This window comes from Calliopsis andreniformis, chromosome 3 (genome assembly GCF_051401765.1).
Source record: "Calliopsis andreniformis isolate RMS-2024a chromosome 3, iyCalAndr_principal, whole genome shotgun sequence".
NCBI classification, from domain to species: domain Eukaryota; kingdom Metazoa; phylum Arthropoda; class Insecta; order Hymenoptera; family Andrenidae; genus Calliopsis; species Calliopsis andreniformis.
In genome coordinates, this window is record NC_135064.1 from 11,970,263 (window position 1) to 12,181,049 (window position 210,787).

The 210,787-nt window shown below is 36.7% G+C and overlaps 11 protein-coding genes, 1 long non-coding RNA gene and 1 other non-coding gene across 23 annotated transcripts; 6 read left to right on the top strand and 7 right to left on the bottom strand.

Moving 5' to 3' along the window:
• Positions 1 to 295: 295 nt before the first annotated feature.
• On the bottom strand, positions 296 to 13,140 carry LOC143177014 (CAPA peptides). Of its 3 annotated transcripts, none has more exons than XM_076374739.1 (5): positions 13,031 to 13,140; positions 9,805 to 9,840; positions 9,342 to 9,593; positions 6,615 to 6,764; positions 296 to 1,227 (listed from the first exon to the last, which is right to left on the bottom strand). In XM_076374739.1, exons 1-5 carry the CDS (start codon positions 13,083 to 13,085, stop codon positions 1,157 to 1,159), a joined length of 564 nt encoding a protein of 187 aa, XP_076230854.1. In that variant the 5' UTR covers positions 13,086 to 13,140; the 3' UTR covers positions 296 to 1,156. The 3 variants fall into 3 exon arrangements, with proteins under 3 accessions (XP_076230854.1, XP_076230853.1, XP_076230855.1); XM_076374738.1 differs by having other exon boundaries at positions 9,342 to 9,596; XM_076374740.1 differs by lacking the exon at positions 9,805 to 9,840 and having other exon boundaries at positions 13,031 to 13,139.
• Positions 13,141 to 21,763: 8,623 nt separating this feature from the next.
• LOC143189042 (WD repeat-containing protein 18) lies at positions 21,764 to 23,276 on the bottom strand. The gene has a single exon (XM_076393662.1). It carries the CDS (start codon positions 23,158 to 23,160, stop codon positions 21,874 to 21,876), a length of 1,287 nt encoding a protein of 428 aa, XP_076249777.1. The 5' UTR covers positions 23,161 to 23,276; the 3' UTR covers positions 21,764 to 21,873.
• Positions 23,277 to 23,741: 465 nt separating this feature from the next.
• LOC143188851 (uncharacterized) lies at positions 23,742 to 28,772 on the top strand. 2 transcript variants are annotated; one of them, XM_076393328.1, is made up of 7 exons: positions 23,742 to 24,146; positions 24,221 to 24,386; positions 24,451 to 24,668; positions 24,741 to 24,905; positions 24,975 to 25,153; positions 25,242 to 25,360; positions 28,704 to 28,772. In XM_076393328.1, the coding sequence occupies exons 1-7, from the start codon at positions 24,037 to 24,039 to the stop codon at positions 28,755 to 28,757; spliced, it is 1,011 nt and encodes a 336-aa protein (XP_076249443.1). In that variant the 5' UTR covers positions 23,742 to 24,036; the 3' UTR covers positions 28,758 to 28,772. The 2 variants fall into 2 exon arrangements, with proteins under 2 accessions (XP_076249443.1, XP_076249444.1); XM_076393329.1 differs by lacking the exon at positions 28,704 to 28,772 and having other exon boundaries at positions 25,242 to 26,756.
• An 8,642-nt stretch (positions 28,773 to 37,414) lies between these two features.
• Positions 37,415 to 45,741, top strand: LOC143177711 (uncharacterized). Its single transcript, XR_013001630.1, has 4 exons — positions 37,415 to 37,574; positions 40,166 to 40,253; positions 40,795 to 40,882; positions 45,672 to 45,741. It is a non-coding gene; the product is annotated as an uncharacterized LOC143177711 (long non-coding RNA).
• A 7,965-nt stretch (positions 45,742 to 53,706) lies between these two features.
• LOC143177706 (pleckstrin homology domain-containing family G member 5) lies at positions 53,707 to 119,053 on the top strand. 2 transcript variants are annotated; one of them, XM_076375825.1, is made up of 18 exons: positions 53,707 to 54,387; positions 71,960 to 74,365; positions 97,871 to 98,116; positions 105,205 to 105,308; positions 106,315 to 106,451; positions 111,264 to 111,343; positions 114,066 to 114,342; positions 114,741 to 114,886; positions 115,003 to 115,314; positions 115,469 to 115,618; positions 115,699 to 115,959; positions 116,026 to 116,277; positions 116,355 to 116,569; positions 116,644 to 116,814; positions 116,892 to 117,118; positions 117,564 to 117,790; positions 117,980 to 118,227; positions 118,305 to 119,053. In XM_076375825.1, exons 2-17 carry the CDS (start codon positions 74,321 to 74,323, stop codon positions 117,983 to 117,985), a joined length of 2,856 nt encoding a protein of 951 aa, XP_076231940.1. In that variant the 5' UTR covers positions 53,707 to 54,387; positions 71,960 to 74,320; the 3' UTR covers positions 117,986 to 118,227; positions 118,305 to 119,053. The 2 variants fall into 2 exon arrangements, with proteins under 2 accessions (XP_076231940.1, XP_076231941.1); XM_076375826.1 differs by lacking the exon at positions 53,707 to 54,387 and having other exon boundaries at positions 73,716 to 74,365; positions 116,913 to 117,118.
• On the bottom strand, positions 113,424 to 123,834 carry Lztr1 (Leucine zipper like transcription regulator 1). 6 transcript variants are annotated; one of them, XM_076375829.1, is made up of 10 exons: positions 123,519 to 123,834; positions 122,767 to 123,075; positions 122,555 to 122,669; positions 122,322 to 122,488; positions 121,823 to 122,024; positions 120,938 to 121,748; positions 120,309 to 120,487; positions 119,967 to 120,251; positions 119,699 to 119,881; positions 113,424 to 114,664 (listed from the first exon to the last, which is right to left on the bottom strand). In XM_076375829.1, exons 1-9 carry the CDS (start codon positions 123,629 to 123,631, stop codon positions 119,762 to 119,764), a joined length of 2,301 nt encoding a protein of 766 aa, XP_076231944.1. In that variant the 5' UTR covers positions 123,632 to 123,834; the 3' UTR covers positions 113,424 to 114,664; positions 119,699 to 119,761. The 6 variants fall into 6 exon arrangements, with proteins under 6 accessions (XP_076231944.1, XP_076231942.1, XP_076231945.1 ...); XM_076375827.1 differs by having other exon boundaries at positions 119,699 to 120,251; XM_076375831.1 differs by lacking the exon at positions 113,424 to 114,664 and having other exon boundaries at positions 119,181 to 119,881; positions 119,967 to 120,181.
• A 270-nt stretch (positions 123,835 to 124,104) lies between these two features.
• LOC143177709 (uncharacterized) lies at positions 124,105 to 125,833 on the top strand. 2 transcript variants are annotated; one of them, XM_076375834.1, is made up of 4 exons: positions 124,105 to 124,557; positions 124,825 to 124,968; positions 125,036 to 125,217; positions 125,288 to 125,833. In XM_076375834.1, the coding sequence occupies exons 1-4, from the start codon at positions 124,410 to 124,412 to the stop codon at positions 125,486 to 125,488; spliced, it is 675 nt and encodes a 224-aa protein (XP_076231949.1). In that variant the 5' UTR covers positions 124,105 to 124,409; the 3' UTR covers positions 125,489 to 125,833. The 2 variants fall into 2 exon arrangements, with proteins under 2 accessions (XP_076231949.1, XP_076231948.1); XM_076375833.1 differs by having other exon boundaries at positions 124,106 to 124,557; positions 124,782 to 124,968.
• Positions 125,834 to 125,911: 78 nt separating this feature from the next.
• Positions 125,912 to 126,892, bottom strand: LOC143177710 (nucleolar protein 16). Its single transcript, XM_076375835.1, has 3 exons — positions 126,745 to 126,892; positions 126,314 to 126,638; positions 125,912 to 126,233 (listed from the first exon to the last, which is right to left on the bottom strand). Exons 1-3 carry the CDS (start codon positions 126,843 to 126,845, stop codon positions 126,105 to 126,107), a joined length of 555 nt encoding a protein of 184 aa, XP_076231950.1. The 5' UTR covers positions 126,846 to 126,892; the 3' UTR covers positions 125,912 to 126,104.
• A 736-nt stretch (positions 126,893 to 127,628) lies between these two features.
• Positions 127,629 to 129,475, bottom strand: LOC143189072 (uncharacterized). Its single transcript, XM_076393710.1, has 2 exons — positions 129,453 to 129,475; positions 127,629 to 128,964 (listed from the first exon to the last, which is right to left on the bottom strand). The coding sequence occupies exons 1-2, from the start codon at positions 129,462 to 129,464 to the stop codon at positions 127,918 to 127,920; spliced, it is 1,059 nt and encodes a 352-aa protein (XP_076249825.1). The 5' UTR covers positions 129,465 to 129,475; the 3' UTR covers positions 127,629 to 127,917.
• A 1,008-nt stretch (positions 129,476 to 130,483) lies between these two features.
• LOC143188814 (uncharacterized) lies at positions 130,484 to 136,037 on the bottom strand. The gene is made up of 4 exons (XM_076393269.1): positions 135,922 to 136,037; positions 131,502 to 131,781; positions 131,210 to 131,404; positions 130,484 to 131,119 (listed from the first exon to the last, which is right to left on the bottom strand). The coding sequence occupies exons 2-4, from the start codon at positions 131,653 to 131,655 to the stop codon at positions 130,680 to 130,682; spliced, it is 789 nt and encodes a 262-aa protein (XP_076249384.1). The 5' UTR covers positions 131,656 to 131,781; positions 135,922 to 136,037; the 3' UTR covers positions 130,484 to 130,679.
• On the bottom strand, positions 132,059 to 132,140 carry Trnas-gcu (transfer RNA serine (anticodon GCU)). Its single transcript has one exon. It is a non-coding gene; the product is annotated as a tRNA-Ser (tRNA).
• Mal (molybdenum cofactor sulfurase) lies at positions 132,307 to 136,259 on the top strand. Its single transcript, XM_076393268.1, has 8 exons — positions 132,307 to 132,400; positions 132,785 to 133,021; positions 133,106 to 133,262; positions 133,352 to 134,017; positions 134,077 to 135,047; positions 135,121 to 135,318; positions 135,377 to 135,591; positions 135,655 to 136,259. Exons 2-8 carry the CDS (start codon positions 132,931 to 132,933, stop codon positions 135,838 to 135,840), a joined length of 2,484 nt encoding a protein of 827 aa, XP_076249383.1. The 5' UTR covers positions 132,307 to 132,400; positions 132,785 to 132,930; the 3' UTR covers positions 135,841 to 136,259.
• Positions 136,260 to 136,777: 518 nt separating this feature from the next.
• On the top strand, positions 136,778 to 142,146 carry Rab27 (RAS oncogene family member Rab27). Its single transcript, XM_076393185.1, has 5 exons — positions 136,778 to 136,925; positions 137,084 to 137,154; positions 137,481 to 137,595; positions 139,907 to 140,019; positions 140,452 to 142,146. The coding sequence occupies exons 1-5, from the start codon at positions 136,782 to 136,784 to the stop codon at positions 140,633 to 140,635; spliced, it is 627 nt and encodes a 208-aa protein (XP_076249300.1). The 5' UTR covers positions 136,778 to 136,781; the 3' UTR covers positions 140,636 to 142,146.
• Positions 142,147 to 210,787: the final 68,641 nt, after the last annotated feature.

Below are 210,787 nucleotides of genomic sequence, written 5' to 3' on the forward strand. Positions count from 1 at the left end.
GTCTATTGGTACTCGTAGAAAACGAGTAGAAAACGAAAGAAGAGAATCGAGGAAAGTAATCAGTAATCAATTTTTTTTACGTTTGAAATATTAATCTTTTATTTATTATGCAAAATTTTATAATTATAAATATACTTATTAGAATTAATTGTATATTCAATAATTGTTTAATATACTGATGTACATGATTTCTATATAATAATCAATTTGATCAAATACCTTTGTTATCCACAATAGTTTTACTTGCGTACTGATATTAAGCTGGATCAATATGCTTTGTTAAATACAGATTTGACTGGCCAGTATGTTTAGCTACACTAAATGCTATATACTTATTTGCTAATAAATATACTTTCTTATACATCAGTCATTTACAGGATTGTTATAAATGCAGACGACAGTAATTTAAAATAGAAATGAATCTACCACTCAGGTTCATCAACTTAAAAACCATAGGAGCTGTTGTATAATTCTGATATATTTAATATTTACATTTAATAATATTTACTGCTGGCATGTATAATACAATAAGATATGACTGATCTCATCAGAAACAAGTCGATACCAATCAGTCCATGAGAAATGAGTTATGATCTGTTGCCTCGAGACCTGTTCCATCCCATCGGTTCACCGTCGCCATTTTCCTCCCTGTATCTGAACGAGGATCGTCATCCGTTTTCCAATTCCAAGGAAACCCTCGATGCACGGAAATTTCCGTGTCCTGATATCAATTGCTGAAACGTATTCGCCGGCGAGAGGGAGAAAATTCGAGGAATCGCCAAAAGAAAAATGGGGACAGGCAAAGTCATCGGGAGGTGGGGGGGTAAAAGAAGGGGATTCGTCGAGAAGGAAACGTAATTTCACGGTGCTTTATTACTTCCTTTCTTCAGACGGAGAAAACCTTTTGGCCGAGCGTGGCCGCCGCCCGACGAGGTCGCGATAATCGAAAACGAATGCAGATCATGGTATTTGGAATCCATGTTTCTTTGAGTACAGATAAGCTATGTTAATACATAATTTTCTTGTATAAAGTTCGTTTGATAGTTCTAGATTATCGGAGTGAGTCAAGGTGGTAAAGGATCCTTTAACGTCAAGCCCGACTGGACCACGCTGCATCGTCCGTCTGAAGACGCGTCGAATCTCGTATCTGAAGGCATCATTTGCAGAAAGGTCGTTCGATGTCGATCTCGCGTCCCAGTCTTGGCGTGTAATCGTTGATTTTTGGACCTGAAACAAGTGATTAAGCAGATCAAAGTGTCAGCTGAAGCGTTAATGAAGAGACATTTTTGACAGGTATGTATCCTTTGTATTAAGGTCTCTGGGAGAACCTAAGACGATTTTACAGCCCCTGGTCATCAAATTAGAGCTGCTAAAAATAGTGAAGAAAGTTGTGAAATATCCTTTTTGTAGAAGTGACCGTTTTTATTGTTCATTTTTCGAGATTTCTTACCAACAATAAGATAGATTGTTATTTGTAATAAGACTAGCAATATGAATTTTTTCAGAATAGAAGCTCTAATCAAAGTTGGGCAAAATGTAGTCTGATAAATGACTAAAGATTCTGTACTAATGTGAAATCAAATCAGTAATCATTTATGTTACTGATAACTAAACGATTGATAACTCGGTGAATAATCGTAAAATTATTATACTTTGACTATTATTGAATTCATTCATTTAATAATAATAATGATATTATAAATATTTTTTGGAACATACGTATTTATTAAATAACTAAATAAATAGTTTATTTATGTAATGAGAAATGATGAATAATATATTTTCTGCATTTTGATATAAAAATATAGTTAGCTTTTATTATATTTGACGCATTAAAATATTATACCTGTTACGTACTGCTTTTGATAAAATATTAATTAATCATTTCGTTAATAATAATAAATTACTGATTAATCGATTAAAAATGATACCACGATATTACTGAAGGAATGAAGACAAAGGAAAAGACAAAACAGTGAATTACGATTCAATCCTGGCCTTAACATTTAATTAAATATTTAAACGTCAATATAAAGAGAACTTCTTTTAGTTAAATTCTATGTAATTTGCAAGATTTTCGCTTATTTCTACTTTAATTTACTTGAAAGTTATGGTGCTCACTGATTAAACTGATTAAAAAGTCAACATGTTTGTAATACCTAAGAGTTATGTTTAAGATAATTAATGAGCAGCAATAGTTAAATGCTTCAAGGCAAGTAGTAATAAACTATTTCAGCTAGTAGGTATGACAACTGAGAACAATTTGTATTTCTAACGTAATATTGTAATTAGAGAAGCACAACTTCTGCTTGTGGTTCTAATCTGATGGCCAGGGGCTGTAGAATCTAAGGTAACTTAGATATCCTCGAACATATGAGGATTAATAGCGGAAATGTGATTTTGGATATATTATAGGACAAATTTTAGATTTTAATAAGATACTAGAAATCTAGACACAGTTGGTTACTGGTGCTAGAAATATGTCGAGTAAAAATTCTAATGATGATTTCGAACTTCTAATTTCGATTAATTATTAATAATAAATAAATAAGGTAAAGAACCCAAAGGAAGTATCAAATATTTATAAAGACCTGAACTACTCCTGAATAGATACTCCAAGTGCAGAATACTTTGAACCAACCAGACCACGTACTTTACTCTGTCAGCATAGGTATCTTGCTCTGAAGCCTTACAATCAGTTACACTCCAATTGTCGAATCGATTCGTTGTATTACGAGCTCGAATCTGATAATAGTTGAAATTTGACACTCGAATTGAACAGAAATTAGATTTCAACTTTCGTGTTCACGAGAGCTGCGTTTTAGATATCAAATTAAGGTTGCGTTAAACCTTTCGTTTCGTAGAATTTAATCTACATTTAAAAGTATAGCAAAGCCCCTAGGAGGAAATGATCATTCAGGCATCTCTAAGTCAAGCAGTTCATCCCTACTCGCATGGCTAGACCTTCTCTAAGCCTTCTTTTCATGGCAACGTCAAGCTCAGTGATTTTCAGTGTACTGTGAAACGTACATTATTGTTGAAAAATAGAGCTGAAAATACACACAAGCATCAAGACATGTGTAATTATCGAAACACGCTCTCGACCAACCAGATGCTACTCTCTTATTTTGTTTATTCTCAATGCTGACTAATCATAATAGATGAAGGTCACATATAGGGCATATGGAAGCTCTGATAAGCATAACAGAGTATAATATTAGGAGATAACAATCAGTAATCCACTATAGAAAAAAAGTCTCATGGGACACTATTATTAAACTGGGATGTTTATGCAAATTCCTGTTTTCATAAATACAATTCAAGAAGTGGAACTTAAATATAGATTTGTTTCGCCCTTCAAATATTATAAAGTGTATTTAACTTTCGATATGCATTGTATAATTTTTCACATTATGTGGATTTTCTACGATTTTGCATATTAAAATTGATCACAAATTCAAAAAATCATTTAAAAAAGAAATCATTTTAATCGATAATAGGTCCTCATTACACAAACTTACGACTGAATTTGTGAGATTTTAACAGCGTGCGATTAGTTAGGTAAACGATGCACTTATGGCAGTAATGTATACTTTATGATTGGTTATACTACTTACGTTAGACCTGTTCGACTAAACTTCCATAAGTAAGAGAAAGTAATGTTATGATTTCACGAATATTAAGCTCTTGTTATAGGTGACATCGAACGTAAAATTATCCTGTTTGCATCTATTTGTTTTAATGTGAAATGTGAGTGAATTAGGTTGAGAAACGCTGTCAAGTATCGATAACGAATAAGAGTCGGTGTTAAAGCGTATAGGGATCTTTGACCTGTCGATGCCTGAACTGTTGCTTGTGCTAGCGTAATCTGCTGACAACAGTTTTTTACAACAGAATCTATCAATGTGCAAAATAGGAAAAGTTGTTACATTGGAAAGTAGATTAACCCTTAACTGGCATGGAACTAGTATTATAACGTGATACAATTTCATTGCTGCAATTCCATTATCAGAAATAATTAATACTAGTGATCAGAGAATTCACAACTTTTTAGTTTATTACCTACAAGTAATTCACTGATGTTTTACACAATTTTAATATTAAAAGCGAAGTAGTATAAATGCTGTGATTTCATTACATCGGTTTAGGGTTAAACAGGATTCATAAAGTAGCTGTCTTATCTGTTACTTTTTTTGTAGAATAATGATTCAAATCAAAATACAACGTGTATTCGAGAAATGTTATTAATTAGGGGCCAACAAAGATATGTTATTGTGACGCGTGTGTCATTTTTGAGGTCCACTCTTTCATTGACCTATCGCTATTCATTTATTTGGCACTTGTTTTGCACATTTCCAAGAGACGATAAGAATAATGGCAAGTAGTAACGAAACCGAGTCCTGTTCAACATGTTCGTGTTTAAAAACGACACTTCTGTATCTATGTATGGCATCAGTTGTGCGGTACGTTTATAAACGATTTGAGATCTACTGAAACAAATAACTATGATATGTGTACATATCTATCAACTTACCCGCTCAAATGGTAAACTGAATACTTCCATAAAACGAGAAACAGAGGGAACGGACGATAGGATAAGTAATGTATTTTAAAATAATTCAGTTTAAGTTAAATGTTCATGAAATAATTAGTTTGAACTATTATTAAAAACTTGAAGCTCGTTAAAATGAATTCGACAGTATGGTAAATGTTATTTAGTTCAATAATTGCAGTATGTAGTATAGATACCATCAATACAGAATCTAGTTTAATACCTGATATAATTTTATTATTTTACGACAGTAGATACAACTACGCAATGAATTTTTTATTTTGTAATAAAATGAGTATTATTATTGTTAGTTTTTTCGTTTCTGCTAGGACACTTAAATCTACAGTCCACGCTATTTCAATTCAAAACATAGAACATTTAAAGTAGAAAATTTGCACAGTATGGAAAGAAGTTCGATACGAAAATACTCATCATAATGGCAACAAATGCAAATTCATCTCACTGGCCAGAGCTCTGCTTGCAAGAAAATGGAATGTAATTCTAATACTTATCGTGATCGAACGCTGAAAAATATCACGGATTTCTATTCGCGATTTTTTTAAATACGTGTACGGTATTTGAACTTTTTACAATTTGTTCTAATCAAAAATATTGGAGAAATACTATACGTACTTTCATTTCTGAAAAAAAAGCTAACGTTCTCAGCTTTTACAAAAATTACGTCGACTAAACCTTTTGCGCTCGAAGGATTTCAAATTTGCATTAAAACTGACGTTCTGACAGCGAAACTGAAACGAAAAGGGTCAAATATGTATAGCTAGTCCAACTTCTATTCAACATAATTTCGTTTAAAGTTTGAAGAAAGTCCTTCAACTTCGAGACAATAATTGAATCGGTGAGTTGAAGAATATTCCAAGTCCGAAATTAGCTATTTTCAAATAATCTCAAAGCTCTATCTGAATCCAAGAGCCAAAATTCATTAGCTTATACCGAAAACAAGGGAATTTATTACATTCTGGCTCTGCAGCCTAGATACGTACACACAATGCACAGAATTACATGTTGGGATCAAATATTTCAATATGATTTTTACTATTTTTAGACTTGTATTTTTCGATTACACAAAACACCCTGCATACACTATTTCATTAGTGGCGTAGCTACTGGGGAGGTGGGCGGTCCTTTTCGGATGGCACTTTTCACGTAAGACACAATTTTACTTTTCGACGATTGTAATTAATCATTATTTAATTAATAATTAATTTTTACGAACTATAATTACAACTAAAATAATCGATCTCTTACGTCTACGTCGTGACCGAAGGTAGCTATTCAAGGGTTAATTTATTTTTCTACACATCGTTTTGATATTTTGTAGTACTTTTGTTGAGTACTGAAAGAGGTAACAAACTCAGGGACCGCTGGAAAAAATTCTAGCTACGCCACTGCACTTCATACCCCTTTAAATTATAATCCTGAAAATAAACCAAGGCACAAACGTATTATTTCGTAAATCCTAAACTCAAACAACCCCTAAATCACTGTTTCCCCAGTTCTCGCAGAAAAAATTAAAAACGAATTTTTTGAAAAATTAAAATATTTCCACGAAGCTATACATCAGAGAAATCCGTAATATCTCTGTGAAAAAAGCCAAGCAACACGCTCGTTTCCCTCATTTCCACATACAGACAGTTTATCCGTTTTTTGATCGCGAAATTTTGCTACATTCTGTGTAAGTACCGTATTATAACCGCGTTTTATTTCCCCACAAATCCTTTTCGGTCGATGTTACGGATTACAGGGGTCCGTAAGCAAGGGAGGGGAGAAGTACGAGCAGTACGAGAGGAAAAATTAAATTGGCATTTGGTTCAAGCGCATCAACAGAGCAGCCTCGATACATGTACGCGCTTTTGTTCCCGCCTCACGTACCGACTGGGATGGATTTTCACACGATCGCCTCGTCGCGTTGTCGAAAACACACTTGCGTCCTTGATTTAGGGGGAAAAACCGCGATACGTCGGGGGTAAACAGTCAGGATCGAACAGTTGGGTAGGAGGAGCGGCACATCAATGAACCATAAGTGATATTTTTTGTTTCGTACCTCGAGAGGAGGAATAAAATGGTCTGCTATCGTCGATCTTCTGCGACGCTCGATACTCCTTGGGGGCCTGCAGACGATCCAGGAACAGCCATGATGGATCCTTAAGAGTTTTCTCAGTGTTCTTTGGGGTCATCGATCTTCCTGTGAATCCTGATAGAATATTGCGTGAGCTGGACCTCAGTATCGCAGACTATGTGCATCCGCGACTGGACGCTCAATTATACGTACACGGGAAAAATTGGGGCTGAACTTTTCTTTGGAGTAGAGATTATTCACTTTTTTTATATGTATATTTTTGTAGTATTCGACGAGTAGAATTCAAATGTGCTACTCTTAATTTTAAGAAATACGCAATGCACATCTGACCACGCACAACCCAGTGTTAACTATGCACCGAACAAATGTTTATTATAAATATTCCTAATTTTACATTATTTTGCTAATGTAAACATTAAGCGAAAATATACATCAATATGACTTTATTGTAATCTGTTAAGGAAACTAAAAATACTAAATTTTATATACGTATAACTTGTTAAGCGGTTAATTTCTAGAATTAAGAGTAGTATTTTTTAATTTAAAATTCAGAAAATTAAAATTTTTAAATTTAAAATTCAAAAAATTTAAATTTAAATTTAAAATTCAAGAAATGTAGATTTAAATTTAAAATTCAAAAAATTTAAATTTAAATTTAAAATTCAAAAAATTTAAATTTTAAATTCAAAATTCTAAAAATTAAAAATTTTTTAAATTTAAATTTTCAAGTGAATTTTACCAGTCGACTACTATAAAAATATATTTAAAGAAGTTAATAATTTTATGCCCCGAAGTAAAGTTTGATTACATGAAGAATACTATTACATTAGGTTGTACTATTTGTGAAGAAGGTAAATACTGTTCAGTTTTTACGTAAAAACTCAGATATACACTACTGAAAGTTTGGAATGACTTTTTACATTGAAGAATCGATGATTCCTTTACTGACCACACAATTCAAACAATAACTAACAACTATATGAATTTCTTTCACTGAACTCACGATCAGATAAAAAATACTGTTACTAGTACTAAAAGTATTACTTTCAAGTGAAAAATACTTTGCTATGCGGTGTAACTTTAATAAGAATTTTCAAGTGATCCCAAACTTTTGTCCTGTAGTATAGGTAAAAGATGTGAAATTGTTTCGGTGGAAGTACGTGGGTGAAAATTGAATTGAACCTTTCTATAGGAAGAAGCTTTATCTTATAAGAGATTTTCTGTAAAAGTGACATCTAATACATACATACATACAGGTACGTGGTGTTTTAACAGTGGTCGTTCAAGACAAAAAGTAATGAGTATATTTACAAAAATACGACGAAAATATGGATTAAAATATTCTGGTCTGAGAAAATCAATTTTGAATTTTGACTGGGTGCACATGCAGTAACGTATTATTTTAGATGCTTGAGATGTAAACAGAGTGAGTGGAACATTTTCACTTTACAGTAGAGTCCAGTAGATACAGTAAATAGAGGTCAGACTGAGAGTGTTCCTTTTACACCATGGCTGAAGTCCGAAATTAACTGAGACTGCTACAACTGTTAAATACTGTGTACACCACGTTTTGCAGATTTTGCAGTATTAGCAATTTCAGCTGAACTTCGGACTGCAGCTCGTGTAACCTTCAAGAACCTAAAACTATACCTCTGTATATTAAAGGTATGAAAATGTTGGGTCGATATTCTTGGTGCTAGTAAGAATATCAGAATTCCTAAAATTTTGAGAACTTAAATGAGATTTGTTAGAGTCTCGAGTTCATGGTCACATTCAATAAAGCTCATCCCGATATATGATTCGAGTTCTGAAAATTCTGAAATTGTGAGATATTTTTGGAACCCCATCTCAACCTGATTCGATCTTTCCCCAGACCGTCCCAAGTATTGTACTGCATATGTGTATAGTATATTTGTATTCGACCAAAATTTAAATCAAATTTCAGGAGAAACTCAATGTCAAAATATTATATTCCATATTTTCGATTTATCCTTTAAAATTAATTCTGAAACACGCTGTATATTAATAAGTTACAAAATTCTTTTGCAACTATCAAATTTTTAAGATTGAAATTAGAAAAGTGAGGTCCTTAATATTTTTACTTATAATTCGTTATTAAATTTCGTTCAATGTTTTGGCTTCAAATATACCAGTTTCAAAATATGAATAAAACTAATTTAATAAATATGTATTTTAATAAAAAAAAGTTTGATTCAATTTTCACTTGCACAGTTTGCAAAAATAGTTTCTTCATTTGTATTTCTTTTTCCAGCTTCTAAGTACTACTTTTTATAGATGTAGTACATGAAGTATAAAAACTTCTTTTTTTCACGAAACTAATTCACAAGTATACACCCAAGTTTCCGTCAATTATATACTAGGATGGAACGAAAAAATCAAAATTATGCGACTGTTTCCTAATAGCCAAAAAACAGACCAAAAGCTGGTTTCTAACAAAAGTTTCGTTACTTAATTTTGTTCTCATATGTAATCGAACACTTTATAATTAAATGCCACAGCCATAAAGCCAACTTTTATCTACTACTGAAAATCATAAATAATAAAAAATAATCTACCCCCCGATTTCCTTTCACCCTATTATAGTATACTGTTAACTAAATTGTTACATGAATTGTAGTAAGGCCCGTAAGAGGAGTATTTTCGAAAATTGCAACCATGTTGGTGCTTCACCTTCATAATCCTGATCAGCAATGTTTAAATCAGCATCACGTGGATTGTAGAACTGAAAATCCTTGTCTGGCACCACATCGTTAAAATTAATATGTGAAACTGGTGGACCGGATCTGCCAACCCTGGGATAGTGGACCAAACCAGCACTCCATATTCGATTGGCTCTTCCGAAATTCACATCAGAATTTCGACCGATTCTAGGATAGGCAACTAATCCTGACGCCCGCCTATTATTCGCCTTTGCTCTTTCCCCTTCTGGAAGATAAAAGAGTTGAGGCATTCTGTACAAATCTAACTATTGAATAGAGAAAAGAATTTTGAGGGCATCTATTGCGATAGTTATCCTTTCTGCAGCTTTCGTTTTAAAATAAGGTCAAACGGAATGTCTCTAATACCCTCGAGTGGTATAACAAGAAGTTTGATTAAAGGAAAAGCGAGAAACTATGATACTCATGTGTCTTGCCTCTGGTGGAATCTAGGGGTTGGCCCAGCGATGGTACTGAAAAGAGACAGAATATTCACTTCTCCACTCTCCTGTGACTACTTTTGCGTCTATTCTTCGGTGGTTAACAGGGAAATTGGAACAGAAATGAATAGCCGAAATAATTCATCAACCAATTCAAAGGAGAAAAGAGTTGTATGTAGGGTGTCTCGTAAGTGTTGCTACAAGTGATAAAGTGTTGGTTCTACATAAGACAATATGTCGGATATATCTATCTAAATGCCTTTCTTTTGTCATTTTGTCAAATGCAGATTCAAATTAAAACTTTAAAAAATTTAATTCAAAATAAGAATCCGAATTCCATGTTGTCGAAAAAGAAATAAATTATAAAAAGATTTGAATATTCTCAGCTTATTATGTAACATTGTCAGTGATGACTCATTACACTTGCATCAACAATTATAAGATACCCAGTATATGTGTGGTTGGATAAAAATGACATAAGTCACATGCTTTTATTTTCGAAACACTGTTGTTCAAAGTTTTCAATATCCATGCTGTTTTATGGATTTCTGAACCATTATTTTTAAATTGAAAAAATTTTTTTAAAGCCCCTTCTTCTTTCTGAATGTGTCAATTGTATATCCAAACTATCAATTAAGGCCTTAACTCGAATTTCTTTCAAAATACGATACACATCGTCTCGTCTTACAACCACAGATATAATGGAATAACATTATTCGAGCAAGCTAATACATATATTATGCAGCGTCCATGTTTACCGAACGAGCACAAATGAAAACGATGGGAGCAAGCATAAACAACTACGAAAGAGTGTGAAACGGACGCTTTACCAACTAATAATGGGTCGCAGAGCGAATACAAACCAAGATGAACGAACGTGAACAAATGACGGCCCGCAGGCGAATGCGATCATTATTAGTCGGTAAAGCGTTTGTTCACGCTCTTTCGTGGACGTTTATGTTTTCTCTGTTCATGTTTGTTCGCGTTCGTTCACATATAAACGTTATGTTAGCTACGTGATCACTGTATAGAATATACGACAGCAAATGGCGGAAACTTTTATGCACATGCAAATTGACAATGAAATCGCGATAGTGGTTCTGTTTGAATGATAGGCATTTAATATATCAGATGAAACGTAACTGAAACTTGATATTAGTAGCCAACTGTATAAATATTATCTAAAAATCTGAAAGTACAGGCTCATTCAAGGTGATCCTTGTATACTTAGCTCAAAAGTACTTTACGTTTTAAGGCTGGATCTATATGTTCGTGCTATTTGTGCAAACTGGCTTGCTCATGATAAATTGTACGGGAACGAAAATCTAAAATTCGTGCAAATCAAAATGTTTGAGTAAAATCGTTTATTCATAAAATTCATGAAGTTACGAAATTAATCCTTTGTGGTCTAATATTTCAACGTTTCCATTTATTTCGTCGGCTTGACTTAATCCTAGTACGTTCCTTTCGAAAACTTTGTGTGAAATAATGATTACCACCAGAGTGTCATAGTGAATACAAATAATCAGCTTTTGGTATAATACCAAGAAATCAGAAGTATATATAAATATTAATAGTAGTTACTTTGCACTTTCCTCAAAATTAAGAAAGTTGTTAAAAAAAAACAAGAACTACAATTGAATCAAAAAAGTCTCGAGGAATGTAGTAAGTTTAAGACCGCAAAGGATTAAGGATATTAATAAGTAAACTTTGTTTTCTACAACTGAGATATGCAGAGTGTTCAATAACACGTGTTAACTGGGATATGCAGAGTGTTCAATAACACGTGTCAGAAATTTTTTAAATTAATTCTACACGTCAAAATAAGACGAACATGAACAATGGTGAAATTACATTCGAGATATCAATTTCTAATAGAACGTTTAAAGTGCACGTGAAATGTGTCTGACTAGACTTACTCTACTGTCTCAGACTACTAACATCGCTCTGTCTGACCTAGTTAATGCAAGCCGAGAGTGGAATAAGTTTCAAAATTAGATAGAGTTCAGACGAATTTTAAGTGTATCTTTAGTTTTACTTGTATTTTATTATATAGGAACGTCTCGTAAATTTTTTACACTTGCTCTGGAAGACCTGATACAGTACCATCTACACAGATGCTTAATGCGTTAAATGTTCGTGGGTTACCAATAGCACAGAACATATTTGTCGGAACTGAAACTTTTATTCGATAAAAGAATATTTTATTAAATAGATTTAATTTGGAAGAGAATGATAATAAGAGAAGAAAAAGTGAAATTATGGCAAATTTGATAATGGTTTCATTTTTGAGGCTCAATATTACAGTCTCATGATTTAAACATTTTTCTTGTATTATTATAAATTCGAAATTCCGCGGTCGCGTAGAATTAAAAAGTAGATAGTTAATAATGACATGCAAGCTTTGTATTTTTGAACGAAGTATAGAAAACGAAGAAAATGAAAGAAAGAATAACTATATGTTGTTCAGTGTGTCACATGAAACATTGCAAGGTATTTTTCTAAATTCGTTAGATATGGCAAATCGAAAATATTTTTGATATTTCTATGGTTTGTGGGTGGTTCGCTTTGAAAAGATAGATGCTTTCCACCTTTTTTCATATTTATACAGAATGCTACATATATTCATATCCCTGTTTCTGAAGAAACTTCGTTTAGTATGACAAAGTAATGCTTTATTTAGAATATTTTCCAAAGAACTTTTCACTTGAAAACGCTGAAGAGGGATAGTAACTATACATTTTTATACAGATAATTTCTGGACATTCTATAGTTTAAGTACTTATTTTAGTAGGAATTAAATTTATTTTACATCGTTAATATAAATGGAATGTAAATTTCCCTTGGAAAACTTTATTTAATCATAGCATTCCAACTATTCAAAAATAGTTAAGAAACAACGTAAAAAAATACTTTTTCATATAAAATAATCTCAAATAATTTCAAAAGTTAAAATTATATACACGTATATTCTCTTTCGTTATGGCTTCGAATTTTTATACTGTACCGTCCAAAACACTGGAATCATTTTTTATAATAAGAAGGTCACCTGATTAAACATACAAAAAGTACCCTGCAACGCTTTATATGATACATACTGTATAATAGAAAGAGATAGTTTTGTAACGTAAAAAATCAGGATATTATACAAAACAAAGGATAACATATCAGTATGTTGGGCCGAAATTGGCCCAGCAAGGGCCAAATTAAGGAATACACTTACAGTTCAGAGAAGTTGAAAATATTAGAACGAAGACTACGAGTAGGTGATTTTTCATCGCGGAGGCAGTTGGTCTTGAAGATCGAGATTCGATGAAACGATGCTGCAGAGTACGCGACCTCATCGGCACTGAATGTCCCTAGGTATCCGACGTCTGATTTTATACCTTGCTGGGGTTCCCACCCCCAGCCCAGGGGGTTCAACCCTCTCGTTTCGCATTCCCCCGTCTCACCATTTTCTGCCCCCGCAATGTTCCTGCGTGATTTCTGTTCACCACGATTACCTGTGCCAATCGAGGATGAAACTTCAGCTAAAACGTTTACCGAAAGATAACTTAAGGGTAACTTAGACAGTTCACGATAGAGGAAACGGGCAAGTACTCTTTTGTCACACTGAATTGATAATTTGCTGAATGAAGAGTGGATGATGTTTGAATTTCGCGGGGCTTTCACGTTGGCGGCCCTAGAATTTAAATATTGGCTTCTTTACTTAAGGAGGATTCATTCGATGATTTAAACTAGTATAGGTGACATGAAGATTCAGAGTTGACGATATTTGATTTAGGAGTTGAGTGTTTGAGAGAAGATGATTCTGATTTATTCTTCGATATTTTCTTTCGTCAATGGAGAAATGAGATAAAAATATTTGAAGAATTTCTAGCTAGAGATCCTGAATTATTGAAATCATGTACAAGAGGATAAAGTTAAGGGAGGAATAATGTTGAATTCTTCCAAATAAGAAATGATGCGTAATTTTGTATTAACTGTTGGCAGATTAGATTCTTTATTGTAAGACATTTTTTGTAGCTCGAAGTTGCCTTATTTCTATAAATAATATATGTATCCTTTTTCATTGTGTAAGTGCTTAATTAAAACTAGTGAGTTCTAATTTAAAATTTTCAGATGCAATTGAGAATCATCTTGTGCATAAAATACAGTAGATGTTATGTATGTTCTGCACAAACCATATCGACTCCAATTAAATTGTACGGTGTTCTGTACGAATCGTATTTTGCAATGAACAGAAACCACTTTAATTCTGTCTCTGTTTAATGCATTGACACGGAACTGCGGGAATGAGTTCCATTCCCTCGATATAAATTACAAGTTAGGCTCGAATTGATTTCTGGGTCGACAGTTGCTCTGTGCTATCAATTTTTCGGGAGGAAATGCCGCGAATATGCGTATCTATCGATGAATTTCTAAAATACCAAATAATTATATTAAAATTGAAACTAATTTGGTTGGAACTCGTGAAAATATATTGGGAAGTATATTGCAATTGTTCCATTTGTTAAATCGATTTCACACACACGTTTTTCTAGAAATTGATTGAGCTAAAATAATTTCTGTTTGTCACGGTATTTTTATCAGAACATGGACAAAATGATTAACCACCATAGCTGCAGCTGGCAAAGGCAATACATATACATACCGTATTCCTGCAATTAATTTGTCGGTACCTCTCTTTTTAATATCATTTTATATCAAATAAATGTAATTTATATTTTTTAATAATTATATAATTTATTTTATATGAATTATAATTTACTTTTAGATTTTAGATTATCTAAAATTTTAAATTTCTCCTAACAATTAATTGAACGCCACCCTTGTTGTTAAGCTGTTGTATTGTATAGAATTTACATTCCCATTAGCTGTAGCACTAAAACAATAATTTTACATAACTTCTGTAACCTTGTTAATGGAGGGTGTAAATCGTTTCACAAGTTACACCATCGTTGTTTCAGTAGGAAATCGACCCGAATTGCCTCAAACAGCAAATGCAATTCTTAATACAGCGGGAAGTTCCTCGAAGAGGCTGTAAAAGTCGCAACGATGCATTACCGTTGGTATTTCCAACTGCCTCTAAACTGTTAAAGTTTCGTCGATATAATTATTTTACAGGTGCGGCCATAAATAAAAAGTTTGCTTTTCGTTAACCCGTTAGTGAAATGACTTTACGATTCTCGCCGAGAGCTGCGTTAACCAAAAATTATTTGCGAAAGATCATAAGTTCCAGAAAATTGATAGTTTATTTCAGTGATGTTACGTAAAGGAAGTTCTTTTTTCTAAATTCAATTTATTCCAAAGAACAACTCTTATTATTAACGAAGATTTAAGTTTTGCGTGAGGCAAGTTTGTTATAGATGCACTATGTCTCTCTTAAACGACATTGTAGTAAGATTAAAATAAATTACACGCGTAAGGCTTTTGAGTCAACCAACTTCCACCACTAAAAAGTAGCTCCAGCATTCTTTGTCTCACATTGCTAAAAGGAAAGCTCTGCAACCTGAAAAATGTGATTTTAAAGGTACAGGGAAGAAAAGAAATATAATTTTATTGAATTAAATTTGCTACGAACAAGTTGTGTGATTTAGCAGCTAAGAAAGTTTGGGATCTATAAATGTTTAATCAGATCAGGTTTAAATTCGCACACTCTAAAAATCCACGAAGAAATTTTGATACAATATTAAATACACTACATCTCGACAGTGAACAACAAGTAGTAATCAATAGATTTAAAATCGGACATTCGAAAAACCAGCTCTCCAACGTGTGACATTTGTATCTCTGAAATTACAGTAGAGCATATTTCTCTAAACTAACCCAAATATGCAAAACCTCCAATTTTTAAACGAAACAAATTCTAGATAGCAATCTTAACAATAATAAATAAATATCTAAAGTTATTTCGCCTCTAAAATGTTTCTCACCCTTTAATAATTTATAATAGTTACATTATTCTCATCTGTAACAGTCTCGTTAATACCTACAAGATACAGTTTATGCGTTGTAATAATTCATTTAAAAAAATATTTGTGTTCCTTTCTTTTTAAAATAAATAAAAATCAACATCAAAATATGTGTGTTATATTACCCAAAAATTCCCTTGTTTAACATCTGTGTTTCCCAATTATTTTAAATAATCGAGGTTCTACTGTATATTATTAGAATTTTATGTATAATAATATCAATTTCTATGAGGTCAATATCCAAAAATATATCATGCTTCATTATATTTGAAAGTGTGATTGTAAAGGAAGCTTCCCATGGTGCGTGATTTGGCGAGCCTGGCTTGGCGAGCCTGTATGAATCCGAATCCACAGATGCACGTGTTATGCGATCGCCGCAGATCGAAGACAGATTTATAAATTCGTGATGTGATTGCAACAGTACAGATTATGTGGCATTACTCGATCTATCGTGATGTATCCCGCAGTATACACTTGAATATCTTAATCTACCATATTGCGTATTTTTTGTGTCACATCAATCGTATTTGTCCTGTGTCCCTTCAGTTAGGCCTGAACGCTGTAAAATCGGTTTCACTGCGAAATTAGCAATTTGCGAAAGGAAATAGAATAAAACTGTTATCTTTCATCAGGTAAAATATGGAATAGTAAAATACTCATAAAAATGAAATAGATGGGTTTAAAAAAACACGAATTGCACTCCTGGTTTAGTTACTTCTACCTTATTGCATTTACATATTCCATTGTATAATGTCCACCTCTTTTAGTGAAGATTTAAACTTTTCGTTGTATCCAGGATTATACAATAGGATAGAAAAAAATGGGAGCAGAAGTTTTGTATTACTTACCATTTCTAGTAGTGGACAAAAATTATCTTTTATATGTAATTGCTTTTAGAGTGTCGGGATTTGAATTTGATTATCAAAATTTTTATGATTCTATAGATCATTCTAAACTTATTGTTTTTGTTTATTAGATAAATGGTTTTTTATTAACTTTTCTTACTGTTATGAAATTTTATTAACTCCCTTTCGAAGTTACTGCAAATTGCGATGATATTTTATCACAATAAAATCTATCATATCGAGTTACCCATGCAATTATTTTACAGCGTATGAAAAAAGGTGAACAATTTTAAATAATATAGCTGCCTAAAAATGGCTTGATATTTAGTTCATATTCAAAAAACGTAATGGATTACTTTTTACTTAAGAATACAAGGAGATTAACAAACATAGAAGTTTCAAATATATTTAAGGAATCAAAAAATTTGAGTTTCAAACAGAAGATTAAAAGCAAGTTTCTTTGGTTATTACAAAATAATCACATAACTTTTATTGTATTGTTCACCTTATTATTGTCTTCGAAACTAATGGAACAATATTTGAAGCAGTACTATTTTACAATGTCTACTGAAATATTATCAAGTTCATCAATAAGAAAATTTTGTCTCAAAAAAATTATACGAGTCCTTCAAAAATTTTTGTTTTGTGAAATATTCCAATTTTTGCAAGAAACAAACAAAATAAAGAGTTCAATTTGCGTCCTACAATGTTCCATTCCCAATCTGTTCGATTTTCTACTCTAGATAGGTCCAAACACTGCAGTGTCAGCCAACTAGCAATTCGTAAACTATCTATCAAAGTTCACAACAGGTGGACCAAACGAGAAGTTTCGCTAAGTTCCTACATCACCCAAATCTTAGTTTCTCCTGTTCTCTTGCTTTGAAATCAGCTAACCACTGTGGCGTACTTACCACCGCTAAACAATTCCCAGAATCATATCTGCGAAAATGATCAATTACCTCCTCTCGTGAACGACGAAAATGCAAATACCTCTGTAGAGACTTCAAACGGGTATCGATTTCGTTCATGTACCGTTCTGTTCGAGTCACTTTGATGCGAAACAATATTTTTCCGATTCGTTATCGCCGACATCGATATCCGCTGATTCCTCGAGTATCGCATAATAAAAATATAAAAACGGTCGATCAATATGCAACGAGCGACACTCTCAGGGAAAAACGAGCGTAGGACTCAGCTACGGACCGCGTTGGGCATCAATTCCCATCAGCAGAGCGATTCCCATGCAAACTTTTCTATCTCGTGTCTTAGGCCTAATTTAATCCAGCCATGCAGGACGCACTTTCGTAAACGCTTCATTTGCATTCATTCGCGCGCTCGATATCGTCGCCTGTGCCTCTTCCTACCTCATTTGAATACGAAACGGGGGGCAGGGGAGGAGGACGCGTTGATACGCGCCATATTTAACGCTTAAGATCAATCATTCAGCGTTACGTTTTAATTAAGTGAACGGGCAGGACACGTGTTTACTTTAGAAGAACGTATTAGACGGAAGACTTGCGCGAGGTGTGTTGAGAGACTACGCTTGAAACAATATTAACTTCCTTGTATCGCATTGACTTCGTTAGCGTCGCTCGTCGACGAAAATTTTCGCCGATTCGCCGTAGCTTGCTGCATGACGCTTGAGCGATGGCGAGGATTCGCGCGACGAGCGTTCTCGAAAGTGGAGACCTTTGGTTCTCGTTAACCGGCAGAAAAGCTGGTTTGCTCGCCTTTCCTGCTCGCTTTCTCGCAACTGGTGCGTTACTTAAGCGCCATCTTGGTTCTTCCGCCCCCGAGAGCTCTCGGAACCCCGCAAATCATTGTGTTAGACACAATGAAAAAGTTCCGTTGAAGTTGCCAGAGAATCCCATAACTCGCGGAAGCTTGTAAGCACGTTATGAAACAAATTCGTGACAAAGGAATGCCCGACTATTTTCTTTTTTTCCCCTCTGAACCTACCCCTTCTACTAAGTGAATTTCTGTCGAGATGATACGGGCCAGATGCCCTTTTTGCAGCAGAGAACTTCCACCCCGTATGAATTTGGATTTCTAGGGCAATATTGGATCGTATTACGAGCGTCGAGTCGCGATAAAAGCATACCATTCTCGTGGAATCGTTTCGATGGAAATTATTTTAATCGGGTGTTTCTCTTTCGCGCTAAAATACTCTATCGATCGGAGAGGATTAATCGTTCAAAGGATCACCATTTCGAGATTCCAGTTTTTTAAGGTAATTACGAGCTTGGGTGAAATACGAGCGGGGCTGTTTATGAGGCTGCTAGGGCAAGGTGAAAAATACGATGGAAACCCATGATCCGGCAATGTAAAATTACACAACGTGGAAATTATGATCGTGACTAATGCTCCACGAATAATTAATCCCATTCTTCTCTTCTATGTTGACCGAAATCACGGTATGTTTTACGATATTAGCGGAGGAAGGGAAAGATGAAGCTGTAACCCGTCACGAAATACGACGCGAAATATTTTAACGTAAAACATTGTTCGGAGCTTAATTAAGAAATACTATGAGCATGTATTTTTAGAATTTGTTTTACCAATTACCAGCTCTGTATATAGATACCTGTTGTCTATAGTTCTTTTTCTGTCTGTAGACTTAATGTCGGACCGACTTTTAGGTCATTAGCGACGGAATTCTATATGTTTCACGATCCAGTGGCGTGCAAAACTGTTGAATCATAACATTTCTTTCATGCCTTTTAGAGAAGTAAAAAGATTATAGAAGAAATCAAAAGAGTATTCAATAAATGTAAAAGAATCAAAAACCTTACTGATCTGATTCATTTCATAAATGTAGGACAATTTTCAAAAGAATAATTAAAAGGAGTAAACATTTAATATGAATTCATTTTACTACCACTTTGAATAGAAGAGGATGAATAAAAAAGGGGTTTAGATAAACACGGAATGTGTTAAAATGAATTAATATGTACACTATTCAAAGAAAATAAGATTGTTACTACGAATGAAGAAGACATGTTAACACATTTACTGTGGGAAACGAGAATCCTTCCTATAAAATTATGCGTTGCCAACGAGAAACGAGAATGTTTTATTTGAAACAAGTGTTTAACTAGTTACATTATCAAAATCTCTCCTCTTACACGAAAAGTATAGCAAAAATTACCCGTCGTTAATGGCTTAAATATCACAATTTATTCATTTATTAATGATTCAAATAATCAGAAGTATAATACAGAATTTTTCAATTTAGCATATTTTCTTCAGAAAACGAAGCTATTTAACAGATTGATTTAAATTTTATATATTCTATATTACAGTTCAGCCTTTTTGTTATTTATTTTATCTCTGCGATATTAAACTCCAATGAAATTGTGCAACCAATTTCCTAATATACTAAAAGTATTTGATGTATATAGTGTTTGATAACAGATGTCAGAAAATTCAAGGGTAAAATAACATTACAAAATAGGATGAAAATTAAGAGTACGACTTTATTGCAGAATTATTAAATTAAGGCTTTATTGCAGAATTATTAATTATTGAGGAAACGTCTAAAATATGCATGAAATGTGTCTGACTTGGAACTTATTCCACTGTCGACGTACAGTAACTAGCGGCCAAGTCAGACGCAGCGTAGTCAGTAGAATAACCCAAGTCAGACACATTTCATTTCAAGAGTTTTCTCAACAATTAATAACTCTGAAACGAGGTTTCAAAGGCATTTTTATTATTCTTTCTTTTCGTATTACTTTTGTGTCTATAATCACCCTTTTTTCAGAAAATGTAAAATATGCACGCACCTACTGAAAACGGTGTAAGTATTTCATTAAGAATGAAAAACGTCGATTCGTACCTCCCGTCTTAAACATTCTAAAAATGAAAAATACCGACCCACGTCTCTCAACAACAATGTGTTAATATAAATTCTATAAATATAAAACACTACCAGAAATTTATTATACAATTATGTAATTAAAACGTATTATGAAACAATATGTTCCGATTCTTTTGTAGCCAACTCTATGTCACTGAAATTTAATTTTAAGGTAAATGTTTATGTCTTCTAGAAATTTAATCGTAGACTTTAACTCATCTTGTGTTGCAGTACCACTATCGGTATTCATAATATATGTATATATACGTATTTGTCCTTGTAAAATCGAGTTTTTAATGGTTCCTTTAATTTTGATTCAAATCTTGTTCCCTTCATCTTTTATGATCATTTTTATGTTACTCATGAGATCTTGAAACGGGATTAGAACGACTACTTCCTTTAGTAGAAATGTTAATGCTTCTTTAGGGTTAACGTCCGCCTTTTTATTGCTAGTTATTCCTTAATAGTAGAGGATCTAGGTAATAGCTAACTGGTGAAGATATAACTTTTTCCTGAAATTATGAAAAGGCTCATGTTTTTCGAAAAATTCAATAATTTTATCATTTTCAGTAGAAAAAGTTGGCAGTACATATTTGCCGATACATTTCATGTAATAATAGAATTCCTATATTTCACTCTCGGTTTATTTTATTTTAAAGAACTAATAGGCTGGAACTTTATGATTTGAACTAATTTTAAATCAGGGAATTTCATATCACTGATTTACCTTTTTACGTATACATAAGTAATGTGAAGGATATTAAAAACTCAGCTCTATTGCATACTTTACATACCAAACAGCGGCAGGAATATTTGAAAGTACTTTGACTTGCTTTTTAGCACATGTAACGCAGATTGCACAGTTCATATATACATACATGTTCCAACCGTATTCAAATTATCTATAAAACTACTTTAATTTGAAATCCATTTTAAAACGAGCTTTTTAATACACAACACTATTATTACTACAAATATATCTATGATTATAAGGTAAAACGACCTATAACAAATTTAAAAAAAATTCGAGTCGAAACTTTAATTAAAATCTACAATATAGCATTTAAATTGTCAGAGAAAAGAAAGAACATTAGAAGAACTTTTTCACTTAAAAATAAGAGTTTAAGAAGAAACAAGTCCCTAAAGCGGTATTAAAATTGAAAACTTTAAACGTTAGCATCTCGAACACAAAAACAGGTAACTTAGGTCATTTTGCCTTACAACCACAGACATCTGTATAAAAAAGGTAAGGTAAGGAAAAACAGTTACAATTTCCACTATACAGCAAGAATAACAACAAGTACTCTTTATTAAAGTCAGTTTTTATACAAAAGGTGTTCAAGTAACTCATTTAAAAATACGCTGCCCGCGAGCTCCAATTTCCGTCTCATCGGTCGTCATCCGACTTGTCCAAAATACGTTTAACGCTATACTGATAAATAGCAGCGTTGATCTTCTTCAGCCTCTCAATTTCCTGCCTCATCTCAAGGAGCTTACTCGAGGACAGACTCTCAGATACTTGAGAATCACCTCCGTGTTCCGCGTAATCGTCGAAATTCAGGACATCCATGGGGTTTCGGTCCCGCATGATCATCTCAATGGTGCTCTCCTTTCCATCGGTGTCATCCGATATCCTCTGCAAACTGGACACTTGTAGACGAGGCTTAAGGTCGTTTACCCGGAAGTTCTCGTAGTACTTCCCGAAAAACGCCGCAGTGATTGGCCCTTTATGATCGATCGTCCGAAGCACTTGACGGCTGGCTATGTCCCAAACATGAACCTCTCCGCTGATCGAGCCCGAGAGCAAGTACCGACAGTCGATCGATATCGACATCGACACGATCGTCGATTTGTGCCCCTGGAAAACTGCAACGCTTTCAGCGGTCCCATCTTTCCTAACCTGCACGTGGTGCTCGATTCCACGAGGCGGCTCGTGCAGGTTGAATCGATAGATGTTACCGTTGGTGCAGCCCACGAATAGATCACTGTCGCGCGCGTTCATGCAAACGGACGTAAGGGGCACGTCGAACACGAGGGTGAGCAGCAACAGTCCACTGGCTGGCTCGTAGATGTTGCATGTGCGATCCAGGGCCACTGAGCACAGTCTTCCTCGGGCACCAGCATGCCCAAATTGCAGGTCTTTGACTGGCAGAGTGTGGTGAGAGAAGCAGTGCAAAGGGCTGCATCTTTCATCGTTTAGAACGCGGTATAAAGACCAAACGAACACCAAACCGTCCTCGGCGCCACTGGCGAAGATCGAGCCGTCTTTGCTGAACGACAAACAGGTCACTGTTTGATAATGCTGCGACAAATTGCCGAGCAATCGTCCGTTACACACTTGCCAGCAGAATAATTTTTCGGAGATTGCTGCAACGATGTATGCACCATTTGGGGTGCAACTTAAAGCGGTCACTTTGCCTGGTGTCGTTAGTCTTAGGTTAGGAACGGGGTTTGGATTGTTTAGCGACCAAACGTGGATTCGTGACTTCGTCAGGTCGGCACCGATGATATAACTGTCGCTAAGGAATTGGAGAGTTTTAGGAGCCAGAGCACCTGCATTTTTATAGGTAGACAGTATTGAACCTGTTCGAGGGTCCCACGCTGCGGCACTCCAATGCTCACCGGTACTGTCACTGGTTAATATCACTTCCTTTGTATCGGAGATTCGTGACATGTTCGAGTTTTTGATGCACTAGGAAAGATAACTATGATTGCCTTGGTTTTCGCATGATTTTGTTGATTTACTTCTACGATCTCGGTCTTGTGTACTACTTTGCTTTCAAATTTCCCGTAAACACGTGTATCACATTAGGTTAAGTTTTGACCATAGAGTATGAGAGTACTAGAAAGGCACATGAATATTAATAATTTGACAAATAGAATAAAAAATGTGTAATTATTAGGTAGTTTTACAAAATACTCAAGTATCATGTAAAATTAATAGTTAGTATACAATAACTGTGTGAAAAGTAAGTCATTTTAGTCACAAAAATGTTTTTTGTTCGTGCATTGTGTAGCTAATGTATGCACATACAAACACTGATCTATGTTTTATATTATCTATGCAAATACTTTAAAAAAAATATCAGCTCTCATGAATGCATCACAAACCTGACCAATCCTATGTGCTTTAAAGAAGGCAGGACCAACCCTAAGCATCTTTGATAGCATGTGATTGGTCAGAAAGATAATATATTTGCATCTATACTATAGAAAATTTGTCTTTTTACAAGAACTAAAGCTTTATAAGTAAATTTAACAAACTCTTACTACCTTATTATTATTTTGAATTTCATTAATTAACATATGTTGCATTTTTAAAGTCACAAGAAATGCAATGTCATAGATGCATCCAGATAAGTATTAGGCATTCAAAATCTTTGGTTGACCTTGATCGTGATCGCATGACATAATTCTAATATTGTGGGAATCTACATTTTCCTTCTGACCAGCTTGGTTATGTTGTGGTATCCTTTCCAATATTCCGGTACGTTTTGTTAACATAACCGATTAGTGTAGGTCGTGAAAACAAATTTTTTGGAATTTTCTCATGGGCTTTATCGATGATGAATTGCAAGAAGTATCAAAACTCTGTCAGAATGTCGTCGATGGTAGCCGTCTCGTGTCCTGTGTACGCACAATGGTGCGAGTGGAAATAACGTAAGCTGCTTTTCTATCAGCATTCGTATTAATTAAGCATGTTTTGTTAATTATTTGGGTTTTTATATTTGTAGGAGGACAAAGTTCAAAACAATTATTGCGTGCATTCAATTCTCACAGGATTATCCTCGTACACCATTGCTGATCGAGTTAAAAAGTAAATCTTTGTCTTCTAAGTTACTGGATGGTCTAGCAGAAGTGTGTGAGAAAGAATGCAAAAAACTATTAGGCAAAGCACAAGTAAACATTTTGTTATTGTTTTCTGTGCGAAAAATGTATGGATATACAGATCTTGTGTTTTTAGATTCTCCCAATTCTGAAATTAATCCGTAATTTCATTGATGAGAATCCTTTGATTTGCTGTTACGATGAAATCTCTGCCATAAAGAAGATTTTAGAAAATGATGATGAGTTAAAGCTGAAACAGAAATATTCAAGTATCGGGCTGAAAGTTTACCAAGGGTTGTATTATTTCAAGGCAAAAATTGAAGTACCAGATAATTATCCAAATGTTTGTATAAAGTATGTGTCAATTTACATTTATGTATATTATTCTGTGTGATGAAACTAAACATAAATCTTTGTTGCTTTTAGATTAGAAGATGCAAGTACAAACTTCCCTCCAGTACTTACTCGTTACCTTGTGGGTCAAGGTAAGGAGTTAGGTAGGAAATGTGTAGAACCACCATTGAAGAAGAAACAACAAACCCCATTTATACCATCACCATCCCTAAACATTGTCATCTCCTTTCTCATAAGGTACTTCAATTTGTATTCATATTTCTCATATCATATTATATCCGTTTACATGCATCTTGTCTTATTTAGATCTGTGAAAACTTTACCACGAGAACAGTGTCAGGCATGCAAACGAGCATGTCTACCAGCAAATCCAGAAGAAGCAGAGATGAACGAGAATGCAGACATGCACGTAGAAAGACTTTACTGCGGGCATCTGTTTCATTTACAATGTCTTGTGACATACATGAAGACTCCCCCATTCCATGGTAAGAGATAATATTCTTAAAGTTATTTTATTCGTGTTACTTTTTATTCCAGTGACACTGTATTAATGAATTATATGTTGTATTACAGGGGGTAAAAAATGTCCAACTTGTGGAAAACGTATCTATCATGAAAAATGGGGATTAAGTGATAAGCTTGCAGAGGAACGTTGGGCACACCAGCAAGCTCGGGACAGAGAGCTAGCAGAGGTAGCTGATTTCTTCAATTGAAATGTATATATTTCATTTGAGTCATACTTTGATAAGTGACGACATTTGTGAGACAAATGTGTCAAATGTCAGAAAATATTGCTGTGAAAAGTTAGAGTGATAAACTTATGATAATGAATTTATAACAAAATATGTAAAGTAACATTCAGAAATGGAATGTTTATGAGCCAGTTAAAGAAAGGTATTTTTAATACCATAAAGTATGCTATGATAACTAAGCAGTTTATATTTGTACCGCATTTTTAAAGTAATAAGTCGCTTACTGTGGTGCTAATGTATCGAATAATTACTTGTCATGTGTTTTATCTATGTTATAGTATACAATTTCATAACTCCGTTTTATAACAAATGTAACAAAAGTATCGAATAGTTAAGTTTTTTCCAGCATTGTGCAATCAACGGTAATATGAAAGGATGTTGAAATATATGTTTTATATTTCGTATTTGAATTTTCATGGTATTACATGAAAGTCAATTTCTACGTACATTGACGATGAATGAGGAACGGTATTATGTTCTAGTAAATAATTTGGGAAAATTAATATAGACATTATAGATATCTAACGTGTGTGAAATTCACTATTATTAGCTGGTTTATGAAGTGCCTTTGCGTATTCGTGATGAAAATGGTATGACATGTCAGTGGAGCGTTGTAATATTGTAATGCTATGCGTAGGATGCATATTTCTAATTGAAGAAGCACATTATAACGTCATAACCATCTTTTTGTCTGTATATAAAAATTATGCACCGTTTTGTAATTTGTAACGATAAAAATATGAATTCTGAAAAACACCAACGTTCTATCTATGAATATAAAATATACGTGCCATTTTGCGTATTGATATCAGCGCCACCTATGGCACGCGATAGATTTCAAATACGAAATCGTTGCAATAGCAGTAATCATTGTGTTCTCAGGTCCGAGACTAGATACTTTCACTGTATAATAACACGGAATGAAAGAAGTAATTTTTAATAGAAACGACGTATAACAGATGTGAGTACACAGTGTTTCTTCCGTATAATGTGCCGAGTGAGTTGTACTTATGATTTTTATTCGTGAATTAATAACAGTAAAATATAATATGCATAATCAAGGTAAATATTTTGTGTCAAATTTATGAAAAGTAATATATACATATCAACAAATTCAGATGTACAATCATAATGTTAGTAATGACAGTATTAGTAATGCAAGTCAAAATAAATATTAGAGTAGCAATATTCGTGTAATTTGTGCAATATTCTTTATTACTAGTATATTAGTAATATAATATTACACATTAATACACGTTATAAATACTCCATACGTATACAACTTGTCTCTTTAGTTTAAATTCAAAACTATAATCATTAATACAATGTTTTTTTTCGCCTGTGCCATGACTTCTAATTAAATAAAGTTCATTTAATTGATCCAAACTATAAGTTAGATCGATTAAATTAAATTTCTCAATCTTGATATTTATTTAAAAAAAGCTCTTTCTGCTACATATTTACAAAGCAATTTAAAAGTTAATCGTTTTGGAAATGTGTTTCAAAAGAATGTGTAAAGAAAAGTAAAGAAAAGGTAGAACAGTAGAGTATCAAATTGCAACTTGCTTTCTTCATAATATTTGAATTTCAGAATAATTCCACATTCATTGTATCGACTTATGTCGACCAATACCTGTGTCAAACCTATTTCACAGACTGGTATAAGTTTTTTGTAACAACATATCTTTTGTAAATAGCATTTTCGCTCATTACTTGAAATTATAGGGATGAATAAGGAAAATAATTTAGTAGGATACCTTATATATTGATGGTATGGTAGGAACATTTTCTCGTTTGCTCGCATTACCAGCACTAGGGATGAAAACAGTCCGTTTCCTGTATCCACTTGTCGAAAATCACAGAGGGCGCTCAAAAACCACTAGTTTTTTCGAGAAGTCGGTATTTCAGAATGTAAGATACGAAAAACTATTAAATTTCAGGTTTATGTATCCTGTATACTTGTCTGTAGCCGTAGCATATGATAAACATCGACTGAAGGAAAATCCTGATGGAAAATTGTATCGAAAATGTAGAAATCTTTCTATCCATACTTTGTTTCGAAAAAAATTAATATAGGTATTCAAGAACTGTCTGAACTCAAATTTAGTTTTTACAAATAGACTGAAATGTTGCTAAGAAAAATGGAAATTTTTCCTTGATGTTTTCTGAGCTTCTACTACATTTCATTAAGTAATTAGTAATTTATTTGTAATTTCGATTGCGACGTATTATGTTTATATTATTAATTCATACTCATACGTAAAATAGTAACATAGATCAGCAAAGCACATTGACAGGAAGATATGGTATTACAAATTTTGTAAGCTACAATTTGTCAGTATCGATTTTTGAATTTGGCGCCAAAATATCCCGCCATTTCTAAAGACTTTTAAACAAGAATTATTTTTTTTTTCATTTTCTTAAATGTTGAAACTTTTAACTATATTTTTTATTGTTCATTATTCGGTACAAACTGTAAACATTTGAATTATGTTTTATTTTAATTTTTTTCTCATAGCTATCTGATGCGCGATAACTTTTTTGTCTTTGCGTTTGGCGTTTCTTGAAACAACAGCTTTTTCTTAGATGTTTCCACAAATACGCAGCTTAAATTGCGTTGAGCGTAACTTAACAAAGTAAGACGGCTGAAAGTCTAATATGGGAGGGGGTATGGAATCGCGTTGCTGCGGATAGTGAGGGTGGATTGGTGTTGTTCAGCTGGAGGGGATGAATGTACCACCCTGTGTCAGGTGTTCCGCCACGCGGTCGGTTACAGTCTTCCCAAAAACATCGCGGGTTCACGGGCTTTGAAAGCAATTTGCTTGACTAAATTCTCGTGAATGTATCGATCAAAGGGCAATTATTATTTCACCAGTGAACTATAATGGAACAATCGATATTATCAGAGGGCTGTTTAATAGTGATAAATTTTCCGTTTTATAATTTTTTGGCGTCGAAGGAATAGAATTTTCCTTCATCTGGATTTTATGAAAAACCTATGTGTGTGCAACTCGGGTATGAAATATTTTCTTCGTAAATGTGGAATTATATAAAATATATTTTTACGATCTGCGCAAATTCTTATTACAAAGAGAACTTTTTCATGTGTAATTACAACTTTCGAAACTAATTGATCATGAATTATGTATTCATAATCGAATACCTTTCACTTTCAAAGTTAGATTTAATTTTTTTAACTTTCTTTTCACTGTTCCTCATTTGCTTCGTTTTCAACAAACTTCTACTTAATCTGACTACATAACTGGTACTTTCTATTGTTTAGGTGTCAAACATCGGTTTAAAATGTGTCGAAAAATCTTTCGCTCTCCAAAGATGAAATTTGCCTTTTGAACCATGGTTTACGCTAAATTTTCGTGAAAATTGGGAGCTACTGGCAATTACCTCTCCATGTGAGGTGAGTAAGTACCGTCTATTCAATCGCGTCCTTAATTACTGAATTCTGTCAACAACACAATAGCAACGCCACACCAATTAATGTACCTCTCGTACTTGTTTGAGCGCTGAATATTGTGAATTTAATTTTATTTCATGAAATTCAACAGATTTCTAAAGTAGGTTGTTGACGTAATAAAGACGTGGCTAAATTGCGCCGGTTCCACCGGTTCGTGTGGCAGCATTCAAATCTGTTCACACAATGCGCCACCAATTTTGTGCTCTTTTTCGCTTGTTTCGACGGACTATCTTCACAGCTGGTGAAACATTCAGAATTTAGACGCAGACTTTATTTTTTAGGCACTTATTTAATATTTGAAAATATTTTTATTATATAGTATCTATTAGGCAGCCTTTATTTATCGAAATTTGAATATTTTATGTATCACGATGTATGTATCCGTGATCATAAGGCAAAATAATGCAAATAAAATATTTTTATTTTCGGGAAATTCATATCTGAAGTTCTAAATCTTAATTCTAGACGATGTATTTGTATTTTATTATAATCTAATAGTTTAAAGAAACAATCCCAGTAGAATCTAATCTTTTAAAAGTACATTATTGTCATGCTTTTATTCCATTAATTTTTGCGTACAACAAAGGTAATTTTACATAGATATACATTCATAGAGAGAGAAAGAGTAGGGTGAAAGCGAGGTCCAGCGAATTTATTGTTTAAACCTAACCCAGGTTATTATTCTTACCTTATAAACCTCAATTGAGACACAGATTTTTTTCAAATCTGAATTACACCGTTCTGCTTTATAACCACGGGTATTTGCATACCACGCTACACTTCTGTCCTGGTTAAACAGGAACAAGAGCTTAAAGTTAGAACTTACACCAGTATTCAGTATTCCCCTGCCATTAATTTGTAACAGTGCGCGCCAGATCTTGGAATTATTTGGAACAAATGGTTCACCCTTTCATGGACTCTCACTTCTACTACCTTCAACTAGACAAAAGTGAGCCACTAGCACATGAATTGCTTTTACAAGCATGTCCGCCGCTGCAAACTCGTACTTAGAAAACTCTGAATCTATAGCGCGGGAACGCTGTGCCATTGATTGCACAATGCAACCGTCGGTCAGCTCTAGGCTGCTGTCAATGAAAAAATCGCGTAGGATCGAGCAAGTGCTGCAGAATCAGCATAGCTACAATAGCAAACAGAATAGATTCAGGTTAAACGTTTATCGATTCGCGAGAACGGTTCGGAGGAACGGCGATTCATGCGTTTAGACTCTATGGCTGACACCTGAGCAAGTCCTTAACTGGCTAAGGATGTCAAGGAAACGACGAAACTTGCCTAGTAGGCGGCTCGAGTTGCTCGCCCGATTTGGCATTCAAATGGAAATATAATGCGAGCTGTCCCTACCGCGAGGTCGAATCCACGTCGGATGTCATGGATCAGGAGGCACACGCATCTTTCTGACAAAAGTCGTACCGCAAGTCCGCATGGTCTTCCCTTACAGAGGGCCGTATCGATCCGCTTACTTTCGCGACCTAGAAATAGACAATTCCTATCGACATTTTCGCACGTGTACCAAGAGATGCGTTGTATAGTTCGTGAACAGCTGGATTTTCGGCGTGATACTGGTGTCGTAAACTTTATTTCGTTTCGTAATGATGCACATTGATGTGCGATGCAGTGATCGTAAAAAAGATGAAATTCAGCATAGATATACGATTTCTCATTTTGGTAAACTTTAGCCTCCCACATTTGGGATGAATTATATTTGCGGCGATGACTTACGTATTCATTTATTTAATAGGAGTTAATTGCAATTTAGTTATTCATCATTGTGTTTTAAATATTATTATATAATTGAATGGAGTTGAGTGATAATATTAATTATATGACTATTTAATTATTCACATTTAGTAGTTAATTTGCGGTACCTTTTGTGATTCATGTGAAATCTGGCGCGTCTAGTTTGGAACGATTATTATGAGCAGTTATCTCTGGTTTCTGAGGATACCTTGTTAATTCGCGGGAAGTATGTGGATAGAGATTAATTATTTATTGAAGATCTTCTTCATGGAAAGATAGTGATTTTAAGGAGAGACGCTAGAATTATCAGTCTGCAACGCTTATTTAATTCAATATGTTTCGTTTTCCACGTAAACAGTAATTAAGTTATTACTGTTACTGAAATTACTTTCTCCTTTGCATCGTTACTACGCTCACGCTTTGCGAAGGTGAAACGATCAGCAAGTCAAAGTATTAATCGGAACGGCACTAAACAGCGGTTTATTTTCAATTAACATCCTTTATGAGATTTGAAGCTCTCATAAACTATCAATTTCTGTACTTCGTCGTGAAACAACGGTTATAAAATTCGTCTGGTGATATATAACAAAGGTTATTTCACGGCCCTTGAATGTCGAATGCGCCAGCGAGTTTCTCTGCCGCCGTTAATAAAACGACAACAGTTTACGGCCGTTTCGTAGCTACATTAGTTCCATAACATTTCATAACACGGTTTCAGGTATTCGTGAATGTCCTTCATGACCATTAAGGCGTTCTAATGGTCCGTGGGTCACTGATCCTACATAATTGATACAGTTTCCATATCGGCGTGATTTCATAAAAGGAAAAAAAAGAACATTAAGTATTCACTTTCACATAGAGCTTTGTCCTTAGAAAATAGTAGCCTTCAAAATTGATTTTCTTGGAAACAGAGCTTTGCAAAAAAAGGACACGAACAGTTAAGTTGGCTAAAAGTTTAGAATTCTATCTAAAATTAAAAAAATAAAAGTTACTTCACTAAACACGCAATTTAGGCAAGAGTAAACAAGCTTTAATTGATTGCATTACATCTACTGGAATACAAAACATGTCAGCCAAAAGTACTTTGCTATACATATTTTGTACTTTCGAAGCCTTTTCTTGAGAACATTTCTATTTGCTAATTCTCGCTATAAAATATTCTTCATATACAAAATCAACAAGTAAGTTCATCGCGATTGAGTACCACTGATACAACCACATTTTTCCTTAGCCGATCGGCAGTTTCTTTCCCGATTGTGTGTTTCATTCTCTCAAACAGCTGTTAGTCTCCTTCCCGCTCGTTCCCCCTCTCCAGTGTTGCGGGCAAAACGCTTACCTCGTCTCACCTGTCCCCTTAATTTCTTAGTTACGCGCGTTCGCGATTTCCGCGCTCGCGTTACGCACCGTGGCGGCTCGTTATCGGCAGAAGTTACCGGTGTGACGCCTCGATAAGGTCGTGCTATCGCGATCTTGTCCCGTTGGGATCCAGCTGGATCCAGTGTCTCGCGAAAGTCGCGCCGAATTGCTGGGAGGAGTGGGCGCAAGTGAACCGATACTTTTATCGTGAATTCGCCAGCAATTTCGCGTGTGCACTGAACAGAGAGTCTTATCGCGCCGATAAGCCACACGAAAGCGTGACGTATTCGATAAGTGGACCCTGTAGCAGGCCCAGCAAGCCCATCCGCTTCCCAATTCCTCCGTTTGCGGTGGACGTGCGAGGGGTCATCGACTGGGCACATTTGTAATCAGTCCTTCTGTCCTACATGATGACTGGGCTTTGTGCGGCGAACGATTGAGATCTCTTTGTACTCCAGCTGGGGAACGCAGAGATAAACTCGTTGCGCGGAAATCCAGTGCATATTGATAGTGGAATGGAATGGTGCAATCTGTTGGCCCCCTGAGGCAGTTAGTGAATCTTTGTAACGCCTTTGGTGCGATTACTGTGTAATCGATATTGGTATACTGTCGTTTATTCTACGCTACCTGTAGTTTATGAAATTTTTACAAACTGTATGTATGTTTGATGTAGGTACAGTATGTATATTTTCTATTAGAATGAAATTATACATGCAAATTTGTCAGACGAAGACGTTTTCCTGCATTATTAGTAACGAAGTAGAAACCTTCTAGTGCAGTAAATGTATTTTCGACAGTTAATGGATTTTTGTACCATCTTTGGTCGATTTTATGCTACCTCTAGTTATTTAAATCTTTAGAAAGATTATTTCTTCCCCAGGCGAATGAAACCATACACCAAGACTTGCAACATCATACTGTATCGCGTTTCTAAGAGGCAAAGAACGGTTCCGTGCATTATCAGTAATGAAGTAGGAACCTCCTAGGTAGCACAGATAATTTCGAAACCGTCTGTGAAAAGTTAATCGTTGGAAACATCTGAGCGGTTCGTTTGAAACATTTTAACACCTGTAAATGGTTAGGGATTGCGTCACGCGCTCGTAAATACAAAGCCAGAAAATGTGGTAGTTAATTCTTCTTTAATGACCCCCCTCCACCTAGCCGCTGGGCACATATATTTCGTACGGTTTATCAGCGATAGTTTTCAAGATTCCACCTCGGTGCTCTAATCAAGTGAACTCCGGCGCCACCTTGAGCGAACCTTATCGGCGCATTCACGAACGTGGCAACGTGTTATGTGGAGCGCGGTGCATCGATTTAACCGTTGCGAATTTCGAGACCAAAATCGGGAACACCTGATAGTCGAAAACACGAATCCTGCCTCGATCGATCGAACAATTATCCCGTCATCTAGCTTCTAATCTCCTTGATTTCTGGCCAATGAGAGATCGATAGCAGCTACTTCCCTCTTAATTTAGTGTCATCGTCCTCGAGCGTCGAGAACGGGGGGTAGTTTCAGTGTCAAAGCCAAGATCGTCTTAAATCCGTTAACTCCTGTACATTTACGGCACTATCAAGGTGCAAACACGTTATTGCTCGTTACGTTCCTAGCAAATCGACGATAATGCCACGATACGCTCTTACCTTCGCGATAGCCTTAATTGCCGATAACGGAGCGTGACTATAAATATGTTAGCGTTTCGCTGTAACTGCATTTTCCGCTTAAAATGCGCGTCAAGTAAAAATTTGCTCGAATAATGTTTCACAGTTTCAACGGTTGAGCAAGTTAACGGTGCAACATAGGATAGAGGCATCGATCCGCGGCTTGAGGTCCGGAATCGTCGATCTTGGGACAGACTGACATTTTTTAGTAAAGAAATTCATAGGATACACGAGGTGTCGCGGTTTCACGCCAAGGAAAAACTTGCGATTCTCCGCGCGATAAGTCGGATATGGTTAATTCATGTCGCAACGATAACGAAGAAAACACGATAAGGAAAAACAGTACGCTGATACAGCTTAAGTGCGCTTAAAGTTGCAACGCGTGACCGTGGGAGTTCTTTAAAACTCTAATAAAAGCAAACAAGAGGAAATCGAGTGGATGTAAAAGAAAACGACTGATTAGCCGAGATTATGCAACCAATCTACCGTGAATATATCGGTTGGAAAAAGAAATAGATTCTTACGGGTAACCGTGACAGAGAGTGTGAACAAAGTTTAAACTGAATCGAAATATCCCAAAAGCAGCATAACCCATAAATTCCGATGTCCCACCCTTTCTACCGATATCGATTTATTGTTGCAAGCTTAATTAATTACGGATGCAACACAATGCAGTCGCTTCGAAGGCAATAATACACGATTTATAAACATTGCTGACTCATTATTAGCACTCATGATGATTTATCATTCGTATCGGAACAAATTCCCAGATTAATTGAAGATTCGAGGAAAAATTATGCAACAGCACTTCAACACATTGTACCAAAATTCCTTTGCTGTGTACAATCTCTCACCCCAATGAGCTACAAGAAGAGGAACGAAGTTATTTACAAGTCGTAGGGTTCTCCCAGAACACCATATCCGCGCCAATGGATTGCAAACACTGTTTGTCCCTTTTGGGAAACATCCACGTGTTGTTAAATTGCTGAAACGTTGTTAACCCGTACCGCAAGGACAGACACGGAAGAACGCGAGACTGAGTGGTAGAGGTGCGCAGTTTGAGTTAACACACGCGACAAAGGTGCATTTTCGTTGCGTGAACAGTACAAAACGCGTGAAAAGTGGAGAAAATTAGATAGTTCCAGCTGGATAATTTAGTGCGTGTCTGGTGACAATTCTATTGCCTCCATCAGTCATAACGCATCCCCATCGATCCATGCCGCACAATCGCGGCGAAACATCGAGGTTCACCGCGACAGAGAAAGCCGATGGAAATTTGCAATAACAGAAACGATTTAATTGTTCACTCGAACGCGTTATCCGGTTAATACGGCCGCGACCCCGACAACGCCGCTATTATTGACGGTTCATCCACGCCGCTTTGAATGCTTCGCGTGATTGGAGTCACACGTGAAACGGTCGTTTGTTTCGCGACGTCGGATGAAATGTGGCCAACCCTTTTGCGATACGAGGCACAGTCAACTGGTCAAACGAGGGTTCAGTGAATTCCATTCTTTTTTATCGCCAAGTTCGATCGTTGGGGTGAACTGCCGAGAGTTTGGCACGATGACAACGCTGAAGAAAGATGAGAAGAGGGCTTTGAAAAAGTCGAAGAAGGCTGGCCAGAAAGCCCTCAGCCGTGACGCGAAAGCGGCAAAGGCGCAGCAGGAGAATCCTGTGAGGGCCATCGAATCAAGGACCGAATCAGGTAGTGCCTGCAAAACCGACAAGTGTTTTGGAGGAGGAATGGCGCAATATTGCGCAAACTTTGGTCGCGAATTTCTTGAACTGTGTTTATTACTTTGAAATTCTTTCAAATTGTTTAACTTCGTAATTCGATTTTCTCTTAGTTTGTGAAAACGAAGTTGCACGACAGGGAAATGGTTGACGGTGCTCGTTAGCTGTGAGTTATTAATTAAGTTAGAGTTTGGGAATATTGTGTTATGAGAAAAATTGTTTTTGAGTGGGAAGTTGTGACAGGTGATGAGGCCTAAGGTTTGTAACGTGGTAGGATGCTTTAGATTTGATGTTGGTCAACTTTGTTCACTTTTTCGTAGCTTAATATCGTTTTTGTGTAGGTACATTTAATCATTCCATTGCCTGTCATACGTCACACGGTTTATACTATGGGAAGAATAATCAAATAATACAGAGAGATTTATTTAAATTGTCAATTTTAGAGTATTTTTCTATGTTATAACACCGAACTATCAATATTCATTTACTAGAATGTTTTTAACTTTGTCATTTATTATTTTTACAAAAAATATAACTTATTTTTATTACAGTATTCAACCTGATATGTATTTTGAAAAAAACATTGTGAGATTGAAGATTTTGAAGGTTGTTTAAAAATTGAAATATATTTATATTTTTTTCAAACAAAATTTAGATTACAATGTTATGCAAAGTTATACATTTTATTCGTTTCAATCTTGTTTAAAGAATCCAAAAAATTATAAAAGACAACTTAGTTTTTCTGAGTATAGAAGTTCATTAATAGTTCTCAATAATTAAATAAATAAAGTAGGTAATATTTAAAGAAGACAGAAGTACACAGAAGTATTTGTTGCATGAAGATAGTTTTCAAACAAAAATTGTTTGGTATCGGCAGGAGCATACTCTTGATACCAAACAACATTTGCTTGAAACACTTTTTCATGTAATAAATAATTCACACGAAAGGTGATATAGTTGCGTGACTCACCCTGTATAAGTGTATGACTTAAGGAGGTATTCTTGTCTAGTCCGCAATTTTTCAAGTATTCTTCGGCATATTTTTTCTTTTTACGGTAACACATTCGTGTATCAGATTTTCTCGTATATTTTTCGCTCATATTGAAGGAGTATACATAATTTTTTTAATGTAAGAATATTGAAAACTGCAATAGACACAGCTGCTTCAGTAGAGCCTCTTTTCTTGAAAGTGCTTTCATGGTTGCCATGATTCCGACCGTTCTGCTTATCTAGAATGAACATGGCTATAGTCGGAACTAAAATTGTGCAATATTGAAATCAAAAAATTTGGCACTACATTAAAGTTAGATTATCGATTTTTGGTGCTTTTCTTTATCTTTGGCATGTTAAAAATAATACTAAAAAGCTAAAGATTCTCTCAAAATTTTGAGCCAATTGAACAATTAGAACTTGAGATATCATGGCAACCATTTGGGTAAACGTAGTTTCGAGAAAATTGCGTTTCAAGTTTATATATTTCTATGCAAATTCAGTAATTTCATATCCAGTGGCAGAAACATTTTCGAGGGCATACATTTTCAGAAAATGAGATGAAAGAGAATTGACTTTTTCAAGTTTCTAGACTAGAATACCCCCTTAAGTTACACGAAGTTATAAGGAGTTAGTATAAATATTTCTCGAATAAGAGATGACACCTTTCGATCATCCACGAGCATTTATCCGGGGTTAACGTAAGCTTTTATTCGAGCACAACTGTGTTCCTATTTTCCTCTTTAAAAGCGTCAAAAATTCTTCCTCCTTCCAGGACGATCGAGAAAGACCCCTGTGATCTCTATCAGTGACGATAACCTTCCGGGAGATCCAAAGGAAGACGTCGTCGGATCAAGTGAGAGACTGGAACGTAAGCCTTCGTTGCGACGAAAACTCGGGTTGCTGATAAGAGGCAGCGCGGAGTTACCGGCGGTGATAAACCGCGGCCTACAGCCGATTAGGCGCAGCCTGAGCTTCAGCAAAGACTTGAACCGCCTACACGAGCCCTCAAAGCCCTCCAGGACCAGCAGCGCGCAATGGTATAACAGTTTGGTCTCGCTGGTAGAAGATGAATGTCTCGATGAACTGGATGCCTCTCCCCCGAGAAACAGCGCGTCCGAGGAACTGCTTTCGCCGAAGGTTCAAGTCACCAGGACACAGAGCTTCACCGACACAACTTTCGTAAGGCTTTCATTAATAATGGTTAAGTTATCCATTGGAGTTTCGAACCACCTTAATTCTGTAGATAGGGCACGGTGTTAATGGATAACAATGTCTAATAAGAGATCACATTTCAATTAGTCTTTCTTAAGGGGTTGTATAGTTGCGCGTTAATTTGAAGTTCCTAACAAAATTGTGCTTGGTAACGTTCTCTTAACGTTTTGTTCTGTCAATTCATGGGATTCTTGAATTCAACAAGCTCTGTAAGCGATGCGTAATGCTTTCGTTTGCCATTAAGACTTAATGAGTATTCCTATCGAATTTGAATGGGATTTTAAGTGAATTTGAAATGGAAATTGAGTCGATGGTGAAGTCTCGTCGGAGGAAGTAGATTTGCATTTGCGTTTGGTAGAGAATCTGGTGGAGACATATCGAGGGGATACGTTGGAGGCAGCGAAATTGTAGCGCTTTTAAGTTTTAGCGGATTTAATTGTAGAATCAAGTTTAATTAATTTACAGTTTGAGATAAGATAGAATGTAGAATGGTGAAGTGGTAATTTTTGGAAACAGTTTCATTGATTGAAATTTTATTTTGCTTTATTTTAAAATTCATGATATTTCTCGAAATTCGATGTAATCTCTTTTTATTTATATAATATTCATATATCAATCAACAAACAAAATGACCATAGCGTTTGTAATAAACCCATCAATACAGATAAACAACTGAATAGTAAATGAATCAAAAATTTCTTTTGGCAATTTAAATCAAACAGCAATTTCCATTTATTGTTTCAACAATAAATCACCGTTTTACATTACACACGTTTTATATTTATTTGTGTTTGCATCAAATGTATGTTAAAACGTTTCTCGTTAGTTAGATCAGGTTTCTTTCAACATTTTAATTCGAAGCATCATTAGTCTTGCTATGAAAAGCTGCATTTAATAGAGTATTAATATTTATTACCCTTTTGGAAGATTATATTTAGTCGATTTGGTAAAGCTTGAATGAAACAAGCAACGATAAAGAAGCTACGGTTATTTCTCAATTCTCTTTCTCAATTCTCTTTCTCAATTCTCGTCCAAAGTGAAATCTCATTTGTGTTAATGAAAAAAGTATAGCAGTTTGTATCTAACTTTTCTTCGATTTCACGAAAAGTAGGTATAGAATCATAGATAAAAGAAATACAAGAGTTCTTTACTTTAATCAGCATTAATTTGATCAAAGTAATATTCCAGTATATAACAGGACAATAGTACACATGCGCGTTTATTCTGAAAATGGAGAAACTTCATTTTCGTCATTAATGAGGTATCTATGCTTTCGCGATTCAATAAAGCCAAAATAATATGAAAACTAATTTTTTTGAAAAATGGAATTACCTTATTTTCATAATAAACGGTTTCCATACAAGGTGTTCGATAACGAGTGCCAAAAATTTTAAGGGGTAATCCTACATGATACAATAGAAGGTACATACATAAATAAAGAATGACAAAATTGCATTTAAGGCTTCGTTTTAGAAATTGTGAAATTTTGAAATAGTTGAGAAAGTGTCCAAAATACGCGTGAAATGTGTCTAACTTATTACTCGTTCTACTGCCGACGTGCACACGCGAGGTCAGACACAGCGAAGTCAGTAGAATAAGTTCTGAGTCAGATATAATGCTGCTAGTAGAATAAGTCCTGAGTCAGACACATTTCGCGCGAAAGGCATTTCCTCAGCAATTCATAACTCTGAAGTAAGGCATTTTGTTACTCTCGATTTTCGTCTTATTTTAGTGTGCAGAATCCTTCTGTCGAACACTGTATATGTACATATAAAGTTCATCAGTTTTTAACTATCCCTAAGTTACAATAATTAATACTAATATTTAAATTCACATTTGGGAAAACACTTTTACCCTCTCAATGTTGCAGAAGAATAATAATGCAAACTGTTATTTTCACTAACATTTTACAGCAACACGACTTATATTAAATTGGAAGATACGTGACAGACTTTATCCATTTAATGAAAAAATGTTTAACATTCCTCCGTAGTATTATTGTACACGATTCAAAAATCACGAATACCGTTCCATGAATTCAGAGCCAGCTCGGAATGAAAATCACCTTTCACTGAACGTAATCATATACATATGTACATTCGTTCGTTAGATGGTTGAATAGTCATCGTGCACGGTATTAAAAAATATCGCGAAACGATTGAACCGCGACTCTCGTGTGCTCCATTGCCGTGTGCAATCGCGTTCGAACGTAGGAGGTGCATTAAGCGAATGAAAATATCCGTAACAATACAATGCAGCACGGCGAAGGATATCTGCCTGGGCCACGCTAGAAAAGGGTCGATTAGTTCGGTCGATTTTAAATAGAACCGTTCGTTTGGCTCTGTTAATTCACCGTCCGTGTCTATTCTTGCACGAAACAAGGAGGCGCCCTCAGTCTTGTCGGTCGTGCATCTTTTATCGAGACCAAGATGAACTCGCCGCGAAACCACCGCCATTCCGAACCCTTTCCTTGCTTGTTCACCTCACGGGGCTTCCTTAATTTTCATGTCTATTCAACCGTCACGATCGAACATAAAAGATATTACGTTTTCCACCAGGCTAGAAGCCCAAGGCGACGGGTGAACTCGCTTTTCAGTAAAACAGCTCCCTACGGACGGCACAGCGACCATTATGACTCCACCATAGGTAAATGCTATTACGTGCAATTAATTTTTTTCTTCCGCGTACTACTGAAATTGTTTAACTCGACGTCGCTAAGGCCTGCGCGGTAAATTACAAGGAATTATTTTTTATTATCTCTATTTTACACGAATGTAGTGTGTTATTGCTGCTATATTGTGTGTTCTCGTAAATTTGGGTATTAACTCTTAGCTAGGATGGCGTCACAGCGATTTTATTATGAAAACGAATTAATTTTTTAATTTATTAATATCTATAAACTCTTCGTGAATACTGTCCATATCAAACATAAAAGGTTGAGTTAGCATCAATATTGTGACCTTATTTTCAGTTGAGAGTTAATCTTTAAGAATATTTAGTTACGGAGTCACCGTCAATCTATAAGATAGAAGTCGAAAGTTTTACAATAGCTTCACGTTTTTCTGCGCGTAATTGTTTAACTTCTTCAAGACAATTCTTAGTATTCGTTTTGTTCAGTTTCCTGCAGACTGTTTTTTGATAGAAGTTAATTAATATTAAAGCCTTCCGTTCTTCTTTCACTTTTCAGATTTAAGCAAACCACCCTGCCAGGCGAGCAGCCTTCCTGCCCTCACGCACACTGCCACAGATGAGCACTGCAACGATCTCAAATTACTGTGAGTAACACAACAGTCAATATTTATACGAACTAGTCAGAAAGGGGACGGTGAGTTACAAGAAATTTTGCAAGAAAAAAAGTTCTCCTCGAATGAGGACCGTATCTTTCCTACTTGTTTTGGCGAATCGTTAGAAATCATTCTATTTCCCTTAATTCCACCAAGTATCAGTTCGAGTCGGGATGGACTCTGTTATCAACGACTTCCAGTTAATTAAAGTCGCTTTGCTAAGTTGGCGGGTATCTCCGGGGCTCCTTTTGTTTAAAGGAAACCGAGTAAATTGCACCTTCGAACGGGCTGATTTACGGGCCTGCGAACAGGAATCTCTCGTAACTCGTGTTTCGACATTACCCGTACATAGAGAGAAGGAGGGTTGCACATGCATCAGTGGTAAAATACGAAAGGGTGCAGTCTTACTATTGAAACCATTAATTCCGAAGGAGACGATACTGTGGACGAAAAAGAGGACGGTTTGCGACCTCGCTTGTTGATCGATCGACGCAACGAAAAAGAAACTAAAATTAATCTGATTGTCTCGATAAACTTTATTTTCTAATGCATATAAAATGAATTACGGAGAAGAAGTATACTAGAGCCGATTCGAAAATGTAGAACAAAATTTATTTTTATACAGTTACATTACAGAATAATTGGATTTTTATATGATAATGTTTAACAACTTCTTAACGCTGTTATTGTTGTAAATTGTTTAGCAAGAATTTCATTCCTTTTAATTTTTATAATAGTTTAAGTCATAGGCTCTCTTGTCAATTTTTAATGAAATTTATTTCTATTATATATGGGAATATGAAATGAATATTAAACTAAATTTATGGCTGGATGTACATATTCCACCAATTTTTCATTAATACTTCACATCACTTAAAATATCCGAAATCGCGAATGTTCTGGCATGCTGCTACCGATGAAAATTAATAAAGCTCAGTTATAATTATAAAATGTGAAGGACTACGTTTATACGTAGGTACCTTCTGTTAAATAAAATTGAATATTTTGTGTCGTACATAACTTTCAATATTTACCATCAAGTTTACAAGTAGTTTACCATCAAGTACAAGTAGTCATGAAAGAAAATTCATACGAGTATAAGGATTGTGTTATTTGATACTTCAAATGTAATTTAAAATAGTCGTTCCCAAATTTTCATTTTACAAGGAAAAGTTATTAAATAATGTTTAATCACGTTATTTGAATCTTCGTGTAACTCAAGCACCGTGTTATTCGAGGGTTGCCTGTACTTTAATATACGTAAATGAGGAAGTCGAAATATATGTTCTGAAACCACTTTAATCATCACGAGATGTAGGGAAGATACAGTCTTATCTTGGCCTAGGTTGGGTATAGTACTTGAAGATAAACGATTCGAAAGAAAAAAAAAAAAACGACAAAACTTTCCGCGGGATCTGATAGCCGAGGAAGTCCAGTCTCACTACCCGTTGCCTCCCCCCCGATCTTGGGCCCTTGGTATAACAGAATTGTTTCATCGATCGTAAGTTTTAAAGCTCCCGTTCTCAAAGAGTTTTCGCGAAGCAGCCTTAACAAGCAACTTCGATTTATTATTTGTTCTCACTGACAGTCCTACCAGCGCCCTTTTCGCGTTTCCTTTCCAAGATGCACGGCTTTTCTTTTTCCCCGCCGCGAAACGAAGGAGTCATTCGTTACCACTTTGAATCACCTTGTAACACAAAAGCATAAGTTTACGTGCCACGTACGTAATTGGTTCGACCCAGTTACTAACAATTCCGAGAAGCACCCTAGCCCCCGCGTTAGCCCTGAGCAATTCCGCCCATTCTTTCCTGGTTTCCCGGCACGTTGAAATCCCTTTCTTCTTCCTAACCGAGCTATAAACAGTGGTACAAATTCGACGAAGATATGGCTGATTACATTTCGTTTTAATGAATCCCCAATGGAAAAGGAAACTCAATCGCTGGACATTCCGTAGAAGGCAAAAGATTGGTAGGGATCTTGCACTCTGGTGAATTGGATTGACATTTAGCTATACTGTCCAACTATGGAGAAAGACAGTAACTACAGAAGAATGTGAAATTGAGCTTTCTGCATTTTTGGATAATTTTGAATTGTACGTCTTGTTTCAGTGCAAAATAGCAGTAAAGTATTTATAATAAACACTGCTTTTCTCCATAGTTGGGCAGTATAGTTTGCGTTGATGGGGAACAAAGTATAATTGCTTTAAAAGCTCTACAACTTGGCAGGAGGCAAAAAGGATTTTCAGACCCTTCGCCCTTTGTCTTAGAAACATTAATTCAATTGGAAGTACATATGAGAATTTAAGCTGTATTTTGAGGGTTGAATTTTTATATAAAATGTTTAAATTAGATATGCTTTGACTCTAATATTTGTAATTTTTAACTAATCGTTCGACTACCTATAAATCTGTGATCTATGTAAATTCAATATTCCAAAAAGCTGGTTAGAAGAAGCAAATTCTCATTATTGTTCTATATCAAATTGTTCTAAGCGAATTTTGCTATATCAACAGCAAACAACATTTTGGGGAAACATAGAGCTGTTTCGCGGTTCTTTGACGTTTTTCAAAATCTCTATTTCAACTGGTATACGAAACTGTTCTTTCAGCGACAGCCAACTGTAAGTCATTTTAGGTACTTTAGTGATTGAATTGTAGGAGTTTTTCAAGCACAAAATCAGTGCTCATCCCTGTAGTTGGCTTCTCTTTACGTATCTGATACAAAAGTGTTTCTACCTCTAAATAACGAAAGAAACAAATGAACGAATTAAGCGAAATATTTGTCGATTCACCATTTTTTGTTGAAGTTAAAAGATGTTTTCAATTTCTATCTTTACCAGTTTAATGAGCGTCATTTGACTCACCGTACAGGTAGTCCATGTAAGATCCAACTACAGTTAATTTCCCTTAAAAGGATTTCGAAGGAGGAGAAAACGGAAGGAAACGTTTCCTCCTACCCAATCTCAGTAATGCCTACGTAGGTCCACGCATATAGACACATAGTGTGTTCGTGAAGGTTCAGTCTGTGGTGGGTACACGAAAGCCAAGGAAAGGAGGTTTTAATCAGTGGCAGATGCTCTGTTTCGTTAAAACGGGATGGAAGAGTATATGTATGTGTAGGCACGATTCTTAATGCGTTTCTTCGATTCACGCCTCGAATACATCGACAAGCATAGAGAAAGACCAGCTGAGACCAAACAAGGAGAGGAATACAGTTTCATCGAAATCTTTTTCTCTTTCATCTCAGTACTTATCTCGTGGGAAGATTAAAAAACCTCGAAAGGATGAAGCTTCTGACATAATTTTCTCGAAAGTGTAAATACGTATTTAAATATTCCATTTTTAATCTCAGATTCCTTCGTATCAGTAAAAGTCACCAAAAGTAATGGTTTTGTTAAGTAACGTGGCGTGAAATCTCTAAACATTATATTCTTTTTTCTGAATATTTTTTTGTAAATTAGAATCTTCAAAATTCGTTTCTTAAAGGATTTCACATCTAATTCAGCGTTTATTTCTACTTTATCTTATTACAACAATTCATAACCGTCGTTTCTCTTCTGTGTAATAAATACAAAATAAATACATTTGTTGATTCTGTAATAAGATTTCTCCACTTATTAAGAATATAATTATAACACAAACTCGGTTCTAAATCGTATGTAGAATAATTATAAGAGAAATCCAATGTAATTAAAATTTAAATTAAATTACTATGTTACATTAATACGAATTAATGCTTGTACAATTTCTAATGCTTTTTATTTAATCTAGTTATGATGATTAGGAAACGTACAGTTTACTAATTTGAATGTCGTTTTTAATTTTTGACATGCAAATATATTAATATCGTCTCGGTCAGACAAGCAATTTCCTCAAGAGCAAATTTTTTAAACTTGTTTGTTAAAAATTCCTTTATACATTTGTCAGAAAAAGTTGTATTGAAAATAAAATTACGCTGTTTCAAGTTAGTACATCGATGAATTTTTGTATTATGAAATTGTGTTCTACCTGTATTCTTTCCTCTGTAAAGTCTTTCTTATAAAGTGCAAATCGAAAGTAATTATCGAAATTGAGGATAATGATATTTCGACATGGTTTATTTTTCATCAATCGATATGAAATACTACGTAAAAGAGTAGGCTAGAGACGCAGGGCAATATATGGTACCGTAATTTGTTAGATTTCACTCGAATTTGCGAACCGTTATTAATTTACTTGACAGGAATTAATCATTCGCGAAGTTCATCAGCGCGCACGTGACAATATCGAAAACCATTTCATTTTCAATTAATCCACCATCAGCTGTTGCGTATGCAACTCGTCAGCAATTCTTAAAATGGAAAAGCTCTTACGATAGGAGTGATAAATGGCATACAATCTCAGCGTGATAAATTGCTGTAAGAATCCTTCGACGTTAGAAAAATTGTTTAAGATGTTTAGTTAACGTAATACGAAGAATGCTTTTTCGTCTGGACTTTCGGATAGATTTCCTTGCTGGATTTCTTTTCTTGTGAAACTTTACAGAAAAAGCATGCATTTGCTTTTAAACTTTTAAACAAGAATACGTTGCTGCAGGAAGAACGAAAAAATAACAAATTCTTTTCTGTATTACTTATACCTGCATAAAGAATACCTATGTATGTATAGATACATATTATTGTACGTAAAAGGATGAGATTGATTTCCAGTAACTGATACACGGGTGTAATTGCGTTCACCATTTTGTATTTATAGAATTTCTGCTGATGGGTTTATATTTAACCAGTTAACTTTTTGTTTCAGACGTGAAAGAGAGCAACAGGTCAGAAACGAATGGAGAAGTTTCAAAGCTGGTGTTCGAAATTTGTCTCTGCTACATATCGCACCATTTGCTACGAAGCATCACTCGGTAAGTGATGACCATTCATTCATTTATTGTTTTCATATATGTCTGTAGTTTAAATAAAAATTACATGTTTATTAATAACATGTGTAATACATAGATGAGAAATGGAAACAGCGATAATAGATTTGTAATGTAAAAGAAGAATATCAATGTTTTCATGCTTCAATCTATCCTTAGATTGGTTAGTAAGTAGTATATGTCAGCCATAATGCCTCCATAAAAGTTTGGAGTTATTTCATGAGACAGGAAACGAGCGCATCCTATGATGTGCTGCAGCTTTTACAATTGAATGCTATGAATGACATTACATTTTATTCAATACAACGTACTTCAATGAATTACATCACGTGTAAAGGATTTATACATTGAAGTTTAACAACAGTTTGTTCAACAATGTTTTCAACTTCGAAATTTCATATGATATTTAAAATTGGTATAGAAATATTCTGTAATAATCGCTGTGAAATAATTCCTGGGAATAATAAAAGATTTAAATTACATTCTTCAAATATTGAGAGTTTAAAATTGACAACATTTTAGTGAAAAATGTTGTTTGTTACAAAGCACCGAATTTTGCAACTATGTGTTAAATATTCTTAAGTAGTCACAATTGTAGATAAATATAACTGAATTACTTAAAGAAGATTTTTAAGTTTCTTATTCTAAATGGTCTAATTATTTTCATTAACTAATGGAAATATCGTTTGAAAGTCCAAATGGTTAAAAATTCTACTTATAATAACCCTCATAATGTAGTTTCCAATTTTAGATGAACCAATTAATTTTTTTGTTAATTATTAGGTAACCACGCAAGTTTTTTTACTTTTGAAATGAAAATAAGATTACTTGTAGTTCTTAATTAAAATAATTTTATTCGTCAGTGTTTCCGTATACATCGAATCGCTCTAATTCAATTACAAGATAATTTATAAATTCTATTTTTATAGGAATCGAAATTTTTATCAAAATACAAACGATGTTATTTAAACTTTGAAAATGATAGAACACTCTTAATCACCTGATAATAAAAGTGTTGCAGATGTAGATCGAAATCTTGAAAATTTGCTTCGTAGTAATCCTCATAGTGTAACTGTGCCACATAAACAGATTGTATCTCAATAAGGTAGCGCTTAGCGCGCCACTTTGTATGGAATTATCAATTAAGGTCATGAAGGTAGCCGACAATCGATGAAGTGTAGTAACGATGCAAGTAACTACAAACTTCACATCTTCATTGGACAACAAACACGGTCGACACCGACCTCGTTAGCTGATAGTGTAATATTCGTACCGATTATCGTACAGAATCGATGTCTTCACTCTCCTCCTTATTCAAATAATTTTTCAAAGAATATGCCGTCCCTGCTCAAGGTATCTCGAGTGTATTTAATATTCATGGGATTTCTTTCATATTCCCTGATGGAAGAATCGATAAAAAGAGGATATCAAGGTCGATTCGTAACGTTTGTGAAAGCAGAAAAAAAGTCGTCGGCTCTTTTGACCAGCAGAGCACGTCCCGCAATGAACAATCCGCATTTTCATGTGAACGAGCCCAAAGGAAGTCCGCCACAGGCATCAGTCGTATTCAGCCTTTGAGACTGAGCCAAAGTTACGTCTTTTTCCAATTCTTGTATGTCCGTACCTTTATTAAACGACCGTGAATCGTCGATGGCTGCTTATTATTCCTAATAATTGTGTCCTCGTGCGAGCCTTCGCCCTCAGAGTCGTGGAAATAGGCGGACTTCTATGAAAGAACGTCCTCGTGGCGTTGTCGCGTCTCCCTTTGAAATGTTCACACGCCGAATCCACGTAGGAAATTTTTAAAGCCGCGATACGGGGTTGTAGGTTTCTTCAACGCTTCTTTGCATATTTATTTGCATGAAACGGAAGGCACAGGAATTCTTTTCTCAATTCTCTCGTGGTTACCTTTGCGCTGATTCCAGAAGCGGACGTTCCTTTTTCAGCTATCTTTGGGAGCGTAAACTGGTGCAAGGATTTTTTGCTTTTCGTGTGTTTGTTGTACGTTTCCTGTTCGGTGATTTTAATCTGTGTAATAAGTATATACTTTGTACAGGTGCAGTATCTGAAAGTGTATCTATTTGTTCACCACTCTGTTCTACTTTAAATGGCAATAACTGTGTTTGAGTAGTACTACTTTAATAATCAAGCGCGTTGAGATTTAGTAAATGGACTCAGCTTATAAATGATACATATTTTATTGGACACTAAGTAAAATCTATAGAATAGAATTTTTAACTGCGTACAAAAATGGATAGAAAAAAATATTAATACAGTAGGTTGTTTTTAATAAATAGATAATATTGATAATAATATGTAAGTATTTTAATTAGGTATCCCGTAAGTATTGCGAATCTATAGAACATTTGAATTTTACATGTTTCCTAATTTAAGACGAAATTCTACAAGTAAAAATTCGGGCAGTAATATGAGACAACATTCTTTTTGAGACAAATAAATCATTAGTTATATATAAGTTTTAATAGCATACAAGTAACAAATGTACAATACAATTATAATTTATTTAGTTTCAAAACAGTCAAATACATAAATTCGCTATCCAAACGTGCAGAATCCTCATTGGCTCACAGTCGCTGTAACAAGCAATGAATCCATAATTCATCCTTAGAGTGTGAACTGTATTTAATAATACTGTTGTAGTGTTATAAAATATTAATATTCTTATAGATTCATTTTAAAAAGATATTAGTATCTCATATTACTAACAACTGGTCTTTTTACTTTTTGTCATTACATCACACTTCAAAACCCAATATATCTTGAAATCTCACTGATACTTTACAATTGCAATTATTATCGAGTAAGTTACTGTCTGTACTTCTTTCAAAATCAGAAAATAAGTTAAAGTAAATTCCACTTTAAAAAAGAACAATAAGGGTATGAACATTGTCACGTCACGTGGGCTGACATTACATACTATAGCAAATCCATAGTGTGAGCCAAGGTTTTTCCTTATTTTACACCTATTTTACTATAATATGTAACATGATTTCACGTGACGTAACAGTAATGTGTTCGCACCCTAAATGACAGTAGCTGTCATGGGATAGTAATACATAGTAATACATGCAATAGTATTACAATACTATGCCATGCTTTGCAATACATAATTTTCAATAATTTTTAAAAATGTCAATATTGTGTATAACTCAAAACCTTGGTCTCATATTTCTACCCTGTCTCATATTTCTACCCTATCTCATATTTCTACCTCTTCCTCTATTATTTCGTTGGAAACCTTCCGTTTCAAAACGTTAGGTTTTCCATATATCAACTCTAGGATTTGCACCGTTACATGTGATTTTTGTTCCGTTCGACGTAACAAATGAATTGAAACGAACCAGCTGCGTTCCCAAAACAGAGAACCGCAAATTACTCCGTCAGTAAGCCCACCTCGAACTGGACACGGTTTGTCCGTTTCCCCGAGTGTATTCTTCGATCCCTTTTCAACAGATTACCCCGCACTTTCAAACTGTATCGCGAACACGAGCAAGTTTGTCGAGGATTAACGCGCAAAGCCCTTGGCGTGGCGCTCAGTTCACGAGAATCGAGCCACGCGGATTTATTGTTCCGACCGTGTCGCTGGCCGCCTACGTGCCCCCTGGATATCGTGTCGATTTTTTCGCGCCCCCGCCGACACTCGACGACGTAAATTCAACACAGGAGGAGATGGGAAGTGGATCATTAAATTCGTCGAATAGGAAACATGGTCGAGCCGTTCGCGAGCTTCCTTTGCAAAGAGGCGTTGCAGCGTCGATTGGGGGATGGTAGGGTACCTCCGCCTCGGCCTTCTTTTTCGACAATGGAAACGCAGATCGATAGAGACATTAATGGTCGATCTCCTTTAACAGGAAACTCTTGTCTCGATTTCACCTGCTGTATCTGGTTCGCGAGCTTTCGACAGTTTTCCGCGATGATAGTTACATCGTTCAGCTGATTTCTCCTTCCCGTTCCACCGTCTTCGCCCTGGCCTCCCTTCTGTTTTTCTCTGCTATGCCTGTCCTGTTCTACCAATTTTATTTCCATCGAGAATTCAATGTGACCATCGTACCGTGTTGCTTATTGCGCTTTAGTTCGACAGGATCGGTCGGCGTTTCGTATTTGCGAACACGTGCATACGAGTCTTGGTCGATGGAGGGTTTTGTGAAAACCTAACTGCCCGCGAAACGAACGAAACAGAGGTTTTCCCTCTGGAACAGAAATTCAGAGTGCCTCGATCGTTCTCGCATATCGGGCAACGCTTATGCTATCGTGTTCGAAAATTTTGGGTTGGTGCATGCCGATCGATGAAACATAGCGAAACACATCCTGTAGCTTCTTTTAGTTTCTATCGTAAATGTTTCCAATTTGTTAAAAGTTTTTGATATCTTTAGTGATATCTTTTATTGGCGTCTTGATATCTTAGTGATATATTTACTTGGAGTGTTTTTCTTTGCTATAAATTCTGAGAGCAATAAGGATGTACACGAGAGGGGATAATGAAACGTCAGTTTCACTGATCTTCCTTTAATCATTTTCAAGGTATGGTTAATCCCCGCGAGACTCTCGAAGTGCCCAACTTTAATTAAAAATTTTTGAGTTTATTCCAAGCTTGAACCAATGACCGGTCGAAGTATAACTGAGTTATTGTGTTACACTTTAACGAAGTAAGTTTCGAGCGAAAAGTGCTTGGATGTGAGAACTGAAATCATCGACCGTCTTCTTTCCTTTGATACTGAAGAATATTGAAGCAAATACTTAGTCTGGATTAAATATCGAACTAATTGAAGCGAGTTATATGTATTATATATATAATATATAATATATATACTATATATAATACTAATAATACAGCGTTCGGCGGAGTATAAGGTTTCGATATGATTCCTATAGAGCGATCTATCTTCATCTATAACAGATTGAAAAATGTCCAAACATGTGAGGGTTGAAAGAAATTGAACAGCCATTAGAATGACTAGTCAGTCGTGTCAAGGACTTCAAAATGAAATTTATTTTCTCTGTGTATTGTCGTTCTTTTAACCCTTTAATGGGTCACTGTTTGTATAATCAAATGATATTTGAATTGACTTAGAAACGAAACTCCAATAGTGTAGATTGAAAAAGTTCGTTTACAGTGATCGACAAAAGGAAACGTAAAATTTGCATTTATATGCATAAAAGTGTCGATAACTACCATATCATATATTTTACTTCACATTGATAATATAATTTGCATTGGATATCTCTTCATACCATACGCCATAGATATTCTATAATTCCTTTTCGTGAAATTGTTATCTTTTAGCTTCACTATCTTTCAAATTTTCTTTTCAATATTTTGAAAGTATACACCACACGTAGTTCTTATAATAATCAGAAAGAAAAATTGTAGGTGGCTTTATACAAGTGGAAGTACTCACACAGTAATCAGAACAGATCTATGTATAACACTTGGCTTCTTTTCTGTTCTGTTTTCTCATACTACATTATTATTAATCACAGTGCATATACAATGGAATGTAACTTGCATTCCAAGTGTAGACTCAAATGTCTATGATTATTCAAATGAACATAATTAAGTTGTTCCCCAAAGTTCCATATGTTTACATTTCAACCTGAAGGGCGCTAAGAAGAGTTAGCTTAATTGTTAATTTGAATGCGAAAATATAGAACTGAAGACCAAGCTTTCAAGATGTAAATTCTACCTTTTACCTATAAAGGTGGGTGCTTTATTAGATAGACGAAGAACCTACTTAAAAAATGGTGAAAAAATAAACAGAGAGAACATGAGGTTTTTGACAGCTATAGAGAAGTACCAAGAAAAAAGTTTTAGAACCAGCCTTCTACTTGAACAAAATTGACCTTTAAATATCCTTGAGACCTCTATCAATCGATTTCCTCTTATGAAATTTCAGTAACCTCCTCTATCGTCATGTCCAATAATTCATCCTCAGAGTATATCTGTTTGTAGACGAAAACAAGATCATAAAGTTTCAAAACATATGATGCAATTAACTAATTATAATATCTACATAAATTCAGGAGAATGACCCAACACACTTACCAGATCCCTCCACTGTAATAGATATTAGGATAGAGATAAGCATCACAATTGTCGCATAATTAAATTTCCTCGATCCTCAAGCATATTGCGCCAAGCGCATTTCAAACCCTTTTTCTGGTCTTTGTTTCGGGGGCTGCGCTTAATGCGCGCGCGCACCCCCATACCCTGTGAACGAGGTAAAGTTTAAGTGAGAAAGATGAGGAAGGGTGGAAAGTAGCATCCAGGGTAAAAGGAAAGTACGATCGCGATGGTGACCTGAGTGGTCTCAGGAATGAGATGTCCTGCGGGAAGGGAGTCGAATATGTTGTTTATTTCCTACACAGTTCGGCTTTATTTGCTGCTTGATTTCTGTTGTTCTATGGGAAACCGGATGTCGTACACTAATATGCACTTATACCTCGTTCTTTTTTATTCGCTCACTATCGTTTTTTCTAATCCACGCGTTTCTTTTCTTTTCTCCATTTTGAATCGAGCATTATTGTGTGACCAATAATCTTCTTTTTTTTTCTTTGAGGAATTTTCAATTTCCAGTATCCTTGTACCTTTTAAAAAGATATTGATAATTGAGGAGAAGATGCAACGTTCGTGAAATTATTACGCGGCAAGATCTTCTTTGACCTTGATGTTTAATGAGCGAAACACGAGGAATTCTGAGCTTCGTTAATTTGCATTGTAGATTAGATATCGATTTGGGAAACGGGGGAGAAGATTCAATCTGCTCCCGTTCCGTTAAACCGTGTCTGGATGAGCAGAAAACAAATAATCCTTACAAGTCCCCGTGTAGATAAATTTTTTGCTGAAAGTCTCGCCTGTAACATGGACATTACGAGGGGAAAAGGAATTTTTGGAATTTTATACAATTGAAGCTGAGTCTCCTCCTACATACGTTTTACGAAATTCACGTATCTCTACTGAAATAAATGTAAAATAACACGAAGGAAACTTTTACAGAAACGATGACATTTTCAAGAAGATTTAACTATTCTTAGAACTTCCAACTCCGTTTCTCAAAACCAAGTAGCCACTGTGCATGAGTATTCAGACACATCCACGTATTGGAAATTCATAAAATACCTACATTTTTTCTTTATGCTAACTGCTATCCAATACTATTCCTATCAGTATTTGTAAACCATGTATAATCGTCTGAGATGAGATTTATATCCAAAACTACATCCTACAATTCTACTTGGTGTATTTTGCATAGTGCAATAATGTGAAAGTGTCCAAATACTAATGCACAGTAGCGTACTTGAAAAGGAAAAGCACCTCAACAAAAAAAGATGCTACATACCAAGACCTATACTTCTTATTCAGTCCTAAAAAAAAAGAAAAACATTACAAGCCCAATAATGGTCTATCCCCACCAATAATGTACATTCCAAATCAACATTAGAAATACTTTCAACATCGCGAAACCTCACAAACGTTCGCCCTATCTTTTTCCCAACCCTACTTCCCGCGAGTGGTTCCCAATTAAAACACCTCTGGAACTTGCAGCGAGACTCTCCAGCCACCTCCGAAAAACCAGTTAACGCGAGCCTTCGAAAGCGTCGCGTCGTCCCTGCGACCTTTCCACCTCGCGCGAGCAATTTCTGCGTTACTTGGACGGGGGGAAAAAAGGGACAGCGAGGAGGGAGAGGAGAGAGGGTTGACAAGAATGAAGAAGCCTTGCGGGGTTGGGGGTGGGAGCGCGTGGTCGAGGAGAGGGATGGCAGTCGGGTGTCCGCGCAGTTTCGAGCCACCCCCGACCGTGGTGAATCGGCATGGGAGGTGGGTCGAGTTCGAAATGACGGAGAACGGATTTTCCCTCTAGTAGGACGCGCGACCTCAGCCCGGTAAGATCGACGCCGCCCTCGCCCCCGAGAACAGAACGAAAGCGCGGCGTCAGAGCCGACGGACGAGCGCCACTGACCGAAACGCTGTCGAGGACGCCCTTCCTTGTCCCTTGGGCCCGCGACACCCCCGAGGCCCCGAGGGGGAGGGAGATCGGAGGGGTCCCCCGACTGACTCTCTCGATTTTGGGGAAGCGTAATCGGCTGGCCGGCTGAAAGACGCATAGGTAGGGTGGTAAACGCGAGAGGCTCGTTCCCGCGAGGGGAGACTGATCGGAGAACGGGGAGGAAAATAGGAGGTCTCGATTTTGAACATTTCCACGCGGGAGGAGGCTGTGCCGACTGTAACCCTCTGTCGCTGTTCTCGCTGTGCGATGACTGAGATCGCCTCGTACGCGAGGACCGACGAGGGTTGATCTCGAGGCACGCACGGGCGCACGGAGGACGCAGGACCCTCGATCGGATTCGTCCCGAGATGAGAAGGAAACGCATGAAAAAGAGCGAGGCACCGTGCTTCCGGGAGGCGTAGGATCGCGGACTGCTGACGCTCTGGGACGGAGAAAGTGCGGCCAGCGATCGAGAGAGGGGCAGTTTTGATTAAGGAGACAGGCAACAACCGTCGGTCGATTTTACGTAGAGGGAGGAGTAGAGAGCTCTAGCAACCGCTCGCGATGGCGTCGTCGATGAAAGTCGAAGGTAACGTTGACATTTCGCTTGACCTAGGACTCGCCGCGGAAAATCGAGCCTTTTATGAGCCCGCCACTGGTCTTTGTCCCCGGTTTACGTGGAGTCACTGATTTTATCCGATTAGGATATCGATCCGTTATGATTCTTTTAGGAGTATTTGTATGCGGGTGGATAGGAAAATATGATCGAATTTTCTGTAATTCTCTTGGATGGCTATACTTAAGAATAAGGCGAGAAAGTGGGTGTTTTGTGTAGGGGATGCTAGGAAGATTTATTGAGGTTAAAAATGATACCTGTATTCAACGTATTTGGGGTTACGTATATTTTACAGGGGACCATAAACAAGACTTATTTTATAAGTACATATACATATATAAACTTAACTTTGTTTTCACTTGTAGAAAACTACACAGACAAATTCTAAGAATAGTAATATTTCAGAAAATATACAGGTTTCAGTAGTAATATAAACATCAAATCGTTATAGAAAGAATTTTTAGCAAACTCATTTATAAAGTAGTATTAATTAATTAAAATTAAGTACAATGTCACAAAGAAAATATTTTCTGAAATATTGCAAATTCGCAAAGTAGGTATATCTAAACTTTTAAAACTTTATCATTTGGAGAATATCTTGACACAAAACTTAAAGTGGTCTTATTACATATTTATAATGCTATTAGACTATTATCATGCTCTCAGCGATAATTATCTACAAAAATAAATATTCATTTATACATACATAACGTAAATAATGCAGGCAGTCCTTTAGCTATTTTACTATAGCATAACCATCGTTAAAAAGTTAACAAATTACATATTATTGTGGCAAATGGTCACATCCATTTTCCAAAGAAATTTTTACTACTTATAACTGTATTTTTAAATCAATAGTTTTATTTATCTTTATATAATATTTAATCTTCATAAACAATCTCAGAAACACTTCGTATTTTCTTTTCAATCTAACAAAAATTTCATTTAATTTTTGCAACCAAATAATTCTCTTTTATTATAATGTGCAATTATTAAGAAAGAAATTTGCTTATTTTTGTAAACGAAGTATTATTGAAAGATACTTTCAATATTCAGGAAACGTTAGCAAGTATGTAAGTTGATAAAGAATAATGGCACATGGCACTTTTCAAATATTGGTCCGATTTCACGTTTATGGTAATGTTCACTGTTCAGATCGTTCCGTGCGACGATCGAATTTCATTTTTATCGCGTCGCTACCTACACGAATCATGCTTCACGGACACGCGATCGAATATCTATCATTTTATTTATCACGATGATAGCGAGACTATTAAAGCGCGAAACGCTTCTTCGTCTTTTTCGCGCAACGAGCACCCTGCGGCGCGGAAATAAAAGCTTTTATATCGTCGAACCAACGACAGGACGCTGGGAATTCTGTCTTGTATCGCAAGGATCGCGTTGTTGTACATGAATACACACGAGAGATCCGTCGATTTGCGAAGTTTTCGGTTGGGAGACTTGGAAAGAATTTATATTTCATTGGCGGTTTCCGTGTTCTTCTATCTAACTAAAAAAAAATGAAGTAAAATGAGAATAGATCCTTCGATAAGCGACTTTAACTGAAATAGAATTTCGAAGTTGTAAACGTAAATGGAGAAATATTTCTATCGCTAAATCATGCAGAAGCGAAGGATGTGAGAATGAAACATTGTTCGAGAACGTATGAAGCGTTCCTTTCTAAATTAGGTCTCGTTTCTGCTTTCAGTACTTCCTTGGTAAAATAAAGAAATTTGAAATTGCAGGCACGTATAATTTTGTACTTTCGTAGTGTGAAGAGAAATCATATGTATCATACTCTAACAATTTATTTCGTTTTATTGAATGTAAGCAGGGTTTAGTGGCAAATATGTAAAATCAATAAGCATTAAGAAATATAAAGAAAAATATGTCTCGTTTTATACACGCTATAAACATTTTAGAGAATCAGATATGATTATAATGGAAGCCAGTATAGATATACATATTTATAAAATCTATATTCCTTGCAGCATACCATAGACAAATTTTTAAAGTCAGACTAATATTATCTATCTAATTTACCACATTTTTATACGTACTTAAATTATATATTATTTTTCTTATTATCTCCATTCACAAGTTTACTACTTTTAGGAGAGATATGATTCAGGGAACAGTTTGCTTAAAAACTTCTATTTTTTGTTATAGAAAAGTTCATAACACATTAAATTGTTTTAAAAATTACTTAAAAATTACTTCTTAAATAGTTCATCAAGTATAATCATGTTATAAAAAAAATTTGAATTTTTTATTTTCCTATGCTCAAAACTGAAATATACCATAAAGCTCTAGAACCTGCTTAAAGGTTCGTTAATTTATTTATAACATAAAATCATTGTCTATTTTTACTAGACACTTTCCCGTCTTCAGCAAAAAAAACTGACGATGTCTGAAAACAATTCACGATCAATTTGGGATTCATTTGTTCCCTGCATACTAAAGCAGAGTGTAACAATGAACGCGCGAGAAAAAAGGGCGCGAAACGTGTAGAAGTAACGTGTTCTGCATGAGCGTCCACGTTTGGTTAAGATTACAGGATTTATTCGGGAAATATTTGTCTTGCAAATCAGTTTGCTCCTGATTCAAATTCGATTCACAAGTTTCGGCTCCCTGTGTCCTATTGAATTGCTCGTTCGAAGCCCTGCAGGAAACGTTAAAATCATTTCGAAGATCGTCACGGAAATCCGCGAACGACCCTAGTTAGTGCAAAGTACATAGCGAAAGGTTAAAACGAAATTTCTCGCAGCGATTAACTTATGGAAACGATTCGTCCCAGTTTTAGTAAATAATTTCCCAGTGGTGTAAAAAGTTAAGTTCCAAGGTGTGCAAATGAGAAGCATCACGAAAGTTTACGGCATAGGAAGCCACTTCTGAATCGTATTTCGAACTTAAGATCGTATTATGCACGTACATTTGTTTCGCTTAAAAATAGAATTGGTTGAATTGCGGATAGTGTCTCCAGCGAAATCACTTTCTGCGAGATAACACTATTTTGAATTGTTTATACGGTGAACTTTAATCATTGTATACAAATTCCTACTACTTCGTATATCCTTGCGCAAGGAACGATCCATTCAAAATTTTAATTCATGCAAAATCCAAACAAGGATTTACTGAAATACAAGAAACTTTACTAAATCTTACCGTGTTTAATAAATTGAAGTAAACAAAGGGAAATTTAGCATCGGGTGGATTTAACCGAACCTGTTTCGTAACTATGATTATAAAATAAAAAGTACAAATTTTATTTAAAATTTAAGCGTTTATTTAAAATGCTTACCATCAAACGAAGTTCAAATTACTGTTAAATTATAAATCTGATGAAAACGTCAAGGATTAAATTGTTCCTTTGTTATATCAAAAAATTTTGAGATCGTGTAAAGAGAAAAAGAGAATAAGGACATTTAATTAATGGCTAATTGATAAACTTTCCTTATTAAAATTGGTTAAAAATTTTCTGCATTACAAAAATAATGAAATATAGTTTCAAAATATCGATATATTATTGGATAATATTTTTTTAAACGTATAAATGTATTTGTAAATTTGACGAAAGGGCATTAAAAGAATTTTTCGCCTAAAAATAAGGGTTCAAAAAGACAAAAGTCCATGAGATAGTACTGAAGCTGCAAATTTTAAACGCCAATATCTTGAAAATAGAAATATGTGACTTAGGTTATTTTGTCTTACAACCACAGAAATGTGCTTAAAATATATCCGAGGTTGTAAAGCAAAACGACTTAAGTCACATTTGTGTTTTCGAGACATTAGCGTTTAAAGTTTTCAGCTTCAGTACTGTCTTATGGATTTGTGTCTTCTCGAACCCTTATTTTTAAGTGAAAAAATTCGTTCAATGTCCTTTTTCTTTTTCTGAAAATATACATTTTAAATTCTAGATGTCCATTAAGATCTTAATCCAAATTTTTTGAAAATGCGAGATAAGTCGTTTTGCTTTACATCCACAGATTTCTCTCAATTTGTCATCTTTTAAAATTGTCATGTTCAATAAAAATCCTACTATTAACATTCATTGAACCGTTTACCCCTGCTAGGTATTGAATAAAAAAGCAAAATGTGTCTCTCAAGCATGCTCAGTTATTATTTAGTCCAGTTCATCACCACCAACCATTCAAGTTTCCTTCATGAAAAACTAACGTGCCAGTCGATATTATTTAGCTGCCTTCACCTCAAATTAAGAGACGAACTTGTAATCGATAAATAATCTAAAAGGTAGAAGCGCCATTATCGAAGCAATTAACTAGTCGCTGATAAACTGAACCGAGTCTCGCCACGTGTATCGTTCGAGAGCGGTTTTCAAAGAAACCGTGGTGGGGATGGCTCGTGCATAAATCAGTAGTTTTCGCGGTGGAACGCCGCGCTTGGATCGAACGCAGGTATTGACCGACTGGAACTTCATTTTCCGCCGCGCGAAACGCGAACGGAACGTCCCGTTCGATCTCGGAACGGTTGGCACGGCTTGGCAAGCGTTTTTGTGCCTGTGTTCGCGGGTGCCCTATCAATTTCGCGGCGATTCGCCAGCTCGCGGCATTCTATAGGCCTTGCGAGCCTCCATTTTGCTGGATCGCGGTCCTCCACGCTTCTGGCTAATCAATAACGTGACGCTTCTAAAATACTCTTCCCGTAATCTGTCGTGGCTCCGTTTTTTTTTTCTCTATTGCCTAAGGGAACTAGCCATTGTCTTCTATTGTGTACTTCGGGGTATGCTCGTATGCAGAATTGATTCAGCTCAGGATGATCTATTATTTGTTATTCAGGTTGGGCAGAATTCGTGGTATTGCAAATGTTCTATGCAAAGTGTTATGGGAGAAAGAAAATATTAGCTAAATAGATGCGAGGTCATGAATGTTTTGTTAAAAAGAATATGAAATAGCAGTGGATTGGTTCTTTGTATGGTACAGTGTAGTGAAATGTATATATCAGATGAAGATTTGAAATTGTTATTCGGATTGTATTTAGTATTGACTAATGTTACCAGACTGAATAGAAGATACGAGACAGGACTGACGTTCATAAAAACTTGAATTTATTCTTTATCTGTATGCATTCATCCACACAGAGTAAACTCTCTTCTTTAAAATTTCCGATAAGTAAACATTTAGTATCCGATTATCGTATTTTCATTATAACTTTTTAACGAAGCGTTCATAATACCATGTTTACGTAACATAGTTTCTCTTTTTTTACTGGTGGAATATGCAAGCATACTTTAACGAAAACTAACTCTACAAAAAATATCAAAGTATTTGCCTTATCTTCCTAAAAAATAACCTTTCATAAATACTGCAAAGAATATGGGAGGAGTTGGAAATGAGAACGAGGGTACTCGATAGAAGCATTCCATAGACTCAGCGTATTTCATTCCACTGTGCTTCACTCGAAAATAGTTAATAGATTTTAGTTGTTTTTGTAGCGATTAATTTAATAAGTCAAGGGAACACGGTAATATGGAAGCTGCAGACAATAAAGGCAGCCTTTGGTATTTTCTGTTTAATTGTTAACTGAAAGGCAGGCCAGCAGGGGGTGATGTTAGTAATGTAATTTTGATCAAAATATTACAATAGCCCTGTACAATAATTTCATCACTCAGGGCGATGGAATTTTTCGATTAAAAGAGAATAATATAAAATGGAGAAAAAATTCGTTTTACAAGAAAAGAGGAAAATAAGGGAAAGAAGGCTGTATTCTTCCTTCACTCATGGAAAATGAACAATTTCCATGGTTCTACAATTTAATGAGCATAAATTTGCATGGATATGTAATATTCTCTATTTTTTCGAATAAAATCTGCGATAACGAATTTGTTTGATTATGTTGAATGTATTCCGTGAAGTGAGTAATTACGGTTGGAGAGTAATTAATTATTGACACGTTACCCGATTACGTATTGGTCGAGCAGCTAAACTTTTAAATACCACAACTTTACCAATTACTACAGATTAACCACTGTTGGAGCAAATAGAAGTATTAAAAGCCCTTTGAATATTATACACTTATTGGTTTATCTTATAAGTCGTATTTAAATATTTTACCTTTTTGGATATAGCGATATTATATTATATCAATGTTCAGTGTTTCTTTAAAGTCAAATATTAGTGAACATCATAACGAATAAATATTTATGACATATAAATTCCTCGCCGAAAGAACGAGAAATCCTACCAACATAGCGAAATTGAAAAGCGGATTAAATTCATTTTATTTAACTGCAATAAATTCATCCCTGAAGAGGTTAAACAAATAAAATGGTCATTCATTTGAATAATTAAGCCTCTTTTGTGTGTTATCATTTTATTACTGCTGGAACATCAACAACTCTTCTAATTGAAAGTGTACGAAAGATACGTATTTTTCATTCGGTTAAGTCATATACTTCTCGTAAATAAACTGCATATTTCACTGATGCAGGGTAGATACTATAAAAAGGGAAAAGCTAGGATTACTGAGCGAATAAAAGTTTATGAAAAATTTCAAAGAAGCATTTTTCTCCATGAAGAGACATTCCTCGAACCACCAGACGTTTACCTAAGCTATACATACACAGTTCCTTGCGCGAGTTATTGCAACTTCGCTATATTATGAAATTAATGAAAATCCGTGGCTCTCGACTCAAGCGGTTTAATAACATCTCCTCGGCTGTTTGCATAAATTACAGGCAGTTTGGATCTGTTAAATATGAACACGATGTCTGCATTTCGTTATTATTCGACGTAACTTTCGACCAGTGTTATCCCTGTCGCGGGATTTCATTCCCATCGGTGTAACCACCAGTCGCCATTCAGCGAAACATTCTTACTAATAGAATCAACCTACTCTAATTATCATTATTTCGTTACATTAGGAACAGCAATTGTGTCAGTTTTAAGTTAAATCGATCCCTGGAAGAGCAATCTCGACAGGAAAAGAATCGCGACAATGGACGACGGCCATTTTGGCAAACTTTTCGCGCCATTTCCGTTCGCTTCTCGTAGAGTCCTCAGTTGAATCAACAGAGTTCTCGATTTGGCAACAATGAAAGGGGAGAACCTATCAGTAATTAAACCGTTTTTATAGAAACGTTGGTGAAGCTTCGAAAACAATGCTTTTAAGGTTTTATGATGGAACAATATAAAAATATTGTTTCATGTATTTGTTTTTTTAATCTCCAGCACACAATTGAGGACCCTTTTTCTACGTTCTTTTGCCCCGCGCTATTAAGCAGGAAACTGATTTTAACGTAGTTCAAAAGAATGAGATTTCTGTTCTCTTCTAGCTTTTTTAAGACAATTTATGTGTCTTAAACTTGCTGGCGAGGTAAAGGGATTCTAAGGATGTACAGGCTGGTTTAACGTTTAAGAAAATCGAATGTCGTCGCTAGCGTAAGAAGTTTTCCTCAGAAAGAAAGAAAACGCAGCGGAAACTGTCATCGTTTACGGTAAAATAAAGCATGATACTGCAGAAGGAAATGAGTTTTCCCCGCTTCCTTCACTGTAAGTGATTTTTCCAACACAGAGATCGTGATTTTTTTATTTCGCAAACGCGATTCATGAACCTGGATGCCTCCTTGCAGATTTATACACAGTGTCCCATGTGCCACTTCAAAATTTTAGTACTTTCCTTAAACTTCACGAAAAATTATGTTAAACAACACTTAAATTATAGTTAGGCTAATTTTCATAAATCAGAATTTTTTATCCTCATTTTTCTTTTGAAGGTGAGAATGTTAGCTTATGTTTCCTAAATTAAACTTAAGTAAATGTCTCAGTGATTAAACATGCCCCATTATCTAAACTTACTGTTTATCTAAAAATCTAAACTTATTGCTTTAACTGCAATGCTATTGTTTGGACTGCAAAGGGTTAAATGCTTTTCGATAGAACAAATCGTAACAAATCCAGAAGCTCTGAATACATTATCAGGAACATGTGCAGAAAATTCAATACAAATTGTACATCGTTGCGGTATTATAAAGATATTCGCTGCAGAAGAAATGTAAATTTTTACCTCTTATAGCATTAGGAATAAAATGGAATAATAAATTGAAATTGCTGTATGACAATACGCAATTCTGTATCTCACAGTACTAAGATTGTTCTCATTGTCAGTCTCAGTTCTTTCTATTGGACTTTTTCCTACAGAGTCATTTACAATCTATAGTCTACGCTGTTCCAACTGAAAAGATAGCATTTAAAGCAGAGTATTCCCATAGCATGTAAAGAAGTCCGTTATGAGAGCATTATACTCACGGCAAATGCAAATTTACTTCATCGATCGAAGCTGTATTTACAAGAAATAGATTGCAATCCCAACACTTGTAATCGGACGCTCCAAGCTACCTCGATGTTGCACAACTTTTATTGAATTTGTGCATGCTGTTTGTATTTTTTATGTAACATATACTTGATCTTTTACGTAGCAATTTTTGACTTTTCATTATTTGTTCTCATAAAAAGTATTTACAAAACACTGCAGTTCCATTTTTGAAATATTTGAACTAACATTAAAAATGCAAATAAAATAATACTATTTTATGAAACTTATATAGACTTAAATATAATTCAAATATTGTCTAAAATAATTTTTTATAAAATTTAAGGAAAATCTTTAAATTCCGTAGCGACACGCGTGGGAGCACTCTCTGCCACGTAGAATGTACGTGATACGAGGATCTTATTTAAAGCCGAATACACGCCAGGAAGGATAGTGTAGATCTGCCAAGGAAAAGTCACGAAGCTCCTTGCGCGAGGAAGCGAATCTAACGTGCGGATGCGGTCGTGTAATCGATCCTAAAGAAACAGATTCACTGTTGTCTTCTGGTATAATATCGCTTTTCCTTCTGCGTTGTAAAAATTCAGCGACGCCGGTAATCCTCCGATGCATTAAGCCAATCCTTTCTTTCCTCGAACCGAGGCTGCTGTTTCTTTGTAACCATGCAGCTTTGTCTGAATATATTTATTCTTCATGGAGGAATCTAGCTCTTAAGCGTAATAGATTATTACAGATTCTTCTTGATTGAACAACACGAAAATATTGACGATATAAAATACTGTGCGCAAAAGTCTACCAGGAAATTCGAGTAGTCGAACTGATAAAATTTCGAGGGAGACAAGCCTAAAGAGATAACGAAAACGCTGCGCGTACAGTGTATGAAATAAGATAACTTTACGTGCATAACAAGCTGCTATTATAATGAAGCTTGCGTGAATTATGAAGGCTGTGTTTTACAAACAGACGCCTACTTTTTTATGTATGTATTCTTTTTGCGTTGCATGAGTTTGTTAAGTGACTACAGAGATGATCGGCACGAGCAGTATTTGTCGAAGATTCTCTACGTTCTTGGAATTGCGCTTAAAGGTTTGAATGTTTGAAATAGTCAGTGGAAGATTCGAAAGTAAATATTTAAATGAGTTGGAGCGATGGAAATCTTGCATTTTTTTCAAACAACTTTTTCTCCTTCGACGGCTCTAATTGCTCGAGTTTCCTCCTTGGCTTTACTTTCATCGTCGACGCTCTGCCGAGAATTTCCAAATTTTACTGTTCCATTTTTTTTTTTTTTAAATTCATCGTCGCCCATTTTTACTGGGCCATTAGCGCTCAAACCATTTGCAATGAAATGTGCCGCGCTGAGCATACAGAAATGAATATTTCACGAATATCACGCGCGTTTCGCGTACAAATTGCGCAGTCATGGCTGCGCGATGTATCGTTGTTTACCTTTTTTTTTCGTTCACGACAAACGTTTTCGGTTCAAGTATTCTATCACACTTTTTCCTATGACTGTCGTCGAAATCATTGCCAGCAGGAAAGTACTGGCTTATCGCGCTTGTGCGTCTCTATGACTCCATATATTGCGTGAAATTGCATTCGATATCAATAAAAAAGATTGAAAACATTATTGCCTTATGAAAACGTGTGCAAATATAAGCAGAAGAATTATTTCTACGATACTGATTTACCTCCAATCACATCGTAATTACTGCAAGTAAATACAAATATATTACACAGAATCACAGAGATCACGTAAATTTAAATATTCCAGGAAAAACATTCGCGTTATTTTTAACAAGCTAAAAAGAGAATATTTTGAAATATTCGGTATAATATATTCGTTTTGACTGAGTACTTAACTTAAATTGTTCCATTACACAAGGTTTATTTGTCCCTTCATTTAAGTCAACGTTCCTTGTGTCCCTTTCGATGTGTGTGGCCATTCGGTGAATCTAAGGAACGAGGACGGATTTCCGAGAAGAGTCGAATGGAATTCCGCCAACGATAAGAAGAAGTTAATTGAGAAATGTACCACCCTCGGTGGAGCCTTTCCTCCAGGGTGGAATTAGATTTGAAAGGCGATGATCGATGAAAGATGACTCAGAACACCCTCGAGCGTCTGAGACGAAACACATTCACACGATAATCGATGCTTAAAGCACGTGGCATTGAAATACTTGGCTAGATTACGGAATTCGATGCAGAAATTAATTAATTGTTTTCGCAATATACTTAAAACCTTATGTTGTTCGTATAGTGCTATTACCTCAAACCTTTTTTGACTTCTTTTTGGTATTTCAACTGTTGCCTATTTCGATAGTCGATTTTCTCTTTTTTGTCACTGTATAGGAGGTTATGATTGCATAATACCCCGAAGAAATTGTTTTATCGGTTTTAAACCACTTCTCTCCTAGTTGGAAGCGATCGCAGTAGTACGAGTCAATCATTGACGTCCACTGTCTCTCCATAACACTTGAAACTATTAGCACTCCATGTGTAGATCGTGATTTCTAATTTAACTGGATTGGGTCCATACCTATCTCAGAATTATTTCAGACTCCACTCAAATTTACATGCTCCTAATCCATACCTAAATCTAAGCTAACTCACTTTCCATTTATACTTTGTATCTTCTAGCACTTTAACACTTAAAAGGCTTCATAGCATGCTCAAGCAATTTCTTAAAATTTGTTTTTTAATTGTACCGTTTATGGTATCTTCTCAGAACGGAACAGAAGGAAGATTGAAAAGTTTGTTATCGAATTTGGTGTGTTTTAAATACTGTGGAAGTTGCTAAATAGTTCTTAAAATTAGTTTGTTAGAAGCGTAAAGAAATAATAGAGAACGGGAAAAGTGGTTGCGAGTAATAAAAGAGAGTTTAGAAAGCTTTCCCAACTGAATTCCCGAAGTGGAAGCGTGACTGTTAGTCAAGTATCTGCGAAAGACGAGTTGGGAAGGTGCATACTGCAGCGTTATATTGGATATGAGAGATTTCAGAATCGTATTTGGAGCGTGGCAAATAAAATTCAAGGATCTCTTTTAATAGAGGATACTTCACCCACTTATTTCCATATCGTTTTTTTTTGGGGAAGGGATTTACACTTTCTCTTCGACATATTATCGAGAGTAGCAATTACTTTATACTAGGTGGCTTTACACAATGTTCACTACGGTAAACAACGAAGAACGACTTTCTTAGTTATGCATTCCACGTTGAGTTAATCTTCATACATATTTCATGGAGGTTGTCCACGGAGATAGCACGATATCGTTTTGACAGTACTTTAAATACCTCGCGTGTATCGTCTGCTGTGTAATTAGAAGGCGGCGACTCTGTACCTCACTCTATGAAATTGTTACAACCATAAAAATTAGCTCGACAGGTGGAGAGGAGATTATGCAAGAGTTGTTTAAAATTTTAACACATTGCAGCTTACTGTTGCCACTCATTTAACAAAAATGGATTAATTAAGTACCATAACATTGTAACCTAAACATTTCTGTAACAATCCTACTGAAATTTTAGAAACTTTCGATGAATCTCAAAATTTCATAAAAAATTCGAATTTATAAATTAAAAAGTTCTTGAGCAGAGGAACTTGTAGTTCCAGTATTAAGTCTTGTAATTAATAATTTACGAACACGAGGAAATTTTATTTTTAATTACTTAATTTAAAAATTTGATTTATTGTTAATTTAAGGAATGGTTAAAAATTTTAAATCTCATGCCCAAAAATGATAGAAAATGCAAAGTTTCAATGCACTTATGCTGTTTATATAATTTTCACGTAAGTCGAAGACGCTTACCTTTCGTGGAGATTCCATTTCGCGCGAAGCAGTGGTTCGCCCACCAGAATTAAACAGTAAATTAAAAAATACGCGGTTTCTCAATTTAACGACCCTTGCCCTGGGAAAGCAACCAGTCTAGACACCCGACAGGCCAGCTAGTTCCCTGGTTATTTGCTGACGAAAAGCCTGAAAATCTCTTCAGACGTGAAATCTACTTGAGTATCAGAAAGGAAAAAGCTAGGTGGAGGAAAAAATTGTGGAGTACATTGAGATTCGTTTTCACCCTCCTCAGTGCTCGGGGTCCTAATCGATCAACGTCGTACCATCATCCCTCGATGGTTCTCCGAAGAATACGTAAAAATGTACCAGGTATACGAGTTTTTTTCACAAATCAAGACTCTTCACATCCAGATAAATATTCATAAAATGAAGAGGAAATGAAGAGGGTAGAATATTTCTTCCCTTGACTGATATCCCTCGCAGGATTGCAAGGCACAAACTCTTTTTTTTCGCAATTCTTTTGGTTTCTATTTTCCATCGCCCATTCGAATAACAAACATTCTCCTTCTGAAGAATAATTAATGATCCCTGGAATTTTCAATTTCGCGAGGAAAATGGGGATCCTTCCATGGGATCCGTCAAGGACTACCCCACATTTAAATATAGAGAAACTGAAGATTCATCGAGCCACTAAAGTCGAAAGAGATAAGCTTCCAAGTTAGATCACAATCCCCCCAAGAATCGGAACAGTTCCAAACTGTCCTTATCATTTCCGATCAATCTGCAGTGATCCCCTTTTTCACGTGTGAGAAGAGGGTCCAAGGGTCGTTTGGATTTCCAGGATCCTGCAATCGCCGTGCCTCGTGACCGGCTAATGACGTGAAACAGCAAGTGAACGAGGCAAGCGTGCAGTGGGGTTGGTAGGCAGGCTGCGACTCTTTGCTAAAAGGATCTGGAGGGAGGCGATTACGTTCCACCTGGCGGTCGATCAGATTTTCGTTTAATACAAGCACTACTTCCCTTCATCCCCTCGCGAATGTTGATAGGTGGCGGTACCTTGGACAAAATTGACTTTAAAATTTCTCTCCCGAGTTATTAAGCCGACTAGATACACTTCGTAAGCGGATTATACTGACGTTTCGAGGGATGCTTCGTAGAATCGAGAGGAATTGGTTTAAGGCTGTGGCTATACGGGAGTCGACCTTTCTCGGTGTAAATTGAAGAAATCGGATCCAAGATATTTACTCGTCCCGTTTACGTGTCTCATATGACATATAATTTTCATTTAGAAGGAGAGGTTTCAATTTCTCGTATTTCTATCCGATCCCATTTAGTTCACAAGTACCACATTCTATTAATATTATAACTAATTCTAGTTTTAGCAGGGATCAGCTATTTATTTCGAGAATTAACAAAAAAATATTTTTTAAAGAAAACAGTACTAATCATATCTTCATGATATTCGGTAACTGTTCTCATATTTTGCCATATTCCAAATCTAAAACATTAAGACATGATCAAATAAATATACTATATCAGTGGCATAAAATATGCATTACATTATATAAAATATAAACTACCGTAGAGAAACACAAATCGTATTACCGTAGCGCACCATAGAAGGAACACGTATCTCTTGGCTTTGCGAAATAGTTCAAACATTAATTACATTCTGCACACATTTTGAGTTTACTTTTAGTAACAAAATTCCCGCAGATATTATTACTGAATAATGCCACTTGCAATGCAAAAGTTATGATATAATATGACAAAGTTTATTTCCTATTTGTTAAAAAGATAAAATATTACAATTTTACATTTAAATTACTAGGATGCTTTTTATCAATACCGAACGATAGGAATTGATATTAATGTATGGTAATTTACATAGTTCGCTAGCACGAACCTGAAACACGTTCTTCGAGTGATCCCGTGTAACAAACCGTGTAACTTGTTGATCGACCAGGCTTAATTCGAGGATGATCCATATACGTGTCCGGGTCTATGTACCAGAAGCAATATCGGGGAGATTTCAATATTTGGAAAAGTGGAACGGAGAATCGTCAATGCTCGGACGCGCATCGCATCGCTCGTGAACACACAAACCGCTCCACCGATCCACAAACCCTGAACCCCAAATTCAATGCGTCCACCATGGTTCGTTTGTCAATATCGCGGAGAATCTCGGTCGATAAGACACGTGGTCGGGTAGATTTACACTTTCAAAAGTAATCCCATTCTGGATGGGTATAGACTAGTTTTCACTACTTCGTTGTTGTTTAATGAAAGCTGTTACAGTTTTGAATTTTCTTGTAAACTATTACATTCAATAGTCTATTCAAATAAAATATTATATCTATTCAAACAAAAGTTGTGAGGTACTAAGATTATGCTCCTCTTTGGTATGCTATTGTCTGTATCAAAAAACTTTCGCTTGAAACATTTTTTCATGTAACAAATAGTTTATAAAAAAATTCAACTGATACAGTTGCGTGGCTCACTCTGTATATTACTATGAAACAGAACGACAAAGTTTAAAAGTTTGCATTTTTGGCTTAATTGAAGACTACGGCATAGAACTCATATTTTTACTATATGTAAATTAGATTAAAGTTATATCGTTTATGCTGTAAGATAAATACTTCGTAGCAGACTTTGTTGTTAGTCTTAAAAAGAAAACTTAGGGGTAGTGTAAAGTATATCTTCCAAATAATTATGAATTATGTAGTAAAGGTTATGGAAACTGTTCTACTACTACCTTCTTGGAGAAGTACTTCTTGGAAATAATAGCAAGTGCCACAGTCACATCGCCTTATTTTACTTCGTGATAGTTCACTTTGTATTAACCATAAAAAGTATTGAATTTCAAGTCATGTTAGTTCATATTTCTTTGGAAGTCGCTAAAACTAAAACTTGCGGTAACGATTATGAGTAGAGTTTCCTTAATAATTTCAAGCACGTCGTGCTTGTTTCAGTCTATTCTACTTGCTTCCAAAATACATCAGAATCGCTCTGTGTACCATAGTCGAGATTCTGAAGAAACACCGTAGTAAGCAGAGCGCTGGGGAAATGGAAAAGCGAGATTATACCGTTTCCGATTTTATAAAAGAATTTGACGAGCATTCCGGAATAAAGTAGTCAAGACTGCCGCGCATATTTCCTCTTATTCCACTGAAAAGTTACGTGGTTCGTGCGTAGCCTGAAAAGCACAGAATTACAACTTGAAATAACGTATGTGGTTGGGAAGTCTTGGAACGAGTTCTAAGAAGGGGATAGTTTTATTACTGGACTAGGCACAGAATTTTAATGGAGTCTTTAATGGCTACGTTGGACGTAGGAGGCCATAAATGTCTCTTCTACCTATTGCTTGGAAACCAAGATATGAAGCACATTCTCAAGTCAAGCACGCTATTCAGTTACCAATTTGCACATCGTTGCGCTTCAATTTCCAACCTAATTGTTAAACAGCAGAGCTGGAGGAATATTTGTTGGTATATACTGTGCCAATTAATCCCTCTGTAATCGACAGAAATTTTTATCTGCTGCTCTAGCAAAATCAAATCCCTCTGTCCGTTAAATCTTCCCTGATTATTAAAACATGTTTCTACATTTGCTCAATTAGCGAAGTCACTGACGTAAGCACAGAATTAAATGTATCTTAGAACGAGGCATCCAGATTGCTGATTATCTGATAATTGGCAGAATTATCCAAATAGAGTCTTTTAGCCCATTTTTCGATGATACCTTGTGCCTTGAAAAAGTTGGAGTGGAGTCAAACCGAGCTGTCAGATCGTAAGACTAACTACTGCCTTTGTCTGCTAATGAAATCCTAATTAGGAGGGTTGTCAGTCGAAGGCGAATTATAATGGCCGTTCGTGTCCGAATTCTGACTAAAATCGAATCATACGCTTGATTAGTCAGTTCTTTCCAGTCCTCAAAGATCTTCGAGTGTCATCCACCTTATCACTGTCATTTGCAGACGAAGAGACCTAGGATCTCATTACGAGCCTAACGACCAGGAAAAGAGGCTGATTACTTCAATTTTAATCATGGCGACATTATTGGTTTTCGCTGAATCAGTCAACAAATCCGCAAATTGTTCACGTATGGCAACAAATAGATTGTTGATTGGAAATTCGGTCCAAATTAAGTTAGTCGAACGCAAAACGCATGTTAACACAGTGATTACTGATTACTGTGTACTTCTGCAAATAATTTCCCTGGAGTTGCCTCACGTTGCGCAAGTCGACTTCTGTCAACAAATCGATTTTTCCCGCGGCCTGTTCAACGAAACTCCCTCCGATTCGTGCCTCGCGGAGATCTGATAGCGATCTGGTCTGACTCCAAGGAACGTCAAAGAAGAAACGAGGAAGTTGAGGAATTCTGTTCTAACAATTTCTACCCCGAACCCGTTCCCAACGACCAGTATTTCAGCAGATACAAATTCAAGTTTGGTGAGTGATCAATTCGTAATGAATGATATTATATCTGGGGAGCATACTTTCTAAAGTAGTTTAGGCGACCGATAGTTCTAGTCGCAGAGAATAGATCTTAAACTAGCAAATGGTAGAATATAGATGAGTATTACAGACAGACCAATATTAATGGCTCAACTTCTGACGTGGAGAATGCGAGCATAGACAGAAGCCAGAGGGATCCCAGATAGATAAAGGATAATGAGAGACAATAAGCAATATCAAACGCGTTTTTACTTACTGAAGAATAAAATGCAATTATTATGCATTCCTTATTTTTTGTTCTGTTCTGAATTTTTGTGTCCTGACCAAGTGTGTCTCGGACACCTCATCAATTTTCTGAGCAAGGCTATTTCTACAAAACGTGAGTCGTACTCGTATTAACATATTCTATTATGTTTGTATGTGCAGAAAGGTGCATAATATAACATGATTGATACACTTCTTTCATGCAACACCATACTAACATTTTCAAAAAATTGCATAAAAATCGAGTCCTTTATTATGCAAAATTCATTCTGTTCATTCATTCTACAGAATACCTTTAAAGATGAACTCGTGACATGAAAAGTACTCCATAATGTAAGCACATCGGCATTCAGTAAATAAAACTTAAATTTAAAGACAATTTTCAATATAATGTAGACTTGATATATCTAATTTTTATTTTTTACCGACAAGTTATTTCTTTCTTTTTTGAAATTCCACACACAAAAATAGAGTATCGACGCACATAGATGCTAAATGTAATTGAATTTAACGCCTGCGTGATTCTCTATGAATAGCTAAAAGGTGGAGAACACTTTCTTGGAAGCCATCCTGCTTTAAGGTAGTTTCTTTCTGGGTCAACAACTCCGTGTAACATGTGTCCACTTCGCAAATAATTCGCAGGGCTCTTTAAGACTCGGTTTTCCGCACAGGTTCTCAGGTCGTTGACTTTTGTATTAGACCTCTACATCTGCATGGTATATTTACTCGATTCGTTGGTTGTACAGATGCCAAGCAACGCAAACTGCCGCACCTTCGTCGTGAAAATTAGTGGCGGTTCGAGCTTGGAGGCTTGCATACTGTAAAATCTGACAGAAGATCAAGAATACACTTAATACACGGTGACCTAAACCAGACCAATCACATTGGAGCACCATAATATCGACTTCATATCAAGCGAATTTTGGCCACTTAATAGCAAGAAGAAACTTCCACAAGCAATATTATACGAAAAAGAAAATGGTCCAATTGAGCATCAAATATTTGATTCCTTAAAAATACTTGATGGAATGCAAACAATTTTTCGCATAGAATCTTCCAATATTTTATTACAAGTTACTCTTCTGTGAACTGATTGACCTCATAGAAAAAAATTGGTCTTAAATTTAAGACGAATGGAATACATCTGAAAGATCTCAAAGTTTCGGAACCGTTTCATAACAATTTAAGAAAAGAAGCATTCACTTTTCATCGTTTACCCACAAATCCACGAGAGTTTTGATGGAAACGGTTTAAAGTTTTAGCTACTTTTTGTACGAAAGTTGTGGAGTCCAAGATTGTCGAAGTTTAAAGTAAAAATGGGATTTTAATAATATCACCAGTGTGAGAAAGGATAAGGATTAACCTATCCTGAAAATGTAATCAGTCTGAATTCCGTATCAGCGAACCTGACTGCCTGAACTTGCGTAGCAATAAGCGAGACGAACTCGAAGATCATTTTGGCATAGTGATTGACCTCAAGTTACTATTTCTGCGATACCTTATGCTCACAGTGAACATTATCTAGATATAGAAGCACTTTATCGACTTAGTCAGAAAGTCGAAGCTATTTTCACGATGCTCTTGGTAGTCGTTTAAAGAAATAGACGTCCTCGATCGCCATTAGGCAAATGGTGGCATCGTCTCTTAGACTCGTTTCGTGTACTCTCAAGTGGGAAAGTCGATCCAGCTTTGCCTCGAACTTAATGCAACGTCCAGTTCGCGCCGCAACGTGACTCCTCAAAAATCAACTTGCAAGCCAGAATACGTGGCTAGAATATCAACGAAAGAGAGAATTATCGCGAGCCGAAGAAAGCCTGAAAGACGACATTTCTCGGGAAAGGAACCCTCGATCGAAGATAATGAAAGGCTGATCTACCTTGGAAAGGCGTTCAAGCTGATATTTACCGCGGTCCATTAGCAAACGCAGAGGGAAACGAAAGGACTTCGACACAGCCACAGTCTGGCCACATAGGCACGCGAGGGATTGAAGTTCCCGAAGACAATAAGAAATCGGATTTCTGGAGTGTACGCCGCACCGTAACCCCACAATAGTCGAATTGTCATAGGTCAAGCGAACCGTGAGGTTCCAGCGGTTGTACCTCCTGGCGTATAACTGGGAGACCGATACATCGATCATCCCTGGCGCAGTAGGAATAAAGGAACTAGCACAATTATAAGGCAATAACTTTGGAAACTTCTTTCCATACCGAGAACTAGAACAACGAAAAAGAGAAGAGACTAACTATTTCTAAGACATCTAGAGCACCTCTAAAACAGTGAAACTTTCTAAGATCATCAAACCCGACCGACACTAATGGTGTCCCAGACGCAAAGTAGCCTGTCTGTTACGTGGTGCCAAAACTAACGAGCTTCCTACCTGCAAATAACGTCCCTGGAGACCCTCCTCCAAGGAATATGCTCTGACAAGTGCCAGGTACCTCAGGACTTTGCTTGCCAGATAACCAATTAAATAATTTCGACCGTTCGACCCCTAAGAGGACGCCAACATAAATTGGAAAGTCAGGGAGGGCCTCCATCCGATCGGCCACGTAGGTCGGAACGTGGAAACCTCGGACAACAGAGAGGCAGGAAGGGCGAAGAAGAGAAGAGGCAGCCTGCGTAACCTAGTGCGCAGGTTGAGCATCGGCAGCGGAATCGGACGCTACGCAATTGGTTCGTTCGGTCACGGTGGGGCAACCGGGCCCAGCGGTGACGGGCCGGTGGAGGGGTTCACCGGTGCTGAGGGTACGGACCCCGTCAACGGTTGCCCAGGTGGCGCGCAGCCGGTGGTGGGGCCTGGGAGCGGCACGGTGCCTCTGTTGACTAGCACCCCTCATCGAGGTGTCCTAAGTCGATGGCCCAGTCGCGACTTAAGCCCCTCGAAGTCGTCGGAGGGCCAGGATGCGCCCACCCACGGGGGCGGGGGTGGTGGCGGTGTCGGTACTGCATCCGGTGCAGGCGCAACCGGTTCCGGACAGGATTGGCGAAGGCTAGTCGGCAGCATCAGGCGTAAGGTGCGACGGAAGACCACCCAGAGCAGCGCCAGCATCTCCGAGGCCGGTCTGCAAGAGACCAACCGCAATCAAGATGACTTTCTCAAGGCCACCATGAGAATCTTTCTGGTGGTGTCGCCACCGATGGGCCGTGTTCAGGTATTGTGTTTCATCTTCTGGCAATACGAAACGCTTTCGGTGATTCTTACAGGGTGGGACAGACACCGATACTAATTTAGTCGAGTGGCGAGTGATTTAGTAGCTTACTGTGTATAGATATTAAAATGTAGTCAAGTTAACACAAGTTTTTAGTATCTATACACGGCAAGCCACTGAATCACTTGATACTTGACTAAGTTACTGGACGTGTCTGTTTTAGTCGGGTGTATGAAGTTCGTATGAGTCGAGTCAGTAGCTGTAAACAATAGCATGTGGTGACATTTAGACGAGACAGGGACGTTTTTTGAGGATTTCTCAACCTTTTGTGGCATATGGCTCTCTTTTAAACATCAGCCGTCTCTATGTCTTCCTTACTCCTTACCCTATTTGCTAAAGCCGCGTATAGATTGGGAAACTATAATTGCTGGAAACAGGCGATGGTAACAACATCCCTTTTTTTTTTATCTAATGGTATAGAAGGAGAAAGAATGTTTTGGCGGTCACGTGTTTCCAGCAATTGTATCCCAATTTATTTTAGCTTTAACTGGATGTGCGACGTGTGACAAATCCGACCAACCAACAAATACCGGCAGTACACAAACAACTAACATTTACACGTGTCACGTTTTAAATACCACTACATTTATATGATTCATTGTTTATACACATTGGTCAGATTTGTCGCAACAATTTTGCCATCGTGTGACATTCAATTAAGATAAAGTCCTCTCTTTGTTTCCTATCCTCATATTTTTACTTGTCTCCATCTTCTTTTTTCAGGTGAAAAACTCTGCTTTAGATATTGTAATTTTATAATCGCCATAAAAGTTTCGTCATATTTCTTTTCTTTGTTATTATTCTGGAATTATTTATCACAAATATGAATATAAATAACGCAATAAACAAACCATTTTCTTTATATGTATATTCTATAATTTAATCGAAAAAATATTCGGATCACAAATTAAGTTCTCTTTCTGTTACGTAATATGTTATTTTTATCTTCTAGAATCCCAATAAGTGAAGTTATTTTTATTATGTCCTCGATTGGTACTTCAGGATTGATTCATAAATCTGTCTCATAAATATTTAAAATAATTTCTTTTTTTATTAGCACTTAGACAGGATAATTTACTGCATTTTTTAATAGATAATATTTTATTAATTTTTGCTTCGCGAACAAAACTCGTACAGAATAGAAACAGAAATGTAAATGTAAAACAACGAAACAAACAAAACGCGAATACAAATATAACACCACAAATATGAATACAGTCCAAAACTACAGAAAAGTACAGAGCAAAAAAAAGTTCAGACTGCAATGTTCTGATGGGTTTCATAGTATGACAAAACTATTACTGACCTTTAAAATTTACTACTGTCACACAATTCATTGCCGTACGTCTCTCACGTGTCATGTTTCCAAACAAAAATGTTTTTTACTGTTACTGATCTGACTCGAACGGATTACAGAAAGAAATGACATCGATTAGCGTTTTGCATCTCCATCCGTCATCAGAAACGTCAAACTTCGTCTTCTATTAATTACACAGGAGATAAGACTGAAACGTGTAAGTTAATAATACCCGCGGATATTAATTCGTTACGGTGTAAGCTAGCGGATAAATTGTTATCAGCCGACACACGTGTTCCAATCCGAAATAGGCCGTGTGAAGCCAACCTAAGGATTCTCGAAACTTTCTGCGCAGTCATCCAACGCCGACCTAGTTCCTCGCAAACGGTCCGGAAGTCTGGCACTCCCCATTCCCTCCGATCAAAGGCAGAGATAATTACCTCGGAATATCGTGATCGGAATACGAATATTTTACAATTAAATTGCAACTCGCAGAGCCGTAGATTAGCAAAGTACTCCGTGAATCATTAGAACGTTCCCTTAAAAGCCGCAACAGACATATATACAGCATTTCAATCACGTACGAACATGATTCCTCATGGTCAAACTTGGCCTTCGTATTGGTCTTTGGAGAAGCATAAATCTGTAACGTCTGCCGAAACAATCTATAATAATTTGATACGTGAAAACGATCGTCTTTCATGGCCAATTAAAGCGATACCGTACTACTTCATTGAAAGGTGTGTAGTTAAGTAAACGCAGCTAAATCAACCAGGACAGGTGGAACGCTGACCGACGACCTGAAAACCGATCATCCATTAGTCGAATTGATCGACCCGTCAGCCTGAATGGTCGGGCAGGTATTCATTCTTGCAACGGATACGCTATTGCTGTTATTCTTGTTTATGATCCTCCTGCCTTTAGCGTGGGAATTTGACTGAACTCGAACACTTTCGTGGGTCATTTGCGTCTGAGCATGTCGTATGATCTGCGGGGAGTGGGTATCATTAATCATTGCGGATTCCTAATTGACCCCGAGGAATGATTACTTTGGGGTAGCAAGAAATAATACCTTGAAAGTTCCGCTTCTTCGATACGCCGAAGTAATACACGTTACGCGAGGTATCGGTCCAAATTGATTTTTCAGCTGCCATTTGGAGCAGCTAGGCTTTTAAAGCGACACCAGATCTACCAGTGGAAATTTATGGCAACAGAGTGTCTGGGAAATACTTAACGAACCTTCGCGAGCATGTAATTAGCTCGGTTAACGTTACCACAGTAATGTAGCCCATCGATGCTTGACGTTGCCCTTATCGATTCGAGGAGAAATAAATTAGGGAAGTAACGTCTTCCTGCTTGTCATTAGTATCTATTATTTATTGCACTATTATTTAGCGTTATTATTTATTATTCCTATACATTAATATCTATTACTTTTTCAAATGCGAAAATGGAACACTCGACCACTGTACAATAAATCATTTACGAGAAAGTGATGTATGAGTCTCTCTCGGTATTATCGTATACGTTCCTCACGTGTTCCTGAATTTTTTAAACGAAGCATGTCGAAGTCGTAGCAGAGTATCAAATATCTATGTTACAGAAAATTCTTCCAGTGAACGATACCGCAGAGTTACAGGATTGAAAAACGTTGTACGTAAACCGAGCCATCCTTGTTTACTTTAATAAAATAGAAAGGGGTGGTTATCTGTTCCACAGTTTACAACTTTCGTTTCCCACGAGTTTGTCTTTTATGTCCCATCGTTTATTTTCCAATCTAAACCCAGGATACTTTATTTTAAATAATGTCTAGAGGCTATTCGGCTGAAAATAACTATTAATTAGTTTACTCGATCATGTTAAATTCGACGTCAAAGAGCTACCTTTGCCACGAAACTCTTGCGCCCAGTATTAAAGAAACATCTGCATACCACTAACTTTCCGCTGTTAATATTACAAATTCACGAATAAAACTCGAAATTGCATGATCAGAACCTGTCCTCGTAGTAGGAACGAAATTTATGGGGGGGTTCCGCGATGACAGCCGCCAGCGAACAGCGAAGAAAGCAGCCAGGCCGAAACATTTTATGGCAACTCGCGGCAGCTGTGCCGGATGTACGGTGAAGTTAGCTAATTCTTATTATCGTTGGCTTCCTCTACCTTCCTCCCTCGGTTTCTACAGTTTCAACGGATCGGCCATGATCCTAGCCCAGCTTTATGCTACTCATGCATACAGGTTGTTCATTTCTCTCGGGACTTCATGCATAAAAGTGATACTACCGCGAAATTCCTTTACGTCTCCTAGAATAGGAAACAATTTAAGAAGCATTAACGGGAGAAATACCATTGATACCAAAAATAGTTCCAGAGGTTTCTTTCTCATTGTGCTTTATATCATTCATCTTTGTTTAGCACCGAAGAAGGGAGTCCATGAACAGCCACGGTAAAAGACAGATTGAAATTCCAGAGTGTTAGCAAGCTCGCGTCTGCATGCATCATTCATTTCGTTTGCAACGTCGGCGAAGAGTAGGCGTCAGTGTTTATTCTGAAATCGATGGAACGGAAAGAGGTTGGGAAACGGATGGATCGAAAGGGTTTCAATACCCACAGCCACGTTGGCTCATTTCAGTTATGAAGCCGCCGGAGGAACGATGCTTTGGATAATCTTTGGCGGGTTGCCAGGCATCTTGAGCCTTCGAGAAAAGCCCTGCCAGCTTCTCGTCGAGCCTTTTCGCTGCCTCTTCGTCACTGCCGAACGTTATCGACGGCACTGGAGCGGTTTTCGTGCCCCGAAGGAAGTTGCTCGACGTTGTCGAGACGGGTCAGTTAAGGGTACCTATCAGTGACATGTTTAGAGAAAATGACAGGACATGGATGCATAAAGTGGGTCCTTCAAAAATGCACGAAAATCGTTGACCATCCTAAGAGGCTTCTGGGAAGGAAGATTTCCTATTTAAGAGATGTTCAGTGGGTATGATGCAGCAGCTGAATGAATGGGACTAAGTGGTTTCTTTGAATTGGCTGAAACCTAAAAGTCTTGTCTATATGTGCATGTAAAATTCATATATAGGTAGTTACGAGTGATTTTATTTTGAGAAAAGACTAATGGGAACTACTATTTGGACAAAATGTTCGATTGTCGTGACTCAATCGACTTTCGATGCATTTGGGTCACTGACGTCGCATGCTTGGAGTTCTACCACGCAGACCTAATCCAAATATAACCTAAACTTCCATATCTAGTTATAGTTTTAGTACTAGTTAAATCAAAGACGGAAATAATGATGTGACCAAATGTTTCACGAGGTAAAGCTGTAATTATGGTATAGAGATGCACAATAACGGTAAATAATCGTCGATATTCTATTTTGCTTTGTCTCTGCTGTTAGATGCGGATTTTATGAAGATCAGATTCTGTTCGTGGAATTATATGATTATTAAACATAAGTTACTTCTACCTTGCAGAATTAAAAGAAATATAACGTTAGGTGATTTGTTTCCTTGGACACTACAGTACTGTGTTTTTAACCTTCTCCGTCGTCCATCATTTAATCAGAATTTTCCTAGCATCGTTAAATCTAATTATGAGTTCAGTTAATTAGGTCTTCCTCGTTTGTCAAACTCTGCTATCCTCCATGTAAACAGTTCTTAATTTTCATTAAATGGAACCCATCGTCAAATCGTGAAGGATACTCTACGGCTGGTCGATCTAAAATTATCTAGTTATTAGAAATAATATTAAGCTCTCTCAAGTCCACCACTTGTCTTTTAACAACCCAAACTTTTGCTTCAAGGCTCTATATAAAATATATTGCCAAGTGGGTACTTTCTTTTCTTCATCTTCGTGTCACTGAAAAAATCATGTACTTAATTGTACGAGAAAAAGTCGCATAGCATACGAATCGACCCAAGAAAACCACGATTTCCATCATCGGGTCAAATTTAGCATGCAACACTCACTCATTGTGTTTCCTCAGCCAACCCGTCCAAGGAGCTCTCCTTACGTGACAACACAAGTGCAAACTATGTACCGACTCAACGACAAGCTTCCATCAATGACTAGTTTAGCATTTCTAACATTGGTACATAGTAGGTACCCAATAAGCAAGTATAAAAAGATTATTGCAACACAGGTTACAGTGGTAAATAAAAAAAGTTGTTAAATGAAAGGAAAAACATAATTTTTCAAAATTGAATTATACAATATCTATGTTATCCAGAGTGAAGAATCACCTCAATAAAGAAGAATTTTACCAATATGAGATAAGACAAGACGTAGATACATAACATCCATTATAGCATGAAAGTTACTAATACACAAGTGGAAATTTTGTATTTTGTTCGTCACAATATGATGTATGACACCACATATTCCAAGATTAGAAATCTTGATCTTGATAAGACTGATCCAGACTAAATCCTGACTTACTATCAAAAAGACTGATCTCGTTTGATTTAAGGTAGGTTTACAAATTATGAGTTAGAAAGTCTGTTCTCTCAAACTGTTATCGTCTGCTATTCTTTCTAGAGGAAGAATGTGTCGTATAAGGAAAGTACCTTCTTCATAACGTTACAGCACTATACGACGAAGCACGTCTATGTAATAAAGTAACTATCATAGTACCCATTGGGTGAACCATTCCCTTACAGTATTACCTTGTTTCCTCTTCGCCATATCTCTTCATGCATTGAGAATCAGCTATCAAAATCAATAACAATAGTACGTCTGTAATAGGTCTCGGTGGTCCAGACCTACCTCTACCCAGAACTAGAATTCTCATGAAGTTACCTCTTCCCTTTACACCTCATTAAGATTCTAAACATTCTTGATTATTCATCTGAGAGAAGTGATAAGTGATCGACCATCACGTAGTGCTCTTGGGGAGTCCAAGTAAGAGAAATCTAACTTAATCCCAAGTGGAACTAATATAATACTGTCGTAACAGAGCCTGTCTCAAATATTACTTGGTCCAATCCTAACATAGCCCTGATACAGAATTAATCCAGTCGTAGGTCGGATCTATGCCAACCTAAATACTGACATAATCATTCTAGTCAGACTAATTTAGTTCTATTTTCAAATGAATTCATAGCAAACCTTCATATACTTTGAATTGTATGTAACCTTAATTTTTGTCTATTTCAAAGAAAAATATCTAGAGAGAACGTTCTCCTACATTTAATTTAGAAGCTCTTTAAAATGATCGATTCTCTAGACTGAACCCAATTTTGTGACTACCGATATTCAACGATGTCAAGTGCGGGTAACAATTTCTAGAAGAGGTTTGTTCCAATATTCCAACTACATATTCATTCTAAGAAGTACTTAAAGTGCAGTTCCCTTTTATCGTTTAAACAAGAACGTGTGGAACTTGCTTCAACTGGCAGTACCAATGCTTCCATTTCCTGCATAAAGCTTTTTTCGTTCCGTTCGACAGTAGTTCACCTTCTTGTTGACACCGCGTCTGCTCATTCCTCGTTTTACCGACCTGCTCGGCATCGCCACGGTTTGACGACAGAAGTTTCGGATACTTCCTGAAATCGATAACCCTTGGTCGATGCCAGTATTTCTCGCTTGCAAGGTGTTACGAGGCGTTCCTCGGCCACTGGAATGGAACATGTGGTCATTAATCAGAGGTGTCAGCCACTTCGTTATTCTCTAGAACACTAGGCAGAAAAGTGTCAATGGAAGCTCGTTCGGCGACAATCGATCAAGCCTTGGCCCAAAAAAAGTGTTGCTTTGTCACGCGATTAATTATTAGGTGCAAGATTCGTTCGGAGACAACTATTCCAGCATTGACGATAAGGAGGCCGACCGTCTTTTCGATAATCATTCGCTTCGTGGAAGCGCCGCGTTAGGGGAAATGTGTTTTGCTTCAACACAAGACCTGGGGATGAATTTGTTATGACAGTGGGCTGGGTATAGGAAAACAGAAAGAATAAATTCGGTCAAGGGTGACTTTATTGCCTGCGCCACGGACGAGGGTGTTCTCTATGGGAGGCTTCTTTGAGGAAACATCGATATAAGCCTTTGCGGAATAACCTAGCCACCGAAAGGTAAAAGTTGATGTCCTCGCGAGCGAGATGAGTCTTTCATGGCTTGAGATTGCGATGTACAAGTTTTATCGGTGAAAGTTCAGTGAATTCCACCAACAGTAGTCGACTACGAATTCTATGGCATGTCACGTCGGAACTAAGACACTTTTGTCTATTAAAACTTAGGACTCACTCTTCCTTAGTTTATAGTCTTCTACATTGCTCCTTATACCTTCGTACTTCTGCAGCGCTGGAATCGGCGATAACGATTTTCGAGTTCCTCTTAAAGCAACCTTTATCGATTCCCATTTCGAGTATCGCTGTAGAAACACTTGTCGTTGAAGCTGTATTTGCTGACACCCGCCATAAAGATATTCTGTCGCAAACGAGACACCTCTTGAAGGATTCTCGAGAAAACATCCAGCTCACTATAGCGTTCGTTATCGCCCGTAACCAAAACGATTTTTCGTCGGGAGGACAACGTGAATAATTAAGCAAGCAAGTCTTCTTCAACTGTTGAAAGAATGAATACGCTATTGGTAGAGGGATGTAAAAGCTCCACGAAAGGATAGCTCGTAAATTTGAAACTTTTTCCTGTACCAGTTTTAGCACTCAATGCTTCCTCTTCGCTTTTCGTTTTATGACGATCTCGATTATTGAATATTTAACGGCTGCAATAAAAAAGAACGAACTTTCTGAACGGCTTTATGTGGGAAGTTCAACCAGATTCCTGTTACATGACGATCGCATAGCACGTAACCAGTTCTGCGACGTGGATAGGGCTTGTCGTTCCAGAAATAACTGGAAGGTGGTTTCCGATTTTCCCTGAGTCAGGCAGGATCCCTTCCTGAATTCTGTGCTCATAACTAGACAGGAAAACTAGTATTTGCATGCATACAGCTAAAATTGATTCGTCATCTGTGTGGTTTCTCAGGATATCCAATCCCGATGGCAGCACCGCAGGAAGGGATATTGGAGACAAAATGGGAAGAGGGTGAGATATAGGTAGAATAAAGGGAATGGGGGCATTCAGCGTTGTTGTCATCCCAAGCACTTTCTTTTTTTAGGCCTAGACTTAGGCTGTTTAACTAGATTACATTGTATTGACATGTCCTTCGGCGCCAATTTTCCCTGTTTCGAGTGGGTGAAAGATAAACAGTAGACTACTAGCAAGAGGATAGACGAAAAATATTTTTTTTCCTGCTGGATCAACAAAAGTCTGCTACCCTGTTAGCTAAGTCCTTATTCTATCGTTTGAAATGATTAAAGTTGTAGCTTCGATTGTGTATAATTTTCAGGGATCTATAATACTAATATTTTTTAAACCTTTTCAGTTCGACATCCATTTGATTGTATTAAATGATATCTAACATTTCCTATCATACATATATGAGGTGTTTCATTTAAAATAATTCACTCACTCATAATTTCAAAATCATTGTGAAGAAATAGTTCCGAATTGAATTAAACACAAAAATAATTACGTGCACATTTATTAATCTTTAAAAAAATTACAAAATACCTAACATCCCTTCAACAATTAAAACACCCTCAAGGGTGCAGCAGTATCTGTTTTGAAAAATCTGACCTAGATATTCGTTAATTACTCGTGTGAAAAGTTATACTTAAATACTGAATTGAAGAAAATGCAAAAAGATATAGTTTTCTTGGCTGATATCCCTCTATACAATCGCCCCTAATTGAGGATGGGACATTCTGTTTTATGACTGTAGTTCCTCAGCCTGTCCAACGGAAGTATTAAAAAGAAGTAGGGAATCAGAGGGGAACGAGAATCTCGCGAAATATTTCCATTTGGAACGGCGACAGAAAGTACCCTGAACAGGAGCCAAGAAAAACTGTGACAGGTGCTATGTAAGATAAGATGAATGTCGCAAGAAGTCAAAGAAAGTTGTAGAAGCGTCAAATATCTCGTGAAGTTAATGAACACTCTGCCCTCTTTATGGCCGGCTGATTGCAAAACTTCAAAGAGATCCTTCATTCTTTATCTTCCTATATTTCGTGATTCTACCATCTTCGATTTTATGTTTAGACACAATACCAGCAGACATATTGTGCCCTTTGTATTGTTTGTACGTTTAGTGCCAACTGGGGGAGCAGTTTACGGGTCAATGGGTGATAAAAGTCGTGCAAGCAGAGAAAAAAAAATACGTATGTACTCAAGAGTATGTATATTGCCACAGGCAACGAATATCTAAAGTCAACCGACATTAGGACAGTAGTAGTTTAATGGTTGCGTATAATGCCACCACAATGGAACTGAAGCCAATGTCAACCTTTCTTGCTCTGTAACGTGAAAAAATGGCATAATATTGCGACATTCAAACAGAACTTGCTTCTTCTTCAAAGAAAAATGCCTGAATAGATTCCAGACCGCCATTCACGTGACATTTAATTTTTGCTTCCCAGTCTTAAAGTATTGTAAAGCTTAAAAACTGCAGAAGAAACTCGGCTACTTGATTAAAGCTAACCTCTATTGGATTAAATTTCAAATTTAATTACTTAGTTGATAGTTTCTTTGTCAGCTATAATTTAAAGCTTGACTACTCAAGGTATACTCGAATTTTAGACTATACCACTTAATAAGAGAGAAGATATTGAAATAAAAAGTGTTTATTTTAGTGTAGATTTATGTGAGTGGAGAGTAGGGATAAAGATTTTGTTCAACAGAACATTTTTCTAAAGGGGTGCATACAGCCCTTAATATTACGGTGTGTTCTTATTATTATATAAAATAGAGTAAACTTTTAAACACAAATACTTTGTTTGATATCTTTTTTACAATATGTAGTTTATGAAATAAATCACGTTTTCACTATTTTGGATGAGAAAGATAATATTCTCAAGGGACATAATTTTTTCTATTATTTTATTTTATTTAACAATATTACATAGTTATACCACAAAATCTTTAAGTTTATCAAAGTTTCTCAAAATTCTTGAAAAAAAGAAATTGTCTCTTGCATACGCCGTCATGCTCCACATTCACAATGAGACATCATTAAGCTTTTCGTTACAGACTACTAAAAGAAAAACTCGATCCGCCTGGCCGAACCATTCTTCTCACTCATTACTCGAAAACAGAGAAATCCAACGATCCGCCTGGTGGCGCGACTTTCATCCGATGGATACATCCGTCGGCCATATCGAAAATGCTAAAATCAGAATTTTCAAAGTTGTCTCTTCTCTCCCAAGTTGAAACACTGAAAATTCAACTGCCAGCCAAAGTTTCCTCAAACTTAATTCCAATTTGGGAGTTCGCTACTTTTCTGGCTGGGATCAAATTTTAATCTCAATTAATCCACGGTAAACTATTAATCCAAAGCAGAGGAAGAAATGAAGCATTATAATCCTGAAGTCTGATTAGCTGTCCAACAGCGGCAATGGTAACGATTATGGCAGATTTACGAACTCATTGTGCTGTTACTCACCGCGTCAGTAGCTTCCGCGTTGCCTCGCAAGCAGTATAAATCAACGTGCGGTTACATAGTAAGGAGAGGTCGTCAGACGTTCACCCCGAGCCTTCCCCGCGAGCGAGGTGGAAGTGAAACGCGCACGTGGAGAGCCTTGAGCTACGTAATACTCGTCGTTCCCACAGACTTAACCGTAATTAAACGATGCGGTTCCGCTACAGATACACTGCCCGTCAGCTTCAAGCTGTCTTGTGTGTTCGGCTGACGATCATCGAAGGGAAGCTGACCATGCGATGAAGCTTCGGTTCCGCGAGCGGTTGAATAATAGGATAACGAGGTAACGAGGAAGAAGCGACTCTGAAAGCAAACAGTGAGAAGGTATTGTGACCCACCGAAATGTAGTGACTTATGTACGTTGGACGATGACAAGATGACAGTGGGCTCTAATTGGCAGTAGCGCAGTGAGTCTGCCTTCTCATCTGACAATAGTATCTGACCTGCTGAAGTGGCATGCTACTAGATACCCTTGTGGGTATAAGCCACCAAGTGTGTCCTCTGCTACTTGGTTCAGGGCTGTATCTTACTTGGCCACATTTACTTTCTTAGCTGTCATGACGATTGCCAGCTCTCGTTTGAACAGTGTTATTATTTTGAGTATTTAAACGTTGTTGTTGCTTCGAGAAAATAACATGCTTCTTTTTCTTTGTAATGAATAAGGAGACAATTGATGTATAATATTCTTTGAAGGCTATAATTGGTCTTTAGTTAGACCGACGAAATCGTTGGTTATGTGCGCTTGAGCTTAATTAACAATAATTTTAATGACCAAGTGTAAAAAGTACAATACAAGACTAACTGAAAGTTCAAAGTATAATACAATACTAACAGTTCTGAACGTTTTTAGAGAGAGAGATGTTCCACTCTGGAAGTTTCCTCCAAGAGACCTTAATTCTCCCTTCACGAGATGCTTGGAGAGAAAAATGTTCATGAGTGAGCCTTGAAGAGGTCCAATAGAAAAATGGGGTGGTTTTTGCATAACGTCTACAGGCATAATACACTTAATTCCGCAAGTAGGAGCTGTAGGACGCTGCAAAAAGTCCTTTTTCCAGGAAGCCTAAGTCCTCGATGCGTGTGGCCTTATGATGCGTCAATTCCTGTTGAGAGTGATCTGTCTGAGAAACAGACCAAGTGAATGTCAAGTCCTTCTCCAGTCAGACCAAGTCTTTCACGAAAATATACAACCCCTGACAAATTGGCTTCCTCTAAAATGGCACTGTTCTTTATCAACGCAGTATAAACCCAAGACAATTCTATACAGTTACTTTAGGGTTCCAAAGAGTTACTATTGTTCTCGAGCTGTTCCCAGACACACGATCTGCCGCGGAAACACTCATTGCCACAGACGCGAAGAACTTGAACCCCTGCTGTTTTTACGAAGTCACTATATTTCCGAGAGGCACTACAAGAGGCATCGTTTTTGGTTGGAGGAACAAGCAGCTCTCGTTGACACTGGTGAAAGCTATCGTCGGCACGGAATTCCAGCGTTGCGCTCAATTCAACGAACAAAAAGCACGGGGAACGCATCGTTATCGTTTCTCCCGTCGTTAGCTGTCAAATAAAGCGTATTGCGGGGCGAACTTCTCGCAGCCGAAGCGGCAACAGCGTTAATGGCCGTTGGGCTCGAGAGAATTTACTTCACTGCAGATCATTAGAGGGAGCGCCGTTCCGCAACTCGTTGCTTCGCCAAATTCTGGCCCCGATAAAATCTGCTCGAGTGTTCGCGTCGGTCCAGCCTCGGACAGTGTCGCTGTCGCGACGTTACTCGTTGCTTGGTAATGCTTCCCGCGATAGGATGTATATATACAACGCTTTCTGTTATCTGCCTAGGCCGTTTAATTTCCACTTTTCGCCTGGAGGATCAACGACTCAGTTTCCGCAACAGTCTGACAACGCACGTGCTTGTTCCACTGTTCTGACGCGGACGTGTCAGACGTTGCGGCCTACGTCGCCCTGCGGATACTTAATCCTATAATCCATATCAAGCTGTGACGGGTCAAGGGAATGACCCACGTCTCCTTATGACAGACACGTAAGGTGACCCACGTCATCTTCTAACGGTATAATTCTTTCTCGCACGTATCCCTACCTTAGATCAGTAATCCAAGCCCTCCCTTGCCTTTCGATTAGCACCGTGAACCACGTTGCGCTATGACGGCTTGCTGGGGTGACCCATGTCATCTTGCGATACCATAGTGAAGTATCCGTGAATTCACGAGACAGATTAGCATGCCTTTACGGATGACCAATAGAGATGCCTATAGTACCATACCTAGTATGGTATAGCGTGACCTATAGTACTATGACAATCTAGTACAGTGATCTAGGTTAGTGTATAGTGGATTAGCATAGTGACACGTTCGGAGTACAGTAATATAGTTTTGCAATTCATACGGTCATAGGTTAACACAGTATAGTGTTTTACTATTATATTTTGTTACACTAGGTTCTAAATAAATATTTCTAGTATATTTATGCTTTGGCTCAATATTCAATAGACACTTATGTAGGTTGCATCACGATGGTTTACTTTTGTGACCCATGTCGCGAAATTTACGAGATGAGACCACCAAGTTCCAAGAATGACTTTATTTTGAAAATTAGTCAGATTTATCTATAATCAGTATATCTATAATTTCTTGCAAAGTAGATCTTTTCATATTATGGTCATTCCAGAGTCACAGCCTTTGATTGTAACGTTTCGGGTAGAGTGGACCCTTGTTCAAAATGACAAAAAATACGACCAGGACTCATAGAATACGATAATACAGTGGTGTTAACCGCCCCTGTATTATCACCTCTGTGTTATGAACACCTCCGTATTATCGCATTTTATGAACCATGGCCGCAATCCAATTCATCACTTTCTGAAAACTGTTTTAATATCTACTCAAATTACTTTGTATTGCAAAAGATGTTTGAAAACGCATTCTCATTATCATCTATTTTATTCGAGATAGCAAAACAAAATTACAAGAAGAAAAATCAAGTGAATATTGTCTCTATAGCTTCATTCATTCTCTCGAGTATGATCTCACACAAGGGATGCATTTTCAATTAGCTTCTGAAGTTCAGGGTAATGTACACAACTATATAAACAGAGACGAGGAAGTAAGTACTAGGAACGTTGCGATCAGTGGATCTGACGCTGAAATGAGTGTGCACAGGCTGAAAGTGTTCTCTACGAAGGTGATCGCCTTATTTGTTTCATTTTCGAAATACAAGTTTAGTGTTAATTATTCATAACACTTTGTTACCACGCCTCATATGCTAGTAACAGAGATTAAGACTAATCAAGAAAAGGTTAAGTGATTAATTATTCAGTTGTCACGTGACAGCCACTCCTATCGCAAGAAGCTTATTTTTAATAGCAAATATCATTCGCACCGTTACACAACAGCAGATAATTTCCACTAGAACAGTCCATTGTTTCCGTAATCGTACGTAATTAATGCGGGATGCGAATGTAATAAATTAGCTGGTGTGTCGCACGCTATGGTTCTCTGCATACCGCGTCAGATCTTAATCTGACCATTGCGCAGAAGGTATTCTGAAAAAAGGACGTTATCAGCTTAACGTCAGCGTAAATTTACTCGCGACTATATTACTGATGCAATTTAATGTTAGATTGCTATGCGATGGAATGCAATAACTGCAATTCGATTTATTGTTATCTAAGATTTAACGCTCAAATGTATGACTGTGAAGTAAAGTGAAACGAGAAAATCAAAATTGTCTGATTATGTTCAAATGGACAAAAAAAGTTTTAATCTGTCAGATTATGCGCCAGATTAAGCTTCTGGAGGGTCGTTTCTGTGAAAATGGTTTTCACAAAAGGATACTACAAGGATCTTGAAATATTAATTTATCTTCCATATTTTTCTTGTACAAATAAAAAATGAATTTCACGTTTTATTTTAAAACACGAATCATGTAGCAAGTCAGTTACAATTTCTCGAATACTTACATTTTTTTTCATTTTTTCTACATTTTATGAAAAACCGTCTCATGAGATGAAATATTATAATTTAGAGATTTTTAGAAAAGTGCAAAAGAAAATGTCAAAAGTCGAATAGAAAATATAAAAAATATTCGTAAATCTCATAAAAAGAATAATTTTTATGTGACTTACAACATCTTTAAAATTGTTCTCATTAAGCCCAGCTTCAGTAGCTTAAATCATTATGAATAAAAGGAATATTTGTCCTCCATTAAAAATCATAAATAATACAAAAAATTCTCTTATCTTTAATTTCATTCTACCATATAAATTTCTAAATTTCAAAAGTTCCCATCGTTCCTATTTCTACTTCCTCTACTAAAAACTAAATTTTCCTGAACATAGCCCTGATCTCTGGTACGAGGAAAAAACTAGTGGGAATTAGTGAATATGAAGGGTGCTTAAACACAGAAAAGTTCTTTTTCCAACTAAAAATTGCTTTACATATAAGCCTATAATATTTCGGTAATTTTTGAAAGGAAGATATTTCATTTTATGGGAACGAAAAAAGGAAAAAATAATAAGGACCGAGATTCTAGATTTTACAGAATATCATTTGTAGAAATGCTTTGAAAATAATAACCATATATGGTAATCAGAAGGGAACCTCGAAATTTAGAAGCAGAGCTAACAGTCAAAGGGGACTGAGGGAATTCCAAGCTAGATTGAACTGCGGATTTCAGAATTGCATAATCAAGGATAGGACGCAAGTTTCACTTAGTTTTCACAATTTAATTAGCGCTGATGACCCGGATAAAAGTCTAAACTGTTCGAGGTTACCGAGAACAGTAACCCGTTTAGAAACAATAGTTTTCATTGCGCGACACCGTGGAAATGTTAATCCAGCATTCGGCCCTATTGTCCCTGTGTTGCAGTTAGCCGTACAATTGCCAATTAAGCTTGTCATATTTAGTCGCGCCACGTTCAATGAACTTTTCCGCTGAACGCCAAGAGAGAATCCGCTGAAATTTCAAAGCACAATTACGTTGCTGGTTTATTCGTAATCCATCATTATGAAACAAGAAACTTCGAACTAGCAATTGACGAATCAATTACTTTTCGAGATGCCTGTGTAATTAGCTCTCCTCGATTCCCAACATTTCAATTATAAAATAAATTTTCGTTAATTAACGTTCATGACCACTGTGCAGGAGTTCAGTTGGCGATCTTTCACTGGCAATAGCTTCAATTAAAACCCTTTCAAGCGGGAATCGACCGAGAATGGCCGTCCTTCGGAACCGAAGTGAACGCCTACGGTTTTCTCCCCTTAGGGAGAAAAGGGAAACCTCGTTTCCATTCGCCACCACAAAAGCAGTTCACAAGCGCATCACTCCCTCGTCCCCTCGTTCCTTAGAGTTCTTTCAACGGTCCTGAGTAGCCCGTAATATTTCGATTCTCGGCCGTTCAATCGTTTGTTGGGACTTCCATTCGACGTCGTAACAAGTTTCGCCCTCCCTCCGCCCCCAGCCGACCCTCTTTCGGTGAACCGCGACAGCGACCGAATTTGCAAATCTATCGTGGCGGGCATCCGCGGAGGAGCGTCCTCCTGGACCAAGGGAAATTTTATTTGCCGACGAAATCGAAACTCTCGTCGATCTTTCACGGAGTTCTCAGTGGTGTTGATCGGAAGGAATCAAGAACGAGGTTTGCTCAAGGATTTTTCTCCTTCCGAGATTCCCGACATTGGCAGCCTGTACTTTTCTAATTAGAGAGCGTCATGATTGCAGGCCGCATTAGCGACCACAATTAAGGCGAGATTAACGAGGGCGGGGCACGATTTGATTGCTACGAATAGCAGGAGGAAACTCGATTTCAAATGACCCTGTGAAATTATTGGGAAGATTGGAATCACTTTCTTAATTTGGGTTTGTAGATTTTTTATTTAGTCTTGCGAGGGAAGTAGTCCTCTTACCTTGCTCAGCTAGTAGTATACATCAATCACATTAGCTACTTCTTCGAGGGAAATAAATCGAACGATTTTTGCTCAAAATATTTTAATCTTTATTGAAAGCTCTTTAAAATGTACCAGTAATATCCGTATATGAACTACAGATGTTAATACAAATTCACATTTTTATACGCATAATTAAAAGCATGTAACCTACATAGGGTTTGTTTAAAATCTCTAAATGTAATATCGTGTACTGGATATAATACCTCTGAAATATTTTATATATTCTTGTTTGTTCCATGCATTCTGTACCTTTTTGCATGTTTGACTCTTCCAGTTAGTTAACATCCGCAGTGTACTTGTACAAGTAAATTCTATAATAAAAAATATATTACGCATATAAAATAATATTGATATCAAACTTCATGCTTGCCACAGCTGTTGTTATAAAATATTTGCGACTGTAATGGTACAAAAAGTAACCTTTTAAAATTGATAAACTAAAATATTGTGTTGCCTCGCAATCAATCATTTTATAAAAACACTGCAGCGTCTCCACTATACTACTTCATCACAATATTGACACCATACCACCTGAGCATTAAAAGCTCGGATGATCTCGAAATGTCCTTGGCATCATCATCTATATCTCCCCTTCTTCCCTTCGTATCTCTTACCTACCACCTCACCAAAATAGATCTTCTCACACACGAGTAGTAACGTAAACGGAATTTCTATCACAGTTCCACCTACAAAACTGTCACCTATTTCGTTCCATTCGTCGTCACACAAGTTCCCTTCCACGTCCCGAAAATTCCGTGAGCGCTTGCTGTCAAAGCAAACAAATCGCGTCTAAAATCATTCACAATTCCTCTGAAAAGCGCGACAGACCGTCGGGGCGAAAAGGCAGCGAGCCCTAATACATCACGTATCAGTGACACATATATTCGTGACGACCCCTGGTGCCATCGTGGATCACCATGGAACTTGTGTCCGTCGCTTGATAAATGGACAACAACCTCCGGGCGACGCGTCGAATGAAAATAAATGAATAAAAAAAGCCAGCGTCCCGATCGCGTCGATAATTCCGCGGAGAATTGACTTTTCGGCTGGTAACCCATCCCCGACTCTCCCCAGTGTCCATCTGCGTTTCGGTATTACCTATTAACCGAATCCAACGCGTCTCGATGTCACGTCCCTCCCTGCCCCTTGCCACCTTGCTTCACGCCCCGCGAAAGTCAGCGTGCCTGTTGACTTTCCGTCTCACGCGTTCCCATGTTTCTGGAATCGCCCTGGGAATCGTAGGAATGTTCACAGTAGGGGTCGAACCAAAACATTCCGATGCAAAAAGGCGCTTAATGAAATTTTCTCGCTCGCTTCGGGCCTGTCATTTATTACTCGCTAATGACGCCGCGATTCGTCTGTTCCGCCGCGATGGGATAGGGCCAACGATAATTGTATCACAGTACTTCGAGCAGCTGGAGAATGGCACGCAATGAATGATACGCGCTGGATGCTGTGAAAGGGATGTAATTTCGCGGGCGAGGGTTGCGGCGCGCCTCTGATTAATGGTTCGAACGTTTTGTTACGCTTACAGTCTAGCTTCTCATGCTCCTAACGCGAATTAAGCCTGACAGTAGCGCGATGGTCTCTGCGATGGATGCAGCGTGACCAGACGACGCGGCGTCCCCTGGGGGCAGAGAAATAATAATAGTACGTTTTTATTGTGGCAGATGAGTATTTGACAGGCACAGAAAAAGGTGCAAAATAATCGAAAGAAAATAAATATTTTATGTGCGGTGAAACATTTTTTTTCGTAGAATTGAGAATATTCATTATCGTTTAATACGAAATGCATTCATTTGTTTCGATTTAATGGTGAAATAGGATTTCAGGAAAAATTAAAAGTATAAGCCTTTTTCTCATTTGGGATGTCCTGTCACTTTCCTGAATTAATTTTTGAATAACTTGGTCATTTCATTATAGAAATCCTAATGTGTATAATAAAATATTTGAATACTAACAGAAAGAAAACATTTGTAGTTAAAATTGATTACATGTTAGTTTAATTTTGTTGGATTTATAATATCATATAATTATATTTTTACTTATTTCCAATTTAATTTATTTGAGAATTACAGTAGAGCGATTGAAAAGTAAAGATATTTATAGCGCCTGGGATTTATTTTCGAGGTAAATGTTCCATAAGCAGATAAAAAAAATATTTTTATATATCAGGTTATATATCAGGATGTTTGTACAAATTTATAAAAATTAGAGTAATGGAACCTAATTAGAGACTTGCTTCAGCTTTCAAATACAAATACGATAATTTTTACATTTTTTAAATGATATAGAGAAACAAGATTATCATTAATTGTAAGTTAAACATTAAATCTTTAGATAAGATGGTGATTATATTATTGATTAACAAATATAAACCTTTTCTATAAACTTACTTCAGTATTTCATTTCAAGTATATCATTACTTATAGAAAACTTAAGATACATAATTCTTCAGGTATTTAGTAATAATTTGAACAATTAAGAACTATCATCTATTGACAATGTTACATTTTAATTACTAAAGTGAAATTTTCGTATACAATTCTAATTCGATCACCGAAGCAGTAGAAGAGTATTGCACATGACCAAAAACGAAGTATAGCGTTTAACACATAAATCTTCTTGGACATCAAACTCTATTTAAGAACACACAGAATACTGTGAGACGAATAGAAAAGATATCTGTCGAGATAACCACACTCGTAAATCGATCCTGCTGCAGTGGTCCGCAGCATCCTGAAGCAATTCCTTTCAGCCTTTTTTTTTCGAAGACAATCACTGCACGTGTGTATGCTTACATAAATATACGGCGTAAGGAGTCCCGAAGACAGGTGTTTTAAATGCACGTAGTAGATTTCGGACGTGTTCCTATTATTCAGTTCAGTGACCGCGAGTTGCATTTTAAGTGACGACGTAAGAAACGGGTGTCTCTGAAAAAAGGACCAGTAAGAACTCAGTCATTCACTTACGTGAAATTCTATATTTTTTATTTTGGTATTCTTGCGTGAAAAATGTGAGTTTCATCGAAATTTAGGGAATAAAAATATTTCCTTGATTTAGCGATTATTCGATCAGGGTGGCATGTGTTCCATGGATAGGGATAAAAATTAATAGCGAACAAGATATACGATCGGTGGCCGCAACAGAAGGTGCGCGTTAAAATATGGCGCTTTACAATTCCTTTGAAATATGAGTTACATATTTCTCTCAAACCGAGGCCCAATACGTAGAAACCAGGTCGGCGTCCAATACGCGCGTGCGTGTGTCATAAAAAAAAAGAACTGTATAAAGAACTGTTGGGTGTAATAAGCCGACGCCGCGTGCAATATTTTTCTGCATGCCTATTGTAAAGTGTGCAACCACTGCGTCGAGGAACTATGGCAAGAGTTATACTGATACGCTCAGTCAAAAACTACAGGGTCACGCGTTGCTAAAATGACGAAGTATTCTCACTTTAAAATAGCGCGCGGAATTCTATGCCTATAAAAAATTTCTCCAATTTATATCACTTTATTTAAATACACGGACCATCAAAAGCCACCTTATTTTTCACTTGGGATTTGCCCCGCGTGGAATTGCTGTGAATTTCATGAAACGGTTCAACTGCAAAGACAAGGTGTTTCGCTGCGTTTGTTGGGAAGAATTTAAAGCTGGAAGATTCGTGGAAACTGTCAGGCTAAAGTAAATGACCTGTGGGAGGTGACTAGTAAATCTGTACGAGAGTTTAAGGCTGGTGTCAAAGTATATTTCTATAGAAAAGAAATTTCAAACTATTGCTCGTATCAGGAGTTACAAAATAGAATGCCTGACATATTGACTGAAACATGTGTTTGACAACAATCTACTTTCCCTCGAACGCTTCGAAACTTGTTTCACTTCACTCCTCTAGCTGTATACGTCAATCTAGCTTCTGGTATGTTATTATACCTTTTGATTATTTAGTTTTTCTCATATCTATTTTTTTCACGCAACAAAAATGGAAGTATAAAGTAGAAATAATAAAGTAAATCGATGAAACGCAAAGTTTGTGTAATTACCGATACAAGTACTACTCTGAAAGTAGAGTACTTCAATATTGATCAAACAGGGCTGGGAAATATTGAAGCGATGTTTCCTCGTAAAATCTGATTATTCTACTTTCAAAAGCTGCTTAACTTGTTTCAATGTTATTCATAAAGTACAAAAACAACTTCGATTAATTACCTATCTCCCCCATGAAAAAGATGGATCATGAATGTTGAAAGTTAGACGATAGCTATTCACTTGTAAAATTGTATTCATTCATTTTCTTATAAAATAGTCTATACATAACCGACCAAAAACCTCGTTCGAATTCTTTTACTGTTTTCTAATTAACAAGCGTATTGTACATCGAGACATATTTCGTTGGGCCACTGCGTGAAGCTTGAAAGATCGTAAAATATGAGGATGGCTTAGCGAAAATTTTTCACAGCGAACAGGTTGCATTGGTCGAGCAACTTGATTTATCAGGAAACACACAACCGTGGACAGTAACTAACACATTGCCACTCTACAGAGTTCGTAGATTAATTTATTCCAAATCTGACGTCCCCTCGAGAAATATTTTTCTTGTTCGTGAAAAATTGTTCTACTACTTAACAACGCTCCACCTAGCAAGCGCCATAAATTCTCCTCGCTTTATCTTAAGCGTAAATCCGTGAAAAACACTTGCTTCAATTATGTCGGGGTAAATATTTTCATGCTTGCTCTTAACCTTCTTAAGAGGGGAGATTCAAGTAAAACGTTAAAATAAAGTGATTTTCGGTCATTTTTTTATAACATAAAACTTGTATACATTTGGCGTCACTTTCCATGTATATTCTCTAACATTTCAAGATTTTTTTTTTGTTACAATTTATTGGCTTTTTGTGAAGTAATAAATGTTATGCTTTGCGTGCAGTCTAGCATATTTGCGTGCAGTCTAGCATATTTTTAGTGTGATCTAGGAGAAAAGCTCGAACAGAGTTTTTTTTTTGGCTACAGTTTTTTTCGTTACATTTTTGAGGGATGTAAAAGCATTGTTTTATGCATTAAAAAAGATATCAAGTTCTTTTGACCCGTTACTTGAATGTTCTCCCTTAATAAAAAAAAATTACAGGTGTACACTCCTTACTGATCTCATATTTTAACTTCACTTAACAGTCGTTTTTACATTCTTCACTATCCCACTGTCAATATTTTATCATCTCATACGTCCGTTTCCTTGATATATGCATGTACACTCGGTTCCCTTTTATACCAGGTACGTCTGACTATGCACAGTAATATTTTCCTTACTACACGTGTATTCTACTAGCTCGGTCTGAGCCAACATATTATAATCCACCACCAGTACGTTATCATATCCTGACGTCAACTCGACGATAAATCAGGAGGATTACAATATACCATAGATATATTCAGTGTCGGTACTAAATAATAGCTAACGAAAATTAACAGTCATATTTCGTGCGAATGTATCACTCGACTGACGTTAATAGTCATAGTCAATTTTTACATTCGAAATGGAAGGTGCCTCTATTTCAGCAGAGCTATTAATAATACCATTTTATCTACCGATCTATGAGATCAACATCAGACTCGATGGTTCGAATAATGTTACACTCGGCGTCTAAATGTAGTGGGAAATGGCTTCTCGTTCGGGGAATTATTCAGTGCTCGATATCACCATAAGCATTACTAAAGTGGTCGGCTTCTTAATTCCCCAGTGAATCTCGATGGTGCCCCGTTAAAGTATACTGCCAGCATCGTTGCGGTGTCCGTTTCGAGATTCAGAGCGACACGTGCGGCAATAAGGCATGCACGATTCGATTCCAATAAAATCAATTCGAGTTGATCATCCCTCGAGACTGTCTCGTCGCTATTTCTCTGACACCGTGAACGCTGCCACAGTAAGAGTTTCTGACACGACTCCATTCCTTTCGTATGACAGCTGTACTTAGCCAAGACAGGACGATAAAAAGTGATCTGTAGCGAAACGAATCGAAGGGAAATGGGTAAATACGAGGAAAGAACGAGATAAAAACATTGGAGGGCGGTCTAGGCGGATCGAGATAACGAAAGGTCTCGAGAGGGTTGATCGATACTGGCGAACCGGTCGATCGACAGTGACCCACTTGCCCGACACGAAATTTCCCAGCCTCGAATTTATTTTTCGCCACGTTCGGGGCAAGATTAACCAAGATCTCGCGCACCCTCTAATTACAAAACAATTTGCGAGTGAGCTCAATTTGTATGCGCGCCACGCCGTTGGGCTGTTCTCAAATTTAACACAGGGCACACTTGACCCAATTTTTACTTTCCACGCTCAGAACCCCTGTCCCTTTTCCACTTTCCTCGGTCGTCTCATGTTTTACCTGTCTGACCACATGCTGTTGCATCTACTTACTTGACTACACACCTCCGCGGCCTCGTTTGGTCACACATTGTTAGGCGTGCTTGCTTAGAGACATGCGCTGCCATATCTCGTCTGACTATATACTGCCGTATCTACTTAGTCGGACGCATACTATCGTATTTCCTTTGTTTTAGTCGTAGGTGACTGGTACACCAGTTTCTGAACTATGTACTATTAATGTTTTAGGATTAGGAATGCGTTGTTGCGCAGTGACGTGTTAGGTTGATAACATGGACCGTCGTATGGTTGCAGGTGCGTTCCAGGTCACTGACCCAGTTGGACGCTCTGGGCAGCAGTATGCTGGACACGGGGGAACACCATCTGGGGGGTGGTCCCTCACAACAGCAACCCCATCACCTTCACCACCATTACCAACCTCAGCAGTTACAGCACCACCCCCAAAGTGTCGAAAGTAATCCTCGTTTTCTGGTGCCCAGTGCAGCGTCAGCCGAGGGCTCGTACCAAAATCGGACCAGGCATAAACTGTCTCGCTCACAGGTTAGTGAGAAACGCCAACTTTGCTACTTTTTCACTGAGTGGATCGTCTGTTGTATTTCCAAATGTCCACAATTTTTTAACCATAATCTTAATACTGATCCGAAGCTTGAAATCGCATTGCAAATAAAAGAATATGGACATTTTTATTAGATAAATAAATTTAAATAATTTGGAGGAACTATGTACATTTTTTAGTTATATTAAGTCAAAGAATATTGCCATTAATTCGGTATATATTAATCCTTAACTACTATATTTTAATAGTACGCCATAGGTTCACAGCTTTTTAATTTATCAGTTTTTATAAATTTTTTATGGATTCTTTTCGTATACCAGATAACGTTGATACCGTTAGTGGAGCGAGAAGAATAGACTTTTGAATATAGTCTGGTGGTGGGATGACGAACATAAGTGACAAATATAAGTGGGGTCATGATGCCTCCACTACAGTAAATAAGGGTTAAGGATCTTGGCCATGAGAAGATATAGAAGAGACTAAGTCCACATTTAGCTCGAAATGTTCTGTAATAAGTACATGTTCTGTGGGGTTATCTTGGAAAAAGTTTCTGCCAGAACGGTGGTCCACCCACTGGTGTAACAATTAAAAGCTGTCCTAATTTTAGTAGTACCGTCAGTTTATGTAACCCTTTCGTGGTGTCCGTGTTGTTTTCTCGCCCGATCAATAACAGCAAACAAACCCATACAGGCTAGACATGAAATTAATTTCACTGTCTGACTGTACACATACCTACACCACTGTCAATAGACAAGTACCTCGTGCAAGTAAAGTATCATGCAAATCCAATTGATACTACCGCAGACCATAGAATCGAATTGATTTATCGCTTTCCGTATTGTAATTGATTCGAAAATTTTGTTAATGTAGTATACGCTAATTAAATTAGAGCTTCGAGTGGCTGTAGCTGCAGGACTAATTTCGTAGCTATAGGTGAACAGTTTCGCTCCCCATTCAATTTTACCGGGAAAATGCACAATAAGTACCCACAGAGGGCAAGTTAAAAGCGTATTCGCGCCGTTATTGAATTCATTCGGTACCCCAGTTACGCGAAACTTGATCCCCAGGCTGGCCAACGATGTTTAAAGCGATTTTCTGATGCAGAAGTCCGATTTACTCGATGGTCCGCGCATCTGTTGCCCCTTCTCCTGTACGAATTCTCGAAGGGATTACTAGGGAAACTGAAAGGCTCACGAAGTGCCAGGTGTTTGGCGACGATTGGTCGTTTAGCAATTCAAATGGTAGTTTCTAGAAATGCGTTCGTGAAACGGAGTACTGGTTACCCTTATGTTCTGGCACGCAAGGTAAATGGGACAATAAAGTATCTCCAGGAAGCGTCGTCATGGTACATGTAGTACCTACAATTACGAGGCATTTACGTTCATCTTGAGGCTCATTTTATTAGAGGAATCAATCGGGGGCGATTTTTCAAACTTTCTGTATAGAATCATGGACGAGTTTTGCTCTGTTTTATTTAGAAAATTTCTGTGATGTTCTTAGTTTGCTTATTGGTTAATCCAACAGTGAGAATAATCAGAACGTGATTTTCACATAGCCTCCAGTTAGAAGGTTAATCATACGAGCAAACAGTTCGAATTATATTCCTGACCCCATAATATTCTGTATGCTTTTGGAGCCCTGGATTTTCTTCGGTAATTCCAGCGAGTTTGAAATTCGATTTATGGCTGCTTTACTATTCTGTTTTAAAAATTGAGAGAAGGTTCGTTTCGCTGTGGGAACTGGGAAAGATAATTGTACAGGTCTTTGTAAATTTAATTCGGTTACGTTCTTATCGTCTTCAACACTTCGTCCTGATTTAAATATATTAAACCTCACTACTCCTTGAGGCGGTGAGAGTCTTTTTTTCGTCAGAAATCTGACCTCTAGTAACAAGCTCTTCCGTTATTCTGTTCCTATCGTCTCACTGAAGAAGAGATCCAGAGAAATGTTTCCGGTACTACTGAAACCTTTAAAGGATCAAGCGCAGTCTTTTCGGCTTTTCTCCAAGGTGACAGGTTTCTTATGTTTTTCATCCGTCTTCGCTGCACGGAGGCAGGAAAATCTCGATTCAGCATGTTTCACTCTCCTTTATAATAAATCAGTTGAAATATTTCGATCTTTTATAAGTATTATACATAGTGTTCGAGAACTGATATTATAAAAACTTGTATTGGTTTCAAACTTAAGCAATTTCTTAACAGCTTCAAAGCTCTATTTTAAAAATTTATTTAAAATTCTGATACTGGTAAAATGGAGGTAAAATATTTATCTCTCAATCCTTGCATATTGAGCGTAGTCATATTATAGAAAGAAAAAATATTAAAATACATTAAATATATTACACAAACTCGTATTAGAATCTCGAACTGTTCACCTTGATATTTTTCTTGCGAGAAAATTGGAAAGAATGTTGCTTTCGTGTATGTCCCTTAAGGAATATACCAATTGAAGGAAGCACTTACAGTCTGACCACTGACTCTATCTACTGTGAAGTAGAAGCGTTCCTTCAGTCCATATACTTCTCAACAGACGTATCTGTACTTCGGTGCACACATACTTGGTTAAACTCAAAATCAATTTTATCAAAAATGTAACGTTATATCGGAAACTTGTATTTTACAGTCTTAATTTATTATTTATACAGAATCGCTACACATTTACTTGTACCATTGGTCTGGGTTGGGTTAGAATACCCATCATGCTAGTAGCATCGAAGCCGTGTGGGAATTTAAGAGGATCAAATAATGTCGAAAGGCTATTATAGTTCATGATAGTAGAGCAAAGGTGAAGTTGAAGCTGGTCAGTTCGTTCCTTATTTACGAACTTAAAAAAACAAGCTAAAAATACCAAAATGAAAATTGGAAATAAGGAACGAAGTGGCTCACGTGTTCTATGAAAAGGGGTTCTTTTCAGTAAACGTGCCGAAGTTTAAAGCGGCTGGAAAAGGTCAGAGGGCTATTACCGTTTACGACGTGAACTTTACGATCCAAAACGTATACTACTAATGAGGACCAGGGTCACCTTTACCCTAATTTTCGAACTATTAACCTAATCACACTATTGCGTTAATTCACTTACTTCACCTCGTATGAAATTAATTGAAATATTCCTCCACAATAATTATTCACGAAATAATTTTCTTCTTTTATATTAAATTAAACCAAGCGAGTCCAATTTGATCCTATCGCTTCGATGGACAATCATATTGCTTTGGTGTTCAAGCGTATCGGTCCAGCAGTCGGCTGAAAATGCGTCTAACAATTCTAATATACGAAATCGACCCAACTGTAAATTGAAACATGCAAAGCAATTTCAGAGCAAATATAAAGTAAGTAGTTCCGGAAAAATTCTCAGTACCCCCAGTGAATCATGTTCTTCTCGTCCTGATTCGAAATTGAAAACACAATTAGACAGTCCTCTCCAGTCAAGAGCACAGATGGTCCTTTCATTCCTCTATTATTAAATATCGCAAATCTCATCAAAGAAAGTACCTCGGGCTGTCACTGGAGGGAATGAAAGGTCGAGACATTATGCAAACGCCGTCGTCACTGTTCATTTGTGATAGCTAACAGAAAGAGTACTATTGAAAAAGTCGATTAGATCAGTGACAATTGAAACATTTGAGTCGCTACTTCTAGTCGCTACTTTGATCACGTCATTCGTCTTGACATTTCCAGCGAAATTTCACAAAAAGAAATTCGCGCTGTCAATATTGTATGTCAGAGATCTTTAATCTCGCTTCAAAATAATTTATACAATATGTGAACCTTTCGAAAGTTAAATTAATGGTATATTTATATTTCATAATGCAATGATTAAGATACTATTTATAGAAATAGAAATTTTCGTTTCACTATTTTCAGAAATTGTACGTTTTCGTTTTGTTACTTGAGGACGTGGTATGTAATTATCATTTTGACTTCGAACAAGCGAAAAAGGTTCATCGATCTAATCGAAACTTCCTACAGGAAACGCGATAAATGGGAAAATAGCCAGTTTATGACCGATTGCGGGAAAGCAACGGACAGTTAGATCCCATCTACTGACAGTTCTCGATAATTGGCTGTATTATCACTCCTTCAAGTACTTCATATACTCGTTCCATCGACCGAGCTATTGGCCATAGAGGTTTGAGTGAAATTTTGATTGAAAATAACAGGTGCATTTGTAGTTCCATCACGGACGTGTATTCATTTTTATGGGCGAGGCCGAATCGCGTTAGGGGTCCCTTGTGGGATCAGTGAAACGTCTCCCAATCCTCGCCAAATCGATATCATGCAAACGACTGGCTGTCGGCCCGCGATTATCGATTTGGTGGATTTAAGTTTCGAACGTGTCCGAGGATACGGTGTCTCTCGTGGCCGAATTCTCCGACAGCGTGCGAAGTCCATTGACCCAGGCACAATTCGATAAACGACAATTAAAATCCCTGCCCTGCAAGGATTCCTCTCTCTGAATCGGATTATTAATTAAGAGCGAGATCGAACGAATCCTAGCCGAGCTTGATTAAGTTCTATCACGTTCTTCTCGTTAGGAGAAAAAAACGAAAACCATTCGCGATTAAAAAAATGCTTTCCATAGCTTCGTAGACTTATTCGTTAAGAGACAGCAGAAAGAACATTTAATTGAAGAAAAACTTGTGTTTTTTCTTGAACTATTTTATGTGGGTAATGTTAAGATCCGAAAGAAGGGTTTCAAGTAATTGTGCTAAAATGCTACTTTGTTCATCATTATACAATATACATTATCATGCATAAGTATTTGGACATCTTTATGTTGTTGGAAATTCACGAAATATATCTATTTTTTTATTTATACCAACTGCTATCAAATGTTTCTCTCATCAGTATTTATAAACCTTGTATAATTGTCTGAGACGAGGTTTGTAGCCAAACTGTATCACAGATTTCTACTTGGTTCTACTTTTATATATTGTACTAATGTGAAACTGTCCAAATTCTTATGCACCACCATCAAATAGCCCACCCACAAATTAGCAGTAGAAGTGATGTTATTTGCGAGCTAACTCTATGTACAGACATTCTATTACTTGTCTGTTTATGCGTGAGTCTGTTCTACTTGGCCAGTTACTTGCGGCCTCATTGTATCTACCCCGCAATACAAGATTCCACTGGCAAGTGGAGATCGTTTTACATTAGCATTGGTCTCTCCACAGCAAACACTGAATAATAAAAAGCACGATCATTTCGAGCAATTTAAAAGTAAAGCGAAAAGAAGGCAAATTAAACTGAAAAGAAATACACAGAGGAGTAGCGGCGTTTGCAGTAACGTCTCGACGGGAATTTTAAGGAAACAATTTTATTAGAGGAAGAAAGGGGAAATATTGGTTGACGGAAATGGAAAAAAATACGAGCGGCTATAAAGGGAAGGGGAACTGTAAAACCGAGTAATACTCAAAAGTGCGTCCTGACTGCGTGATCCATTTTCCATGCACGACGTAGCCAGTTCATAAATAAAGTTTCTTTCGTATTTTATTAGCTGTAGCAGGTAACGAATGTGGAGCCCCGTTTGCAGAAGTACTCGGTAGTTTTGTGCTCGTATAACAGCTCATCCGTATTAAAGGGTTACATCAGAGTGATGAGTTGAAAAGGGAGAGAATTTTTTGGAACTTTTTTCACAGACAAATATGTAATGTTTTCAAAGGATTATATATTACCTAAAGTCGTATATTAAGCTTCTACGGCGCGGCTAGAAAAATATCTGGTCAGCTAGTAGAAAAGGTATCTCATCACTGAATTACTTACAATAAAAAATAGGGATTTTAACTTCTTATTAAATTTAATAATGAATTCATACAGTCGTTAGTAAAAATAAGAATTCGTTTATTTACTTTTTAAATATTTACTGAAATTAATTTTTTAAATTTAGTATGTTCTGTAAATAGTAGACTTCTTTCTCAGGTTTGCTTGATTTGAAATAAAAATTGTTTTCGTAAATTTAGTGTTTTTGCAATGTAATGTCTTTTAGATGGTATATACATGAATAAAAAATCGCCTCGTTTTTCAACCCGCCATCCCAGTTCGACTCTTTAATTAAAACAAACTTTTATGCTTTTTTGTTGGACTATATACAATTTCACGTAATCGTTTGATCACAAATTGATTTATTTATTTCTCTGGCAGCATCGTGATGTATCTCTTTATCAAACCATACATCGAGATATCTACTTGTCTGATCATACGCTGATGTTTCTACTTGGTCGAACGCACATAGGTTTATTTGCTCGGTTACGCCCTTCCATGTCCACTTGTCTGATTAAACATTTGTGCCTGATTCTAATTCGAACACAAATCTGCTACTACTGATGTTCTAAATGTAACAGTAGAATCGTTCAAAATATACCATGCGTTACTACCACAGATACATCGCTACTGTAACTAATCGAATTAATTGAACAAAGCCTGCTTACAGTAAAATGGTTAAATTAACAATACAAATAGCATTAATATTCTTCTATATTTTTAAACCGACTACACAGGCAGAGTTAACAGCCTCGAACAATATTCCTCACTTAACTTTCGAATAATCCACGGCTTATGGGAGTTCTTAGCTAAATGCAGAAGTCCACTTCGTTCACATTATTAACATAAGTTGACGTATTTTATTACTTTGACACATGGCAGAATCGAAAAAAATAATTCTCATCTACTTTTTATCTCTGAAACAGGAAAACTATGTTGAAGAACGTTACCAAAATTTACATAAGGTTATATTGAAATCTGATAAAGCGAAAATATTAATTTCAATAAAACTTGCTCATACAGCTTTTTTCGTAATTGCTAATGAAAAAAGAGATCTGGATAAAAATTTGTCTATCAATTGCACTGAAGCTAGTCAATCGTTGCTACACACTAGTCAATTGAATATTCTACCCTTATATTAAAATTGAACTTTTTTCAATAAATCTAAATAGAGTCACTACAATTTACTATAATTCACATAGTACCATACCAATTTTATATTCATCGTTTAGTAACAAAGTCCTACTTGAGCAGCACAGTTAGCCAAGAAACACCGTAACTTTGCTCATTCTAAATACAAAAATTTCCAGGTATCCAGCAGCGAGTACTTCAGCGTCAGCTTCGACCTGTCCGACGAGTCTGGTAGCCTGGACCGGGACGAATTTATTCCAGCGTCAAAGGGAACTTGCTTGGCGTAAGTTTCTCAAATTACACGTTTCTTCGCGCCGCCTTAAATCGCCCCATTCAATTCCCGCCTCATTGCTATCCACTTAAACGGTTCTCGCAACGAGCGCCAGCGGTTCACGTCTCTTCAAAATGTCGCCGACGACACGTGACACGAGCAAATGAAATTTCGAACGATTTACGTGCTCGTAAATAGAGACAGCGGACGGTAATTCTGCGGAATTCCGCCGCAGGGGATATGAAAAGCGTGAATTCGCTGGCAGTCTTGGGAACATACTCGAACATACTCTTCAGGAGTTGTGACCGACCTTTAATACTTGCTGGTAAATAATGAGCAATGCTGTAGGCTTCTGGGAGCCTCCCACTGTAATCTTATCAAAGTTAGCTGTATTTTACGAGCGTTATAATCTCATGTATCGAGTAGAGATAAGACAGTGCGCCTCGTTAATGAATTCGTGAAAAGTTATTTGTCCCTTCCACGTGGCCTATTGTACATCACTTAGTTATGAAGAGAAAACTTCGTTCGAGTATTGATGTCTAAATTATGGTGTACAATTACGGTGCATTAACTGTTTCGAATATCCCTGATAGCGGACGGTGAACGTGTGCTTGTCTGCAGTAGTGTCGCTCAATAATTTAGGTGATCGGTTGACTATTCAGTTATGAAACGTCTCATATTCATGGAAAATTAATGTGAATTTCCTGAAACGCTTGTTCATGAGTAGTGACCTCCAAATTGATGGAAATTATTTAAATATTGAATGAACAATAGTTCCAGAAGGAAATTCCGCCGTCGTAGTATCCTTTGTAATCACATTTTTCTTGCTTCTTCGGTTTTCAATAACGGCATAGCTACCGATGTAAACTATTTATGGTATCGAATTATTCTACGATAATACACTTTCGAGTTTCGAGTGACATTATAAATTGAGGATGTTTTTAGAAATGAAGTATATTAAGGCACGAAAGTTTGTACGCTGTAAAAGTAATGGAAATGCTTCTATGGTTTATTATAGGGAGGCATTGAACACCGCCTGTGAAAGACGAGGTATCGACCTGTCACGCATCGAAGTATACGACGGTTTCTCGGCACCGTTACCAATTCTAACGACGGATACTTCCAGCCTTGGTGGAAAGCACCTGCGAATAACAGGTGATTACATTAATAATTTCAACCGTTTTGCCTGCTTGTAGAAGTTAACTACGATTACGACACCATTGACATGAACTAGTCACACAGATAGTCAAATCATGAAATATTTTCTCGAAAAACGGGTTAACCCTTTACCACTGAAACATTCTTGCAGCGATACGTTTCTTATTTTTACTATAATTTCTTATTCACAAATTGTTCTTGTTACTTAACTATGAGATACTTTTTAATAAGCGTTTGTGATACATGTTCTATCTCATTTCATAATTTGTTTTAGGATTTGGTACATAATATTATCATCACTTTATGTACATACTTTAACCTCGATTATACTAACTTGAAGATTTACTTTTAAAATATGAAAATCTGAAAACTTCGAATATTTGAAAGTTTGACAAGTCACTAATGAAACAATTTGAGAAAATGAAAACTTGTATTTTAAGTAATTTGAAAATTTGAAAGTTCAAAATTTGAGAAATTGGAAATTTGTAATTTAAATTTTTGAAAGTTTAAAGATTTGGGAATTTGGAAACTTGAAAATTTCAAATAACTCGTGTTGAATGGAAAGTATTGGAATCCTTGAGTGATTCCATTTTGGTACCCTAATGGTTGATCGAAATCTATCAGGAATTAAAGGTTAAGAAAGTTTGTCTTCCCTTCCACATCGTAGACCTTACAATCTATACGAAGCTGAATAACAGCCGCAAAAACGAAAGAATGCACAACACTCCCAAAATTAAAACGAAAGTTGCTCGTTACAGTAAAACTTCGCTCGTTAACTTCAGAAACATTTGCATTCTCGCCTTCACAGCTGCGTGCCCGCACTACACACAACCTTCGAAACTTAACTTAAAGCTAACATTTATCCAGGAGAGCACCGCCTACACAATCACGCGAAAACAGCACAAACTACCTGTAATTCATGCAAAACTGATAGTAGATACGATCGGTGGCGGTCGTTTAAAGCAACACGGCCGTAATCGACGACCGACCGACTGCCATAGTGCACGCAATAACGCGCCGACTGTGGAATTGATAAGTTAAATGATCCAAACGAAGCTCGGCTTAAATGAACCACCCCATATCGACACGAATATATCGTTTCGAGTAATTATAACAGCTTGGCGGAATAGAAACGTAGAACTCTGTTGGTTTGGTTAGAGATTAACGCCAGGGAAAGGAAATTGAACTGTATAGGATATTAAAGAGAACGTGTGGCCTCGCGTCCGACACATTTTGATCAATACTACTGCGAGTAATAAGTACACCGATAATAACAGCCACGAGCGATTCCGCCTAATCATATGGGAATGATAAATGTATACATTGATAGTTAGAGTGATAAACGGATTGCCTGAAAGGGCGTAACTTTGATCGACCCTGAGGTGTCACTACGGCTGAATAGAATCGGGCTGTACTACTTAAAACATATAGAAGTAAATCTAGGGTTGTGACTTTATAATTTTTAGGAGTATAATTTGTGTGAAGTATGTAATTTGATTTTGGAAGCTTTAGATTGAATTTACTTTAGTTTCTTAAATGTTGAAAAGTAATTAAAATTTAATCTAGACTTAATATATGTAGTTTAAACGAAACACAAACTTATTTGCCTTTGATCTTTAGTTTTTAAGGGAATCCACGACCAAGCTCTATTCGTATAGAAAATGGTCGAATTTCGTGACCTGTTTTTTAAGTAAATCACTAAATCGATTTCAATCAAATTTTAATTGAATACTATATTAAAAATACTTAATTAATTGGACGCATGACTTTTGATGAATTTTTAAAAGAATAAATTATTTAATAAATTGTTCAAAGAATCATGAATGATAGAATCTACATACAAATGTACCATACAAATTTATTCAGTTTTCATTCAATTCAAATTTCATTCAAATTTTGATTTCCTTTTCTAGATTCTGACAAAATCATTTAAAATTAATCAGAACTACTATTCTATAATAAAAAAATTTTTTATTCAATTCTTTAAATAAATATTTATGCATTTATAGTATTATAAAATGAAACCAAATTTTGCTGCACTATACAAGAAGATGCATGCTATTAAAATTGACAGTATAGCATTTTTGACATTCTTTGAGGTATTTATTATGAACAAACTGTGGGTTTGTATGCATTTATGTAAATTTGAAATATATAAACAGTTACAGAATTCATATAATATAAAATAAAACAAAGAAGATGAAACAAATTTTTATTTAGGTTCCATTTCATCAACTGAAAATATGAAAGTTTTTTATGTAATAGATATATGAATAAATATACGTTGTACCACGTCAACAAATCATCACTAGTAAAAGCATACGCCACTTGACATAGATAATCTTCAAATATACTATCCCATCTGTGGCGAACCACGAGTTCATAGTACTTAAAGTTCAAGGCAACATCATTTGTAGTTTTCGGTTTGTACTAAAACAATTCCCATTCAACGATGCCTGTTTACCTTCTGTGGACTTCTAATAGCTACCAAACATGATGTAGCTTACTATAGCAAATACTAATACCACAGGAGCAGTCCCACTTTAAACAACTAAAATAGCTCTCAAACTACCATTGCTAAGCAATCACCCATAATTTGCACAGTAGGATCATTAACACGATTCAGGTTATTTAAATGTACGCGATTCGCATAAAATACGTGCTCCATCGAGTCAGTAAACTTTGCAATAACCACGAATTCACGTTATGATCGTGGCTGGCCATAACCGAAATATACTACTTAAATCTCGCAGTTGTATCGCTTGAGCCTCTAATCTCTTTTAGTAGCATTTAAATCCCTACAATTGAATATTTCATTGTCCATAAAATCTACATTTCCAGACAATCTGTGCAACATTACAGAATTGTTCGACTACAAAGAGTCTAAACAGAGCTCTCACGGGAATCAGTTTTTACCAAGTTTTTAATCCTAACGTGTGAAAGCTTCCATTATTTATTAACAGGATGGTTATTTTAATCCTCGTTTTTGCAGCGTCCTTACAGAGAATTCATAGATAACAGACATTATTTATATCAGCTTTCTGTACACGGTCTGACGTGTGACGTCGATTTCGAAATCGGCCTCGATCTTCATCGAAAACCCACGCAAAACGTTGCACAGATACCATGGACAGCGTACAGTAAAGCGCAACTGAATGGAAAAAGGATCGCATGCGCGTGAAACGCGAAGAACCGCGAAAGGGTATAATTCTCAGTGTTCATTAATTCGAGTCGTGCCCTTGGGAAATTGAGCACAAACTACAAGCGGTTTACATCAACACAATCTCATAGTGATTCGTTACCATGCGCCCTTTTACTTCAGGCTTGGAAAAACCAACTTACCTTCGTGGCATACATTCAAGGAGGTTATTAAATGTTTGGAAAGTAAGCAATTTCTCTGTCGTCGTGTAAGGACGTATTTTTTAACGGTTTCTTTAATTACGACCTATCACTACAAAAGACGGTCAAGCAGCAAAAATTTGTTCTTAACACAGTAATTATTATAAACGAGTTTCAGGTCACTTTATATTTATTTATTTTCTAAAGTTATTCAAATAAATTCTTTAGATTCATTCGTTCGTAAGGCACTCAGCTGATTAAATTTTTTAAGTAATTTTTCAGAATATCATACTGAATACGGTCTTGACATGTTTTAGATTCTAGAGTGTTCAAACTACAGACAAAGCAGAATTTAAGAAGTGATTTTAGGTCCAAAGATCAGAAGAAAATTAAGAATAAGAAACTTCATTTGAGCCTTCGTTTGTTAATTAGAATCGATATTGCATTATGCCAGATATACATTAACCCGCAGGGTTGACAAACAAAAATTCTATCGTAATTTTCTTATCCTCGATTTTTATTTTGTTCTCACCTTCAGAATCACTTCTCCAATTTTTCCTCGCTATCTAAACGTAATGTAACTGCACTTAACGTTGGATATAATCGAAACTACCGCGAAAGAGGTACTTGTATCCCGTATCGAAAGTCATTCAAGAATAACTACGCAATCGTAACTTCCTCCAGTTTCTCGAACGAAATAGCTTCAATAGACACTCTGCAGCCATGCCATCGTAACGTTTCAACATTCGTAGAAGTCGCAAGCAAAATATCACGTTACGGCTGCCTCAGATCATATTTCCACTTTTCAAAAGGACCCATTCACGTTCTAATAAAAAAAATATGCCGCTAAATACGTCGTAGTCTTTTTTCGAACTAGCATATGGAAAATTGTGGAACTTCAAAACATATTCAAATGTTTAATTATAAATGTGGAAGGGCTTGAAAGGGTTTAATCTCCATTCGAGCGAAACGTGGTGCTCGTGACGTAAATCGTTTATTGCGTGAATAAAAGCACGCGTAATAATTTAGCAAGGACATTTTAGGTGGTTATGGGCCATAATAACCGCCCTTCGTGTTACATTTAAAACGTTCTCTGCTTTGTTTGTGTGAAAAAAGCAGATCGGTTATAGGGTGCTTAAACGCGAGTGGAATATTACAGTTCGTGTTCAGACTTTCAAATTCTGGATTTGTTTCGTCAGTCACAAATATCAATAACAACGGTTGCTATCCAGTTCAGTGCCAGCTGTCGTACTTCGTGAGAATTTTTCAAAATGTTCCGTAGTTGCAGTGAAATGTATCCGTCGATTTCGTTCGATGTTCTCCGTTACATTTATAATAAATGAGAGTTTATATGGGAAGCGACAGAAAGAGCACGAAAAGTGGCTGCGTTTCCCTTCTCGATACGTCGGATATTCGTTTCTTCTTCTCTCTTTTCCAAAACGTATCACAAGATAGCTTTTACTGTTTCAGTCAAAGACGGTGAGAAAGCAAACTCGAAATTAACGAATCAGAGGGCCAACCAAAGTGCATCACTGAGGAAAACGAGTGGGGTAAGTTCATGATTAATAAACGTAAATGCTTGAATGTGTTTTAATCCTTTTGCTTTGGCTGAGCAGGATGAAAAGCTCTACTGTTATACAGATGACTGTAACCCGTGAAACACGATTCAGTGATGTTAACAACTGCTTAGCATTATGCATTATATCGAAGCAAGGATTGACATAACAGTGGATTAGCCCTTAAACTACCATTTTTTTAGTTTTAGAACATAAACTTCTTTTCATTATATGTATATTAGGTAGGACTACTGCTACAAGTTTTTTCTTAAGTAATGTTTGTAAGACTCAGAAAGAGCGAGATATATCGCGATCCTGTGAGAAAATTGTTACGAATGAAAAACATGAAATTCTTAAGTAGAGTGAAAAAAAATTCCTGTTTGCAAAATTAGTTACTTACAGCATTGAAAAACATGTTAAAAAATTGACATTACTTAGAAGATATTCCACGCAAGTAATCCTCCAGTCCACGGGTGAAAAGTATTCCTGCTATTGCACGAGTAGGGTTTCAGAAACCACGATTCTGTCTATATTTTACTAATAAATATAGTTTCATTAGGAACTGTGTTTACTTATACAACACATATTTATTAAATATTTAACAAAAGAAATAAAAAATGATAATTCTCATGAATCCCTCAGACCCAAACCATGCACTTGAGGATTAAGAAAAACCTGAATATTTATGTCTACTACTAGTTGTTTCGCAGAGGTGCAATATATCCACTAGTAGTACAGTCAAAAAACAAAGTTACAACATGACACAAAATAATTTATTTTAAAAGAAAAAGAGGACATAGCACATTAAAAATAGAATTAGCTAAACATAGTAGCTGAACAAGTATCTACAGTAAAATTGAAGTTGCACCAATTGTAAAAATATAATCAAACAGTAAAAAGTAAAAAGCACAGAGTACGTAAAAAAACTAATAAGGATAACAAAGAAAAAGTTTTAAGTCGCTCCAAATCCCAATTGTATACATTTCCTGCTTCGTGATATATATCCATTTATTTATTGGTAGTCTAAGGGCTAAGTTATAATCTTTAAAACCACTCTACCGTCGTTTTATCGACAAGTAGTATATCTCGAAAAGCTCATTTCTTCTGTTACTTATTTTCGCTCTCTTGTCGCATATCATCTCTTCCTCTTTCGCTTCAATTGCTACAGCCTGCCAGCATTTTAATTAGCACAGATGCGCCTCGATATCATTGAAAACAACTTAAACGAATTGTGCGCTGACTGTTCGACTGTAATCTCTCTGGAACACATTTTCCGGAAAGCTTGATATCGGCTCGCCCTCCCGCAGCTCATTGTGCATCGGCGAGCTGGCACACATCGCGACCGTCATCCTCTCCTAATCTCTGACCAACTCGGTCTCGCGAGAGAGCCAGCTACTAGGCTTTAATAACCACTCACAATACGACGACATACGGCCTTTCGTGAACCTTGACCCAACAGTCGAAGACAAATTGCGTAACGATCCATCAGGTGCTAACAATGCCACATGGAATGGTCGATAGTAATCCTCCTATTACACTGGCATCCGGGTTCTAATGACTTGCCAGCGAAGAGAACGTTAAACGTGATTCCATCATCAATTTTCAACCAAGTGCTATTTCAGCGATATGCCAATCTGCTATACTAGGATTCACTATTGTTATACATTCTGGAGATAGTTCTCACATTAAACGTTGTGCTGGTAATTACACTGCTAAGTATAGTGTCGTTTCAAAGATTGGAGTATTTTCTTTATTCAAAGGAAAGAAGCTTTTTCCTATCTATACAATTACTTTAGTAGAAATATTATACTTGTATATTGGAGTGATATTACACGAGTACGAGTGAAGATTAGACTTATGTTAAAAATACTTCTTAGGTAGAACGACTAGTTTACAGAGTTCTGTTTTGTAATTTGACTGTATAATTTAGTTTTTATGATTACTTAATCAATTTTTTTGAGTTTCGTGTAGCTTAACAAAAAAATGTTACGTAAACATAAAATAGAAAGATGAATTTTTTTATGAAAGATATATTCATGAATTTCTATTATTCTTCTAAAAAATAAATATAGTATACTTTATAATACATTTATTTATTTATGCACAATTTATTTCTTTCAAAATTATAACATGTTACAAATCTTTAGGCGGCAGTCTACTCTGAACTTAACTAACGGAACTATAGTTTTTGATTTTCGATGACTAAACTTCGTGGTTGGTTATTTTTTATTTTATAGAAACATCTTTTCATCTAACAGTGATAAAAATTACAGTTTTTGAATCTTTAATATACGAAGCTGAATCAATGTACATACATGTCATATGATACAAATCTTGTTCAAAAAATCTCGTACAATTAATTGACAGACAAATCCAATTACTATTGTAGACTTAACTTCAATGATCTTCACATTATTTAGATTATGTGATCCCTCACTGTAAAATTCCGGCAACAACTTGTGTCACGCAGGAATTACTGATTCTTTTCGATCATCAAAATTAAGCTACTTGGATACAGTCAGCATTCAAATGGATAGTCATCTAGAGAACTGAGTGATTTTTATAGGAATAGTTTGCGCACTTTTATCTCCCTTTCAATCTCATTGCCTTAAGTCCTTCTTACAATTAGTGCACTCGTTGCTTATCGTAAATCTCCATCGAGATTCCTTTGAAGCCTCAACGGACAAAGGTGGTTTATTGAGCTTTTCATTCGTAGAGTTATCGAAGCCGCAGCAGTCGCTTCTTCAGCGTCTCGACAGAAGATTCAAGCGTCGACTCTGAAGTTAGTGGCAGCACAACGCTTACTTCTAGCCGGGGTTCTGCTGGGGCTGCGGGACTCAAGGCTAGCAAACAGCGTTGGAGTGGTTTCTTTACGAATACCAAAGGCAATAAATTGGATCTCCTCACTGCTCAACTAGACGAGTACAATAAGCACGGTGTACCGAAGCTGACAGACCTTCAACTGCCCTATGAACTCACTCTTAACGAAGATGGTTGGTATTTGACACGCATTCACTTTCGTTGACCACTTATTAAATCAAATATCTCCAAACACTCGCAATCACCGTTTTTTTTACAAATATTCTTTATAAAAATATAAATTAATCAGAACACTGTTAAATTTTATATAATAAATTAATTTAATATTCAATAAATTACTGTATATTATAAAACACTTAAATGTACACGAAATTGTCTAGGAACAATTAAGGCCTTATTTATTGAAATATTTTGTAGTCTTTGCTTAGGAGTTTACGCGTTGCGATTTTGCGACGTCGTCGCTGATACTGGTTCATAGTCTTGAGGCGTTCCCAGCTGAAATTTACAAAAGAGGAATATTAAATTACGAAAAAGAAATGTAATAAAGTGTTTGAAATTTGCTTTGTCGCAGCCTTGTACAATCTAGAGGAAGACTGGCGAAATATTGTATATAATTCAGACCAACTTACGGAGAAACAACAACAACAACAGACGGCTTTATGGGAATTAGCTCAAACAGAAGTAGCTTATATTAAGACACTGAAGGTCGTGACAGATGTGAGTACTTGAGATTTATCTACGAGCAGTACATATAATTTTCTATTCACATTTGTAGTAAACTACTTTCATCGATTCTGTTCAGAGTACTTGAAATCTTTTTTGTTAAAATCTAGCTCTTCATGGCGTGCCTCTGTAGCCTGCAGGCCTCGAATATCCTGACCGAGGTCGACAGGACTAAGCTATTTAGCAACATACCCGAAATCTATGCCGCCAATCGCTATTTCTGGACCAAATACGTTCTGATGATGGTGAACACATCGAGGACCACTGGACAAATGCTCGACCCTGGTCACCTTTTGCAAGGTTTCGAAACGTTCGAACAAACTTTCGCGCCTTACACCCGATACTGTGCTGAGCAAAGCAGATGCCAGCAGTATTGCAGGGATCGACTCAATGATAATCAACTTTTTACGGTCTATTTGGTAGTAAGTAGATGAATAATTTATATCTTAAAAGTAAAAAGAATTTTCAATTTTAAATAGAAGTTGAAGGTTTGTGTTCAAACTATAAGGAGTATAGTGACTAAAGTTAACTACAGAGTGACTACATAGTGTTCTAACTTATTCGTCTATTTATCAGTGGTGTGAAACCCAGAAGGACTGCAACCGATTGAAGCTACTCGACATATTGGTGAAACCTATGCAGAGACTGACCAAGTACTCGCTACTCCTCAAAGCCGTTCACAAGAACACGGAACAGGAAGAACAACGAGCGGAGTTGACACACATGGTAAGAGGAATCCCTTCACCAATTGTGAATCTAAGCACATTGAAAAGCACAGAAAAAATTTATTATGATAAATTTTTCAGATCAAATCTGTGGACGACTTTGTTGCATCCGTGAACGCCGCTTTGAAGAGGAACGAGGAGACAGCACGGTTAGCTAGTGCAGCATCCCGTATAGAGAACTATGACGTGGTTGAGTCTAGAGATGAAGAACTGGAGAAACTAATCAAAATTCACAGCGCGTTTGATATCACCACAGTACCCATGCCAGGTTGCCCTAAAGAATCTTTAAGAATACTTATTCGAGAAGGAGACTTGAAATTGAGGGACGCTGCTAGCAGCAAGGTAACAAAACGATAGTAATATCTGAATAGTACAGTGACATGAAATATTAATCACTGAATTTCGCAGATGGAAGTGCACGTACTACTATTGACGGACATGTTATTGATCTGCAAACCATCGACCAAGAAAGCTTCATCCAGCGGGCTGAGTGGAACTGTTGGAGGTGGTTTGAAGATTATAAGACAACCGTACGTGATTGATCGCATCCGTATACACGAGTTGAAGGAACCAAGTAGCTTGGGATTGGTTTATCTGAACGAGTACGGGGCTGCATCAGCTGCTCTCGTTCTCAGTGCCGGCGAATCGAAATTGGCGAAGGTATGTTTCATCTCCTGCACAATTCACAAGAGTATTCTGCAGCTATCCAATGTTCAATACTTTATATTCGGTTTCAGTCGTGGATGGAATCCATAAGAAAAGCTCAGCAGCAGTTTGCCCTCATGAAAGTGCCACCACTTAGTGGTACCATAAGCCTAGGCACGGTTAGTCGACAACCTAGTACATTCTTAGGCGACGTCGACTTCGACGCAGAGGAAGGCGACGCTATCGTTAAAACGCCTCGAGGAAGCAGCAGAGCGTCGCGAGTGAGCAGTCTTGCTCACAGCCACAGGTATAAAACATCGTACGTGGTCTACATTTTTTAGTCAGAGTTCTTTATGCTAAGTTGCTTGGAATTATTTCCAGCGGTAGCATAGAGATGGAAGGCGTTTCTCCAGGAAGCAGCAGTTTCCTGCCCAGCTACAACCCAAGCAGAAATGTTAGCGTAGACACCAATGAGCCACCACGTGCTTCTAGCGTGTCGTCTGAAGAGGGTGGAGAAAATTCCGGACACAACCACAGACCCTTGCAAATAAGGTAAAAGGCTGACATAGATGAACGTTTTCAAAGAAATTCTCAATTTCATTTTGATCAACATTTGACCGTTATTTTAGTCCTAACAAATTTGATAATAGACGATATCTGCTGAGTAAGTCACCGACACCGAACACGCTGAGCGTCCAAGTGCCAGCGTACTCTAACTTAGGCCAGTCGCTGCCAAACTTGACCCTAGCTACTTCGCCACAAACTTCAACTGTGTCTCCGACACCCCCAAACTCACTTCTTATCGTACCCCAAATAACAAAGAGCAAGGACACTTTGCTTTCACCAGGGCACCGAGGTAGCAATTACACACGCGGGACTACATCTTTTACTGATATATTTAGAAGCTTGATGTGATACACCGACTGCAATGGCACTGTGCATGTTTATCAAAGTGACTATGCTGGTTGAGAGCTGCGGCAAACCCAGTTGTTCTCGGCATGCCAACCAACGTATGATTCAAATATAGAATGTACACTACTAAAAATATAAAAAAGACACTAGAGGAGGCTTCCAATAGAAACAAAGTAGACCTGATCGATTCTCCTTTTGTCGCTGCGCTCAACCTACTAACTAGGAGTAGTCTAAAGGAGTAGTCTATAAAAGAAATTCAATGAAAATTTTACTGAAAGATAGTCAAAAATAATTAACACATATTTGTTAGAAGTTGCACGGCTTCACGCTAGTGGAAAGATACTAGAATATTCAACACGTTGACGTGCTCACCTAATGTATATCATTAGGTATCTCCTATCCGCCACCGTCACCTCCGAGAGGGGCTCTCAGAAGAGCGTTTGCGATCCCGCAGTCGCGGAATCCACCTCTCGTTAAGACAAGACACATAAGTTCGTCTATGACGCAAACAGTACCACCTACAATGAACTTGGACACGGAAGCAATTGAAGAGAGACGAAGGAGGCTAGAACCTTCACATAGAATGCCATCAACGAGCAGCATTGCGGAGGAAAAGGTGAATGTCTTGATTTAAAAATTTACCATCTAACTCAGCAGATGTTTTATGGTGAAACAAAGCTACTATCTATTGTACCTGAGGAAGAAGTCTGTTCATAAAATAACTAATTATGAAATATTTATATGGTACTCATGAAAGAAGTTGGATTATGATATATACAATATATGATTGTATTATATGTTCTAGAAATGACTAGAGTTGGCATATAAAAGTAACCTACCGAAAAGGTAAATTGCTACGGACCATGTGCGTTTAATGAGGGTGTACGTGATACGTCGTGTTTTGAAACAAGGTCATGTTTTTCTGTTGTTTGTATGTAAGTGCTGCACACACTTTCATGCAGACTCAGAGACAATAGGAGAGGATTCAATTTGAGTAGATGAACGTCTCGTACCCCCTGTGCCTATAATGTGAATCGAGCAATTTTACAATCGGTGAGTGAAAAAGGAGCGAATAGTCGTAAATTAAATCCCATGCTATGCACGTGCTATTATATACAATTCTGTTCTAGATTGGGGCCATTCGAAATCAACGTGAAGTTTGTACCACGACCGTATCATTGTAACTTATTTGATTAGCCGTGTAACTTCTAGATTTCACTTTGTAATTAATCGCGTGGCCACACGAAATGGCCACGTTCAATGTTATCCTTCATTTAGAATTCTAAGCGACGAACAGAACAAAAAGGCCTACCTAGTGTAATTACATTACGACTATTTATCGTGATTTAAGTTTAGATGACTATAATAGCTGAAGTTAAGATGCCTCTAGTGGACAATTTTAACTTAAAATAAAAAATGAAATCGTGATTTAATGATAAAGCAGGTATGATCGTTAGGTGTAAAAGAACATCAGTTAGGAAATTCACACTTTTTCGTAGAAGAAGAAACAATTACGCTAGTCCCTCGTACAACAAGCTTCGGCAGAACACAGTTACATATGTGAAGTATAGGAGAAGCATCGAGAGGCGGGAGAGACACGTTTACTTTAAGTACAAATTCGATTTCGCAATATTTTGTTCAAGAGACTGAACTAAAGAATCGGGCCATTGAATGTCACCTAACTAGAGACAACAATATGTAGAGAGAAAACAAGAGCAATGATTTTATACGAGCTCCTCGTGCAAAGTTTCTTTCAATCCCCAAAATCTGCGCAGCTTGCGTTAAGCTTGAAGTGTTAATTATTATTAAGAATATCGATTGTACTTGTATGTACGATCATTTATGATTGAAGTTAAAATATAGTAAATAATTTATTAAAGACCTGTCTACTTCAATATCCAACATAAATTCTTTCTTAAAGAGGAATTTCTTCTTAAATTCTTTCATCTAAATAATCATACAGAAATTAGATATTTGTGCTGAAATATAAGATATTTGTATCTATAGGTTATTTAACAGTACAACTAAATATATGTTACAATTTAAATCGTAATTATCAATACGATGAAAGAGAAATTAATCGTTTTGCCGGACGCAACAAGGCATTTTATTAATAACAATACAGGTTAGAAATTGTTCGTAATATTTAATTTAAAATAAAACTTATTTTAAAGATTAGTAAACCTTCTAAACTATCTACCTCTTATATCAATTTTACTTATACCTTTACAATTTCATAATAAATAACAAATACACTAGGTATATAAATAGCATCTAACAAAAAGCACAACCAGTGCTTTATTGCCCCATAATATTCACACTTTTTCTATTCCTCAACAATGAAAAACTGTTTAAATCTAACACATTGTCATAAGGTACTTAAAGATTAAGAATACGTTGTATAATCTCTGATTTACATACGCATTTAATGTTTTAGACCTTTCAAACATTCTTCTACCATGTACCCATGCCCCAAAAGATAGAAAATGTTAAATGTCGTCAATATACTGTACTGCACACTTACTTGGAAGCTGGAGGGCGAAGGCAAGTCCCAATTATAAAAACAACGATGCGAGGCGGAAGTCCGTCAGCAATCGTTCGTCATATCTTGACACGTGCGCGCCTCACTGCGTTCATCGGCTAAGGCCTCCAAAATGTCTAACAAAAGTTCTCGGCTCAACTGTTTCAATCTCGGAAGCCTTGCAACCTGTAAGAACATAATATTCTATTTTAAGTAAAAATAAAAAGAACTCTTTAAACTGAAAACTGTTGCATTGTCTTAAAATACTAACTTTTGTAAAATGATGCACGATGAGATTCAGTGCATATTTCTTCATATCCACAGCCTGCATTCGATCTGCAGCTTCCAAGATTTGAATCACATTTTCAAAGGTGACATTCATTTCGAGATTTTGTTTACAGAAAGCTTGCAATCGATTATTCGTAAAGCCATAAAAGACTGGCGCGGTAAATAGATATAAAGAGTCTTCTGGTGGCATAGAAACATCTGCGTAGTAGATGTACTTCAATAAGGAATCGAATGATTCGGAAGATGGAATCATTTCTCCTATTTGTATCTACAAATGGTATTATACTACAGTATTATACTACAATATATTGAAATAATTACTTACATTCACTGTGTTGTTTTCTGGCATAAAAGAACGAAACATGCCTTCAAAGTAACTACATCGTGCAGCAAGAATCGCTTTGTGAGCAGGAATTGGCACACCATCTAACATCAAGGTTATATCACAGAATTCTCGACCAACACTCTTCAAAAACGCCTCCATATCCTGCTCGAGTGTTGTTCCTACAGTGAACAATAAATCCAAATAAGATACCGTATTCTCTGTCTAGAATTCCATGATTTAACTCCACTGGTAGACCTACAGCTAGATCTAATCATAACTCTGAGGTTAATGCCCTTCGTCTTGTTAGCGCGCATAATGATAGAACAAGAGTTACACAGTGATGAGGAATAAATATCTTGTTTTCCTTTTTTGTCTTTCAAGCGATAGAATATTGATTTGCAAAAGATAAAGTAAGGCAAGTAGTCGCTGAGTCTCTAATGTTACTATTGAAGACACTTGTTTTTCACTCGCTCTCGACTTAACAAACAAAAACGAAGATCGTCGAATTGTCAGGAACAGTACAGGGAGGAACTAAGATTATAGATAGTACAGTAAACTGGGCTTATGGGCAGGGAATGTTGTATCCGCAAGAAATGTACCCCTTATAAGTAATTGTCTAAATGTCACACCTGTGCCAGGATCATCTTGTTTAGAGAAGCTTCTCGTCGGTGGCATCAATTTCCTTCTAATGATTTCTACCATCAAAGGTTGGTCCAAACTCTCAAATTCTTGACTCATCACAATTTGATTATAGTTGCTTTCTTTCACAACAAAACTTAAACAAAATTCTTTTATGATATGAAGTTGCAAATGTGTAGCATTGTGCAATGCCTCCAAGACATTTGCGTGATTTATAGTTGCTTTCAGATAATGAACGCACAGTTGTTCTAATCGTACCATATTGAATTGTTCTGCCAAACGACAGACGTCCATCATAAGAAGTACAATTCGATTGCTCAGCGGATCTTCGACACGGTTACTCGAACCATCATCACTTCTTTTCGTTGGATCGATGCGATCCGTATAAATATAATTCAGTACCATTTCGAATGCCTCTGGTACTGCATCTTTTAGCCTCACCTCTAATAAAGGTAAGTCCTTGACCGGTACATCTACAGTTCCAAACACATCTTCGAGATGCTTCTCCCGTTTCTCTCTGGCTTGTCTAATCAAAGCCCTTAGAAACTGTGAACGAGCTGATACCATTGCTATATGAGCAGGTATTTTGGTTTCTGCATCCCCTACTATAAATTCTACGTCACAAAAGAGACGTCCACTTAAGAGTCTCCCAAAATCATCATGTAAAGTGCACTTCGGATAAGATGAGAATTGAAATCGATACGTCTCCCCCGATCGCACATTATTGTCAACTGTACCTCCGAAAATGAACATCGCCTCCCCGATTACTGCTGCTGCGTGAAATAAACGACCAGATGGGACCTTCAGATGTACAAATGAAAGGGACATTAATACCCAAAGTTTTGTACATCTTATGAAGCACTTAATGTCTGTACCTGACTATCGGCAGATGGCAATATGATATTCCACGTTTGTGTATCAAGATCATAGCAATGAAGATCATTAGGCAGGGTGGAGTCAGCAGCTCCACCAAATACATAAAGATGTCTATCAAAACTGACCATAGTGTGGCCATATCGGCGTGCTGGTGGTGGTGGAGCACCACGAAGTATATGTTCCGTTGAAATACGTGTCCACCTGAAGACATAATATCATAAGATTTCATATGATATTAGTATAGTCTTGTACAGCACAGAGATGAGACGAAATTCAGCATAATAGCAGAGAAGTAAGAGGGGTACTTCGCTAACTTCGCGTGGCCTTGTCTATGTTTCTATTTACGAATTAGTAATCAATCCCTAATCTCGTAAATACATATGGTGTAGTAACATACCGATTCAAGAAAAGGTGAATCATAGGGAGGAAATTATATTACAGTCAATTGCACCCGCATTCCTTTCGCTAAACTTTCTCTCATTTTTACACAATACATACCGTTTCTCTCGAAAGTGGAATTGAAAGAGACTATTAGTGATTTTAGCACCACTCTGACCACTGAATACGAACATAGATTCACGAGCTACTGCGACAGGAAAATTACAACATGTTGGTGGACAATCACCTGACTGAACAATCTCTTCCCATACTCTTGATTCTCCAGGCTAGAGAAAATTATATGTTAAATCATACCCTGTATCTTATTGTAAGTTAACTCCATATTAACTTACCAGTAATGATATTGTCCACATATCATTCAATCTTGCATTGCCATCATAGCCAGCAAATATCCATAATTTGTTGTCATACACAGCAGCTCCATGTGCAGATCTGGCTACAGGTGTTCTAGAAAGAAGTTTTAAATTTATTTTCTGTGTTTGAAGTTAACTAAAGGAATAAGTTATTGATGGCAAAGTGAAAACATCATATAAGTGGAACATACTTCCCAATGAATTTCCATTCTGTCCATTGACCAGTTTGAAATCGATACTCGAACAAATCATTCTTATTGGTGAGATTCGAATTGGAATGTATGTCACCGGTGTAACCACCAAATACAAACATAGAAGAGTCATGCACAACTGCAGAGTGATGGTAACGTGGAGCAGGAGGTGCTCCTGTTGCAAATGCACGTCCCCAGGATTTCTCTTTTACATCGAATCGCAACAAATCATTCAACATTCTTTTACCATTATCACCGCCAAAAACATATATTGCATCTTTGTATGCTACAACAGTGTGTTTGCTACGCCTGTGTATAATACAATTACAATAAAATTTGGAATACATAAACAAAGCACTTCTTAATATCACATTGGATGCAGGGAAGGAAGGAATAAAGAAAGGATAACAATGAATAATCAAACATCTTTAACAATTATCATGACTTAATATAAGAATCGTATTGGTAATAATTAAAAATCCTGCAGGTTGTTCATTATAATTTATTTACAATCTCTGACTAACAATTACAAATAAGTTGTCTTTGAACTAAAAATTCATAAAGAATTAAGGAAGTTTGAAAATGCTAAATATAACTAAAACACTGGTGCAGGATTATTAGAAGAGAAAATGCTGTAAAAAAAATGATCATTTACACACACATAACACTATATAAAATTAGGGATAATCTGAAGTGATGTGAAGAAACAGAAACTTATAATCTAAATAATAGAATAAATTGATCTCAATTACCTGGCACCAACGAATTCATCACACTCTGGCATACGCTGCCAACGATGGACAGTTTCAAAAGGTCCAAAATCAAGAGTCAAACATTCTGCAGTGGCCATGCTATCCATTTTCATTTATTATAAGAAAATCCAGTCACTTTAAGGAATTCATACTTAACCTATAAATCCTATACAACTTATCACCATAAATAATGAATACTTATTCTAAACGAATGTGCAAAACTATTTAATCACGAATCTTCAATAATTTTACATAAAAACAGTGTAAAGATTATTAAACTGTTCAATAGTTAATAAATAAACTATCACTACGAAACTGTCAAAAACATGTGTGGTTTTATCGATCGCGTAAAGTGTGGTTCATTATGATACAATATGATGAACTCTATAGTACAATCATTTATTTAACAATACATATTTTAGTAATAAAAATAATTTGTACAATTTATTAAAGTTATGTTGCATATTGTATATACACGTCTGTGTGTGCAAGATATTTTGAAATATACAATTTATTAATATTTCTGAGGAAACGACTCAGAATTGTTTCTTGCGAGACACCTAGTATATAATACAAGAGAAACTTAAAAGGAATACAGGAGAAACGAACTTATCTCCAGCCTTTGACTTATCAGTAGTGCCAAGTTGACGAAAGAAGAAGAAATTAGTGTTTTGAAAGTGACTTTATTATAAATTTGCTCATAAATTCACGTACATGCAAATGTTTCCGTAAAGATGCATAATAAGTTACGTGCAAATACAGCACTTGAACAATGCCGAAGCGTATATCACAAACAGTAAAGTGTTTACGCGTCCTGCAATGTGTTAATACACGGAATTAAAGCCGAGAAAGTCAGTCCACTTTCAGTGTATCTTCAAGTACAACCCATTTATGAGTAACAATGGTACGATATGTATTTCGAAATGGTCAGAAGATCCTTTGGATCGGTTGCGCTTGTATTGGTACATACATCGCATACCGATATTGGAAAAAACGAGAACTTCTGGCTATAGACGAAGGTTTCGAAGAAGTGTCCAAGGTTAGAATTTAAATTTTGTTTGGGACACTTTCCAATAATTTAAATTACCTTAGAATAACCTAAAATATTTCTATGCAATTTGTTAAACATTGTCAATTTTAAGGCGTTGCTGTTTCGCTACGTTCATGCTAATGTTTACTCCAAACTCATATTATTTTTTTTAAATCAGAAGGCAATTTGGTAATATGAAATGGCATACGGATTAGGTACAGGTTTTTTTGTAGATTGATGATAGTCATGAAAAACGGGTGCTTCTACTGGGTTTAGATGGAGCTGGAAAAACCTCTATCATAAATCAAATATGTGTTGCGAATGGTGATGAAAATTCTTACATTGTTCCTCCAAAATCAACACAAGGTTCCTGCATCTATAGGATAAAACATGGATCATATTTTTATAATGTCTGGGATAGTACGTACATTTTTTGTCATTCATCCAAAATTAACATAAGCTAGATTAAATTTAATTTTGTTATTAGTTGGAGGTGCAGATTCCACAAGAAAATATTGGACTGCTTTCCTTCAGGATACAGACCTCTTATTATTCGTAGTAGATGCATCTGATCCAAGTAAATTATCCTTGGCTGCTTCTACTCTTAAACATTTATTAGATGACGCAAGAATGGATACAGTACCGATTTTAGTAATTGCTAACAAGCAGGTAAATATCGTTAAGAGGATATGTTACGTAATGATTTGTACAATATCTTAATATTTCTGTATGAAATTAGGATTGTCCCAATGCTTTGAGACCAGAAGAAATTAAAAAAGCATTAGATTTATTAAGTATTTCCCCTCATAAGCACAAAGTAGATATAATTGGATGTCAAACAAGACCTTTACCTGAGAATCCAGCAGAAAGAACTGAATATACTTGGCATCATCCATCCATGGATATAGTTAGGAAAAAGATATTCTCCATGGTAACATGAAGTGAACATAATTTCATAATTATTCATTTTGTTTGTTGAAAAACGTTTTATATATAAAAATAGAAGAATAAGTAAACAAAAAGAGGTAGTGTGCTTAGTGCAGTGCACTTTGCCCAACTTTTTCATGCCCATTTTGTCCAAAACAAAACTTTTTCAAAAAATGATTCTAATTTAAGAAAAAGTACAAATAAAAATGTACAATTTTTAAACATTGCTTAGTATAATGTATTTACACTTATTTAACTGTAATTTTTATATTGGTTTTTCAAATGCATATATTTATTTAATAAATTATTTATTTACTTATTAGGTCACAGTAGGCATCTTAATTTAATCATGCAATACTATGTTACACAGATTTTTGTAACTGTTATACAAAGTGACAAATGTTTGAAGGGTTATATAAATGAAAATACAAATCTATTTTGATGATCATCAATATATAATAGTATATAAACAATACAAATGATATTTTGTTTAACATAGAAATGTTATTCTTTCCTTGTGTTATCCTTGTACTTATATAATGAACAAGTTACTTTACTTAACTTTAGAGTTAAATACTTTATATACAAATACTCCAAAAATGTTCTAACTAAATACAAAGAAAGTTTGATCATTGTTGCACATTTTTACTTTGGAGATATTCATTATATTGCTCAGGGATACCCTTAAACATTTTAATTTTAGCACGTATTTGTTTCCATGTTAACTGATTATAATTCTTCTTATCACGTGCCATAGCCTACACAATTAATTTGACAATAAAAAGCATGTTTGCAAACGCTAAGCAACTTGTTATAATTAAAACAAAAATTACATTACCTTATAATCTTCCCCATATTTATCCATTAAGTATGTAAGAAAATGCACTTGATTATTTGGTAACCTCAACAATCTTTGTCTAGGAGTTTTTGCTTCAGCTAGAAGTTTTTTTGCTATATGACCTTTCGTGGGCTCCTTAATTACCTCTTCCTCTTCACTTTCTGACATATTCTCAGAATCAATAACTTTGCGTTTTGCATCTTGAATGACTTCTTTCTTGGCATTCGGTATTTTTAAAATTTCATTAGGATTATATGCTAACCCCATATCATATAAGTTAGTACGTGTAGATTTGGTCACTTCCCATGATTGTTTTAATTCTTGACTGTGAACAATATAAATTTCTTTTTAGATTCCTACTTGTCTATTATTGACAAACATTTTTGTCAGTAATGTGATCATAGATAATACTTTTTAGATCAAATATGTACCATTGTATCGTTGGTAATTTTCGTAACTTATTCCGCAGTCTTTTACGATTTATGTTTACATGATACTTCTTCCTACGTTTCACCTTTCTAACTTTTGTCATTTCGACGATTAAATTACCACGTGTCTAACTGTACACAACCGTCGCACACCGCCACACTGTCGTTTACGTACACAAATGCGCATGCGTAGTACGCTTACCTAACCTTCTAACAAATACTGAGTATAGGTTAGGTATGTACTCCATATTTACTGCAGTGACGTATTTCAAAAGCGCCAAATATGAATTTGCAATATAGCTCAAAATATAACTCTTGATATAGAAACATGTTCACTATGGTCCATTCCATGGAGAATCCAATATTACAGATCATAATAAGTAAAAAAAAATGACAAAAGGTAGAGGAATGTAAGGATATTTAGTAATGTAGAATGTAGAACCTGAATTCACTTCAGGTTTTAAAAAAGTCAATACAGTTAATAGCTCAATCATTCATTGTATGCAAATAATCACATCGGTCTCACAGAATACAAAATTCCTTACAATTAGTACATACGTGAAAGTCTTTTCATGAAACACAATAAAGTTTAAGTACGTCATCGATCGTATTGTAGTGCTTCCATTGTTATTCATGAGTCCAGAGTCGTCAAATATAGACCTTTGTTACCATTTTTCTCTTGAAATTGTAGGTTGTGACATACTTTAAGATAGCGATGACAAAAGGAGCCTTGTTATGACATACGTGACTGAAAGAATAATAAGTGTCCTATATTCCGAAAAAAACAATCTTTTATCTTCAGTCACAAATCGTGTTTTATGTAAAAGAAAAGAAGAAATCATCAGTAGGTAAAAAATTAAATTTTATTTACTAACTTTTTCGGCGCATTAATTAGATTCTTTGTAAAAAAAATATTCTCCATAAAAAAATTGTTCAATGAATACAATCGGTAGAAGTCGGTATATATAACATAAATACATGCAATATCACATGCCTTTTCATACACGATATTTATCGTCGATCTTAACGATGGCGGTTTTTACCCTATTTTTTGGATGCTTTAATCAAAGGGATTACGCTTTTAATTGCATCTTGTGTAAGGGAAACATATTTCCAAGTCTAAATACAGCATTCGGTTGAGTTCAAAACTTTAGATTTTAACCTATGTCCGAAACATTACTCGTTCCACTGTACGGCATAACTATGAGTAGGAGCTGAGTATTCGTAGCCCTTGGCAAAAATAGGAGCAGAGGATGGGATATAGGATTTGGCTAGGAGAGGAGCAGCTGGAGCAGCGTATTCGTAGCTCTTGGCCAAAAGAGACGTAGAGGGTGCAATGTAGGATTTGGCTAGGAAAGGAGCAGCTGGAGCAGCGTATTCGTAGCTCTTGGCCAAAAGAGGAGTAGAGGATGCGATGTAGGATTTGGCTAGGAGAGGAGCAGCTGGAGCAGCGTATTCGTAGCTCTTGGCCAAAAGAGGAGCAGAAGATGCGATGTAAGATTTGGCTAGGAGAGGAGCAGCTGGAGCAGCGTATTCGTAGCTCTTGGCCAAAAGAGGAGCAGAAGATGTGATGTAGGATTTGGCTAGGAGAGGAGCAGCTGGAGCAGCGTATTCGTAGCTCTTGGCCAAAAGAGGAGCAGAGGATGCGATGTAGGATTTGGTTAGGAGAGGAGCAGCCGGGGCAGCGTATGCTTTGGTCAAGAGAGGAGCTGAAGCGGCGTAGCTGTAAGGGGCAGCGTATGCTTTAGTCAAGAGAGGAGTTGAAGCGGCGTAGCTGTAAGGGGCAGCGTAGGTTTTAGCCAGAAGAGATGCTGGTGCAGCCGGAGCAGCGTAGCTGTAAGGGGCGGCGTAGGTCTTCGCGAGAAGAGGAGCAGCTGGAGCAGCGTAGCTGTATGGGGCGGCGTAGCTCTTTGCGATGAGAGGAGCAGCAGTCGGTGTGATATAGGCAGGTGAAGCATAATCGGCTTTCACGAGTGGTGCATGGCTGATGTCGTAGTTCAACGTGGCATCGTTGCTGATACTGTGGCTGGATACACGAACTGAAGAGTGAGCACTGTCTTCAGCCCTTGAGTAGGACGAAATAACGTTCTGGCCCGCATAGCCTTTTTGGGTGGACTCTTGGCTGATACCCATGCTGCTATGGTCTCCGGATGCTGTAGAGATATCGTAAGCCGCTGGGCCGCCAGCATGGGCTACCGCCAAGAAGGCTGCGAGAGCTACGAACTGCAAAAAGGAAGATTATAACTGGTATCCTGTTGATAAACTTATTTGAATTAAACTGTATCAAATTGTACTCTAGTGAAATAAGAATGTACACAAATTCTAGTAGCTGCATGTTACATCTAAGGTATATTTCTTAGCTTTTTAAAGACTACGTCCTTCTTCAAGTATAATAATGAATATTCTTGAAATAATCCTAGCTTCTTTCAATTTCCTAGGAATTATTTATTGTAACTAAAACAGTATATTTCTTTATGTAAAGACTAGATTATAGAGACTAAGAACTAAAGATAGTTTTCAAAGGAAACCTTGAAATTGTACTGAATGAAGTATCTAATTAAAATCGCTGAAAGTTTCAAGAAAGATTTTCAATATTTCGTAGAAACTTCGAAGTCCCATTTATTTCCTCTTATACTGCTGCACGAAGTCTTTTGTTCGTTTCGCGATGTGGCCGTAACTCCAAGGGTGAAGGAGTTCACGTAGAAGCTTACCTTGAATGCCATTTTGTTTTTGCTCGAAAGAGTTGCTCCGTTCTGACAAAACCCGCTGCTCGACCCGGTATTTATATGCAGGGGGATCAATCGAATTTTGGGTGCCACTGTTCCCAATGTGATTGGACATGGGCCGACCAAGGGAGAGGGAAACTGTACCGGGCGTAACTTTTTTACGAGGAATCATTAAAGAAAGGAAAATAACAAGTGTGAAGGTGGACAAGGATAGTCAGGCAAAAGGGGGCATGGACAAATTCCAGGTGTGGTACTGACACAATTAAGATCACCAGTTCAGTAGGTACATGCAACAAACGGCCGGTTCCATATTCGGCCATTTTTAAGATAATTTTGTAAAAGGACATTATTTGGAATGCAAGTAAATAAAATAACAGTATTACGCTTTTAATATTCATATTATTTATAAGATATTCAATTTAATTAGTTTTGTGTTAGTAACACAATAAAATAATGCATTTGATGAGCCATTGTCACAGAGAAGATAATAGGAGTAGGATAACTACATAGGTATCGTACGTTTATTCAAATGTCATTTCTCAGAATCGTCAAATTAGGCTATCAGTTATATCTCACATACGACATCATCTGGAACATCGTACTTTATTGCAAAACTTGACTTACTTTGCAGTTGCATAAGAGTTCGCTTCTCCTCAATTGTAAAATGAAGCGCTCCTACGATACGGGCAGCATTGACCATTTTTTTATCCCTTTTGCACAGTGCCCTTCCCTTCGTTTATGTAACATGATACATATACCAATGCCGGATCGTGATATTGTAAAACCCGTCAAGGACACACTTTCTCCGAATTGTGGCACTGACATATAAAGCCATACATGTAAGTATACACCAAATATACGTAACATCTGTCAGTGTATTGCTCTGGTTATGTTATTAGATAAGCAAACCCGTTGAGACGTCAGCCTGCGGCAAAATAGCGCGTTTATGCAGAAATTAATAGGCGTGATCCTGTCACCCAATCTTAAAGTAGTTCGTAATGTTGTAACATTTCAAGTTTGTATTCAAATCGCGTTCATAGTCAGCTCTTAATGATGTGTTACGGATAAAGAGATACTTTCTATTCCTTTTTAATGGTATATCATGGATAAACCGATACTTTCTATTTTCATGTATTTCAGTGGCTAACAATAGATGAGTAGAAGTACAGAAACGAAAATAAAGTTAGGATCTTTTGTGCTTAACAATAGGAATCACATTGCTGTGTCTTCGTTTCCTATATTTTGGCTACTTCCACGTGGGGTGTTCCCAGAAGTCCTAGATCGCGCTCTCATTCTCGCCATCCAAAGACCGATGTGCTTCCTCAATATTTTCTCATTACCTGATTCGCGAAACGAGAAATTAGAAAATACATCGTCGATCTTGAAAATCTCCGAGTTACATGGACGTGTCAAACTAAGGTCCGAAAATGACTTAGCACTAATCTGTCGTTCTTCAATTTCTTTTCGAGACGTTCTTTCCATAACACTGTATTTCTGTCTTTGGTCAGATTTGAGAGATTCTTTTGAATCAATCAATGAAGTGTCGCATGCTTTGGATGAGGATGGCCTTTGTTCTTGGCTATACCGAAAATACTCCAGATCACCAGTAGTATTTCTCCTGGACCCTGATAATGTCTGCAGTAACGACTCATCTGTTTCGAAACCGTATACAATTCTTGTATAAGGGTTTTTGTAAAATATTTCTATCGAGAATGAAATTCCCGAAATCCCCACTTTCTTACCTTCCGTGGATGCTTCCGAGTCAACTGATATCCTGATATTTTGACATTGCGTGTCCCAAGTCGCTGGACCATAACCCTTAATGGATTTATACCTATCATATAGCTCTTGGAGTATCACAGTAGTGCGAGGTGACAACGAATTACTTTCAATTACACGCTTCATCATTTGTAGATACTCTTCCGTCGGGGTTAAGTCTCTCAAAAAATTTGCAAGTATATGTCGTTATAGAAAGGGAAACAATTGTTTATTCTGTTTTCTAATATTGCTTCTTAAACTCTAATATAAATTCACCTGTTAGAAATTCAGACTTTGATTCCTGAGTGGTGAGATTTGAAATATTCGATTGAATTTGAATTATTAACTCATAGGATCGAGTGGGCGAAACATTTTCACTTCCCCAAGTGTCTGGTATCGAGGGTCTACCTCCATGGGAGTTATCATTCATTTTTCTTTTTCTTTTTAGTCTTCAATTTCTGTTTTATGTCCTTATTATTATAACCTCCATTTTATTTCCTCGTATAACTGCATGAATTCCAATGGTAATCATTCAAGTATGTAAATTAAGGCCATTCTGTATAAATTCCGAAAATATATATTTAAGAATTTTTTGTTGAAATAGAGCAATAACAACTATTTTAGGTAAATAGTGTGACACATCATGGACTTATCAGCTCTTTATTCGGGCAGTATGAAACAACCGCAGATTGTATATTACGTGTTACTAATTTAAGAATAATTATGTGTTCAAAATAATTCAGAACCATGTTGTATTATTATAAATTTGAAATAAAAAATTAAAGTAATATTTTAATTAAGAAAATATTAATAAAAAATCAAAAGAGAAAGATCGACGAGGATGGGATTCGAACCCACGCGTGCAGAGCACATTGGATTAGCAGTCCAACGCCTTAACCACTCGGCCACCTCGTCACGTGGGAAACTATCTTTTAAATATTTGTTATATACTAGATATCGTCAAATTTAATAATAAAAATCCTTTCACTTTCTGCCTCTCCACAAACGCCTTCACTCCCTATTATGTGTTTTAGTATATCATTGAATGCACTTGTATATTTACTTTACATACTGCTTCTATCTGAACCCGTCACATATGCTATATGGTTGCATAATCGAATGAATATATAAATACACATATATTGACACATGCATGTACACGTATATATGTATATGTATGTAGAATTTGTATATTAATCCCTCTTATCTATCGATAGCGCACTTTATTAAATTGTATAATTCTAGTATAATGATAATATATTATATAAGAAAGGGTTCCGATCTTTCTAGATCGAAAAGAATAGGCTTCTTATAGATATCATTAAGTTACACATGTATGTATTTATAATGTTTCAATGATTATGTTATAAGCAAAATATCTTTCTTATGTTTATTCACTTTCCTTAACTTAAAATAGACTTATCATACATTCGTTTTCTTGCGCAAAATACGATGTTGCAAGATGTTTCTGTTTTGTTAAGGAGTTAGATATAGATATTTTGTTAAAGTCGTCTACGGAACACGGTTCCGTCAATTGAAATCTTTTGTCATGGTTCTAGAGAGCTTAAAGAAGGAGAGACACAGTAATTGCATTACCTCTTAGGTAATCGCACTTAAGCTACACCACCCGATACTATTCTGTCCAGTACGCTATAAGTAATCATAACATTCGTATCAGTCCGTTTATACATTTAAAACTTACGATATGGAAGATACAAATGTCACGATATCATACACGCCGGTATATGATAATGAAACAACGAAAAGACTAGGAAATGAATTTTCTAGAACCAACGGTAAGCATTATGTAAACCATATTTCACTTTTCTAATAATTCAAAATATGGATAAAATCAGCTATAATTATTCGTCATTTTTCAGGAGAATGTTATTTAGATCATGCAGGGGCAACATTGTATTCAGATACTCAAATAAGACAAGTTGCTAATGAATTACAGCAGTCACTATGTGCTAATCCACACTCTATTGGGACTGCAGCTAATCTGACACAAGATATCATAGAACGTATGAGATATGTGTAAGGCATTTAATCAGATAAATTTACATGTATACTGAAATGTATATCTTCTGTAATTATTAATGTGTATAGCTTTGATCTTTTCATAGAATTTTAGATCACTTTCATACATCTTCCGATGAGTATACTGTTGTATTTACATTCAATGCATCTACATCCTTAAAGATAGTAGCTGAGACATTCTTGTTTAACAAGGAGGAGACAAATAATACTATATCTCATCCAGGACATTTTGTTTATATACAAGATAATCATACATCTGTTCTTGGTATGCGAGAAATTGTTGCTAAAAAGGGGGCAAAAATAACTTGTTTGAGTCACAGTAATGCCTTTGAAGTTTTTAAGTCTCCTTTAAATTCTTCTTTGATTCCTTCTTCACAAAAAAATAGCAACTCACTTTTTGTATATCCTGCACAGTGTAATTTTTCTGGCTTAAAGTATCCCCTAAAGTGGATTAAGGATATACATAATGGAATTCTTTCTAATCTAATTTCTGATACATGTATAAAATGGTATGTCCTACTTGATGCTGCTGCCTATGTATCCACAAATGACTTAGACTTATCTATTTACAAACCAGATTTTGTAAGCTTATCTTTCTATAAAATGTTTGGGTATCCTACTGGAATTGGTGCATTACTAGTAAAAAATTCCAGTTCAGATGTACTCCAAAAGGTTTATTATGGTGGAGGTACTGTAAATGTAACTCTGAGTTCAGAAATGTTTCATGTAAAACGTCGAAATCTACATGAAAGGTACAAAACCCATGCATCTTAAAGAAACTTAATTTTTCATCACATTTATTTTTTTATAGGTTTGAAGATGGCACTGTACCATTCCTCTCAATAATGTCTTTAAGACATGGTTTTGACATTCTATCTTCTATTACAATGAAAAAAATTTCAAACCATGTTTTTTCACTTGCCAAATTTTTATATTATTCTTTGTTAACTCTCCACCATAACAATGGAAAACCAGTTGTAAAATTATATTCTGACACAGTTTATGATAGCTGTGATTTGCAAGGTGGCATTGTAACATTTAATCTTATACGTTCAAATGGTGAATATGTAGGATACATGGAAGTATTGAATATAGCAGCACTATTCAAAATACATCTAAGAACTGGTTGTTTTTGCAATCCTGGTGCATGCCAAAGGCACTTAGTGTTATCAAATAAAGATGTTCTTCAGAATTATGAAGCTGGATATGTTTGTGGGGGAGCTACAGATTTAATAAATGGTAGACCAACAGGAGCTGTGAGAATTTCATTTGGATATATGTCTACAATTGAAGATGTTCAAACTTTATTACTTATGATTAAAGAATGTTTTGTGGATGGACCACAAATAAATAAGATTCCAGACTGGTGGTTGGATTATAAAAGAATTTTACATACAAAATATTATCAGTATGATATAAGCACACAACAAATCCATGACAAAACAAATAATACATCTAATGGAACTGTTAATAACTTACAGAACATGAAGGAAACTGTAAATGATTTTATCAATAATAAGCTATTTAATACGATTATAGATAATAATGCAACTAAAAAGAAGTGCATCCTAGAACAATTGTACATATATCCAATAAAATCATGTGCTGCTTATAAAATAACAGGTTCTTGGATTTTAAATTCTAAAGGTTTGCAATATGACAGAGAATGGATGATTATAACATCTTTTGGTACTTGCTTGACTCAAAAACAAAATATCAATCTGTGTTTACTCAGGCCTATTATATCAATGGAAGAAGGAATTATACAATTAAATTATCCAGGTAGACAGTTCATTTACTACATGTATGTTCATGCATATATTACTTATATATTAATATTGTTCAAATATTGTAGGAATGCCTTCAATAAATGTTCCTTTAAATAATAACTCTCTAAACACAGTAGAAGGAATTAAATGTCAAAGTCGAGTTTGTGGACATAAAGTAGAAGGGATTAGTTATGGTTCAGATGTGTCTGAGTGGTTAAGTTTAGCATTAGGGTTACCCAATTTGAAACTTATAAGACAAAGTGACTTTAAGGATAAACAGAGAGGTATATATATTGTAAGTTTAAAGCAATGTTATTGTCTAATTCAATATTTTTTTTGCAGAGAGCATTAAACCTGAGTTATCATTCTCTAGCCAAGCTCAGTATTTGTTGATAAACAAAGCAAGCATTTTGTGGCTCAGTGATAAAGTATCTGACACTGACATTCAAAAAGATACAATTATAGATAGATTTAGAGGGAATATAGTATTAAGTGGCTGTGAAGCCTTTGAGGAAACACAGTGGAAATACATTTTTATAGGAGGAAACAATTTTGTGGTATGTTTATTGATGATTTAGAAAAAGAAATATTTCTTTAAATAAAAAATTGTCCCACTTTAGGTAACTGGGCCATGTACTAGATGTCAAATGATATGTATAGATCAAACTACTGGTATAAAAACAGCAGAACCATTACGTACACTTGCTGAGCAATTTCATGGAAAATTAAGATTCGGTATCTATTTAACTAGAGAAACGAAAGAAAATGGTGTTATTACTACAGGAGATACTGTTTATGTGTCATGATTTAAAGACATCTCAATTGCTTCCATCATACTCAGATAATAATAAAATTAATTAGAATGTATAGGTTATGTTGCATCATACCTTCGTATTGCGATTTTAAATTAATGCGGGAATTTACACGTCCGTAGTAGCCACCTACATTTTCCTCGACTGATTCTATCCTTAATCACTAATAGCTTTAAAAATCATTAGTCGAAATGTTCCATTTGCACCACACTTATTTCACATACATAATTAATAATTTTTTAAAATAGAGTTAGATTTCTTTATAAACAATAATATAAACTCTTTATAAACTTATCATTTTCAAACACCGAACAATTAGATCGAACAAAAGTCACCAGATTGATTGTTGATTTTTACGAAAATATTAACATTGAATGTATTTTGTACAGTTTTAATACAATAAATGAAAATGATTAGTGACTAACATAACTGAATTTTTACATGATTCCAAAAATTAAACTCAACACTAAGTTTTTGTTTTAAAGTTTGGTAGCGCTATAGTAGTAACCAGATTCTGTGGCATTCTTTCAGGAACACCTTTTGCAAGTAAACGGTGGTGGGCGACGTGTGGCGTGGATCGTGAATTTTGAACGATTGAGGCTACTTTTCGCGGTCGTATTGCGTCATGTATTAGTTCGAAATAGAAATTATTTTACGGTGATAATAAAAACGATAGAGTTCGATAGTTTTATCTTGAAACGTGTGCAGTATTTAGAAGTCGTACACGAAGGCAACAGGTGTCTAATGGCGCACATGTTTCGCTTCGATAACTGTTGCAATTTGTAGCCCAAAATTAAGTAATTAAGTATGTTCATGAAAATCATTTTTGAGAAAAGCGTGTGTTGAATCATGTTTAAAAGAATTTCGAGTTTGAGCGTTCGTTGCAATAAAATTGTTTGATAACCGCGTCTTGTTTGAACTATCAATTCACGAAAATGGAATATGATTATCTGATCAAGTTCCTAGCCCTTGGGAATTCCGGAGTAGGGAAAACTAGTTTTTTGTATCAATATACTGACGGTACATTTGATTCTCGTTTCATGTCTACTGTCGGAATTGATTTCAAGGAGAAGAGAGTGGTGAGTGTTGGTATTATATTTTAGAAGTAATTTGTAGTTGTTGATAGAATGATTGCTTATTCAAAGTCAGTAATGATGGGGTAGATATGATAATGTAGATGCAAATTAATCTTATACGTATAGTATTATTCGTAAGCCAGGGTCCTTAACCATTGCAGATTTACCAGACAGCAAATGGTAGAACCCAACGTGTCCATTTACAGCTGTGGGACACAGCTGGCCAAGAACGGTAATAACTGCTATAAGTAGTATTAAGTAGTCGTAGAATATTCTTTAATAATATTTGCATTATGCTGTATATTAGACAATCTTTTGATGGTGCTATTTACTGTTAAAAAACAGATTTGAAATTAACATTTATTGGACTAATACTAATATGCATAAGCTAGTAGTACATTAACATTGCATATAAAATACTTTTGTGCTTACACGATATTGCAATGTATAGTAATGCATGATATTACATGCCCTTGAATGTTATCATTACTAATATGAGCAATGATAAAATTAATTGGTATCCTATCATATATGTGCTCTAATGCCATTAATATTCAGGTTCAGAAGTCTAACTACTGCCTTTTATCGGGATTCCATGGGTTTCCTTCTAATTTTTGATTTAACCAACGAGATGTCGTTCCTTGAAGTCAGAAATTGGCTGGAACAACTTAGGGTATTTATCTTTATTAGTTCTGATATAATAAATACTATGATTCAAAACTAATTCTATTGAACGATGATTTGAGTTAATTATGCACAAAATAACTTTTTAATTAGTGTAAAAAAGAAGTGAAGCATTTTCCTTAAAAAACTATTAGAAAACTTTATTAACAGCATATCTACTATTATAGTAATACTTTAATATAGTAAATTGTAGGCCAAAAAGAAAGTGGAATCATAAAAGAAATTCAAGGTAATATTTGCATGAATCTAGAAAAGAAATTATCCAGCCAAAATTTTTGAACTATTGCATTTTTTCAGTATAATGTATCTTTAAATTTTTAGATGTAGTGTAGAATTGTAGTTTACAAGTTTGGGGTTTATTAATACAAAACTCATAACTTTAAACAAATTATACTGCATGAATTTCATATATTAATTATAAGGAAAGGTGTTCATAAATACGTATAAATTTTTTTAAATAACTTTGTTTATTTTTTATTGGTTTTAAGCATGTATATAACTATTTAAAAGTTTGGGTACACTTACAAAATTTACATTCTGTTTACATTCTTCTGTATACATATGTATATTATAGAACCTAATATATTCATACATGAATATTGTAAATTTAATAAAGTATTGTACTGGATTGTCTGAAAAGCACATAGCTTTCAACAGTGGATAATAGCATTAATATACTTGAGGGTTGATTTTTTTTTACAAAGTTACAATATCCAAACATACTTTCCAGAATTAATTTTGCAAGTTTTAATCAATTAATATTTTCGGATATCGTATGGATCGTAAAACCGTACACTACACCGAAAAATGAAATATTTTTAAATATTTTAAATGTCTATACAAATATTAGTAAAAAGTAATACAAAATATTGTTAATAGTATAAAAAATTTTAAAATAACAAGTTTGCAACAGTTATTGAATTCAAAGAAATATTTGACTACCTATTCGAGAAATGAGAAATATTTTGTTATGAATATTTTTCAAGAAGAAGTAGAAAAAAATAGTGAATGTATTAAGATAATAACTAAAAACATTTGGTTTATACACATGAAAAATAATTTTTTGATTGCAATTTGTACAATTTGATTGACTACTTGCAATAATTAGGAAGAATTGGCTTTAATTAGCTAATACAGAGATGTCCTATTTCAGAATAAGAGATTGCAAGTTTTGCAATAAAATTTGAAAAATTTGCTGAAATGTTTTTGCTCATCCATTTTACTCAGTCTAGTTGGCACATTAATACTATCATCTATGTTAGTTTATGCAAAATTTTAATCACAGGAGGTACATGAAAAATGGTTGAAGCAGTTTATGTTCAAAAGAGTGAGAAATTTTGTGAAAACGTAATTATAATACTATTCAGTCGGTGATGAGAAATTAATGAATAAAATAATGCTTCTTATATTATTGAATACAATTGCAAGCAAGTAAGGTGATTTCACTTCTAAATTTTTGCTAGAAATCATTATGAGCTTTCCGGACAATTCAATATTATTATATTATTTATCCAACAATAATCTTCTTTGTCCTTAAAAAATATTTATTTGTACCTCTGGATAATAAAATTTTATGTTTATAATTGTTTTTGTGTTTTTATGATTTTTTATTAAGCCTATCATAATTTGTTGCAATATGCTTACATCCTGTAAGTATTTACATGAGATCCCCAAACCTGAGACTGTAGAACCATGTTACAATGGAAAATACGTGAAGAGAATTAAGAAGAGTTTTGCAATAAAACACGTTTCATATTCACGGAAAATTGATTGTTTTAAAGCATGGAATGAATTAGATAACGAAACATCGTCTCATCGTTGGGTTAAATGAACATTTATTGTAACTGCTACAGTATAATTAGCAGAAGCTATAATCTGCAAAACCACATATTAGAAGAGAAAATAACAGAGGATACTACACCCACGCAAACCTGCCATGAAAACGGGCGTATAGTTGGATAATAACAAGAATGTCTGTTACTAAGTTGTAAAAACTAAAATGACATGAAAACTACCTTTATATGCTAATTTTAAAGCATTAGGTTTTTCAGTAATAAAAATGCTACAAATGTTTTATCTCTGTTGTTGTATTATGATACTACATTTATATATAACTAGTGAATAAAAGTATTAAAGGCATGTTAAAAATACAAAGATTTTCATATCTATTTATCATCGAATTATAAATGTTTTTGTGTTCAAAAACTCAAATTATCGTTCGATCGAATAAACACAAATAAGATCTTTATATTAAATTTCGATTTTCATTTCATAATTAATACATGTTTATGTGCGTACAGACCCACGCATATTGCGAAGATCCAGATATAATTCTGTGTGGGAATAAATCCGACCTCGAAGACAAACGAGTTGTGAGCGAACATAAGGCTCGGGAATTAGCGGAAAAACACGGGTAAATAACATTGTACACGCTGCACCTCAGTCATTTTCATAATTCATACATAATTATACTGCACTATTGAAGAAATATTTCATATAATTAGTGATGAAATTAATTAAAGAATGACCCTACATGGACATTGGACAATATACAGTATGAAATAAATTGAAAAACATTGGACACTTGTTTACAAATTTCACTGCCACACATTAATTCAAATTAAAAACGAAAAAAAAAGAAACAAATTATACCGCAGTTTATATTATTTGAGGTGTTGGCGTAAAAATCGTGTCCTGTTCAACAAGTGTCTTTCAAAAATGAGGACAGACTTGTTAAAGTTCTAAATTATTTTTCACTCGGACCTTTACAGAAAGGAAACCGTATAAATTGCAACAAAAGGAGAAAATGAAAGTATTCGTGAAAGTAATCGTGTGTATTCTCCAGTTTGGTGTATTTGGAGACGAGCGCAGCCACGGGACAGAATGTGGCTCGCGCTGTGGAAATACTTCTGGATCGTGTGATGCGTCGAATGGAAACTACTGTGGATAAATCGTTGCTGCCTCATCAAAGGGTCTTACGATGCCACGAGCGCGAAACGCCGCCTCCCAGCTCTTCTTGTTATTGCTGACACTGCCCTTACACGTAGCTGAATAAACTGCCTCCATTGCGGATTAAGCGAGAATGCGTAACAAGCATTTTATTCGGCTAACTATGGTATTTCGACTGATAAATGTACTTGAATCTCATATTTAAGACATCATCTGCGCATTTACAGTAAAACGTTAACTATCTAAAAAGAAGGAGACACATCAATTTTACGAATTATAAACAGGATAAGTCAATTGATCGCTTGAGACTATCATGGAAGTAATCAGTGAATATAATAATCTATAAGGAATTGTTGATTCTGGTTGTGCTTAACTACTGTTTCATTGTAAACTCATGTGCCAGTATTTAGAAACGAAATTATATATTTGTGCGTTTTCATACTTTGAAAACGATACGAGTTGTTTCACGTATCCGCACATGTACCGTGGGTCTTCCATTACTACTTTATACAGAACTATTATTGGCACATACATGTCTTTCATCTTACTGTTGTATGCACAAGGTGTTTAATATATATACATGTATATCAATCTTTTCCCTTGCCAAAGATTGTGATAGTCTATAACTTTCAGAAATTAAGGTGCGACGGTTTACGGATCTCGACTATATCTGATGTATTTTTGATGCTATTATTGTGTTTGACCAAAGTTCGTACCTAGTTATAAATATCATGCTAAGGATACAATCAAAAGTGTCGTTTGACACGTATGGATCTTCTATCATTCGTGTTATACTTCTTTGTACTGTCGTTACATAAATATTTATAATTGTTGGTGTATTCTTATCAAGTTTCTATGCAGTTGTTATAAGATATATACACATATTATGAATATAATGAATACAATTACACATCATGAAGACTACATGTTTGCTAGACTTTTATACGCATCTTGTGTGTTCAGGTTTGGGAGAGTTGAGAAATTAGTACGAAAGATTTAGTTATTGAGCCCAGATTTTGGAATACTAAGGATTTAAATGTTCTGGGAGAAATATAGATCATTAGAATGAATATAGAATAATTATGATTGTTTTTATGGTCTTATTACTTTCTGATAACTCAACTTTTCGTATATCGAAGTGTGTAACTTTTATCGATTTTTGTGACTTCTGTGCGTTACAAGATAAATGAATATACGAGAACATTAATTAAAGTTGATAGTATTTTATTTTTATTCTACACTTACTGTAAAAATAGTACAATCATGAATCAGGGTAATTTTTAAACTAGGATTTTTTGTAATTATAAAGAGAATATCATACAATTTTCTAAATCAAGGGAAAGGAAAGGAACTCGTATTACTTCATTTTTTTGCTAAGTGAGTTATGTACTACCTATACATATTTTTATTTATAATGCATTAAATTTCGACGTGTTCATCTTCGAAAAGATCTTAACAGATTAGGACATAATATTATTGTGAAAGTTGTAACTTTATATATTACGTTCATGTGTAATCGTCTCTCAAGGAACTATTATGCCCAAATATTGTACCAGTGTGTTGAAAAATAAAATATAGCTATTTGAAAGTACTATTTTATGTCTAAAATTTCAGATAAATTATTAAATATCATGTGTCGCAAAGTAAAACTTTGAAATACGGCAGGGATCGTAAAGAACAATTTTTCTCAGCGAAGGAACCAAACCTGTAGACGGCAGGTGTTCCTTTAGCAGTTTCGATTATTCGTACCTCTTACTCCCTTGAGGGTTGGAGTCAAATGCAAACCGATCGAGTATCGGTGGAGGGGGAGAATCTGAAAAATATCTCCAGCATCAGGCGATGAAACTTGGTTTCATCAATAACTCGAACGGGTGAAAAGTGCGGCGGTCCGTTCGAAAGTTTCGCGGGAAACTTCCTTTATGGAAGTTCCATCGAAGTTTCTGACCATTCCCTCCTGGTTATTAGTCTGCTATTTATACGGATCGATGTAATTGTTTACAAGTACCTTGTTTGCCAATTTCCTAAGTGTTAACCTTTTGGTGGAATAGAATTTATCTAAGTATTACGCGCAGTACAATAAAAGTGGTGTTACAGTTACCAGTAAAATGTACAAGTGCAAGTGTGAGTGTATTGAACATGTTTATATTTTGTGAAGACGTAAAGTGGTCGGAAATTTAAAAGTAAAATTGCCACAATAAAGAAAAAATCTAATGGGAAACTACCACAATCTGTTTTTCAACTTATCGAATTAGTAAGCAGTAGATGAATTAAATTGAGTACTCTGCTGTATTCAGTCAATATTGGGCGCTCGCTGTGCTTTCACTGAAAGCTCAGCAGCCGAACGATTAGGCTTTCCTAGCTTTGTCTCAGCGGTAACGACCACTTTGAGACCACCAGTTAGGAGGTCCTCTATGTGGAGTAATTATTACGCGGACCCTCGAGTTCATTTGATGCCAGGTAGACAAAGCGATGGAGCTGTTCAAAGCGTGCGATCCAGGACGATCAGGATGCTATTTATCGGACCATGGCTGGTTCACCGCCCCATACAGAGGAACTCCTCTTTCTAGTCTAGGCTGGGTGCATACAGTTGTTCCCACCTCATGCTCCCTTGCCTCCCCATCCTATGGATACGCCTGAAATTTCGCTGAAGGTGAAGCCAAGTTTCCTCGAAGCCGCGGTGTCGGAAACTCCTGACCGGAAGTTTCCCAGAGTTATCGTGGTACGGTGGTCTGTTTCTTGGTGTATATTTCCTGATGAAGGAAATGGAGTTCCTTGCATTTTGTGAATTTCCGTAGTATCAAGAATATTTTTGATAGTGGAATTCTTCTGAAGTTGCAAATATAACCATCTAGCGACAAATGCAGGAAAAGTAAAAGAACTATGCTAGAAGGTTGCAACTAATCTAAAGTGAGAGATTATGCATAAAGATAATTGTGCTGAAGACATACATACTGTTTATTGCCAGTAAAGAGTAATATTACATTGAAAGTTTAACTTCTGTTTACAGAAAATTATAACCAAAGTAATAATACATTGATTAATAAATATTTCTTCGTAAAATTTCTCATACCCTTAGAAGACTTATCAAAGAGAATAGAAGAAAAGAAGAACAATTTTATTTAGATATTGAACTGGTAGATAAAACAAAATTACGTAGCTATCTCGAGTTTCGCTAGACAGTGAAATTGTTCCCTCCTGGGTCAGCGCAACTGGCCACTGATTTATAACTTCCGGCTGATAGTCCATTGTGGAATAAGAACGTTCAGTTACTAATGTGCAATAAAGAATGTAAAATAAGTATGTTAAATAAAACTTCGCTTTTATAAATAATTTTTATAGTCTTAGAAAATAGATGAATATTTAACCTTTAGCTTTTGGTTTTTGTCAAACTGAGATACTTCGAAAATATTTTACAATTCTTTGTAGACAAAAAACTTTCATAATGTTTGACACTCACAGTATGTTGGGGCAGATGCAACAGGATAATATAACTTAAGTAATGGAACATATTTCCATTATTCTGTGTTCCTGTAAAGATTGAGTAGAAGTAACAGAGCAACATAATCTGCTTGTGAGTGAATACGAGCATACCTCTTTATTGCGTTCTTTCTTCAAACTCTACTACTGTTCTGCGATCCTGGTAATGCTGCAGCAAATGTACTAAGAAAATCTAAATAAAGCTAGTGATACTACTTCTTTCAACATTCTATGTTCCTATTACAAACCAGTAGTTGTCGACGAAAATATTGAAGTTCAATAGAAATACAAATTGTCTAACACGTTTCTTCGAACAAATTAAGATAAATGAATACAATTAATTTAACTCATAAGGTTGAAATTACGAAAACTATGCATTCGAATATGATTAGATAATTTAAATTATTTTTTAATTTAAAATTGTAATACAGAATCATGCTATTAATAACAGATGTTAGTAAATAAAGTTACAGAAATAGTTGTATAAATAATACCATTTACATAAAGCATTAATTAGTGTTTAATATCTTCTCGAACCAAATATGGAATATACATACTTTAAAGTGGATCAAATTCAGCACTAACCAATAACTACTTCGACATTTCGAGTCAGCTCTGAAATCGCACAGGAAATCTTGAAAAATTAGGAACTGCTCATTAAAATATAAGTAGTTATGCTTTCGAAACTTCAATTATAAGTTCTAAAACAAGTTTTGTGAAGATTCGTCTACACTACATGCTATATAACAAAGTTTTATATATTGATATATAAAGAACTTATACATAACTTGTAGTATAAACGCACCTTAAACCATGCATTATGCTCATAGGTATGTGTCTTTATGTACAGAGCATGCGCCTTAAATGCCAGAAGGGATGTGTTTATATGTACAGAGTTTTCCCCATATGCACTCATAATTGGAATTTTTATAAGGACATGAGCGAGGAACACCGACGCCAAGATCCAACAACGTCCTTTTTATTACACTTCTTATCGTCTTTTCACGCGATGAGTCACGATCAGAAAGGCCCTGGTATCACCTGTAACCGGTGCAGTCTTCGAGAACTTTCCTATCCCCAATTGTCCTGGGGATCCTGGCACGGATTTACCGGAAGAAAGAAGCGACCAGCCGCATCCGGAAGCAGCCCCTTGAGTTCCGCCGTTTACGATTCCCCGAGCTGCCCTAAAACAAAGCGGAAGTGGAATAAGAAGTAGCCCCCAGCTTACGAACAGCCCGGCAGTGGGTCCAAGTTTCTCGCAGCTCCTTTGCTCGCGAATCGTGGAACTTTTTCTAGATCGTTTCGCGGACTGAGGGGAACCACCGATAAGGATAACGATCCCGACGGAAACGTGACGTTAATTGGAAGCGGCTAGCTGTCGTAGATAGATCTGCGCGGCCTTTCGATTTCCTTGAACCTGGTTTGACTATCTGGTCTCGACAAAAACGTGGAGTCTTTAATTGGTTCCTACGAGACAAGAATAATTTTCTGGTTCCTACTCGCTATGGGTCCAATGCAATTAAAGTTGGAATAGGGGATCTAAGATGTGCTCTGGAGATTAAGAAAATTAATCAACATTGGAGAGCATTCTTTCCTAGTGGATAGTGCAAAATCTGAACTAAAATCGTTCTGTGTATCCATGGAATATTCAGTGAAGAAGAATAATAGCAGGTGTAACAAAAAGTGCTTTGAAGCTTTGCGAAGAGAGATGAGATATAAAAAGTTATTTGATATTAGGTCCAAAAAAGGGCTGGTTGGATAATATTTTTATTCGAATATTGTACAACACGAAACTATATTTTCGGAATTTTCTGGTCGGCACGTAATTCGATCGATTTAGTGACAACCTATATTTAAATCTTCGGTAACCGGAAGTTTCGTTGTTTTGTCGAGATAAAAAACGGTGCGTGGAGATTTTTCTGTGCAAACGAAAAATAGCTATGTACACGCGTATAAAAATTCTACTATTTGCATATCGCTATCGATAGGAAATCGTTCAACATCAATGGGAAAACATATTTTTTCCTGTGATAAAAAAAAGTATCAAATAACTTTGATAAATCAGATTTCGAATACTATGACAGTGAGGAAAATTCTTATAATTATCTATAAAACTTTATTTCCACAATTAGAATATTATAAACTTAAATTAAACTGCTCAAGTATTCGGCTGTAAGAATATTGAATTTCATACTTCAGACAAGATATTTTTAATGTTTAAACACTTATTATCGCCCTAAACTTATTTGGTTTAGGCTAACGTGACAGAAGATCAATGGGGAGCTAGATATCGATTGGCCAACACCCATTGATGTAATTAAGCTTCTATAGTTCAACCTTGATTAAGAAGTCGATTAGCCAACGGATTCTGGAGCAATTAGGCTTTAACAGTTACCGTTTAACCAGAAATCGATCAGTCAACAGCTCTTGCAGCAATTGGCTTTCACTAGTGCAATTTTGATTAAGAAATCGATTGCCTGATACTATTTGAATTAATGGAGCTTTTAGTACTCTGTCAAGAATTATTTTACATTGTCAAGCGACTTATTTGCATATAGAAACGAACTAAAACGGCGACAGTTTCAAAAAGTTCAATTCCATTTAGGAATGTGAAAATGGATGGATTCGATTGTCACCTCTGGTCAAATGGATTTCAGCAACGGCTGGAGGAAGACATGAGTGGGGTGAGAATTCTTTTAGCGTCGCCCTCTTGTCCAACTTGCCTGCTGAGTCTTTCTTTGTCGTGGCATCAGCTTCGCGCTCCCCGAGCTAGTTTCTCATGTTTCACAATCTCCGATGAAACAATTGAGTGCATCGTATTGTCCCCGGAGACACAGAGGGGAATGAACATCAACCGAGCAGAAGCATACGAGCTGTGGATCCTACAGAAGAGACAATTCTTCTTTTTCAGGATAGCGTCTGCTTTATCACATATATATGCACGTATCGATCGTTTCCCTGATTGTGTCGTAGATAGCGAGAATTGTTGGGGACAGGTAGCCCATTGATTTGAAAAACGAAAGCACTTTGGATGACCAGTTTTCTGCTGACATTCTATTAATCATCAGACATTTCTTCAATAAGGATTTTGTGATAGCTTCGTGTAAAACAACTTACGTTGATACATAACACAGACATAATGATGATTCATACTTCCTATCCGAAAGTACAAATTCGCACAGAACAAAAGCGACTCATTTTAAATTGACTTAAGTGATACATGTAAATCCCTGAAACCGTTTTCTATTATTCATTACCTATTATAATAAGTACCTACACTTTTGATGTAGAATACTATTATTTAGATATTACAAGTATAATACTTCTTTAAGTCTTTTTTGAACATTTGAATTTTTTAGCCTTAATTTTTGCTGTCAGAGCAGCGAAGGTAGTAGGTCTTTTGTCGGGTATAGCTCTGATTTCGACCGCAAACAGTTAATATATTCGAGGCCAGAGTATTTTGCCAAAACTGTCCCCAGGGGACGGCAACGCCTTTTCAGTTTAAAAATGACTTAAACGCCGTGCCATTGGCCATTGGGGAGAGATATTGCGTGATTTAGCATATAGGTCACTGGTTCGAATGTGTTAAACTATAAATTTGGAAGTATTTACTAAATTTTTGCAGACTTTTTCTATGTTCCAAATGTACAAAGATCGCGTCAAATATTTATCATTTTCCATATTTCAATTTAAATCTTGCAAAATAAACTACATATTTTGTAACCAAATATACTGTCAGTATACTCCAGTACAAGTATCCACCTGTAAACTACAGACGATGAAAAATGAAGTAACTACTACCTTTGAATTGCGATCGTGATTTAATGAAGCTTTACCTCTTGGGTAGATTAAGATGTTATCTAAAGGCTGGGACATCTTGAAAAATTTAAGATTCCAATAGCTGTTTAAGAGGTAGAGGTGGAAGGATCGACGAGGCGAACATTTTAATTTTGCGAGAATCATATTCACGAGTTGGATCGAAACGAGTTCTGGCAAGTTGGTTCACCGGCTGAACCAGCAGCGGCATGCCAGATCGCTACTAGATGGGGTCTGCAATTCCATTTGTCCCATTTCAACGTGAAATAGCTTATAATGTCGAAATAAAACGTCTCTTGAACCGTCCGGTCATGGTACTTCACGACTGCCTAAAGTCACGAGCTGGGGGGATATTGTCGGTCGAAGATGGCTGCGGGATATGGAAATCTCTCGGCGCGAGTTGCCGAGATCCCCTGGCACGGTGATTCGATTTCGGATCGCATATTCTTCCTCCGATTCTTAACAACGCGACCTCATCTATTATGGAATCCCGTACATTGTCACAATTGTGCCACGGGGCTGCCTGTGACTAAAGTTATTGTATGACTTTTAGACTCGTTCAGGCGGACCAGACTTACTGCTGATTGAACATTATAGTTTAATAAGTGTACATTGATACGAGAATAAAATATAGAGCTGTTATCATATTTTCTTTATGACTTTTGTGAATAACCCTTACGCTACGGCACTGATCTGGGCTTGAAGGTGTACATATCGTTGTGCAGAGACAGCTTTCTTGCTGTTAGTACCATGATAGGTATTTCGATGTTGTTAGATACGTATTTAGTCATATCTACATTATGTTATTAATTAATAACAGCTGAATAAGTTATAATATTTTTACTTATTCTTCGTCCAAAAACTTCATTTGTCTCATGGGAAGCCTCTATAATGTCATTTTGTTCTTAAAGAATATCTGAAGAAAAGCCATTACAGTGATGGTAGTATGCATATAAGGGGTTAAAAGTTTGTTTTCACTGGGTACTGTATTTACTTCATGATGGAAATGCACTAATTGCTCCGTGAATCGAGAAAGTATACTACAAGACTCATGAAAATGCAATTTATCATAAAAATACTGTTACAACTGCTTTAATTGCTTGCTCTACTTTTGTGAAAAGAGTCCATTTACAACTAGTTTTTAACTGTATCTACTGAAATATTTTGAAATGTATGTAGTCTTTTTAATTAAAAAAAATATTAGAGTTTTTTATTTAATAAAGTTCAAGACTGATATCTGACAGTTAACGTGGGAGCTTTTGACCTGCAACAACAGACAAGAAGGTTTATTCTTTTTAATAAACAATTTTATTCTATCACCAATTGACGGTGTTCTTTGTCAGTGATTAATATAGGAAATAACACTGAATATCATCAGCTGCACCCTCAATCACAGATAAACTGTTATTCTCAGTTTCCTCTTTCCCAAACTTACGTGGTACGTTTGTTTGTAAGTATCTTTAATATTGTATAAGGGTAACAGGTCCTATGATTGGTGAGATCTCTAAGTTTTCGCGAACTTTTAAATTCTTTGGAACTTGGCAGACTTCCCAGAATTTCACTGAATGTTCGATTTACTGGAAGTTCTTCAAGGAAAACTCGGCGTTCCGAATGGTTGTGTCATTTTGTTTCAAATCGTTCGCCTCTGCAGAGCCGTGTTTCTGTCATTTCTCTAAGAATTTTTGTGACCGAAAATCCGTTTACTTCATTGTAATTCATACAGACTATGTGCAGTTTCGCGCGAGAACTTATTATGGAAGGAAAATGTTTTTAACGAAATAGGTCTGTCACAGAGTTTGCTAGACAGCCCTTATAATTTATCGCAAAGTGGACACATTGTGGTGGCCCTTATTTCAACTACGGCTTCCGGTTCGCACCACTTCTCTAGCCGTTAAAACGATAAACGCCTCGCGACCGTGTGAGGGCAAAGTGCAAATTCAACTGTTCCCATCTATTGCGTATGAGAACTCTACTAAAAGCGCTCGGCGAAGCTCGCAAAAAGCTTCAATTGTCGAGGACCAACCACAATCCGGAAATGTCAGCACGAAACATCACTTTCTCAGAGTGAGAATAGATACTGTATGCTGTGTTAACATTTCCTGATATTTTTGGACGTTTCCACTACACTGGTCTTATAACTCCATATCTACAATAGCACCAATTAAAATCATGCCATTTATTTTTAGCCACTATTGTTCGATTCAAGAAACAGTGAATAAGCTTCGATTCAATTTTACTTCGATATTATTCTCGCAGGCTCATTAACGTATTTTTCGCATCGTTTCGCCCTTCATCTGCAGAGATTCGATGATCCTATTCCAACGGATGTCCTCTGTTCCTATAACTTAATTAGTACATTTCAATTGCAAATCTTGAACGCCTTGTTCCTTCCGTCATGAAAAGTAACGATGTCGCAGACAGTCGAAGATTCGAGTTGAAGAAGGACTCGTAATTTAAGTACTATAGATCGTATTAGTCGAAGTATATGCAGTGAAAGAAAAGAGAATTCGTTAGCCATAGTTATTTGAAGCTATGAAGTCATATTATGATGAGGAAGAAAGAAGTTCACAATGGAAAAGGAACAAATAATATAAAATATGTCGTTCTATACATCGATGAGCATTGATTACTGCTGAAGTGTTTGCGCCTAGCTACTTCATTCTAAATTACAGTTTCTTATCTGCTTGATTCGTCTTTACGATCTGAACCTAATTTTCCCGACCAGCTACGCGGTTATTTTCCGATGTAAAATAATCTCACTTGCCGTGTGTTAGCTCGGTCCAGGTATGATACACGCTCATGTGTATGTATTGCCTAACGATTCAGCGGGGAGTATGCTTTATCTCGAATTAACAGTGCGACCGACAAGTATTCCCTTTGTAACCAGGAAGCCATTATCTCACTTCTCGCCTCTTAACAGAGATTCATATTAAGGTAATATTCCCTTTTAGTGTAACCATTTCAACTCTATATACTAATTGCATTGTGGAAGATAATTGCAGCAAGCAGAGTCATGTCTTTTAATATTTTAAAATGAACTACAGTATTGTTTCGATACGAAACCCATGATACCCACATGTTTCCTTAAAAGTATTCTTTTATTTTGTCTGCTCCTAGTCTTGGAGGAAGCAAACGCAAATTGTTAGCGTGAAAGCTGAATTTAGCTCTTTCTCATCCAAGTGGTTATATAAACTATTATGCATAAGACAGTTTATAAAATGTAGATAAACGTAGACTCCAACTGGAGTGAGACAATAAATCAGGAAACAGACAAGCAGATAAAAGTTTATCCTTTGGAAAGAAATATACATGTAATATTACTTGTCAGCACATCGCTTTGAACACATTTTATGACGAAGAGCTCTTTGTATTTATTTAAAAACGCTTTAGTAGTTAAAGTTGTGAAAAATTCCCATTTGGGAGTCACTTTTTCTCCAAAAAGCTAATTCCTAAGCCAGTTGCTAATAATATTTTTAAACTACATTTTTATGAGCTTTGTAGTGTACTCTCTTCCATCATCAATTGAATAATGTTCCTAGTAAGTTGCCAGCTGTTAGCGCAGTAATATTATAGTTAGAAGTACCGTGTTGAGCTGGACAGATGAATTCGGATTTGATAAATTATACTAGAATCACTAAGGACCACTTTTACTGACACCAAGTATGTCAACGAGCCAAGGTGTTCTTTTATTTCGATAATTGAACAAGAATGTATGTATGATGTTAGGGATTCGTTACTAATTAGTAGACATAATTCTACTACCAGAGTAATATTTCTAGAATCACGCAGAATCTGTAGAGTATCTCTTTTATTCCTGTGCCATTCGCTAGCCAACTTACCACCGCCGCAAGTAGATATCTGTGGAAATGGTTTTCTCGCAACCACTCATGCAACACATAAGTCGGGTGCAAAGAACGTTTCCAGGTGCTGCCATAAATCACGGCGGCCTCCTGTAATCGTATTCAATCGTGTAGCCGCACGTTGCTCCTGAATCACCGATATTTGCGAACTCGTGAGGCGAACAACTTCGGAAACAAATCGTTGGTGCGAGCCCGAAATCTTAACTACTCGAAAGAACTTCAGAAACCTTGTCTCGAAGAGATACGCGTGGTAAGTTCGCCATCTTTCGAGTTCTATGGGCTTCAATCGTTAAACATCGATTAAACAGACGGTTCGTTCCCAGAACAAATCCTAGGTACACGTTCGTGGTAGCAGGTTGTACAAGTTACAAGTCTCGTTACATTCAGATCTCAAGTTTCCTAGGAGAACAGTAAGCGAGTTTTGATAATGATTAAGTCACCTCTGGAGTGTGTCCGAGTCTGGCCAGGTCCATTTAAGTAGGGGAATGCTGGTGTTCTCATTATTTCAGAATGAAACTTATACATTATGGCTCTGAAATATATAGAGTGATACCGAAATAGGTGGCCCTACTTTGGTAGCATATTCCATTCTGTCTAAGGCTGAAAAAAGGTCGTATAAATAAGAGTCCAAAAACTGTTTTCTGAAAAATGACTTATGGATCACCCTATACAGTGAGTATCACATGGGATTAATATACATTTATGTATATGAAACACTATTATAGTACCATTTTTCGTAAATTTCATTTTTTAGTATTAACTTACAAAACAAAGTTTCACTAAAATTCTTCAGTGGAATCTTTTACCATTCAATTTCTGGGAAGTTAATACTTACATTCGTAAAACTTACTATATATAGATGTAATTACATCGTAATTTACAGTTCTGAAATATTTGTAAGATTTCTTTCACTCATGTCGTCACGCATCGCTAGTTACCATCGTCATCCCAATAGCTATACAGAGTCTTCATTGAATTCTCGTTGGATCTTCGCCTCTCTGTTTCGCGCTTGATGCGCAGCCATGTGGAGAAACGGGGGAAATTTTGGCAGTCTCCGGTGCGCATAAAGTGCACCAGTAAAAACGATTCCGTCGGGACCATATTTCACCGATACTACTTATTCCGCGAGTCGCGTACCATCGTTCTTTCTGAACCCGTTTCCAAATTCGGTACGCGGAAATTATATGCGGGATTCACGCCAAAGTTGCGCGACTACCACTCGCAGCAGCATCCCGACTCTGTTCATCAGGGAATTAATACCGAATTCTGTTTGTTTGGGTAATTTTAGCGATGGTTAATGAGGTTGCCTGCTAAATAATACAATAGTCAAGATATCATGCCTTTTTGTTTTAGCAATTATTTTGTAGACCAAACGTTGAAGACCAACAAAGTGTTGTTTGAGAATATGAAAATTTATCAGAATTCCAGATGCTGCCTTGTTCGAGTATACCAAACTTTGTTAACAGAGGTATAACTTTCCGTTTGATTGTTTGCAATTCCGAGACATCGCTCCGTGAATTCGCGTCGCTAGAAACACGTTTCGTTACCTGGCCACCGGCGTAATTCACTTATCTGGACTAGCTTAATTGTACGCGTTAGTTTCCATCCCTTTGGAGAGGTAGCTAACGATCGAGCATTGGATGACAATTCTTAATAAACAGTTTGTTAACCACTATCGCAATTTCGTTAACCGCAATCAACCCATTCTGCGGGTGGTTTTTCGGTTTGCCTTGTTAAGAATGTAAAGGAGGGGAATCAGGTATCATAGATTTTTTGGAAAGATGAGTTTCATTCATTCCATTTTATTTAACGTTTCTCTATACGTGTTTCTGTTCTGCTCAGGTAGCTGTTGCATAGAGTAAACGATCGTTCGATATGTGTAAACTTTTTGATACACCAGTGTTTGTGGATTTACAATCTGTGGCGGCTTCATTTGCGTGGCTTTATGAAGCGTTGATTCAGACCGTTGCGTGTCACTTTATGGCGGCAGAATATGGTTAGTTGGAAAAATAACTGCCGGGTAAATAGTAGTTTTTTTATTTTTTCTCAAATTTTATTCAACAGAATTCCTTTTTTTAATGCGGTTATGTATGCGATGCAATGTTGGTTAGACGTAGAATTAATCAATTTCAGAGGGTGCAGTGCTCTATTCTTTGGAATTGGAGTCATTTACATTAGAATGTAAACGTCGCGTGAAAAGAATGTCGAAACCGAAGGACGAGCCAACATCTTGCTCGACTGTAAATTTCGTTTCGATTTGTCACTGTCTTACAGGCTCAGTGAAAGCATGAAAGAAGTTGGCCGCGAGTGGAGACGTCAGGTAGTGTTCCTCAGAACGTTTCCGCTTCGTGAAGACACTCGAGGAAACATTAAACCTTCTCTATTTTCTGACATTTGTTTATTCGGTTATTTCTTTTACTTTCACTGAAGGACCAAGATTTTTCTGAAATTTTCAGTAAAGCAAAATGCATTTCATGTCTGAAAAATAAGAAATTTGTAGTGCAAAAAATGATTACTTGCGGAGAAAATTGGATTTAAAATGGTACGTAAGCAATGGTTGTGTTAAATAAAAGTCTATTTCCTACTGGAACAGAATAACAACATAATATATAATAATATATAAATTCCACATCGACTTACGTACGTTTTATATAATAGGTCATTTCAGAATCAATTAGATTGTAACTTCGAGAGTAATATTACTTCATATTAATTAATTAATATAATAACCATCTATGAGTACACCAATCATATTCGAATCGGTTAGTATTGCTTTACTTCAATGATACACTACCCGCTGTAAAAGGGGCACTCGTCAAGATGCCAACAGTTTGTGTTTGTTGGGAAACTTCCAAATCAACTTTGATAAGACATTTGCGGGATCTGAACGAAGTTGCCAACAAAGTTTGAGAATGTATGAGTGGTAATTTAGTATTCTCTAGGGGTGTAAAAGATTTATTATTCGGTCCGTTGGCTGCTTTTTTCTCCTTTGGTAACTTCCTTCAGTTGTATATCGAAGAAACTTGATGATACAGAAGGAGGGTTCTATCAAGTTTCGACCAAAAGAACAAGTAGCTCCAAAGGAGAGTATAACAAAGTATTTTCACGCCAGAGTTTTGGATCGTAGAATTTCCTCGCTAGGAGGCACGGAGCATAAAGCATTCTTCATAGTACAGTGTATCACGATGTAACCGCAAATGGTCTAACCACAGGAGAAATAACCGTAAATGAAACGTCCGCCAGTGGAACGTTACCGTCCGTCCGTCTTCCTATTGGACATCATGGGATATTCTCCTTTGGAACGATCGAAGCAGTGCCCCGTGCCTAGAAATTTCCTTCGGGATCCAGATGCAGGCAAACGTTGCATCGCGGAGCGTGTTTACAGGAGGAAATCGGGACGCTCGGCGTCCCGAGTTGTAAGGCGCACCGCAAAACCGCCAACCCAACGACCGCCAGGATACCTTATCTCATCTGGCCACTGTTAAATTATCCAGACCGGGAATGAGTCCCTGTTCTCTCATCGCAGCACCCCTTCCGATTCTCACGAAACAGAGGATAGCGTATCAGAAGACAAACATAGTTAGATAATTGAACGGAGAAATGAGTAGAGGTATAGGATTGCGGAAAATGATTTCAAACATTCCACCTGAGTATTCTTCGGAGTCGGGGCAAATAATTTCAGTGATACGGAGAAATGGAGGGATGTGTTTTTCAGATTCTAGATTTGAATAGATTCCATTATTTGTAGTAATTTTTGATAGTGTGTGCTCATGAAAATAGTCAGACTGAGTATTTTTCAAGATCTAAGGAAATCATTTCAGTGATAATGAGAATTGGAATTATGCGTATTTACTGTTCTACATGTTTTGAGTACGTTTAAAGCATAACACTCTCTTTTGAACTAACAAAATTTCATTCCAGATTTAAAATACTAAGACTATAATTGTCACAAAGGTTTGAGATTGTTACAAGTTTGTTTTCGTTCCGTTCGTAAGTTCATTCTATTCATTTCTTTCGTATTCATGTCCTCATGAAAATTCAATTTGCCCTCTTAGGAATTCCTTGGCTGGATTTAATTTAAGGTGGAAGAACCATGAAATTAATCTTCAAATTTGTTACTGTTCTGCCTATTTTACGACGTTGATAAAGTATAGTGAGGCGAAACTAATGTTAGTCCAGTAACCTGGGACATACAAGTTGTTAGCCCAAGGCTTCGTGAGTTGTCTGGATTCGCTTGTGCATCCCCGACAACAGAGTTTGTGAGATGTCGATTGCCATTTAATCCCAGGAGAAAGAGTCTTGTGTTCTGGTTGGAATTTGAAATTTTTCTGTTTATGTCAAGTGCTACTAATTGTAATAATTGTGTAGAGTTGAATTTCTTAAGATTACAAATAGTAAAGAGATTATGTCTGCATCAGAAGCCCAATAAGTCACCGAACCTTTATTACTAATATTACTAGGTTTGAATGGAGACTATTATCTAGAGTAGATAACGCTGGTGCATCCATGAAAATCATTTCAAATAGTTAGATGAAGTATCCTCGAGAATCTAAGGAAATCGTTTCAGTAATACTCAGAAATGAACTTACGTGTTTTTCACATTCTACATTCAGATAAATTCCCTTGCCTAGAGTCGTTTGCGTTAGTTATAGTATTTTATAAAGTCTGAGGAAATCATTTCAGTGCTACTGAGACACTAGTATTCTGAGGCCAAATATAGTTTGTACTCCACTATTTATAGCAGTTTTGTATTAGTGCTGGACTACAACAGTCTGCCTCTAGAAATATTATTCACCATTACAAAAGGTAGGATCAGCGAGGGTGTTTGCCATCTGTCTAAACAATTCAAACTACGGAAACACACGCGTGTACATAAAATGGCAAAACGGAGCGGGTGCAGTGAGGTAAAGGTGCCAGAGGAGAATGAAATTACAACGCTCCAGGTGCTTTTGGAATCTCGATAATGTCAAAGGCCCTTGGTGGGGTGGTGTGAGCTCTGCGAGAGCTGGAGAACTCCGTGAAATATTGCCCGGGGCCACGTGCTCAACTTCGAATATATCATTCGCGACTACTTACCGACCTGGCTCCGCGGATCTCGTAATTCTTCGAGCCATCTCGGCTATCCAGAAGGGACGAGAGTTTTCAGTGAGCACGATTCATGAGCGCACTTCTCGATCGAGGGATGCAGGAAAATCCTTTTCCGACAAATGTGCAGTTCTCGTGCTGACGGCGAGCGGAACGGATCGAGAGGGAATATCCCTTTTCTGACCAGGGGTGGCTCGGGGTGCAATTAACCCTCCGACCCCTGAACGTTTTTCTTTTTCCACTTCGCGTTACGAATCTCGTGCGATCTGCGCTATTCCGCGTTTCGAATTGCAATTTAAGCTGCAATTAAGGTACGAATAAATTCCTGCGTGCCTTATAAAACGCAATTTAATACAATTAGGAAAGTGGTTCATCGGATTCGTAGTTATAGACAATTATATCTCAATATTAAAAACTGCAATATTTTTATCCTGCTGTTATATTTTGTCTGAGATTGTGGTTCTCGAATTTGAAAAGTAATTGGTTCATCTATGTTTGCATTATGCATTCTATCGCGGGTTTGACCATTTCTGAGCGGTAGCAATACTAATGACCCTAACAGCCAAAATCATATTTGTTTGTACACGATATGTAAATTTGCCTGACGAGGACAAATTCTGGCGAGGTTGAACGGAAACATTAACCATGCCCATTCATAAATATGCAGGCATTAATTACGGCACTGTATACAAGAATTGAAAGGTAGTAGTTCAGTTGAGTTCAATGCATTGATTATTCTTACAGGGTTAGAATAGTAACAATACATGTTATTATTTTATTATAAAAGAAAAGACTATTAAGATTATTATCATACAATATATTTAAATTTGAAATATAGTAAAATTCATTTTTATTTCAATTTAATTTTTTGATAGTTATATGACAGATAATCGATGGTTCACAGGTGGCAGGACCTTCAATTCTGCACGAAAGAGATTCTCACACTGACTACTGCAAGTAGGCGTTAAAAATGTTAAGCTAGGATTATACGCGACACTTATTGCTCGCAACTTTTGCTTGACACTTATATGAACACGCTGAGGAAATTCACAGTCGGCGAATATAAATCGCGTGAAGGGGAAAAGCAGTAACAGTAGAAAAGCAAATGTATTGTAGTTGCTGTTAAGTTGAGAGCGTGTAGAGATAGAAAACGAGGAATTCAACGTTAATTGCATAGCTGTTCTTATCCTTTTCAGGGTATTTTTGAACGCAAAAAACCTTTTCCCTACAAACATTTGTAAAAGGACGAAGGATAATATCGAATGGAACAATATGAAAATATGGTTCTATATTTTCTGAATAAGTTCACATCTCATACCTGAGATATGGGACTTTTAAATTTCTAGAACCTTCATAGTTCGAAGTAGTCTCATAAGGAGTGATAATCGTAATTATATATACGTGATTATTTATATAATTGATTTTTGATACTTATCAAATATTAAATATCAAAAATTAATAATAGTGACACCATTTAAATAATCAAGCACTAAAGCAGTTTCTCTAGTGTAAATTTGTAGAACTAACGTCTATTCTAACACTACCAGGGTGGTATAACCCCTTAAGCAGTCCATCATGATAAACATTTGCAATACAATTTCTTCGAAACGTATTAAGTAATATTAAACCAAGCCGTGATCTTAACCTAGTTTGGACTTGACTTAAGCTTGATTTACAGCAACGATTTAGTTACACCACCATCACACACTGTAACGTTTGCGCTCCAGTCACGCCTCGCAGCTTTGAATAACATTTGAACGTACACGCTTGTCGTAACTGGGCCGCCAGCATAAACCAAGCCTAAGAGGTCGTTTGCTGGTTCAATTTCGAAATGCGCGAGGGAGGAAAATTTCCTGGTTCTATTTGGTGCAAGGATTTATGCCGATGTACAGGCATACGCGATGGGTAGAAATGTTCAAAGCACGCGTTTCAGGCTCTTCATTCACGGGTCTCCGCGAAATCACCGGTTGCTTGTATATTTCTGCCGCTCTCGCCCTGCGAAAGATGGCGAGTTTTGGAAAGGCAGATATTCGCCTATTTTAGCGATACATTATCACTCTGGTTTTTTCTCGCCGCTGCATCAACCAAATACGCAAATCGAGGAATAAATATAGCCACTGGAGCTTCTGCCTTTGGATTTCGAATCCTTAGACGGTGCTCTTCGCCTAGTTTTATGAAATCGATCATCAGAATTACCATACTCTACCTTCAGGTAATATTCTCACTTTATATACTTTCTTCTACCTTGTCGAATCGAAGATTCAATTTTGCGATAGCTTCGGCCCAATAGTGAACTGAGAATTCTAACACGATGTGGACATCTCGCCATGAAATTTCGACTCGTTGGCATCCAGACTATTTTCCGTCCTCTTTTACTGATTGGTCCATCAGAATTGGATCTTCGATATAGTCCAGACGATATCTGTCAAGAAGTGTCTTATGTCTCTGCTGACTTCTCCTTCGTTTGACCGATATTGTTCCGTATCTTTATTACTCCTACCAGAACAGCTATATTCGCCAAGGATCCAGTAGTTCGCGATAAATCTCTCTTCGAGTTCGGCCTGTTCCACAGGGAGTGGAGCGAAGGTCGTGGAGCAGAAATCGTGACAACGTGGGAGCGCGATCGCTGGGCCAACCGCGATTATTATTTTAATGCTGGTTTAATTCAGCTCGGAGACAAAGGCCAGCCCACCGAAATCGGCTGGCTATCAGTTACGGAGGCGTCGATTGCAGCGGGTCAAATATATATTCGAAATATATCCTCCCCCATAGCGCCATTCCCGCGTGCCTAGATATATCGTGGCGAGACCCACGTCCGACCAGTCCATTGTGCGGACATTCGCCCCGTCACGTTATTACCCGCTCACCCATTTAGCTTTATACGTGTATGTACATCTCATATACAGACACGTCATCTGCGATTTACTCGAACACAGGATCAGGAGAAGGGTATGTTCCTTATGCTAGAGGGTATGATTACAAACGATGGGATGTGTTGGAGACGTTGAATGAAGCTGAGTTCATGCTGCCAAGAGGATAGATTGGTTCATTTTCAACGTCAAGCCTCCGACGTGTTCGATTTGTAATTTTACAATAATTTTGCAAATTTTACCGAACTCGAAGAGAGATTTATTGCAAGCTACTGGATTCTTGGCGAATATGGCTCTTCTGGCAGGAGTAATAAAGATAAGGAACAATAATGGTGAAACGAAGGAGAAGTCAGCGGAGACCTAAGATACATACTTCATTTTTATAATAATTGCTGAGTCTTGAAGGAGTGTTCCACCCTGAGGCGATTACAACAGAAATTTGGGATTTTTTTTTATGGATAATTAGTGAGAGAAAGGTTTGGACTTTTTCAGAAGAATACGATTCTAACTTCTAGGTTTAGTTTCTAATTTTTAAGAGTGAAAATATTAGAAAATAGGGGAGCAATGCTTGTCACTTTCAGTAAGACGTAAACAGTACTTTCTTATCTATAAATAGAATCTATTGTTCATACAAATAGTCAAATAACGAATATTCCAGGATCACAATACGATTGAATATTTTTATTACATAATCCTTCAAGATTCACACGCTTTCTATAAACTAAACCAAAAACGTTCCTTAAAAATGAAAAAAAAGTAGGGACGTTACAAATACCAAGTTTTCTTAATATAATTGTTTAATAACTCAACAAACAATTTGTATTCTCCTCTCTTATTTCCAGAGGCAAACAAGCTTCGCCTGAGGCGGGTTTGTGTTTCCCACGAGGGGGTTAATGAATTAAATCGATAGCAGTAGAATAGCTGGCAACGATTGAAAGTACCACTAGTCAGCCCCCCCCTCCTACTCCTTTCGCCCTGTCGCTGAACCCCTGAGAACCGATCAGCACCACGAAACGGTGGTTATCGTGGCCGATTTTGATATAGAGAGGTTTTGATAAAGTGACCAGTGAATTATTGACGTGGAGAAAGCGTGGGAGCCAGCGTGATCGAAGCTCGTTTCGTTACGAAAAACCTCGTCGACGCAATAAAACGTCGCCGGTCCTTGTTTCCGGCGATGGCTACAGGAAACACGTCCGTCGACACGGTTTACGAACAAACGGTCCCGCCCGCGTGATTCATTCGTGCTGATAGGAAACGTTTGCCAGAATAGGAGCCGGTTAACGAACGTTAAAAATGATCGACGCATCGGACGCGATTGCATGACATGCTGGGTGTTCTCGCTGGGCTGGCTTCGTAATTGGACAGTCTGGTTGGCTCAAGCAGAAACATTTTGTCGTTTGGCAAAAGTAACAGTCAGTTGAGATTGTATATTTATAATGGAAAGTAAGTTTGAAAATGAAACACCAGATCGGGACTCGGGAAATTTCGAGTATAGTATATTGATTTGCAATGTGCCAGCAGTGTAACTGTGTAATATTCAGAGCACTTTACAAATTTGCGTTTAGATAAAAAATGTGCAATAGCATGGAAGAACGTTTCATTTGGGAGAAGGAATAATTAGTCTGGATTGAATAATCGAACAATTTCGAATACGATATATTGGTATGTAAAGTGTCAGTAGTACAAGTATATAATATTGAGGACACTGTACAAATGACTGTACACTCACTGTACAACAAATTTGTATTTCGAGAAAAATGCTCTTTTTATATTTAAAAAACATACTTTCGAAATTGTTCAGTTCGTTATTGTTACCTGCAACATCGTCAATGTGCGTTTTGATAGAATGTAAAATAATATGGAGGATATAATGGTCATATTAATCTAAAAATTATTGGAAAAAGAACCGAATATGGAGTATAAAACGTTGGGATTTCATTCAGTAGTAATATCGTATTATAGCTCCGACGCTCGATGGCAACCAAAGAGCTGAATATGCTGGTCTATCGATACACACGTAAAAAGTCGGTTTTAACTGTTGGAATTTGGCCGCTGACAAGAAGACTTCGATATACCGCTTAATGGCGTCGGCATCGCAACTACACAATGGTTACTGCGTGCAACTTTGGGAAACATACTGTTGTTACGGCCGGAAGTTTTGGGAGTTTGTCAGTATCGGAGTTCAATGAGCTGTATCACCTAATTGCGGTGCACAACGATCGGATTCTACGTGCCCATAATGCGGCACTCCACAATACGAACCACCAACAGTCACGGTTTTTCGTCGAATCCTTCCTATGTCTGACTAACCATAGACATTTCTACTTGCGCTGTATTTTAGAATGTTTTCTTAGCTTTTTGGGTTATAAATTAATAGGTTTTAATCTTAATCGTAAATAGAAGGGGGTTTTAACAAACTATGTATATTTGTTTGTGAATATTTAAGTTACAATAATGGTTTTAGAAATTACAATACTTCAGAAATATTAACTTTCTTGGTCCAACCATCTGTTTTGAATGATCATTAAAGGCTTAATTTTTACCTGTTTTTTTTTAAAATTTCGATTTATAAAACAAAATTTGTACTGAAATATCAGGTTTGCAATATGAAAATTCAATTTTTTAGTCAGCGATGAAAACATATTCGCTACTATTATGAGATATTAAAATAATTAAAAATTGCAATCCTTTTACATTTAAAACAAATTTCCAACTCGTATATCTTTCATCATTTTGTTTTCACAAGCGAGGAGAAACTTAAATTATATAGAGGTGCAAAACTTTGACAATAAAATATTCAAGTCAGACGGACGGAGAAGCATTCGCGCATAGAACATTGTAACTACTTTTCGATTAATCAATGAACGTCATCCACGAGAAAGCTTGAATCACCTCGTACACTTTACAAGTCCTTGGTGCTTCACTTACCCTCTCTCAGCGTACAAGACTCTTTTCGCTCTCTTCTCCCTCTTCGCCTTCATCCTCTAACTAGAGGTGCTCGACGAATTCATTAATGACTCGCTGAAAATCTCAGTTATTAAAATTAGCGAGGACTTATTCGGTCTGCACGAGTTGACCCCTTAGTCCTCTTTCCCCGCTGCGCCGTTCTCACCCTCTCGCCCCAATTTCGCCCCCGTGACCCTCCACGGGACTATAAACTGGTTCCGCGTGCCTTCTTCGAGAACCATTTCAATTTGCGATTCCTAGACACGAGTCCCTCTTTAACAAACTTCGAACGTCCGATCGAAGTTCACGGTGCAATCATGCAAAAAGCTTGGAAGCTTCTCACGTCGTTAAAAGTTGGCCGTCGATGGATCTCGTCACTGTCAGAGATCGAAGGATTCGCGCATTGTGCCAGAGTCGTCGCGCTGATTCCTCGCGGAGGACTGACACCCTCAACGAGAACGTATCGAGCAAAATTTATCATGGCGGCTCGCGCGCGCTATCTCCTCTCCAAGGGCGCTCGTCGAAGAAAAACTTCGATTACGCGGACAATGGCCGGTGTCATTTAAACCGCTCAAGATAAGAGGCTGCCCCCTGTACTGCGTGTCGTTTGGAGGGGTGGTCGTGGTCAGGGGCGAGACGGTGGTCCCATTGTTCGAACTCCGGCTAGGTTTTGTGTTCTCAAATTCTTACTTTCGTGACTGGACGTGTGTGTGTCTGTGGGCTGACAATGCGCGAACGCGCAATGGGGTGGCAAATTCGAAGGGAAGCGATGGCGATGGACTGAAATCGTGATCGGATTCTCAGTGAGTAAATATTTGCCGGAGAACTCGCACTGGAACGAAATACCTCGCGAAACACATTCTTCTCTGAGTTGTTGAACGTTTACTTTCCAAAATGTCCCTTTTCTCTGAATCTGGGAACATTTATCCCAGTTTTTAGGCAGTGATGATAAATAAGGTTATTACTGAACAGTGATTGAATTTATAAGTACAGGATGTGTGCCTAATACTGGACATTAGCTGTATCTTTAAAAACTAAAACGTAACAAAGCGTCCAAACTGTAAAGTAAAGAGGAGGTTCCCTGCTATCCCTTTTGCAGTGAGCTCGCCTTGTTGCGTTGCATTTTTTAAAGACATAGTTAATGTCCAGTGTTAGGTGCTGTCTAGTATTAGACACACAGGACACAATTTTGTCAGTTTGACCAAAGCCTGATTACAGATTGAATAATCCTTCTTTTTCTATCTAACGAATAAGCAAATAATCGATACATAAAATTCTGTTAAGGCTATGATCAACCTTTAATTAGACCGACGAAATCATCGGTTATGTGCGCTTAGGCTAATACTTTATTATTTACAAAATCGAATAGGTCACGTGAACCGTAACGAAGGTTACATGCGATCTGACTATTAATTTTCGTGGATGAGCGTAGCTAAAGTCGTGGAAGGGAAATTAAATTTTCAGGAGCGAGTACAGTTAGAATTAATTGCCACCCGAAAGGACGACGTTGCCCCTCTTTTTGCGCTCGATCGCCGCCTGTCATTTGCAAGGAACATCGAAGAAAGCCTCGGGCACGGCGAGTGGAGGGAGAAGGGAATCGGAAAAGAAGCGAACGATGGCTGAAAGAGTTTGCATAAATTCATCTTCCGCGGAATCCTTTCGTGGTACACGGCGGGGGATTATGATCGATTAAAGGGGATCGCATGAAACGAACGAAATGGAGGGCGGAATACATGCACGGATTCTTAACTGTTAAAGTGCATGTAAGCGGATAATCTCGGCATTAAACTTGGCCAAAAAGAGATATGAGTCTAAGTTTTGATGTGAGTGAGGGTAAGTTTTCACATAACGAAATTTCTGATTCTATATTGCAGATTAGCGTATGTATATTCAGTTACTTTTTGGTAACTTTTCAAAAGAATTAAGCTTCGTATAAGAATATTATATCAGTTTAATTCGATCCACAGACTTGAACCCAAGCTGCATAAGATACGAAATTCAAATATCGCTGTCGTGAAATGGTAAAGTAGGTTAAGTCAAGGAAAGCGATTTTTAAGGAGGAACAGGAAAGGTTTTGCAGGATCTGAGTTTCTTGATACTTTTCCTTTTAGCTCTTTTACCTTTATTGTTAATGTCATTTTACACGAAGCACAAATTTTTATGATAATTTGTTACCTCGAGATTTTAAATGATTTAGTTCGTTTTTCTCTGGCTGATACCATTTTCCTAAGTTTATCACATTTATCTTTTTGAATTCCTAATTTGAAACGATTGATTGTTTCAGTTTCATCGATCTTAACGAACAATGTAACGTTTAGCTAATATGTATTTCATAAATAGAACAATTTGAAATAGAAAAATAAATGAAAATGTTTTAATTAATTTTTCAGTTATATTTAACACATAACTTCATTTACATACCATATTTTTATTTTATTTTTATTCTTTCGTCGCAGATTTCGCCCAGATTGTCGTTAAAAATTTCTATAGCTTTGCGCTTTGAAAAATCGATATTTTTCATAACGCATTCGTTTATATCACCACGAAAATAGCGCGTCAATAACCGTGGCACCATCATATCGCTCCTATTTTCACGATCGTATCGCAAGTTATCACGCCGCGCCGTCGAGGAAAAACTAGGGTTAACAGCCGGATAGCGTAAAACTACCCTTCGGTTCGTTAGTCGTCGGTCGTTCTGTTGAAAATCTGCTCGTTTATTGCACCCTCTTAGAGGCAACGGACCCGAACGGACTGCAATTCTCCCAGAGAACTTCTTTTCTTTCGTGTTTGGCCGTCGAAAGTTTCGCGGTCCACCCCTATCTTGAGGGGGTAAGGCGTTTCCCGACACCCTCAAACTTGTCGTTCAGTTTACTCGAAGAATTATCTGTACATTAATGGCATGAACCTAGTTCATCATTCCTTCAACTTCGATAAGGACGAAATATTATAGAAATTATTTTAATAAATCTCATGTATGTAATTTAGAAGTACTTGCATGAGATAATATCAGTTTATTTTAATAAAAGAACACCACATTCTGTATCTTAGTACTAGCATACCAAATCCTTGGGTGCTCACGTATCCTTTATTCATAAGATAATCTGAAATACTCTATCGCAAATATTTTTTTTCACACTTTTATCGTTTTAGATTAAATATTTTACGAGTTTGAATACATATAACAATTTTATCGCAGGTATAAAAAACTCGAAATTCTGACAAAATGGAAAAAGTTCATAGAATTCGCAGAGTTCAAAATTCAGAAATTCTGTTAATTCTACATGCTATAGAGTAATTTAGTGTTCCAATTAATTCAATAGTTCGCCGCGAAATTCTACCGCTCGGAGTAGGAACTCTTGAAATGAATTTCCTAATGTGAAATAAAATTTGGAATCTTTCACGAAACAGCGTAGATAAGGGCAAACAATTTTCTAGAATTGCTTAACATCACATTCGTATCTTAATCCCTGTTTTTTTTTCTTATTTATTACGCTGCTAGAACCCCACAAGGGTTATCAGCGAAGAAGAAGAGGATATATTTAGTAATTGTCGTACAGAGATTTTCTAATCCCTGGCTAGAAATTTGAATGCTACATTTAGATAACTATCGTTGACCAAGACACTCTCCAGTCAAACTTCGTATTACAAATATTCACCTTCAATTCTCGTTCTAACAACCCTTTTTCCTTTAATTAGTTTATCAACTCTTAGTTACATATTTTCTATAACAGTAACATCAAGTGTAGCGAGGAGGCATGACACTTAACTCTCCTCCCAAACAATGCTTTTTGGGAAAATTATAGTCTACCTCTAACAGCTATCACTACGAGAACAAATGGAAGATTTAGAAGACAAATAAGAGGAAAGAAGAAACGCGGAAGCTGGACAAATTATTCCAAGTGAAAAATGTTGCGTTTCCGCTGTAATGCCATCTTTCTACCCATTACGGTAGCGAGTTTTATGGGTGGTGTCTCGAAGCTTCACTGTTATGTGTTCACAGACAGAAGATGTTCGTCTCAAATACCGGCTGATAGGCTTCAGCATTACGAGGCTGAGAAAACAGGTAGGAAATACAGCGTTGTGGGTTTTACGATCGAGCGAATGAAGTGGTAAAACTGACTGCCGCATCTTGTGTCGATTTCACAGCGATAAATTCTCAGAGGGCATAATGCGTCATATCAGATTTCTGATAAATTATGATGTAGGCGTTTGGTTATTTAAACCATTTTTAAATGCCTCAGTAGTGACATTAGTTTTGCGTATATATTCCTGAGGATACGTTTTTTTAATGATGGAAGGACATTTGTTTAATAGACATAATGTACTTCTTTCGCCACTAGTGGTGTAACATTCATAGCAGGGGGGGCCAACCTGCGGCTCGCGAGCCACATGCGGCTCTTTGAAGGATTATTTGTCGCTCTTGATAAATGTACCCGAGTTCCCTTTTAATTTTTGTGCTATTATATTTTAAAAAATTATTATCGTTCCATATGTGTTTCAAAATGTCTTTCAAATTACTAACGACCATTTTTTAAATACCTTTTTTGCATACCTTTTAAATACGTATTTAATTGCGGCTCGCGAAACATTTCAAATTTTGAAAAATGGCTCGGACTGTCAAGGAGCTTGGCCACCCCTGACATATAGGGTAATCGATTATAGGTGGGAGAAATATAAACCAAAAATAAATGAGTGTTTGTCTATCTGTCTAGCTCAGGTACAAACCTATTCTTATGAGTACAAATTTCTGTTGAGATAGAGTAGAGTCTCAGATTTACCAAATAAGGCACAGGTATAATATTTCTTTGCTCGATCGACCTGTAGCTTTGAATCACCCTGTATCCATTCCTGAATCGCGAAAAGAATGTATTCAATCGACGTCGTCGCTGACTCTGAAATGCGTAGCATTTTCAAATATCCAAGTCGAGAGTTCGGCGTTCGCGAATCATGCCATATTTACATTTCGATCCGAGGCGCAGATTTCGATCCCTCCGTATGTGTGTTCCGCCTAACTTCGCGTCTCGACAGCGCTCGCCACGTGTGAACTCGACAATCAACATACTTCTTCGGCACGAATCTGCGGGCGGACGTGCCGCTACAATGTGACCCAGAAATCGAGAGATATGATAAAATTGGCGCACACAGGTACAGACGCGAACGCGCACACACGAACAGGTACCAAGTGGTTAGTTTTTCGCTCGAATGGGCATGGAAAATCGTCGAGTTTCCTGTCCCGTAATCAGTGGTAACGTTCATCGGAACAGAAGCATGTGACGTGAAAGCACACGGAAGGACATTCGTTTACACAAATTTTGCATATCCGTCTTTTCTGCCGGGAAGAATAATGATGGTACGCTGCGAAAAGTTTTTCAAGTTCCGGAAATCGAGGTGACGAATTCTTTCGAGTCGAGATCAATGGTTCTTCAAAATTGTTTGAGTATGCCTGGTTTGTCTTGCTGAGGATGTGTGAGTGATTATTGAATTAAATATGAATTTTATGCTTTTAGTTTCGATATAATGTGTACTTAACATGTGTAACATGTCTCAAGTGTGTAGCACATCCAATATGTTCATTGAATGACATGATCGTACATTATTTTTTGAATAATTCCTGGAAGTTAATACGTGTAAATAATGTGTGGAATGAAGATTTATAGTGATAATAAAAGTGTAAAAATAACGTCTGCATACAGCGCGATCTCTTGTATTACTTATAGTAATATTGTAGTCAAACTGATTAAATATTGTTGGAATTTAAATATGAGAAAAAAATAGTATTTTCTCGACGTCGTGTGACACAATTTATTATTCAAAGCTTTACGGATATTCCTGTTTGCCTCTTTGAACACCTAGCATAAAGCAGATTGCTCGTGGGCATACATCAAAAATCTGCATTTTTAACGCGTTATAACTGAAATATATACTGAAATCAAAAATATGTTTATGAAACGAAATATATTTCTGTCATCCTTTCTAGCTCCAATTATTTAACTGTAATTATGAAACATCCCGTACCAAAAAGAGCAGAAAGATTATTCCTCAAACGTAATATCGTTTTAAAATTTTTTAGAGACCATTTTTGTGTTACGTATATATTTCAAAACGTCAAAAATTCCCATAAAACGATAGAATGCTTGTCACCTAACATCATGTTGAAATATTGCGAAAGCTGCTTTTAACTTGGACATTAAAATCAGATAAATCCTCGATAAGAAGCTTTCATCCTAGACGAGGAGTTTCAATCGCTATTGACTTTCGCGATGCTCAAGGAAGCTTAGCACCAGAAAATTTACGCGGGATTTGGATTAGCGAAACAAGGTCGGAGAACTGCTTAACGTAGCCGCAGTCAGTCGACTGAGAATTCGCCACAACTTTCGCTGGTATTTTAGACAACAGTGACGTGAAACTGAAGGTAAAAGCGGAGTTTGTCACATCAGCTGTTTCAAGTTCATAGTTGCAAAGTACTCGAAAGTTATATAAGTTTTGTATGATAATTTTAATTCACTCAGGTCAGAATTCCTCATTCGTCAACTTTCTACATTTTTAAGTATTCTTTTTCTCAACCAACTTACAGTTCTATAAGAACTTAGTGTTGTGAAGACAGTAGCTACTTCAGACATGTTTGGCATATTAATCGCCCTGGACATAAGAGCTGCTTGAAGACCTGAGACATGTGGATATGAAGACCTATTTGAGGTACTGGATATAGTAATTGAAGAATTAATTCTGGTACACCCAGCTCAAACAAATATGGCCACGCTGATACTCTCTGTCTCTTTTTTATACGGGAGCCATTGAATAAGAGAGAGAGAGAGAAAGAGAGAGAGAGAGAATAAGAGGGATACAGAGTGTCAGTGCGAGCAGTATTGTTTGAGTTATTCGTGCATATAGATAGAATAACAAGAATATTGTCACTGTATAATTTGCTTCTGCACATAAAATAACAGAAATATTATCAGTGTATATATGAGTTCTGCTTTCTGAAGGTGCTTTATTCTTGCGAAAGATTACGGCTTTCACTTCGCAAGACGTGGCCAAACAGAATTTTGGAACAATGAAAATTCTAAATTAGCTAACTATGCCACATATTAAAGGCGTATCCTGGATCAAACATCGTAGCATGAAGCTCTGTTTCGCTGAAGCTTAAATGGCTGCGAGAGTTGTAGCGGAGTTAATAAATTGCAGTCACTGCTATTATACTAAGGCTTGTGCATAGAAAGCGACCTGTGACCTGTGTGTTTTGGGAACATGTCGTTGTCTTTGTAATTTAATGAGGATCGATGTCCTAAGGTACAAAAATATTTTGAACTTGATATACAGTCATTGAGCTACATTTTGGTTCTCGGTTAATAAGATTTCTGTGACGTTTCAATGAATAAATTAATCTACTTAATTAATCTTCAATAAATAAATCTACCTTGAGTATTGTTTTCACTGGTTCAACTTTTTAACTGCTGTAGTAATTTTATATTAGATGTATTTGAACAGTATTATCAATAACTCCTATCTCACATCATTTATATCAATTCAATTTTTAATATTTGATATGAGATATAGGTATTAATGGATAATTCTGAGAGAAAATTATAAATCTCCTACATGCTATTGTTAATTTTTTATAATGGAAATACAGTGATTTCTACATGTTTTGTTACATATAAAACTAACGTCATGCTAATTGAAAATTAATTTATACAATAAAGTATGTGATAACAATTTTTCCAAGAGGTCACTAGGGACATGTTAATATTATAAAATTGAACAAAATGGTTAATAAAGGATATAATAAACTAGACATACCTATATTTTTAGATTTCAATTCGACTAATTTTGAATGAACAAAAGGAACGCAAATATTATTTCATATTCGACCGTATGTAGCGTTACACAAAAATCAAACACAGTAAATCCACTTTCATGTTTTCAACTTTTATACCTCTTATGTTTTTGATATTTCATGTAACGCATTTTTCACGTTGTATTTTTGTGGAGGACCTGATCTATATTTAAAATTGCAATGCCACATGTACGTTCGTATTTCAATTTCCCTTCTACCACCCTCTTTAGTAGAATAACTGTAATATAGATCAAAAGCTGCTGTGCTATGATCAGCAGGAAATTATCCATCACCGAACTTTCAACTTATCGTTTCTCCCATGTACACCGACGTAATACGCCTCAGCTATAAGATTTCCATCTCCAGATCAGAGAGACCAGTACAAAAACACATAAAAAAATAATCAAAGGGTCAAATATCGTCAAGAAAAGCAATTTCATCGCAGCCCTCGCAGAGTCGTAAAATATAGATTCAGCTATTTCGTGATGTTTCCGTGCGTTCCGCCGAGTCACCGACACAGATTGAAAAATTATTGAAAACTCATTGCAGAGAGGTGAGGGCATTATGGATGAAGGGGCAGTCCGCCTGAAAGCGTCGGCCGCTCAATAATGAAAAATCGCTGCGCCCCTCTGAGAATTGCTGCTTAGAATCGCAAACTGTTGCTCGCAGCCTATTCCTGCTAACGGTGTCAGACCTCTTCCCTAAGTCTCGCCAGGAAATCGTAGTGCATCGAAACGCTCGCTTTTCTTGTCACTTTCTTATTATTCCTCCGTCGGGCGTAGGAGTCCGCTGAGTGCCGACGATATTTCCATACCAGTCTCTCGAGGAACGAGCTCGCAGACGGCAGAAAACGGTTTCCTCGAGACGTCGCCTCTCGAGTGGCAGTTAAGTAAATGGGATCGATTGTGACAAGGGTGGCCGCTTCGGCGATCGCGTCGAACTTTTCGAGCGTATTGCCGCTAAGAGATGAAGTGGCGCCGGGAGAGCGTTCTTGTCTTCGAGCGGGGACGCGTGGATCCTCGACCGACGTGAGAGAAAAAAAGAAAACCGTTGATTCGCTTCGAATCCACCTCGGGGGACCGTCTGGTTTCTTTCGTCGAGAGTCCAGCCTCTTTGTGAATTTCTGCCAGACCCTCGATACACGCTTCGGATGATCAATGGAGGCTGGAAAGTGGCAGTTTGCCTTCTCCTTTGAGCTTGGACCCGGTCCAAGTTCTTCGTTAAATATTTATCGGGGTTTTAAGCGTTGCTTTTTCGAATGTTGCCGCGGAAAATGGATCGCGCGGGTTGTTAACGGCTGCGTTTCCACGCCAGTTGAGGAATTATGACGAGTGGTGAAGACAGAGAACGATTAATCGACGATAAGGACAATGAAGTTTGTGGAGTATTGAGGTAAAATCTTTATGACGCGATTAGTTGACGTGGAGGTGACTGGACGTGTGGATAGGTTTAATAGGTAAACTTGGTAGAGTTGTTGCGCTTAGATGATTGAAATTCCTGAGAGAGACATTTTATAGTGTGGCACTGGCGCGGAAATATTGAAAAATTAAATATTTGTATTATAATAATGAACCTTATAATTAGTGAATTATAAGTGTTGATGTGTTAGGAAAGAAGTACGTTAATGTGGATTATTTTTTGATACAATTAATTGTAACTTTCTTTATTTCTTGTTTAACATTTTTATAAAAATCGTTTTTTTATAGAAAGTGTCAGCGCTTTGATCATTTCAACATGTTAAAATAAGAAAATCATGAATGACGAATTTACGTTTGAGGGTTCGTCTCTAAGTTCTTAATTAAAAGAACTCTTAATATGCAATTAAAATGTGTCTGACGTAGGGACTTATCCTACCGCCACCAGAGAGTCTGACCTGGAAGTACTACGTGCTGGAAGTAGAATAAGTCACTCATGTCAGACACTTTTTAAGCGTTTCTTTAACAATTAATTACTTCAAAACAAAGCTTCAAAATTTCATCGTCTCCTTTTCCGTAAATAGATTCCAATAATTCGATATCTTTAACTGAATTTCGACTTTATTTCATTTATGTTTAGAAGAATTCTGTCTAGCAGAATATTTTTGTGATTATAGATACTTAACGTACAGCTTTTAATTAAATATTCTCCTGAAAATTGTGATTAAATCGTCCTCAATTATGACGACTAAATATATAAGAATATTACTAAACAAGACTCCCATAAACTTGCCATAGCAATGTTAATTGACAGGCTAAAATTAACAAATTTTCCTAACTTCGCGTTGTCATCTTATGTATACTTATACAGGATACTCTATCACCATTCTTATTTCCTCATCGTCACCTGTGCCCAGAATTATTACAGACTTAAGTATAATAATCACTCAATTTCAGACCTTTGAATTTTAGTCAAAGATCTGAGATCCCTGGGCTTCCCAAATCCTGGAATAATAAAACTACATCGCTTCGACGGGACCAAGTCGCAGGGCTCCGATTGTCGCTGTCCAATGTGCTCGAGATAAATCACCGTATCGGGAACACCCTCGCATACCATTTGGCAGTTTAAATGGCAACGAACGGAATTCGGAGTGGACAGGGTTGACTGTAAGTCGTTCGTGCCGTGGGCTGAGGGGGCGAAACGTGGGCGGCATATGGGACATCGAGAAATATGGCTGGTAGGTACTGGCATAAAATAGGAGACAACGTCTGTTACCAACGATTCGATGCTTTAGTGTCTCGTATTAAAAGATATCGATACTTTCTTGGTGTTACCTAAGAGATCGACGTGGTCGATGAACGCCATTCGCAAATAGAACGAGCTCTATTTGGTCTCTGCAAGAAGCAGAACCAACCTCTGCCCTTTCTTCTCTGAAGCAATTACTTCTTGCGCTCATCGCCCGTCTAAGTAATTTTTTTTATTGTTCGAGGTAAATTGAATCTAACAGTGCGTACATGTAACATTTTCCGCGGATCTGTCTACGAACTTAATTCCAGGCGCCCAGTAATCTTGATAACACCGTCTTGAAAACGTAGGCGCCATCTCATTCTCCGTGGGATCGCAAGGGAACGGTGTCTATCAGAGCTTGCACAAAGACAGGCCAATGCCTTCGCGTGTAGATTACAATGGTCCATGGAGTACCGTTCCCAAGAAATTGTTTGTGTTTGCGAAATTATTTAGGAGCAGCAACAGAGAAAAGATGGAAAATATTTGATATGATATTGATATATCTAACTACAGAGAACAGTATTGGCGCAAGTGATGGACGAAGAACTAGTTCCCTTCCAGAGATATTCGACTGGAATAGTCAACTATGTAGCGATCATTACTGTAAATTACGCGATATTAAATTTTACTGCGCGAAATGTCGCCAGTTCTGTTATCTATTTCTTATTAATGCGAGGATTTCCGAAACGAAGAAATTAAGTACAGGGAATCCTCGTGGCGATGTTTAAGTCTGAAATTTGCTACGGCTATAAAGTGATCTCTGGATATTCGAAGATATTAGCTTCTCTTTACGATCAGAAGGTTTTTTATGATAGTGGATCGAACGGGACTTCGGTTGAGCCCGCGCAGAAGGTTACTCGAAACGGCATCCGGCTGTATTTTAAGATTAATACAAGTTGTTGCCTCTGGATAACCTTTCTGTGGCTTTGCGGAACGGTTCGCCACAGATTTACCCCTGATTTACCGAGATTCGTGGCTCGTTATCGGCACGGAACACGTCGGAGCGATGCAATTACGAACTTTCTCGGGCCTTTGTAATTCGTACTCTTCGTTCCACGTTAGGGGCGCGAATGGAATCGCGAGAGTACTTCATTCGCGAGACTTAAGGCTGTTACTTAGGAAACCAGCTTCTACTTGGAAAGTTTTATTATTTCGTTGAAATAGATTGCACCAAGGATGGAATACAAAACATTTCATTTTTTAAATCTGGGATCAACTTTAGACTAGACTTAATTCTTCAACGACGATGTAGTTGTTCCTGCAGAAGTGTTGTGCAAACGAAAATGAAAACTATATCATCAGAAAGCCTTGGGTTTTCTGAGTTGAATAAATTATACGTATTTTAAGACCACTCAAAAATGATTTAGAATAATTATCCTAAACAATTGATGAAAAAAGTCGTACAATATCATTATATCTCATAAACGAAGACAGATAAGACATTACGTGACTTTTCTTCATTATTTTTAGACATGCAATTAACTCTGGAAGTGGGTTCCACATGTTATGAAACACTCTGTATAAATTTGACAGCGATGTAGGTAGAAATGGGAGCCCATATAATAGTCAGACCCAATCGCTGAGGGTTAACAACAGCTTCACCCTAGTCTCCTTCTTATGCTGTTTCTTTCATGTTAAAATGATATAAACATAACGAAAAAGACTCACTTCGTGGATTTATGACCAATTTGGAGTAGTTTGAAACTGTGACTGGAAACGAGAGCCACTGATACGATGTGCCACTGATACACGGATTCAAATGGAAACCTAATTTCAAGTATTATATTAGCAGGTGGTCGTAACGGTGGCCGTAACGTCCAACATTAAACATCAAAGTACAGATCGCATTCGCTGTACACAAATGTATTTACAGTAGTACCAGCCATTCCTGAGTGATGGTGGGGTTCATGGAATATGCAGAACTAGGTGTAAATTATTCCACGCAATTTTCGATGTTCTCGTCATGAGAGGTTAATTAAACATATGCTTTAGGCACGGTTTTTATTGACATAATGCTCTTATACGTTTAATAGTATTTCACTGAGGCTAAAAACTGTTCGATTTTGTCAAAGTATAGTGGGAATATATTCTACGTTTAATTGGTAACTGTTTGAGAAAATTTGAACGAATGATTCAATCATCTAGGTTTCAAATTTCAATCGTGTTACTCCGTAAGTCCAGTTACAAGGGTCATTCACTTTATTTGTGAAACCGCTGATCTATTCCATTACTCAATGACAAGAATAACATATTCCTATCACTCTTGGGTATATAATGATATAATGATTCAAGAAAATTCGAAAAAACTGTTCAATTGTATAGGTTTGCAACTTCAATCGTGTTGCTTCGTAAGTTCAATCTATAATGAGTCTTCCGTTCTACTTTCCAGACTTTATAGGCTCACTTAAATATATTCAGAATATTAATTAATTGTAAAAACTATTCTGGTAAATTTTTGTCTTTACCTAAGATATATTTAATTATGTTTAACTCTTGTTCAGTTTCCTCAATTTTAATATAAAAATTAAAATACCTTTAGAACTTGATTATACAGAGTTGATAACCTTTCATCGACAAATTTGAGAGTTACCGCAGTTTATTGTGTAATAACAGCAATATTCGTATTATTTATTGATAAGCACATAAATAATGGTTCGAAAAAGTCTGAAAGTATTATCCAATAGTATAGGTTTGCAGCTCCATTCCAGTTGGTCCGCAACTTCGCCTAACGATCACGCATCGCGCCGTTGTAAAAAGTACTTCCGGGTGTCGTTAAGGTGTTTTCTTACGTGGACTGCCAGGTCGAGGAAAATTGAAGACCGCGGTTAAGCAAAAAAGGTCGGTCCGGCCTTTAGCGCCTCCTCGATGCATTTTCTTGGCCAGCGAATAATGGTGTTTCTTGTTTATGTGGAATCCATGGCCGGCGTCCATTTCCGCCTGGCGCACCGACTACCACTGATGCACATCGAACCGCGCTGCTTTCGACGAATATTTTTCTTCTGATAAATTTCCTGGGTTAAGTGGAGCGCGCAAAAAGCTCTTTACCCAAAGCACGTATACTGAAAGATTCATCTACGATGGAGCCAGATTAGGATCCCTCATTAAATTCGTTCACCCTTTCTATCAGTAGAATGATCTTTCGCCTGCAGATCGGGGCTAAAATAAATAAGCGCACATCAGGCGCCTCGAGAGGAGCTTGTTGTTTGGGAAACGGACGGAGCTCATTAGCATGCATAACAAATCGAAAAGGCGAGCAGAATATCGCAGGTAAATCTTAACTTTTATAATGTGTACCCTGCCCTGCGTACAATGACTATTCGTCAGACTTTGATCTGCGCCTAACGTCGATGAAGCAGACGCACATGTTTAATATTACAGGAAACGATACTTCGTGCACCGGATGCTCTCAATTTCTTCCTTTCCTTTCCCGTCGTTTTCTTTCTACCTTTCCTCTCGCTGTCGAATGAAACGCGTATTAAACACGAATATACAGTCGAAACGTTTCCAGCCCCTCTCTACAAATATGCCTCCGCAGGGCAACGTTACGTTTCTCTTTTCCTTCTATTAAAGCGGCCTCCAGTTCGCTCTGTGCACGCCGCCGACTTTTTTCCTGGTTGCAACAGCCGCGACCGCGCCGCTGTTTCAATTTAATTTTAAGAGCGTTCGGTCGACCATCGCACTCGACTACGCCATAGCGATGTACAATTCGTTCGATTGCGTGACAGGATACGCTTCTGGTGGTATTTGGGACATTTCGATGACGCGAAATGACGAACAACCTCTAGAGGACGCGAATCGAGTGAGAATAATAAAAACCGTGTCACGAGGAGCTGAAAAAAATGGTCCTGTTACAGTTGTCTATACCCAGTTGGAATTTGATTTATTCGTTATCCTCGGATAAGGAGGATTCGGTGTTATCTGTCGAATCGCTACGGGACGAAATGACTCCCTTCGATTCCACGGGGAGTCGAATAACTCGTTCTCGTTTGAAGAACCATATAATCTCTCGGTTCTGAAAGGAACAAAGTAACTCCGTCCCATCGTACGAAGAGTGAAGTAACAAGCTTTGCCTCTACCAGGAGAAAAGAGAGCAACCCCTTTCGCCCATATAGCGAGCAAAATAACCTATTTCCTTCTCTCACTGGGGAACGAAATAGTCCTCGGCGCTAGAGAGAACAAAGCGAGAAGGTTATCTGCCCTATTGCGGGGCAAGGTTACTTTTTTTCTTCGCCTTTGAAGAACGATGTAAGTAGCTTCTACTGTCACCGGAAGAAAAATAAGATTTACCTAGCTCTTCCAACGAAACAATGTAACTCTTTTTCCTAAAAAACCAAAGGCACCCATTTTTTCTAAACTCAAGAAAACAAAGTAATCCAATTTCCTTGAGGCAAAGGACACAGTAACCTATTTTCCCTGGTGCTAAGAGACAAAGTAAACAGTTCCCTCTTTTGCCCTGGAGGAAAGTGATCCGTTTCTCCTTCATCAAAGTGAGGCTATACCGTCTGCCTTTTTGAGACGCCTATGTATCATGCAAATGATACGCAAGGCTAAAAAGTGTCCTCATTGGAAGAGTTGAAAGTATTCGGCTCGAGTGATTTATCAGAAGCGTGTGTGTGTGTAGGTATACTGTTCTATAATCCTGTTTAGTCGTATGGATTATCAATTATCTAAGGAATAAATGAAAACCACAAACGAAATTGCGACGACTGTTTCGCTTGTCAGATATGATTTAGCGAAGTGTAACGAGAATCTATTTTAGAGGAACGTTATCGTCTCCACTGCTACAGTCTCCCTCTGTAACCCATCAGAAAGGAGCAGGTCGCTTTGTTCATGTGCGTTCTCGGAAATTCGTTCGCTAATCTGATTCGTCGATTTGCGTCTCATATTATTCGCGACAGGGAAGACAGGTCTTTAAGCATGCAGCACGTTGCGGCTTCGACACGTTTAACTGAAGTAAAGCGACAATTCTGGCGGATTGTGAACAGGTAAAGGTGAATACGTTCTTTAAATGTGCAAAGGGCAACCTATTCTGCTTCAAATTAAATATGGCCGAAGCTATGCACAGTAATATCCTTGTCAATAGATAATGAAGCGATGGGTGTAACTGAAACGTTGTATTTGTGGCTGTAAAGCAAAACGTCCTATGCTATATTTTTAAAAAATTTGTGTTAAGGTCTTCATTGAGATCTAAAATATAGAAAATTAGAATTTCAGAAAGAAGAAAGGGCATTCAAAGGTTTCAGGAAGATACAAGTCCATAAGATAGTATTTGAAAAAAAAAATAGTAGTTAAAAAAGTAGATCATTTTATTTTTCCTGGAGTCCTTCGTGACCCAATAGAAGTTATTATTCTGGCTCTTATTTTTCTGAACAAGCTTCAGAATTTTGTAAAAAACGTAAATCTTTCATGATTTATATCTGCATTTATAATTCCCCAATATTATAAAATAAGCTTATTATTTGCATTTATAATGATGTGCTGGTAACAAAATTGATTCTATACATGGTTTCCAAGAGATGCGTAATAGAAGGAGAACACTTCGAAGTTGGAGCTAGATCTAGATCCCTTTCAGTTGGGCTAGGTGTCTGAGATTAACCTGAGTGTATTGTTGCCTAACGTCTCGAGTACTCGAGTGTTTAAGTATTGGAACACTTGGATATCTAAGTACATGGAAATTTCAATTGAATTTGAGGTCTAGGTTAATTTCGAATCTAGGTTAATTACAAAAGGCTGACAATTTGGGCGTAGTACTACTGTGTTACAGGACGAATATCTAACTTCAGTTCACATAAACCGAGGCAATCTGCAGTGAATATTTTAAATAAGAAAGTTTTTATTTTAAAGTTGGAAGTAGAACGTAGAAAGGCGAATATAAATAAAATGAAACTTCTCTGAGTATCAAAGTATCTTAAAATCCCAAAAATAAAATTGAATCCTAGACTAATAAAACTGGAGCCTGTATTTCTGTTACCAACAGTAGATTTTAGGACATGAGTACGTGGATGGTGTAAAGCAGAAAGGAAATGTAAGTGGATGAAGATAGAAAATTCCAAGATACTAAAAGATTTGATTGGACTGTGACCCAATTTTAAAAATACAGGCATATTATTCCTGTAGGCTGACAAGAATATAGAAAGATAATAGAAATTTCGACTAGATATACGCAGTTGAACCATCATTTGCATAGAGTGTGCAAAAGGGAGATGGATACGGAAAATCAGGAGTGGAGTTTTCATATTTTAATATGCAAATATTTAAGGTAATATAGAAAGTAATTTCGGTACTTTGAGAAACGTATGATGATTAAATATGAAGTTATACAAATAGATGTTAAAATATTAATAATTTTTCTGTATTATGCAAACCAATGAAATGTATAAACGAAAAGATTTCTTTGTCGCGAAAAGAGATGGATACTGCATTTATGTTTATTTTCAGAAATGTAGATTTCAGAAATGAATAACAGTTGAAATAAAACCATAATTTTGTGTTAACTCATTAAAAACATAAACCAATTCTTCTGTATTAATTAGTATCTTGCGTAACTAAACATAATTAAGCAATATTCCGTAAACTTTTCTCTGGATTAGATTCAAGCCAAATTTGGTATTTCATTTTCACCTAATTGAAAGTGAGACGCATGGCAGGAATTATCCCTAATTATCTGCACAAGTGAGGATCTACTACATCACTAGTTTCATTAAAATCCACGTAAAATCCTTCCCTTCCATCAAATAATTTTACACATTCACAGAATCTCAGAATTTGCAGAGTTAATATTGCATATTATATGCAGAGTACTTACTCAGCATATTCGATTCCAAGTACATTATTCCCAATAAGTTGTTCCTACTTCTCGAGGGCAAATGGAGCAAAGTTTCAGCAAATCTTTAATTCATTCAAAGCATATCTAATAATCAATTTTAATATTAACAGAGTACCCAGCGTCCTCGGATCCAAGCGCAATAATCCCAATAAGTCGCTAATACTTCTCGAGAACAAATGGGCCGAAGTTTCTACAATTCTTTAATTCATTGCCTCTCCACTTCCTAGCCAAACTTCAACGAGGCCAGCTTTGTGACGGCCTGCTCAATGAAGTTCCACTTTTAGAACTTCAAACGCGGTATGTGTCTGGCACGCCAGCCCTCTGGGCAACTGGGAAACGTAATTTACAACACGACCCTTTCGGAATGACTTTCAGATACGTTTTATTGCGGCCAAACTCCCCAGTACACTTTAAGATGTCGTAACAGATCGAGTTGCTGCATTACCTCCGAGAGTTTCACCGCGATTTTATTTCTCATCATTTTTACAGACACGTGCTTCAACGTTTGCCACCGTATTCCTTCCTTGTAAATGCTTCGCGCGAAGCCGCCGACTTCAGTGATTCCATACCGAGCAAGGGTGAAATAAATTTCCCGCGATTGGCTTTTCAATTTCGACCAACGATCGAATCGCGAGTAGACCCGACAGTACGACTATTGTTCCGATGAACGACAACAACAGAAGTCGTCGACTGGCCGAGGAGAACATATCCTCAAGCGGAGAGACTTGCCGCGTTTGGAAGCTCGTATTTCGTGCTGTCCTTATTTTCCACGGTGGACGGCTTTCCTATCATCGGTTCCTCCGAGCGGCCATTATGAAGTTCATGGTCCTTATACCATGAAGAAATTGATGAGAGAGCGGCTTGACCTGGTGGCAAACATTCGATTCTCCGCTTTGCTCGCCGGGATCTGCCCACTTCAGAATCGAGGTTATTCTCTTTTTCTCCCTTGGAGTCGCGTCAAGTGGTTGGCTAGGAATTAGAACGGGTTTATACAAGGTGTATCAAACGTGCATTGAAATACTTTGATGGCTGATTGGGGAGCTCAAATGAATCTGATAATTAGAATGGGTTTATACAGGGTGTAACAAATGTGCGTTGAAATACTTTCATGGCTGATGGGAGAGTTCAAATGAATCTTACAATGTTGCGTGAGGGCATGTTCGATTCGTTTACATTTTGCAAAAGTAGAAGAATTCTGTAGTTTTATAGATATAGTGGAGAGTAATAGAGCAAAGTTCTTAACATTTCACACAAGGGATCATCCTGAAGAGTAGATGTCCGATTTCGATGAAACTTGATAGGTTTGTAGATTAGCCAAAAATATTAGACACATGTTTTTTTTATCTGCTGGTATCAGAAATATCTTCTAAAATATACACACTCTTTCTTGAACAGCTAAAAGGCCCAAATAAACAACCTAGACTGCATAATTATCCAAATGACCTACCAATCTATTTAAAATAATGGTACTACGAAGACTGCATAAAACACATCCAAACGACCTGATACCGAAACGATTCTAGCTAACAATAGATTCAAAACACTTTCCATCTAATGGAAAAATATCGACATGATAAGGGAAGCTTCCGGTTTAGAGCTTTAAAAAATTCTATTTTCTTTCATTTCTATGATGCTCGAAGAGCATGCAATCAAACGGAAATTCCGAAATTCTAAAAATGACCAAAGTTATAGACTTTTAAGTGACAGCTGTCGTAGGGGTTTAATACCACCAGTTCAACTTTTAGAGGTTCCTGTTTAGAGCTTTTAAAAATTCCATTTTTTCTTTTAGATTTTCCGAGGATTATTATAGGTCACGGCACAAGTGTTTTTAATGCTTGCATTTGCATAAAATAAAAAAATATATACTTTTTTACATGCTCATGAGATACAATGAAATATTGAAACTACAGATTGTCATCTCGTTTAGTTTGTTACAGAAACAATCCTAAAAAGGATCTTTTTTGTAGCTTTTTAGATGGAAACCTTCGCTTAATCAAAATAATAAGCTAAAAAAAGTTACCAAATGTTTTACTGAAACAGATTGTAAATTTAATGTTCGGTTATTGAAAAAGGGATCAATAATCTATCTCAATACATCTTGCAACGATATGCATGAGTAACTTCAATGTATTATTAAATATTATAAAATAGAAAAAGATTAGATGTTTTGTGCCCCGTTTCGTCTTTCTTGTGACCCCTTAAAATATTGTTGCTCTCTGCATATTTCCAAATTCTGTAGATATTGTATGAATAAAACAATGACTTCGGCTTACCGATACACACCGATATTTTACTCTACAAATAGAGACGCGCTTTGATTGCTTTGCGGAATATTCCCTGGTTTTAATACAACGATATTCGACCGAAGTGAAAGATATTGCGGCCGCCGCAGGGATGAAAGGGCTTTACACTCCCTTTAAATCGTTTTACGGCCGCGACAAAAAACGCATATTTACTATCCTTTACTGACCCCGTGGTTGCCGTTGTTTTCGCTTCAGAGGGATTTGTTTCTGTTGCTGACATACGCTATTTTCCTGCTCAAGGCACTTTGATTGTAAAAACATTTTATAAAGCTTTATTGTAATCGTCATGTGAAAGGTCATTTAAAAACCTCCCGTTTATTACTCCGCATAATCACTGAACAAGTATCTATTATTGAGTTTACGATGGCGTTGCTTTATAGAAGAGGAAATATTATAAAGCGATCCTTGCAGTTCCACAAAATGAGATTTCGAAAAGCGAACAGTATAACATCGTTCGTTCATATTTCTTCGTGCATGCGGTTCGCATTCTTTAAGCGTCACGAATTTAAAGAACCATCCGCTGCCGTTTATTTGGCATCTAATCCAGCTTGAACAACACACCGTAAACTCTCGGTTTGATGCGAATGCAAGAGCGTAGCCAATTTTAAGAAATACACCCGCACAGTTCCTGGGCCCATAGATAAGCCGCAAAAGTTAGACGGTAATATGGCTGTACTCCAACATTATTATTTGAGTTGAAACGGCAATGTGCCGCGAGTAACAAACGTCGAAACGTTCTATAAAGTGGCTCATAAATATTCACAGGGAGCGACGGTCCACTTGTCATTGTTATTCCGCGGTAATGCATTTGCCTAAAGTAAGGTTAGAGAAATCCAGAAAGTTATCGTGTTCGCCAATAATGGCGGACGGTGCCGTTACAAACCGTGGGAGATTTTCCCACCGCCGTCGTTCCTAGGAAAATCCCAGATCAGCTGTAATAGGCGGCGGATCAAGGAAACAGAGTGGGAGTTCTACTGTTACAAGTGCCTGCCCGTGGCTCGTGCAATATCTTTCATGAGTAGATTTTCCGCCGATAGTGGCGGTGTATCGATGAAATTTATATGCACTTCGGGGCAGGGAAATATTGGAGAAGAAAACCTCAATAATTCTCGTAAAAATATTTCGCGGTGGGAACCAGCTTATTTCGACTGCAATAATATATTTGATTGTTTCTTGTGGTCTTGTGACCTTTTCTTCTTATTTTGTTTCACGGCAGAGAGCAGCATAGGAGAATTAAAAAAGAGACTTAAGGTGGGTCTGCACTACATGTTTTATACACCTTAAAGTGGTCGCATAAAGAAATTTTTTAGAGTTATTGTTCTTGTGATAGTAAATTTCATTTGCTTGAATAGAATGTCATATTTGTAATTTTTTTTTGATATAGTAATTCTCAAAAGTTGTATCCTTTTCGTGTTTCAAACTATCGAAGGCTTTTTCAAAAGCCTCGAATGTTGTTTTATAGGAAAAGCATTATCACTTCTTATCATATCTTATATCTTCAGCACTTTTATTTGTTGTTTTTTTTTTTTTTTTTGACTAATTTATATTAGCATTTAACGCAATTCTTTGACGCAAGGAAAAAGTTTATTTAATAATCCAGATTATCAGCGGATTTGTTTAAAAATTCAGTGCAATTCTATCCTCGTCATTGGAGTGTAGTTCGTTGAAATGATATCTATACGATAAGCGCAAATAAAAGCAGCTAACGAAGGGTTTCTTTATATCGGGGATGCCAGTATGGATGCGTAGCATTAATCAATGCATAAATATTGTGAAAGGTGGGACACTATCTACGTATTGATATGCGAGTGTGGTCTAATTAACGTAACGTTGCAGGATGCTGTTTGACAATTCGGCTGGTTTATTGATTTTAAAAAATAAATAGACGGCTGTAGCAGAATAATTACGCGTAAACACTCGGACGAATCGACAACGAGTACGAGTCGTTGGCCAATCAGGCAAGGAATAAATATTACTGTATCGCTTGTATAATGCTGTGAAATCGGACGGAGCACAAAGGCTGATGATCCTGAACGTTAGAGTGGATATTACGCTTGTAAATTATTATCGTACATGATGGAAGTTTTAGCTCACTCGACAGACATTAATCTTCTTCTGAAAATGTTTGCATATCATTTCGTACGAAATGGACGGCAAATCAGATTCATCCGCCGTAATCTTGTTCACCTGTATCACGTACTCTATAAATTTTTTATATCGCAATGATCGAAAAATTACTGGAAATTAATTCTTCGAGCCAGTTAGGGAATACTTAAAAAGTTCAGAACCCCTGGTATTTGCCTTTTTATCGGAAATATCAAGCTTGCCTGCGTGCAAGGTGGATTAAAATTTTTCGCTGTCTGGGATCTCCAATTAATTTCCACAAAAATTTTTACGATAGGCTGCAATGAGTACTATTCAGAAATTTAATTTTTTAAATCTGTGAAGAACGTGGAATTCATATTTCAAATTCTAGACACATTCCCGCCTTTGTTGACATTGGTCAATGATAACGTTATGCTATGTATGATTCCTTTATCAGCTGATAGACAATAGACAGTCTCATTCCGCTGACGATTACACAGAAAATACATAATAAACAAACGCACGCGGTTTCTATCGCGCGCCAAACGCTGAGGATCAAAGGTACTCTCGGATTCACCCAGCGAAAATGTTTTCGAGGGCTTTATCCCTCTGCGGGACATCCGCTGCCACACTATTGTGCTCATTATCGGTGACGTTGACACCGATTGCGATTTACACGTGTTCGGGCGACTGTGAAATCGACTACTGTGCGAGGAACAGCCATTTCGACACAATTAATCACCAATTGAATGCAAAGTGTCCCACCATTTTTCCCTGAAAATCCGTTCGCAACGAAAGTCGCTGGAGTGCTTGCCTGAGGAATATTCAAGATTTCTGTATTCATCGAGCATAACGTGTAGTATTTGCGTTTTAATTTCTATGAAAGTTGCAGTAGGACTGGTTGAAGCATTTGAAAGTACAGGTATATAAATATAGTATTCAGAACTTCTCTTTGGAGTAATTAATAATTAATAACTTCAAAGTAACTCTCTCATGTCTTCAAAGATAAATAGTCATAGAATGATTGGTATATAAATATAGAATTTGACATGACACAGTATCATAGGTATACAAATACAATCTTTGTATGTAGTCCTAATTTTCAAGGGCCAGAGGCTTCACTACTTTTAGACATTTTCTGTGGTAGGTAACCAAGCTGATTTAAAGTGGTCAGTCACCTAAGTAAATCGAAATATTGACAACAATAAGTGTCAAAATATTTAGTTCTTCTCATTTACTACCTTCGTAGTCTTCATTTACAGCTTTGAAATGATCACCGAAAAGATGATGGTCAACTACCTTTAACTAGCACTATCAATAATGTAAACAGAACCGATCTTGTCAGACTTAGGTACAGAACACCTTGAAGCTAATCAAAACTGAACGAATCCCTCGCTGACTTTCAATTAATGTGCCTTCTAGCGTTACACAGTAATATTAATGAAGTTCAAGGTTGAATTAAGCTCGCGTCGTCTTTCGTTCCAGTCATCAGGAGCCCAGGGTATTAGGTTCCCTTCCAGCCCGCCGACGTCAACCTCGAAAAGACGACGTCGAAACGCGTCATTTGTCTCGCCTGGCGAAGGAGTAGCTTATCGTCGGGTGTGCTCGTTAAGTTTGCCCGTTTAATTTGTCGTTGTTAATTCTTGGCTTAATCTGCGAGCACGGTTGCGTTAAAATGTAATAGCGAACGGATAGGGCGCGCCTCGTTGTTTGTACGGGCGAACGCTTTCGCGTCAAGATTATCACGGTGAGTTAGACGGCTGTTCCCCGCCGATGGAGTCGTGAAGTTTTCCTTCGGTGAAGTTTAATTAGAGTTTAGCGACTTCGTTCTATGTAACATGGTGCCGTAAACGCACGAGGTATTCGGTGTATGCATCGTGAGTTCGAGATTTCGCCAATGAACACTTTGAAACGCGAAATTGGGAAATGGTGAGCATTTTCAGAGACCGCAAGCTTGGAGAACTTCCTTCCTTGTGTGAACTCGATTCTCGATTGGAGATCATCGCCGATTTAGAGGGTTTGAGACCGTGATTATTGAATACGTTTCACTGATGGGTAAAGGCTAAATCTAATGTGATTTTGTCGATGTTAGGGATATTTATAACATTGGAATGAAGTATATTATTAACCTATAATAATATTTAGTTTTTAGGCCTCAGGTCTACGCGTCTAAACTCTCTTAGTTTGGCACAACGTGTAGATTAATTAGCTTTCTGAGTGATTACATCGACCATCTAGATCTTTTTTAACGTAACACTAACATTATCAAAGTAAATATGTACAAGATATTGTCTGGGTAAATGTAACAAATATGTTGTGTGCGATTTTATTATGATATATGTTAAATATTTCAGTTTCTAGATAAATAAATATTAAAAATATTTATGACAACTGACGCTTTAATATCTAGTTTAAAAAATATCGCGATATCTGATTCTTCTATGTACTATTATTAATGATTTTTTATCTTGGAATTATAGTGACCCTACTTTGTTATATGTTATAATACTGAAACTATTTAAAGACTGACTTTATTAGGTCCATAGATAACTGGATACAAGCAAATTAAACATAATTAGCCATTACTAGAGAACAGGAGAAATACTGTTTTTAAAACTAAATCTTTACGAGGAAAATAAAAATAAACTCGAAGACAATTAAAAATAAACTTAGTTATGCTATAGCAAAAGAAACAAATGAAACATAATAAGAAGAAGACAGAACTAATAAAAATTAATATTCGAGAAATGCTGCATATGACACAGTAATTCCTTGGAAAAGCAGGATAAACATGCAACTGTTGGATGTAGGATTTTGCAGCTTATTCAAATGTTATGAAACTATCAAGACAACGAATTTCAGAAGAAAGAAGTTATAATAAATCGAAGAAAATGGAGGTTTAAAATTTGATGATATTATGAGAAAAAATGTTAGACGATAAAATCAAACCGAGTGAAATAGGTGATGTTTGAATGGTGTGAAAAATTAGTCTAGATGAGATTGTATCAGCACAGTAAACAAGAAACTTGAAGCTTTCCAATCAGGCTTCGGAACATGTAACAGTGAATGAAAAAACTACAGCGCTATACGTTTTTCAAGTTAATGAAAAAATTTCAATCCGTATTTTCATGGCTGATTTTTATCGAAAACATAATATCTACATGTTTCCACATGATTATCAGTTTGCAATATACAGGATATTCATATATCTATCTGTCTTCAGAGAGCACATGTGTTTATATGACTTTTCTCATTTTTTTTTAAGCATACAATCAACTCCAGAAGTGGGTCTCACATGTTATGAAACACCATGTATATTTTTACCATATAAACATAAAGCAATTAATTTTAGGTTGTCCTAAGTGAGTATTCTGAGCCTCGTAATAAATTTCCAATTAAAGCAAATGTAAATGAAAATTTAACTAATTATTATCAACTATTAAAAGTACTATCCTGTTTTAAAAGATTCAAGGCATTATAACTAAATTTAATTCCTTCATATTATACGGATCCTAAAGTATAATTAATAGATACATATAAAAGAATATTTGTTGAAAACAGACCTTTCAGTTTAAAGTCAGAAGCATGTTTGCTATAATATTTTGAAGACTACAAATCTTTAATAGTAAAGCTTTCTAAAGTTTGCTAATTTTTAAGCTTCTAAGAAAGAATCCCTCTGATATAGGTATGCCAAAATCAGAACGTTCGATTCTCAATTTCTGTAACTATAGTTATTCCTAATCTGGTGCTTCCAGTGTTACCGATTCCGTAATTCTCGCTGTATCAGGCTTAGTAAGTTCTCAAGTGCGATCACAAGGAGTTCCCTTTTTCTCCTCGGCGCAAATAAAAGAAGATCACGAAGAGACTCCTCGAAGATCCAGCATTTGTGGGTAGCGTCGACTGGGCTATCGTGAGCTGCTACTGTTCACTCACTGTTCACCGCTCGATGCGAAGTGAATGGTGCGAAGCAAGCCAGTTCTCATCAGCTGCAGCTGATAGGGTTTGTTGACGGTAAAAGAGGGAAACAGAGAATGGGAGAAGAGAAACGAATCGGCGAAACTGAACACAATGAGAGAGATATCGATTCTAGAAACGAATGAGGTATGATCTTTTTCTACAGTGGCAAGTTACAGGTACTTTTTTTTTTTCTAAACGTTTCTGCTATTAAGGTTTTATCGGAAGAAGTATCGGTATTTCGTTGATACGATAATATTCTCTTTTACGTTGTTGTAAAATTTATAGAGACAAGTTTTCTTCAAATCCTGTTTACTGTGACGAGCATTACAGATAAGCATGTCGACGTTTCCTCCTGTTCCCAAGTTTCTACAAGGCGAACCTACATTTTTGTCCGTGGTTGACATCCCGAAAGATTTCTTCGCTCACCAAGAAACTTCGATTTCACCAGGGCACACACACTTTCACAAAAGAAAGGATTTCCTTGGCAAGACCCTTCAAACGTTGCAAGGTGCCTTGCAAATTCTCAGCGAAGACTTGTTTGCCTTCGATCGCCACAACTTGCACTGCTGGATGATAAGGGACGATGGAGATCGTGTTACAACCCTACCTTGAGGGGCAACGTGCTTCGCTTTTACGCTAGATCTTCGAGAGTAAAGTAGAGTGTCCAGGAAATGTTAGCATGTCAAATGCAAATTTTTATACTTAAATGCGTGAAATAGTTTCTGAGGGTTTAACAAGACATGAAGTACTTTGTGAACATCTTTTGTGAATAAAAATGTTCACTTGTTTTGGAGGAAACATGGATTACGAGTTAAGACCAACGATACAGTGAATAAGCGTTGCGTAAGTAGTAAAGCTCAATGATTAATCAGACACTGATTTAGAGGACCCATATAAGCAATTTATTTTATGAGATAGCTATGGTTTCTACTATACGTCTATACTTAATTTACTATATTTCACTATATCTCTCGTATTATATCTGTCTCTTTCACAGGAAGTGCTCATTTAGTTAGAGTTCTCCTGCACGTGAACTGCGTCAGATCTGATCTATATCGAGCATAATATTGTAGACTTTTTAAATTAAGAAAGAACACTCCAGCAGAAACTTGGAGCTTCAGAGGGAATAGTTCATCTTTGTTTCATTGCACCGCGAAATCTTAACTTCACTAATTCCTTGCTTTGCATTTCATCACTCCGTTGTCTAGAGAGAGCTTCACTTAATCAGTTCATTTCCTCAAGAGACCTCCATTTCACTGTTTCACCGTGTCACTTGTATACAAAATTTATACTTTACCTCCTCATGGAACTTTCTTTCACTATTCAACGGAACATCCACTTCGCCACTTGACATTTCTCCGAGATTTCTACTTCACCACTTCAGTATACATACATGATCTCCCCTTCGTCACTTCACCTTCTGTAATCTTCATTTTACCATCTCGTCACTTCACTCTATGTAACTTCCATTTTATCAGTTCGCCGTCCCATAGAACCTCTGCGCGACCAATCACCAATGGGATGGAGGCCTCCTGGGGAGGTTGAATGATGAAGTGATGAAGTGAAAATCTCGTGGAAGAACGAAATGATGAAGTACTAATGTTGTAAAGAGATGTAGATCATGTAGTAGGGTGAAATGATGTGAATATTCTTTGAACTACTAAAGTGGGAGAGTGTAGGTCTTCTATAATTCTTCACACTTCCTTAGCAGACAGGCATATTTATTCCTGTATCAGTAGTCTCAGATGTTCTTCACATTGATAATGAAAATGACAAAATTGCGTTTGAAATTTAGTTTAAGAATTATATCAATTGCTCTAAAAACATCTAAAATTCGCATGAAATATGTTTGACTTGGGACTTATTCTACTATTTTACTATTCTACTGCTCACGTGTATGCACAAGTCAGACACAACGAAGACAGTAGAATAAGCCTCAAAACAGACAATGAGTAATTTTAGAATTTTCTCAACAATTAGTTTCTCAGAAACAAAGCTTGAAACACAACTTCGCATATCTTCAATTTAGTTCTATTTTAACGTATAGAATCACCCCTTAAAATTTCTGACACTTGACATCGAACACCCTGTATACACAGCTTGTATACACAGTTACCTAAAATATACTCGTACCATTCAGAATATTCATTCTTCCAACTACCTCGCACAAAATTAGTTCGCCTTGTCAGGAATGCGCGACCAGTTTTCAATTGAGACAGCCACACGTACCCAACGATCTTCCTCACTTCTGCCTCTGTGTAAAACGCTGCGACGACAGAAAGAGCTTGTTATTCTGTACCGAGTCCACCTCGTTAGGCCTCTCGAAGACCCTTACTTGAGAAATTCTGTAATGAAAAGCAGCCAGCTATTTACTCTCGACGCTGAACTGTTTTCTCGTTTTTTTCCCTCGCGTTCTCCGAGGCGTGTCCACACCAGCCGGCGTAAAAATAAAATGAACAGCCGGACGGCCGTTCTGTATTGGCCAGAAAGGAGACCAGCTACAACAAAATTGCCGCTTTCCAAGCCAGCTAGAGGAAAGCTGCGAGAGAAGCGGAATGAATGAAAAAAGAAGGAACAAGAAAACGAATAACACAACGAGGAGTCAACGGTTATAGGACAGTCGGCGCAGATGCGGTAGAGCCGATGGCGGAGGCAACACCAATCGACCGGATATTTCCGCCTGATAAAGTTTAACCAATTAACGTCCATAGATAACTTAGTTGGCTAGGTACGATGCACTCAATGGACATCTAGAAACGAGCCTATTTCTTAGTTAGAAATTCTTTTGTATGTTTATCTGTTATATCTGAGATAAAGACTGCGAAACGATAGCTTATTCGATCCTTGGTCCTTTAGAGTTCTGTATTCAGAAGGTACTGTTACTGTTTCTTCTATATTGCTAGATTCGGCGAGGAAAATGTGAATATTCTCTGTGTGGGGCAGCATAGAGTAAAAATATTTAGTTTACTGTAAATTTACTCTAGATCAGTGTTTCTAAAATTATCTCAGGTTACTATCCTCTTAATTTTATTCAGTATGTAACGTAGTCTATTATGAGTGTAATGGATGTTTCATATAAATTACCTGATGAAGATATCTCCGAAACATTCTCTATAAGTTACAAAACTGTCATGAGTATCAGATTATGTTCCTACTGGCGTTATTTATTTTGATTATTTTTGAGAATTATTATTATTATCTCAGATGAGAATTATTCTTTGCTTGAAATCGTTACTTTTGAGTTTATTTTTATTTACCTTTTTTTTAATAATCATAATATTTAAATGCATATTAGAAAATATCATTGAAATTAACTAATAGAATAAGTATTTATATACCTTAGTGTAGCGAGAAATAAATAGCCTGTGGATGTTTATACAAATTCCTATTTTCATATACAAAAGTAAAGAACTGGAATTTAATTAAGACCTGTTTCAGCCTTCAAATATTATAAAATGTATTTATCTTTTGATAATTTCTGTATTTATTCATGTTATATGGTTTCTATCCATTTTTGCAGAGTGAACTTTCCTATAAATACATAAAGACCTGCAGTCTAGAAATAAAAAATAAATTCTGTGTCAGTGTTCAAATACGTATGTTCCAGAATTGAATAAAGAAGAAAAATGAAATACTTCAAACCATCCTATTTAAAAAAGTGTTCATGTAAAGACAGAAACAATATAAGGCATCATTTGCTACCCACTTCAAGTGACTCTGTACGATCCTCAGAGTAAGGACCTATACACACGAGCAATATTTTGACACACGATCTCGTTGCGATAATACGTTCTTCTTTGTTTTCTCAATTACAAACAACGAAGGCAGACGTATCTGTGGTTATATGACAAAACGACTTAAGTCACATGTTCTTGACTTTGAGATATTGATGTTTCAAAGTCTCCTTGGACCCTTATTTTTAGATTAGAACATTCTTCTGAAGTCCTTCCTTCTTTCTAAAAATATAAATTGTATATCCTAGATGTCAATTAAGCCCTTAACTCAAATTTGTTGAAGATATGACATAGGTTGTTTTGCCTTACAACCCCATACCTGATCGCAACGAGATCCTGCGTCAAGATACCGCTCCTGTGTATCAGGACTAAAAGGAAACTGACAGAAAAATCGAAACTTCAGTTACCAAATCAGAGAAAACTTCAAGACATTCCTGCGGGGGCCAGCACTGTTCTGCAACAATTCGATGGACGTTTGAAATTTGCACGGTCAACGGTCTTAGTGTACGCGGCCATCTATCTCCGTATCCATTACGGCCGACTGAGCCGAGTACAAGGAAAAAAGGGGAGCAAAGGACCGGGAGCGTTTCGTTGTAGAGACTTCTCCTCGTCCCGAATTCGCCGCGAGATTTGGCCCCGTCACATTTCCAGTCGGCCGAGCACATGGTCGATTCGCGATTCGATTTGCACGAATCTTTGTAGAAAAGTCGGTTATCGTCGGCTGGTGACCAACAATGCCTGGCCGACGACCCAGATTCGCGCGAATTCCTGCGACTACTTCCCGCTCGGGTCCCTGGCCGCGCGTGGAACGTCGAATCCGGAACGGAAACGGGACGCTGTCGATGCGATGGCCAGGAAATTGGTTGCCGCGAGACGAAAATATTTATTTGAGGAATTTTCGTTGAAATAACGCCACCCTCCATCGCGCACTCTCGCTTCTTTCACACTCGGAAACAGTAACAATAAACTTCACGCCGGAAGATGTCCTTTGTTTGTTGCGTTACTTCCATCTTCTGCTATGTGCTGCAATATTGAGCTTGTAGCAAGAATATTTCTCATGCGGCTACAGTTATGCGGGAACATATCTGTGGCTGTAAAGCAGGACAGCGTAAGCTACATTTTATGGATCTCGAGAAACTGGTGTTCAATATTTTGAACCACAATTCTGTGTTACGACTCTGTGTCATACTATATTCTTGGTTTTTAAAGAGAAGTTCTTGTGATTCACTGTTAATAATATTGCGCTTCATGTTTCATTTTGGAGTTCTAAATTGTACAAACGCCTAAAGCTCACATGATATGTGTCTGACTTTGGACTTATTCTACTGTCGGTGTGCATTAGCCAGCCCGGCTGTAGCAACGCTAGTAGAATAAGTCACTAGAACGAAACAAGTCAGACAAATTTCACGCCAACTTTGTATAGACTAAGCCCTTAAACGCAATTTTGTTTTCCTCTATTTACATCTTATTTTAGCACGTTGAACCTCTCTTTAAAATTTCTGACTTTACATAAAACTCAACTTGAAGCACCCTTTTGATAGCTAATTTGATTATTTTCGATAGGATAACAATGTAGTTAAAATTTCAATCTGTATTCTATTATACTCTTATTGTTATTACAAAAAAATGACGATATTTTTATTATACCATGATAGTTACCTGGAATAAATTCACTATAAAAGATGCTTGACAGGTACCAAAAAATTTAAGAAATGATTTGTCATGTAAAAATAAGATGGAAAGAGGAAATAATAAAATTGCGTTAGAGATCTTGTTTCTGAATTATTGAATGCTAAAAAATTTCTAAAATGCATATAAAATGTGTCCGACGCGCCGACTTACTTTACTGCTTTCAGAGTGTCTGACCTGGCTGTCCTTTGCTGGAAATAGAATAAGTCCTCATGTCAGACGCATTTTAAATGTATTTTAGGTGTTCTTTTAATTAAGAACGTAAAACGTGGACCTACTTTACTGTCGACACACGTTAGCAGTGGAATAATAATCAAAGTAGTGTGAGTAGAGTCAGATGTGCTGTAGACATATTATGTTTCAGAGTCAGACGTATACGCATGCATTTTAGCCACATTTTGAACTTTCGAAACGAAGTCTCAACCGCAGTATCATCATCTCTAATTTTTTTCATAATTTAACATGCAGAATTGTCCCTTAAATTTTTTAAAATCTCTCGAATAACACTTTGCAGAGTATCAAGTGAGTGGAATGGTGGACATTAGGGGATAGAAATGCTTGCGACCTAGTCACAGTTCTCAGCGAAGTCGATCCGGAACTTTTGCTATGTAAGTTACCTCTTCTCTTCTAAACAAACTTCCATAAGACATGAAACGAAGACGTATCAATTTATGCCATTTGCTCTGAATAGGGTAGCAACCATCACGAAATTCTTTATAGTTCTCATTACACTTTCTTTACAATCTACCTAACTAAAATTTCTCAAGTGTTACAACATGTTCACCTAATCTTGACTTTGAAACACAGATTCTGTCGAATTACTACATTTCTAAGAGCTCTTTCACATGTAATGTATTGACATGTAATGTAATGTACATGTAATTCAATGGGAGCATTCACAAGATAATTCTCGTGAGACACAGAATCGCGATATAAATTTTGTGTATCGTAATACTATAAATTTATAATTCATGTGTTTTCTGACGAACTGATGTCTTGACGAACTATTTATTGTACGTACGAGAGAAGTTTAAACATATTCTTCAGGACATCAGTTCGTCTGAAAATGTATCAAATGTAATCGCAGCCTAATGCTCGACAGTACAATAAGTCCTAAGTCAGACACATATCATGCGAGCTTCAAGTGTTTTTACAACAATTTATAACTTCAAAGTTCATCAGAAAAGCACCCACTGTAGCCCACCCACTCACTCGCGATCCACGGTTAACGAAAACAACAAGGAAATAGAGACTGACATACAGTTAGAGCCGAAAAGGAACATCCCATCAGGATAAGCTAGCACGAAGAGAAGAGTGGATGTCGTGATACGCAAACCTGTCCACTAATCTAACTCAATCTTACATTCAACGAGTGAGATTCCACGGCACCCTTTCGCCAGTAGTTCTAGGGGGTGTTACCGTTAAGCCTCGTACTAATTTCGTCGAGGGCGTCGGAGTAGGTATTAAGGTAATGAGAATTCTCATAGCACTGCTCACGCTTTCGATAGCGCGACCACGAATTAAACTGTAATTTTCCATCCCCGCTATATGGTTCGACCCGTGGAATTGGCCAATGAGAATCCCAGGCCCCGAATGAAACGAAACTCGCACTTTTTCCCTTTCTTTACGCTAAGTGAGACGATGGGCCGGGCAGGGTGAAGGGGATAAGGCGGGGGCGAGAGGGAATGGAGTAGCAGGTGAATATCAATTAGGAAGTTTCCGCGCCACGGCTTCCGTGTTTCAATTCCTCCGTCCTGGATTTAATCTCCGCGCGATGCAATGCGGGAACTTGCCCACGGAACGATAAAAAAGTCGAACTTTCGACGACTTCCCGGTAAGGCGGGTTGTGTTTCACCCTTAATGCGGCCTACGCCTGCCTGGAGAGCACTTCCGATTGAAAGTTGCCCTTATTTGATCAAGGAGTTTATGAACCCCTTCGCTGCGGAAGAACTTGCCCGTAGTTCTGGCATTTTATTGACTGCGAACACGTCGCTGTCATCGTTGGATTGCGACCCTGAGGATATATGAAGGACGAGCCTCGTATCGGAACGGTGGATTAATGCTAACAATATTTCGTTTCATTTCATTTCATTTTGTTATTAATGGGCAGTAAATACACTCTTTGGTGTACAAGACTGTATAATTTAGATATTTAAGACTTCTTCCATAGCAATACTTAGTAGATTGTATATTAATACTTAACCCTTAGCATACTATATAAGGTTACTCCAGATTTCTAAAGCCTCCTTAACTTTAGAAATTCTTTAATTCTCTAAAAGTCTTCAAGTTTTCGAATATTTAATTTATAAATTTTCATATACTTCAATTTTGTGAATTTTACTTCCTAGAAATCTGTATTTAAATTCAGAGTGTCTATATCTTGGTACATATAATAAGGATTAAGAAGTTCTGGCTGAATTTCGCAAAAGGATAAAAGAAATTTAAGAAATTGTTGTACCTATTCATATTAACAAAAGTAGAAGTTAGATAAATTCAAGAGTTAGATTTCTCATAAAGTGTTCTATGGCTTTGTTGGTGCAGAAGAAGGTGATGTATAAGTGCTACGTATGAGGAATTTAGGGTAAAATAGGATAAAATATCCACACAAGAAATTGTACTATTCAAGATTTTGTGGGCAAAACATATACACGATCTGATAGTATAGAGTAAGCACAGTGCGCATAAATTTCTGTCATTTAATCTTTTTAATGGCACGCACGAGAGTTACCAGTGCGCAATTTTGATGAATACATAAATTGTGATGGGCGAGGGACCGATGTAATATTCTGTGATGCGTTATTTCTCTGGTGCAATTTGTGAAATCGAAAATTCATGCGTTTTGTGGAAAATGGTTGCATTACGTTGTCACTTCGAGGGAAAATTGGTAAAGAGGTATAGGAAATAAATGGCAATGCATAGTGAAAGGTGCGAGGAGATTTTTGCCTCTTAGCAAGCTGGAGTGTTGTCTAGTATAACTTACTAGAATTTCTTCTAATGTCGTTTATTTAATGGTATAAGCTCGGCAAGTTTGAAAATAAATGTCAAAAATTTTAAAAAGTGACTCTGCTTGTAAAAATAAGACGAAAATTTAGAGTTGTTAATTGTTCAAAGTGCTTAGAGTTCTTGTGAGATGTGTCTGACTTGAAACTTCTTCTACTACTAGTGTACATCAGCCAGATCAAACATAGCATCAGTAGAATAAGTCAAATCAGAATCAGACACACTTCACGCGTATTTTTAGATATATTTTCAAGACAACTGCATTTATATTGGATTCATACTGCGACAGAACTTTATCAACATAAAATTCATCTGTGTTTAAATTCGATATTTTAACACTTATTACTACTTAATCATTTTATAAATAATATTGTTTCCTTTTTTACATTTCAATTAAAAAAAACCAATTATCCTTCGAAGAAGAGTCCCAAAAATGATCCGACAAGACAGAAATGGTAGTAGAATGTAATATTCCAGAGCTGTGAAGAAAGCTACTGCATGAAATAGCAATGCTAGAAATAACAGTACACGTTAATTCCTTTACGAATAAAATGATTTTCAGAAGCAATATTCATGGGATGGCCCAATAGAATTTCGCATTGCATAAGTCCATGATAAAACAATCCCCATATGAATAAAGAAGCTTAGTTAAACGGCGAGGAATCGGAGGAGAGACTGAAGCCTGTATTCCGTTAACGGAGAGAATTGCACGCCTTCGTGTTTTTCCTTACATTCCCTATAACGAAAATGGGAAAGCAAGGAGTTAGGGAATATTTTGCGAGAAAGAGAAACGGCAGGCAGTTGCGATCGAGGAACGAGACAGACACGTGTCGTTTTACGTAATCTCACGGCGCTGGGATTCCCTTTGTACCCTGATACAAAGCCTCTCGCCCCACCATCCTCCTCATCCCATTTCAGGGAATGCTCGACTTTGCATGAACCTTCTGCTTTTCCGAATGCGTCGTTACGGAACCGGAAATGTTTGTTTGAGGCTCATTGAATTTCCTGCATAGCAAACGTCTCATTCTCTGTGTACTGAGGACATGAGACCTCGGTACTTGCCCGATGCCGCGTAAATATTTTTTCGGTTCCTTTTACTTTGAGTCATGTGTGCGCGTGTTTGCCAGCTGCTCTACTTGCTACTGTTTTAGGAAACTCGAAGCACCGCCGTGCTCTGCTGATATACGAGCAGAAGGGAATCATAGTTGGCTAATTTAATACTGACTGCATGATTTCAAATGCATTAATCTATCCAATCCTATTCGGACGACCTATCCAATCGATCTACGCACAGGTAATAAACACGTAGAATCGAACGTGGAAATTATTGCATGCATGTATGCATTTGTAGTTGGTGATTTTGATAAAAAAGTATTAGTATAATTCATATGGATAAGTTTAAATAGATCTACCTTATTTTTCAGATCTCTAAACTTCAAGTAGTCAAGTACTGAATAGCATCTCAGCAAAAATGTAAAAGCTGTTGTGCATTCAGGTCACATTGCGGGAAAATTTAAATCACTATAATGACTTGCGAATAACCAACTACGTTTGAAACTTTGCACATTGTTTAAGTAAACTTTCGCATACAAGTTTGATTCAAACCATTTTTGTTATATAAAATAGTGTAAGGTGCAAATTCATACAAAGATGTATTTTCAGTATTTTAACTAAAATCCATGAACTTCTTTGCGAATTGGATTTTTATCCAGAAAGCATTGAAATTGAATTTCGAGTTAAATTAAGTTGATCAGTGCGCAAGATTGAAGAGGGTAACTGACTTTTGTAACAAAATTTTAGTCTTTGATGAAGAGTACATTAACTTTTCCAGCAGTTAATACAATAATACAGAGAAATTCGTTTATTGTCGCGATTCAATTAGGACATAGTTCGTCCCAGAACGCAGCGATGATTTTGCCTCATTTCCCGAAATTCGTAATATCAGAAAGTCGCGTAGGAGCTAGTAATGCTGTCCCAAACGAGCAGCACTGTGCCTCGTTATACCCATGTGTTTACGTTCAATAACGTAAACTCCGCTGTCCCTGGGAATTCTTTATTCAATCGTAAACTTGGAGAGCTCGGCGCGAGATGAAACGAACGCTCGCTAAGCGTTTTGCATACGTGAATGGGGACACGAAAGGAGCAACCGGAGTGCCTTTAACATGTAAACAGAGCTTAATGTATGAGGAACGAAGAAATGAAAGGCTTACGTCATCGTCAGATTTTACAGGCAGACGACATAACTCTGTTACAGTCGAAATGATATCCTGTTGTAAAGATATAGCAGAGTTCAAAGGAATTTTATCAAAATATTTTCTGAGAAAAAATTGGGAAAAATGGAAATTCTTGCAGCTGCTCGAATGGTGATTTTTGTTCTTTGGATTTGGAATCGCAGCCTGTGGAAGATTGGCAGGATAGAGGAGATAAAGGTATTGCACGTTTATCAAGCTATCCAGGAGTTGTCCTATTCCCTTTTTATGCGAATCGATTTCCATTTCCCGCGGAATAGTTTAGAAAACCATGAACGAGAGATTCTGCGAGTCTTATAATCATATTTCGAGATTCCCAGGAGACTCGTTGCTTCAATTTTAGCGTCCTCGATCGAGGACGCTCGAGAAATTTAAAAAGCAACGTTGCTTCGAATCCTAGTACTCTACTCTTGCGTTCAAAGAAGTGTGCATAGGATTGCAAAAATATATTTCTCGATTTGAAACTGGAACAGTTGTCTTGTGGAACCAGTTACACGTCAATCAATTTAATTCTATCCATAAATCGTCTGTTAATCGTTCTACAAGAGAGATAACTCCTAGTCATTTCTCAGCGCGGCCATTAATTGATGAAGAGTGTCATTGACGTGCCTGACAGGGATGGTTTTTCATTTTAACTCAAAAATAGACAATACGTGGACTATAAAATTGTAGCAGCGAAAAGAAAATCAATATGAAGTATTACTCGGTTAAAAGCTCATACACCGACGCCAATTGAACACCCTTACGCTGGGCGATGTTCAAATTTTTCACGCTTGATTGGATTTTCTAATTGCATCGTGCAAGCATGACAGAACACTGTGAACGAATAAAATATTTCACGTTCCCAGTTCCTAGCTAAATAAACGTAAGAGCTAGATTGTAAATGTTTATGCAAATTAAAATTTTCATAAATACTGTTAGAATAATGGAAACGTACCCAAAAATTCAGTTCAGACTGTAAGTATGGCAACGTGTACTTTATTTTTGATATTTTGTGTATATTTTTGCATAGTACGTATATTCTGCACTCCTTTGCATATTTCAGTTTTCCATAATTGCATAAAGATCCGCAGTCTAGTAATAACAATTCATAAGTATTCCTGTTTTTTGATAATATTACGTTATACGTAGTATACTCATCACACGACAATATTTAGAATTTGTATTACTAGGTGATTATATCCTCATCTAGTATTTATTATTAAATTTTAACACATTATGTATTACATTTTCTCTCATGTCACACGAAAACATGAAAGATTAATATCAAGGTACATGCAATTTCTTCCTTACTAGTCAGCAACAAAGGAGGATTTCCTTGATAAACCTAAAAGCTACAGAATCCAAGCTTAATCGCCCGTACATGACCGGAACTTGTCTCGCGGCACGAGCTCTATAAAAGAGAGATTCGTCAATGGATCACAGGACCATTGTACGCGCCATACTCTCTCTTTCATCCTGCCAGCCAACTGGCGCGTGACCTAAATCCCAAACACTTCCTCGGGGTTTCGTCGCGAGTCCCTGCACCTAGTGTTGGGGATGTTCAGTGCCTGTCGAGGAACGTGGCTCAGCACTCCTCCATCCCCTAACCCCTTGGAAAGCACAACAATGGGAGGGCCACGGAAACGGTGTCTGAGAGTCCTCGAACATGAAAGGGGGCTGGTCTCGTTAAAGTCTGTTGTTCGAGATATTGGTCGTGCATACATTAAGAATAGGCGCGTGATGAACGATCTTTCAAGATCGGTCGTTCATTCGGAAGAACTTCACGAGTCTCTACTGAATTATTACTTTTTATTGTGCAGTTCGCGGACTCGTTAAGACATCTTGGAGATACAATGGGATAAGGAGAAGTAGAATAAAATGATACGCTTAACTTTGCGTCTTCCTAATTAGAAATTAGGAGTTGATAAAAGTATTTTACTTCACTAGAAGGCTTAAATAGATATTGGATTATAGGAAAATAAGATTCTGCAAAACTTATTGAAATTTCCTTTTAGCTTAGTGACGTGTGACGATATTGCTGGTTCATAAGTTTATTTTTGATGATCTTTCTTTTTCTTGATTATTATGTATTCTAACGTTGTTAAATAATAGTGTGTCTACATATTACATATGCTGTGAGTCTAGAGCAAAATGGTTTTCGAAAGTGCAGTGTAGATGAAGTCTATTCAGCCACATGTCGACAAATTTCGCGTGACCTTTCACACTGAGTGTCAGATTGAGTGTCAATTGTTAGAGGTTTTGGTGATTGTTTGCACTTTAATACACAAAGGTACATCCCATTCTAGAACTAGTCATGCTCAACGTAAAACAACATTACGAGAGTCTGATTCTGTATTTGATAGAAAGAGTACGCAGCATGGTGTGTCTCTGTCTATCCAATGCAAAATCGGACTCCCACAGTGTTCCTGTTTTTCATTCAGCATGGCTAGTAGTACTAGAGTCGGCTGTGAGGAAGTATATCCAACTTCAACAAACAGAAATTAAGATGTGCACTGGTCGATGATCATCCACGAGCTTTCGTGAGAACAGAAAATGGAGAAAAAACATTGATATCCCATTTTACCCTACTTTTTCCTATAGTTCGTGCATGCTTTGATACGTAATACTTTCGTTTAAAAAAAAAAAAAAATTGAAATAGGAGCGTGAAACATAACGTGCTCAGAAAATGTAAAACGTTAAAACAATGGATGGTTCACGAGGGTGGTTCTTATGGAAAATATGTCTCTTTCTCTTTACGACGAACAATAGACAACAAGCGATTCTTAGTTGATTTCAGGTTTTCATGCAACAAACGAGCGTCGCGCAATTTTCATGTTCATTCGCTTTTCAGCTGTCCGCAATTATTGTTTCCCGGGGACTGGTCTGCAAATTTTCTGCCCGATTACGTGCGATTATACACTAGAAACCCGACGTCACCGTATTTTCGCAATCACGCCTACTGTTACCCCGGATTTCCATTTCAATGAAAATCATCGATATTGTTATTGCGCCAGGGAGACGTATTTTCGGTATGTCGCTTATGAAAATGGATTAAATGCACTTTGCGCGCGAGCAGAATTATTTTCCCGTCTATGCGCAGATTGCATGGTTAACGCCTGCTCGATAGATTCGAGCGGATGGCTGGGAAAAAGTATTCTCAGAACGCGATGAATCCTTGTTGCGGAACTATGTATGAAGGAATTTTTTGAAGTTGAAAGAAAATTACCGTGATATTGGGATCGTAACAATTATATTAGAGTTATAAAACCAATAAAATATTAATTATAACATATAATTTTCAGATTAAATTTCTAATGATTCGATCTTTGGTTTGTTGGAACAGTGAGTGATCTCGAAATCTGTTAACTTATTCGCTATACATATGTGTCTGAAAGGCACAGATAGGTTTAATATGTAAACAGAACTTTATTCTATGTCCTCTAAAGTTAGGTACCTAGCTAAGCTATACGTATAAATTTCTGTGTTTAATCTTACTATCATTGCTGCGTTTCGACTATCATAAAATTGCTAAAATTAATTATTTCTCCTCTACCAAATTTATGTAGATCTTCTGTAATAACGAGATTAAATTAAATTGAAATGAGCACAGCGCTTCCAATTTGTCAGAAATATTACTCATGAATAAGAATATATGTAGAACTCGCACATATTGCACTTTTGAGAAAACATTGTTACACAAATATTTATAATTTTCATTGAATCATGCCGAGCATATCCATGAATAAATTTACCATGGTTTTTCAGTTTAAATAACATATTTTTGAGTAAATCGTACATACAATTTTACACATAGAAATTCTTTTTTCTTTTCTCACCACTGTTATATTTGAAGAGGGGGAGAATTTGAAAAGTCCACTTTTGAGTGACTAAGAGGGATTACTTCTATACAATCAGCATTGAAATGGTGAAACTCTTAAAAAGCTCTAAGATATAACCATTTTTATAATGGTTGTACAAGGAAATAACTTGACAAATCTATATGAAACAGAAGAATAATTTCACAAGTCAATGAGAAACTTAAAGTTATTAAATAGATTCTAATAGCAACCTGTTTCACATTTTAAAATTGCCTTCCTACAAAATTTAGGAAATGTGACTCACCAAGTTCTTTCCTATCTTCTTCATTTTCAACTTACGACAATTTTCACACAGAAGCATCACATACTAATCATCCTGCTTTCTCTTCGTATCCCACTTGGTTCATGCACATACACGATCGCGATGTCTATTTTCAACAGGTTTGCGACTGTTGCACGAACTAGAGAAAATGAAACAAAACGTGGAATGAAAATCAACCAACAGGTACTACCGATACGATCATCGAAGGTCGTAATGGTGTTACTGGAGACCGAACGTGTATCTTCATTGCTAGGCGTTCCTAAAACGTCCCTATGCAGGTCGAAATGAGCTCGAACACCACAGTGTGTATTGGCGGTGCGTAATGGAGTTATTGTAACGAGTAGTCGCCGCGCGCTACGGCGTTATTCGTCGTTATCCGAGGGGAATGGAGTCATCGTAACGCATGGGAATGTCAACGGGCGGCATTAATCGGGACGCTGTGCCTGGGTTCATTTTATTGAATTATATTAATCCATTATAATACATGCGTCGTTGGATTTATCGTTTTGCCTGGCGGGCATTATTCTAACGAGACCGGGCCGACCGTAAAATTAGACTATCGAAGCGTTTGCTGCAGTTATCGGTTGTAGCGCGATTACGTATCGAAAAGCGCGATTAACGTTATCGATGTTTGACATATTGTAGGAAAGGGGATTACGGTAGTCAACGAACATTACGTCGCTCTGGACCTCTGGTCAATTGCAATTATAGATCGACGTTTAACCGGTGCCAGAAAGAATATTAATTATAGGGAGGGGTGCTCGCGAGATGCTTTTTACCCTCTCTCCGTACCTGTAATCATGCCCTTTGATGTGTGCCTGTTTAACGATTCCGTTTCGAGGCTAATCGTTCCTCTACAATTTTTATCGAAATCGCACGCACACTTGACTTCGCGCGTTGCCACACCCTGCTGCAAGGGGGTGTGTATTTCCGAGCAGATAGTGGGTAAATATTAATTAGCTGATATTGGTTGGGTTGCCTGTAGCTTGCTCGCTTGCGTGGGTTTTATGAAAATAATGCGCGACGCATTAATTTCCACGTACCTTGCGCGTACACGCACCATATTGGGTTATGCGTACAATTTCTCACGCAATTGCTCGTAAATATGTCCCAGGATTCTTTCTCTTGTTTTTATGGTGCTGTGGTTCATGCAGAGCATGCCACTCGAATTTTGCTCTGCGATTGTCTAATGAGTTGTTTGTTAATCGAAAGGGTGCTGAAATTTGCATGAACTTTATTTAGATTTTGGATGATCCTTGCACAGGCTGTTCGATTAGAGCTGAAATATGACGAAAATGTAGAATGTTGGTAAGGTTAATGTTCCAATAACTGAACACCTAAAATGTCTCAGTAAAGGAGGAAGCTAAAAGGTTAGCAGGTCTCAATAACTGAGGATACTAGTTTATGATACTAATTTTTATTCTTAATTAGGTATACCTAATGCATCAGAATTTAAGCTTAAAATTGAATAAAATTAGCGTTAATGTTCAAATATCGAGACATGGTCAACTATTGAGACATTTACCTTAGGTCTAAGATGTTTGTACAATATGTCTGACTGTCTGACTCTTGGACTTATTCTACTGCTCCACTAACTGTTATTTTACAGCTAAGAATATCTTTCGCAATTGATTACTTGGAGAGGAAGCTTTAGACACCTTTCTGTTATTCGTGATTTTCATCTTATGTTGACGTGGAGAATCGTCCCTTAAAATTTCTGAGATTTACTCGCGAATATCCTGTAGATACAGGGTGGGGCAGTGAAACGGGAAGATTTGTAAACAATTTCTTCCACAAATTCTTCCATCGGCAATGGCACACAGATTACATGTCTAATTGAAGAAAAGTAGGTATATGAATTTCATCCCACAAATATTTCCTATTTTCACTTATAATAATAACATTTCTATTAAATAAACAATTTAGCGTGTTATAGTTATTGTCATTATCTACTTCCCCGTACTACCTCACAGAAATAAGAAATCGATTAGTAAACTATGCAATATGTAATTCTCTTCTTGAAAATTGTTCGAAACGTTTTCCCAAAAATGAACGACTTACGAGACAGTTATAAAAATTAAACACGAATACCCTGTATATCCATGTTTAATATTGTATTTCACAGCTCAATTAAAAAAGAAGATCACTAAACTCGCACAAGACGCAGGATGCATAACGCGATGCAGTATGTATATCGGAGAGAGACAATGCTTTGGATATTACTCCGAGAAGCGCAGCGGGAGCCTGGAAAATAAGTGAAATACGTCGCAGGCCAGGGAACGTTGAATCCCAATAACTCTGAGGACGGAAAATGGATCGTCATTTAGCATAAGACAGACGTATAAGTAATTCTGAAGTTCCATTAACGTTAAATCCAAGAAGATCTATTGTTGTTATTTCGTCGTTCGCGCCTTCCGTAATGCATAATGAGAACTCGCAGAAATGAGACAATAGGTGTAATTTACTAAACGCCTGGCCGTCTCGCGACGAACGCGAGGGGCTGAACGAACGCGAAATTAAGACGTATTTCGAGCGTATTGTCGGCCCCTAAGAAACGAGCACTCTCCTCGACCGTCTTCGCTCCCGTTGTAGTCTCGATCCTGGACCATTTTGCTAGTTCTCAGGGGACTGGGTCAAGGAAATGGACTCATTCCAAATCAGATTACGGCCATACGTTGGGCATTTAAAGTGGTTTCCATCATCTTGCTACGCTTAGGTTGCCAGCCTAGGGTTTATCGACTGAGAAAGAATTTCAGTACAGATATATGGCATATTAGTGTTTCCTAAACTGAAGTTCAGCTTGGCTGATACACAACAGGGTGATTCTACTTACTCGTTCTACTTACGAAAGGAATTTCGAGTTTTCCTGCGGGCACTATCTACGATTTAACAATCCTGTTTACATTGTACTCTAGTATATAGTGAATAAACAAATTTTCGCGTTGAACAGTTTATTCTGTCTTCAGTGATTTTCAAGGTACAGTAGGAAGTCGATTAATCGACTTAGGAACACGATAAAAATTAAAGTGTTTTTGGGATTTCTAACTCTTTAAATTTTGTTGGACTGTTGTTAAATCATAATTATCGTTTTGTTGAGAGTCTTGCTGTACTTTTCTCGTTACTACGTCGAACCTTCGAAATCCCAAATAACAGAAAATATAGGCAATCAATACTCAGTTAATCGTGATTCCACTATCAAACTAAAAAATGATAGAATTTTTCTCTCCAGATATCGAGGGGTTATTTTCGTTTCCCAAATATTAATGAATCTCTATAGAGTTCATGTACGAGCTTTAATCTGTGAAACCTGAAATCTCATAGGTGACATCCACACTGAGTTTCGATTATCGGTTGAAGTTTGTGTGTGATATACACGTGCGTTCATTAGTGAATGATGGGGTATTATTGCGTTTTCACGTTTATGAACTTCATTGCAAATACTCAATGATAATTGGATGCCTCTCAAATAAATTAAGATCCAAAGTTTTAAAATATTCCACTGCAATATAACGCATCTGTTGTAGCTTTAGAAAGCATAATTTTGGTGATAATATCCAGAAATTCTCGAACACGTAATTAACGAAAAATGTTAAATGTATACATCTTATGTATAATGCATCTCATTCATTATTTTGCCAAGGCAAAACAAACATTTTATAATAACAGACACTACATACACGCTCACTAAATGAAAACGACCCACAAAAAATGTCACTGACTTACACACAATTGGTGTACTCTACTGCTATAAATACTAGAATTTTTTCAGTCTTTAAAACGACCTAGAGATTTAATTAGAGAGGAGAAATAGCAACGAAAAAAGATATGAAGCTAATTTCTGGCATTCCCTTTCATAACAATAATATGAAAAAACAGAATTCAGTAATATAAATTCGCTACTAAAAATAGTGAATGAAATGATGCGTTTAAATGTTGCAACTTTGGGGTTTAATGGGTTAAACAGAAAAGGACACCTTTCCTTTGTGGAACAGTTTCCCCACCACTTTTCTTGATACCCGTTACCAACTAAACTTCATCAAAATCTGAACAAATTTAATCTAACCATCTACAAACCAACTCGGGCAGTAGACATTTACCATAGTTTAGCTTCTCCACTCTGCCAACAATTACGTACATACAATTTCCCGGCATCTCCAACAGTGTACTTCGCACCAATACAATCCCTGGTTTAACATTCAGCATGACAAGATGGGGTCACTGAACAACCCCAATACTGTTCCTCCAACAGAACCGATTCAAGTTTCCGACTGCTCAAATCATTAGTCTACAAACTTTCAAATTCTTATTACATATTTCCTTCAACTTCCTCTGTTCCAATTCTAAAAATCCATATTTCCAAACTCCAAGTGTCCTTACCCATAAGTTTTAACAAAATGCAGTTACTCAAAAGCTAAGTTAACAAAATGAATTATCACATGGTAACCACCTACACAGACCTATACAAAGTTTAATTTATAACTTCTCACAACGTAAATACTACACTCGCGACAATCCCGAGTTTATCAATTAGCTGATGCTCCCAGCTAAGCATGGATAATTGCATGTAAACCTTAATGGCCAGCCTATCTACCTGCAATGCTCCAAACTGTAACATCTCCCTTTCTCGACCAGCAGGAGGGTCGAGGGAACAATGGAAGGAACAAAGAGGGCCAGGGCGAGAACACAGCCACGGAAGCGGTGCAGGAAAATGAGAAAAAGGAAGAAAGGATATTGTACGCTGGTCCATGTGGCAAGATATGGATACGGAATCTAATACAATTGCTTCTGCAGCAACTTCCCCGAGTGCAACGTTATAGACTGCGGCAGGGCTATACAGTTAGCCTTTTCTCTCCTACGATGCTCATAGCCGAGGTATCTTGCTAGGAGTGCAGTTACACTGCACGCTCTAACGGCGTGCCGCGCTCCTTATTAATAGGTGCACTTGGAAACTGCGCGCCACTGGGCCGAGCTGCAGGGCGAAAGGTTAACAATGGGCCTGCGAGCTGCGGCCGGAACGGAGGAGGGCTGAATGGCTGCGGCCATTATTTATAACACGTCGTTTGAACCGAGGAATGGCCAGAGCCGGCAAGTAAATCGTTCTATCGTTTATTAACGCCCGACCGTGAATTCATGGCGCCGCGGTGGTCGATGAATTCACGCGTACGCGATACATGACGATGCCTCTGGCGTGGATTTAGAGGGTTACGCCGCCTTGACGCCGACAAAACGAAGGGTGCTCTTTCGAATTTTTTTTTTTTTGCAACCCAGCTGCGAGACTCGATCGACGTGAATTTTTTATCGCGAATGAAACGTACCATAAATTTCAGCCGAAAGAATCCGTATGTGCATCCGCGGCGAGCAAAATTTGTGTAATACTTACTCTGACGTCAATGTGTATCTCTTTCGATGGTACTTGAAAATGAAGTCGGTGAAATTTTGAAATTCTTGCATGAAATGAAATTTTTGGCCAATTCAACAAACGTGAGGGATCGTACTTTTTTCAGGTTTTGTTTAGTTTTCTAACTATGTATAAGTGCGCGGTAGCTGCGATTTTTGGTAAGTTGAGTAAATTTGAGAGATAATACTTTTTTTAAGTTTTGGTTAAATTTGTGACTAAGTGTAAGTAGAATAATGTATCTAATATTAACTTAAGAGGCTAATTATAGAAGACTAGGTAAGTTAATCATAAATATTGAATTTTATTCAAATTGGTTTTATGATATTCAACTTATTATTCTCAATTCGATGACGTAGTAAATAGTAAATAGTACCTACATTGTTTAAGTGGCACGTTTTCAATCTTGTTTTTTCATTATATAGATGATGTGAGTACAATACATTTTTTCAGTAGATTTTAAGGCTTGGCTTTTTCAAGACTGTTTATCTTCTGGATTTCGATTCCTGGATCCTCTTTCTAAGTAATCCATTCAGTCATGTAACCATGCAGTGTATCTCCACAGGAGTCCAATTTAGTTTAGCACATGTACGAACTACGTGGAGCCTTGCAACCGTCTGGACTCTCGCAGCAGGTAGTTTCTTATCAATAGCTGCCTTAGAATCCGACAGTCTTTTGTAGCACCTTGTATCTACTGGGGAGTAACAATAGGTATCGGATAACATAATGAGAAGACAAGGAGATTAATATTAAGGAAGCACGTACAACAATTTGTATCCTAATGTTCGTGGGAAATCACGATTTTGTTTTCTCAACGTGAGGCATTTCAAACTTTCGAATTCTTAAATACTGAATGTAGATTCTAGAAAGCTAGATTTAATCTGTATTTCAAATCAAACAGAGATTTGAAGCATCACTATGCTTTGTAATTATGAACTGTTCTCTTTTCTTATCGAAATGGTTATTCAACAGACAATTCGAAAACTATTAATCCTCATTATACTAATGCATAGTCACTTGGAATTAATCAAGAATTAGCATCCAGAAAACCGGGAAAGGTATATAAAAATAATTAAAAAATTTTTCAATTAAATATATGAAAATTGAAGGATTTAGGAATTTAAAAATTTTTAAAGGTAGGATTTAATTTAAATTAAATTTAAAATTTAAGGTGATTCCACTTGGTCTGCTAAAAGCTAATAAAAGTTTCTGCCCTTTGAATCATTATCTGAACAATGTTTTATAACAGTTCCTTTATAATATTGAATAATTATGTTCATTTCAGTAACCCTTAATGTGGTTTTTAAAAGAATTGTTAATTCGTGAAAATTAGTTATTAATACTATTATATCAAGTATTATAAATTAATACTAATATACAAAAATAGCTTTAAACTATAATTTTATGAAAAATGAAAGAATGTGTAACTCCTTTGTAACCAATACATAATATTAGTATTAAAGAGTTACATTTTATATCAGCTGTAATATTTGTATCCCTATTTGTAGATTCAACAATTATATGAGCTTCAACTCTTGCAGCAATATTATTGTTCAGCGAATCTGCATTGTATCACACGTTATTGCTATCAGCAATTCGGTGTATGCCCAGACTGAGTTGTTTTGGTTTCGACGTGTCAAATCGGAACGGATTGACGCTCTGGGATACAGTCGCCCTAACCCGGAGTTAATTACAGAACCTAAGCGAACCGCAGGCTCGGTCTAAGCTACAGGAATCGACTATGTCATTATAATTAATTAATTAGTCATATGTGATGTGACTTAATAGATCGTTGACGATAAGGCTAGAAATTTCATTCGACCAAATGAACTGGTATCCTAGGTGCAGAGAGTTTATTCATGAGTAATTCCTGATGAACAATTTCGAGACCTCTGACATTTATTGAACAGTTCAAACATCTATATTAATTATTTTATCTTTATCATTTTATTTATTATTATAACCTTTCGCTTGCAGCAGTAGATTATAATATATTGAATTTTTATCTGCAGGAATGGATGTTATCAATAATGTCCGTGTAAAATTTTGTTAATCACGATAAACTGTAAATATGTGAAGAATGTAATTACACTTTGGACTGTTTCGCGTGGTGGAGGGATGTGATCAACATGTATCATGTTCTGCGATGCTACTCATATTATTGCACACTATACGAGATGTTATATTTTAATTAAATACATTTGATTAAAATATTTACAGTTCGGAGATTCATTACGATTTATTTAAATAAAATTATTATAAAAATATAGGATTTTTG

Coding starts and splice junctions, on each gene's coding strand:
- Rab27 (XM_076393185.1), top strand. CDS start 136,782: ATGGAATATGATTATCTGATCAAGTTCCTAGCCCTTGGGAATTCCGGA. Junction 137,155..137,480: donor GACACAGCTGGCCAAGAACG/GTAATAACTGCT, acceptor ATTAATATTCAG/GTTCAGAAGTCTAACTACTG. Junction 137,596..139,906: donor ATTGGCTGGAACAACTTAGG/GTATTTATCTTT, acceptor ATGTGCGTACAG/ACCCACGCATATTGCGAAGA.
- Lztr1 (XM_076375827.1), bottom strand. CDS start 123,631: ATGAAAATGGATAGCATGGCCACTGCAGAATGTTTGACTCTTGATTTT. Junction 120,488..120,937: donor ACAAGATGATCCTGGCACAG/GTGTGACATTTA, acceptor TGTTCACTGTAG/GAACAACACTCGAGCAGGAT. Junction 120,252..120,308: donor CAGAAAACAACACAGTGAAT/GTAAGTAATTAT, acceptor TACCATTTGTAG/ATACAAATAGGAGAAATGAT.
- LOC143177710 (XM_076375835.1), bottom strand. CDS start 126,845: ATGACAAAAGTTAGAAAGGTGAAACGTAGGAAGAAGTATCATGTAAAC. Junction 126,639..126,744: donor AAATTACCAACGATACAATG/GTACATATTTGA, acceptor TATTGTTCACAG/TCAAGAATTAAAACAATCAT. Junction 126,234..126,313: donor AATATGGGGAAGATTATAAG/GTAATGTAATTT, acceptor TTAATTGTGTAG/GCTATGGCACGTGATAAGAA.
- LOC143189042 (XM_076393662.1), bottom strand. CDS start 23,160: ATGTCACGAATCTCCGATACAAAGGAAGTGATATTAACCAGTGACAGT.
- LOC143188814 (XM_076393269.1), bottom strand. CDS start 131,655: ATGAATGATAACTCCCATGGAGGTAGACCCTCGATACCAGACACTTGG. Junction 131,405..131,501: donor AAAGTCTGAATTTCTAACAG/GTGAATTTATAT, acceptor ATTTTTTGAGAG/ACTTAACCCCGACGGAAGAG. Junction 131,120..131,209: donor CTCGGAAGCATCCACGGAAG/GTAAGAAAGTGG, acceptor GTTTCGAAACAG/ATGAGTCGTTACTGCAGACA.
- LOC143177709 (XM_076375833.1), top strand. CDS start 124,420: ATGGTACGATATGTATTTCGAAATGGTCAGAAGATCCTTTGGATCGGT. Junction 124,969..125,035: donor TTTTTATAATGTCTGGGATA/GTACGTACATTT, acceptor TTTTGTTATTAG/TTGGAGGTGCAGATTCCACA. Junction 125,218..125,287: donor TAGTAATTGCTAACAAGCAG/GTAAATATCGTT, acceptor GTATGAAATTAG/GATTGTCCCAATGCTTTGAG.
- LOC143177706 (XM_076375825.1), top strand. CDS start 74,321: ATGAGAATCTTTCTGGTGGTGTCGCCACCGATGGGCCGTGTTCAG. Junction 105,309..106,314: donor TCAAAGGGAACTTGCTTGGC/GTAAGTTTCTCA, acceptor GGTTTATTATAG/GGAGGCATTGAACACCGCCT. Junction 111,344..114,065: donor CACTGAGGAAAACGAGTGGG/GTAAGTTCATGA, acceptor TTTCATTCGTAG/AGTTATCGAAGCCGCAGCAG.
- LOC143177014 (XM_076374738.1), bottom strand. CDS start 13,085: ATGAAAAATCACCTACTCGTAGTCTTCGTTCTAATATTTTCAACTTCT. Junction 9,841..13,030: donor ATTTTCAACTTCTCTGAACT/GTAAGTGTATTC, acceptor GTCTCTTTTCAG/TACCATCGCTGGGCCAACCC. Junction 9,597..9,804: donor ACCCCTAGATTCCACCAGAG/GCAAGACACATG, acceptor TTTATCTTCCAG/AAGGGGAAAGAGCAAAGGCG.
- Mal (XM_076393268.1), top strand. CDS start 132,931: ATGGAAGATACAAATGTCACGATATCATACACGCCGGTATATGATAAT. Junction 134,018..134,076: donor CGTCGAAATCTACATGAAAG/GTACAAAACCCA, acceptor ATTTTTTTATAG/GTTTGAAGATGGCACTGTAC. Junction 135,048..135,120: donor TATACAATTAAATTATCCAG/GTAGACAGTTCA, acceptor CAAATATTGTAG/GAATGCCTTCAATAAATGTT.
- LOC143188851 (XM_076393328.1), top strand. CDS start 24,037: ATGGGCTTTATCGATGATGAATTGCAAGAAGTATCAAAACTCTGTCAG. Junction 24,387..24,450: donor AACTATTAGGCAAAGCACAA/GTAAACATTTTG, acceptor TTGTGTTTTTAG/ATTCTCCCAATTCTGAAATT. Junction 24,906..24,974: donor GTCATCTCCTTTCTCATAAG/GTACTTCAATTT, acceptor TGTCTTATTTAG/ATCTGTGAAAACTTTACCAC.